The 288358-nt window shown below is 39.2% G+C and overlaps 17 protein-coding genes and 3 non-coding genes across 31 annotated transcripts; 10 read left to right on the plus strand and 10 right to left on the minus strand.

Moving 5' to 3' along the window:
- Positions 1-20062: 20062 nt before the first annotated feature.
- Positions 20063-22732, minus strand: sox7 (SRY-box transcription factor 7). The gene is made up of 2 exons (XM_033991067.2): positions 22197-22732; positions 20063-21588 (listed from the first exon to the last, which is right to left on the minus strand). Exons 1-2 carry the CDS (start codon positions 22687-22689, stop codon positions 20651-20653), a joined length of 1431 nt encoding a protein of 476 aa, XP_033846958.1. The 5' UTR covers positions 22690-22732; the 3' UTR covers positions 20063-20650.
- Positions 22733-23834: 1102 nt separating this feature from the next.
- Positions 23835-36186, minus strand: pinx1 (PIN2 (TERF1) interacting telomerase inhibitor 1). The gene is made up of 7 exons (XM_033991070.2): positions 36126-36186; positions 35544-35653; positions 35266-35358; positions 34858-34939; positions 34588-34677; positions 31612-31691; positions 23835-24763 (listed from the first exon to the last, which is right to left on the minus strand). The coding sequence occupies exons 1-7, from the start codon at positions 36142-36144 to the stop codon at positions 24149-24151; spliced, it is 1089 nt and encodes a 362-aa protein (XP_033846961.1). The 5' UTR covers positions 36145-36186; the 3' UTR covers positions 23835-24148.
- Positions 36187-40340: 4154 nt separating this feature from the next.
- tdh (L-threonine dehydrogenase) lies at positions 40341-45913 on the minus strand. Of its 2 annotated transcripts, none has more exons than XM_033991069.2 (9): positions 45252-45913; positions 43845-44039; positions 43635-43677; positions 43482-43552; positions 43124-43273; positions 42752-42924; positions 42596-42686; positions 42148-42417; positions 40341-41801 (listed from the first exon to the last, which is right to left on the minus strand). In XM_033991069.2, the coding sequence occupies exons 2-9, from the start codon at positions 44029-44031 to the stop codon at positions 41662-41664; spliced, it is 1125 nt and encodes a 374-aa protein (XP_033846960.1). In that variant the 5' UTR covers positions 44032-44039; positions 45252-45913; the 3' UTR covers positions 40341-41661. The 2 variants fall into 2 exon arrangements, with proteins under 2 accessions (XP_033846960.1, XP_033846959.1); XM_033991068.2 differs by lacking the exon at positions 45252-45913 and adding an exon at positions 44423-44491.
- Positions 45914-46757: 844 nt separating this feature from the next.
- Positions 46758-55314, minus strand: mtmr9 (myotubularin related protein 9). Its single transcript, XM_055232293.1, has 11 exons — positions 55262-55314; positions 54753-54942; positions 54571-54679; positions 54376-54501; positions 54109-54282; positions 53826-54043; positions 53451-53612; positions 52352-52493; positions 49976-50196; positions 49752-49903; positions 46758-48180 (listed from the first exon to the last, which is right to left on the minus strand). Exons 2-11 carry the CDS (start codon positions 54932-54934, stop codon positions 48017-48019), a joined length of 1650 nt encoding a protein of 549 aa, XP_055088268.1. The 5' UTR covers positions 54935-54942; positions 55262-55314; the 3' UTR covers positions 46758-48016.
- Positions 55315-58727: 3413 nt separating this feature from the next.
- Positions 58728-103316, plus strand: xkr6b (XK, Kell blood group complex subunit-related family, member 6b). The gene is made up of 3 exons (XM_033991064.2): positions 58728-59266; positions 101301-101497; positions 102346-103316. The coding sequence occupies exons 1-3, from the start codon at positions 58728-58730 to the stop codon at positions 103314-103316; spliced, it is 1707 nt and encodes a 568-aa protein (XP_033846955.1).
- A 5529-nt stretch (positions 103317-108845) lies between these two features.
- On the plus strand, positions 108846-113471 carry ccm2 (CCM2 scaffold protein). 2 transcript variants are annotated; one of them, XM_033990919.2, is made up of 10 exons: positions 108846-109219; positions 110452-110628; positions 110708-110791; positions 110988-111171; positions 111245-111381; positions 111473-111608; positions 111690-111747; positions 111870-112005; positions 112073-112211; positions 112286-113471. In XM_033990919.2, exons 1-10 carry the CDS (start codon positions 109190-109192, stop codon positions 112588-112590), a joined length of 1386 nt encoding a protein of 461 aa, XP_033846810.1. In that variant the 5' UTR covers positions 108846-109189; the 3' UTR covers positions 112591-113471. The 2 variants fall into 2 exon arrangements, with proteins under 2 accessions (XP_033846810.1, XP_055088311.1); XM_055232336.1 differs by lacking the exon at positions 108846-109219 and adding an exon at positions 109978-110097.
- A 71-nt stretch (positions 113472-113542) lies between these two features.
- fam167ab (family with sequence similarity 167 member Ab) lies at positions 113543-118441 on the minus strand. The gene is made up of 3 exons (XM_033991091.2): positions 118375-118441; positions 115869-116245; positions 113543-114907 (listed from the first exon to the last, which is right to left on the minus strand). The coding sequence occupies exons 2-3, from the start codon at positions 116190-116192 to the stop codon at positions 114644-114646; spliced, it is 588 nt and encodes a 195-aa protein (XP_033846982.1). The 5' UTR covers positions 116193-116245; positions 118375-118441; the 3' UTR covers positions 113543-114643.
- A 163-nt stretch (positions 118442-118604) lies between these two features.
- lca5 (lebercilin LCA5) lies at positions 118605-123105 on the minus strand. Its single transcript, XM_055232330.1, has 9 exons — positions 122918-123105; positions 121704-122071; positions 121270-121511; positions 120872-121177; positions 120655-120792; positions 120464-120560; positions 120254-120381; positions 120016-120175; positions 118605-119941 (listed from the first exon to the last, which is right to left on the minus strand). The coding sequence occupies exons 2-9, from the start codon at positions 122068-122070 to the stop codon at positions 119085-119087; spliced, it is 2295 nt and encodes a 764-aa protein (XP_055088305.1). The 5' UTR covers position 122071; positions 122918-123105; the 3' UTR covers positions 118605-119084.
- A 659-nt stretch (positions 123106-123764) lies between these two features.
- sh3bgrl2 (SH3 domain binding glutamate-rich protein like 2) lies at positions 123765-127179 on the plus strand. The gene is made up of 4 exons (XM_033991246.2): positions 123765-123853; positions 125799-125984; positions 126552-126632; positions 126743-127179. Exons 1-4 carry the CDS (start codon positions 123809-123811, stop codon positions 126755-126757), a joined length of 327 nt encoding a protein of 108 aa, XP_033847137.1. The 5' UTR covers positions 123765-123808; the 3' UTR covers positions 126758-127179.
- A 421-nt stretch (positions 127180-127600) lies between these two features.
- Positions 127601-137191, plus strand: LOC117393062 (deleted in malignant brain tumors 1 protein-like). 2 transcript variants are annotated; one of them, XM_055232329.1, is made up of 16 exons: positions 127601-127949; positions 128156-128182; positions 128253-128564; positions 128884-129174; positions 129272-129586; positions 129869-130162; positions 130921-131235; positions 131722-132021; positions 132892-133200; positions 133486-133800; positions 134147-134455; positions 134935-135228; positions 135309-135644; positions 135717-135824; positions 136413-136497; positions 136573-136983. In XM_055232329.1, the coding sequence occupies exons 1-16, from the start codon at positions 127904-127906 to the stop codon at positions 136718-136720; spliced, it is 3804 nt and encodes a 1267-aa protein (XP_055088304.1). In that variant the 5' UTR covers positions 127601-127903; the 3' UTR covers positions 136721-136983. The 2 variants fall into 2 exon arrangements, with proteins under 2 accessions (XP_055088304.1, XP_033847132.2); XM_033991241.2 differs by having other exon boundaries at positions 127602-127949; positions 136570-137191.
- Positions 137192-137305: 114 nt separating this feature from the next.
- On the plus strand, positions 137306-138943 carry zgc:153284 (uncharacterized protein LOC751696 homolog). Its single transcript, XM_033991247.2, has 3 exons — positions 137306-137464; positions 137580-137747; positions 138648-138943. The coding sequence occupies exons 1-3, from the start codon at positions 137420-137422 to the stop codon at positions 138708-138710; spliced, it is 276 nt and encodes a 91-aa protein (XP_033847138.1). The 5' UTR covers positions 137306-137419; the 3' UTR covers positions 138711-138943.
- Positions 138944-139501: 558 nt separating this feature from the next.
- rps12 (ribosomal protein S12) lies at positions 139502-141807 on the plus strand. The gene is made up of 6 exons (XM_033991244.2): positions 139502-139611; positions 139736-139782; positions 140270-140386; positions 140570-140672; positions 140996-141097; positions 141723-141807. Exons 2-6 carry the CDS (start codon positions 139769-139771, stop codon positions 141783-141785), a joined length of 399 nt encoding a protein of 132 aa, XP_033847135.1. The 5' UTR covers positions 139502-139611; positions 139736-139768; the 3' UTR covers positions 141786-141807.
- LOC117393300 (small nucleolar RNA SNORD101) lies at positions 140112-140187 on the plus strand. The gene has a single exon (XR_004543139.1). It is a non-coding gene; the product is annotated as a small nucleolar RNA SNORD101 (small nucleolar RNA).
- LOC117393304 (small nucleolar RNA SNORD100) lies at positions 140422-140504 on the plus strand. The gene has a single exon (XR_004543143.1). It is a non-coding gene; the product is annotated as a small nucleolar RNA SNORD100 (small nucleolar RNA).
- LOC117393303 (small nucleolar RNA SNORD100) lies at positions 140829-140911 on the plus strand. Its single transcript, XR_004543142.1, has one exon. It is a non-coding gene; the product is annotated as a small nucleolar RNA SNORD100 (small nucleolar RNA).
- Positions 141808-142924: 1117 nt separating the features above from the next.
- eya4 (EYA transcriptional coactivator and phosphatase 4) lies at positions 142925-178717 on the minus strand. 6 transcript variants are annotated; one of them, XM_055232333.1, is made up of 20 exons: positions 178357-178717; positions 174353-174413; positions 158318-158367; positions 156337-156458; positions 155124-155207; positions 154502-154579; positions 153999-154065; positions 153603-153745; positions 153389-153532; positions 152795-152871; positions 152130-152304; positions 151089-151225; positions 150899-150982; positions 148600-148689; positions 148383-148441; positions 148027-148187; positions 147576-147690; positions 147377-147498; positions 145163-145263; positions 142925-144353 (listed from the first exon to the last, which is right to left on the minus strand). In XM_055232333.1, the coding sequence occupies exons 2-20, from the start codon at positions 174383-174385 to the stop codon at positions 144273-144275; spliced, it is 1923 nt and encodes a 640-aa protein (XP_055088308.1). In that variant the 5' UTR covers positions 174386-174413; positions 178357-178717; the 3' UTR covers positions 142925-144272. The 6 variants fall into 6 exon arrangements, with proteins under 6 accessions (XP_055088308.1, XP_033847134.1, XP_055088306.1 ...); XM_033991243.2 differs by lacking the exon at positions 145163-145263 and adding an exon at positions 145322-145422 and having other exon boundaries at positions 178357-178706; XM_055232331.1 differs by having other exon boundaries at positions 155115-155207; positions 178357-178706.
- An 18048-nt stretch (positions 178718-196765) lies between these two features.
- tcf21 (transcription factor 21) lies at positions 196766-198559 on the minus strand. Its single transcript, XM_033990983.2, has 2 exons — positions 197993-198559; positions 196766-197263 (listed from the first exon to the last, which is right to left on the minus strand). Exons 1-2 carry the CDS (start codon positions 198422-198424, stop codon positions 197174-197176), a joined length of 522 nt encoding a protein of 173 aa, XP_033846874.1. The 5' UTR covers positions 198425-198559; the 3' UTR covers positions 196766-197173.
- A 15888-nt stretch (positions 198560-214447) lies between these two features.
- Positions 214448-218257, plus strand: tbpl1 (TBP-like 1). Its single transcript, XM_033991171.2, has 7 exons — positions 214448-214498; positions 215290-215517; positions 215590-215672; positions 215752-215815; positions 215898-216001; positions 216778-216872; positions 217565-218257. The coding sequence occupies exons 2-7, from the start codon at positions 215383-215385 to the stop codon at positions 217645-217647; spliced, it is 564 nt and encodes a 187-aa protein (XP_033847062.1). The 5' UTR covers positions 214448-214498; positions 215290-215382; the 3' UTR covers positions 217648-218257.
- A 274-nt stretch (positions 218258-218531) lies between these two features.
- slc2a12 (solute carrier family 2 member 12) lies at positions 218532-223067 on the minus strand. The gene is made up of 6 exons (XM_033991170.2): positions 222954-223067; positions 222072-222180; positions 219908-221194; positions 219534-219656; positions 219318-219450; positions 218532-219244 (listed from the first exon to the last, which is right to left on the minus strand). The coding sequence occupies exons 2-6, from the start codon at positions 222166-222168 to the stop codon at positions 219199-219201; spliced, it is 1686 nt and encodes a 561-aa protein (XP_033847061.1). The 5' UTR covers positions 222169-222180; positions 222954-223067; the 3' UTR covers positions 218532-219198.
- A 5814-nt stretch (positions 223068-228881) lies between these two features.
- sgk1 (serum/glucocorticoid regulated kinase 1) lies at positions 228882-263176 on the minus strand. Of its 4 annotated transcripts, XM_033990440.2 has the most exons (14): positions 262843-263176; positions 261792-261957; positions 256197-256433; positions 243172-243378; positions 239889-239952; positions 232963-233038; positions 232731-232800; positions 232454-232642; positions 232243-232374; positions 231324-231560; positions 230918-231013; positions 230677-230832; positions 230490-230579; positions 228882-230068 (listed from the first exon to the last, which is right to left on the minus strand). In XM_033990440.2, exons 2-14 carry the CDS (start codon positions 261900-261902, stop codon positions 229901-229903), a joined length of 1833 nt encoding a protein of 610 aa, XP_033846331.1. In that variant the 5' UTR covers positions 261903-261957; positions 262843-263176; the 3' UTR covers positions 228882-229900. The 4 variants fall into 4 exon arrangements, with proteins under 4 accessions (XP_033846331.1, XP_033846330.1, XP_055088312.1 ...); XM_033990439.2 differs by lacking the exons at positions 239889-239952; positions 243172-243378; positions 256197-256433; positions 261792-261957; positions 262843-263176 and adding an exon at positions 234635-234780; XM_055232337.1 differs by lacking the exons at positions 239889-239952; positions 243172-243378; positions 256197-256433; positions 261792-261957; positions 262843-263176 and adding an exon at positions 234262-234301.
- Between the last annotated feature and the right edge of the window lie 25182 nt (positions 263177-288358).

The following is a 288358-nucleotide window of genomic DNA, read 5'->3' on the forward strand; positions in this document are numbered from 1 at the left end:
AACAGGAGTCTCGTCGTCATAATTTTTTCGTTGACTTTCTTCTTTCTCACTTGTTTTCTTGTCTGTCTCATCATCTTTTCCTTCCTCCTTGACTATTTCTGTAGCTTCTTCTTCATTCAACTTTTGTTCAGTTTCTGCATCTTCTGTCAATTGGGTTTCATTGTCAGCATCATCCTCACTTGCAGACTCATCCCCGCTGGTGACAGGGGTTTTGTCATTTTCATCATTTGAATTGGCATCTACATTTTCACACTCTTTGCTTACGTTCTCATCAGATTTTTGCTCAATCGTTTCAACATTTTCGTCTTCAGGTGGCTCAGGTTCTTCATCAGTGATATCTTCTTCTTTTGCATCATTGCTTGCTGTGTCATTTTCATCTCCACTAGTGACAGGTGTTTTCTCCTCCTCTTCCTCATCCTGGTTTGTTTTAGTGTCACTTACAGTTTTTACCTCTTCTTCATCCTCATCAATGCTGTTATCCTCTTTTTCTTGGCTAACCTCATTGTCACATGTATCTTCAATGGAGGATGCTTTTGTGGGCTCAGCAGGAGGTTCTTCTGTATTCTCTTCTACTGAAGGATTGTCTTCGTCTTTGGTGCTAGACTCGGCCACTTCTGCTGTGTAATTTTCAGACTGCTCTTGAGTTATGGAGGTCTTGTCTTCATCTTCTGATATATCTTCATTTTGGACTTCATGAGGCTCTGTATTGTTTTTTGCAGGTTCATTGACTTCTTCAGTAGGGTCTTCTTCATCAGACTTTTGTTCAATTTTATTTTCATTATTTACATTTTCTTCATCAGAATCCTGCACAGTTTCTTCCTTTGCATCACCAGCTGTGGCAATATCATTTGTAAACTCATCTCCACTGGTGACAGGAGTGTCCTCTTCTTGATCTGATTCATTGGCATTTTCTTCAGCTATATCGCCATTCTCCTTTTCACTTTTTTCCCCATCAGTCTCCACATCATTTGCATTGTCGTTGTCAATGCTTTCACAAGGAGGCTCATTATTATTGTCTTCTGTTGCATCTTTCTCATTTGCCTCCTCCTCTTCCTCATCATCTTGCTCATCTGAAGCCCTTTCCTCCTCGGCCTCATTGATGACTTCCTCAGCTACTGACTCAGCTTCGTCATCTTCTCCTTTTGTTTCCTCTTCAGCTTCAGATGGATTTTCTGTTGTGTTATCGTCAGCCTCATTAGCATCCTCTTTTGTTTCATTTTCGTCATTTTGTGAGTCCTCAGTTACCTCATTACCTGTTCCCACATCTTCATTTGGTGCATTTTCTGCAGAGATCTCCTCTTCTTCCTCATCTGCTGACTCTTTTTCTTTTGTTTCATCTGCTGCTTCACATTCACTTTCTGTTTTGTCAGCTTCAATAACATCTTCTTTCATCTTATCATCAACCTCAAATACTTCCTCTTTCACGTCATCATCTTCACCATTTTGTGAGTTCTCAGTTACTTCACCTGATCCCTCACCTTCATTTGCTGCATTTTCTAGAGCAGTCTCCTCTTCTTCCTCCTGTTCCTCATCAGCTGACTCTTCATCTCCTTTTGTTTCATCCGCTGCTTCAGATTCATTTTTGTCTTCTTCAGTAACATCATTTGTGTTATCATCCACATCAATGGCTTCCTCATCTTCATCATTTTGTGAGTTCTCAGTTACGACATCACCTTTTCCCTCAGCTTCATTTGGTGCCTGTTCTACAGAAATCTCCTCCTCTTCTTCTTCAGTATTTAACTCTTCATCTCCTTTTGTTTCATCTGCTGCTTCACATTCATTTTCTGTTTTATCAGTTTCAGCATCATCTTCATTCATGTTATCATCAACCTCATTTGCTTCCTCCTTTGTTACATCTTCATCATTTTGTGAATTCTCACTTACGTCATCATCTCTTCCCTCATCTTCATTTGGTGTATTTTCTGCAGAAATCTCTTCCTCCTCTTCCCCATCAGCTGACTCTTCTCCTTTTGTTTCACCTGCTGCTTCTGATTCATTATCTGTTTTGTCAGCTTCAGCAACACCTTCTGTTGTGTTATCAACAACCTCAATGGATTCTTGCTTTGTTACTTCTTCATCATTTAGTGAATTCTCAGTTCCTTCATTCCTTGTTCCCTCATCTTCATTTGGTGCATTTTCTACAAAAAATTCTTCTACTTCTTCTTCAGCATTTGACTCTTCTTCTCCTTTGGTTTCATCTGCTGCTTCGGATCCATTTTCTGTTTTGTCAGCTTCAGCATCATCCTCATTCGTGTTATCATCAACCTCATTTGCTTCCTCCTTTGTTATATCTTCATCATTTGGTGAATTCTCACTTCCTTCATCACCTGTTCCCGCTTCCTCATTTGTTGCATTTTCTGCAGAAATCTCTTCCTCCTCAGCTGACTCTTCTTTTGTTTCATCTGCTGCTTCTGAGTCATTATCCATTCTCTCAGCTTCAGCGACCTCAGTGGGTTCTTCCTGTGTTACTTCTTCACCATTTAGTGAATTCTCAGTTCCTTCATCACCCTCGTCCTCATCACCTGTTTCCTCATCTTCATTTGCACCATTTTCTGCAGAAATTTCTTCTACCTCTTCCACATTTGATGGTTCTCCTTTTGTTTCATCCACTGCTTCGGAATCATTCTCTGTTTTATCATCAACCTCAAGGGCGGCCTCCTCCTTTGTTTCATCTTCATCATTTTGTGAGTTTTCAGTTACTTCATCACCTGTTCCCTCATCTGCATTAGATGCACTTTTCGCAGAAATCTCTTCTTCCTCACCAGCTGATTCTCCTTCTCCTTTTGTTTCATGTCCGACTTCAGATTCATCTTCTGCGCTGTCAGCTTCAGCAACATCTTCATTTGCGTTATCATCATCCTCAGTAGCTATCTCCCTTGTTTCATTTTCAACAGAAATCTCCTCCTCCTCTTCTTCTTCTTCTTCTTCATCATTACTGTCAGTTTTATCCTCATTAATGTCTTCAGTTTCTTCTCTTTTGTCAGAGCTTTCAATTTCAACTTCAGCCTCATCTTCTGTAGCTACATCCCCGCCCACATCCTCTTGTGCATTTTTTGATTCATTAGAAGCCATGTCTTTCTCACTTTCAATATTTTTGTCTGCAACTTCCTCTGCATCTGCATTTGTTTCTTCTTTTGCTTCAGATTGCTCCTCACTTCTGACTTCAAGATCACTGGCTTCATTTTCCTCATCTTGAGACTTAGTGGCATCAGTGACTTCATCTGGTTCATTATCTGCCTCCTCCTCTTCCTGATCTGATTGAGTGTTGCTTTTAGTTTTTAATTCTTCTCCATCTCCCTCATCATTCCTGTTATCCTCTTTTCCTTGTCCAGCCTCATTGTCACTGGTTTCTTTAATGGATTCTGCTTCTATGGGCTCTGCAGGAGATTCTTTTACATTTTCTATGGTATTGTCTTCTTCTTTGGTGTTAGACTCTTCTTCACATATAATGTTGTCAGAGTTTTCAACCAACTCATTTTCAATTGTTGCTTCACTAGCTGATAATTCATTTGTTTCTGTTTCATCATCTTCTCCTGATTCATGTTCATCGTTGTGTTCATTTCCACTGATGTCTTTCTTTTCCTCCTCTGTCTGGAAGTCCTTGTTGTCATCTCCAAACTCACCTGTAGTTTTGTCCTCCTCAACTGTTTCTGCCTCTGTGTGTGAACCTGCATCAGATTCATCAACTTTGGTGGCATCAAACTCCTCCTTTTCCAGTACTGCATCATGTTTAGTAAGTTCCTCATCAGCAGGATGATCCACTGAAACTTCATCATTAGTTATTTCATTGTTTTCATCTGCTCTAGAGGAACAAGTCTCATCACCCTTAATTTCATTCTGGCTTGTAGTTTCTTCCTCATCATTATCGTGCTCCATTTCCCCCACATTATCCTTTGTATTTTCAGTATCATCTTTATTAATCTCATCCTCAGCATCATTAGTGCATTTTGCCTCAGTTTCTACTTTTGCAACATTTTCTTCTTCCATTGGTTCATTCACTGTTGTACTTATATCAGTGTTATCTTGACCAATAGTAGTAGTTTCCCTCTCCTCTGTTCCATCAGTGATAGACATTTTTGTTTCATTTGTCTCTTGTGTAGCACCAACATCTTCAGATTTTTCAGATTTACCTTCCAGAGTCTGAACGTCTGGTGCATCGGCTCTTTGTGTTTGAATACATGTTTGACAAGAACATTCGTCATTGTTTTCACTGCGCTGGTCGCTGTAGGATGTGCCCGTGGCGGAATCCTCACTTATTTCTTTCTGTTCAGAGGATTGTTTGTGTCTATTTCTCACCAAATGCTGTCCCTCTTTCGGTTCTTTTGGAGGTCTTGGAAGACCAGATTGGATTTTTATCTTATTAAGTTCTCTGTCAATACTTTTTTGAATTTTGCCGTGAATTTCGCCTCTAAGCTCATTAATAATAAAATCAACCTGTTCATTGTCCTCCAAATTCCATCTAAATTTAAACTCTTTCATTGCATTGATGTAATGTTTCATAAACTGTTTCTCAATCTTGGTCAATAATGTGAGGGCCCACAGAGGATCCGGGTCATTGAAAATAATTTTGGCTAATTCTTCTCTTTTAAGTGAACATGGACTTCCAGAGCGGGAAGCTTCACTTTCCTCTTTCAGAGTTTGGCAATTGTCCTGTCCAGCAGAGGATGGTGTTTCTGGTAGGTCTTTGTGACTTTCATAGTCTCTGACTGTATCATTGGTTACTAGGTCATCTTCCTTGTGTTTATCATCTTCTTTTTCATCCTCATGAGTTGTAACATCTGGATGAAATTGTTCGATATTTTTGCCATCACTACTTTTTCCAGACCCACTGTTGACGTCAACACCCGATGATGATGTATCTACAAAATGGTGCTCGTCAGCTTTGCCTGTTCTAGCATAGTTACAATCTGCTGGATCAGAAAGCCACAAAGACTGAAGAATATTCATTAACTCTTGATATTTTGCATCCTTTTCATTGGCGTTTTGAGGATGGTGGTCTAGTAACTGTAACTTTACAAGACAGTCCAAAAGTCCTTGGGCTGATGTGCTCAGCTTACGTCCATACACTGGTGAAATTTCTGGCATGCTGTTACATCTGTCAAGCTTTGGATTGAGAAGAACTTTCATCACTTGAACAGATGACTGGAAAATCTTAGAATCATCATTATTTTGAGAAAAATCAGCAGGTGATGTCTCATTGTTATTGTCACTATCTTCATTGTTTGAATGGCCAGTCTTTTCCCCATTACAGTTTTCATTATAATCTTCCACTTCACACATATCACCCTCTGTTGATATTGTTTTTAGCCACTGATGTACAACCTCATTTGGTGACGCATTTGGTAGACTTGAAGGAACCAGGTCAACTTTTTCTTCCAGTGGACCATTTGTTAGTTCCTGGTTGGATGTTTCCAAAGCTGCAGTTTCATAGTCTTTGGGAATCTCTGAACTTGACAATACTTGTGAAAGGTCACTTTCAATTGACTCTTTTTGAGAACTTTTAATGAGAGATACATTTTCTTTCGGCGCATGTGTGTTCTCATTTAATAACTTAGCAGATTTTTGTGATTTATTTGATTTATTTGTCAAATTTGACTTAACAGATAAAGCACTTTTGGATTGTACTTCACTGTTCTTTTCTTTAGTTTTAGATGCTGTTGACTTTTGTGAACGAGATTTAGAGTTTGAAGATAGAGCAGTTTGTGACCTGCCATCAGTTTCCTCAGCAGTTTCTGGATTTTTAGAGACTTTTGACTGGATTGTTCTTGTTGACTCATTGGATTTATTTGACTTGGCATTAACAGACTTAACAGACATTGAAGAAACCGAGACTGTTTCAATGTCATCTGTTTTCATCTTATTTACATCAATTATTTCTGTGGTCTGACTGACTTTCTCTGACTTTGAAGACTTTTTGGAGGCAGAACTTGCTGCTCTGCCATGCTTTTCTTCTTGTTGAATATTTGAGAGTTGCGTCTTATTGGATTCAACTGATTTAGATGATTTCCTAGACTTGGCTGAGGTTGCTGACAATGCACTGGAAGATCTTTGATTTTCTGGTTCAAGAGTCAATTTTGATTTATTAGATTTGACTGAAGAATGGGATTTTATTGACACTATACTGCCATTTTCTGCCTCATTGTATTGGTCCACCATCACTGAGTCTTGTGTGGGTCCTGTCCTCACAGTTGAGCATGAACCATTGTCTTCACTGTCGTTACCTTCTTCTGACATCGCTGAAGTCCTAGACATTTTTGATTTTGCTGAAATACTTGACTTAACTGTAAGGACTGAGCTTGTCCGTTCGTGGATTCCTTCATCCTTTTGATCTAACACTTCTGATTTCTTACTTTTGTTAGACCGATTTGACTTTGTTGATTTCACTGATATAACACTAGGGGTCCTTTCAGTTTCTTTATTAGTCGATTTGTTAGACCTTGCTGATATGGTGGATGCTGAGCTTATTGCTCTGTCTTGAACTTCTGATGTATCAGTTTCACACGCACTAATCGTAATAAAGGTAGATGCAAGTGATTTCATTTCAGCAGAAATGTTTGACTGGATCGAGGAAACTGACATTGAACTTACTGACCTCTCGCTATCTATATTTTCACTTTTTGATTTGCATGAACATGTGCTTGCTGGCCTCTCTTTATCATCTAAGGCATCTGCTGTATTTGTCTCTGGATTATCTGAAATTGCAGTTTTGACAGATTTAGCTGACATAGCACTTTCTGTCCTCTTTTGAACATCTCTGGCATCCGTGGGTAAATTGTCATGAGATACCTCAGTAATGTTTGATCTCACTGATTTTATTGAAGTGCTGGACTTTTTGGATTTTTTGGATGTGGCACTTGTTGGTCTTTCTTCAGATTTTCCATCCACCGTATAATTGGACTTAACCGACTGAACTGACAGTGTACTTTCCCATTCTTCACTCTCTCCTACAGTTTGTTCCTCATCATTGTCCACAGGTTTTTGACAGTCGTCACATACATTGGACTTTGTTGTAGATTTATTTGAAATGACACTGGTGGCAGTCTTGGTAGATGCAGATGATTTGTGGGAAACGTTTGATTTGGCTGATTTAACTGACAGACTACTCGAAGCTCTCTTTTCAGTCTGTTCTTGTACGTTTAATCTGTCACTGACCTGAGATTTTTCTGAGCTTCGTGAACGACTTGACTTGGCTGATTTGGATGACATTGAGCTTTTAACTCTTTCTTCACTTTCCATCTCAATATTACCAGTACTTTCAGAAACTGTTACCATTGCATTAGAGTTTGTTGATTTGTTTGACACAACACCTCTCTGTGTGTCGTCTAATGCACCAGAGTCTTCAATTGCATTTATTGAAGAAATATTTGTTGTGTTTGACTTGACTGACGTAACTGATTGTTCTGATTTGATTGACAGGGTTTCAGTACAATCAACAGCCTCCTTGTTGGATTTCACAGATCGATTTGACTTTGCTGACTTTGCAGACTTTACTGACAGCTTGCTTTGTGCTCGTCCTTCTGAGACTTCATCAGCAATTGCAGTTTGAACTTCGCTAGTGGGCTCAGACTTTGTAGATGTTCTTGACTTTGCAGATACAGTAGACTTAAGTGACATTGAGCTATTTGCTCTGCCTAGTTCCTCATTAGCATCTTCAGCATTTGTATCATTATTTCCTGTGGATGATTTCACAGAACTCGGAGGTCTTTCTGTGGTGGTTGCGGTCTCGTTTACATCAACTGTGCTTGACTCTCTTGTATCTGTCACTTGAGTTTCTTCTGCTGGTTGGTCATCGTCCATTTTCAAAACATTTGATTTTGATGATTTAACAGACATGACACTATTAACCCTCTCTTGATTTTCTTTTTCTGAACTAAGAGAGATTTTAGATTTTTTAGATCTTGTGGATGTATTTGATTTGGCTGACATCACACTTGGCCCTCTATCATGATCATTCATCATCTGCTCCTTACCAGTCTCATTTGACATGTTGTGTGGACTTTCCTGTGATGTTGAGTTATTTGATTCTGTTTCATCTTCAGCCTCTAATGGGATATCTCCAGCTGACTCATTTGCTTTATTATTCTCTGAATTCTCCTCTTGATCATCTTGTTCATCAACCTTTTCAACCTTTTCAGAATCACAGGAACCACATGAGGGTGTTTCTTGAGTTTGGTTGTTGGAGTTTTGTATAGCTTTCAAAACCTCTGTTTCTGATAAAGTTGATGTGTTCACTGAATTGGCACTTTGTTTCTCTTCTTTTGTACACTGTGGTCCCTCAGACACATCGGTTGTGACTGACATGGCACTTTCTACATCGTCTTCTACTTCAAATGTGCCTGGACTTTGTGCTTTGCTATTTTTAGATATGTCACATTGACATGGATACGACTTTTGGGAATTTTTGGAGGTAGTAGATTTATTTGAACCAGTAGAATCTCTGTCTCCATGGTTTGGTGGTGTGTCTCCATTTGTTGAACCTGGCCTTGATGCAGAGAGATTAGTGACTTCCTCTTCATTTTGATCCTTTGCCATCTCTTGAGCCACACTGGCAGGTCTGTCTTGTACTGTTTCATCTGTGGAGGGAGGGTGCTCCATGGATTTGGGTGAGTAGGTCCCATTTGTAATAGTGCAGTACTCCACAGCTTCAGTTGCCTTAAAAATTTGCTCAGTCTCCACCATATGTTCTGAATTGTCTTCACTTGATCTTGATATTGTTTTTCTGCTTTCAATTGTTGTTGTTCTGGAGACCTTCGTCTGGGCAGATGCACCTGAGCTGCAGGATTGTGCTCTGTGAGTCTCCCTGCTGTCGTTGCAGCCTGGGTGTGTTTTATAGTGTTTCACGTAAGCTTCATTGTGTTCATTTGCATAGATGTCCTCAGATTCTCCATCAAGTATATGATTGTGTGATTTCCGAAGATTACAAGATCTCTCATTGGTTTTTCTTACTTGTGTCGACCAATGTAAGGTTTGATCGTTCTGAAGACGGAAGCGCACTTTCATTTCCATTGATAAGCTGCCATCTTTATTCACACAGATGGTTTTCTCTACGTCGTCTTCTTTTAGTCTGTCTTGTGTGATGGGACTCGAGTCATTCTTAGGTGACTCTGTTCCATCTTCTGACTCGGCTGAAGACACAGAGTGCTTGACTGGGTTGGGTGCAGAATCTACCTTCGATTTGGCTGTTTTACCAACACAGAAAAAAACAAATATATTCTAGTTAGTTTTCTTTTTTTCTTTTTTAAGAAACACCATATTTAGGGACAAAACAAATTTACATACTGTCATAGCAATCTTCCAGGTGCGATTTTACAAGATTTGGAAGTCTGTCATCAGATGTTTGGGTAAAAATATCTGCAAATCTAGGATGAGACGGCTCTCGTCCTACACACACGAGCACACTGGGGCACTGCATCAGACCCTGGACAGTTTCAATCTGAAAAAAAGAAGGGTGATTATATTTTTAAATAGGTTGTTAAAAGTTATGTCTAGTCACGACTTTTACACCAAGCATTTTTAACTATTAGACTTCAATTAGAAAATCACCCAATCAACTGCATTGCCAAAATAATATTTACAAAATTATTGCCTTTGTGAATTGAGGTCAAGGTAGTCCCTTCATTAGATCAATGGAGCATTACATTAAGCTGAATAAAGGCCGAGGCTCCAGCAATGACTCAGGAACAGTTAATGACCCTAATCCAGGATGAGCTCTGCATGTCTTCACCAGATGACATGCAGAGCTCATTCCTGCAACGGTCAGCTGCAACTGTCACTGTGTTTGGAACAAGCATAAAAAGGATTGGATCTTTTTAAGGAAATGACATAATGTATTTTGAAACATTTTGAAACAGTGTGTGTATTCATAGCACTCCATATTATTATAGTGCCTATTATATTTTCTATACTAAAAAGTCATATGCATGTTGCTGACATATCGTAATCCTAAAACACTCCATAAAGACTTCTGTTGACAGAGCTTGCCTGAGTAACACATTTTGATGACAGTGCAGTTGTGTAAAAGGCAGATGAATGGCTGTATCCATGGTCACAGAGCAGTGGTGAAGATAATTAATTGCCGGTAGAAGACAGTTTTCTGAGATGCTTGTTGGATCAAATGAAGAGAGTAGAGTTTCTTTGCTGACCCGCTTCCTCTTTTTCAAAAATAGCTCTTATCTGAGCAAGATAAATGTGGTTTAGAGACATCACCGCAATCTAAACGTATGTGAGATATTTTTTTTTTTTCATTTTCACAGAGACGATCTGCCTTTATTGATTTATGCAAATTAAAGAGGATGCAAATGCAACATTATAACATTTTTGCTCCATTTAAGTATTATTTTATAGTTTTATAAAATTGTATTTTATAATCATATTCTAGAACAAGGCTTATCATATTAAAATACATGTAATAATTCCTGATTGAAACCTTTGCTGATTTACAGAACTAGTGGTAGTGAATCTAGTATCTAGTAACATCAAATTGAGCAGATGAATGAATGAAAGATATAAGATGCAGAGCTTTACCTTGCGTCCCTCCAGAGTGTAAATTTTCTTGATGTGGTACTCCATGAGTTCTGAGGCCTCCTCCAGAAAAAGGCCCAAACTGTGCAGACCCCTCTGGTGCAGAACAATAGTTTTCCTGCATGATGGGTCGCTGTTTTTCACCAGCACCACCCTCTTATGGTGTCTGTGGTGATGGATGTGATGGTCCTGCCCTGGTTCGGCCTCGTGGGGCTGCTCTGGTCTCCGGGGGATGTGCAGGGGATGGTGGAAGTAGTATGGTGCATGGTACAGAGGCTCCGGCATCTCCGGGGCTGGGACATATCTGCACTTGGAGCACACACAGCAGTCCTCGTCTGGGTTATAGTAACACGCCACGCCAGGCGCGGGGATCCGGGGAAACCTGCTGGCGTGATGTCGGCAGTAAAATAAAGATCTATGAACACTGTCTCTATTCACACACTGGAAGCACTGGAAGTGGTGTCTGTGAGACATGTTATAATCCTTTGACAGTGGTCCCTCAGCTACTGAAGAAGAGCGACCTCAGGGGAGAGGGTAAAATGCTCTGTGAATTCTACAGAAGACTTCCCATCAAACATCTCTCCACAGCGAATGTACCTAAAAGTTAACAAATAACAGTCAATACCATTACAGTATAAAATCACAGCATTAACACGATTTAATATAGTGTATGGAACCATATGTACCCTTTACTATTACAGTTATTTGCAAAGCAATAAATAGAAATAGAAGAAAAAAATAAAACATTTTTCTACACATGCATAAACTGCTTCTGTGTTTTGGCTTTCATTCGTCCTAATAAAAATGGCCCATAAAGCAGTATACCCTGCAGACCATGGTTGTTACATGTTGTGAGGATAAAGCAGTACAGAAATAAACCCTGACTTAAAATAACAGGCTTATGGTGTGCAGCAGTGAAAGTGGACATTACCTCAGTGATTGTCCCTGTCACAGGAGGACACTGAGCCATCTTTTCAGCGTGTGAGCACAGATTACCTTTAAGAAACAGAAATATCTCCAATAAATACAATGCAATGGAATTCCAGTGCATTCAGACCAGTGTGAAAATTCAAATTGTATACTGTACTAAAATGGGCTAAGCTTGACTGACATGACCAAAGAGCATGTTTGGCAGACATCTGTGTTCTGCATTAGCATTGTTCTAAAAATTACTGGTAAGAAACATCTCTTATATGATTCGATGTAGTGCCTGCTGTAATGTGTATTTTTGTATAATCATTCTTTTATGGCGTTTGCGCACCAAACATGCTTTAATCAGGACACAATGTCTGCAGAGCACTTAAACAACATCACAATTGAAGCTCAAGTTTTGAGAGAGCATTCATACAAAATTATATTGCCATGACAGTGGCAGGCATCCATGGGACTGAAAGTATAGTTAAAAAATAGCATAAAAATCACCAAAGCAGCAGATGAGTCTATAAATCACGAGGCACAAAGTCTGGCTAAACTGAGTATTTTCTCATTTAAAATATGGTTAACACAAGAAAAAAAAAAGCTTCCATATACAAACCCTCCAATGTTAGATGAAGTTAATTCTTTGGGGCCTCTGCTCTGTGCAGTACCAGTTGTCAGTGAAGATTAGGATTGCGTTGTCACACATCATACAATATTCAGTTTGCCTAATGCCCAATGGAGAATAAAAGATGCTAAAAACTAAACTTAGCATTCATGTGAAAGTATTCTGACACTATAGTGTGATAAATTATATATTATTTACTACTAGTGACCTTGCAGCTTACTGGCATATTTGACAGCTCTTTTGTGTAGAAGTATTTTTGTGAACCATTATTTTTGTGAACCATTATATGGATATTTTTTTCAAAAACAGTCAATCACCCATAGTGCTATATAGGCCCCTGCCTATTTACCTTTAAAAATATGACATCGTCAAACTCTTGAAAATGAAAGCCAAACTAAAATGTACTCACCTGATACAAAGCTGCACATCCCACATTACAAAACACCATCCACAAACTTCCAACCACAGTGTGATGTGGAGGCTGAGAAAAACCGTCCAGTTGAAGCACCTGTGCAGCAGTGGTCTGTTTGGTAATCACATACATGCGCCGCTAAGGATAGAAGGAAAAGCCTTGCTAATCACTCTGAGATTGGCTGAAGCTGCTGAGGCTTTGGACACATGACTTGAGTGGCACTATTGCATAAATGGAGTTTACCAAACTTTTAGAAGACAAATGTGACAAGGCACGATCCCACAATAGATTTAAAATTACCTAAATTTACTTGTCTATATCAGTCTAAAACAAGATATTACAAACTGAAAGGTACACTATGTATGTCTGCCATCTACTTGTTTCCATGGAGACAAATAGGTGGCAGACAAGTAGCAAGAATGTTCCACAGTATGACATTAAGTTTACATGTATCTTCCTAGGGACAAGTAAGGGACACCAGCAGGCCAAGTTACAGGCCAGATCTGTGGAGAGGCAATACCACTTATAGTAACAAAAATATATTTTTGAGCAATAAAAGCACATGCAAATTAATGGATTTTTAACGCCTGTGGTACGGGACAAGTAGAAAAGTTTCATGAAGCACTCTTAACACAAGATGCAAACCATATTCACTCAAACATGAAACATGGATGTTATTGTTGGTAAGATGATCAAGTACTTATTTTAGTTTGTGCTTGCATCTAATTATTACCCAGGGTCAGCTCACTCTTTTCAAGGACAAAGGAGCAGCCCTGAAATGCACAGTGAATAGCCCTTATCTTGTTCTTACAGACGGTATGCTGGACCCTCCCTGTGATGCTGGAAGTTACACTCTCTCCTTGGTAGCGCTTGATGGGTCGTCCTAAGATGGGGCGGACAGGAGGTGGGTGAGTGATTGTGTTGTGATTCATGACTGAAGTGAGCAGAAAGACCCCCGCCTGAGTCACAGCAATGAGTGACTCAACAGAGTGCCCCTGACTGTTGCTTTTTGTTCAGTGACTGGGGTTTCCTGTGTAACAATAGCCACTTCGAGCACACACACTAAGTAGTAAACATTCTGAGTCAGCTCACTTACCCAACAGTGAAATTATTTTATTTATTTTAATCAATTAAAAAAAAAGTTGACCTCAATGAATACATGTATTAGATTTTTTTAAATTAAAATGTAAATGTATAATAAATGTCATAAAAAAACAAAAATAATTTCTAAACATTTTACTGTGATTATAATTTTTAAAACTGATTAAGTTCAATTTAACCTACAATCCTAATTTTATTCATACTGTACAACTTATTAGCAAATGATCAGACACAATGATAAAATATTTCAACTAATTACTGGTTAGCAATTTTGGGACAATGATCTGTACCTCTGCATTGGCCTGGCCCAAGTGACCTGTTTAGCGGAGACTTACGCCCTTTGGATAATCATCGCAGCAGGGTGCCTAGGAGCTTGCCATCCATCAACTCGTCTTCACAGCACACTACTAAATAAAGACTATCTATGTTTATCATCACCTGTTTATTATGTACCTAAAAATCTGATCATTATCTAATTTCTGGAGTTATCAGATATAAACAGATCTGATGTGAGTAATCTGATTTCTTTCTGACTGTTCACATATGTGCAGGTTTTGACAAGAGCAAAATAGGGTGAACTAATGTGGCAAGGACACAAAAGAAAACATGTTAAAATGTTATTATCTGATTTATACTGGCCATGCAAATATACCCACAGTTGTTAGGCCTAACCACAGTGAAACCTGATGTACAAGAGGAGTCCTGACCTGCTTGTCATAGTGCTAAAGCCTCAACTTGGAAGTCCTGGACCCTCTAAGCCAATGACACCCCTTAAAAGGATTCAATACAGAGTTCAACCGAAGTTCAGGTTAATCAACTCAATTACAGTGGTCAAGTCAGAACAATATAGCTGATGCCTCCAAGATTATTATTATTATTATTATTATTATTATTATTATTATTATTATTATTATTATTATTATTATTATTATTATTATTATTATTATTGTTGTTGTTGTTGTTGTTGTTGTTGTTGTTATTGTTATTGTTATTATTATCATTATTATTATTAATTCATATGATATTATACTATTATTTTGTGTTTACCAACACAGAATCAATATTTAAAATGAACAAAATCAAAATAGTCAGCAAAGTGTATGAGATTAAACTGTACAAGTGTTCAGCCAGACAGCATTACAAGATGTTACCTGTTTAACCCTGGAGTCATGGCCGGGGCAGGAGGAGGATCAAACGCAGGCAGGAGTAAATATAACTGTGAAAACCCTGAGTGCACAATTATACATCAGTGCACAAATCCTCTTGTACTTACATCACAAGTTTAGCCAACCTCTGCACGGAGCTAAAGCTGACTTACTTTAGACACGTATATTTAGCTTATTGACCTAATGATCAATACATATTTAATACCCACAAATAAACTATGAATTATGATAATACACCGTGTATTATAATTTTTTGTTAATATTTTTGTACTTAAGCAACCACAAAAGGAACAGTTAATGATGAAGTAAATTAGTTAATTAAGTTAATGAATAATGTATCAAAGTAGTTCAGTTTGCAGAGTGGTTTTAGCTGTGGTGTAAAAAAAAATTTACTTTTGTTTTGTCTTGCAAGTTTGTCTGAAAGGTCAAGAGGGCTGTAATTCATGAGCTTTTGCAGTCTCTTAGCACCCGCCATGATACGAGTTTGCAAAGCAAACATAATATGCAAAAGTGCTTTTAACAAATTAGTAATCTCATGTTTGCTGGGTCTATGAAGAGGGGTGGTGAGGGTGTAGTAATAGAGTTGCTATGAGTCAAGTTGTGTGCTAAGTTTTGGTCAGTGGATACGTGACTAGAGCAGCAGTATTTTCTTATCAGTGCAACCTATGGTCTCAAGTATTCCACCATCTGCAATAAACACAGACGTATAACGCTCATATCCTGTTTTGAGGCTGTCAACAGCGTACTTTGGCGAAGTGTCTGCGCTCTGGGGACAACTGTGTGACTCATTTCCATCAGCCTCATTTTTGATGTGGAGTCTTTAAGGAAATGGGGCCTGGCCTCCAACAGGAAGGGATTTCTTCAAGTTCAGACATCAACAACATCCACAATATTGTACCCTTAGTGAAGGGTCAGAGCAGTGAGCATGGGAGGGACAAAGTGATGCGCTGCCAAGGACACTGGCATTTTTACCACAGTGCTGCGAGTAAACAGCACATCAAGGCAGCGGAAATACAGTGTGTCACTGCTGACGTGATCAGTTCCTTTACAAGCATCGGCTTTGTTTGCATCATAGACAAATTAGACTTGTGCAAAACTATTTTGACTTGGATACTTCTTTTTGTACTTTATTGATAATAACAACAACATTCAGTAAATATTCTAAATAAAGACTGATATAAAATAAGCAAATTGAAATAGAAGTGTACAGACAGTAAATCAAATTTTTCCTCTTCAGCAGAAGGAAAACATACTCTTACAGTTCACAATAGAACTAAACACAAAATTAGAGTTACACTTTTTCCTCTATATCCTTAAATATTGTGGGAGTAAATGAAGTATATGATGATCATTATTTGATAAATGAGTAAATAAAACAAAATAAACTATAAATGATAAACTAAATGAGTAGTAGGAAGTCTGTAAAGCTGTCATCTGACATGGGCATTGCTTTGTCTCTCTTCTCCAGTAGCTGTTAAAAGGGGTTTCTCTCACACCACTAAACTTATAACATCACTCATCTGAATCATTAGAGCGTCTGCTGGTCAGGATGTGCTGTGAGTAAACTGTGCCTGCAGGCCGAAGCAGAAGCACTAAAGAGGTCGTGATCAGAGACATGCTGTGGACACAAATTGCAAGTCACTGTAACCCTCTGTAATATTATAATGATCAGATTATTGATGGTTCACTAAAGAATCTAATTTAATATTAGTTGATCATTATGTCAACTGTAAAACATGGGTGTTCTGAGGAAATGTCTTTATCGCATCTTTCTACCATAATCTGGTTAAAACTATATTTTAAACAACTTGGAAGATGCAATAGAAATCCTGTCTAGTGGATTAATCGAAAATATACTTGCTTAATTTGCAAGATGCAGCCTTAATTTGATTTGGTAACCCACTTTTTATGTATTGTTATGTGTACAGATTTATTTTCTTTCATTGAGATTTTTCATTTCAGATTTTTCCTTGTTTGCTCACATTCTTGAAGGACAGTTTTGGTTTGCCCCTGTCATTTTTATACTTCATGTTTTGATATTTGGAGGATTCACTTGAACGGAGTAACAGATACGGATGTGCTGTCTCCTAAATGGAACAACCTCATTGCAATTAGGAAGCACAATGGAACATCCACCTCCACATTGAGGTGAAGAGTTACATCACCCTGGGGACAATGTGTTACAGTCAAAAACAAAGCAGATAACGCCACGGCATGCGGACACTAACAGACAAGAGACCCTAGTAAAGTATGAAAGAGCAAAAAGAATAAATGTTGGGATACATTAAAAAAATGGTGACCAAAACTATAAATGTGTAAATTCACCTTATTTATACATTTCAATATTTATTCTTATATGTATTTATGTCCAATTGCCATTTTGGTCCTCTATAGTAAAGAGCATGTCTACTCAAAATACATAAAATAAGTATAATTAATTACACACCAAATAACCATTAGGCCTATTACATATTAACTACTATATGTATTGCCTTTCATAGAATAATCTGACAGCCCACAATTCTGAGGGTGCACCATTCCCAACATTCTGCAGTGCCGGAGCCGATTTGAAACCTGGCCGTGCTTATGTTATGAGCGCGTGGAAATATAGCCTTCTCCTTGTGCAGTTTGGCAGTCCCGCGCTGGCCTCCCTGTGTGCTCCTGCTTCCCCCTGTATCTGCACAGAACAGGTGGTGCTGGTGGTTTGCTGCAGCATTCACAGTGCAGGTACGGCTGGGACGCCCTTGGCCGCTGCGACGGTCCCGTAAGTTTTCCAGGGGTCCCCATCTGCGTCCGCGCGCATCCTCTGCCACATGGCACCTGTCCCTCGGCGAGTCTGGTCCATTCTTTGTGCGGTCCATACACGCCTGCTGCCACCCCGTGCGCCGCCTGTTGTTGAGCCACAATGAGATGAAGAATAACTGCACCCATAATCCCTTGCTGTGAGATGCTTGTGTGTGTTTTCCTCCTTTGGCCAGATTTTAGGCCAAGTACAAATTGTAAACAGGTTATTATGCTGCTGCAGCACACTCCAAGTAGAAATGCTCGCTGTTTTTTTTTTTTTTTTTTTTTGTTATCTTAGCGCATTTTTTCTGAGCTTGAAGTAGTTTGAATTGTTGAAAGTTCACTGCGTGTTGCAATAATGGTAAAACCCAATTTGATCTTTTTCAATAAGCAAATAAGGCATTAATATGTCTATGCCATTTACTCTTAATTCTTCCTGTTTATCCTGACCATGAACATTCCCTTTCAAATTACAGACCATGTAAACACTATAGCTATTTTGTTGGAAAATTCTGATTCATTTACTTATGTGAAGATAAAATCACCACATGTCAACTTTTCCAAGTAGTAAGATAAGCTCTGCCTCCTGTTGAGACTTAAAGGGCATTCTTGTCCCGGGCACTTTTTAGTCACGTAGTAAACATCAGCCACTTCCTCTTGACCTATAGCTAAAACTCAAAGAACGTCATGGCCGCAGTGTCACCATCACCATAGGTAGCTGGATGTGGGCTTGTTAAGTACACAATGGGCACCGGACTAACCAGACAGTCAGCCTGCTTCAAACCCATGTCCCTCCCTCATGGATAATGCTTTATGCAGCTGTGTGGGAGTGGGCTCAATCACGCATGAAGAGCTTTACACTGTTACCTTGACAGTGAGTGTTGAGTTAGATGGGTCCAGTTGTTTGTTTGCACAGGGAAGTGACATGACTGCACAGGAGGAAATAGGAAACATAACAGACTACCTGACAGACTCATTCCACGGGCCTGACCTGAGACTGGAGCACAGCCAGGCAGCAATCAGAAAGACACGCGGCGCTTGTTTGTTCAGCCTATATCCTTAATTAAGAAATTAAGTAAATCTTGTAATCTGGCAGTCAGGAGCGTTTATGAAAATGAAAGACTTCCACCTAATACCCTTTAGGAAAAAGCTTGCTTCAGATGTCTTGGACACAGAATTCTTCAGGTGAAAAATGGCACAAGCCATGGCCACAATCCTTGTTGTGCCAAATAAACAGTGTCTATGTCTATGTGATGTTGATGATTCAGCTGTGACAGAAAGGAAAGAGTGTTTTGTCCTTACTTCCCAAATATGCTCAAGTAACATTTCAGACATCTCAAACCCTGCGAATGTAGATTTAAGTTGGGTCAGATTTTAAATGCTAAAGATTATAAAATTAACTGTATATTATTGATTTAATATTATTGTAAAGATATTATAATATATCTTTGCATTACATTTGGTAGTCCAGAGCATAGCCTATGTCAGTCTTATACCATCAGCTGATTGCTCACACATTGTTGATGATTGTCCTTGCCTGTATGTTATAATGTCCTACCCTGAGGTGTTTGTTGAGCCATTGTATCAAGTCTTTATCTGGGGAGTCTGCAGTAAAACGTGAGGCTGACCCCACCAACTCGGGGCCAGAGCAGCGACTCTTTCAATGCTAAATGCCCAAGGCCCCGCCAATCCTGACATCCAAAATATGGCTGCCCTTAAAATGGACCCTCCATTGAGTTTTGAACCCCCTCAGACATAGAGGGTAATAGGGTAACCCTGACAAAATGAGCACAGCATTTCCTGGCCACATGATGAATGCTCATTCTATGTGGTCTACCACTAGCACCAAATGGATGTTATATATTTTGGCCTATAATGAGGAATAATATGTACGGCAGACCAGGTTGATGAAGCCCCTTTTAAAAAGTGCCGGTTAAGTCAGATGTTAATCAGGCGCGCAGAGCTTCCTGCTGTGAGCTGAGCGGCTGGTTCCCTTCCCTCACTGCTGCTCTTTAAAGCAGAGCCCAGCCAGGCCCAAACATCCTGACGGAGAGCTGTGGCTGCTTATCAGGCAGGAAACACCGCTCCTCCGCTGCATCCTCTTTACAAGAAGCACGACTCAACCATTCCCGAAAAATGCAGGAAGATCAGCCTGACTCCTAGATTTGTCCAAAGCTCACTCATGTTGAGGAGAGAGGTGTTGTATCAGAGCTAAATTTGAAAGGACAGAGAAAGCACCATAACTTTTTACCAGGAGTAAGTCTTCATCAGATAGAGAAGTTAGGTGAAAGTGATGAGGAGGTTGGGGGTGAAAGAGGCGGGGGCACCGATAACAACACAAAAACAAAGAAGTGAGAAGTTTGAGAGGTTTTTCTCCAACCCTTAATTTGGATTAAATTCAAGTGTTGACGCAGTTTGGGGAAATCTGAGATTGGAAAATGACAACAGAAAATCTTACACATATTTATATCTGGTCAGAACAGTGCACACTTTATACTGACCAGATGTGTGAGGGCATTGGTCAAGTAACAACTGTTTTATGTAAAAATGAACTTTATTTTAAATTAGTGTCTTTCACAAACCTAAATCAGCATACTCTATATTTGCCATTATTATTTTCCATTTTAGAGGCTATGATTAAATATTAGGTACTTGAGAAGTAGTTTAAACTCCGTGTCTTTTTCTCATTATACACACAATTTTAGATTGCATATAAAATATCCAAACAAGACCTCATCCATTTTACAGCAACTGAGGTAATGGACTCTTCTAAGCCCAAGAGGCAGGGAGCAAATGTCATTAACAGTAGAATGAATTCATCAATCAGTATTACAGTCAAAAACATCTAAGCACTTAAATTAGCTTTTGAAGGAGCAGTTCTATGTACATGCCATGGAGGCAACAGTAAGTGTGACATTTACAGGGGGACAAGTCTTTAGATAGTTCCTCAGACAGCTGGAGGTGACACACAAGTGTTTGCATCCCTGAGGCAGCCGGGTCCTTTTCATTCACATCCCCCAGTGTTTCTACACAATCATTCATGCTCTGTTCAGTTTCTTATGCTACAAAATCAACCCAGCATCTTTATTCTTGAACCATGTATCTTTGATGGACCAGTGGCGCTTATGAGATGCCATAGTTGTTGTAGTATGCCGCTGTGGCATCTGCTAACACAGAGATCAGACTGGTTTCTGAGGAGCTGCTAGGGCCAGCGGTGGCAGATGATGCCACCTGAATATGTCCCGTCACTGTCATGGTGCTGCTCTGCTCTGGGTGGAAGCCAGTCCCCGTGGAGTTCAGATACTGGTCAAACTCATTTCGGTCCACCTCACTCAGGAGCTCTGCTTGGCTCAATTGGTCCAGAGTCTCCAGGTGTCCCTGTGTCTCCGGTGGTGGGGACAGCTGACCCAGGTGTCCTTGTTGGACACTGTGGTGGACCTGAGGGAAAGAAGAAGCGCTGAAGTAGGAAAGTGGTGGGGCAGTCATGAGTCCAGTGTTAGTTTGGGACATGTGAGGGACGTGGCCGCAGTGTATCTGAGACTGAGAATAGTCAGTGTGGTACGGGGGTGGGTTGCCCATGTGATTCTGATGTTCCTCTGGACACGAGGCTGAGGAAGAGGAGCAGGAGCTAGTTGAAGAGTAGTAAGCTGAGGGTACGTGCTCATGGTCCATAGCGTCTAATGGGGACATCTCCGGCGGAGTGGGCAGGCCATAGGGATAAGTGTCAAAGCCACTGTTGGTGCCACTGGTACTGGTAGAAGTGGCTGGATCTCTGAATGTCCGGACCCCGGGCAGAATCGGGCCCGGTCCAGAGAAGCCCCCGTCCTCCTTGTCCAGGGGGTGGCACAGCACTCGCTGCTCCACCAGAGAGCTCTGCTCTGGAGCCAGGCTGCTCAGCAGGAACCCGGGTTCCACCCGCTTGCAGATGCGTTTGAGCTGCTTCTTCCTGCGAGGACGGTACTTGTAGTTGGGATAGTCCTGCATGTGCTGCACGCGGAGCCGCTCAGCTTCCTCCACATAGGGCCTCTTCTGAGGGGGAGTCAGGGCCTTCCATGACTTACCTGCATTTATAGGAAAAAGAGTTTTTTAACACAAATATATATTTTAGTAACATTCCATTAATTGTCAAATTATGTGGGAAAAAAAGCTATGGCCATGTTTTACATATATTTTAAAATAATTAAAATTAAAATATGAAACATATTTATTAACAACGTTAGAAAAAGGCTTTCCCCCCCAAATATTTAACCAATAGGATCATTAATCTAAAAAAAAAAAGAAAAAAAAAAAAAAGAAAATCCTATTTACATTGCATTTTTATTAACACTTAAGGCAGTTATGTGTAGTTTATCCCTTCAACAAAAGTTTTTCTAATTGTTAGAGAAATATACACACACATATACATACATATATATATATATATATATATTCATACTATATATACTATTCACTTTTGTTTGAGTCACTTCTAAGGCCCATATTATTTTTATATATTAACCCTACATCTCAAGCATTTTCAGATTAAATGTATGGTCTTGGATAGAGCTATTTCAATCTACAATGGAAATAATAGCCTATTATTTTGTAGTATAATAATTATCCATAATTAATTATAATTCATACTAAGTAATAGTAATACCTTTGTATAATAATACTATTATTTTCTTACCGAGCATTTTGCTAAGTTCGGCGTTGTGCAAATCCGGGTTCTGTACAGCCAGTCGTTTGCGCTCGTCTTTGGCCCAGACCATGAACGCGTTCATGGGTCGTCGAATCCGTGGCTCCGGAGCCTTGTCCACTGCGCTCCTGTGAGGCCCCTCGGACCCATCTCCATCTGCCGAAGGGCACTCGAAGGACTCCGGCCACGACGAGTACGCGCTGATGAGAGCAGCCATCTGCGCGCGCTCTGCTCCAAACTTTACGCGCAGCAAGTGAAAATATTCTTGGTATAACTCTTTGTGATAGTGACCCACGCGGAAAGTCGGGCCAGTGGCTGTGGTGCTCAGGTGACCCACGTACAAACAGGCGTGTGCTGGTGTAGCGCCACTCGTCTGCTCTGATTCAGTGTTTGCTCTGTGAGGGGGAGCTTTATATTTGAGGAGCAGGTTCCAGGAGAAACCCCGCAGGACGCTCGCTCCTCCTTGATGCAAATAGAGCCCCATGAAGAGAGAGACAGATTTCAACACTGGTCGCAGCTTTAACCTGTAGAACAACAACAACAAACCCGCCAAAAACTTACTCATCCTGAGGAACAGTTTATTAAGGTTCACTACAGAGTCTTTTTCAATTCTACTCATGCCATATTTAATTTTAACCCAATAACACTAACATTTTGCAACTTAGGTATTTTTCCTATAAAATTCCCCAAGACAGACCTATCTAACCTGTTCTGTAGATTCCCTTTAACGCAACTCCCTACCCTTTCATGTTTTTACGTAGAATAAGGCACAATGAATTGATGTTCTGCCGTTTACTTTGTCTGTATTAACTGTTCAGGCCCCTCAGTGCGTGGAACTTGTGAGCACATGTGTGGGTGACAGCAGAGATAAAGCCACTGCACAAATCAGTTTCCTTCACTGGCTCAAGGGTGTACACAGCAAGTCCAGGAATTCCTGTTGACAGCAACCACGGCCCGTAGCAAAGCCCCCACACTCACATAGATACATAGATGACGGGTTATATCAGACTTGAGGCTCAAACTTAAATGATCAACATTTAATACAAATACATACATACAGACAAGTGTGCAGTTTGTAACAAATATGTTATAACAAGTATAACATGTATTGTAAACATAAAATTGAGCATTAAAGATATGAGACCTGGCCTGCACAGGAACAGGATACTGCACCTGAAGCCACAGATTGTGCATGGTACAGGCACTTTAGTGATCTATAGGGTTGAACTTCCCGTAGATGTTTGGACACTGCCTCGTCGCTGCATGGCAAGTGAAAGTTTACATATGCGGGACATTGAGCCCCCCAACTTTGTGTGGGCAAGCCATTGTCACTGTGTTGTGTTTAGGAGCTATGAATATAATGCATGTGTTCAAATGCACCAAAAAATAAAAAATTAAACTTACCTTATGCTTATGACGTAAACAAATATGTGGATCTCCTGAGAAGTAGTGTTAGGTGTGCAATACCCGACAGTCTGCTTCCTCTTTTGAGTCATACCTCCTGTGACTTGAAGATTTCATCTGTCAAGTCAAAAACTATTTTGCAATGTATTCTATTGTATACTGGCATAAACATTGAAACATTTACCAACCACCTGACCTGCTAAATAGGAAAAAATGAAAACACAGTCTATGAAGACCATTTTGGTTTATTTCATCTTGAATGTGAGTGGGCAAAGTCGACGATATTTGCATTTCATTACATTTAATCTACCATTCAAAATATGATGTAACTATATGAATACAAAGTTGTCAAGTGACATTTTAAACAATTTCATCAAAAGAATTTAAAAATTCATAATGTATTCATAATGTATAATTTCATCTTTGACTATGGCAACATTTTTTTAATATTGGTATATATTTTTAGGAAAAAATCTTTCCTGCATGCTAAAAAATTGTTTAGGATGAAAAAGATTATATTACTGTTGAATTTTATTTCATTATGTCAGATTGTGTTTCCCCTTTTTGCCTTTCTTGGATTTTTTCTTTTCAAAAACACTTTCCACCTGGTTATCATGTTTCTGTTTCTCATTAACCTGAGACTGCACGTTGTCCTCTTCAGCCAATAAATGTCCATTTATTTGTTCCGTCTCGTCTTTATGTTTCTTATTCTTTTTCTTTTTGGATGGCAGTAGCTCTTCTTCTGGGGTCAGAGGTTGCTCATTTTCAAGCATTTTTCGTTTTTTCTTCTTTTTCTTCTCTGGATTTCTCTGCTCCAGTAATTTCTGTTCCTCTGATACAGGAGCTTCACACTTCTCAGATACTTCAGCTTCATCTGCTGCTTTTTTATTATCTTTTTTCTTTTTCTTTTTCTTGGGCTCCATGCTGCAGTTGTTGGCGTCGTACATAGGGCTGTTTTCACCAGACTTCTCACTTGTGTCTGAGGTGGGGGCTTGTCCATGAGCCTTTTTCAAACGGGCCATTCTCTGGGCGAAGTACTCCTGCATGGTGAGGGTGCTGGTGACCGTGTTTGCGATGGACTCTGTGTCAAGCCCGGTCGGTGCTATAACCGCGGTCTCTTCCTTTTCTTCTTGAGATTCGCTGCTGTTGCTCTCCTGGACAAAACAGAAAACAGTGAGGATTTCATGTTGCATTTAGAAATAAACAGCACACAATGGAGGATGTGGGAGTACAAGTGTTGTCTGTCGTCACAGTGAGATTAACCAGATGAGCAGCCCCAGAGTGAAATTTAACCAAAAGAGGATGTTTTTTTAAAAAACAATAGGTGTTAGAGAATTACACCAAAAATACTTCACGTCCAGTATTACGGACTGATCTCACATTCATCTTTTTCTGGACACATATTGTGTGTAGTCATCAATTTTCGCAATATAAAATGAACACGATGTTTGGTCAAACAAAAAACACACACCTAAATGACTTGCCATTGATCACTGAACTCCCATACATGGTTACGTTTTTCATTTAGGATAAAAAGTAAAAAGAAATTGTTCCTTTTAAGGCCACTAATAACGTCAGTGCTGACCCTTTTTAGCATGCATTTTTTCCCCACAATGTTGTTCCATCTGTAGTATTTATTTTCAAAAAAAAAAAAAAGGCACAAATCTATGCAGAGATATAATTTATAAGTGCATCTCTTTATCCACTAACCTTTAGGCTAAGACTTTACAACTGTACGCACATTAACATCTACATTTTAGCTTTACTGTGAACATTCGTCACCTCATGTCCATGCACCATTTGTCTTCATTTTCCTAATAGTCTACTCAATGCATAATGATTTGTCCAGAAGAATACAGGCCCTCCTCCTGAGATTCGCACTAAACAATACCGCTCTGAGTATTACCTCTGGACAGCATTTTTCAAACCCTACAGATTAAAGATAAATTGAAAATATGGTATGGTGTCAAGTCACTTTGTGGTTTGGCCTTTAAGCTTTTACATTCATATTACAGCACTCAAGGATCATTTAGATGGACACGTTAACTGATGGGCTGCTAAAACAAAGCACTGGTAGGGGTGAACTTGTCACTATTACAAGCTACCCCAGTGGTTTCACAACTGCAGCCTTTTCCAACCAAATTCAGAATTAGCATACTTCCTCCAAAGGCTCTGGGGACTTTACTGAAATACTCCATGTCATTAGTCTTATCTGACTAAAAAGGCCTTTCACAGTCAATACATATCCATAAAGAAATGTTATTGTTTTAGTCTGGTCAAATGTATTGATTAATGAAGCATTTTTCCAAGCTTAAAAGATGCAATATGCAGAACATGTTTTAGACCCCATTTCACTTTTAAATTTAATATTGGTGCATAAATAAAGTATTAAGGACCAACATTTAACAAGCAATACATCGTCCTTTAGGTGCACCGCAATTATAAAAAAGTTCAACTTCCCAGAGAAAATCTATACTTCCCGTTACTGCACAATGGTATCCTCTGCCTGCAAGAGGGGTAAGGGCTCAGAGCTGACAGTGCCAAACAACTTGTACCTGGGATTTGGAAAGATGGCTGGGGGCCACTTTAGCACTGCCTGTGAAATTACTCTCTAGAGAAGGAGGGTGAATGAATGAGAGTTAAAGAGTGACAGAGAAACATCTTCATCAGGAGCCCTGCACAGGTTCACCTGCCTGGGGACCTCCATTAGACTGATCCAGGAGCACAAAGTGCTGCGCTGAGCACAACCCTAAAAGAAGCAGAAGGCTGTGGATCTGCCCTGCAGAACAAGTCCTTTGAGTTTTGGTCTTGAGTGTTGCGTAACAAGGTCTTACCAAAATGGGCAACAAATCAAGCTTAAAATGTCATTTACCTGAGCTCAAGGCTTTAAGTAATGTGAACGCCCTCTTGAGTAGTAGTTTCACAATGTGAAGTGGTTACAGCATAAAAAATATTCACAAATATGTATAAAATACAAGTGTTTATAATATCCCAAGTGTTGTTTGAGGGCAAACAGCTCAAAAATCTGTTTATGACTGTTGACAAAATGCCCAAAATAGATGGTCCCCAGCCATAGCACAGAGGGCTGGGAAATGTCGGGCTGAGCTCACACCTATATCCAGCCATGTCCACTCCTCCTCCTCCTCTGCCGCCTCCTCCTCTCACAGAACCCCAGGAAAAGGATGCGCCGTGTGAGCTGTGTGCAGCTCTGAGATAAGGCTCCTTCAGCAGAGGAGCGGCCTGGCTGGCTATAGGGCCCTTCCTGCACTGCGCTCCCCTGGCGGGGGCTGGGTCTGGCCTGCAGAGGGCCCTAAAGAAAAGGACGGGTGGAAGACATTCAACAGGCCACCTCCTTCAAGACTCTCCAGCTCTGTCTCTGCTAATTTAGACAGGGAAAAGCCAACGCTCACACAGACGCCAACATACCAAGGCCAACACATTTAGCAGAAAGTGTCCAACAGCCAACAGTAGCAGAGATGATGAGAGGTTCACAAGGGTCTCAGGAACTTAGTTTTTACAAGTTGACTCCCTATGAGACCAGATCCAAACAAAAAACGTGTTGGCATAAATGACAATATTTTAGTATGCATTGAAAGAAAATATGAAATACAGTTGCTAATGTAAGAAATAACTTTAAAATCTTGTGAAAAACTTGTATCTTAAGTCATTTTAACCAGAAAGACTGCGTTATAACAATTCCCCCTTTTTTCTCACAATTTAAGACATTCAGAGAAAAGATACTTTTTCCACTTTCCAAAGTGAAGTGACCCACTGCTTAATATTTTACAAGCATTTGATAATGTTGTAGTTGGCCATTTATTTTCTTAAAACTGCCTGTTTGCATTATTTATATTTTTCTCATCTTTCAATAGTTTCTAGCCAATATTGGTTGGGTCTGTAATTGCTCGAGTGTGCCCTCATTGTCCTGCCACAATAATAAATTTGGCGATAGTCGAGGTCTATGGATCAGACCCTGATTAGCCAGCTGTCTCTCCCTGATGAGAGCACAGTCCAGCAGCCCATCCTTCATATGCCTCATGTAGGTGGACAGACAAACAGGTGGATACCTTTCCCCTGCTAAATAAGCAAACAATTGACTTGGCTACTCATTTCCGCCACAATGGAAATATTTGCGTACCCCCCAAACCCCCTCTGCAGCATAAACTCATTTGGAGTAACAAGGGTGCTCAAAGACCATGCCCCACAAGAAGATTCTGCTATAGTCAACCTGCTCTTCTAAACTCAGTTGTGGGTGTTTGAATAGTTGAATCACAAACATGGGTTTGAAAAATTGCATTTTGTTCCCAGTGTGAGAACGTTTATCATAAAGAACAAATGAATAAAGCATTATGTATGCAATAAGACTGCCCAATCCTTGTTCAACATTGCAAATGCTTGCAGACAAAGCCGCCCGCAAGTGTACAGGGGTCTCCCCCGCCAAAACCCAAGAGAGAGGGCTGCACTGATCATTTTCTCTGCAGTGATTTATTAAAGTCCATAATTAAATGCTATGTGGTGGCTATAAACAGCCAAGAGGGCTGAAAGTCTTTGGACGGTTAGCTGCACCTTGCAGTAATTACCACAACCCAGTGTATTCTTGCCTAGGCACGTAGCTTAGAGACTGTCACACTTTATCTAGTGTTAATCTTTGGAGCCGCATAAAAGCTATTGTAGTGAGATGTCACTTAGCTGCTCCATAATATTTTTGGCAGTAACAGAAAACTTACCTGTCAACAAACAGACTTTAGACAGAAAGATTGCACTCGAAGCAATTAGATGTTATCAAAGAATGAACAAGAGCGTTGGCTCACATAACAAAGATATGCCATGATGCACATAAGATTTAATGAGAAAATTATTATATAAGAATTATAATTTTGGGTTCATTGTTTAGATTCTGATTCTAACTTTCATTATGTAATCAAACTGCATACAATAAAATAAACAGTGCAGAAAAGTGTTATGATTGTAGCCATGGTCTAGTTTCCCAAATTTTTGCTTTTAAAATATAAGTTACATCTGCATCATCAGCAAACTTTTCCTGACATTCATTAGCTGAGTGTCGCCAAACGAACACATCTACCAAATGGCCCTAGCCCGGTGCAGGGCGTATATTTGAGGCCGGTGGTGTCGGGGGAGCCCTGCTGACGCGTGATCCTTCATGTGGACGGTGCGTGGGTTGGGAAACCTTCAACAGGTGCCACCCGACGAGGCCTAATCCTCAGGCCTTTGTGTGAAGCCAGAGTGGGAGTGAGAGAGGCCGCAGGGGTCAGACCGACCCAGGACCAGCCGCACCATACCAACCCAGTGACTGGAGCACTGAGAGCCAAAACAAATCCAAATTATTCTTGTAATTTTTTCTTATCTGACATATAAGAGCACAAAAAGAAATTTCAGGGAATGAAACAATTTTTATAATATATCATTACCAAATTTGCCTTTAAAAACAAAAGCTATTTTTTACTTTGTATATGCAACAAAACAAGAAAAAGAAATGTAGGCGAAAAGATGTAACTGTACCTGGTTTCCACCTTTCATGTGAGCCGGCAGCTTTAAAAAATGGCCAACTTTTGTTGATATATGAATCGGCGGGGAGTCTATTTATCAGCCGGCCCTCTGTGGTCGCCCGCTTTGGTCCCTTAAGTCACAAGTCGCGTCGCTCCCCTTTGACTGATTAATTAGCCAATCAGAGGACATTTTTCACTGGGCGGCAGAATGGTTTATTTCAGCTAATGCCGGGCTTTCCAGTGGAGGCCCGTTGGAGCCTCGTCGGCTCTTTCAGCCTGCCTGAGTGGCCGGGCAGAGGGGCAGGGGAGATAAATCAAGCAGGGCTGGCCCTGTGCACGCCTCCCTTAACTAAACCCCCCGAGGAGGGCACAGGAGGAGGACACAAGACGGCCAGGGGCACTGCTCGCCCGCCGATAAGCACTGGGAGCACAGGGCTGCCAAAGAGCCTTCATTTAGAAGTGGCCAAGGCTTTTTGATATCTCGGCAGAGAAGGCCTGTCGTTTGTCATGCTGTGAGTAATTGCGTTGAGGGGCACAAGAGAAGGCAGGAGAACGAGGAGGTTCACAGGCGTGGGACGGGTGATGTATCACACCAAAGCCTGTAGATGGACATGTGCTTCACCACAACCCTATAACCCTCACCGGACACACTGTAAATAATAGCTTTAGCCACTGTGAAAAGATAGCAGACAACACATTTTGTAGCTCAAACAATTAATCCATAGTATCCCTACCTACAATATGCACATGGTTCATAAAGCAAGTAAGGTTTCAAATGCATTATTTCAACTGCATTAGCTGCTTAACTGCTATAGACTGTAATCTTTTGAGTTAATCCACAATAGTGGTCAGTTAATCAGTTAAAATTCAGTCACAATACAGCAAGCCTATGAAATAAAACGGAAATAGAAATTTGGACTGAAAATGTTTTTAGTGTCTTTAGTGAACAACAGTGCAGAGAAGACTGGTGTCATGGATCCACTCACTGCAGCACAATAGCTAACAGTGAGTGGTGCATCACCCACAGCGCCTCTACCTTCAATATCCCTGGCCCTGACACACAGCCTCTAGAGAAGTCATTGTACTGAATATGTGTGCACTGTTTTCGATATTGTCAGTGGTGTCCCTCCTGACTGAAAACTAACCCATAACCCAACAATTAGGAACAAAGAAAGACAGTGTGCATTGCTTTAATTTACAGTGGTAATCGACTGAGGTGCAGTGGTCATTGTGATGTTAGGGCTAGCTGTGTGCATGGAAGAATTAATATTATACAACCTCTAATCCTTCTGGACAATTTGTGTTAAAACCTGACAAAAATAAAATTATCCCTAATTGAAACATTTCAAATCCTAAATAGATTTTTCTGGTGTAAATATAAGCAGAAGTAAAGCTGATCTTGGGGGATATGGATATTGACGTCCACCTCCCATGTCTAACAGAGAGCTGACGCCCGGAGTGTCACTTGGTGTACACAATAAAAAAGGGAATTGGGAGCCAATATAGCTGTCTGGACCCCTTTCTTGCTCTATAGTTGAGCCTTGATTTTGCACATCTTTTTAAACTAAGATAGTAAATTTAACATTTGTTGAGCCTTGATAATTCCTGTTTCAATATGAGAGTTTCAGCTTTCCAATCATGTTTTACATGTTGAGGAGCTTGGTAGTTCCCTTTTATGGTTGACAAAATGAAAAAAAAGGAATTTACCAATATACATTTATTTTTCTTAGAGTATAATGGTGTCATAGAAAATGGAAATTTAATGTTTGAAGTGACCAACTACAAATTCCAGAAGCTAAGATTAAAGTTTTTTTTGCAAGTGTCACAATTTTACTTTTCTACAACATCTACGATTTGAAGTTGCCTTTGATAATGCCTGTTGGCAAACTGAACTTCCTGATGTGAGCACTCCCAGGCAGAAGAGAGAAGATGCGAAGAGTAGAAAGGGCCAAATCCTTTAACTGGATTTAGATGCTCCTGCCACCATCAGTGGCCTGTTGGCAGTGTTTAGCAGTGCACTGTGACAAGGCTAATCTGAAGCCATAGGCCACTGTGCAGCCAGAGCCTGTGAAACTGGAGTGATGGCAGCGCCAGCACCACAAGCCACACTCATTACAGGACAGACACTAGCCAGAACACAGAGTGATCAAGGCCTGCTTTTTCATAAATGGGCTACAGTATCATTTTAGTACTAGTATTAATATTTGTAGGATAGTATAAACACAACAGTTTTAATGGAAATCTCACCTGGATGCAGTTAAACTTTGTTAAACCAGAGATTATACAATCAGGACAGTCCAAAGAGGCCCAGTGTTAACAGAACACATGCATAGTGCTCAATCACAATGCAACTATGTCACCAAACATTTATACATTAATGAATTAATTGCTCATTCATTAATGAATGAATGCTCATTCATTAATGAATGAATGAGCAAGTTCAACTTTTTATATTGTGTCAAAAGCAGAATATACAGTTGTTTTTTCTTTGTTACCTGATCTTGCTCCTTGGATAGACCCCTTTTTCCAAAAATACAGTTGAGATCTTTTTCACTTCTAGAAGAAAGGTCCTTTCCTGAAAACAAATAAAACAAAGATCTTTATATTGATGTTTGATGTATACATGCATCTATCACTCCAATGTCAATACTATTTTAAATTGTTTACAATGGTGCATAGGCATCACTTCAAAGTTTGTGCCAAAAAAATTGAAATATTGGGAATTCGGGTGGTTTCTGGCTCCAGGACAAAAATGATAAAGAAAAAATAAACTTGTTGCTAGTCCTGCCATTCCAGACTACCTCCGGAGTCCCACTTTCAGGACAGGCCTCAAAGACTCCTGAAGAACATGGCCTCCCGTCTATAGCCTGGACCTGTTCGCACAGCTGCATCCTCTTCCTTCAGTACGACCCTGATAACATTTGGTTATTTATTGCTTTAAAATCTCTATCTCCCTGTGTCCTGGCTTTGAAAGTCACTCCCAAGACATGTCTAAGAAGAAAAAACAAAAATATGCTGAAAACCAAAATGTGTTTGGGGGACTGTTATGTTTATCACTGACCTTTTGGCAAAAACAAGTGTGACTTTCCCCTTTCTGACAAGGAAGTACCTTTATATACACCACATTTTAGGTTTAGACTAAGGCAGAAACTACTGAAATGATCTTGAACTGCTGGGTAATCACATAATCATTAACTGGTCTGAAACTCCAGTTTTGGTTGTAAATGTACCTATACCTATAGTATCAGGATGGCCTCAAGCTGCATCACAAATTATAATAATTGTTTTGAAAATGTTTTGTTGTTTGTTGCAGCTCATATATATTAATTATGCAATTTTAAAGAACAATTTAAAGCATCATAGTAAGAGCTGAAAATGCATACTGGATTACAGGAAACTTTACAGAACTCTGAAATAAACAGAAAGAATACCATAACAACAATATATATTAACTAGCCATTTTGTCCCTCAATGGTATTATATACAGGATTAAATAATGCGTGCATTATTTAATACCATTTGATCTTATATACACAAAAAAAAACAAAAAAAAAAACAACAACTGTAAATTGACCACAGCCCCCCCCTCCCCTCCCCCTTGCAGCTGTGACAGGTGATAGATGGAGGCAGCAATTAAATGTGGGTTACTGGTTTATACCACAGGTCCACACCAGTGCAGTGGAGATTTTGGTGCCTTTTCCCACAAACAAAGACAATCAATCCTCAGTTCTGCCTCTATGAAGAAGCCCTGAAGAGGATATCGATAAAAAGTTTCAAAGTACACTGCCAACCTGTGCAGAGAAAATAATCTTACCAGTCCTATAGCCACACTGGTTTACAAGAAAGATTATGCGTAACAGTTGGCCCCATAATTAATATTGTTTTACATGATAATGACTACCTTATTTTCAGGTCAATCAGACTTGAGAAGACCCTTTGGGTATGTATTGGGTGCATTATGTTATATTATGTTTAACATTTATAACATAATATAACTTTTTTTATGTTTAACATATTGCTTTTAAAGTAAAATTCTGTTTACTGGAAGTGAGCCTGATGATACCTTTTACATTGTCAACTTATCAAATAACAAGCTTAACGGTAACGCCATTACTCGTCTTAACTTGGCAACGGCTACAAAGAGGAGCTGATATCTGATCACTCTCTGGAAACATACAAACAGGCGTGACTGAAATTAGTCCAAGGTAATGCTCTAGTTGCCATGCCAATCCATAGCACAAATGGGACAGTGATGCCACGCCAATTGTATTATGATTTCCACAATACAGAGACTTTCACTCAAATGCAACTATTAAAACAGATAAATCAACACTGTTTAGAACAGTGACTAATATTTTTATGTAAATTAAACTAAGATTTCTAAGTAGTTCCTTAATCATAACTGAAATGCGTTGCCATCCTACAATGACATGGCAACCGCTTGTGACAGGAGTGACAGGTTTAAGAGGTATTGGGTTGCTTACCTATTATTCAAGTAGGCAATTAAGTAAAGTAAGTAAAACAAATGCTGTAAATATTGAATTACAATAATAAGATTTGAGCTAAGGATGGTTCTCGTCTTGAAACATCGAGGGATTTACACATTATATAAAAAGGACTGGGCACAGAGTAACTAATCTCCTAAAGGCTAAAGAGGCCTTGAGGTCTTCATTTAAGTTTTAGTTGCTTAAATTAGAAACGCGTTGGTACAGTAAAAAAATAGTCACTTGGGCCAATGATGTAGAAAGAGGATACACTTTATTATACTTTTATTTTGTTTTTTATATATTTTATTGATATAGATATTTTGTGATTTGTGGACTACAGTTGTACAGAAAGTGAAGATTCAATTAAGTAGAGAAATATAATCCCTTACCAAAAGATGGCTCCTTTTCAAGTAGCTATTTGGAACATTTTTGAAGAAGCAGCTATATGGAACATTTTTATGCAGTTGACAGAATTCAACCTTATTTCTCTATGAAAATATGAGTGCATTTGTTCATGCGATTTTTTATTTCTACATAGTGTGGTATGCGTTTTAAGGGGTTGTACTGACAGGAAATTTTTTTAACCAAACATCAAAGCATTCTATGTAATTAAAGTGACTCAGCATTAATAAATGCCCATAATATAATTAAACTTAGATTCTGTGGTGCTTGACACAAAATTCCTCCAATTATCAGTCAGCGCACTGGCCTTGACCACCACGTTTTGACTTCCTGCCTTGTAAAGTAATGAAAATACAAGACGACTCCCTGGCACTGACTGGGATCCCTGACCTGGCACAGCCTGGCAAAGTCTGCAGTCAGCGCCAAGGCTTTGAATATGTGATAAAAGGGGTGTCTGCACTTAAGAATAGATGTGCTAATCTTTAATCAGGGTGGTAGACTCTGTCTGGAGAAGGATTTACAAGTAACTCATGTACTGAACATTTGAGGAAATACAGGCCTGTTGCCCACAGGTCAACTCACCTTTAGTGAACTTCATGTAATGGACCCTCTTTCTGGCAGTTTTGGACTTCTCTTCCAGGCTAAACCCCTTTTGCTCCTCTGGAGGAGATACTAAACCAGTAGACACAAAATATATAATTAAATGTACAGTAGCCACACTCATTTAGAATATTAACCAACTCCTACTCATTATCAACATAAAAGACTGAACAGGGCTTATACTTGTTTGTTTGCGCAACGATGTGGCGCCCTCTACTGAGAAAATAGAAGTAAAACATGAAAGTCCTGTACCATTATTGTCGTTTTGACCATGACAACTGTTCAGCTGAGCCAAAAGCTCATTGAAATCATCCTGATGGGCAATCCAGTTATCCTGTTAACACACAAATTACACACAAATTACACTTAAGCAACACCACAAAATGAAAAAAAAAAAATCAGAAAACAAAAGTTATCTTTATGCTGACCAAACATGTGAATTAATGTTCATTATCTCATAGTAAATACAACAAAAACTTCTAGCTCACTTAAGTCAGTTGGTATGCAACATCAAAACTGCAGAAAGCAGAATGCATTTGAATTCATGTTTGCCTTTTCTACTGCAAAGAAATTGCGCTAAATCTAACGTTACTTATTAAAAATGGTCCAAAAGCAAATTCTGTGTAAACACAAGAAAATAAATCATATCTATAAAATTACCTCATGACTGGCATTGGCTCCAAGACCATAGCTGTCATTTTTTACTTTGACTTTGATGTGTTCTGTGGCGCCTTGCTCGCTTCTCCCCAGGCCCTAAATCACACAAAAATTAATTACTGAGTGACATAAAATAGTGTAATTATTTTTAATAACGCAACATGTTTTTGTGTGCCTAATGCCTACATGCACACTTATTACAAACGTGTTTTTTTCTTTTACACATTAGAATTGAGACGTAATAATAAATGTTTACATAATCGTAGAGCAAAATCACTCACCTTGCCCTTGGACCAGCCCATTCGCTCCAGCATCTTCTGACCAAACTTGCTGTCATCTTTACTCCAGGCGCTGTTCCTTGGGTCAACTGACCACTTCTGTTTCCTCCGGGCTGGAGAAGGGGAAATGGGTATTCAAGACATCAAATAACTTGTCAGTTTTCAGAAAGTAAAGTCGATTAGTGGTAAACACCAACACTCAAACCAATTATTAGCGTGGACTGCTGAACTGCTTAGAAGCTCGTTTTAGCAGCTATCCATAATTTTGGTTCAGGGCAGTCCATTTCTCGTCATCACAGGACACACAATGCAGTTGATCGAACAAAAATATTAAAAGGTAAAAAAACAAACAAACAAACAAACAACTGTCAGGTATTTGCTATTTAAATGCTATGCCTAACACGTGTACGCACCATATGACCAGCTAATGCTATAAATACTACAGAAAACTATTACTGTAAGAGACATTGTGGCAGCAGGCACTCGAAACGAAACTCCACTACGTGCTTTATGAGAACATACACACATATATCGATTTTCGACCATCACAACTAATAAAATACGATTAAAAAAAAGTAAACTTACGTTCAGCGAGCATAGACATCCTGGGGTCCTAGCAACACCAAGCCGGTCCAGAAGGCTGCCCGAAAACTTGCCAAATTAAATATATATATATATACATATATACACACATCTAAAATAAAAATTGCGAAACACCAGAAAAATGTAAACTACTAAATGAAAATTAATCACGGTTATTCTGATCTTAATTCAGTTATTTATATTCTACAAACTGCATGCGTGATCAAAAAATAAAATAAAATAATAGTCTCCACTTTGGCCAGCAGAGGGAGTACTTGTCTTTGTAACGCGCCTTCTGGCTGAGGGGCTAGAGCAGGGGCTACAGGTAACTTAAGTTCATTCACCTTCCTCATACACACACATGTGCAACCATAAATAATTAAAACACGTAGTTTGTTGGGCATGAAATGACTGAGAATGACTGAGAACATGTTTAATATTATCAAGCTTATTGTTTGAATTGAAGTTTAGATTTTCCGCTATTAAAGGAACCGTATGTAAAATTGCGGTTTTAAATACCATAAACATGACCTGAAATGCGTCCCCAAAAACGAGGTAGACATGTTCAAATGAAATAGCCTATTGCTTCTACTAACCATTTTAAGGTCAGTTTATTCTTAATTCGTCTACAAAAACAACGGGCAGGTTGTTTATTTAAGCCTATTATTTGCTGTTTTGGTTCTTAAGATAATTGTCCCATCAGAAATCACGTGAGTCTCACAATTGTGTTACCAGTTTCAATGCTGAAATCCAGTTTGTTTAAACCTAAATGACATAGCATCAAAATGACAGTTAACTTTTTATTCATCCCCAAGGGGAAAATCATTGTCATATGTTGATCTTTTCTGATCTGTTCTCAGAGTGATACTGTGTTGCGCAAATGGATTAGCGCTTTGTTATCTGTATAAACAAATAAAAGATAGTTAAAAAAAAAAAAAAAACAAAAAAAAAAAACAACTATATATATATACCTAAAATTAATAATCCAGTTTTCCTGCTCCTAATGTTTAACTCCACAGAAACTCAGGGACAACTTTGTACTGGAACCCGGCCTTGGCCTAATTGTACATATCCACTTAGAGAAAGAGATCCAGCTACTTCAGCAGTGACTGTTCTTGAATCAGACCCCAGCTTCCTCTTGTTAAGACTCTAGTGCATTGGAACAAGTACTAATCTGAACCCAGATCTGCTTCTCAGGTTTCTGCCCTAATCGTGGGATTAAAGGGTTGTGTAACAGTCGCTGTACAGGGATCAGTGACAGTGAATGTTGTCATGGCCTGAAACTATTAAACAAAGTTACAAGAAAAAGGGACAAGACATGGTGTTGTTCACAGGCAACAGAATGTGCATAGCAAACATTTGAGGTCACACGAGTCAAATACTGTATTGATTTTCTTATTTTACTGTATTAGTCATGTTTACAAACCAGTGGAGCACAAAAGACCATTTTTGTGACAAAATAGATCAAGCACATGGATCTTGATTTAGATGGATTTAAGGTGTTAAACTAAGATTTAATTTTTAGCAAGTGTTGATGACCAGTGTGGTATGGTATGCCACATTAACAACCTTGACTAGAAATATTATTAGGTTTACTTACATTAATTGAGTCTTACTTGTGCCTTAGGTAAATAGAATTATATAAAAAAAAAAACAGGTACATTTTATGTTAATTATTTAAACTCTAAGATTATATAAATACATTTTTAACAGTAAATTATTCCTGTAAACTGCTTTCCCCAGATTTGATTTCACTGGTCTGTATGGCTTTGTACTCCATTTTTTGTTTGTTACATTTTGAGAAAGTTCACTACTTCAAGGAAAGTCACACACTGTTCTGTTTTGACTGGTGTCCAAATCAGCTTTGGAGACCTTTGTAAAGATTAGGAGGGGCTTGTGCTGAGGTCTCATGTAACAGCTGTAGAACTGTGTTATGGCGGGTTGGCGCGCAGCCAAAATACTCCCCTTGCTACCCTCCTCCATTCAGCCTCTATATGTCACACTTGTTCGCTATGTCCAGTCTCAGACGCTCAAAGAGGGGGCCCTGGCGTCTAAACCTGCTGCTGATTGGCTGATGGTGGGTGCCCAAGGAGATGGTTACATAAGAGGAGTGCCCCAGACAGCAAAACACACGAGAAAGTGAGTTACCCGATGGGGCATTGCGTCCATTTCACCAACATTGTAAACTCTGAAACGGGGATCTCTTACAGCCCGAATAGATGTTGTACACAAAAGTACACACCCCTGGCTTTGTGCTTCTTCCTGGAAAAACTATATTTTAAACACACAAAGACAAACACAAAATGTCCACTTCACATCACAATACCCTCTTAGATAAGGCCAATTGATATAGTCAGAAAATTCATGTTAAACTATAACACAAATATTTACACAATTACAGTGAGAGATAACACAAAGTATAAATGAACGTTGTAGAGGTTAGACAAAACATTTCAAAGCTAAAATCCAGCCAGAGAAAATTACATGGTTTATCTGTTGTTTAAAGCACACATGCAGTTTAATTGTTACACATTTGTAACACAGTATCATTAGAGTTGAAGGCATGCAGAGTGCTGGAGAAAAAAAATCCTGTAGGCCGAGAGTTGTAAAAAGAGGCAGGAGAAGTTTATTTACCATCAGTATGGGACCTGGAAACTCAATTCTCATCACATTTTGGTAGTTTTCATGTCCACCCTTGCTTCCATTGGGCCATTGGGGAGTATACTTATGATATAACTCTGTCCAACTGCTCAATTATGTGCTGTAAAAGTCTCACTGTATAATCCTTCAATATTTTCTTCATACTTTGTTGTAAAATTATAAACATGTAAATATGTTATGAGGGTACTATACTTTTATAATTTAAGAATGTAAGCCCATTTGATTTTCTTCGGTAAAGGCTTATTGTACTTATTTTCATTACATTACTGATATATTTTCTTAACTTTATTTTTGATAAATCTATTCTTCAGCGGATCCACTGCATGTCTGTAATGAAAATAATTTGCCCCTGTGGATGAATAAAAGTTATTTTGATTCTGATTCTCATGATGTAGATCATAAAGCTATTTGTAAAAAAAAATGTCAACAAGGACCCAGCTGGAGGTTTCCTTGTTGTGTCCAGTTGTGCAATTTCCCCATCACATATTGGTTAAAAGAGTATTGATTAACAGGCATGTGTACTACTTCTTACTCTCTTTTGGATTCCACATTTATGCTCACATTTGAATGACAAGATTCATTACCACATACCTTAGCTGTAAAAGGCAAATGAGGAGAAGGGTCACTGAACAGACAATATAAATTGAACAAAGGCTTCCAGCCGTGATGTGAAGGACACTGCTGACGTGTGTGAATCTACAGTCCCACTGCTCATTCAAATTGGGCTGTGTCAGTTTGTTTATATTGATTTGCTGAGCTCAGTCATCCCCATTTCATCTCATGACATTTTAGGTTATTTGGACAATATCTGTGTAATCCTTTAGTCGTCCAGGTCTGATCCATAGCAAAAGAAAAATAAATTCTGTAAACTGGATGAAACACTGAACTGAGAAATCGGCTTTCATGTGCAGCGAAACGTCTTCACCTACTTTTGTCCATTTGACAGATCTTATTTTTCTTTTGTTTTTTGGACCAGGTCTTAACCTGAAAATATTCAGAAAACTTAAGAGCGAGAGGTTGCCTGTCCCTGTTGAACCGGTGTGTTTACGTTTGCACTCTCCAACTTTCCAGTTTACTGCAGTGTGTCACTTTTAGTTTGGAAGTGTGAAATGCCAGACTTTCTAACAGGTCTTAACTGCCCAGCATTGTGAGAAGGTATTTCATAGGTTGGAATTGTGAAAAATGTATTGTTTAGTTAGAACAAGTGTCATTTGGATAGGAAAAATATATATAAATTCAATGCAAGACTAACATCATTATATTTTCAAACTATTACCACTATCACAATGAATACTCCAAAACTGTTGATGCTACTCCTAATACTGTGAATACCATTAGCCTCAAATATTACTATATTAATCATGTTATATGTTTGTTTTTTGTGTCCTTGTGTTTTTATCCAGATTATTATTGCATTTAACTGTGTGCAGTGTGCAAAAGTGTTTACTTATATGCAACTACGGTAATCCCCCAGGCACGGACCCGATCAGTTATTCAGTGAGTCAGCTGCAAGAGCAGTTATAGAAGTTGTAAAAGTGTTAAAACTTAAGGCATAAATAGTTCAAAAAGGTTTTATTGTCAAAGCTTGAGATTCCAAACCTGCCAAACCTTAAATACATTATGTTAACACAGAGGAGTTGCTGATTGTAGAGCGAGATGACAGTTAAGATCACAGGTAAGATCACATTCTCATTTTGCTTTCAAATAAGTTCACATGAAAACCTTCAAATAACAAAAACAGACAGGGACATTACAACTAAGAAATTGTCCCCACACATATCAGACAGACAGAATAAATAAAATCATGGAATAAAGAGAAGAATTTTTTGCTCTGCACTTCTCATATACACAGATGCACTATGTCAGAAACTGCCCAAGCAGCAGATTTTTTGCCTGAATCATGATGCTGCAAAATGATTTAAAGTGCATCAAAGGTGACATTTTGCATATCAGTTTTACTACTCCATTCAAGACGTTTAGGAATGAATGACAATACTCATTATGATTGTTTTAGATTTCCCCAGTAACCTTCTTCTTTTAACAGTTCCCATAACAAAATCTCAGCATTGTAGGTCACATTGACACCACATAAGACTGGTAACAGACTTTGGGTGTTTCTCAATTCCCAGGATCCTTTCTGCAAAGACCACCTAACCCTAGCACCAAGTGTCCTACTCACCGCCTGCAGCTCATGTGGAACAGGCTAAGGAGAGAACGACTACACTCTGTCACATGACCAGATAAATTGCGGTGGAAATGAATGTTTCTACAAATGAGAAGTACTCAGATGTGTCTTTATGTGTCAACAGTCAGGTGAACAATGAAGGCCAAGTATCTATTATCAAGTTACTTAGGCTGATAATTAAGTAAATAGATGCACAGATTAAAACATCTTCAGATGATCGTTTTATCTCTAATCCCCTTCTGAAAAATATTTCCCTCAATTTGCTGCATTTGTCCTGGTTTGAATTCATTCAATCTGATAATAGTTCTGTCTGCAATGTTGTGGCTAAAATAGCAAAATATTTAGTTTTTTTTTAATTGTGTGGTGACTTTCAGACTTTCATTTTATTAAAATTCATTTTACTGCTTAAATAAAGTGAAATGAAATCGTCAAAGATCCTGGCAATTGAGAAACGCCGTTTGATTCACCCAACTCTTAAGAAAGACACGGGGTTAAGAGTGCAAAAAACACTGCTAAATTGAGAGGAGTCAAGTTTCTACCCCGTTTTGACCATTACATTCTGATGACACAGCAGGCAAAAGCCATTACTGGTTTGCACAGAGATGTAGGTGAACCACTATGTACAGGCCATTTTATCTATTCTCTTTGGTCAGTCTTTACATATGTACAACTCTCAGAAGGAGCAGTTTGAACTCAGTTGATCTGAGCCATGCGTCTTTCTGTTGCAAAGAAGTTGAGCATGGTCTGCACCAGCTCCGGGAGGTCGTAGTCGTGTTTCCAGCCCCAGTCATTTCGTGCATTGGAGTCATCAAAGTTCATTGGCCAACTGTCAGCTGAGAGGACACAAAAAAACAAGACTTAAGTTTCGGGATGTTATTACAGCCATGCAAAAATATATTTTAAATGTATCATATGATGTTTAAATATTACCTCATTGCTCACTAATGTTTGTAATAAAATAGTAATAACATAAAATTAGGATAATAAGGATAATAAAAGGGCATGACATTAAAAAGTCATGCCTTTTTAGATACAAGTTAGAAACCAGAAAAAAATCTTCTAAATGCATTATGTTACGATATTGAAAGTTACAATTATGAAATAAACCCATTTTTAGTGACCACCATCTATTAGCATCATTGTCATGATCATAATGTGCAACAGACAAAGAGCACTCACCAATAGCTTGCCGGACAGGGTCCACGTCATATGTAACCTCTAGTTCAGGCATCTGTTTCTGCAGCTCCTGGGCCAGTTCCTCAGGAGTGAAGCTCATGGCATTGATGTTATATGTCCTCATACTCAGAGTGTCAGCTGGAGCCTCCATTACCTCCAGTGTGGCACGTAGGCAGTCGTCAATGTACATCATAGGCAGCCGTGTGTCTGGTCTCAGGTTGCATTCAAATTTACCGGATTTGATTGCATCGTGGAAAATCTGCACAGCATAATCTGAACCAAAGCAAGAAATAAAGAGGTGCGTAAGGGTAAGAATTAGAAAGAACTAATAGAATGTGTATTAAGTTACTTAATATAGCAGGAACTTGTGACATAACGATGCAGCAATACAGAAATAGACATCCAATAAAATCTAACCTGCTGCACAAGTGCAAGATTTTATTTTTCACACCTGTTGTGCCTCCGCCTGGCATGGAGTCAGCAGAGATGATCCCTGGGTAACGCAGGCAGCGGAAGTCCAGGCCATAGCGATGGTGGTAGTACTGTATATATATATATATATATTTTACTAAGTTACGTTAAGTAAGACTAGACTAGACTAGCGTACCTCTCCCATGAGCTCAGCATGCACTTTGGAGACTCCATAGATGGTGCGTGGTCTCTGTACACACAGGTCAGGTGTGGGGTTACGGGGAGAGGTGGGTCCAAATGCTCCAATGGTGCTGGGCACGAAGAGGCGCAGGCCATGCTCAGCAGCAATATCCAAAATGTTATGCAGTCCTTAAAAACAAACAAAACAAATGTTATGTGGTGCTAAAAAACAAACACTATTATCTCTATGCACTACTAATATATATATATATATATATATATATATATATATATATATATATATATATATATATATATATATATATATATATATATATATATATATATATATATACGTGTGTGTGTGTGTGTGTGTGTTTTTACTTACCAGTAATGTTGACAGAGCGAGCCAGCGCCACATTGGCCTCACCCACAGCACTGAGCAGAGCGCTGTAGTGAACCAGCCATGTGATGCGGTTGTTCACCACTATTTCGCGCAGGTTTTTGTAGTCCAGAATATCAGAATAGATAAAAGGCCCTGAGGAAAGAAAAACCGAAGTCAATGGCAGCACTGTGTAATAATTTTTATGACATTTAGATTAAAGTATTTATTACGTCTTCACAATCACAAATGGCTCATCCTCATTCTTACCAAATAATGAGGATTATGTTGTGATATGTAAAAATGTATTCATGCTTCTAACCGAATGCAGTATCAATAGTATATATTCAGATTCAGGACTCACCACTGTGAAAGACGTTGCTTGGGGGTTTCCTGATGTCTGACAGAATTACATTATTCTTCCCATATCTTTTTCTGAAAATGAAAATGTCAGTGTCAAAACCAGGAAACAAGAGTTTTTGATTATAGATTATTTATGACCATAGGATTCTTTTACCTTAGGAGTTTGGCCAGTCCAACCCCAAGTTGTCCCAGGCCACCTGCGACACACAAAGAACCAAATAATTATCTCCTACACTGGTTTCTATGGAGACTCAAGAGGGGGAGAGTGGGCATTTGGCTTTGGGTTCCCAGTTGATTAATAAGCTAGATCTGAATAGGGGACATTTTGTACCAGCTCATAACATTTCTTATGCCTTCATCATACCTGTAATGAGCACCTTTGGATGGTCAGTCTCTGAGAATGACACGGAGTGAAAGCTGGCATCAGAAGTCACTTGGCGAGGAGAGAAGCTGATGTTTCGAACTGCAATGGCCAGAGGCTGACAGCCACAGGTCGGGGAGCTGAGCAGGGCCTGCTTGGCCACTCTGCTGAGGCTTCTGATCACAGGCATACTGGTATCTATAAACAGGGTATTTTCAGTAACAGTTCAGTTCACACTCAAGTAACATTTAATATTGATATATATCTATGAAGAGTCTATTAAGATTCAGTATAAAGCAAGTAGAAAGAAAATAAACTTGGGGCGCTCAGGGTCAGAGACGCTGGGGCGACATGGCAACAGCCAGTAGACGCGCACAGACGCACAAAGAGGCTGGACAGTATCCCAAATTAGACTTTACACATCAACATCACATGATCACATGTGACACTTCATAAACTAAAATAGACTAATTGTCGTAAAATAGGATTAAAAGTAAACCAAGTTTTGTTTTTTCCATCTCTCTTCTCACGCCTATCCTTTTGCATTGGATCATATTCAATAGTGCTCGTGAGCTACTTACCGAGACTGCAGAGCTCCCAAAAAAGGAAGAAGGAGAGTAACTTGAGAGTATTTATACTGCCCTGCCTTTACGAAGAGGCCAATCAGGACCCGAGGGCGTATGTCACACAGTGCAAACGACAACACTGCCAAGATCAGGATGACTGACAGCCACAGCGACACGTTTACAACTAATAGTCTACACGGAGCAATATAGAAAGCCAAGGGCCACTTCAAGTATTTTAGTCAAATTTTCCAGTTCAGTTTTTATGTCTTTCCATGTTAACGCGCCCAGTTGTGCCAAGGTGTTTTACGCACGAGGTTTGAGTCAGTTATATAAGAGGGGCTCCCAGTATAGTGTCCTGTGCGTCACCTGTTAGTTGTAAAGATGCTTGCACCTTCCTCAACAAGTGATTTTCACGTAACGCAATCATGTCGGTGTTAAACGTGTAGATTATAGGCCTAATGTCTTCAATATTGAAAGAATAAAATAAATAAATAATACATATTAAATTATATTATACATATTAGTGATAAAAGAGAATAACACTTATTCATGGATTAACAAATATGGTATGGTAGTCAGAATTCTATTAATACTGTAGTACAAAAGCTAACTTATCCACAAATTTTAAACAAAATCAAAATATGGCATTTAGTAGACTACACTTTAAAAATCCAAACCGTAACCATGTGGCCATCCAGATATAGAGGTGCATGTGGGCAAAGAACTAAATAAAACTGTTAATTACTTGATATCCAATTAGGGCTATTGTTCAAGTTATGAATATCTTGACTCTCTACATGGTAATTATTACGAGACCTATAATAAGTAAGGACGCAGTACTTACCGGTTTGTGTAAAACTCTGTTAAATAAATCCCCGCTGAACGCGTGTATAGTGATGCTCACTCCTTGTGTTATCTTCATCCAGTATTGCGTCAGCTGAGTCTGAGGGCTATATATCGGCTGCCATCTGCTTCCGAAGGAAGCCGGCGTCTTCACGCTATTGGTGGCAGCTCGAAGGTGCGGTCCCCCCTTATTGGCCACGCCCGCGAGTGACGTCTCCACATGCGCAGACAGACTGCTCTTTGTAGCTCCCCTGGCTTTCTCCATGCGCTGTCTGCGCTCAAAAAATCTGCTGAGTTTCAGCTATTTTTAATGTTTAGAATAACATCATCATATAAGTGGTGACTGAAAACATTGTCTTCTTATTAGAAATTCAAGAAACTTAATAGTCCTATTAACATCTTTGGCATCTTGTGCAATTAGATATAAACACATTATTAAGTTGAAAATTCATTTAACATTTTGAGAATTGCATTACACTATCACGTCACAGTTGACCTAGTTAAAGTCCTTGGTACACACTGAGGCTGACCTGCTGAAATAGATGGACTCACGTGCCATAGGGGTCATAGTCAATGAGCTTTTTCAGCTGAAGACCCCAGTATGTTGAGCAGAGGTGTGAGCTTTCAGGTATTCAGTTTCCTCACCGTGCCATATGCTACTTGTGTTTACTTAAGCAGAGGTAGGATGTGAGCTGTTTGACTTTGAAATACAGTGTTTGCTGTAGATAGAGTGGGGCCAAAACAGGGGTCAAAACAGGGCCCAAATGTGACAACAGTGATATGAGAGATTGGTCTAAGGCTGGCTGTGGGTTGTGAGTGGTAGAATCGCGCACACACCCCTTCTGATGTCATCACCTTGAAAGGGTTTCAAAACAAGGTAATGAGTAAACTGGCATACGTACAAATGATAAATAAAATCAACATGCTTATATCAAGATCAAACAAGAGTAATAAGACCATATCATACTAACAGAGAGGTAATACAGATACAAAAAGGAAACAGTCTCGAGTTTGTTGCATTTTACGCAACTAAAATTACAGGAAATTTCAATGGAATTTTTTCTATTTGCTAAGCTTCTCACTAACTTCTCCAGCCTCTGTGTATTGTGTCATCTCGTTGATGGGAAGAAGGGGTGATGACTAAACTCTGGCTTTGTAAACACTACTGCAATCACATGCTGCACCAATGCTGCACCTGATACCGGCTATTTATTTCACTCCGACTTCATCAGTTCTTGCGCTATGACACTGAATCATATTCGTCTCACATGCCGAGGTGTTGCTTACCATGGCTATAGCATACCATATGGGGTCAAGGTATGGGGAAAGTCAGCACTGTGTACCGGTGGAAGAAAAGAAGCAGCAGCCCCTTCATAAACTGTGACATATACATACTGATAGATGTCCATGAAAAATGTAAGAAATGCAGACTGCTCAACAAGTTTGACCAGTTTTAGGAGAAAGTGTTGCATGAGAAATCCAGCAGAAGAAAATAAAACTGTTGCGGTTGGTTGCATAAGAATATGTTTAATGTGCATTGTATTTGCAAAACAATTACAACATCAATATTTATTGATGTTAATCATATTCACTTATTTTAAGGCAAAAGCAAAGAGGCAAATTCAAAGAGACACCTACAAGCTCATTGCTCTAAAGTAAAGGAGATGTTCTGAGTCAGACTATGAAAACACAGCAGTATTTCCAGTGATGTTTACAGAGCTCTTACAAAGTAAATGTAAACTTATTTGTAAAGCTGTTAGTGTAATAGTGACAGTTCAATTAGAGATTAGTGTGACTGTTTCCATTGAGAAAACTCAGGAACTTTGGGCGAATGAGGTTAAACTAGCTGACACTTACAAACAAGTGAACCGTGGACCACAATCACTGTTACTTACATGTTTGTGCAATAAAGTGCTCAACAATGAATAGTACCAGTACTCCCATATGCATATACCAAAATGGGTGTGTTAAATGTTTTTTTTAATAATCATCTGTAGGGCGGTGCTGTTGAATTACTTGTACTGTATTACTTCTGGGAAATTTTTTTCAAACATAATTGTTTATCCTTTTTCAGTTTAGAACTTATTGAGACTTGAGGACAAACAACCTTCACCCTTTGATAATATTAGCACCCTCTGCAAATATATGTGCAATGTACCTTTTTTGCTGAATATATCACACAAACCCTCCCCGTATGCGCAATTATACTGATATTTTAGCATTTTTAACAGTAACAGAAATATATAAAGTAAGTGATACACATTGATACATATTTTTTATATAAGCAAATACCAGTAGGTGGTGACTCTGCCTACACATATCATTGCATCGTGACTGGCCTTATAGACCCTATATTATGTTTCCACGGAGACACAGCATTTGGCAGAGGGAGTGGAACGCATGTGTAGCTGCTTAAACAAAATCAAAGTGCAATATGGTGTACAGATAAAGTAGACAAACCCACAAATTCTTAAGGAAGACATATTAGGCAAAGTAGATTTTTAAGAGCATTTGACAATGTTTGAAATACTTTTCATTTTCCCACTCAAAGATTTATTTTAAGTTGTTTTAGATCAATATTGCTAAAATGTCATTAGTTTATATTTTATAAACTAACGATAATCCATGGTGTTATAGATTATAATTATATTGCAGACAAAAGCATAATATGTCTTCTTTAAAGGAAAATGTATGCATCCCATTTTATATTTGGTGGTTCAACCCAACACTTTCCTCTTGGGGCATACATTTTGCCATGTTACCCGTTTATGGTGACTGCAGCAGTGGATCCTCAGTTTCAAGTTGAGCCAGCTGCCTGCGGAGGGTGTTCACTTTGCTCTGCAGCTCCTTGTTGTACTCTATGATATGAACCATTTCTTCATATGCCTCATCCAGGCACTTGGAGGAGCGGTTCCAGCGAAGAAACACTCCTACAAAAACACCACACGTCAGCATTAACACCACAGATTAACAAGAAGAAGAATATGTTACGGAAAGGAATTCTACCACTAATTAGATGGTTGGAGGCAGTTCATATGAAAACACTGATTTCCCAGCAATACATAAATTCCTAAAACTGAAATTTACTTTGTAAACAAGTTGTTCAGAAATGACATGCAAAATATTTTAAAAAGATGGATTTATTTCAAATTTGAAACTATATATTACTGGACAAAAATCTATAAAAATGCCTAAATAAAATAGGAATAAGATATCAAAAGTATTTCTAAAAATATGCACAAGACTGTGAAATCTGTGAGATCCGTGTAAAAGTTATCTGATGTATCCTTTAAGTAGTTTATATATAAATCAATAAAAAAGTTTAATTAGTGACATATTTGGACTTTTTTTTTATTCCATGTGAAAATGTATGTTTTATACCTGACTGTGTTTGTCTTTCATGTACTGTACACACTCACTATACCTATTCAACAGAATGAGGCATTCATAAGGCTAGCATACAGCTATAGGGCATTGTTTAATATGACACAATTCAATTAAATGTAATCCATGACTTGCAGTTTTCAAGAGTGTTAACTTCTTCAAGCTGAATTTGAGCTTATTTATTGAAGGAGTGGCCTGCCCTGATTTTTGTTACATCATAAAGGGCACCACAGTGGGAGAGCTTTCACACTAGGAGATGAAGATTAGGTTGCGCTCCCACAGACACAAAGAGGAGAGAAATAGGACAGTGTACAAACCCCAGACTTCTTTTGTCATCACCGAATGTGCATTGGATACACTCTCAATCCCTAAGCTCAATTATATGAAAAAAGGTTTTCATTCTCAATATTTTCCTCCCTTGAAACACTAGAAACAGTCTCCCCAGCAACAATGAAAGAAATGCAGACATAAAAGTAAGTTCGCAAACACCGATCTACGTAAACTTACTGCAGTAGACGCCAGGGGCCGGGTATGCATCCTATAGAGATATCATTTAAATTTGCTGGTTGTTCAAACTGCACTACTATACTATTTACGTTTTACTGTAATTATGGAATGAAGTTATATTATATTAATTAAAAGTAAACATGATTGGATTGGATTATATAAAATTAAATAACAATAATAATAAATACACTTTCCATATGTAGGAAGGAAATAAAAACAGACTTCACTGGTACAAATTTAGTATGTCATTTGGGTTCAGCAGCACCAAAAGAATGCTATTGTGAACAACAGTGCTCCCTATTGGTTAATTTCTGCAATGTTTTACCAATAATGTTATGAGTTTGTAAGTGTTTATTTATAGAGCCATTTGCATCACTAATGTGCTTTCAAATAAAATATTAACAATGTAAAATCTGCATAGAAAGCACAATAAAACATCTGATCTAATGGATTATTACAAAAATCCCAGAAGAGGAAGAACTAAATCAATATTACACAAAGTAATGGAAATGTCACTAAGTTAACAAATAGAGAACATATAAACCTATAAGCCCATACTACTCTAGCTCTAATGTAATTTCACAGTACAGTGATTTCAGGTTGAACTTACCTTCCCATAGGAGCAGACTCTGGGGAGCAACCGAGGGCCAAATCACTAAACTGTTGGCCTCATACAGTGGGTTAGTCAGTCGCTCGAGCTCTTGCTGTCGGTTCACCCAGGACCAGAGGGACACTGTCTTCTCCAGCAGACCCAGCTTTACCCTTTAAAACAGATTGAACAGGTGTTAACTGTTGTTTTACTGAGAATTTAACATTTTGGTCATGTTCAGGTACCTATCAGCTGCGCAGTTGCCAAGAAAGGTCCCAAACTGAGAGGCATAGGCATGTTCAAACAGCAGCACCAAGAAACTCTCATTAAATTCAAAGGAGCATGGAAACTGTCGAAGGATCTGCCAGACACAGTCCAAGAAGAGCAGGAACACTGGGGCCTCCTGACGCGACTTAGTGTTGGAGTAGGCCGACTGAGAGCACCGCACTTGGAATGGGTGACCGGCCTGTGTAATCAAACAAATACAACATCTAGTACAATTGTGGATAATTTTTCATTTCTTAAGCACAACTTGTACCTGTTCTCTTCTGTAGACCATAAAATGTAACAAGTGATAATTTCTGTCTGTTGAGTTGTCTCTTTCATATATATTCAGCTAGAACCTGCTCCCCATTGCAGATATCAATTGGGTATTTTCTAAAATGGTATTATTAAGAATGGGACAGTGTTGTATAAAGTCTGTCGGCGTTGCCATGTTTGTTTTCGTTCACTTATGTGGTTCGCTTTTGCCTTGGACACAAACCTCAACAGTGCTTTGTTATTTGGCCCTATCGCGACAGTGGCTCAGTGGTTAGAGTGTTGGTCCCCCAACCCGAAGGTCGGAGGATCGAGTTCTGTCGTTGTGTCCTTAGGCAAGACACTTCACCCACATTGCCTAGTAAAGTGGTGTGTGCGCGAATGATAGGTGGTGGTTGGAGGGGCCGATGGTGCAGATTGGCAGCCTCGCTTCCGTCAGTCTGCCCCAGGGCAGCTGTGGCTACAGTCGTAGCTTACCATCACCAAGTGTGGAAATGAATGAATAATGACTATAGTGTAGCGCTTTGAGAGGCTTTGACAAGCCTGTAAAGCACATTACAAGTGTAAGCCATTATTATTATTATTATTATTATATTGCAGGGGCACGCCAAGATGGATTCTCATGAGTTTCTGAACTCACAAATATCATGAGAATCCATCTTGCTGTGCAAGGTTGTATATTTCATGCAATAATAGGAAACAACAATACAGCATAGATTTACACTCACCTGAAGGATTATTAGGAACACCATACTAATACGGTGTTTGACCCCCTTTCGCCTTCAGAACTGCCTTAATTCTATGTGACATTGATTCAACCAGGTGCTGAAAGCATTCTTTAGAAATGTTGGCCCATATTGATAGGAGCATCTTGTAGTTGATGGAGATTTGTGGGATGCACATCCAGGGCACAAAGCTCCTGTTCAACAACATCCCAAAGATGCTCTATCGGGTTGAGATCTGGTGACTGTGGGGGGCCATTGTAGTACAGTGAACTCATTGTCATGTTCAAGAAACCAATTTGAAATGATTCAAGCTTTATGACATGGTGCATTATCCTGCTGGAAGTAGCCATCAGAGGATGGGTACATGGTGGTCATGAAGGGATGGACATGGTCAGAAACAATGTTCAGGTAGCCCATGGCGTTTAAACGATGCCCAATTGGCACTAAGGGACCCAAAGTGTGCCAAGAAAACATCCCCCACACCATTACACCACTACCACCAGCCTGCACAGTGGTAACAAGGCATGATGGATCCATGTTCTCATTCTGTTTACGCCAAATTCTGACTCTACCATTTGAATGTCTCAACAGAAATCGAGACTCATCACACCAGGCAACATTTTTCCAGTCTTCAACTGTCCAATTTTGGTGAGCTCGTGCAAATTGTAGCCTCTTTTTCCTATTTGTATTGGAGATGAGTGGTACCTGGTGGGGTCTTCTGCTGTTGTAGCCCATCCGCCTCAAGGTCGTGCATGTTGTGGCTTCACAAATGCTTTGCTGCATTCCTCGGTTGTAACGAGTGGTTATTTCAGTCAACGTTGCTCTTCTATCAGCTTGAATCACTCGGTCCATTCTCCTCTGACCTCTAGCATCAACAAGGCATTTTCGCCCACAGGACTGCCGCATACTGGATGTTTTTCCCTTTTCACACCATTCTTTGTAAACCCTAGAAATGGTTGTGCGTGAAAATCCCAGTAACTGAGCAGATTGTGAAATACTCAGACCGGCCCGTTTGGCACCAACAACCATGCCACGCTCAAAATTGCTTTAATCACCTTTCTTTCCCATTCTGACATTCAGTTTGGAGTTCAGGAGATTGTCTTGACCAGGACCACACCCCTAAATGCATTGAAGCAACTGCAATGTGATTGGTTGATTAGATAATTGCATTAAGGAAAAATTGAACAGGTGTTCCTAATAATCCTTTAGGTGAGTGTAAGTACCCGTCATTCTTTCTTTATTTCAGCACTAGATAATAATTCAAATTCAAATGTGCAAGCTACATGGCCATTATGAAAATCTGTGCTCTAGTTGCTTAATCAAAAATACATTTAGTTTTGGCAAAGCCTCAGAGCTTACCTGGAGCCACTCTCTCTCCACCAGATTCTGAAATCCTCGGATGGTTCTAGAAGCTGGATCAAGAATGATCTGGGCCAAAGAGGTAACCTGCAGGGTTGAGTCTGTCCCCTCTGTGCCGTGAACAAGAACTGATGCTCCTTCTCTGCGGCATACATGATAGGTTGGGTTCACGTGATATTGCCACATTTTTACATGTAGTTTAAACTAATAAACAAATCATCATTCTATCATTCAATCTAGTAGAATTTGACTTTTTAATAATGCAGGTATTTGGACCTGGGTCATGGCTATAATTGCTGTAATCTTTAGGCCTACATAAATGACCAAAACGTGGCACAATGGTCAGCATGTTCTCAGTCAGTATAAGCAAACTAATAACTTCCTAAAGTGGTGCAATTATTCAACCTAAAAGACATGATAGTTTTAGTTGAATGAAGTCATATGTTTAATATATCTATGGTACATGTAATGTAATGGACACAATAACTAACACATGTAATCTGTGTATTTTTTACGTTACAGTACGGTACCTGCATTATTCCGTCTTGGCTTTCTTTGTAAATATGTGTGTGTGTGTGTGTGTGTGTGTGTGTGAGTGTATGAGTGTGTGTGTGGAGATAAAGTAATACTAATAATAATAATAAAAGTAAAGATAACGATAACAGGTTTTATTATTGCTGTCATACTCAGTGTTCAATGGTTGGTCAATATTGCTCTATGTTAGTTTTGTGGTCCTAATGGTGGTATTGGTTATTTAGATTTAAATGTAAAATGTGTGTGCGTGCGTGTCCTGTACAATGCATTAAAAGAGGCAAGGTTTTGGTGAGCCCGCACTCAAGGGGCAGTACCCCCTAGCAACGCGCCCATTCCTTGCTAACCCTAATCTTTTTATGTATTTGTTGTCAATTATTATTATTATTGATTACTTAATTAATTTATTATTATTAATAATTGTTATTATTGTGTGTATATATATATATATATATATATATATATATATATATATATATATATATATATATATATATATATATATAAGAATTGTGCTATACCTTGCCTTGCCAGGGTTTGGTTTTTGTGTGCTTATTGTAATACCAACCTATCAATGCACTGGGCAGCCAGACAAGCCGTCGTCAGGATCTCTTTGACGTGAGTCTGCCAGTTTGACGCTTCCAGCTTGCTCAGCCATCGATCCATGCTGTGGGTCTGGTCATTACAGGCTTCAACCAGTTTAATCAGGCTCTCTTGCAGCACATTTGACCTGGAAGAGAAACACAATGCTACGTAGGTCAGATTTAACAAAAACAATTTCAGCCCACATTGTTCATAAGTCCTACTTGTAAGTATACTACACTAACTAGTTTCAAAGACAGAGAAGTAAGCAATGAAATTCAGTAATGGTATAAAAAGTAAATTTATTATTAGTTCAACTTATATAACCAAAGAGTACAAAACCATCATAATACTAATTTACCTCTCAATAGCTTTGTGTATCCTCCTCCACTGTGGGTAATTTGCCTCAGATTCAAATCCTCCTCCTTTAGCCTTTGCCTGCTGGGCCACATTGACGGTACGTGTGTCAATGATATATCCACGTTTACCAGGACGCAGAGTGGCATTGATCAGCTTCTCATCCTCTTTACACCGTCGCCCACTGGTGCCTGTTAGAGGCTGTCCAGCTCGCATCATCACCTCCAAACATAACAGTAGAATATTACAAACATATTTCATTTATATTGTGTATCTCATTGTTTTACCATGCCATTCTTTTTGTGGTAGTAGCTAAGCACTGGGAAGCGGCCACCATGACGGAAAGTTGCAACTTTCCTTAATGTTTCATCATCAATATCTTTAGGAACAGCCACTAGTGGTGCGTATGACAGACAGATGCTAAAGTCTTTGTTGACATCACTTAGTCTCCACTCATCGGTCTAATAAAAGACAGGGTCATAGTTAGGGTAAAAGATGAGGGTCGATTGATGTGTGAAAGAAATTTTATGTTTAAATTTAAGATACCAATGTACCATAGACTCCAGGTCTTTGAAAGCATCTGCAGGACGAAAAGTGTTCCAGCCATCCTCAATTACTTCAAACATGGGCCGATAAAAGAAAGGGTACATCAAAGACACAGAATCCAGGGTGGACAAGGCCTGGAAAACAAAGATTACTGACAGGTAATCAAGAGCCTGATCCTATAGTGCAATATTTTTTTCTTTTACCTCAATTGAACTGGCAATGTTTAAACACTCATCCATTCCGGGAATGTCCAGTTTTATAATCCTCAAGTCTTTGCATTTGACAATAATGCTTCCAAGTGAACCCACAAATCTGAAAGATTGACCATTTTATTTGTAATACAGCCGATGTTACAATCTGCCACAGTGTCAATGACTCGCATCACCTTTTCTCTATGGCATCGATGTTTGAATGGAGCAGCCACAGTTCCTCCGTGTTGTCTTGTCTGGAAGACAGAATCAGGTGGTGTCCGGTCAGACACAGGGTTCCCTCCACTGTGGGCAGGAAAGGCCGGTGCAGGACAACCCCGTCCACCCTGGGCGTTTTTATTAGCTCTGCAAACTCCATGTCCTAATCTATAAACACCAGTTTCAATTTCAACCGAATACTTAAAAACATATTTTTATATTTACTTTTTTTGTAAATTCTTCTATGAACTTAAGACGTAATTAGCAGGAAAAGAAAAATTATGAAAATGCATGATAGAGTCGAAATCAGGAAATAAGAAGCTAGTAGCGCTAGCTGGGAAAAGAGGAAAGAAAAAGAGGAACTGGAGCACAAGAATAAACAAATTTCACATTAAACAAAGGCATTAGAAGAAACACGTTATCGTCATTCTACTGAATCAGTGTTTCTGTGGGTGTTTTTTTTAGTTCGGCAAATGTCTCAAATTACCTTTTCGTAAAATCAGCTGTCAATCTTTGTGCGTCAACAAAAACACACCGACTGGAAACAAAGATTATGTACGTTTTCATTAATCTTGTTTTTCTATTAGAAGCAAGAAGCACGTCGTCTCTAAAATAAATAAATATAACATTTAAACATTTGGAAAGTAACAATGTCAGATAAAGCAATATTTTATTTTTAATGTTTACAATATTTAAGTAGCGAGTTAAGCAACTAACTAAGAAAACTATTAAACATACAAACCGACTAATCTACCGTGGATGAAGATACATGATTTAAAAAAAAATATATATATATAAAAAAAAAAAAAAAAAAAAAAAAAAAAATATATATATATATATATATATATATATATATATATATATATATATATATATATATATATATATATATATATATATATATATATATATATATATATATATATATATAATTGCAATTTTATTTTATTTTAAACGCAGCTTTGATATAACCTCACTTCAATTTCTGAACACTAGATGGCGTCACTTGACAATTTGTTTGGGGTCAGTTTACGCGCTTATCGTTTTTTGATTACTTAGTTGGTCTATTAGATAGCGAGTTGGTTAATTAGCTAATTCATTTTTTGAGCAAAACTGATACATTAACCCCGCTTTAAAAGACAGACATTGTACTCTTCATACATGTCTTTCTTTGGGAATAAAGCTTCTTCTTTTTAACAGGTTCCACGCATGTCCATAGATACCAAAAATAGAGATAAAGATAATATTTAACATTTGGTTCATGGTTGGAAAGAGACTGGTGGCAGAATGGAACTGAGTAGCCTCAGACAGTGTGTCTTGGATTCACAATAGATGGTTTGCTCTGGGCCATTCCAGCTCACAACAAACAGAGTGCAGAACAGACACAGCTTAATTCAATGTGAAATCCAGAGTTGCTTTAAAAACCAAATAACATTGTTGCTTTTGAGAGAAAGATGATTCAGTGAAGCCTTCTCTTCAAGAACAATAGGCTAAAAGCACAAGCCTTAGCCAGACACTGAAATGATATGTCTTATTTATATTGTTTTTAGATGACTTTTAGTTGTTAATATCTATCTGTGTAACACAAACACTGGGCCTAATGGAAGCTCATTCATAACTGTTTCCAATGTAAAGAGGATTAAACTACATTTACAGGGTGCTTGATTTCCACTTGTATCTGTGATGACGGATGCCACTGGTCTTTGAAGCTGACACATATTGACATGTTTTCAGATAGGACTGCGGGCCACTTTTTTTTTAACAGACTGACAGTTTGTCCTCACACCTACAGGATTACTCAGTGCTGCCTGTCATTCATGTTGTCCTAAAGACAATGTCTCATTTATGAATCATCTCTTTCCCCCCACCTTTAACTCACAGTGGTGGCTGTTTGTTCCAGGATTTGTTTCTGTTACTTTGATGATAATACTAATAATACTAATACATTTTAGTGCTTTTTTAGACACTCATATACGTGTTTTTCATTCTATTATTAATTTACTCCACACCTGGTGATGTAAGTTACTATTGTAGCCAGTAACCACAGCTTCCCTGGGTTAGTCTGTGAGCAAGGGTGCTAATCTATGCCATAAGCTTTTCCAACCATCACCAATCACACACACAGACACTACATTCATATTAGGCAATGTGGGTAAAGTGTGTTGCCTAAAGAAACAACAACACTATGCAATTTCCAATGCACATTGCACAGTGTGATAATACCTCAGAACAAGATGGTTTTAGGATTCCCAGCACAGCAAATCAAGGCTTTTTACTTTTCCAAAAACAAAAAAATATTTTCCCTTCCTGCACGATAACTAGGTGCAGGAAGGGAAAAAGGTCAAAGCTATGGCCTTGTGCATGCACTTTCACTTGTTCTCTACTTAAATGCTCAGTGCACGTTTAAAGAGCTGCTGTCTGAAAGATCCAAGGTCCTCCACCTCAGAAGGTTTCTCCTCAAGGCTGCAGTTACACTGTGTCTCCCTGCCGGATTCAGCCTCTGCAACCTTCACTGGGAATGTGAATTAAATGTATTTACAGTTGAGGAAATCAATTCAATTTCAACATTTCAGACTCACAAAAACATGAAGATGAGTCACCAGGGGAAAAAATGGGAAGGGAACATGCGTGCTGTGACTAGGGTTGTCTCTCCGCAGATCTGACCTATAATGTGATCTGATAGTGTCCCATCCCTGTTTGTCCAAGCTTTTCCATACTATGGAGCATTCCAGACAAAACAATAACATCTCTATACAGACAATCAGGTGGCAGATCCTCCATCTGAAAAGTTACATAATGCACACTTAAAGTAAATAATCCCCTCTCATTTAATTATATATACAACTATGAACTGTTCACTTACCATACTTTACTTCAATGGCCTTGGCTTAGTCATTTCCACTGCACCAGCAGCCACTCTCTTGCCAAACTCCTTGCATAAAGTTTCCTCACCTTGAACGAGAGAATAGTGTAATTTATTGTGACATGGAGCTCTGTTTTGATATCAGGCAATACAAATAAAAATGACAAAATTGACTGAGTTAGTACAGCAATCAATAAAATGGCTCTAGCATGAAATTGAAGTTGAACATTTATAAATCTAAACAGTTTTATCTTTGAATGGGGCTTTTGAGGTCCCCAGCCGTGTAGTAATCAAATGTGTGCCCCTGGCAAAGTCATGGTCACAGGACTGTCAAGGCTGCTTCAGGTAAAACAGTATTATCCGCTATCTGGGCCCCTGCTTTTGTATAACAGGGAGTTCAGAACCACTTCAGCACTGGACAGCTCCACTGGAGGCTCAGAAGCTTTTGGGATGAGACAAAATCTGTGAGTTGCTCCTCTAATTTGAGTGCTCCTCTATTTTGTCTGAGTTACAGAAAATATGTTCTAAGGTTGTCAGGAAAAGACTGACCTAAAACCTGGCACGTGCATGGAACGCAACCAGTCCTGCCTGCCCTCTGACTGGAAAGAGGTTTTCATTAGCCGGTGGTTTGTGTTTTATCCCACCTTTTTGTGACTTGGGTGACTAAAGTGAAGAGTACACGCGCAGCGCTCAATGACATTACATCATGGACATGCTGCAGGGGGCTTCAAGCGAGACACTAGATGGCACCACGTGGAGGTGGAGCGTGTGTGTGTGTTTGTGTGTGGGGGTGTGTGTGTGTGTGTTGGGGTGGGTGTGTGTGTGTGTGTGTGTGTGTGCGTGCGTGCGTGTGTGCGTGTGTGTGTGGGGGTGTGCGCGCGCGTGCGCGTGCGTGTGTGTGAATAGAGGAGAGGGAGGGACAGTGAGGGGACGCCGTGTTCAGAGCGGAGCCGCAGAGAGGGATGCTGCGCAGGTAGGGGCTGGCTGTGTCGATGGCTCCGACATTTTTTGGGGGGCCAAACAGGTGTCAGGGAAGTGTCGTCACTTGGGCCGGAAGCCGGACGGGGGGGTGGAGGCGTCAGAGGGAAAGATGGCAGCGAAGTCGGACGGCCGCGGGGTCGTCACCGGGTTCGCGCAGCTGCAGGACCTGGACGACCCTCGCGATGGCAGCTCGTTTCACATCTGCCACTGCTGCAACACGTCTTCGTGCTACTGGGGCTGCCGGAGCGCGTGCCTGCACTACCTGCGCGGGAAGGGGCGCGGGAAACGGGGGGACACCACGCACGAGCAGCGCCTCTGGCTTGACTGCCTCTGGATAGTCTTGGCGCTGGTCGTCTTCTTCTGGGACGTCGGTTCGGATCTGTGCCTGGCAGCGCACTACTATCACCGGCGGGACTTTCTGTGGTCCGGACTCACCTTGTTCTTTGTGCTCGTACCCTCGGTCCTGGTCCAGATCCTCAGCTTCAGGTGGTTCGTGCAGGACTACACCGGGGGAGGACTGGGCTCCGTGGAGGGGCTCAGCAGCCGCAGAGCCACGGCCACTCTGCAGCGGCAGGACGCGTGCTGTCGCCTGTCCGTGTGGGTCTGGCAGACTGTGCTTCACGTCTTTCAGCTGGGACAGGTGTGGAGGTGAGTGATATGTCCTCCGACTCTACACCTTTATAACAGTGACATGATCTAGTCAAGGTTGAGTTCACGCCTCATGCTGTCACTGCACTTATTTGCTGATGATCTGGTGACATGTGTCAGACTGGAATGTGGTTTGGTGCTTATTTTGTCTGGTTTAACTTAGTCCTCCTGTTCTTTATGATGCCGGCTTAATTTCACTTTTTGATTCCTCCCTTTGTGACCTCCCCTCACCGCATCACCTGTAGTTATGTATTACCCCAGCTTACCATTAGTTCTAACTTAAATCTGAGGAGTGCTGCTTCAGACAGGGGGGTCTGTTTCTCACATTGGACCGGTCCATAGTCTGGCCCGAGTAGCTCCTCCTACAGTCACCTGGTGTAACCCTGAGTGCAGCAGCCTGACTGGACTCACAATGAGCTCAGCCACTGTCTAATCACAGCCTCACACCAGGGACCCTAGCCTGCACCGCACTGGAAATACTGCTAAATCCTCTCCACTTTACCCCCGCTTCTACTGCATATAATGTATTTCTCCCTATTCGTTTGCCTCTGTCTCCCTCTATCCATCAAACTTATTGACCAAAATTAGCTCATACATATTCCATTTCCAAGTCCAAGATTGTTTCTCCCATTCTAAAGTTTTAATTTGAATGTAATCCCAAGATTTATCAATTTCTCATCTGCATTGTGCCTTAGCCCACAGCCAAAAGCTATGTATTTTAAGGTTAACCCTATGTTTTCATTACATTTTATTACATTCTGCGTTCACGTTACATATAACCCATATCATGTTTCCCCAGTGCACCCTGTCTGTTATGTTCTCTACAGAGACAAGTAGTAGCCTAAAATGTGTGTGTGTGCTGTATAGTGATTGAGTGTCTATGGCTGTTCCCTTCGCTGCAAGTACAAACAGTTGCCTCATTTCACCCCATCTCTCTCTCTTTCTCTCTCTCAGTGGAGCAAACCAGACGAGCATGTGTTTTACTAAACTAAACATTCACACTTGCAGACATGATGTAATCAATTTGCCTGCATTGACATTTTTGATTCCCATTCGTGCTAATTGTAAGAGCACGGCGAGGTTATGGTTTCAAGTAGTAGTAAAAACGAGCATGGCTGAAGCATCTGTGTTTGGGCTAGAGAGAGAGAGAGTTTTTTTTTTTTTTTTGGTGCAGTCAGACGCAGTGGCTGGCATTTAATGGGAAGAAGTAACGCATGACGGCTGCTTGGAGACGGGTGCCAGCGGCTGGGAAAATGTAAAAGAGCAGAGGGAGGGAGAGCAGAGGGGTCAAAGCATTAGCAATACACACACACAACCTCTATCATTTTCAGCATTTATTTAGCAGCCTGTCCACAATGTTCTGACAATATCTTTATTTATCTGTGACCGCTATATAAATATACTTAAATAAGCCTAAACAAAGCATGAAGAAAGACTTAATTCATAATGAACAAATACTTGAATGATTCAGACTTAGTAACTGCTTAATTAATACTCTAACTCTAACATACCTCCTTATCAAGTAGTTACAAGCATTATTCATTCTTAATAAACTATTTGTTCATTATGAGTTAAGTTTTTTTAATGCTTTAGATGTAGTTATAATTGTGGTACCCTGTTTCTTTGTAAGTGTCATATATGTCCATGTTGTTTCCAATCTGCTGGTGCATTAGTGCCTTGGTTTACTAAGATTTTTCTGATATGGTTAAAAATAGCAGATAGGGCTCAGCAGTCAGCTCCAGTGCAAATCAGTGCTCTGTTATTCCGAGCTGGTCTTTCCACAGTAAGTGCATCCACTTTGCATTTCTCATCAGAGGGCTGGAAGGCTGTTGCATTGATCAGGTCAGGTTTATTTACCGTGTGGTTGGGATTTAGATGACCCTTCACCCACATCTGCAGAAGGCGGACATGGGTGGACACACGAACAGCTGTTTGGGTTGGCCTGGAGTAGCTGGTTTCGGTCAATGCTGTCAGTTGTACAGTTAATTGCTATTCAGAATTACTGTTGCTATTTCAGGACTCCAATAGGAATGTGCTAAAATGTGTTTTTAAAAAGTTTTTGAATAAATTAAAGTTTAAAAATGATTGTAAAAGTATCCACAAACATGCAGAAATATTACATTATTTGAAAAAAATGCCTGCTTGTTGTTACATTTTTATTTTTAATAATCTTTTGACAGGATTTTGAGATTGAGTACTTCTATTATTAACAAAGCAATACACCCTATAATTATAAAATATATATAATATTACCTATAATTTGATATATTGCCCACTGTTTGTCAATTTGATCTCTTTTTAAGAACACAGACATATTAAAAGTTTTTATTATTTTTTTTAACCATTTAAGATATAGATTTCTATGTGGATATACAAAATGTCATCTCAGTCAGAACCCATTATTAACACAGTTAAAACTGGTCAGTGTGGTCAAGTTCATTGTGACAGCTCCAATCTTGAGGCAGTGGGGCCGTTGTTATGGTGACGCCTCCCCTCGGACATGATCCGGCTGGCTTCAGTAGGGGTTCAAGGGTCAAATGCTGCTCTTGTCCTCTTAGTGAGTCTGTAACCTCAGGCCCAGGGCAGCGGATGATGGTGCAAATGTTGTTTCTCCATAACATACATCTGTGGCGGTACATACGACTGGAGAAGATATAGAAGCATATGTATGATGCCACATTTTTTTTTACATGTTTTCTGCTAAAACAGTACATTGATAACCAAAATTCTATCAGTCTGTTAACAATGATAATATTACCAACCATTATCTCCATCAAATATTATAGGCCTCATCAGTGATGTCAACTGAAACCCACTAATAGAGTATAGAGCTGACCATTCAAGACTATTCAATACAATACATTTTACTATAATATGCTGTAAAGGATTCTGGACTCTGCTCTAGAGCTCTAAGGTTTTGTAAATTAAAGCACTGAATTATAATTCAGTGTTTCACCTAATGATACAGAGTAGATCCAATGCATCTGTCATTTTGTAAACCCCTGATATGATCATTTTTTCAAATTTTTTTCTACATAAAAAATAACATTTGATTTTATTGTATTTATGTGAAAAAGTGGTGGCATCATGTTGAATTTCTCAAACTCTTTTTTGTGCTATGTTGAACTAGTTGCCTGTACTACTCATACCTTATAAGCTAAAATGTGTGCAAAAGGTTTTACAGTGATCTCCCGTTAATTGTTGACAGAGAGGATTCCTGCGACTATAATTCCCAGTTGCTCCAGCCCTTTCACTGTCGTGTTGATGCTGCCTCTGAATCACCGCTGTCTCCGTAAGATTAAACATTCCCCTCACATATACACACACACGCAGACACACACTCCCACAGAGGAGTCCTGGAGCTGCGATGGACAGCTTCATCAGTGCAAACCCAAATTAGAGCCTTCCTCAAAGAGAAGAGCGCCCGTGTGGTGCTGAGGGGAAATCCCAGCACAGATGGGCGGGTGCTGCCCCCTTTTTCCTTTTAATGGGAATAAGTTGTGTTTTTTTATTTTGGCAGATGTCTGAATATGATACTTCTACTTAACAATGTTTGACACCATTTTAAAATGTGCTGTCAGTCACCATGCAGTGTTGGTAAGATCTTAAAAGGGCTGTGTACAAAAAACCTAGTTACTTCACTTTACTGATTATTTGGTTAATCATTAATTGCCATGTAAATGCAATTTTTGTAACAGTGAGCATTAAGTATCACACACAACTTGACATTATGTATTGATTTGAATATTTTCCTTGTAGACATCACCACTCTCCCACTCACTCCCACTCATAACCTCTTATGAAGAAAGCCAGCATCTGCTACCCTATAGCATGACACTGATGACACACAGTGAATTATTCTGCTATAAACAAAAGTTTCACAATATTTTGTAAAACTTTGGGCTGCATTCACTCCACTTTACCTGAATTTGCTATGGCCAAGAGTGTGTGGGCAGAGGTAGTGGCTGTGAGTAGTTAATTTTGATTCTAGTGAAAATAAAAATGCTTATAGTGCTTGCTTTATATTAACAGTAGCTACACGCAAATGTGTAAGCAAGTTATGTAAAGTGATGTAATGATATAATCTGGTCCTATCTTGCAGTAGTAATGATGTAGTTATCAGACATAGACTCAAACTCAAAAAGTGCAGTTTATATTAATTTTGCAAAACCAAGATTAGAGCTGGGAATCGCAAGGTCCCTCACGATTTGATACATGATACATGGTTCGGTTCATGATATGGCAAATATGTAATAAATTTCACATGATATTTTGCGTTTAAAAGTTACTAAACTTTGTTAAACTACTGCGTGCACCCTCTGTTTATGAAATACACTTAATTCAATAATCAAAACAGTGAATATGCCACCTGCACTTAATTTTGTGAAATCTAGCAGAAATGCTAATGAATGAATAAATGTAAGAAAAATGTAAAAAAAAAATAAAAAATAAAAAATGAATTAATCAATTAATCAGTATAGTCATATATCACACATTAATAAGCCAGAACACCGGTCCATATGTCTATAAATCCTTGCTACCTATATTCAGCATTGCATTTATTTCCACAACCCAGCACATTTTCTATATCATTCCACGCTTTATGAAATTACACATGTGTTTGGCCACTTTCCCCATTGGAGCCAAACAAATTGTCACAACGCTGGTATTCCATGTTGGGATTACATTTTAATCCTGAAGAGCTGGCTCACAACAGTGCAGCACATGACTTCCTCACGTTTGGCTGGTAAATATTAATACAGTCTGGGAAGGAATCGCCAAGAGCCTTTTCTTGGCTGACTGGACTGCCTGTAGTTGCCAAAGAAAGAAAAAAAAAACATTAGTAAATGCTGAGATGTGAGACATAGCAATGATACTATGCAAGCATCTGCCCTGGATGGTTTGAGGGTTAAAGTGTTGAAAAGACTGCCCATATAATTAGCTTTTGTTAGACAAGATTGGTGGGTACATCTTGTTCTTTTATACAATGATTGACAGCCGAGTCTATCTGAGTTGCATTTAGAGGCAAGATTAAAGTTGGAAATCCTAACGCTCAAAGAAAGCACAGCACACTGTCAGCAAACATGTATTCTGTTAAGCCTTTTGACGATGCATTATTTACAGACAGCGCATTAAACTTGCATTGTAAATCAGGGAAACAATAATTTTCTCATTAGCGTCGATAACAGAGGACCAAGCTTCTGAGCCTTGCGAGTCCACAAAGAAAACCCCAATTATCAGAGAGTGGAGCAGTGAAAAATACAGGGAGTGGAGAGGGGGGACATATCGCAGCAGGAGGGGTAGAGGCAGACATGCTCAAATGATGGGGAAGTACAGGACTGAGACGAGGGGCTGCAAAGAGGACTCAATTGCTGTTTTGTTTTTACTGGCATCCGAATTGGATTTCAAGCTGCGTTATTGAATTAGGGACCACTGCTGGATAATGTTTGATTCGTCGTGCAATATTTTTGCAGTCATATGTATTTATATGGAGACCAATACGAATCAATGTCTTCTGTGCAGTTGGAGACGTGTCCCTTATTGATTTGTTGTTACAAAGTGCTGATGCTATAAGGCCAATGGTTTCAGTGCTGGCAGAGCACAGTGGTTTGTGATTAAAGCAAAACATTATTTATTTGCTCTGTCTGTACTCTGGTGGAAAGTTGTTTACACTACCAGTCAAAAGTTTGGACACACCATCTCATTCAATGTTTTCTTTCTTTATTTTTACTACTTTCTTCATTTTATATACATACAAAGGATATCACATATATGAAGTATATATACTGTTGAAACCAGAAGTTTGCATACACTATATAAAAAGACACACAACAGGAAAAGTTGACCTAAAACTTTTCCTGCTTTAGGACAATTAGGATTACCAAAAACCTAGGGTTTTTTAGACAATTTAAGTTTTTTTTAGACAATTTGTCTTTGCTTTCTTCAAAGTCATATGTTTACATACTATAATATGACTATGCATTTAAACAATTTAGGAAAACCCAGATGATGATGTCATGTGAGTTAATTAGAGACACACCTGTGAATGTATTTGAAGACTCACCTGAATGCCCTCTTTGTCAAAGTACAAAACATAGATCGACATGCTTTGATTTGAAAATTAGGTAATTTTTTAACAAGCTGGCTTTTATTTTTACTTTTATTTTCTACAAATTATGTCTATAGATATATTGCACTCAGACAGTTTGCTGATCAAATAAAGCAAAAAAATTCCACTCTTAATTTCAAACAAAGGACAAAGTTGTATAACCTTGAAAATGCTTGTTGTTCCCCCTGTAGCAGAGCCCGAGGTAACTGTTCATCCTTTTTGCTGTTGCTAATTTGTATCTTGGAGCTAAACTTAACTTTAACCCCATTTCTTCTTAAACAACAATAAGTAGAATTTGGCTGATTAAACTGGCAATGGCAGCTGCAAAGATCCACCCTCGGTTCTTCTGAAATAGCACCAAAAACGCCCAGACGATGATGTAGATAAAACACCTAAAAATACACAAAGTTGCTGTTCCCGCTCTGAGATGGATGAATGAGTTTAGATAAAGAGCCTTGATTATGCCTGATTTAACTGCCATGGGCCTGCCTTTTGAGCGCATAAATGTTCTGTAATAGAAGTCCACACACCTCAAGCCAGACACACAGAGGAATATTTAACACATTGGTAGAGGTTAGCAGACAGGTGCTTGTTCCTTATCGCACATAGACAGAAAGGATAATGCTTCACTGTATATACGTACTGCTCTTATGGCCACACAATCTTGGTGATAATAGCACACTCACCTGCCCTGTTTCTCCAAGCCCTCACATCGGAAACACGTGCTGCAGTTAGTGGACAGTGTACCTCTGTCTCCCACGTTGTACAACACTGACTACTGCATGCTCCAAAGTCCTCCAAGAGATGGAGAGAGGGGGAGAAAGACAGAGAGTAAGGCAGAGAAAGAGAGAGTGAGGGTGTCAAGACTAAAACAGTTTCAGAGGTATACTTGGGTCAATGTTTCAAGGATATTGCTGTATGATATAATACACACAGCAAATGCATTATCCTGTGCATGTACATATACTGGTATATGAGTGGTTTAACTATGCATTTAGTCATTTTGATTAAAACCTCAAACGTGCACTATGTAACATACCTTTAATGTCATACTGTGGAACACTGTAGGCAAAACAATAACAAGTCCATGGAATCAAGCACGTGTCCAAAAATATATAATGCATAATGCTTACATTATATTGATTCGTGCCATTGCATCTATAGATGGCCTTATATTTTGTTCACTGCATCTATTGTGGTCTGGAGTACCTAGCTGGAGCATTAGCCTATACTGTGCATGTTTTATGTTCATGGGAGAACCAGGAGTACTTTACAGAAAACAAACACACCTCTTATTGTGTGGCAATAGTGTCATTGTGCTGGATACTGGCCAGTTTAAAGTCTGGACAATCATATATTGTATAGTTTTACTATTGCCAAACTCATATTTATGTCTTGTAAAGCTATTACAAGAACCCAGTAGCTGATCTATTGTTCATATCCCCATTCACTTCATGTAAAAATGACTCCAGCTCTTATCTTCATTTATATTTCCACTCTTTAGATGCTCTTTCACACCATTCTTGACATTTTATCCCATCACAACTGCTTTGTTTCAGGGATCGGTCGCATGTCTGCCTCCCTCTGGGACTGTTCTTTGGAAATCCAATTGGAATCACCGAAAGACCATACTTTTCTCTTACTGACTGACCTACTTGTTTTTCTATTGCACTACACACAGCACAGTGCAGGCCAATTAGAAATCATCTTTGACAAAACATAGGTTGCTGTCAAAAAAGTGAAACAATGTAGTCAGAATTTTCATTGATGCAATGATGCACTTTGAAACCATAAACTTTTCTGTCAGTTGAATTCCACACTGACATTAATATGTGGAGTGATGAAATGGCCTAAAATAATTGACTTTGTGGTTTGCATGTACTGCTGTTAAACTGTTGACTCTGGTGCACATTTGTTGAATTTGTCTTATGTGGGTATTTTATTGGCTATGTAGTGGATCCACAAGGTTGGGTCTTACACATGGCTGGATGGTGCGGCGCAGCTCTCTGTCCTGGAGGCAGTCTGCAGGCGACTCCTCTGGTCACAGTGCAGGGTTGCAGTGCAGGGTTGCAGTGCAGGGTTGCAGTGCAGGGTTGCAGTGCAGGGTTGCAGTGCAGGGTTGCAGTGCAGGGTTGCAGTGCAGGGTTGCAGTGCAGGGTTGCAGTGCAGGGTTGTAGTGCGTTGAGCAGAATTACAGCAGGAGGGGCATGGTTCTGAGGTGATATGTGGATTTTGTGTGTGTCAGCTGAACATTCTAAGTCTAAGTCTTGGTGCAGTGTTTAGCTACTCTCCCTAGGCTCCCTCTGTTTTGGAGGTGAGGACTGGACCAAGGGGAGGATACCTGGGTGCATCTTGACATCCGGTGAGAAGTGATAGAGCACAGCCAGCCAGTAAGTGAGTTGGGATGTCGCTAACATTATATCTCAGTGGTCTTGGGAGGTGTATAACTTTACCTTTCTTTTGAACCCAAGTTTAAAATAAAATCGTGACTTGAATGCTAACTTCAAATTTAGCGTAAATTTGTGTAATAATATCACAGTGACATAATATGATATATGAAGTTTGTTGATAAGTTTATTTGAGAAGAGACAGTGGATTGTAAAACAACAAAAAGTTAGTTTTCCTGGCTTTGATCTCTGGAGGTTCTGCCTTTTGTTTGGTGGTGTGGGCAGGATGTCTCTCTCCAGCCTTTGGTTTTGAGGGATTAATATTTTGATAAAACAGCATCATTTTGGAGGAAAGTAGTCTCACTACAGCTACATTATTTTAACTTCCAATCTGCCCTTCACAGTATCATCAATAGTGTATTTAAAAACATAGCAGCATGTTAAGTTCTACATCTTTCTACATAGCATCACATTTTACTTGCTTTGAGGCAATTAATATCCAGGCCCAGAGGAGCCCAGGTCTTATGATTTTTAATCCAGAGCCCCTGGTTTTTAATGACTCAATTTTTTATTTACACTTTACATTGTAATAGGAGAGACCCACGCTCCCCAATGCCCTATTTGAGATCATTGTGTGCACACACCATCTGTCCTCAACTTAACACATGTTTTGATTGTATCTAGTGGTCCAACCGTAGTCCCATAACTGTTATTAATGTTTTTAGCATACTGTAATTTATTATAACAAGTATAGGCATTTTTCATATTTAGCTCAGGTGAATTTTATTACCAAGATGTCACAGTAAAAGTATGGCACTTGTCATCATGTATTCAAGTTGTAAAACAAAACTGCTATGCTCACCACCACCACAGATCAACCGGACTAGTAGAACCTCTGTGCCACCTTCACTATGAATGAAGATACACTCTCAAGAGGTGCAGCAAAGCAAAGAGTTTAAATTCTGCTTTTGAGGTGGTTCTGGTGAAAGAGATGGACTGATGTAGCAGTGAAAACTACATCTACTGCTTATGTGGTAATAGCAGAAACTCATATGTTTGTGTCTTTGATTCAGAAAATCCATTTATACTTGCCATACTTTGTAACAGACCAGACAGACATCTCCTTGGTCACAAGCAGTGGGGGACCATCCACCATAAAGTTAAGTATAGTACACCTTTAAAAAGCACACTTAGCCAATTGTCTTGTTTTCCTGTTGGCTATACAGTAAACCAAGTGTGAAGACTGCAGAAAAGAAGGATGAGCGTAAGTATGTAGCGCTCCCTGTTGACTAGTTAAAGTCATGATGATACCTCACTACTCTGCGATGCCACTTTAAATACCTGCGTTTCTCCCTTCGCTGTTTCACATAAAGCAGCACTTGACCTCCATTTCTGTCAAAAAAACTAGAGCATCTGGCTGCAGCCCCATTACAACTGTGCTCTCACCCTCCTTTCTTCCTTCTCTCCCTTCTCTCCTCCTGTCTACTGCCTTTACTCCCCACTGAGCTCATTTTCACATCTTCCTTTTTACCTGCTTTTCACTTCTTCACTTTAGCTACAACACTCCTGACAAAACGTCTCATCTGCTCCACACCTTGCCCAGTTCACGAGTCAACCTGTGGCTTAATAGCTGCACTCCACTGCTATTGCTGCCGATCTATGGCTTTTCACACCCTCTTATTTATGGACTGTTGAAGAGCGTACACACAATGGGCAGGATCAATACCACTGTGGAAGGGAGAGGTTATAACCACAATCTGAAGAGTCTATACAAGTGTAGGAGCCACGTTTAACCCATCTGCAAGTGTGGGAGAAATTGTACATACTTACATGGTGTAACATAGATAACTCACTATGGACAAAGTGAGCCTTTCTATACCAATAGTGAACTGATAACAAATAGAATGAGCATTGTAGCTGTTATGTGGGGGTCAAGTAAAAGATGAATGCTTACTGAAACACAACCGAATCAGTGGAAGTACTACATAGTATTATACCCAAATAAATTAATGCAAAGCTAAAATACAAAGGTAGTTTGTGAGTCTGAGCATCACAAGCCAAGTATAATTCAGTGTGATCATCCTCTGCATTTCAACATACTGCATGATGCATCTTCAAAAGGCAGAGCAGTGACTGGTGCCCACAACCACAGAGAGTGTAATTAACTGTTATGAAATGGAATAAGAGAAGGGCTCGTGAACAATCAGGACTGGGACAGACTGAAGAGGCGTACTTTAAGTGCATACACCAGTGGAACACAGTGTTGTGTTTTATTCATGTGTGAGAGTGAGAGAAGCTGCCTCAGCACAGCTCACAGAGGACCACATGGTTTGAGTCTAATCATGGCCGACGCTCCCAGCGTCAGTTTGATAAACAGACAATCTGTGCTTATAAATAATTAAAGAGGCCGTTAGTTTCACAGTGTCACAGTGCTCTGGTTCTCATATGTGCACGCTTATGCACTGTTAGTGAGCTGCTTCTCCCTGAACAATGAAGAAACTGTCAGGGCTTTAGTGTGCGCTCACTACCTGTCACTACAGTTCAGCACAGGCACAACACTGAACACATAAATAAGACTGCTTCAGATCTGACAGGTAAGAAAAGCAGGAAATAATCATAATATACCTCACATAGATAGATATTTTTAATTTATCCACCCTTAACTAATCCTAAAGAAACTTTGATACTGGATGTTCTCTGCCAACAAAGATATTTAAGACATATAACGTATGATGTTGGTTGGCCTTAGCCAACAAGGGCCATTTAACCTTCACTTTTCAGGATAGACTTGTTTGTCTGTCCCTGTCCTTACCTACCCCCAATAACCATGCATTCATTTACAAACATTTTACAAAAAAAAAAATAAAAAATTACTTTTTTGTCCAATGATCAATTAAGACGCCATGATTTTATCTTCTACCACTCGTCTTTCATTGTAAATTATTGTATACATGTTAAGTATGTGCAAACATGACGTATAGGAGGTGTGAATGTGAACAGTTGGGCAACACTTCTGCTACCATGATACAAACCAGCTGTCCTGGTCCAGTGTTGAAGTTATAGGCTCTGTCTGTAGCAAATCAATATTGAAATTGTGAATACTAAAATGTATGATTGCTTTTTTTGTTTGTAATCAGTGGATGTCAAAATTAAAAGAAGTGTAGGAAATTAAAAAGTCAGTCAGTCAGTGTAATGTTGACTATTTGTGTTCAAATCAGAATCACTGTATATTTTGGTTAGATATTTTGTTTGTCCTCTGCTTGTTGTTATCACATTTATTTTGTCATTGTTAGAGGATAAACCTTACATCAAAAGGACCAAAACAACTTATTTTATGAAATTTACAAATTTATAGCTCCTGGTTTTATTGCTTGATATTTTTTCTTAATTCCTATCTTGACTTCCCCCTCTCAGATGTGCCTGGCATTGTTCTGCTTTCTTCTCCCTCGGCAGAGCTGTCTGGGAATATGCAGTCAGTGAGATATTCTGAGCCAGCATGTCTGAGTGGATTAGTCCAGTCTTTTTTAAGGGACGAAACAGTGGAAAATGGCTTCTACTGCTATTCTCTCTCAATGGTACAACTATATGGAATGAAGATGCCACTATAAGAATCTCTAGAATGCTTGAGCTGTTTATATTGGGTAAATGGTAATCATTCTTCACCTTATTATTTCACCAAATTCATCTTAAATTATTAGTTTTACTAATAATACAGTTGGCCTTATCTGTACAGCTTTTACAAACATGTCTATTATATTTGTATCTCTACATGTTACATAAACATTGAAAGTTACATGGAGAATTTGATGGGTCGGAAATCCACACATAAATCAACACAAACTCATGCATTAGCAAAATGGTTTCATATCTTGTTAAATGATTGTTCTCAGTTTTTACTTTTTCTTGTAGCTGTTTTGGGCAATTTGATTTAGTGTTTTATTTGACCAATATGCTACCATCTCTGTATTGACATGTTTGAGACTTTTAAAGAATTGTGTCTTGGTTTGGAGTGAGTGAAGTTGTTTATTTTTTTCTTTCTTCCTACGCACTGCCATGGGAGATTTTCTGCTGCTATTTGTCTTTTCTGGCTCGACAAATCTCTCCTCTGTCTCACCTTCCCACTGGGCACAAATATATCCACTCTTTGAGGACGGAAAGTGAATGGAACAAAATATGGATGGATGGCGTCATGCACTGTGGGCCCACTACAGACATGGGACAAGCTAGAGCCAGGCCTGTGCTCGTGTAAGCGTATTCTCAGGCCTAATAATAAATCCTGTTTGGCAGCTTTCCTTTAACGCTGCTGCTCAGAGGATCATCAATTAATCACTTACTGGAACTGGCCTCATGTCCTGATAGGAAGGTCTTATTCTGGAACCTGATCACATCTCAATCTGCATCAAAGAATGTTTTATGCTGTACAATTTTATCAATATGCTTGATAAGTGCTGAAGTATCCACATGTATATAAATATAATATGACTGAGAAGTGTGAGACTGTGATTTTTTTATATACTTGAAGACTTAAAATGGATAGCAAACTAAAATATATTGGTTTAAACTATATCAATATTTGCTATGGGCACAGTGACCAAATGACAGACTTACAGACTTGTTGACTACATACTTTGTTGTCTTTCATTTTACATGTGTTTCAGACTGTACCAAATTGCCAAATGACCACTGCTGTTGACATAACCAAATCTGGCTGCTGCTTAAACCCAGTCAGCCAATACACTCCATGAACTACTCCCCCATGCAGTGCTGTGTATGTATGTGTATACTGGTGCATACATGGCAGCCCAAGCATTGCTTTGGACCACTGACGATGATTCAATGTGCCACATTTCATTTACACCTGTCCCTGCCAAGACGCCGTGAAAGTGATTGAGCCAAAACACTAATTTGTTCAAGGTTTCTCAAGGGAAACTAATCAACATGCCTCGAATCACACTCCATTTTTAAACCAGGAGACTGCAGCTCATCACGATGTAGGGTGTATTTTGGGAGAGACTGACATCAAAGAGCACTTAGTAATTAAAAAAAATCCTTTTCCTGCATAAATATTGATTGCATCCTTTGCTCATTGATATTACAGAGAAAGATTGACACTTAATTTACCAAGTACAATGGTGTCTAAGAAACCATTCCTCTACCCACCTATGATATACAGTATATTGAGAGCCAAAACACTGATTTTTCAAGTTGTACTGTGCCAATGCCCTATAGAGAAATCAACTAATGCAAAAAGGTATTCCATTGGAAAATACTGCTGCCCCTCAATAGCATTATAGTTTCCCAATATAGTTATAATGTTATTTTAAAATGTGCTATGCATGGTTAATAAGTGTCCTCCTGAGCACAAAATGTATCTGTAGAGGTAGACTTCTGTTTAAAATACATTTTGTGTTAAGTGTGAGTTTGAATGTTTTTTAATGGTTATGGTGGGTTCTGCCGGGAGTCTGGGGATAGCAGATGTATTAGCAGTACATTCTAGAGGTCAATGTGAGTCTGCCCCACTGGGACTGTACTGCACAGAGGGACAAAAGATGAGAATATAATGAGTGTAAGTGATTTTGTAAGCAAAATGATCATGATGGAAAGGCAAATATGCAAACATGCAAAATAACTTGAGTGAGATTAATAAAGACAAATTTTGATAGCGAGACAACTGGGTCAAAATCCAGATTTATAGAATGGTACACTTGTCTGGGTTGGCAGTCGTCATACATGTTTTTGTCCATTGTAATTTTAATAATTTTAGTGTTTCTTAAGTTTTTCTCACCAGAAAAGCCATGTAAAACTGGTTCTCACAATAGCCACATGCTCAAAAGCACAAAATGTATTTCTATGTTAAAAACCTGCATTTTTCTACACTTAACACTGCAATGATTGGTGAACCCTGCCTCCATATATTTATGTTTATTTACTCACGTCTAAGCCTCAATAAGCTGAGAGCTGAGCAGGCGCCAAGTACATGTGGGTGTAAAAGTCTAAAGTGGAGAGCGCCGCCATGCTTATGATTGACATTTAATCACCATGGCAACGAGTGGGCCGCCAGAGACTGCTCCACTGAGTGCTTTTAGTCGCCAGGCTGCAGAGAACACCAATCTAAAAAAGGTGATGTAATGTGCGGCGCTCGGCTGTCCCAGAGTTAACCCTTCAGTATATAACAAAGAGGCTGGTTCCCAAAGGAGTGTGGACCTGTCGGCAGTCCTGAAGCAGCTGTTCAAAACCAAAAAATATTGATGTTGAAGAGTGTGAAATGGTGGAGAAGGAGAGACATTCAGCAAGTTGCCGGAGCCAGGAATTGATCTCATGATGTTGAGACTGGCATAGAGGCTGGCGTTAGTGCTGCAGTGAGGCTTGGACTGATGTTGAAATTTTGGGTGACAATTATCATGACCAAAATATTTACGATTGGCAATAATAACACAATAATTATTACAACTTCTGACAGTATTACACAAAGGAATATTGTCAACCCTTTGTATCACGGTAAAAGATATCATTGTTTTGTGTCTTATGCCTAGCTGCCACCTAGGTTACTGTCACTCACAAAAAACAGATACAGTTTTACAACTTACTTTACTTGTCATCAGAACAATTAGGTAGAAGTACTGGAAAAACAACACGTAATCATTGTCTCAGTAGTAACATTAATAATTGATTGTTATTAGCCCCAAAAGCTGATTGATGCAACTATAAACAAACCCTCCATGTGTGAGTTTTAATGAAGGAATGACATCCTTTTGAAATTATACACAATGAGGCCATGCTTAATCAATCAAAAAGTGTATCAAGAATGTCCCTCATATCTTGCCAGCTGTTGATTCCCACAGTCTAGCATCACTTCTTAATTAAATGTTCTGTGACAATCAGCTTTCAACTGTCGGACGCCACTGTGTTTTGGGTGCTAACCTCTACCTCCCGCTGTGCTGTGTTCATTACTTTTGACAATTTCTGGCAAAATGGCTCGATTCTGACACCACAGATTCCAGATGGTGTTTTTGTCAGCCCTGCGTACGGCGTTGAGTCATCTGCGTCTGCCTTTGCCTGTACCTCTGCCCCCCTCTGCTCCGCTCTCACACACCTGTCTCACTACAGCATGTGCACACTGAATTTTTAAAAAGTTCCCGCAAAAAGCAAAGACAGGGAATCCCAGCTAAATCCCAAGAGCATTGAGTGTTTGTCTTGGATATCATCCCAGCACAGGGCCCTTTGCCTACATTTGTTCTGGATAACTCATGCAAAACTGTCCATTTTGTATTCCCAGCTGTCTTTATCACACAGTATCTGAGCAAAGAGGTGATACAAGATTTCTAGTTTCCATAGCATCCCCTTGTAAGCATATGCCCCCCGCTGTGCGCCAAATGTAGGGGTGGTCAAAGTCGTATTTTTGCAGATGGAGAATTTTCAGCATGAGGTCCACTCTCATAAGAAAGTCTGGCCAAACTGATGCTTATGACTCCAGTATAAGATGCTCCGTCCTTGACTTTAACAAACTGCATGATTTATCCTCTGCTTTTTTGTTTTGACTAGTATTTTGTCACTTTATGTTTGTTTGTTCTTTTCTCAGTAAACCTTTGAGTTGTGCTATTCTGAATCTGAAGTAGTTGTGTAACTACCTTTTTGTTAATTTAGGTATTACTTTGTTAAAGAGCTTCTAAACTAAAAAGTCAAATGCAACATACTATATCTGCCTACATATAATTATAAAGTACATGCTACAGTTTTTTTATGTAAAGCATGTACATGATGCTATGCTAAACTTATTAAATGGTGCTATTGAGAATGTGTGGGTGTACTTTTTTTAGTAATTTAAAGTGGAGAAGAAGCCTTTTTAATGATGCCCCCTCTCTGGATGAATGCACAGGGGATGGCAGGCTATTTTAATGACCAATATAGGCCTTTTTACTCTGATATTTCAAGTTTTAGGTGTTGGGGTTGTAGGATGACTGTGACTAGACCGTTGCATTTCCGTTCTCTTACACATCCTACTGTCTGTCAGGTGTGGTTGTGGTTACAGCCAGTTCCCCAGAGACTTGTCCAAACGGAGCTAACGCGCTACGCCTTGGGCTGCAGCGTGACTGAGCTGTGCCTTCCCTGAAAATCACTCCATCGCTCTCCCTCTCTTTCTCCCTCTCTTTCTCTCTCCCTCTTTCTCTCTCTCTCTGTCTCGCTTTCTCATATACACACACAGGAAATTGACATGGGACAAAAGGAAATGGGGTTGGACAGATGATGGTGGACAGAACACACGCATTGGCCACATGAAAGATTTAAAAGTAAACCCAGATAACATTTGATCAAGAGAACAAAATAAATAGTCGTTTGTCTTTCAGTTCTACAACTGACAGACTTCTGTGATCATCAAAGAAGGCTTTTGAGGGCTCTGGGCTGCTGCTAACCTGATTGGAAAGGAGAGATATATTGAATGTGTTAAAGGCAGGTTTGTTCAATTAATATTAGTAATTAGGGATGATATCGACTTACCAATATAGCATATTGAAATAGGATAATTTTGGATGTCTTATGTAGTATATAGAAAATGTACCAGTTTATTACATTGCTGATCTAATAATTTATTCTCATATACTATATATAGTCCATATATATGAGCTATTTAGATTATTCATGCATTCTATGTTTTCTTAGAGCCATTGTGATGGAGCTCTGTCATGTTTTGAGGTAATCATTTTACAATTTAAAGGGCCTATATTATACTATTTTTTAAAATCTATGTTATAAAATTGTTTCCTCATCAAAAACATATCTGGAGTTTTATTTTGTTTCATTCACACATGTTTAACCTACACATCCTCTATATTTAGGAGAGTTCTTCGCTCAAACAGAAAACACTGTTCCACCCTATAATGTCATGTGGTAATACAGTAAGTGCTCTACTGTGTTTTTAAACTCCATACACCTTCACTAGAATCATTTGGATAATTTCAGACCTGCCAATCTCTACTGCGCTAAAGGTAAAAGGTAGCTGTTAACTTGAGAATAACCACTACATGACATCCCAAGGTGGAACAGAGAATTTTGAACTTTGGAGATGTAGACAGACTAATAATAAAGAATTACTCAAATGTATACGCTTTTGAGGTGTGTAATATAGGACCTTTAAATAGTACATTTTGTTTTGTATTTCATTGTATTGTATTTATGACATGCACAATTAGCCATGTTTTTTATTTATTAAAGCTACATTTTATCTATTCTATTCCTATTGTAGATTTTACATTGACAAGTGATGCAGCAAAAGATCACATTGATAGTATATAGGAGGGGGTTCAAATGTTGTAATATAGTGAGTTCTTGGGTCTTGTCACTACTAGAAATGATCAGGTTCAGCATTTGTGAATTTACCTTTTGGATATTTCATGGCAAAGTATAATGTAACTAATAGGAAAAACTGGCTGTGGCTCCATCTGGGAGTATGACATCGCTGGTTTCAAGAATCTGAAACCAACTGATAATTATTTTGAGGATATAATTCTTTTGATCATATAATTCTTTTGAGCATATATGGACAAACTGTGTGCAAAAAGTGACAGTCAATTCAATGTGACTTTGTGTTTTTATGGAGCAAACTCACACCTTTTCACAGCAAGCAAATTTACAGTATTTCATATTGATCCAAAATCTCATTACTCTCCAATTAGCCCACCTCTAAGAATAAAGACCAAAAGTGCGTAGAAAGACGCATGCTCAACTGAAGGACTGTGAGGATTTGGGTTGCTGAGTATATGAGTATTATGTATAGTATATGAGTATTTAGTGGAGCCAGGACACATGAGAGAAACCCTTCACGGCCATTACAGCAGCTCAAAGCTTTACTGCTGCACTCTGATCTGCACAATGCTATTACCGGCCAGCGTCGAGATCGTGCAGTCATTTGCACTGAAACAAATTAAGTCTAATGGAAAATGAATAGGCATTAATTGGATGGCAGATTCCTGGCTTGGCACATAAGCATATCTGAACTGACTGCCAAGAGAAGCAAAGCCAAAGGGTCTATATAGTCATTTGTCTAGACTGTTTGTAAATAATATCAGTAATAACATAAAAAGATGAAAAAAGAGATTGCATTTTTGATATACTTTACAAGAAATAGTCAAATTAATGACTTAAGAAAACACTAGCATTTTAGCAGCAGCCCTTTATATGTGCTATATATGGAATTAAATGAATGGAAAACTATGCTACTCTACTATTTTTCTGACCAACACTGTGTTTGTTCAAACATGCCAGAAGCAATAAAATTTAAGAGAATACTTAAATATGGACTGATAAACTAATGCCCAAAAATACTTGATTGTGTTGTTTGGACCTTACACTACCTCAATAACTGCAGCCTTTGCAGTTTGATAAATGTGCCTACTTAAATTGTGATTTTGATTCACTTGCTATATATTGTGCAGACCTGACTCGATCATACAAGGAAAAATCACATCACTCTATAAATATGATTTTTTCCAATCATCCTGCTGTTATCTCACAAATAATGAAGCAGCATTTTGTTTCTGTAAATGGTGTTTAAAACAAAACAAAGCTGAAAAAACAAAGATTTGAAAAGAGACGTGGGTTAAAATCCACTCCGCAGGGGCCATGATGAGATGATGTCTGAAGTCTTTCTCCACAGGACCCAGTTTGATCTCCCTGTCACACACACATGCCAACTGATCTCTGGTGATAAATATTCAATCTTTTCATCACATCTTTTTACAGTGTCTACAGAGATCTACTTGACCCTGTTCCTGTGTCAGTTGTAGACCAAGTCTGTTACTTATTTATCTGTTCTGCTTCTGGCCGTGAACTGTTTGATAGTAGGTTCACAGGAGAGGGAAAGAGAGACAGAGAGAGGAGACAGTGCCTTTTTACTCCAAAATCTCTACTGCTGCTGCTGTGTAGTGACACCGCAGTGGTCTGGCCTGGGATTTGCAACAAATTCATGGCAAAAATGTTATATTGTAGGGCTGATATGCTAAAGATAAAATAACACAATTTTCTTTCATCATATTAAATCTCTATTTTATTTTATACACAGATTATATCAATATTAATTTCCTGAACATAAATAATGTATTCTCCAAAGTCTCGACTCGGCTCCAAACCACATGCTTTCACTGACTTTACTGACTATAAACCTCTCAATTAAAAAGACCTGAGCATATCATTAACAACTAAAAGTGCCCTTATTGTATACATTTTATTATATGTAGTTTGCTATGTGTATAATGCATCAAAGTTGTAATCAAGCTGGAATTAAGGTTATGTTTTTTGGCGTGTTCATGTGGTATAGTCTATCTGATGAGAATTCCCAACAAACATGACTATACACCTGTTTAAGGCTTCAAAATAACCGCAATAAGAAGAGTGTCCACACCCAGTAAATAGCTGTTGTTTTCCTCCTGCTCCAGTGGAGGCTGGAGTGTGGGTCACTGCACGGTCTTTACAAGGTGAGCAACAGCCACTGAAGCCTCTGTTAATGCCTTATTGACCGGGTGCCACTGAGCATGCTCTGTATACCCAGGTGCTGGACTGGGAATACCTTTGTTGTGCTCTCGGAAGTCATCAACACCTCTCTCAGTTTTTCTCTTAATCTTATTCTTCTTTTAAAGGCATTCATTGTGCTAAACAGATATTCGCTGTTGTTAATCATCATAAACGCAGGGCATTTGTCCAGAATGACAGCACATTTCTAGCAATGACTATGATGACAATGTTTACAAACAAACCAAACAGTTACTCTATATATATTACAAATGCAAACACGTCTAAAGGCTGAAAAATACATTTGACCTAGGTATGTTACTGTGTGTATACTTGTTCTCTTGCTGTACAGTCTGGCCTGTTTAGAAAGTGAACCGGACTATAACACTGGTGCCTTTCTCAAGCCCTCTCTTGGGTGTTGCTTTTGATGAAATAGTGTCAGGGAGTTGGAGGCAGTGTTTGAAGAATTTTAGAGTTGACCTGGGTCTAAATACGAATATAATCACACGCACATCGGCTAATTATCCTGTCCCAGATGTTTAGTTTTGGGATACAACCAGGGACTGTGTGTCAGGGGACAGGTCAGCAAAAACAAGGGAAAACAGTGTAACTAATTAAAAAGCAAAGTCTAAAAGAGGAGTAATGCGATAGTTGTCTGCACCTAACCTAAATCCTGATGAACTAGCCAACTATAGACCTATCTCTAATCTTCCCTTCCTCTCAAAAATTCTAGAACGAGTGTTTGTGAAACAGTTCTGCCGCCACCTGCAGGACAATAATATATTTGAAAAATTTCAATCTGGATTCAGAGCTCACCACAGCACAGAGACTGCACTGCTTAAAGTAACAAATGACTTACTACTAGCTGCTGATAACGGGCTGGCTTCAGTCCTGGTCCTACTGGACCTCAGTGCAGCGTTTGACACCATTGATCACAACATTCTACTGCAGAGGTTAGAATGTGACATTGGAATCAGAGGGACCGCCCTCAAATGGTTTAAGTCTATCTGGTACCTATCTATCAGATAGGTACCAGTTTGTTAGTATAAACCAGAGCACCTCTCCCTGTTCTAAAGTAGCCTGTGGTGTTCCACAAGGATCTGTGCTTGGTCCAATCCTATTTACTCTGTATATGTTGCCATTGGGTAACATTATCAGAAAACATGGCATTAATTTTCACTGCTATGCTGATGACACTCAGCTGTACTTATCAATGAAACCAAATCAGACTGATCAAATAGATAAACTCAGTGCCTGTGTGGAGGACATCAAAACCTGGATGACCTTGAATTACCTGCTCTTAAATCCTGAAAAAACAGAGGTCATTGTCGTTGGTCCCAAAGGTCAAAGAGATTCTTTGTCGGACCAGATAATCTCACTCGACAATGTGAATATAGCTTCTAGCCCTACTGTAAAAAATCTTGGAGTCCTATTTCATCAAAATCTCTCATTCACAGCCCATATAAACCTAGCTTGTAAAACCGCATACTTTCACCTGCGAAATATAACTAAATTTAGAAATATTTTACCTAAAAACGATGCTGAAAAACTCATCCATGCATTTGTTATTTCCAGACTTGATTACTGTAATTCTCTGCTCGCCGCCTGCCCCAAAAGTACTATAAGGAGCCTCCAGTTGGTCCAAAATGCAGCGGCCAGAGTCCTAACAGGAACTAAAAGAAGAGACCACATCAGTCCTGTACTAAAATATCTGCACTGGCTTCCTGCAAGATGCTATTGTCCCGTACCAGCCAAACAGAGCACTCCGCTCTCAGAATGCAGGATTATTAGTGGTTCCTAGAGTGTCCAAAAGTACAGTGGGAGGGAGAGCATTCAGTTACCAAGCTCCTGTGCTATGGAATCAACTCCCTGCTGATGTTAAAGAGGCCCCCACAGTATCTGTATTTAAGACCAGGCTTAAAACCTTCCTCTTCGGTATAGCTTATGACCAGGTTACTTAGTGAGGGAGTTAGGGAGTGACATTAAAACCCGCGAAAAGATAGGCTGCAGTAGGAGATAACTAGCTGGGGGAAGTATGGCAACCTGAGCACTATCCTCTGCTTTGTCCTATTTTCTCATCAGCAATGCTATTCACATGTTGTCCCTTGTCCCACTCCCCCTGTGGAGTGTAACTCTTTCAGATGCCCCGATGACAGCTGGACCCTCTCCTTCTCCCCGCCTGGCCCTCCTCCACCCACCTCCCTCTCCTCCTCGCCTGGCTCTCCTCCTCCTTCTCCATGCCTGGTCTTCCTCCTCCTCGCCTGGCCTTCCTCCTCCTCGCCTGGTCTTCCTCCTCCTCGCCTGGCCCTCCTCCGCCCCCCTCCCTCCTCCTCGCCTGACCAATTTTTCTTGTTTTGTCTGATTTTTCCTGTTGTTTGATTTTCCTGTTTGTTTTTGTGTGTAGGCAGCACGGTGGCTGAGTGACAACACTCATGCCTCACAGCAAGAAGGTTTGGTTTGATCCCCGGGTCGCCCAGGCCTTTCTGTGTGGAGTTTTGCATGTTTCTCCCCGTGTCTGGATGGGTTTCCTCCGGTTACTCCGGTTTCCCCATCAACCAAAACATGAACGCCCTTCGAGACAACTGTTGTTGTGATTTTGGGCGTTACAAAAATAAAATGAATTGAATTGAATTGAACTTTGGTGTGACCTAGTCTAGTAATACTGAACTGACCTTGGAAAAAACAACAACATAAAACAGCTTAAGGTCACTGTCTACTGACACCCTGTGGTTTGAATTTCTTTACATTAGTTATGTTATGGATGGCATGGTGGCTGAGTGGCTAGCACTCACGTTTCACATCAAGAAAGCTCCTGGTTTGATTCCTGGGGTGCCCAGGCCTTTCTGTGTGGAATTTGCATGTTTCTTGCCATACAATAAAGTGTATCTTAACCTACCCTTAAACTTACTAGTTGCTTGGTTTCATTCAAGATGTTATTGCTTTGCCTTATATGATCCACTGTACTGCACAATTAAATGTATCTTTCTTGGATTTATTCAATTATTGCTATTTTCTTGCAATAAAAAAGACAAACCCTGGACTTTCTTGTGCTTCCCCCAAAGAAATCGATAGTTATTCCGTGCTTAATTATAATCTCAGATTGAAAACAAGTTTTGATGACCCAAAGACTTCTCTGAAATAGCCCTCTAAATAAAACCAATTTCATCAGTGTTCTGGAGTGTCTGACACACAACACTTGTGTGAGGCTGAGCAGATGGCTGTGTGTCACACCATTGTCTGTGGACCACACTATAACAAGTCACTGTAACAACAGTGAGTATGTTCCAAAGCTGTCTCTGCCTTGTCAGTGTAAATTTAGCCATTCACCCCATCACCTTCCTTCACCTCTTTTCCATCACCACTTTACCCTGTGTTTCCTACAGATTTTTGTTCAGAATATGGTGGCACAGGCAATTCTGAATAGTATCATTTTAATTTGGAGTAAAAATGTCATCTCCTTCTATTTTGTCCAGATTGTTTTACACCATAAGGAATTTGGATGTCTCTGTATTAAGGAAACACTTCTTCACTTTCCTCCACCAGTCTTATCCATAAGTTCAGAGTGATGAAAACTTATCGCTGTCACCATAGCAAACAATACAAAATAACATATTCAGCTTTTTGCTCAAACTCAGACACACCCGTTCCAATTTTTTGACCAGCCAGAGTGACAGGTGGATTAAACCAGTCAGAGTGAAGTCAGAAGCAGCAGATAGCTTTAGTTACCCCCCAAATCTACTGTAAACAATTCAATGTAATCGTGATTCAAAATTGTAAATTAAACTTTTTGCCATATCACCCACCCCTATTTCACACAAACACACCCATAATCTTTTTTTGGTTGTGTTTTGCTTAAGTGCTACCTTTGTCTTTTGTCCCATCCTCCCTGTTCTGATGCCTGTCTATCTTTGCATCTTAAACTTTTGCTCTTCTAAGCTGCTTGTATTGACAGCCTGTTTTTCTTCACAAAGTGCTGAGTTTTACCCTGACTGTCGCTTCCCATTTGGGGTTTAATATTTCAGCAGGATGTGGTGTTGGATGCCTTTCAACAAGATTTCAGATGCTGACCATGTGCTAGAGTGACAATTTACCTTTTGTACAATTGAAAGATAGGAAAATATGAAAGAAAAGTACATTTAAGTTATTCTGTGGGGCCATTAATTATCACTGCTTCTACAAAGAATTAGTACAGCATGAGCGGAGTCTGTAAATGTCTTTAAATTCTGCTTCAGTGTTGTGGGTACAGAACATTTGGGGCCTCAGATGTGCCTTGATGTTAAAGCGTGGCTATGGGTTTGTGTGCGCTCCCAGAGAGAGTGCTGGAGTAATAGCAGCTGCTGAATCCTGATTAGAGGCAACGTCCTTCCAGCGCCAGGCCCACCCATCTCTGTCCTACTTTACCTCCTCTTCCTCATCCCGCTCTTCCTCTCCTCTCTCTCACTGCCAAAGTCAAGCTCCAAACTACAGCACACAATGTTCCCATGTTTTCTGATTTGGATGACTCTTTGTGTATCCATCCGTCTAGCTCCATTATCTAAGAATCTAAGTAAAATTTTGTGTAATGCAAAAAAAAAAACAAAAAAAAAACAAAAAAACAACAACAACATACAATTCAATACTCAAATAATACACAATATACTAAAACTAGTAACAAATATTGCTACTGACACATTGTAAAGACAAAATTAGACCTTTCCAGAATAGTTTTAGAATGGTCTGGATTTACTGTATATTAGAACTAATATACATTTTCTGTGTTAATTGTTATGATTATGATATTGAGTATCAAGCCTTTTGCTTAATACTGAAATAGACTTTTTTAAACATTTGATATAGTAGTACCTTGACAACAATATCTAAAAAGTAGATATGATTATTTTTAAGCAGCAGAGCTTTGTGTGATTTCTTATTCTGTAAAGCACTTTGAATTACTTTGTGTACAAATTGTGCTATACAAATAAACTTACCTTGCCTTGCCTTGCCAAAGCCGGTGTCCACAGCCCAGAAGCAGTTCACACTCTTATTGTATCCTTGGGCAAGACACTTCAACCACTTTACATCAGGAGATCAGAATATGTTGAAATCTGGAAGAGCCATACCATTGCAACATAGAACAAGACAGCTGTATTACAAATACATAACGATCAATATGTCTTCCGCGATGTGGGGCTTTAAATTACTTTTGAAAGAAGACTGATTGTTTGTGTGTCTGCTATATAGTTATAATCTATGACACATGTGGATCATTATGTTATAATTTGCACGTTTTAATTCACCATATTCATCTAAAATAACTTAATAAAAGAAGAAAACTGCAGTGCCCAATGGGAGTTGTAAACATCATCACAACAAAGAGCTGTGTAGCTGTTGTCCCCTCCTATGGATAGCTGCAGATCACATTATCTAGTAGCAGATTTTTTTATTTTCATCTCTACCAAAATTACTACATGACTCCGCTGAATCATATGTGTATCACCATTTAACCATTTAGAGCAGTGGATGTATGCCGGAAAACAGGGATTGATTGGCAACATGCTGTCTTGAAAATAAGCTATTAAAGATTGCTTTGAGAGGGTAAATAAGAAACAAGGAAACAACTATAACAAGGTTAAAAGCTCTGAAAAGTCAATTTTGCATAACAGGTCTGCTTTAACTCTAGAGTCAACATAGCTTTTTCCACCAATATTTTTCAGTTAGCTAGAAGAGCATTATGAAAACATTACAAGTCAATTTTACCTAATTGTTGCAACCAAAGCATCTAGAATTTTATTATTTTAAGCACCATCTTTTGCTGCAACTCCCCAAATCCCCTCCCAACCCCCCTTCCTCTTCCCCTTACCAGTTGTCGTATCACCATATTTCTGTCTGTCATGCTTGCCTCACACAGACAGCCTCTCTCCGCACGCTGCTCTGTAATAAATGCTCAAGTGTGCCTGAAGTGACACTGTGGGCTGCTAAGTGAGCTACGGCTGCTTGTGCTCGACTTATTGATTTGCTAATGGCACTATTTTTATACAGGGTTGCTTTGAGGCAATTCACCAGGCCCGTCAATGGATTTATTGACCCAAAATCTCAACATAAAAAATGACTATGCCTCACTGTACATGTAATTAAACAGACAGAAATGTGTTAAATAAATGTTTCAGGTTTACAGTCTAAAAGCGATTTGTAGAGTGCTGTTTGTCCTGACCTTCATGTCTGTAACTGGGGCAGCTGCCGGACATTTTGTGTGCGTGGTGGTTCAGAATGTAATGGCAATTTGGAAAGCTTTCTTCATATTACTGAAACAGAATGACAAATACTTCAAGGTTTGCGTCACTTGGTTATAAATGCTTGTTTCAGAGTGGGCAATTTGCCAAATGTGTATAAAAATCTTCTCAAACCAAGATCACAATTTTGATTTTGAAGTACAACTCAGTTTCTTTGGGGTGGGATAGGACATGTATGTCTGGAGAAGTGTCTGTGCTTCAGCTACATTAAAAAGATTCACCAAAATAAAAATGATAAACAAATAAAATTCCACCATTGATAACAACTTGTTCATTGATTTCTGAACCATAATGCTGCCTATTTGGCTCGTTACAGTTGAAGCTCTCTTCTTTCTCTCAGATGGCTGTATTGTGTATGCTGCTCAGGCTGATGAGCTGACAGGCTGAAGTACACTCCGGTCTCAGATTTCCCTCGAGTCAGGACCACACCAGCGCTGCATGTGGAACTGATGCTTATTGCGAAAAACATAAAACCAGCTTTTTGTATTGTGAGAGAATACAGTAACCTAAGAAAGATGAACAAATTAGCTTACAAGTTCAGTTAATGTATTTGTTTCAGTGGAGTGCAATAGAAATGGATGAGGCAAAAAAGTACTCAAAACTGATCATAATCTGAAAAAGTTTATGAAATATGATTAACATGGAGTGTTTTGCATATTAAGATCAATAAAATATCACTACTGTTTCACACTATTTATTGCAGTATTATTTCTACTTCTAATATACACTGCCACATAGGCCTGTCACGATAATTATTACATCGACTTATATAGTTTGAGGCTCAATATTTATTGTGTGTACATTTTTGTTGCTGTAGTGGTTTCTGCTGTTTTTTATGTAATATGGTAAGATTTGAGCTGTATAGGGACTTCCAGGAATAGTTATTGGTTTAATGTGGCTATTTATTTGTTGTAGACCATGCCACTACTGACACTACAACTTGAACTACAGCAAATTGAATGAATACCAGTAACCGTAAAACCGTTTAAAAATAACCACCCTTTGTTTTGATCACTGCTTTGCACTTTTGACATTTCTTGACCCTGATGCAGCACACCTGGAAACCATTTCATGTAAATTCATTATGAAGCTCATTAAGAAAAGGCCACTTTGAGGATTTGAAAAAAAAAATGTGTTGAGTTATTAACTTTACTATGTTTCTTTACTACATTATTCTATATATCTTGCATCATATATTTGATGTCTTCTGTATGTAGAAATGAGTAAACTCAAAAGGATTTTTTTTTCCTTTTGTGTCCAAACTTTTTACTGGTAATGTAATTTCCCTCACATTTAAAATTAATATTTCATATTTTTGCTGATATTGTGGTGCTGGATCTACAGCCTCAAAATGGTATTTTCACTTTTTCCCATAAGATCATTTTCCACATGTGCCAATTTTATCATGGAAAACCTTATGGCATCAGATCTTGTCCCAGCCTTAAAAGTGACTTCTGTGTCCACAGCCTTAACCATAAGTACTCAAAACGCTGTAGTATTCATTTATCGTGATAACTGGGTTGTCATGCAGGGCTGACTGGCAGCAGGTTGTTTCCTCTCACGTCAGACATGCTCGTGGGTTTTGTGAATGAAATGGACTCCTTGGCTCAGTGCCTGTGCTGTACATTACTGAGACAGCTCGATTTGCTCCTCCTCCCCCACTGCTCTGCCCTCTCTGCTTCCTATTCATCAGAGACTTCCAGACTGCAACATGTTGGAGTCTGGTTACCATCACTTAGCAGCTCCCTAGAGTGAAGGGCCTCCCTCCCATACACCAGATCTATCACTATCACTGCTCTCACTAGGCATTTTACATATAGAGGGAACAGGGTCGTGTGTAACTGGAAAGGAATAATGTTGTTTTTATATTTTATAATGGAATGGTAAAAGGATCTACCTGGATCCAAGTTATCTGAAGGATTGACCATGACCAACCAACTCCGGCCCCAATGACTTAGTAAATATAGGGTATAGTTCTTGTTCATTATTAATAATTTAAAAGACATGAACTGAAAATCAAACTATGAACTCAAAGTGAGGGCCAGTCTTAATCACTGTTAATTACTATTACTTATAAGCTCAGGTACTGTATTCTCTATTTTATTGTAAATTTCTATATAGATTTTATATGGTAAATATTTTTTTGCAAACAGGGAAAATTTGTTGACTTGGAAATTATCAACAGAGCGGAAGTACAAGACAAGCCACTATATATTACAAGACTACGCAGATAAATAACGGCATATTTTCTGCATATTTGAAATACAGTAGCTGATGGAAATGGCTTCTCTTGTCTCAGCTGAATCATTTGAAAGCTATAGCAGGGGGCTGCCTGTGTTCTGGCATGTGTAAGATTAGCTCCGTGTGTGACAGAATGCATATCCTCTGTGCACCGCTGCCTGTACATCAAACATGTCTGAGGTGTGCTTTATCAGTGAGTCTTCACCCCGAGGCCTCCGCTCTTATCTCGCTCCACACTGTTATTGATATGACACGTATTAGCGAAAAAAGCTGTGTTCTTCCTCTTATTCCTCTGTTTATCGATGGAGTCCCGGAGGCCAGCCTGCTAAGACCTGTACATCTGCAGGGAGCGTGGTTGTGTCAGCGCTGGTATTTTTCAATGGATTTGTGGCAGAAAGAAAGGCTTCCCAGGATCCTTGTATTGATTTGACTCTGTCTCGCAATCTCCCAGGTGTCCTCTGTGTGACCATCCCCCAGCCTATAGCAGCACAGTATACACATCTAAAAGCAAAGACAAGTGTTTTATTTTCCTGCTATAATGTGGAGATACCTACAGTATAAATGTAACAGTCCCAACTGTTGGATTTACAAAATGCATACCTGCAGTCAAGGAGGTTATTTCGATCCCAAAAGAGAAGCAGATAGGAAAGTATACATTCATTTTCTAACTTTAGGGCTTAAATTCTGTCATGTTCCAGTGGCTAATTACTGCATGCATGAGTAGTATTGGTGGCATGCACTTAGAATACTTGTAATTGCATTTTAACAACAGCCATCTGCAGTCACATCAGCCTTAGTCTCTTTGATATTGCACTATAACACATACTATGGAGACACATATGGAGATGTTATTATGGCATATATTATACAGCATCTTCCAGTGGGACAAGCAAGTGATGCCGTCAGATTACAGGTCGAGGATGTGGAGAGGTTAGCACATACACACACAAAATAATGCAAGTGTATTCCACAATAAAACACCTTGAATAAATGATTGGTACATTTAATGTCATACTGTGGGTAAAGTATTCTAGGCAAAGCAATAATACCAGAATAATTTTTTTTTTAAATGTACATTGTTTGTGATTGACAAAATACCTTGGGACCTGCACTCTTTTAAATATATACTCTTCATAGAGCAGTCAATATTTGTGTAAGAGATTTGTTCCCGCTGGAGAGGATCCAAGTAATTTTTTCCACAGTATCGCTAACTCCCTTTTGCTGCACCAGGCCTGTCTGCGACCTCACACCACCCCACAGAGCTGTCCCATAATAGTTCTATTATATCAGTGTCTATCTGTCTGTCTATCTATCTGTCTGTCTAGCTGTAGCTGTCACATATGCTAGCTGTCATAGAAGCCCCCCAGGTTATAGCGGCTCTGCTCCAGGGGGCTCTGCTGTAGTGACACAGTTTGGAGGTGTGAAGTCTGCTGTGGGATTGTGCACATGACAGCCACGTTTTGCACTCAAGAGGAGAGATAGGACCTGCGGTGTGTAAGAGCTGGTAGAGTTAAACTGAATAAACAAAGAAATAAAGAAAAAAAAAGAACAATTATTTGCTTTAAAGGGCCTATTCTACTCTATCCATGTTACAATGTTGATTCTTTATTAAAAACATACCTGGAGTTGTGTTCATTCAAGCATGTTTAACGCACAAATCCTGCATATTTAGGCTGTTTCTCAAACAGAAAATACTCTGTTCCACCTTGTGATGTCATGCAGGAAGAGCTCCACCGTGTTTTTAAACTTCATATACCTTTATGGGAATAAAGCCCAGTTGTTAACTAGCACTTCATGACATCATAAGGTGGAATAGAGTATTTTGACCTTTGGAGATGTGGACAGATGAATAATGCAAGATTCCACAAACATTTGTAAATGAAACAAGTCACAATTCCAGGTATATTTTGTGGAGGTAGCAGCATTATGACTAAAAGCTCACAAGAGTCAATTTTAATAATAATAATAATAATAATAATAATAATAATAATAATAATAATAATAATAATAATAATAATAATAATAATAATAATAATAATATAGGACCTTTAAATTTGGATAGCTGGATAGCAGTTAATAACTCTAATAAGTCTCCATCTCAGCTCCCCCCTTATAAAATCGTTTGTTGACACAACATTTTATCTTATTATTACTACCTATAAAAACGCAAATGACATCTATAAAGAAAAAAAAGAATCAGTTATGTTGATCCATCAGAAGTGTGCTAAAAGGTGTCTGTAAATATCATGGTTGAGGTTCAAGATTTGCACAGGACATGAATGCACTGTAAAATTTAATGGTAAATAATAAATGGTCACATTTTTATATAGCACTTTCCACCTTCAAGGTGCTCAAAGCACTTTACATTACAAATTAACAATTCAAATGCAGAAAAATCTGCAGTGATCTATGAGACAGTGAATATATTATTTCATCTTTTCCCACATTCTCTTGGTCATTTTTTCACACAGTAATCGCAACATTAAAATTAGATTTTGTGATACACCTATTTCAAATAAAATTAACAAAATGATTTAAAAATAATTTAACTAAACAAAGGTCATTTCAGATAATTACGGTTTAGGTAACCCTGCTACTCTTAGCCATATCCACCGTAGCTATTGAATTTCCGAGGTCACTAATCTCTCAGCATATTATTTAATTGCCGCTGTTCCCACTCTGTTAAATTAGTTCCTCTTTCCTGTGCTGTTTCTGTACTGTCTGTTCTCAGCATGTATTCCCAATAGATGGAGATTAATACATCAATGGCTGACTGGATCATAGTCAAACATACACTTGAGCTAAAGCATGTGTGCAAGAAAGAGAGAGAGGGTGTCTGTGTTGTCTAAGTGGTACCGCCTCCTTTATTTGCATGTCTGCCGCGTACATCTATCATCATCATCAAGGCAGTGCAAAACAGTAACGGAAGAAAACACGCAAGCAAGCAGACATGGTACTCCGGAGAGAGCACTTCAATCTTCAATCCACTATAATATCAAACACAAACCTAAAATGGGATCACCTTGGGGGACGAGCCACGCACTATTCCGCTAGTAAAATATGAGTAATGACAACTTAAAACCATTTTGTGTGCTGAAGCCTTTGATGGCCACAGCGGTTAGATCCATTTTTGGTGAGCCAGTGGGCAATACTAAAAAGAGACAAAGAAGGAGGGTGAGGGGGTGGTAGAATGGTATGGTCTGATAGATAGAGGGGCGAGAGACAGTGCGTGTGAGCGGAATAGTAAGGAGAGGTGGGAGAGGAGAGAGAGAGGGGAAGAGTTGGGGAGTGGAGGCAGAGATGCAGAAAATTGCATTGGTGATTAGTTTACCTCCCGGGTCTCACTCTCCCCTAGCCTCCTCCAGTGAACATCTATAGTAGTAGTTGAAGTAGTATCCCTTGTTCCTTGTGTGTGGATTTCTAACACTTCCTACATCACTACATCCGCCTGTCACTTGTCTCTATTGTCTTATTCCTCTCTGTCCTCCCCTCTGTTCTGCCTGCTGACTTAGCTCTATATGTTGTCAAGAATGCTGGAAAACATAATGCCACCGAACCACACTGGGTTATTGATAGCCCCAGTGTATCATGGGAGCGTGATGATTACCCCCAACTGTTTGAATCCAGCTTCTTTGCTTCAGGAAGTGTTGTATCTCTGCAGTTTCATCATTTTTTTTGACATTTCTGTAGAATATTTGGAGGAGTTTGAATGATGCACCACCTGACCATCTATCATTGACTAACTGTTATTCACTCCCCTGCTGTATTTTTTTTTTTACATTTTCCTTCTTCTAGTAGCGGTCACTGGCACTATTACTTCAAGGTTCTAGGTACGATTATCAGACCGAAACCGTGGCTGACTTGGCGGCCTTGTATGATCTCTCTGTCTCTCAATATTATGATTTCTGTGGACAAATTTCCCTATATGTGGAAAGTAAAGTTTTCAAAAAAGGTTTCAAATAACATATATCTCATTCCACTACTGCATTGCAAAATCCTTGTGACTTTATATCATCTTTTAATCAGCAGTAATTCAACATTAGCTCCTCACCCAGCCGAGCTAATTACCGTCTTAAGTGCTCTAAGCCACTCTCCAGCACCAGAGCCAGCCTCAACATGGCTCTTTTTGGTCTTGTGCTCTCGTCAAATACAACTGGGTCAAGTCTTTTCTTCTTAATCCGCACATAATCTGGCCCTTTCTCTTGCGGCATGAAACACTGGAAAGGTTTCTCTGCGGGTGCTTGGGGTGTTTGTCTATAAAAAGCAATTGGGAAGCACTAAAAGGTTACAGCATGACAAAATTGTGTGTTATTTGAGCATGGTAACTGACAAAAGCAAGCAGCAGGCGTCTTGTGTGTTTAAAAATTCAACAGAAGGCTGTACTGGGGATGAAGTGGAGTTAATGTTCTTACTGTTGAGGAATGTAATTAAACATAAAAAATCACAGTTCTAAATGTTTTATTGCCTCTTGAACTTGAAGATTGGAACAATGGAACTAAAGTAATATCACATGTTATCATACCACTTCTTATAACAATGTAAAACTATTATAATTCCAACAAATGCTGTTACTGTCTGTAAACAGTTAAGTTCATAATTCCATTTCCACCCATTTTCTTTCTCTTTATCTGGGCTGCGTAGGCACCAGTAGGAATAGGGAGGTCCAGACTTTCCTTTCCGCGCACACTTGCTCCAACTCTTCAGGGGTATCCCAAGGCATTCCTAGGCCAGCCAATAGACATAGATCCTCCAGTGTGTTCCCGTGTGACTGAGCTCCTTACCCTATCTTTAAGGGAGAGCGCGGCCCCCCTGTGGGGGGAATTTCAACAGTTTGTCCTTTCGGCCATTACCCAAAGCTCACGAAGATAGGTAAGGGTAGGAAATCAGCTCCTTCTTTACCAAAACAGTCTGACACAGTGACTACATCACTGCAGATGCTGCAGTGATGTGTGATGTGTCTCGTGAACAAGACCCCGAGATACTTGAACTCCTCCAACTGAGGCAAGCCATCTTTTTCTGGTCGAGAACTATGGCTTTGGATTGGGAGGAGCTGATTCTCATCCCAGCCGCTTTACACTTGGCTTTACACTTGGCAGCACATGCTGCAGGTCCTGGTTCAATAAAGCCATCAGGACAACATCATATACAAATAGCAGAGATAAGATCCTGTGGTTCCCAAACTGGACACCCTCCAGCCCCTGACTACACCTAGAAATTCAAGTTCATAATTGCATAAGTATAATGAAAGTATAGTAAAAATAGTTCAAGTGTCATTGGCACAAGACACTTTACCCATGCCTTGCCCCTGGTGTCTACACACACTGGTGTATGAATGTGTGTGTGAATGGATGAGTGGTTTCTTGATGTAAAGCACCTTGAAGGTAGAAAAGCACTTTATACATGTGATATTTCCATTTACTTGAATGGCTCAAGGTTTCAAGTCTTGCCTGTGCAGACATTGCTATTGCTGTTGATAGTTCTTCTTACTGATCAATATAAGCCTGAAAGCTCTGGACCATCCCTTCTCTTTAGTGCTGACACCATATCTACATCTTTTCTTCACCACCATCCATTATAACCAAAGGCATCTTATAATCTTGAATCAAGAAGACACTTATCTTTTACAAATCAACACTTTCATTTCCTCGCTCTCTCTCTATCTATGTATCTCTCTCTCTTTTGCTCTTGGGATGTTAATGATTTGTGTCACATGACCACAGTTCAATGAGCTGGCTGGCTTACCTGAAGACGGTTGCTAATGGCGACAGATAAGATGACTGCGGTGGAAATGCCAGAAGATGATGTACATGTCAGAGTTCACTGTGTGTAAGGATGTGAAAGATCCAACCAGAGCTGGAGATGCCAGTCAGTATGAGTAACTGTGGAGAAGCTGAAGGGGTGGGACTAGCTTATGGGCATTTATTAGTTAGATAACTTTGAATGAAAGGTACATGCTATTCTTTCTATTTTAATTTTCGCTAGCTGCACTGCAAAAGTTTTCTCTCATGCATTTCTGGTCACTATCCATTTCCCTTCTTTCTCTTGCCCAGGGCCAAGTCACAGGAGCAGCTATAGGCAAAGAATAACAATATCAAGTCCATTTATTAGCTATTGTTGACTTAAGTCCAGACTGTTGTTTGATTTGTTTATTTGAGGATTCAATACATACATTTTATGTTGTCGCTGCTTGAAATTTAAAGTTCAAAATCTTTAGTCTATTTTAATCTCGCTAAACAGATTTGAGCCATGGTGAAATATCATAGTGTATCAGAGGCTACAAATGTGCATGTCTGTTAACCGATTGCAGCGCAACACCTGTCTGCAGTTGGTCCATTAAGTGGCCTAGACTTGTCTCAGCCATATTCACAAATTCATTAATTAATTACTAATCTATTTAGGAATTTCTTGTTATTATCTGCTGAAGCTCCATGAGGCAGCTGCGTGTTGTTTGAAGAGTGAATCTGAAGCTAATATTTAGTCAACCCGTCAGAGGTGGTTAACCAGCACACTGCGGAGAATGACAGTGGAGACAACACTGTGTTTCTCATCAGTGCCTTCAGCTCACACAGCATATTGCACAGGGAACTGACAGGTCCAACGATGGCTACACGATATAACTCACATACAGCAGACCCTGAGGTAGACAGATCAATCCCCTGATATTGTAAGACTCACTCACATTGCCTAGTAATGATTTGTAATGAAAATATACATATTCTTCTATGTATTGTTTTTTATTGTTATATTTATTAAAGACATATTTTTGTATTTTGATTTGATTTATCTTTATTCATACAGGGAGAGCCCAGTGAGAACACTCATTTTCATGGGTGCCCTGTTAAAATACAGAAAAGAAAAAAAAATGCACATAAAACAAATAAGTACATAAGTGCATGGAAATCATTAAAAACAGGTGCAAGTGTGATTATAAATGTTTGTTACCAGATTATTCCATTTTTGCTTCTTTTTTTTTTACCATTTGATTTCAGTTCTGGTGCAGACAGTTTTTAGACTTATACAGTCATGAGCTCTTGTATTAAAAGTTCCCACATCTATGCTCAATAATTGAGGTATTCAGGCAGTCTATCAGATAGTCCCTTATAAATAAACATTGAAATGTCTTAAGACTCAAAGAAGCATTGTTGAATGTGAATCATACTTGAACTACTCATCCATGTAGACCATGAATAAAGTTTTTTACCATGACTGCTACTTTCAACAGTGTATAGTGATGAACTACGACATCGATATCACTGGGGAAGAGCTGTGACTATATTTTGAATTATGTTCCTTTGAGCAAGATGCTAAACATGTGCTGCCGATAGCCATTCCACTAATAACCTCTGAACAGTCTAAAGTTATACTAGAACAAAACAGTAAATATTTGGAAGAAAATGCTTCTGGTTGTTCATTGCATCTATTAAAGATGGCTATGTAAATAATAGTTGGATTCTATTATAAAACCCAAAGTTAAATCTTTCAACTGGACAAAAAGTTGTTGGATTCTATCATTAAAGGGCCCATATTACGCTATTTTCTGATCTATGTTATTATGTTGTTTCCTCATCAAAAACATATCTGGAGTTATGTTTTGTTTCATTCACATATTTAACACACAAACTCTGCATATTTAGGCTGAGTTATTCTCTCAAACTAATAACACTCTGTTCCACCTTGTGATGTCATATGGTAATAAATTAAGTGCTCCACTGTGTTATAAACTCCATACACCTTCACTAGAATCTTTTGGATCATTTCAGCCCTGAAATTGCCATCTTTACTGAACAAAAAGTAAAAGATAGATGTTAACTTGAAAACTACATCACATCACATGATGCAGACCGACTAATAAACCAGGATTACTCAAATATGTGTGAACAAGACAAAACACAACTCCAGGTATGTTTTTGAGGAGGGAACATCATAACAAGGCTAAAAGCTCATAGGATTCAATTTTGAGAAATGTCTTTAATTTGGCCTTTTTCCTAAAAAAATTAAATCTACACATTTGATTTACCTTATTATCACTTCTAGTTTTACAGTCACCCTCAAATGATGAATAATAATGTATTTCACAGATCAACTTCACAATGATAAACCTCTGCTAGCCACTATGTGTGCTTCTGCTAGCCCTTTCCCACACTACACCTATAAACAATTATGGAGATTACTTAAGAAGCAGGAGAGTCAGAAACAAGAAGATAAATACACTATGTAATATGCTGCTGAGAGAAGGCAGAAATAGAATATTAAAGTGATAAAGGAGACAGGGCCACATTGGTAGTCACAACGTTGTTTCTTGTAGTGATCCAGGTTAGGAGTTAGTGTGGCTGGATGCACCCCATTCTAACCCCCGGGCTGTACCAGAGTTCACTGTCCCACTCTCCTGCCGCTGGGCTCTGCTCCACTTGTTGTTACCATCTCTACAAACATGTGTTTTATGAATCAGTTTATGAACTGATCTAAATGTAAGACTGGCCCCTAGAGTGTGCCAAAAGCATGATGTAGAGAACACAGGCTATACTCCTGAATAGTTACCTTTGTTTGTTATCAACATTTGTTTTTGTGTAGATTTTCATTTAATCTGTCATCCAGTTTAACCAGTGTTGTTTAACCTCATGCCAAGGGGGCTAATAAGGTTATGGAAATGGAAATATGTAAGATGGCTTTTTGACAGCGCTAAGAGATTCATTATTTGTGGTTCATTTTCAGTATCGCTTGCTCGGTATTACTCAAAATGTGTCAATTTCACATACAAATTATATAGAGGGATTGTAATACTTTATGATCAAGGCATCAGTGACTAATATACGTCTATATTCAACATAATCAGGCAAACTCCCACTCATGGATTAGAATTATGGTGCTTAACATGAATCATTGGTCAAAGAATAGTATGACCACACAGACACATGTTGTATGGCTTCTTGAATCTCCTTGTTAGCCAAAAGGAAATGCAACAATTATACGTTTTGCTTCCCTGTTGACTTCTTTGCTTTCAAAGTACTTTTGTTTTACAAAAGTATTGCCAAACATTTGTCATATCCTCAGTTGGTCTCAAATGTGGCAGTACAGTAGCTGTGCGTCTGTCCTGGGCAGAAGGCTGGCCTGGGAACACGACCCTGCTCAGGCTGTTAGACCATGTGTACACCGCTGCTTAATGAGCCATGAGTCAAAGCTATGATCCAAGCACAAATAATTCATGAGAAGCTTAGCGTTTGGAGCTACAGAGCTAAAAGGGAAGCAAGCTTAAGTGTTGTGAGGGAGGGCAGTGCTAGGAATTCCCTGGTACCTACACACAGGCGTAGTATAGTTTCTACAGTAGTGTGTATGTGGTTATTTAGAGATAGTGTTACTACGGCAATGTAGGCACAGTGGGAGTGTTAAGCTTAGCGCATCACAGCTCTGTGATGAGCCTGAGCCCGAAGTATGTAGAAGAAGAGATGGAGTGAGAGGAGATTGTTCTGACAGCTGAGAAAACCCAAATTTGTGCTGACCAACACAAATGTTAATAAAAAACTGAGAATACTGAATGGCCCAAGTTTGTCTGTGACTTGGAAAAAGAACATTAACTATGTCATCTGCCAATTCACTACACCGAGTAAATTGCATTATAACCCAGTTGTATGCTTTCTAAAGGTAACATTTAATAATAATAATTTTGTTCAGAGGTTAAAATTATCTTATTGTTTAAATTATAACCCCAGAAATTAATCTTGTCCTAATCACTGACATGCACAGATAATATCCTCCCATTACAAGTTGAGTTAGCTTCTTAGTGTATTATGGAGATTTTACATTAGAGTCTATTTTTACTTTATTTTTAAGTCTATTTTTTAATTATTTTAAGCTATTTATCTATTATCTTGTTTTATTGCATGTACCATTTTCCTTCTCTTCTTTAACTGTGCGGTGCAATACTGGAATTTCCCCACTGTGGGACTAATAAAGGCATATCTTATCTTATCTTAAAGTCAACAAGAATCTATGATCCTTTTGGTGACTTGTTGATGTACAATGTAGTGTCAGGACATAAGATTATTCTCTAATCACCAGATAGTGATAACATCATAATTATGTTGTTAATTTACATGTACATTGATGCATAGTAGTAGAAGTATCAATACTGTAGAAAAAAAAAGAAAAGACTGAAATTTCTGAAAAGTTTTAAATGGTCTTGATATAAACTAGAATAAGACAAAATGGTAAAATGGTTCAGATCCTGCTCTAGCCATTAACATCACATGTGTGTGAATGGGTGAGTGGTTCCTTAATGTAAAGCACTTGAAGGTTTAAAAGCGCTATATAAATATTACCATTGTAATATCAAAATTGAAATAGAAATGTAACTATGTGACAGCAATATTTTTTTTTTGTCTTGATTTTTTTCTAATTGAGAAAAGAGGAACCCATTGCATCTGCAACTTCCCTTATATAAACTATTAAACATTTCCCTTCTCCCTATCATCTTTTAGCCTGTCGCAGTGAGGAAGCCATGAAGGCCTCAGGATTACTGTTGGTGATTGAGTACTGCGGATCACTGGGATGTATCGGTGGGACACACACACTAACGGGACGTAGCCGACGCTGACAAAGGACCCTCGCGGCTCTCTGTGGCATGTCATTAGTACAGAAGGGGTCCACTTGTTCCACGTGACATTTACCAGTTCAGTTGAAAATGTCACCGAATGCCAGCTTTTACCTCTATATACAATGAACATCCTTACAGACCAAAAGTATGTTCATCCCATTTTCCCTGTCCCAAGACAGAAGATAATACAGAAAGAACAAAATGGGAAAAAACAAAACATCTGCCTTCGATCTGAACTTTTCTAAGTAGTACAGTTTTGGTATTATGTAGCTTTTGCAAACTCCAAATTGTAACCACTACCAACATTCAACTTGACATATTCAATATCCAACTTTAAAACAGTGAACCCTGACACTCTTTTCACTTACTACCAATTCTACTGTCAAAATAACGTCTAGACTCATTCCAGTGACACACCATGACAAAATCATTGCCCATCTTTGCTTTGGTACTTATTTCCATCAGGAATCATAAAAACAAAGAATATACTTCCTTCTCTGTGTCATGCCAACCATCTCTCTATCCATACTTGCCAATGTATAGATTCAAGAATAAAATTTTGCCATGCACTTGTAGGCACCAGTAAAGTATTGATGGTAACTGTTAACCCACAAGTTTTATATCAGATGCCCCTCCAAGAAAAAAAACAAAAAAACAAAAAAAGTTCTGCATTTGCACTACATGAAAAATTGATGCGCATGAAAGTTTAATGATGTGTTTGAATTGGCAAAAACGCAGATCTCAAACTAATCACGCATAACTTTAAACTTTAAACTAGGGCTTCAACGTAATCGAATCAAAATTGCAATTTGAATGGATGCAATTAGCAACTCGCAAAGGCTGCAGTATTTGAAGTATCATAATTTCCTCCACAAACACAAAAATACTGTTTGTCAGTTCATGTGTATTTGAGTCATTATTTAAAGCCAAGTCACAATCGCAATTGGATATTTTTTTTAACCAAATTGTTCACCCTTTTTAAACATTTCCAACATTTCTATATATTTTTATCAACTGCATTTTAAAGTTTATAGAGACACCAAAAATGTTGAAAAGAGCCCTAATCTGACGTGCTGTGTTGTGATCCATGGCCTTTATAGTGTTTTTTGGCCAGGAGAGCTACAGTGTGTCTAGTCTATTTCTGTCTACGCTACACTATTGTCCTCGCTTGACTGCTTTCCCATCAAGCCCAGGATTTATTTGACCACTCAGCCAGCCCAATCCAGCACACAGAGACCCTGCTACCACTGTCCAATACTCCATAGGCAGAGTTAGCAGCTCACACGTCACTACTGCTCCAGAGGGTGAGGCTGTGTAAAGCAAACAAGATCAACTGTAACATGTTTCCTGGTGCTTCATTAAAGGTGAAGCTTTTTGGTACATGCAGATGGGTCATTAGTGCTGACTCAATCAATTGGTTTAGAGAAGTGATTTCTTATGATGGTAGTAGATGTTGCTTTAGTTCTGGTAATGATAATTGTTGTAGTTTCTGTAGTAGTTGTAGTTAGTAAAAGCCAAAAGCAAAATCTGTGAAAGCCACTAACCACTCCTTTGAAGATAGTGAGGTACAGATCTTTGCCAGAGAAAAGAAATGGTTTGAGAAGGGAGTTAAAGAAGCAGTTTTTGATAGGAAAGACAAGCCTTCCTTGAACAGGAATGAGGGCCTATGGTGCATTCACACCGGGCGTCAGGGGCGTCGAGTTTACATGCAAAGTGGCATTGACGCGCCGTGTCTTGAGCGTTCAGGCATCAAACGCTCTGTTCGCACATCCAAAAGTTGAAAAAGCTGAACTTTTTGGCGTTCAACACACAGCGTCAGAGACTACACTCCAGTGACAAAGCGTACCGGCTAGTTTAAAGGCTAGTCATGGACCCAGACACACCGCAGAGCCGATTGCCTCCACTGATGGGTTTTATGTAATAAATACACTAAAGCCACTCGCTCAACCTGGGCTGCATCGTTCACAAAGACACAGGGAAAACAAAACATCCAAAGGCACTCGAGGACCACAACGGACGCTCTGGCATCCAGAGCATCCAAGAGGCGCGTCGGAGGCGTCTGCCATCAAATGCAAAGGCGTCCAACTAGAGGTGTCCAACACGTTCTTGACGCCCCGGTGTGAACGCACCATAACATCACCTGTCCCCCATATATAACTCCATCCTCAGACACACAGAAAACAAAGGAAACAAAGAGAATAATACAACTAGCCAGGATGCCAATAGTAATTCATACACCCCTTAATGGGTGTAAAAAAACACCCCTTAAGGGGTGTATGAATAAGTATGTCCCAAGCACAGTGCACATTTAGTGTAGCTCAATAGACCTAGCCTACATTCAGAAACTGTAAACAACAGCTGTTTCCAGTTCCGGTATAGTTAGCTCCTCCCTTTAGAATGATATAAGGCAGTGTCCACCAGCAATCTGACCAGAACTAAAGAAGCAGCTTTGATGAGCAGCATCTTCACTCTTTAAACTTTTTGTCCAGTTGAGAGAGTTTACTTTTGCCTTTTACTATGGCTCAGACCTGGACGACTGAGGGATTACAAAGACAGCAGTTGTAGTTGTCAAAAGTAGTAGATGTATGCAGTATTGTTCCTATTTTAGAGCTTCTGTTGCTCAGCATGGCATGTGGTTCACTTTGGACAATCTATACATTATGTGTCCTTTAGTTCTGATGAGGAAGAGTAAAAATGTTTCATAAAGGTTTATATTACAGTCATTTGTTCAGTTATCTTTCTAAAACATCTTGAATCTAAGATGTATGTGAAAATGGAAATAAACAGGTTACCATACCATATAGCTGTGTAAGTAACTGAAGTTTTGTACAAAGTTGCTTTTTCTTTTAACTATATTGAGTCTCCTGATATATTTTATAATTGTGTAACAGATATACATATACATCATGACAATCCTTATTTCATGCCTTCACAGATACATCCGGACCATGTACCTGGGCATACAGACGCATAGACAGAAGGAGAACCAGCGGCGCTTCTACCTGGCCATGATGTACGAGTATGCGGACGTGAACATGCTACGGCTGCTTGAGACCTTCCTAGAGAGTGCCCCCCAACTGGTGCTGCAGCTCTGCATCATGATCCAGAGCAACCAGGCTGAGGGGCTGCAATGTAAGCAGATCCGTACCCTATACTATACCTGTGCTTCAGGAATGTTAAGAAAATATTTAGAAAAACATATATATATAAATAAATAACCACAACTAAAGCAGACAGCAGATAGAAAAAGTTTATAAAATCAGAGCCCACATGTAAAGGTGCATTGTGGATCAAAGAAATGTACAATATCTGCGCATCATCTGCTTCTTTCTATAGAAATGTTATTACTTTGTTTAGAATCTTCCACAACATGGCATGTAACTTAAGTATCGTCATGGAGACGCCACCAGGCCAAGTCATAGATCAGCTCTATGAAGATGCGACCAGGCAGTAATAATGCAGGGTTTTTGATCAATAAAAATAGCCATAAAAAATAATGCAAAATAGGTTAGTTTAATGCCATACTGTGGAACATTGTAAACAAAACTATAACATTTCTATGAAGACAAGCAGGTGGTGGAAACCCCACCAGAAAAGTTATATAGTGCACCAAAAGAAAGTTTAAGTAGGACCGCCTTCAAAATAAAAAAAAAGACCTGCGGCTCATTTAACACTATTGCATCAAATCAAGTGTACTATCCTGTTCCTCGCACTGAAAATATTTAGAACTGAAAACAAACTCAGTTTTAAAAATAGACCTCTGTGTATCTGTAGAATTTCCATCAATACATTTTTGAGAGGAGGCACACTGCAGTTCTGCAGATAATCCACATCACCCACCATCATTTTTCATAGAGCAGGTTCAGCCACTGACACATTTGCTGTCTCTACTATTATAAGTGTCACTGGTGCATTGGTGTACAGTAAGTAGAATAGTAAAGGGGATTATTCTTTGTTAACTGTTTCAAATCTTTTTGCAGGTATGTCTATCCTGTCCTCCCTTCTGTCTTTAGCCTGGGTGCTAGCCTCATACCACAAACTCCTGCGTGATTCCCGTGATGACAAGAAGAGCATGAGTTACCGCGGTGCCCTGGTCCACCTTTTATGGCGCCTCTTCACCATCTTCTCACGGGTGCTCTCCTTTGCCCTTTTCGCCTCAGTTTTCCACATCTACTTTGGCATTTTTGTGGTGCTCCACTGGTGTGCCATGGCTTTCTGGGTCATCCATGGTGGCACTGACTTCTGCATGTCCAAGTGGGAGGAGGTGTTGTTCAACATGGTGGTCGGTGTGGTCTATGTGTTCTGCTGGTTTAATGTGAGAGAGGGCCGGACCCGCTACCGGATGGTGGCCTACTACACCGTGGTACTGTTGGAGAACACTCTCCTCAGCTGTCTGTGGTATGCCTATCGGGACCCAGTCACTACAGACGCGTATGCCTCCCTCGCCCTCTGCGGCGTTTTCCTGTGCTTTGCCTCAGGTGTGGTCTGCATGGTGCTCTATTACAGTGTCCTGCACCCTATGGGCCCGCGCCTGAGGGTGCTGGCCAGCTCCTGCTGTGCTGAGCTCTTATGGGGTCTCCCACTGCCTCCAGAGGCAGAACCAATGGCGCCTACTCCAGGTCCTCGAGGGTCCCAGGCCACTCCCACTCGGGGCCTGACTGCAGACCAGGAGGAGCTGGATGAAACTGCCACGGACACTTGCCTTCCTGTGTTCCAGGTGCGCTCCACAGAACCAGTAGACGCTGCGGGGCGGCCCATCAGGCCTGAAGGCCCCCTCATCAAAATAGACATGCCCAGAAAGCGTTATCCCGCCTGGGATGCACACTTTGTGGATCGGCGCCTGCGCAGGACCATAAATGTTCTCCAGTTCATAAGCCCTAATGCAGTGGGCATCAGGTACAGAGATGGCCCGCTTCTGTATGAACTCCTGCAGTACGAGTCATCCCTCTGAGAGCTTCAAAAAGTACAACGTTACTTTACTTCCGCTATTCTTTGACATACAGTATTTCAGTCAGTTTGCCAATGGGAACCTTCCCTTTTTCAGTCAATTTAATGCAGAAAGAATTCTTTAAAAAAAAGTCTGTCTGGACAGACTAAACACACCATCCCAGTTTATTTTTAGAGAAAGTATCTACATTATTGAGAGAGAATCTATACAGTTGTGCTGATATCCCTCTAGGTGCATAGAAGGGTCCTGTATGAGTGTGTAGATAATATATGAATGTTTCATTATGAAATGTCTAATGCATTACACTGTATTGGTGAATACTTGTATAGTGTGTCCCAGTGACTTGGGACCAGCACAAAGTCTGATGGGAATGATGGAGGAAAAGGCCTTTGCACATGCCAACATTTACTGCCATTATTTATGTGGATCAAAGAAATGTACAATAACGTCTATTGTTTACCTAAACCACAGCTCTGACAGTTTTTGTAGATCACAATACTGTAGGAGAAAATGTACACAATATTAATGTGTATGAAAGAAAATTCAAACAAGATTCTCAACAAAATCTCAAATCAGTAAGGCATTAAAAGCATGCTAACCTTCAATCAGTTCAGTCTGTGCATTGTGCAGGGTATACTGCACTCTACTGACCATGAGCTGTCATTGCAAACCACTCAGTGACTAAAAGCACAAAAGCAAAATTGCAGTCCTTTTACAGAAGTATACCGAGGAATGTAAAATGTACTTTAATGAGCACAACTTTGTTTTAATTGGTTGTTCCTTGTTAGTGATGTTTAAACATTCCAAAGACTTTTTAAAGATTGTAAAAAGATGTAGGATTAGTAAATCAATATGGAAACTTTGATGTGTTGTCGTAGTGCAAGGACAGTCTTCAAGGTGTCCTCCACCATTCCCCTCTAAATCCTAGAAAGTATCCCTCCTTTCCCTTTTCCCTATGCATTTTTTTTCATGTAGGCTATTTTAGGAAGATAAATACTCAGTTGGTACAACACCTTGTAAAGTTCCTTAAATCTGAGGATATTTATATACCAATATTCTTCAACATGTGTTTATGTCCTCTTCCTGACACATCTTTGACACAGTGGTGTACTCTCCCATAGTGTAGCACTTAAGAGTGCAGGGAGACTGTAGAAACAAAGCCAAATACAGTGTAGGGTCTTTTTAATTGATCTGCCCCTTTGAAACAGTAGACTGCAAAATATGTGCCATCTATAGACCTGCTGTGCCACTATTACACCCTGAAAGAGCTTTCCAGCCCTGCCAGCAGGGGGCCCACCACGACAAACACCCTTGGGATGAGCACTAGCCTATATCTATTCATAAAACCAAGGAAAAAAATGCCTTCTAAGTCAAAGGAGCTTGACAAAAAATTGTGAGGGCTATTGAACAATTTCTTACATTCATGAATGCATTTCATATGTATTTACTCAATGATCCAACTGAATATAAAGTGGTCTGTGTGTTTTTACATCGTAGTGTTTGCTATAACTAAGTATTGACATGTAAATGCGTCCATTAATAATACCCAAAGGCTTACATACATGACAGAGATTCCTTTTTTGGCTTTCACCAGCACTTACTGCTTATTTGTGGCCATGAGTGCCTCCTAACATCGTACTGTAAAAGTAGGAGCGGTGGAGGTCCAAAAAAGGCCAAGAGGGGGTTTGCCAGGGCTGAAAGAGAACAGGGGAAGGTGGTAGACTGCACAGATTGTGAATACTAAGAAAAAATATTAACTACTGATTAAGCCTTTGTGCTTTTATTAGGTATAGGTCTTACATCTGGCATAACCAAATATTACATACATTGTGTCTACAATTTTGTAACTTCACTGTTCAATTCAAATCTTGGTTGCTGCTCCACCCTCTTAGTTGTCTCTGTGGTGCTAAGCCTTGTGGGTAATTTTCTTCATAAATACTTCTCTGATAAATGAACGAATGGGGTTGAGGCTTGAGAACATGCGATGAGGTACACTGCCATTACCCCAGACCATCAGGATCCAGGAGGCTTTCCTGTGGTCAACATGATGTTAAGCCCTGAGTAATTGAGAACTGTTGGGTCAGCTATGGGTGGGTAAAGCCAACATCCAACGAACCATAGTCAAGATTTTTATGCAACTGATCCACTGTAGTTCCACATGATCCATATTCGTATCCGTTCTTGTGAATAAACAGCCATGTACTAACTATATGATTTAACAAATCTAACTATACAGCCAATACAGGAGTTCCTCAGGAGCATGTACTAGGACCACTGAACAAGCTGACTCAGGGGTGTCTCAATGCAGTTCTCATCCCTTAGCATGTCCTCAAGGGCCACCATTTTTTCAGTATACTAAATACAAAACTCCCACTCATTTGGGGTTTTAATAGCGCTAAATTTTCTTTGCTTTCTCAGTTTTGTACATCAAGAGTGAGTCTAAGGCAGTTTTTGTGGTAGTTGGCTGCCTGGCACATGGTGCATCCTTTTCCAGTGACATCTCCAAATCAGGTGCAATTACACTGTGATTTATTTATTTTTATTTTTAGGGTGTGTATGAAATAGACAAATATAGCATTAAAACTATATGAGCTGAATTCATAGTGGTGTCTAACTATTTCTTTGTGATTATATGTGATTAGTGTAGAAAAGATGTTTATTTAACTAGACATTTTAATCAAGGGCAGAATAATGCTAGTTTGATTAATAAAAAAAAAACACGGGTGCAATGAAAGCTGTACCTATACAGTAACAGTATACTAGTATTCAGGTTGCCTCACAGTCATAACAAATCCTGCAGTCTTTCCTGTCAAACATGTTCCACATCTCTTGACAGCCACAGCACACAGCAAGAGCGTTTGAACAGCAAGCTTGTTCTCCTCAGTCCTTGTTGTGCCTTGTATTTTTTTGGGTGCTTCAATCCAGCCACGGCAGCCAGGTCCGCAAAACAATAATGCCAGTGTATTTTCTTTCACTCTTTTAATGTAACCAGCACAATCACCAAAACAATTGCGCCAAATAGTCTGACTTATTCCACCAACCCAGAATGATTAGGCACACCATTATGGCCAGTTCTCAAATATTGGTAGCTTAATGATGAATGCTAGCCAATGATTATGCAGCCTCAATGTTGCTTAACGCTATTTCTTTCTTTAAACTTTTGATAGATATTGACCTCTGCAAAGTGAACACTCCATAACCATTTAAGATTTGGAAATGCATTCACAAACAAATAAACGAGACATCACAATTTGGCCAAACTATTTCAAGTATTTGTGCCAATTTCAAACACGTCTGATCCTTCAACTAAAGATAAAAAATGTATTATACTGGTCATAATCATTGGCCTGATGGGTATACAGTTTATTTTACAACTTACACCTCAACCTGACAGCAGTGTACAGCAAAATTAAAGATTTTATGTGTATAAAATTGTATTTGTTTTATGCAGTCTCACCACACAACCAAAATAGTTATAGAAAAGGAAACACGAGTCACAGAAGCCAGCAAGGATAAGATGGATGATGATTATATTGTTTGTCTTATGCGTCTCATCTTTTGTCATGCAATGATGAATGATTTGTGCCAAGATGTAACTCTATATTGTCTTGTGGGAAATATACAGTACATTCTCTAGCCAAAACAATAATGCCTGTAGTAGAAGGCAAAAGAATGACAAAATGCATAAAAGATGGTGTACTGCATTTTGTGACTTACCCAAAATATGTACAATCAATTATTTCCCGTTCAACCACCATATTGTTTCACCTCCCAGCATGCCCACAGAGCTCATTGTGAGATGACTATTCAGCATGGAAGGGCTCCCTCTGGTTACTACATCAAAGTGTAGCAGCAGGTTTCTGTTGGACTTGGGTTAAGTCTGTACCTTTGTCTTATGGCCACCTGAAACAGAAACTTAAGTTACTGTATTCTCTCTATGTTCTTTTTAGACTTGTACTAAAATCCTGGTGCTAAACCAACATTACACAAGGTGCTACTACTTCTTGTCCTGATTTGCTTAAGAAGTAGCACCTCAGAACTACAGTTTACAGCGATATACAAGTCTCACTGGTGCCATTTTCATTTTTATAGTCTGCGCACAAAAACTGCTTTCACACAAAATGTGATATTTGTCACTTTGTTATTTTTATTTATTTATTTATGTATTATTATTATTATTATTATTATTATTATTATTATTATTATTATTATTATTATTATTATTATTATTATTATTATTATTATTATTATTATTATTATTATTATTCAATCTGCACTGGGGTTTTCTTTTAAGAGATGAACCTGCCAGACGACAAGCCTCTAAGCACAGGAGCACAAGTTGTGCTAATGAACTCAAGAGGGACAATAAGTAGAATGTGATTGCTGTGTTGTAAATTCAGTCATGTCATTAAAATGTGTATTATTTGGTTGTTATTGTTGAACAATTGGCTGTAATATTTTCTTTCTACGGTATATAGATTTGATACTGTACTGAAAAAAACTATATAAATTGCTGCTGATTTTCAAAACTGTTATCAAAGATGTTGGGAACGCTTTGTTTTATAAACAATGAGTTTATAGATTATGTATGCTTGTTGGTATGTATCACAGATCTATCAGGCTTTTTGAGTAAGCGGTGTAGCCCAAGAGTTGGCTCAATGTCAGTGAAATCTGGTCTGTAGCACAGAGGGGAGAATCTTTTTGTTGTAATTTAATATGAAATGTGAGTAAATTGTTTAATGGGTTCCCATTCTTTAAAAAAAAAAAAAAAGAAAAAAAAAAAAAAAAAAAAAAAAAAAAAAAAAGCAACACTGATGTCCAGTATTGTACTACGCCCTTTTGGGAACAATATATGACTATTATTAATAACATATGGTGCTAAAGTTATTTTGTATGTTTTGTTTAGAGATAAAAAGACAAATATTATGTTGAAAGTGTAATGTTAAGCCTTACTGTAGATTCATATATCAGACTGTTCATCCCAGAAGAGAAAAATAAATATAGTATTTCAAAGTGCAATATACTAACATGTTCGTATGTCTTATTTTTTTATTCTATAAAGGCCTCATATCATAACAATAAAATTATAGGCCCTAATTGGCATAGAAGTGGGCCTAGTAACCTTTGTGCACCACTAGTGCTACGAGTGCCATCTGGCGGTGGGTGAGGTCTTCTGCAGCTCTTAATTAGTCTTTCTTAGATCTGGTTGTACTATAGGTTTAACCCACACACAGTGGTTTGACTTTAGTTTAAGCGATAGTCCTGTTATAGACCTTTAGATCTGGTAGTGGCGTGGTTTTTAAAGTGGTAGCCAACTTGGTTTGGTGTACTTAGCTAATATAAGATTCTTTCTTATTCTTATTATATTCTTGTTATCGTATTAAGTATAATTTAAACATACATATTTCTGACCTCTGAGTATCAATTACCCACAAATTGAATGAACGCATTATATTCTTCTAAGTGTACGTGTATAGACTATATGGTTTTGTGTCACGGTGTGCGCTTTTGTTGTTGTGTCAAGCGCAATGCATTCTGGGCACGGCTCTACGCCCAAAATGGCGGCACGATTGAAAAGTTTAGAGTCTCACTTTTTAATCACGGATTTATGTACGTGTAATTTTAAGTGGTTTTGACCGGGGTAACTTCTAATCGGCGTCGCGTTGGCGTTTCCTCGAAATAAGATATAATGCAAAGAGGAAATGTTAATCTTCTCCAGCGCTACAAGTTTTTTTCGGATCTACAGTAGGGTATGCTAAGCTAACTCTCTGGCTAGCATTTTTAGATGAGTTCAAGATTGATTTGACCACAAAAGTCGGGTCAAAGCGGGGTGTCCGAGCTGAAACAAATATGAAGAAGTGGACCGTGGCGTAGAGATGGATGATGATGTGAAGAAAGTGAAAAAGGTAAGTGCAGTTTAACATTTTCATGCTAACTTTCTCTAGGCTACTGCTAAATCCTATGTAAAGTTTGACAGTCAGTGTGATAATAGTGGTAATGTCAATTTCCCAACCTAGTCACACAGTATTAGCTAAAAAAAAAATCTTTATGTAAACAAACCGCTCTGGCGTAATTTTTTTATTATATATATATATTTATATTATTTATATATATATATATTTTGGCTAATTAATGCTTTTTTTGTGCAGCCACTTTGCTGACAAGCAAATCGGACGTTTGTGAACTTTGTATTTCAGTTTTTGCTTTTGTAAGTAATTTGCTATAGTGTAATTATTGTAATAATGAGGATATGGTTTGAACCACTTGGTGGCGATGTGGAACAACTTTCATGCTTAAAGAAACAGCAGGCAAAGGGCGTTACTAAAAATTTTAGCATAAACTAAACAAGTCATGAAAGTGGTTACTATAGGCCACGGTCTTCGATATAAAAAGCCGCACTATTCTGAAACAAATCCCAGTGCATCCCATTACATAGGCCTATGAAAAATGACTTTGAAATGACTTGATAGGGCAGCGTGAATGCGCCTCTTGCCTCCTGTCCATGATTGCGACCAGTTTTGCGTTGAAAGTGAAATTACACTTCACTCAGAAACTTGTGGCTGTCTCTTTCCTGTTGTATGCTCAAGTGTAAAGACAGAACCTCTCCTCTTCCTCTCCGGGCTCGCCTCACACCCACACACACTGTTCAAGGCACTGCCTCTCATTTAGCAACTGTCAGTCATTGTCCCAGTTCAGCAGGTGGATAGTAACTGCAGTGGGCAGAGGAGACGCACAGTGGCTTTTCTGTACAACTATCTGGTTGTGTGAGTTCATGGATTACGAGGTAGGAGATTACTGTTTTAATGGTCTAGATGCACTTCTTTTATTTATTCTCCTTTCATTGTTTACATGTCCTTGTTGATGTAAGTACCCATGACTTCATGAGAGACTGTGGCTTATCAATAGGAATTAGGACATTTCATCAGGCTAAGTGTTTAGGCTGTTTTTGCAGTGCAGCTTCCTTTTCCACTTGTTGTTGACACATGATCGAGACATATTGGGTAACAGTGTGCTTGGTAAGACTAATTGACAACAACAACCAACAAAATCAACATATTTATACCTAAATGCAGTACATGTATGCATTATAATAGGCATAGGAAATGTATTTATTTCTTTTCCACCTGTTTTGCTCTAGCCAGGTCTAGTGTCTCCATTCAAGCGTGTCTTCCTGAAAGGAGAGAAGGGGCGGGATAAAAAGGCTCAGGAGAAGGCCACCGAGCGCAGGGCCCTCCACACCTTCTCATTGTCACAACCAGACCACCGCATTGACCCTGACATCCTGCTCAATGACTACATAGAAAAGGAAGTGAAAGTATGTTGACTTAATACCAGAATTATCAGAATTTTATTACATGAAGCTCAATAATTCAGTATTTGTGCATTCTTCACAGTACCTGGGCCAGCTCACATCAGTACCAGGATACTTGAACCCTTCAAGTCGAACAGAGGTTCTGCAGCTCATTGATAATGCAAGAGTCAGTGTGCTAACTATTCATTGAACGATTTATCTATTTGAATTTAAAGCTTATTCACACCACTCTTAAATTAAGTAATCTCTTGTCATCTTATGTTTGTTTGTGTGTGTGTCCTGCAGTAAATTGTTCTCCCTTAAGGCACACACTTTATATTAAACTGTGATAATGAGAATAAGAGGGAAAAACTGTGTTGCAGAGGTCCCATCAGTTGGCAGGCCAGCTGACATCAGAACAGGACGCAGTGGTGAGTTTGTCGGCATATAACATAAAGCTGGTGTGGCGTGATGGAGAAGACATCATTCTCCGAGTGCCTATTCATGACATTGCTGCTGTGTCCTACATTAGAGATGACTCACTGCACCTTGTTGTGCTTAAAACAGGTACAATCACTACTCTTGGTTTGAATAGTTGTTGTTTTTCTTTGAGAGATTAAAGGTGTCTCTGTGTTTTTAGCACAAGAGTCAGGCGGTTCTCCATGTCCCAGCTCATGTCCCGATCTGAATAAGTCCCAGACACTCAGTTCTTTATCAGAGAGTGGAGGGGTGCTGGTGGAAGTGTGCTGCCTACTGGTGCTTGCAGTTGATAACAAGGTAGATTCAGGTTTTAGCTATATTCTACCTTTTAAAAATATTAATGTTTGCGTAATATGTCTGTTATAACGTACTTACTTTTACCTAATAGGCAGCAGCAGAAGAGTTGTGCCTTTTGCTAAGCCAAGTCTTTCAGATTGTGTACACTGAATCAACCATTGATTTCTTGGACAGAGCAATTTTTGATGGGGCAACTACTCCAATCCGACATCTTTCTTTGTGTAGTGGTAAGGAAACCTTTTGAGATGATAAAAAATAATTGAATATGCATTTCTGCCATTATTTCATATCTTTGCTTGTTTTTAAAGATGATTCTTCAAGTAAAGTGGACATTAAGGAGGCCTTTGAAGCTGATATTAATACATTGTAAGTAAACACACAGTCAATGCTATAGATTGTAGATACAGTGGCAGCTGTGGCTACAGAAGTGCACCTGATTTGTTTTTAATCTGTTTTCAGTATGGTTGACATTAGTGTTTGTGTCTCAGTCCCTTTCAGGACTCTGTGGAGGCAGAAGGAAACTCGCCCTTAGCTTCGACTCCCACATCGCCCCAGACAAAACCGGCCAGTGAAGGAGAGCTCAGTACAACTGCTGCTGAGCTGCTGCAGGACTACATGACCACTGTATGCCCACTTAAATGTGTAGTTAAACATTTTTACTGTAGTTTATAACTTTTTCTTTTTCTTATAGTTGCGGACAAAATTGTCATCTCAGGAAATTCAGCAGTTTGCCACTCTGCTCCGTGAATATCGTAATGGAGCTTCTATTCATGAATTTTGTATTAACTTGCGTCAACTTTATGGGGACAGCAGGAAGTTTCTTCTACTTGGTAAGGCCCTTTTCTTCTACCAAATGTACTTGCCTATAATTTACTTGTATTTAATAAACATTGTACATTGTCAGGTTTGCGGGCCTTCATTCCTGAGAAGGACAGCCAGCACTTTGAGAACTTTCTGGAAACCATTGGAGTAAAGGACGGTCGAGGCATCATCACAGACAGCTTTGGTCGCTACCGGCGTACGGCTAGCTCTGCCTCAGACTCAACAACCAATGGGAATGGTGCAGCAGGAGGCAGCGAGGACAGTGCAGCTTCCGATGAGGGCCAGGAGACCTCTGAGGGGGACGAGTGGGACCGTATGATTACTGACATCAGCAATGACATCGAGGCTCTGGGCTGCAGCATGGACCAGGAGGCAGTTACCCCATAGACATATGAAGGTCCATCACACTGATATGTCCTCTCTGAGACTTATTAAAGCCAAATTATGAAGCCACCAATGCACTTATCCATACCATCAGTATGTATAGTTTGCATCATATTTTAAATTTCTTGATGATTTTGTTCTTGCGTATTGGCAGTATCTGCCACTGTTGTTAGAAATGTAGCAGCTTTCTAGAGCATGTATTTAAACTGTGGCTCTGGAGGAGGACTGTGTGTGTGAAAGTGGAGGCTTTTGTGTGACTTTGGGTCAGTCAGAGCTCTGTGATTGTTGAAGTATTGTGTGTGTGTGTTGCTTACTGAGAGTATAACAGTTATATGGCATTTTTACACATTTTATGCATTATGTTTTGTTTATCAGTGTTTATTCATTTTTATATATGAGCTAATTTCAAACTGACCAAAATACTGTGCTGTACAACAAAAGTATGGTATGTTGTAGCATTTTTATTTCAGATTTCACAAACATGATCTACCTATGTCCCCAGATACAAGGTAGACGAGCTAAAATCAAATATTGCTCTTACAGACAACAGCTGTAATGCTGCATGGCCTGTCCATATACAGAGAATGAGAAAAACTTGTGTGTGTCCTCTTTATGCAGGTTAAGGCACTTGCACCAGATTCAGTTGTGATTGTACTTCCTTTTTTAAACCAGCGAACATGCTACATACTGTACCGGCAATTTAGAGAAGCAGACAAAGCCACAAGCCACAAGCCACTGGCTGATGTAACTGAACAGTTGATATTCTTATTGTCAATCATCCACATTATAACTGTGTATCCTTGTGCCTTTACCCCCAGCAGCTGTATGTGCTGTTTACAGAGTTATGCTGAGAAAATGCTGGTTATTAAATAACAGTTATTTTACTCTGGCTGCCTGTTCATTTTACATTTCAACTTGGAAACTGTCCAAAAGGTCAGAGGGTTTAATTTCTGATCATCTGCTTGAATGCCCCTAAGCTCCTGTGGAACTTCAGCCTGAATATGTCAAAGCATTTGCGCCTCAGGACACAGAAGGGCCCAGACCAGGGATTACTCCAGCCTGCAACAGGCAGCAGACTAAGGCAGAGGAGACCAGCACATTTTATTTTACTGCATTCACAATATGATGCTCTGTTCATTTGATTGAGTATGAAATGAAGGCTAGCTTTCGTAAGGACAATGAGAAGCCTGAGAGGGTAAATGATCTGAGCACTGGAACAACACACCTGTGCTCAGGTTACAGCTTGGATCTCTACAGTAACAGAACACTGAATTGACAGAGGGTCATAACTGCTTATTGCAAAATGTATAAGATGACTGTAAGACATTATGCATGAAAACTACAGTCTCAGTCATTCACAACATGCTATTCAAGCTCCAGCCCCAGAAGGACAGGGATTCAGCCATTCTCACCCCCCTAACCACCCCCCACAGAATTCAAACTATGAGAGTCAGAGCTGTCCCCAAGTCCTTAGGTAACACTGAAAAACCCTGATGGAAAAACAAGGAATATAGACAGACTGGCCATGTCATCTGGCAAACAGATGACTCATATTTATCCAGCATGGGCTTAATCATATAGTCACACCTTACTTAAATACTTAACACTTGACTTTTAGAAGATGATTGATAGTTCCCTCCTTTGGATTATACAGGTGGCTGTAAACAATCTCAGATCCTTGTTTGAAATACTATATAGCATGTATGAAAAACACTTTAAGATAGCAACACAAAGAAACTGACTGAATCTTGTTATCAGATATGTCAATATATCAGTTGTGAATGAACATTGTGAACATTGAAATGAATGTGTTATGGCTGTTAACCTATAAAAAAGTAAGATTTTGCTTATAAAAAGTATCTGCTAACTTTGGATTTCTTAAAAAAGGTAGGCTAAAAAAATCTAATTGCAGGAAATTTGGTTCTTTACAGAGTTTATTTATCAACTAAATACTAATGGTGGCAACTCAAATTGCAATATAATTGATATTTGATTATGATATATTCAGTCTTGTAAGAATGCATCAATACTTGAAGAGTCTGTGCCATCAGTGCCACTAGCAAAGTGAGAAGCGACGTGAGTTAATGTTCATCTTCGTGACCCCAATGAGGCGCAGGGGGGCAGACAGTCCCAGGCCCGGAGTGACAGGGCACTCACACAGAAGGTCCGACAGCTCGTCTCTCTCCTCCAGGCTGTAGGTGGCATCATTGAGCATCCGTCGGTGGAGGTGGCAGGCTTGCTCAATCTTCAGCTTGTTGATGTCTCCTCGGAGTTTCATGAGCTGCCTGGCCAACTGCTGATCCTGCACACGCATGTCCATCTGCAAAAGAGAAAAACACAGACATTAGAATGGTGATGATATATAATATGCATGCTTTTCAATGTACACACATATAGCTCAGCAATAAAATGACCAAAAATAAGACTTTTTAATTTTTTTTTTACTTCAAGGGCTAAAGGCTCTTTTTATTCATCTGAAAATATTTTGTTCCTTTTGCCGGTCCTTACAACTGGAATAAACTGCAATAATCTTGCAATAGAGAATCCTTCCAAAAATGTGTTAATCCAAATTCTGTCACATTGATCAAAAGTAAAAATGCCACCAACCACTGAACCAAAAAAGTCAGTTTAGTCTTGCCTTGCTGCTGACAAAAAGAAATTGTATGCCAAAATATAACATTTTTATTTGTGCAAACTCAGAATCCTGTTGGGTTCATGGTTACATAGTCCTGTTAAATCTGCCTAGGCCTATTTGCACTCAGTCTAAGCCGATGAGGCATGATTAAATGTGTGCTGTCACTGAGCAGCATTAAAACAAACAACAGATGCAATTTCTTAAATCTTAATCAATTTCACTCAATAGGATTATCATATCTGCTAATTGGACATTGCAGCCATTCAATCCTAATTAACAGGACATTACACACAGTGACAGAGGCCAGTGTTGTCACAATACTAAAAACAAAAACTTGATTTTAATTAACATGAAAAAAAAATGTGTAATTTGTTTATGTGTAATTTCTTAAATAGTAAGTTATGGTCATGTACTAGCTCAGATATAGGTCAAGACAATTTTAAAACTATTTAGCAAATTCAAAATCTTTCCTATTTATATAAGTTTCTTTGTTTTTATCCAGTATCGATACTTCAAATAAGTATCTAGTTTCGATATATTTTAGTACTGACTAGTCTCTCGTTAACAATTTTTTGACAACCCTTATAGGTAAATGCAGTCTAAAGATCCATAAAAACTCCACTTCAATACTCATACATAGCCTTACCAGTTCTCTCCTGACGTAATCTAGGGCCTCATCGATGTTGAATCCCTGCAGTACATCCGAGGACAGTGAACTCTCCTTCTCCACCAAACCATTATCCACTGGGAATTGCCCATATCCTGTCCTTAATTCCCCCTTAGGATCTTTTGCATCCAGTCTTTCTTTCCACTCCAGGTAAGAAGGCCTCCTAGTTTGCAGATTCAGTTTCTGTGTCAGGGCCTTCAAGCTGTCAAGATGGTCGTAGGAGTCACAATCCTCCATGCTTTCTACTTCTTCCAGGACATCAGCTGTGTCCACCGTGATCTGGGGAACTGAAGGGGCATCCATGACAACTTAGGAAAGGCTCTTCAAATTGAATTCATGGATTTATTGGCTTCTTTCTGTTAAGAGATAAAGCCATTGTGATTTAAGTGCATAAGGTGTAGCTAACTATAAGGGTAACAAGCCAGAGTTTTATCAAGTGAGGAAAATTTGAGACGATTAACACATAATTAATGTATGTCTTCTAGTGTCTATAGAAAGAAATGGGTAACAAAAAGAAACTCAATTCAACAATTCAACAGACTATGTGAAACAGATCAGAATGTACTGGTAAGCCCCTCATAAAAGTGAAGCTAAAAACTAGAAAATAAATCTATTGCAAGCAACTTTTTTCCACTTCTCATTTAGTTTTTTTAATGCAGTTCTTTATAAATATTTCTTACTTTACCTCAGCTTGGAGCAAATACTGTACAATGCTGACTTGTCATCTGAACTAAAATAACAGACAAATGCAGACTATGTAAATATGAAAGAAAACCTTGGTCATTAACATCCATCCACTTTTGAGGTGAAATAACCACAACAGTTACTCAGGCAGAGCAGCAGTGAAGCCATTGTCCTTGTACAGTATGTAATGAGAGAGACCTGACTGTGCACAACAGAGAATGGATCTCCATATTCTCTGAAGGAATCCAGTTTGCCTCCAGGGACCACATTGTTACAGACGAGCAGTGACTGAGCAAGAAAATCCATTTCCCATGCATTTTTAAACACACCATTATGTTGACTCAGGATGTGGTAAGATATTCAATAATGAAAAAAAAATAATAATAATAATAAAAAAAAAAAAATATATATATATATATATATATATATATATATATATATATATATATATATATATATATATATATATATATATATATATATATATATATACATATATACATAATATGCAAAATGTGGCATTCACAAAGGTAAAATGATAATACATAACAACCTCAGCAATTATATTTGGCAACCAATAGGTCTTTCACAATAATTATATCGACTTATCGTTCAATAAATGAAAGTTGGAACAATATTTCTGAGTGTCAATATTTATCGTGTGTACATTTTATGTGTTATTTTTTGGCTATATGACAAGATTTAAGCTCTACATTAATCACGTCTGACTCACTGCAGATGCAAACTAAGTACTAAAGTGTTTAATTCTGTTATTTATTTATTGCAGATTATTTTTTTATTTTTTTATTTTTTTTATAATATTCAAAATTTTGAATCGTTTTTGTGGTTTAAATCTGCTCTCATGTTATTGTGTCAGTGGAATAAAATAGTTTCAGTATTATTGTTTATCATCTATATTTATTTCAGCAATATATCGAACTTCAAAATATGTTATCGTGACAGGCCTAGCAAGTAAGTAAGAAGTAAGTTCTATAGTGGAAGGGTAGTGTTTCTAAAGTGCCTAGAGTAACACTGGAAACAGAAGTAGGAGCCTAGAAAGGTGGAAAAATGGTCATTCAAGACAGAGGTGTAGTGTTGTTGGATAAGCCTGTGCTACTCATCATTGACAAATTATATGACCCAATGTCATGTAAAATCATCTACGAACACTCCAAGTTTAAAATAAAAATCAACCCATATACTACCAGTCAAAAGTTTGGACACACCTTGTTTTTCAACGTTGTTTTTTTTTTCCTTTATTTTTACGACTGTCTACATTTGAGATACATACAGAAGACATCAAATATATGAAGCGAGATATATGGAATTATATAGCAAAGAGTTAAATAACTTTTTTGGAGTAATTTAAATTTTATTCAAATATTGAATGAGATGGTGTGTCCAAATTTTTGACTAGTAGTGTAAATCATTGAGTAAAGTAAACCTTTACAATATAACTTGTTTACATTGCGCTTACACGTGTACTACATAAGAGTGTCCAATGTATTTGGTTCATTGCATAGATTATTATATTATATAATTTATATATGCAACTCCTATCAAACAGTAAGTCTATAAACAAGAAGCGTTAACTGATTGGCTTTGCAGCACTGATGTAAAGACAGCCCATCTTTAATCTGAGGTGAAGTAAGTAGCATTTCGTCTGCCTTTTATGGATTAAGTTAACTCTGACATGTAAAACATACAGATATCAGTTTAACTGACCAACTTTATCCCATTGCATAAATAGGAAAAACTCGTCAAACGAGTATATTGCAGACCTATATAGCGGTTTACGCACCTTTCTGACCAGTTTGAAGACGTCCAAGTGTTTCCGTCCTGGTGCGCGCTCGACTCGTGGTCCCTCTGGTCTCACCTCCTCGTGCGCATTAATGGGTCCGGCTGGAGGAGTGGCGTGAGAGCGTGCGTCAGGTTTGTTGCTTGGAAACGTCCCAGAGATGTGTGGCACTTCCTCATTCAAAATAAACACAAATCAACTCAAGAAAAAAAAAATTTGTTTTGTTTTTTATTGTCACGTAGAAACACGATCACGATAGCTAAATATCATTTATGCAAAAATTCTATAGAATATTATGACAAATTTGTTACCGCCAACAACACAATAAAATAATAGCATTTTATTATAGTGTTATAGTGCTTTTAGTATACATTTGTAAGTATTTAATACACACAAACCTGATGTCTTTGGTGATTGTCTAAAACAAGATTTATGAAAGCTCCAAACTAACTGAAACTATTTGGTGAATTTTGGCAGATCATCAGCAACTTTATCCAGTCCACAAAATAAACAGAATTCACTGAACATATAGAGACAGAACACAAACACAAAATATAGTTATAAAGAGATAACTTAATTTATCATATTTTAATTTAAGAGCTTTGCAGTGAGACCACAACTACTTGTTTGGCAATTAACTAAAATAACACATACATAACTGCTGATACATAATAAGTAGGTCCCTGAATGTGCAGATCTGCTAGTGCGGAGTCTTATAGTGTGAGTTCTTCTATATCATCATCAAATGAGGTAATGGCGCAGATAGCTGGTTTTGTCTCTGCAATTTGGATTGTGCTTTTGGCTGTTGTTAGGGGAGTGTGCGACCCTGAGTGTAAACCATGCAGCACTTCCCTTCTAGACCTGACTCCATTTGTGCTGGGAGGACTACTGAGAAGGTCTTTATTGTTGTTCTTCACATTGTCAGTTGTGGCTATGTTACCAAAAAGCTGCTGCATAAGGCTGGACTTTCTATCTTTCTCCATTTTGTTCACAATATCCTTTTCTTTGTCCGTGGCTGTTTTCTTGAAGCTAAAAACCCCTATAGCAGCAAGTGCAGACCCCTTATCCTCTTTGGGTGGAGTTGGAGGTAAGTTAGAAATTCCCCGAGAGGTTGTATGTCCAAATGAGGGTGCATAGCTGCCGAAAGCCAAGTCATCAGTTGATGTTTGCGTTCGGAATGCTCTTCTGCCCAAACCAGTTGTAACACCTCCACTCTCTCGCTCTGCTCTTTTCCTCACCACCTCTCTACTTTCATGACCTGTATTTGGCAGATTATCTGTCTGTGTAAGGTTAAAAACTGAAGTGCTTGGACTCTGCTCAGATATATTTATCAATTTTGGTTCATTAAAAATATTGTCATTTGTGGGTTGATTTTGTTGGTCTATTTCACGCATCTTGGCCAGGAGATGCTCTTTCTTGCGATGTGCTTCTTCTGCCGCTTGTTGGTTGATAAGAGTCTCCTGGTTTAGCCTCTGAACTTCCCCTTGTACATGACCAGGCCTTGGACTTTTTTCATCTATCTTTTGGTCAATGGGACTTGCTACATCCCCATTCATTTCCTTTTTCCACTCTGTAAATACATTGATACATACATTGTTATGTACATAATAGTTAATGTGTTAGATTATTTAAATAATAGTTTACCTTCTTTTAATGTCTTTTGAGGCTCGTCATGTACATTAGACTCATGACTCAAGTGTTGTTTGTAATTTGCCTGTTGAGTTTGGGTCTTTTCCTGTAGTTGTACTTCTGTTTGTCCCTGGTTTGATTGTTTGTGCTGGCTTTGTACATCTTTCTTAAGCTCCTATGAAATAATATCAAAACAAGATAAATCAGAAGACATACAAAATAAATCATTGATCAGACTTCAGAACCAGTTTACCTTGAGTGACAAATATTCATCATATTCATGGGCATCAGTAATAGCAGGGGGAGGCGTGGGGAAACCCTGACTAGATGACTCTTGTCTATCTTCAGTCTGCACCGCCACTGTGCTCATTCTACTTAGGGCTACATTTAGGAAAACACAAACAACTTTAAAAACGAATCTAAACCGTGGAGAATCTAAAAACCAGGTAGCTGACAGACTCACATTTTTGTTTGGTGCCACTATCTGTATCCTTCCTTTGTGACAGCTTTAACATACGATTAGCATAAATGTTCTTAGCATCAAGTTCTCGATCTTTCTCCTTAAAATAAAGAACAATTATTGATTATTAGAAAAGTCAATTGTTAAAAGAAGCGAAAATGCAAACACATATAACAATGGCAACCATGTGTCACCTTGAGTTTGTTGGTCAGTCGTTCCACCTCTTCTTGGACAGTCCTGACCTCTTCCTGAGCAATGATGGCCTTCTTTTTCTCTGACATGAGCTGCCTCTGGAAGCTGCCAGCGCTCAGCTCAGCACTTCGCTCCAACTCCTTCAATTGCATAGACAATGAAACATTTACCAAAAGGTAAAACTTAATAGAAGAATCAATACTTTTATAAGAAAATCACTTTTATTTTGCGTTCTGCTTCCTGTCTTAGTCCTTTCTCCTCATCAAGTTTCCGAGTGAGCTCGTCTCTCTGTCCCAAATCTCGCTGGTTGACTAATTTCTTTAGCCGTGCCACAGTGGCCTGACTCCTCAGCAGCTGCCCTTCACTCTCCTTCAAACGACGCTCCACTGTACGCTCCCGCTCCTGAGTGCGTCTGAGCCGCTCACGCAGCACATGCACCTCGTTGGAGTGTCGGGAAATCAGCTGTGAAATCTCACTCTCTGTGTCATCATAACGGTGTAAAGCCTTCTCTTGACGTAGTTGGAGCTATAATGTAAGAAATCAAGGAAACTCCAATTAAAACATAAAACAAATGACAGTACAATAAAAATGTGAAGATAAATTTGGTTTATATGCACCTGTCTGAGTACTCTGTTTTCTTTTTGCAGTTCATTGGTGTGTTGTTGAAGCTCAGCAAGTGCATTACGCAGTTCATTAATCTTTAAAAGACGAGCTGAAAGCATTCGTTTTGTGACAAGGTCCAGGTCTTTGGATGGAGAGGACTCTTTGCTTTGTGAATGTGCTCCTTTACGAAGCTGCTGAGATCCATACTGTCTACCAGCTCGCTGAGGTCGTGGGGCTCCTTTGCGCCCTACACCACCTGAGAAATATAGACCTTTATTTATACATATATAATGATTATTTCACTATGAATTATACCAGTGTATTAAACTATACCTAACCAAAAAATACCCAGTAATATATACTATATTTTTTATCCATAGAACTAATACTAAGAAGATGCCAAATAATAAGTTAGCACATAAAGAGCAATTAAGGACAATGCAAATACCTGTCTTATAGGGAGGGCTACTCAACACCCTTTTGGCTGGTTTTCTTTGTGGGGTTGGGGATGGAGAGCGGGATCGTGAGTATGGTGAGAGAGATCGCTCTGATGGGGAATCATAATCATCCGAGTAATATGACTTCTTACTTCTTCTACTGTCTTCATCTGATATTTGGTCACGGTCTGGGTCTGAATGGTAAATCCGTGTTTTTGAACGGCTATCAATTTCCTGTTTTTCTTCTTCATTGCTAAGCTTGTAGTTCTTGATAGAATGTGAATCTTTCTTTGTACTATGTACAGACTGGCGACTCACAGCTCTGTTGTCTTCATATGGATCAAGCAAGATTTCAGACTCCATGTTATTACTGGACATTCTATGTATAAAAAAGAGAAGAGTCAAGAATTTATAATTGTTAAAACAAATAATTGAATCATACAAAATGAGCTTGTTTACATTTATTTTGAACACATTTTCAAATCATTAATAAACACTAGACAGAATTTGTTCTTACTTATTATTTTATGGTCACTAAGCAACACAATCCATTAGATGGAACGTTCCATGAGACTCAGAGACTCTATTATGTCATTCATTATAACATACCTCCTCAACTCTCAACAAACCTCTGTCTCCAGGTGTTCCAGTTATTATACAAAAACACATATACACACCACTACTAGACAATGTTTACATAATATCAAAAAATACTTTTTCATGTATTTTTCTACTACTGCACTTTCGTCTCTACCTAGTCATATAATAATATCTAATTATAGTACAACTTTAAGTAAGGCAAGAGGGTTCTTGTCTTTTACATCTAACAAGCACCCTTCAGCTCGTCTTTAGCTGCGACGTGACAGATAGGATTAAGGAGGCCATTTGTATTTGACAGGTGTCATTTCCTCTTCGCTTTGGAGTAAGAGCAACCTAAACACGAAGCACTTCCAAAAAACAACGAAGCGACGAGCGAATTGATTGAATAAACTGCCATGACGATGGCAAGCAGATTATGTAATCAAATAATAGATGCAACGTTAGCCCAATATGCTGACTATCTTTACAATCAACAAGTGTTAAGAGTAACGTTTTTCAGAGTCAAAAAGCTAACAATTTACCACAAAGGTTGTTAATGAAGGTCTAACTTTAAATAGTTTGTCGGCTAAAAGCTAAGCTATGCAGCTAGCGGTTAGCATTATAGAATGAATAGCTTCGTAGCTACCTTGTGAAAGGGTGTCATCGTCATTGCAAACAGGAGCAATATCTTTAATAATAAGCTATTTAGCAGTAAAAGCAGTCCTTGGCAGCCTGAAACGACCAGCTTTCTGATGTTGTGGTGATTTTAGTTGCACGCCTTCAGTCCAGCCACTGACGCTCTGGCTGTACCATGGCAACCGCAGCGAGATGGACGATACCATCTTTCAACTTCAGCGCGCACATTAAAGACTGCACACCGCAATCAAATAAGGCTTTTAAAATATATTCCACTGCATTTTTAGACGCTGAAAATCTTCAATGTTTCTGACTTTTAAGTAAAAATATTCATGAATCCAAACTTAACAGAAAACACAAAGAATGACCTCACCCACATCGACTTGTCTCTGCTTTACTCTCCTTTGCCACAGAGAGGCGCTATTACAGGCACTTTGAGGAGATGGGAGTTTTTTCATGTTCATGTTCTTTTTATATTTATAATATTTACAGATATGCGTCCTAAAGCTTATTCTCTAAATACAGGTGAAGTAAAAGCTATTTACTTAACAAAAATAATTGCAACTCTCTCCCAAACACAAAATATGTGTTGCGGTAAATATTTTACAAATTAACTTATACAATTAGAAATTATTTGTTATTGTTTAATGTTGTTCTGGGAATTTTGGGGCTGCCTGGCATAATTAAGCGAACAATTTGCTCTTGATTGAAGCGTTTTATTAAGAAATGACTCAACCGGAAGTTGGGTGTTTTACATCTGTGCTAAGTTCATCAAGATTTAATTTAAATATTCGAGATGCGTCTACTGAATGCAGACCGAGGACAACGCGTAAAATTGTTCGCACACACACACAAAAAAAAAAGACCAGAATACTGAGGTACTCCGACACTTTGGGATAAAATGGTAGTAAAGGTTTACATCGCATCTTCATCTGGCTCTGTCGCGGTAAGTGGCAAACTCCGACACGCATTTGTTTGAGTTTGACAGTTGTGCCCAAGTGGCTGCGAGGGACACCTTAGAAAAGTGCCTAAAAGAAATCTGAACTGCATTTTTCACTCTGGTTAGCTCTGTTTATTTTAGTTTTTATGCCTAGTTTACAGAGCACAATCTCTGTGTGTTTAGGCTGCAATAGATGCACTCAGAGAAGGTAAACTATGTGCAAAAATAGTTATTAGAACTGCTTTGCAAATACCTTAAGTCATAGGTAATGGTTGGAGTGAGTAATATATAAAGCTATTTGTTATTTTTGGAGTCTGCACAATTCTTATTATTCACAAGTTATTTTTAGTCTTACGACAAGCCGACCATTTTGGTGAGATTTGAAACCTGTGTCTTATCTGGCTGATGTGAATATAATTGAATTGTCGAAGCCTACAATTTGGTTACAAGTGATTAAATAAAGAGGTGACAGAATAGGGTTTCATAGAAGACATAGATGTTCATGGGAAGTAAAGTGAACAATTGACTGTGTAGTCCTGAAATGGAATGCTCAAAACAAAAGCTTAGTGGAGCAGAATAACAGGACCAAATGAGATGCAAAAAGGTTTATCGTCCTCATTATCTGTGACCACACAACTAGGTGTCATTCATGGGGCATAGATGCATTTAGCTGTCCACATCACTGTTTCTTTTAGGAAATAGGATATCAGTTTATGTTTTTTGGTCTTTCCCTATAGGTCAATCAATGTTTAACCTTAAATTGTCATGCATATTCATTTTGGTTTTAATTTTTTTTTCTCCATAAACCCTCTTTATTTTAGGTTTTAGAAATGAGAAATTGTCTGTAACTAAATCCTTATATTTAGAACAATTGGGTTTGTGTTGGTGAATTGAATCTATATGATCCACTGTATCCATGCTTTGAGGCACAATAGTGTCACTCACTCTCAGTGGGGGTCACCTCTTTCATTATTTAGACCCTCTTGTCTTTCATATGATTGGACTCAAGTAATACTGTATGAGCAAATGGATTTATGATATTGACATAGCTCATAGTTTATTATTTTATTTCCTGTATCCATGTACAATTTAAAAACCTATCTAAACAACCCTGTATTGTTTGTGATACAATAGTGCTATTGTGCTACCCAATCCCCATCATGATTATACTGAGTGACACTTTAATTATGTTTATGGGTTTTAAACAAGTAACACTTTGGAAACAGGGAGAAGGACTGACTCAATGCAATCAATATTTCAGACAGAATTATTAAGATAAGGACTCACTTTTACAAATGTAATATATTGACTGTGTTACAAACATACTGAATTTTTCCATTATAACTTGTCCATGGGAGTTTTGGCTTCTATAAATAGCATTCATAATCACACAGTCTGAGAGGATCCTACAGGGAGCTGCAGTAACCGAGTATTAATCTGGAAATACTGTTGTTTCAAGGATGGGATTTCCTCTTTTCACCATGATTAATGCCCCAGTGAAAGATGATAAAATGTTAATTAATGTTGTTGGTGGCCAAGTTGACACGAATAACCAAATTAGTTTTCTGGTCTTTTTTAATAAATTAGAAAAAAAAATATATGTTGCAAAACTAAAACTACATTCTGATTCATGTTTTAGTTTTTCAGTTCGTATTTCAGTCTTCTCAAATGTTAATGCTACTAGCTATGTTTAAAATAAGAAACTTATTAGAGATACAACAATTACATATAATTCAGAATGATCAGCTTCTTTGGGCATTTTGTACAAGAGGTACTCTGACTTGACTGAAAAACAAAATATGGATGCTGATCTAGTATTATCCTTTTGAACATTTATAGTAGCATGCAAATAAAAAAAAACAAGATCTAGTGGACAGCAATGTCATGCAAAGTAGCCATATGCCCCTAATAGTAGTGATATATGTCTAAATCTATGCTTTTGTGTCTACAGATAAAAAAGAATCAGCAGGACGTGGTAGGCTTTCTCGAGGCCAATCGGATCAACTTTCAGGAGATAGACATCACGATGTTGGAAAAAGAGCGACTGTGGATGTACAACAACATTCCCAAACACAGGCAGCCGGAGAAGGGGAGACCTGTGCCTCCACAGATCTTCAATGAGGATCGATACTGTGGGGTAAGGGTTTTTCTGTTCTAGGATTGATCTAAAAAAAAGATTATTTTATATGCACTATCCTCAAATGACCTAGTACTCTGCAATACAATACACTGCCAGCAGGTGGCTACCATATAAACAGGCGAAATGCAGACACGTTTTGTGTTTTATTAAACATACTTGTATGAAAATATAGGGCATATGTCCACAGTTTATGTTGTCTGGTCATGCACAAATTTACACTTCTCCTTCCGGAACCCAAGTAACCGTTTATATGCCATGGCTAAACAAAATATACCATCATTGCAATTCACAGAGGAATCTGATAATAGCTGAATAAAATACTGTGGTAAAAGGGTGGTACAGGCCTTAGTTATGCCTCAGTCAGATTGCATGCTTCACTGTAATCCCGATGTAATCCAGTTTCATGAACGTACAGATAATCTGCTCTGCCAGTTGTCACTGTCATTGGCCAAGGTAAGCCAATGTCACTACCAGTGCATAAAATACGGCAGCACAATCACTAGGGCCATGCATTAAATGTGAACATACTTTATTATGCAAAACTACCTACTCTTCCTTTTGCAGGACTATGAAGACTTCTTCCATTCCAAGGAAAACAACACAGTGTTTGCATTTTTGGGCCTCAAGTCAAAACCCTCCATAAAAGTAAGGATTATTTGATGGCATCACGTTATAACAACTCTTCATCCATTTATTTTTGTATCATATAGCTATAAGCCTGTTTTATGTTATATAATGTTTATGTATTTTTGCAGGATTCTGAGTCCTGAAACATATGCATGATTTATACAAAAACCTGAAGAAGCCATGGACCCTTCCTGTGTTGGTTTAGTGTATTATATTTTTCCTGTATGCTCTTTTTGCACACAAATTGCCAAACACCAAAACTCTGTGTGATCCTGCTCTTCGTCTTCTGCCCAGTGAGGATTTGTGCTTTTGTGTTTTTAATTGCACCAACTGCTCCACAGCTGTTCCAGTCAGTAGATGTTAATGAGAGCTGTGTTCAGTGTCTAAGAGCCGATTTCTGCATACTGTATCTTTATATAAAAAAGTAATTCTGTTCTTGTAAGTAGAACTACATCCATGTATTACCAGTTTGTCAGAATACTGCCAAATTGCTATGAAATTCATGCTTGGTTTTTGCACTTTCCTATCTACTAATTGTACACATTGTTGGAGAATAAAGCTGTAGATTCCAACATTGTTTACGTTATTTCCAGCAATTAACGGAAAATAACAGTTGAGTCAATTGATTTTAGTTTTCAAGTAATAAAAATCACTATATTTTGTTAGTTTAACCTTAATTTAGTTCAGTTCTGTTTTTATCCGTCCCAACACCTGACTGGTTTTCTGCTCCTGTATCTGCCTTAATGCCATTCAGTTTGAAAAGTAAAACGTTATCCTTTAGTTTAGGCTACAATTCAGAGTCTCCTGATGTGCTGTCGACATATCCATCTGTCCTGATTTGGACTGAAGTGGGAGGCACAAAATCAATACAGTTGTTGACCAGGCCAGTATATTGTTTTAATGATAAATATTTTAGTTTTAAGATCTGCCATTTAAATTCAAATTAAATTAGTCAAGTGTTGTACAGACAGGGGGCAGTTAAGTTTGTTCTTGTGAAATTTGGACTTTTCCATCTCAAACCATTGGATCTGATTTTGACTGCGTAAGATTATCCTTTCTTCTGTTGTTTTAATGATTGATCACAGAGTAAACAAGTGTTCCGTTTGCAGTCCATTTCCCGGCACTCAATTTTTCTTTAACATGTCCGCTCTGTTCATATGAATTCTATAATGTTTAAATGAATTCGCTTTGAGTATTATCATTTTAAGCTATGAGATGGTTGTTGTATTGCTGCTTTACTGAAACCAACAATCTTTAAAAAGCTGTTATTGGTGGTTGGAAGATTCAACATGATCTTTACTTCGTCTGAAAAGAACTTATTTTATTGGTTTATTGGTGAGTTTTTATTTTTATGTTCTTTAATGAAATTCTAGAAGCCATTTTAGACAGAAAGTAGTACTTCTCGTGTTTAGTTCAAATTACTAATTGTTATGTTTGCGGAAAATGTGTTGCTTTCATCTGGGAGTGTTCTCACTTTTGTATTGATGTAAAGTGTATGAATTGACTTTAAGGTGTGAAATAAATGTTTTGTATTCTTTTAGGTTTTCTAAGTCTGCCACTAGTTACAGGTTAGTAGTGCTAAAGATGTTTAAGCTTTTTGTATGGACTTTATCCAGCTAACTGGGTTTCTTTATTTAGAGTGTGACAAAATCCGGCTGGTGGGACCTTCAAGGTGCTCTGGTAGAGTGGAGATCTTACATGAGAATACCTGGGGTACCGTGTGTGACGACCAGTGGAGCATCTCCAATGCAGAGGTGACGTGTCGAGAGCTGAGCTGTGGAACGGTGCTGGAAACCAAAGCTGGGGCCTTCTTTGGGCAGGGGAAAGACCAGATCTGGTTGGACGATGTGCAGTGTTCTGGACATGAGTCTTCTATCCTCAAGTGTCTCCACAGACCCTTTGGGGAACACAACTGTGGCCATGGAGAAGATGCAGGAGTCATCTGTTCAGGTAATATCAAGAAATTAAGAAAAATAATTCACTTTACAGTCACTTTACCTTTTAGTCCTCAACCACACCAAGTGGTGCAAGCCACTTTTAGCACCAGCTGCTCTGGAGGTTACGAATAGATACATGGATTAAAATCTGCATCAATGGCTTCTCTGGCTACAACCAATCATTGTCTTGCCCAAGGACCAATATGAAACAGTTGCTTACCACAAAGTGCCACTAAATACATAATAACTTGTAAAGTTAATCTGAGAGACAATAAAGGATACACAACTAATGTCCAGTGTCAATCAACTAATCTACTGCTAAATGTTTGCAGAATATTTGCGACTGGTGAATGGCAGTAACCACTGCAGTGGTCGAGTGGAAATCTTCCGTAACGGCCATTGGAAGAGGGTGTGCTCATTGGACTGGGGGGAGAAGGAGGCAAGTATCATCTGTAAGGAGCTGCACTGTGGTCCTCCTGATCTTTCTCAAACACTCCTCTTTGGAGCTGCAGCCGTAGAAGGCGGAGTCAAAACCAGCTGTGCAGGAAACGAGACCTCTTTCTCCAAGTGCAGTCATCAAGAACTGCAGGAACGCTGTGTGGATGCTACTGTTGTTTGCTCAAGTAAATCATTTATGTTATACCCGGTGATACACATTTAAGTACTTCCTGAGTGCATCTTGTGAAATCCCTTTAATTTTCTTTTCCTTAAATGTCATAGACCGTAAACCAATCCGAGTGGTCAATGGAACCACCAGGTGCTCGGGTCGAGTTGAGATCTACCATGCTGGACAGTGGGGCACCATCTGTGATGATCACTGGGGCATGCAGGAGGCCAATGTAGCCTGCCGGGAGTTAGACTGTGGAAATGCAGTGGCGGTCAAATACAAAGCATTCTATGGCAAGGGCACTGACCAGGTTTGGATGGATGATATTGACTGCACTGGGAGGGAAAATGCTCTGTCTGAGTGTCCACACAGAGGTTTTGGGGAGAATGACTGTGACCACAATGAAGATGCAGGTCTAGTATGCTCGGGTATGTGCCATTAGGCTTTGTACTAAATATGAACCATTTTAACTATGAAAATGTTATATCTTTACTGTCTACTACCGTATGCCACCATACATTTAGTACTAATCAGTAACACTATATTTTATACCCAAATTAATAAACAATTAGGAAACATTATTGCGGATTTGTTTGTGCTTTAATTATGTAAACCAAAACCAAAGTAGAGATATTGTCTCAGATGGACCCAAACTACAACATAGTGATAGCTTGTTCTAATGTTGTCTCATATATGCTTTTCTCTTCTAGAATCAGTCAGACTGATCAACGGCACTGACCGCTGTTCTGGCAGATTGGAAGTTTTTCATAATGGTCAATGGAGCAAGATCTGCAACAGTAACTGGGGCAGCACCCAAGCTAAGATAGTGTGCAGGGAACTGGAATGTGGAGCCCCTCAACAGCTTCATGAAACTCTGAATTTTGGAGACAGTGGGGCACAAAGAGGTTACACAGCCAGCTGCTCTGGAAGTGTGGACTCAATCTCTCAATGCAGAATACAGGAGAGCAGAGGGTCCTGTGATGGAGTTTTTCTGTCATGTGCAGGTAAGAATTTATTTCTTGTTAGGCGTATGCGTGACTGTAATTTGCCCATATTATTATTATTATTATTATTATTTATTTATTTTTTGTAAGCATAATGGGTAACACTTACACATAATTAGATTTAATAAAGACCAAATTCATAATGAACATAAATTCATAAAAAAATATTCATTCATAAACTTATTATGGATTAAGTCTTTGTTCATTACTCATCTCAAACATACCTGGAGTTGTGTTTTGTTTCATTTACACATTTTTAATACACAAACCCTGCATATTTAAGATGCTTTCTTCTCTCAAACAGAAAATACTCTTTTCCACCTTGTGATGTCATGCGATAATACAGGAAGTGCTCTACTGTGTTTCTATACACCCCATACACCTTCACCAGTTTGATTTGGATCATTTCAGCCCTACGTACCCTACCTTTTATCTTTAGTTTCAGTCTCTGCTGAACTAAAGATAAAAAGGTAGCTGTTAAATTGAAAACTACAGCTTCATGACATCACAAGGTGGAACAGAGCATTTTGAGCTTTGACTTATGTATAAACCAGGATTACCCAAGCATGTGTGAATGAAACAAAACACAACTCCAGGTATGTTTTTGGTGAGGCAGCAATTTTATAACGTGGCTTGAAGCTCACAAGAGTCAATTTTGTGTAATATAGTAGCTTTAAGTTTCATTAAGGTGTAATTACTATGAAGTGTAACTGCATAATGTATACTAGGTTTTAATCATCACCATTGTCTTTGTGAAGGTGTGCAGCCCTTGAGGCTGGCCAATGGTACTGGCCGCTGCTCTGGCCGAGTGGAGGTGTTTCATGATGGTCAGTGGGGAACTGTGTGCGATGACATGTGGGACATACATGAGGCTGAGGTTGTGTGCCGCGCCATGGACTGCGGCTCTGCTCAGATGGTCACATTCAGCGCCTTCTTTGGCCAGGGTGATGGGAACATCTGGCTCGATGACTTGAACTGTTTGGGAAATGAGTCCTCTCTTGTGCACTGTCAGCACCCTTCTTTTGGAGAAAATAACTGTGGTCACGGGGAAGATGCTGGTGTTATCTGCTCAGGTAGGCTTACTGTTTGGGCATTAAAAAATCAGCATGCCTACGTAATTAATGTAACTTTGCTGACAAGTTTGACAAAGTAATTAAGAATGTCATTTAAGCCTATGTTCTTTTAAATCTGTTTGATTTTAATGAAAACACTACTGTGGCCTCTAATGGGGCTTTCACCTCACTCACCATATGAAAACATTTCTAAGGATCAATATAAGTCAATAAGTTTTATAAACTGTAAGCTAAGGCTACCTCTTACCTTTTTTGCTTCCAAACAACTTGAAATTTGAAGTTTGGCACAACTGAAGAAGAAGACTAATATCTTAATATAGTGAACTTTACTTTATATTTTATCTTTAGAAATACTGCTAGTCTACTCCATCTAGTGGTTGATAAAAATCTGTTAAAAAGAATATGATTAACCCTGGAGAATAAAGATTTTCTTAAATGATTAGTCTCAAAAAGGTGCTGTTATCATAATTGTTTTTGTCTTTCTAGAAAATATCCGACTGACCAATGGGACAGACCAGTGCTCTGGCCAAGTGGAGATCTACCATAATGAGATGTGGTCCGCTGCTGTGAATGTAAACTGGGGAATGAATGAGGGTACGGTGATTTGTAGAGAAATGAACTGTGGGGACGCTTTGTCTGTGTCGGCGTCTGGGTCTCGCAATGAGCTGCTGGGAGGTGTCAAAGTCAGCTGCAGTGGCAGAGAGAGTGCTGTCACTGAGTGCACACTCCGACAGTACACCAGGACTGGCAGTGGCCATCTTGGACAGGCCTCTGTAGTTTGTTCAGGTAAGTTTATTCTCCATAGAACATAGCAGTAATAAAGTATTATATCAACCTAAATTCAAACATAATTTCAAATCAATGTGCATCTCAGTCCGTGGAATTAGTTTGTGGAACAGCTTAACAGAAAAATGAAAAGTTTGTAGGAACCTGGTTCAATTTAAATATGCATTTAAAAGAGAAATAATGAGGAAATAACTGGAGGAGGGAGACTGATGCCCTCAGCACAGAGCGTAATATCAGGGGAGGGAGGTGTAGGGTCACAGTGTTGGGCCAGTGTCTGGTCTGGGGGGAGAGTGTGAATGTTTTGCTATGTCTGTATATATAATATAGTATTTTGATTTGTTAAAGTGTTGTTCTATGATGATGATGATGGGAGGGGATTGGAAATGTATAAGCTTTACTTCATCCATCACCTTTTCAAACCATGTGTATGTGTATTTGTGTCTATATGGTTGTGATATTATGAGAATTCTATGTGCTGGTTTGAAATAAATATTCAAATTAACTAGTATCATGTATATGTATATGTATATGTATATGTATATGTATATGTATATGTATATGTATATGTATATGTATATGTATATGTATAGTAGGTCCACTCCACATATATGACACATAGCAATGATTCACAGTGATAACTTATTTTAAACATGCATTTTGTTCCACATATACCAAGTTGTATGATATTGTAACTTTGCTTTTAGAGAATGGTCTGACCAATCTGTATAGGTCAAATAACTGTCAAAGCTTCTCTAAAGTAGAACTTAAACCCACAAATTTTTCTCAATGATGTATGATGTCAGATATATGTACAACGTATTCAGTGAGTATATGCACTATAGTGATACTTATATTCTCTATAACTTTCAGGTAATGTAAAATTAATGGATGGGCCCAATCGCTGCGCTGGCAGAGTGGAGGTGTACAAAAATGGCCAGTGGGGTAACGTGTGTGGGGAGTCATGGGACCTGAATGACGCCTCAGTGGTCTGCCAGCAGCTCAAGTGTGGGAAAGAACACAGGATCAGCACCGCTCCGGACTACGGCCATGGGTCAGGGCAGGTCTGGGTGGAGCAGATCGAGTGTAGTGGGCGAGAGACAGCCATATCTCAGTGTCCACAAAATCCATTTGTAGACAGGACCTGCAACATAACCTCACTGGCTGGATTGGTTTGTTCTGGTATGTCTGATCTGTATCTGACATTATTATTTTTTTTTTTTAAAGATAGATCGATCTCTGTATATCTCTATCTATCTATCTTAGTTTTTACACACACTCACTTTTCTGATGTAAAGTCTGCCACATGCCTCTTTGTCATGGTTTTTTTTTTTTTTTTGAATAGCTAGAAAATGAAGATATTTGATTTTAACTGCATAAGCACTGCATCACACACAGGGATTTATCTGGCAGAAAAATGTCTCTTGTAATTCCATGTCAAAAAATGTCCTTTTCTTAATTCCACAGACAGCTTGAACGTTCGTTTGGCTGAAGGAAGCGACGCTTGCTCTGGGAGGGTGGAGGTGCTGTCTGGTGCAGTTTGGGCGACCGTTTGTGATGTGGATTGGACACTTGAGAAAGCAGAGGTGGTGTGTGAGACCATTGAGTGTGGATACGCCGTGAATGCACCCGGGGAAGCCCACTTTAACCCAGGAACAGGGCTCGTTATAGACTCCATCAACCCATGTTTTACAAACAAGACCAATCTGCAGAATTGTGTTAAAAATGGGTTCAAAACATCTACGTGTGGACATGAGAGAGATGCCGGAGTTGTTTGTGCAGGTATAGAAAGTTAATTTATTTTTACATTTTTGTTACAATCGCGCAACGTAAGTCATATCAAATCATATGTACAGAAGTATAGACAAGGATATTAACAGCTTGAGAACAAATGTAACTAAAATAAAATGTACAATACAACATAAAATAAGAAGTAGGGATAAGTCATTTTAATCACTTTATCCATACATAATATGTATGTATTACATTTATTTTCTATATTTTATATTCTGAAATGTAATTTGAAGTTGCCATATTTTTTAATTAATTTATTTTACATATTTTCCACCCTACACTGCATTAACAGTTGAGATGAAAACATTTCAGACTGCCTTTATTTCTTTTGCAGCTTCAATTCGAGTTGTGGGTGGCTCAAACTCCTGCTCTGGGCGAGTAGAGATCTTCCACAAAGGCCAGTGGGGAACAGTGTGTGACGATGACTGGACATTGCAAAATGCTAAAGTTGTGTGCCGACAGTTGGGCTGTGGCCAGGAACTGTCTGCTCTCACCAATGCCCACTTTGGGGCAGGTGAGGGTCCAATATGGCTGGACAATGTGGAATGCACTGGAGATGAGTTAGCTCTGTCGCAGTGTACACATCCAAATTATGGAATAAACAATTGTGGCCACAATGAAGATGCAAGTGTCATCTGTTTAGGTAAGATGCCGATAACCCAATCTTTATTCACTGACAGGCTCAAAAACTGTTTGCATTTGTAGATTCAGGTTCAAATAGATTTTCTTTTTTGTTGTTGTATAGTTGGACATTGACTTTTTGTAGGGTATAATAAAAAGAGCTGGACTAATTAACTGCTTATTATTAATCTACTTTTTTACACATTGTACATCAATAGTAACAGAGCCATACTGGCCTGAAGTAACTTTAATAAATTTAGTTTGAATCCTATATTTTATTTTATTTTTCACGATTTGTTGTTTTGAGATTTTTGTTTTTACACAAATAAATGTACCGGTATATACAATCATTCTCTTAGTTGTGATAAAACTCAGTATCATATTTTGTGTGTTTTTCGAATATCACACGGATCTACAGGGATTTCTGTTTAATTTGATGACTTTGCAGTGGATTGTCAAATTTGTCTTCTGTTTAAACTATTGAACATATATTTCCTCTAGGTGCTCTCCACAAACCACAGTTAACCCTGAGCCCTGGTCCCGAGGTGAACTGGGGTGACCGAGTGGAGATGACCTGCACTGTGGTCACAGAACAGCTGGGCGGGACATTTGTGTTGAGTAACAGTCAAGGATCTTGGAAAACTGAAAAGTTTTCTGAAAGTGAAGCTGCAGTCTTTGTCCTTCCTAAAGTCAACTTCACTCAAAAAGGCTCCTACTTCTGTGAATTTAAGAAGAAACTGCAAAATCAAGTCATCAGTTTCCCTCAATCAAATGTTGTTGATTTGACCGTTAAAAGTAAATAAATTGGTATTGATACATTAATTATGTTATATGTAACACTACATGTAAAATAACAACTACTTTTGTCATACCAGTCAAATTGGAAAAACCCAGCATCACCTTGACCTCCCCGCACGCCATGTTGATCTACAGCCCTGAGAAGTTATCGATTAAAAAAGGGGACTACTTTTTTATCACTTGCTCTGTTCATTCTACCTATCCTGGAGGCTACTTTTACCTCACCAAATCTAACACCAGCAGAAGTGAACCCAAAGCAGCATTTGGTCATTCTATATTTTACATGGCCAATTTTGAATTTCCATCAATACAGTATGAACACCAAGGACTGTATAGCTGCGTGTATGCCATGAACATCTCGTCACAATCTTTCTTTTCAGATGAATCCAAAACTATTCAAGTCACTGTAGTTGGTGAGTGCCTAATATAAAATTTCATATAGTTTCTGCATATCTAATGGTTATTATATTTATCTTTTTTAACAGATGGTTCCTCTTCCTCCACTGTCTCTGGTATTATTGCTGGTGTAGTGGTATTGGTGATAGTACTGGTCATCGGTTACATGCTCTGGAGGAGGAGGAGATGGGGTGCTGGTAGGTGACAATAATATAGCTAAAATTGCCTCTTTTGACATGATATGTGTAGGCTGTTGTAAAAATAACCAGTTTGTCTCCATGGAGATGATTTGGCATTGTCTGGGATGTTCCACAATATGGCATTTAACTTATCTATCTTGCATTTGTTTAATTTCAGGTGATTTTCTTGCTTGCTTTCTTGTCTTCATAGAGAGAAGTTTAATGCCATACTGTGTAACATTCCAGGCAAAGTTATAACATCTCTATGAAAACAAACAGGTGGCGAACCTTCCACTAGAAAAGTTACATAGTGCACCTATTAAATGTCTTTTGCATTGCCATTTTCTCCGACAAAAGCACATCAACATACTCGTGTAAGGTCTCATTTTAAAACATTATTTCTGTGTAGCCCTGTTGTTGTTTGGAGGTTTCTTTCTGTTAAGGCCAGATCTCAAGAACTTAAATGAATATAAATGATTATATAATTGTATTAAAGCTTCCCTCCTGTTTCAAGTGCAAGCATGCATACTTCTTGTGCTTGCCTCTAGGCTAGATAATTGGCAACTTCATTTGTTTTTTAATTTTTTTTAAACAATCTGTGTTCAGGTACCATGGTGACCTTTAATAACAAGTTGGATGGAGCAATACAACAAAATATGGAAGAGAGAAGGAACAGACCTTTAGACAACAGGTACATTTTCACTACTGTTGAAAAATGATAAATATTATGTTATTAAACTAACCACATATATAATGGTTACAGCAGACACCCTGGTGCCCAGACTCACCGGGAATTCAATCGTGTTTTGGAGGATAAAAATGCAGAGGTGGACTTGGATAACACTGTGGAGAGGGTCCCTGAAGATTTAGCTGGTAGAGTTTGTTATGAGCTCGAACCACTTGTTACTCCATAAATCTTCATTAGAATAAAGCCAGTAAATTAAGTTTTAGTAGAAAAAATCTCTAGAGCTAATTTTGGGCATGTAGTAATTAGGGAGTGTGACGTTAAATTGTTCCAGAAGCAATAATTATAAAACCTATTGAGTTGACATCGACTGTATGATAGGCTAATAATAATTTGAACAGCAATTTTTATGTATCGTTTCAATTGTTCTGACAGTGGTATATGAGGAAAACTTGTCAAGACAGCATAGTGTCCACTATGCTATTATGCAAGCTTTGTTTTGTATTCCTCTTTTATTAAAAAAAAATAGTACTTTCTTTTCATTTACATTTCTCATCTCACTATATATGTTAAAATGTGGTTTAGTGCAGTTTGTCAAAAATAAATATGGATGGAGCTGCTTTATTACATTTTGACTATATCAGAATAATTTCATAATGATTATGTTTCAGGAATAAAATTTTATCAACACCAGTGATCTAGCACCCTATGATTTTGCATTTGTGTGTGTATGTGAATATTTGGTGAGACAAGCCCCAACTGCAACCCGTGTCATTGGAGGGGTGTGGCAACCAGCAAACCATGTCCAAACCTGCTCACCTGGTCTGTCACTGCCACATTCCTCCTTAACTATTACAGCTAAAACTTCAATCATTCTCATCTTCCCGGGTGTGGAGTTGTGTTTAGTTTTGTTTAATCAAAAGATAATATGGCCCTTCTTGTGTTTTACTCCAGTGTCAGTGGAAATATGGAGGTAAGATGTAATGTGTTTTTATGGTTTGGGTCTTTTTACTTTTTTAACCTCCACTCTGGCACAATGTGTATACTTGTAGTAATCCAGCTACTGAATAATATTGCACTTTTTTCAGATGAAGAAAAGACAAGAATGGATCTTTAGTGTCTTTACAGCTAAAAACATAGCTTTTAAAGCTGTGGATATTTCTCAGAATTCTGATGACAAAGAGTTAATGAGAAAGATCGTAGGCGATCCCACTGCTCTTCCACCGCAAATCTGCAGAGGTGACACCTACTGTGGGGTAAGGATCAGCCTATGACTTGTATATTGCAAATGAATGTACGGTACTTGGTTTGGAGACAAAGAAACAAAACACAATCCACTGGTTTTATTTGTCTCAATTCACTGTCTATTTATTTACCTGTTTACCTGTGGTAAGTTCTCAAGACATATTTGGACCTCTCTAGCTGGTGAAATTGAGAAAACAATTCAAATCATTACTGCACACATTGCATCATTATGTTTTGTGGGTTTCAATTGGATAATAATGGGCATAATATCCTAGTGTTTTCTCAGAGTACAGAGTGTTGGTCTAATAATATTAGGCTATGATAATTCTATTAAGGCACTACTTAATACGTGGGGTATTAAATAGTGCCTGTACTGTATTTTTTTTTTTTTTTTTTAACTAATGTCAAACCAAATACATCTTTATAATCAGTGAGCAGCCTAATGTACGGCAGCGTACAACTGCCAAATCTGTACTTGAATAAAACTCAGCAGTATCACATTTTAACATACTATCATGAAATTACATCATAGTTTAGTGAAATTCATGATACTATCTTAAAATTACTAGATAGTTTCACGTAATTAGGTGATAGATTTACAAAATTATGTTATACTTACAGGCTGATTTCACATCATGCAGCACCGCTTTTTCCTGTTGTGTTCTGAATTGAGGAGATTGGTCTGGCCAGACACCGGAGAAAAATAGACTTGGTCTATATATTACACTAGACTAATTTGTTGTACAGATTTGGTAGTTCTACACTGCCGTACTATTGTGCACATTGGATATTTAATACTGGTAGTACTCAAATCAAAATAACTTGTCTTATCCTCTACATACGCTACACAAGACTCTGTATCTTTTTTAATTTTGAGTAATCTGATGTCCCATTTCTTTTTCCTCTTCTAGGACTACACAAGTTTTCAGAATGCAATTGAAGAAGAACGTCTAGAAGCCTTTCTAAAAATGTAAAAAGGGCCAAATAATGTCAAAAGCAAAAAAGTTGAACCGGTTGAAAGAGTTATTTTTAAATTCATTGTACTTCCAAAGGCAACAGTTACTGACACATGGTGTTTTGGGGCATATTGGGCATGTAAACACACCAAAAATAAAATGTAATATGTATGTCTGTTATATTTTTATCTTGGCTGTCTAATTTTTACTGGCCATGTTCTGTGATTGGAATAAAGCGTAGAGTAATTTTTTTTTTTCACAAAAAGTCCATATAATTCCTTGAGTACACTTATTTGTGATCGTCTTAGTAGGTACATTTAAAGACATGGTTCAAACTATGAATTGACATGAGCTAGTATTTTGTTATTTGGACTTATTTCACATAAAGGCTATGCATGTATTAATATCTTGTATATAAATAGTTATTTATTGTAGAGTAAAAAAAAATATTCTGTCGACTGGACACAAAGTTTTTGATTGAAGATGTTTCGCTGCTCATCTAAGCCGCTTCTTCAGCTCTGGTCAGATTTCTGGTGGACACTGCCTTATCTATCTGAATGCAAAATATAAATAAAAATATAATAAAAAACAGGCTTGAGTTTCAGTGTACTTAGCTCCTTCCTTTAGATAGATAAAAGGCAGTGTTCAGTAACATTTACTGCGGACCTAGTGCAATATCATATTTTTTCCAGTTGACTAAAATGTAAATCAATGATTAAAAATTGCGCCAAATGTGTTCTACTCATGGATGTTGTTATTATAGATTCACATGGATCTATTAAAGTAGTTTCATGGTTCTACTGGGATTACAGGCAGATAAAAGGGCACCTATAACGAGCGCCTGGGTCCTTTCACACAAGTAAAGCAACGTCGCGCCCCTCTGACGTCCTCTTTACCCGCTGATCGAGTGGAGGAACGGGTGTGTTTTCAGTTTTACTTGCACAATCTGTGAATTTAAACAACCATCACGCCTTCAAAATGTCTATAAGATTGAAATATATGGTCAATATTAACCCCTCACCTTTATTTATTGTGTATTGCAGAACTTTAAGTCCCACATCCATCGTTAATCTACAATGGCCGAGGAAGGGTAAGTGTCTTGCACCCTTACTCCTCAAGCGTCAATTTCGCACATAGATAAGTAGATTTTGCTGGAAATCTTATCGGAATTCAAATGTTTTCATCAGAAAACATTTTATAGTGCGTGATTCTATGGAGTCTGTACAATACAGTTGGTACAGCTTAGTTTAGCCATGTTTGTGTGTCGCCCGAACCACAAGCTTTTAATGCAATATTCTGTGCAGAAAAGTCTTTATCTTCAGTGAGCGATTCAGGCAGATCTATATGCTACACAATTCACTGTAGTTCACTACAATATGTTGCTAATGTCCACATGCAGGAGTTAACTTGGGCTATCTGGCGTCAATGATGATTTGAGTTCTTTTGTCGGATACCCCTTCACTCTTTCATGAGTGAGACACACCTTCTGACACGCTGGAAACTAAACCATTGTAGAACTAAACACGGTTTTATATTAAGTTTAACTAACGCACTGCACTATGTTATTGTGTCTGTAGCATTGCTGCTGGAGGTGTGATGGATGTTAACACGGCTCTGCCCGAAGTGCTCAAGACCGCGCTCATCCACGATGGCCTGGCTCGTGGGATCCGTGAGGCTGCCAAAGCCCTAGATAAGTATGTGATAATTTTTGTTTTTAAATGTTTATACACTTGTCACTGATGATAATTTGGCTCCCTCTACTGAATACTGTGAGGAGATTGCCTTTGTTACCCAATTTCTGTCTGAGATTTGGACTTGGATTTATGTTAAGTGTAAGACAGTACAGTTGATTTTTCTAAAGTATGTTTCTCTTGTAGACGCCAGGCTCATCTGTGTGTCCTTGCCGCAAACTGCGATGAGCCCATGTATGTGAAGCTGGTGGAGGCACTCTGCGCCGAGCATCAGATCAACCTGATCAAGGTAGAGACGCATAAAGCAACAGGGTCCTCACTCTTAAGTAGGCTGTTAAAGGCAATATAGACTGTGGTGAAATTGGTTTCACTCTACAGTTGGCTTTAGTGAAGATTTTCTATTGCCTAAAATGGCCAGTCTCATTACTTGTCCTTGTCTTGCTGTTGTATCTGTGATGATAATTTGGCTCCCTCTACTGAGTACTGTGAGGAGATTGCCTTTGTTACCCAATTTCTGTCTGAGATGCAGCCTATGCTTATAATTATTGTCAGTGGTTTTGCCATAATCTGTAACTTGCTATACACATGTTCTAAATTCCTGTTTTATTTCAGGTTGATGATAACAAGAAGCTTGGTGAGTGGGTTGGTCTTTGCAAGATTGACCGTGAGGGCAAACCCCGCAAAGTGGTGGGCTGCAGCTGTGTGGTTGTGAAGGTAATATTGCACCTGTACATAGGCCTGTCACGATATTACTATATTGACTTATTCAATATGATAGCTGGATCAATATATTTTGAGGCTCACTATGGTGTTTACATTTTCTTTGTGATAATGGGGAGATTTTTGTTTTGTTGTAATAAGATTTGAGCTGCAAGTGGTTGAAAAACTAACTTCTATGACCAAGTATTGCTTCATTCTGCGATGTACTACTTTCTGCTCATGTCTTTTAATGTCTATTTAAACATTTGTTTACTGGGATTATCCTGGTTTAAGGTTGAGTTAAAAGAGTAAATTAGTTTTAGTATCATTTATCGCACTACATGTCTGTATATCATGTTTCAACATTTATCCTGATAGGCCTGCTTGTACGTTTGTGGTTTAGGGGCCAGGTGCCAGTCAAGTGCAGCTGCTTTGCTCTGTGTGAAGCAACTGTTGTAATATCTGGCTACATCATTGCCAGGGTACGAGCCCTATTGTCTGCTTGTGGTGTCAGGGTCCCTAAGAATGGCTACATTGTATTTCTATGCCACTCTTGTATTTGGAGAAAGTGTATTCTTCTTGTATAGCACTTGAAATTCAAAATAAATCTACAGAATCTGACCTGGTGTTTCCCCCACAGGACTATGGCAAAGAGTCTCAAGCCAAGGATGTCATCGAAGAATACTTCAAATCCAAGAAGTAAATTGGCAATAAAATCTTGAAAAGATAAAGTGATTGTGTGTCATAATAAAATTTCCACATAGTAAGTTTTAAAGGTGACTGGTATAAAGTTACTTTTACTAATATACATTTCTCCATTGTAGTGTAAATGGAAGAAATTCTTATAATGCAATAAGGCAGTACTGTAACCTTATGAGGTGGGTATTTGTAAACTGGTAATGTTTGCAGCTCATGTTTTCTGTCTCAAAACAACATGGGCAGCTTAGATGATGAGTTTGAAAAATAAGGTGGGGCCTCACCAGCTAATATGCTTAGTTGCATCTTAGCCATGCTTCATTTCTATTAGAATACAATATAGAAGATTTATCCAGTGTAGTGTGGTCCCAGAGGGTCTCAGAGAATTTTTAACAAGCCATTGTGGAGAAGGTTTTAACGTTGGTCATCTGGACAATTTTTGCAGTCAAGACGTTTCGGCTAAACCAGAAGCCATTTTCAACTTTATGGTACTGGCTTAAGGCACTCCAAGGTTCGTTCAGATCATGTGGCCTAGCCCCTAACTCGTTTCCCTCTGGAGGTACATCACGGGGTTAATCATAGGAGTCCTAGGCAAAGAGGAACTTAACCCTTGTGTGTTCCTCCCAGTAGAGTTGTGTTGAAGTTCCTCTGGGCTCAATTTTATCCAAATTTATTTTTCTTATAGCTCAGCCATAAAATAACATACTTTTTTTTTGTTATATAATTTGGAGCTTATTTTCAGTCTGACTTCAGACTAATGTATTGATACCAAATGTTTTTTATTTCATTTTATTTTGGTTAGTAGGCCGTATTTTAGTAAAGATCAAAATCTCCTGCAGCTCTTAATTTCCATCACTGTACTGTGTTTGTCAAGTACAGTGGTGGAAATTAAGTTGATCTGCGTTATAAGAGAAACAAATTGGGGTCAAATTGAACTTTAACGTAACTTGTTTTTCAGACAGTTCTTATACAATGAACATTTTTTCAAATTTTAATTTTTGATAGAAATCATCCAAATGAACAAGTGGCCCAATTTTCAACCTATTTGATGAAGAAATGTCCAAGTTCTGCTGTGAGTGAGTTATTTTTTGGGGTCATAAATTACCGCAGGACAACACAAGGGTTAAACTGCCTTTGGAGAACCAACCCAACCAGCGGCAGGAACAGAACCGTCACGTGACACTACAGTTAAGAAAACTACAACATCCACAAAACGGACTACAATAAGCGCTCATTCTCTACTGCACTGATTTCAATGAGAACATGACGGTGTACTTAAATGACCCGAGTGTTTGCACATGAAATGTTGCTGTTGAAGGAAACAGCTCTGCAATTAACTCTACAAAATAGATTTGTGACTGAACAGTTTAAACATGAACCACAGCAAACATCTCTATGTAAACCCAAAACAGAATATTCTCTAGACTCACCATCAGCTGTCGCCTTTGGTCTGTCCTCTGGCCCAACACATATTCCATCCAAATCTGCGGCTGCCCAGAGTGACGCACAGGGCTCCGTCTATTCAAATTAACCATGAGGCTTTAATTAAGTTTCGTTTGTATAAACATTCTTATATAACGTTGGGTTTGTACAGATAGTTGATTTATATCATGTCTGAGACAATGGAACTTTTACTGCATTACAAATTCTTCGTGCAGAGATCGGCCGCACTGTATGTGGGATGCCTCATAGCTCCTTATCGCTGCTTTGGAAGTTTCCGAGGTTCCTATGCTAAAAAGCTATGAAAGAAAGCATACAAGCTCCTTTTCCTAACTCTTTCTAACTCAGCAGACGGTGACACACATCCAGTTTTGGCTTAGGAAACTTAGAGGCCAATTTGACTCATTCCCGAACAAGCCCAAGTCTCAAGCCATGGTCAAAGAAAAAAAATAGACATTTTTAACAGTTAATCCTTTATACCCTACATACATACATTTCTGAAAGAAGACATCCAAATAATTAAGGCACAACACATCATGACTCACATTCTCAACTTTCAAAAAAAAAAAAAAAAAAAAAAAAAAAACTTACAAAAATCATAAAATTAAAGACCCCAAAGTTAGACTCTTAAATGAAAAACACCAAAATGCTGCCCTTAAGTTTATTGTAAATAATTTACACAAGTTTCCCCATATTGCATTCATGTGATTATCATATGACCAGAGAAACACTTCAAAGTAAACGCAGCTGCAGTTTCTGTGCACGTCCATACACTATACCGATTGTCCACATCTTGGAAAAGGCTCACAAAGCAACATTTTGTGTTTTGTCCATCCTGGCTTGCTGTAGTTGCCTCACTACTGCAAGCTGCTCCTGTTTCTTCTTTTCCCATATACATCTTAAGACCATTCAGTTTGTAAATCCAGACGTTCAAAAAAAAAAAAAAAAATCACAAAAACATTTGCAGTGTATTTGTTCTTAAATAGTTATACAAAAGAAGGGGCTGCCTGGCTGACCATGTCCATAGTATTTTAAGTCCATATTGCAGTATTAGTTACAGGTACTCAAACTCCAGTGCTTGGTGTAATGCCAGCAGGTCAGAGTGACTGGATATCCTCCAGAAAGGCATGTTGTGCTGTAGAGAGAGGAGACACACAGATGACACACACATTAGTAAACCTTACATACAACGTGAATTTATCCTGGGAAATCCTATTTACACCATCTCAGGTCATGCAAGCTGCTCTAACGTAGCTTGTAGCTTGCTTTTCTAAAACACTGCAAACATAATCCATGCATTGTATTTTTTTTTTAAATTCCCAGCACCGTGAATGAATGAACAAACCCAAAGAGAAGAGAAGGACACATATTCAAATATGAAATATGTCACATTGCTGAATGCTATATGGAAAAATGTAAACGAAAACAGAATGCACTGGTTTACAATTTTGCGAGATCTTTAAACCATAATAAAGCATCAGGTCTTCCAAGTCTGAGAGAACACATATTAGAGTAAATGGCAATACATAAAAGACCTATAAACTATCATTTATTAGTTTTATTTATTTTTTCAGTTGCAAGCCATTGCATTCCATTTTTATTGTAAAAATTGCCCCAACTTTTATTTGTCACCTTTGTAAATATAGAGGGCCAACGAAACCCAAACAACAAGCAACCTGCTTTGAACAACAAAGCAGAATTCTGCATTGATATTATTGTCAATCATGACAATAATTACGGCTGTGATGAAAAAACAGGCATTTCAAGAATAAGCTGAAAAGTCCCAACTCTGAATAACTTTGCAAGTAAAAGTCTGAAAATCCACAATAGCAGAACAGAAAGAATCAAACAACCAGGGCAAACATCTACTAGAGCACACCAAGGCAGGCCTCGTCCAATCAGAGCTCACGCTGCTCGGGGTAGGCGGGGTCACGATGAGGTTACCTTTTTGGCCGCCTGCTCCTCTTCCACACCGTCCCCAATTACAACATACACTACTTTCCTGCCAAACCTTTGCATTATGCGCTCAAAGCAACTCTCTTTTCCTGCAACAAAAATAAACAGGAGGGGGACAGGTCAGAGGGGTTAAGAGTGTTTGTTTACCTGGCTGGCAGCATGCTCTTCATCCTTCCCATCGCCAATCACAACATATGTAATGTTAGTGCCAAAGCGGGAGACTATACGCTCAAAACAGCTCTCTTTGCCTAGAGACAAACACATGGCTTTCACAGCTTTTTTATTTGAGTAGATGCAAATTATCCTTGTATAGTACTTTATTGCACAACCAAGATTTATTTATTTTTTTAAATTAATGATGACAAATCTATACATTTCTTCATAGTCATAGTCTATGTTTTACATAGTTTTGGAAATATCAGTGACGAATCTCAGATCTGTTTTTATTTTATTATGCATTTTTTTTACAGGAATTTTTATTAAAGTTTTCATGAAAACAATGTGATGTTTAATCTAGACAAGGCAACAAACTACAGTTGCACATTTTCCCATTTTTATACTTTTTTGTACACGGCAAGTTATGTGCAGCAGGTCAGTGTGCACTGCTATGGATGTCATAGTTACAACTTTGTTACATGATGTAAATGATGTGAGACAAAGTGTGGTTAAACAAGATACAGTGACATTTGGCTTGAGTTTGACGGCTTTCTGTTGTGTAATGGTGAGTTAATTTGAAATTGGACGCAGTAACAGTATTTTGTAACTGCTGATAATAATAATAGGTCCGGGCCTGCAGAATCCCACAAGTCTCAGTTTTAATTAAGGCTTACTCATAATTGCATAGAAGTGAGTAGATTTAAACTAAATACTAGTAAAATACATGCCAATTTTACCAGCTATACAATTCTGTAAAAATGTAATTAGATACAAGATACCAGCTCATTTTACTCCGGTGACTTGAAGTATTGCAAATGCAGGTCTGTTCTTTCAAAACTGTATTGCTTTTCATTTTTTGTTTGTTTTTCCAAGTCTTGACTACAAATATGATAACAGTGGTAGTGATGGTAGTAGCAGTAGTAATGTTAGCAAAAGTAGCAATAATTCTAGTGGTGGTTCTCGGTGGCAAGAGTCAACAATTTTAACTTACTGTTAGAAATTCTTTTGTTGAGCTCTATTGGGGTAACGATATTTAGATTAGCCTCTAATAAAATGCCCAGATATTTCATGCAATTTTTATCTGTTTTTTGATAGCATTATTTAGTCCTTGTTTTGCAATCCTTAAGTAAGTCTTAAGTCCAACTCGAGCCTTGAGTCCTCTGCTTTGAGCTTCAAGTGATATCAGGTCTTTAAACCAAATTACTAAATACAGCTAATATTTTTGCAATGTATATACTGTTTAAACTAAACTGTACTACTACTAAATTCATGGTAATACAGAAAGGATGTAACAATATCTGAATCATTTCTGTCATAATACAAAGAATTACCGTAAGATTTAAAAGTGCTCAGTAAGAGTTATTTTGTCATCTAGTCTGCGCTGAAATGGCACAAAAGATCATAGTCTATATATTTCTCAAATTTTTAATCTGTTGCTGCAACAAAACAGGTAACAACTAAAAACTTGGGGAGGGACATGTTTCAGTTTGTTCCTGTAAAATAAAGCACTGAAAGTATCAGCTGTATAGTGAAGAGTAAAAGACATTTTTTTATTTTTGTTTTTGAGAAGAACTGAGTCACCTCCAGCCAGAGGGCTCAAGTCCAAGTCCAGTCTCAAGTCAACAAAACAGTGACTTATAGGTACAGTATGTAACTTGCTGATGGTGGCAGAACCTGCATGATTCCATGGAAAAAGAAATTTAAACAATACTTCAGAAAAATTTTCACGAAGATATATATACGTTTTATGTCATACTGTGGAAGATTATAGCAAGAGAAATAACATTTCCATGGAAACAAGCATGAAGACACGCTTCTGCAGTCCAAATAAGGGTCAGGTTTCTGGGGATACAAGCCCGTTCCCGGTAAGGATGCATGTTTTTCTAGGTTTCTCAATGCAACAAACTCCAAAATTTAAAAAGGAAAGTTAGTTTGGCTAAAAGTTACATACTGCGGCTTTAAGTTTGGCTTGAGTCCAAATCAGAACCTGCAAGTCTCCAACTCTGGTATTTAGTGATGTAGCTGTTGTGTCTGTGTTTTTCTTACCTATTTTTGTTGCACTGTAAATATTTTCAATAGGAAACACAGAGCCAAGACTATATAACAGAACTTTAGCCAAAGCTGGGATGAGCTGAGTCGTCGTCACCAACACATTTACACAATTACTCCTACAGGATCAAATATAAGAGTGGTTATTTAACCAGAGAAGATGAAATAATGGAACTAATCATAATGCGTGTGTTACCTGGAGCTGATGATGGATAGAGACTTGAGTGCGTGTGTGAGCCAAGAGTCGGTCAGAGCCTCCACCTCTGCTCTGAGCTGCAGCCAGGCATCTCTCTTAGCTGGACCCAAAAGGCCTACAACATGCAATAGCACTGATTAAACCTAACAATGTGAAACACAGGACATGTACTACATTTCAGATAAGTAAATGTCATATTATGGTAAAGTGAAAATATGTAGAAAAAAGGAATAACATTCATCAATTTCAACCATTTTACACCTAAAGCTGTATACTGTAAAGAGGTAAATCATGAAAAGGGTTATTTATGATTTAATAATAATAATACTACCTCACTTTATTCTAAAGAAGTACTCCATGAGATTCAGTTTATTTAAGAAGTTGTTTTTCCACCAGTGAACGTACATTGTCTCAGACACAAGTAGAAGCAGACCCATGAGGAGTGCCTTACCCCCCACATTGTTTTTGTATGTGCTATACAGCTCTTTGACGCGGCGGTAACGGAAGGCCAGTTTCCTCATCCAGTCGACACCGCCGCGCACGCCCGTAGCCAGGCACAGGTTGGCGCTGGTTGCAGCTGCATGGAAGCCATCAGTTGCAAAACTGTAAGTACTGTCAATAATAATGATATGTTTTATTTGAAAAATCTGCTCTGGTCAAACATTACAACATTTGTGGATTCATATTTATATCCACTTTAGTACAAATGTACAGTATATGTTAATTGAAATTATTAAATGCAATGGAGATACTATAACTAATAATAAGTGTGGCCAATTATACATTTTCATTAAAAAATATTCTCACCTCAAGTCTTGACCATTGTCATCAGATGATACATCATCAATATGAACCTGATCACACTCCTGAACAAGACATACAACAGAAATATCAGGACTATTTTATTACCACTAGAGGGCAATGGTAGCATGTCAGATGTTGACAGCTCTATGAAACTAAGGGTACAAACTTGAAAAATACGCTGGCTGTATAAAGTGTTTATTTTCCGATGAATAAGGCCTACCTCTAAGTCGTTGAAGAATAGGTGAGTGTCTGCCAGGTTGAAGATCATCTCCTCCATCCTGAGGCCCAGAGTCACAGCCATGGGAGGGTCCTAAAGAGAGAGATCATTCAGGTCAGTGAATTGACAAACCTATATCTACAAGTGTTCATATAGCTATCTTATTTACTTAACTTATTTTAACCTATTGGATGCTTTACTACTATTCCCCTGCCCCCACAGCCCAGGGGTGTCTCACTTCTCTACACAGATGCTGACAGGCAGGTTGCACTTGCTCTGTCTCATCATCATTCCTCTGGCCTGTAGGGTACGTGTCGTGGGACACTGTCTTTACATAAACAAGGTAAAGCCTATGTGGCATGTGAATGGTTTAAGGGGAGCACATTGCGCTGCCAGTCCCAGCTCAGCTGCAAAAAACATCATCTGTGATAGGTCAGCGAGGGTCGACAGCTCACTGCGTGATTCGCTGACGCCGTCAGACTACCAGAATAGACCACAGCTACAGGAAGGACTGAGGAGAGAGGGAGAGTGTTGGAGAGGTGGGAAAGGGGAAGGGTGGGAGAGTGTGGGAGGGAGGAGGGAGTGACGAGAGAGGGGGAGTGTTGGAGAGGTGGGAAAGAGGAAAGAGTGGGAGAGTGTGGGAGGGAGGTGGGAGTGACGAGAGAGAGGGGGAGAGTATGGGAGTGGGGCTGGGAGAGGAGGGGGGAGAGAGTGATGGGAGAGAAAAGAAGTGAGGGCAGAGAGGGGGAATGAAGGGAGAGAGAGGGGAGAGGGAGGGAGAGTGTGAGGGGGAGAATGCGAAAGTGAAAAGAGAGTGCGTCTGACACTGTCAGCAGCGGTAAACTCATTCACTTTTATTGTTTTGAGACAAGAGGCATTTGAGTTTGTCTTTCAAGTAATGATTGAGTTGGCCCAAAGCCAAGACAGAGCTAGAGTTGTCAAAACAGTCAAAACTGAAAATGATCATTTCCCTTGAGGGGCAGAATCTGGCTGCACTCCAGGTCACAGAAAGCCTTTTATTTATCTGGTAAATTAAGTCAACCACAACACCTCAGTCACATAGACAGAGAATCGGTTTTCAATCTCCACATGTCTACTGCTTCTGGAAGATAATGCAATTGACTAAAAATGAATAACTAGTCCTGACTTATACATACAGCACATTAAGAGTCCAGATCCAAAACACAAGCATACCTAAATGTTTTATGTAGGAGGATATCGGCCTGGTGGTTGCTATGCCAACAGTGAAAACACTATTTTGGGCGAGGTGTGAACAGACACAGCTGCCACTATATGTCTTGAGGTCAGTAGCAAACGAGAGAAAAAACACTTTTACGATTAATGCATATTCTTCAAAGATGTGACAGTCACTCTTCAATGGTAATCATGTCATGTCATTATTCATGTATTGGTCAAATCTGCACTTTTTCAATCAGTGACCTCATCTTAGGGCTTTGGTACATTAACTACAGCGTAAACTCAGCCAGCCTCAGAGGTGCGGGTTGTCTCACACTCAGACACACATTTACAGCTCTCCCGGGCCTAACCCATTAAAATCTACTTCCGAAACTTAAATGGAGCAACATGCCCTATTTTCATTCTCAGTCATACAGCTTATGCCAGTATAACTGTGAGCTAAATCTATTTCTTGCCTTTGTCAAATAATATATCTGTGAACTTTTGTGGACACCAAAAAACACCAAGTTCAAACCGAACCGTGGCTTCAGGAAACAATGTCACCCAATAAATTATGACCACATAGGGTGAGCCACATCAGAGCCAAGTGTTGTAAAAATTAAAGCAACTATAAACAGTGGAGCTGCTATGCTAGAGAATACGAGAGACCACCAAATACGCTTAGTGCATGGCTGAAATTTAATTATGACAGAAATAATGATTACATGATACTCTACTGACACCAAAAGACCTACATAACATTTATATTAGCTTAGTAATGTTTTTTTTATTATCATGAATTACGTCACAATAATTGACCAAAGAGCACTGACAGATGGTGTAATAGAACAGACTGACAGAACCAAGTTGGTGTGAGCTGGTAACTGCATCCAATAGATAGTGTTACATTTGTGTAGTATGCAACATAATTTTAAAAAGCTTTTTGGATGCTCTGCCATATATTCTGCTCCAAAACAAATTTTATGTTGCAATTTCCTCAATTTACCTGAACAAAAAGATACATTGTTTTAAACTTGAGGAATTACTCATATCCCAATGTAAATTATAATATAAAACTATCATAAACAAATGAGCAATCAGAAGGCATACACATTTTACAGCTTACCTTGCCATATTTTTGTGCATAAGATCCTGTGAGTAACGAATGGAAGACAATTATCGTCTCATCCAAGTCCCATACAAAAACTCTCTGTTGAAAAAAAAAACAGTTTTTAAATATAAGCTACACATTAAACGGGATGGTTTATGTGTATCTTTATGATAGTTGGAAGTGTCCCATGTTTTTGTACTGTTACCTCCAGGTCGCTATCAGGGGGAGGGGAGGGGTTATTTTTGCGACCCCGTCCCCGCGACTTGGACCCCCCACTCCGGCATGCTCGATCGTCCAACTCTTTGATGGGTGTGGAGGGGCTCTGCACTGTGTCAAAATCCGCTGAGATCATACACAAACAGAAAACTAAACATTTTCAAAATTTACAAATGATCAAATATCAGCCTTGAACAGTATAGCCATTCACAATCTATAGCATATTTACAACATTGGGGCAACAGTAACAGTAATGATGTGGCCTGCGCATATCCCACAGGTGCTGCGGCCTTGTATCCACTTAGAGAAAAGTCATAAGTCAAAGTTGAGCAGCTATAGCCATGTTGTCAGGTTTAATAACTCAAAGTAATTGGCAAGACAGATCATGTTCAAATCCCCACCTCACCTATAACATGGAGATTTAAGGCCATGGTTGGAAGTGCTATAAATAAGACTAGTAGAAAATGTAATCCAAAACTGTGCATAACGTTATTCACAATATTCACATTTGTGCCCATTTTTTAGTATCCCAGTCAATGCCATAAGCTTCTACTGCTACTTCATAACCAGAACCAGACCCAAAGCTTCGCCTCCCATTTTGTTATGTCTCAATCAGAGAGAAAGGGACGGGGCAAGCGAGGGGGTGGATGAAGAGGAAAAGAGGAGGACAAGTCAACATGGGGTGAAAGAAAAAGTGAGAAAGTGGCAATGAAATTATAATATCCAATTATCAAGCTATAGGTTGAAAAAAATAGTTGTATGTTATTTGATGTATTTATATTTTTACAGTAAAACAAATAAATGGATATGAAATTAATGTGTGCCCAATGATATGTTAATGCAGCCATTATGGATAATTACATTTGCCGTCACTTTAATACCAATACCACCAATATGTGTGTCCATGACGATTTCTATACAAGCCAGGTTCATTTTATTTTTATGTAAATATAGTTTTGAACAATTATTTTTCCTCAAAGTGGTTGGAAATTAATGGATTAGTATATGACATGTAAATGCCTTTACAGACCTGGATGGAGTTCAGCTGCTTGTCCCGTCATGGCAGGGGAGGGGTCCTGTAGTTGGTAGGCTGTGGTTGAGCCTGTCCCATCCACGCTGTTGGAGGGTATATATCCCCCATAAGTGGAAGTGGAATAATACTGGGCATACTGGTTTTGGCCAAACGTTGTATATGACGGATAGTCCTGGAGAGACCAAGCAACATAACATAAAATATTAAGCATGAAAAAAAAAACAGGAAAAAGAGTGAGACAGATTTGCTTTGGTGTTCCCTTTTGACCTTTTTATCTTTTATTCCCTCTTTTCTCAAGGACAATTAAATCCTTGTGTTGCTAGTTTTATTGGCCCACTGGAGATAGACGCTTTTATTAGTTGGATCTTTAAACCTGTCACTATGTTCTACTATAAGCCCTTATAAAATAGGAATACCATGAATGCTGACTTTGTAATATATAACATACATTGACAAAGGATTTACTAAAATGTCACTTTTAATTCTTTCATTTCAAATTATATTCCACAATGGCCCAGTCTTACAGTCAATGTTGCAAACACAGATCAAAACACTGAAATCCAGCTTCCACCATTTCAACACCAGCACTGAACAAAAGGCCTTCAGCATAAAGTTATTTGTTCCTGTCCTAAATTATTCTTTTGCAGCTTGTGTAACTGTACCTGCTGTGTGGCAGTGTAGTTGGCGGGGTTGGAGTTGTTAGTTGTGTAGAGGCCTGAGGATGGAGTAAAACTGGAACCTAAGGGAACAAAAATACAAAATATACATTATAGTTGCACCCCTGGACAAATTGACAACATTTCCTCTAACAAAGGAAGAAAGATAAAACTGAAAACAGAAGACTGATGCCAACAGTATATGCTTGCAGTATACACATATCATACCATATAAGGTGCCATTTTAGTTGATTAATTTGGGTAAAACTATGTCAGACACTAAGATAAAGTGTGTTTAGAGCTTCGAATATGGCCATATGCTATAACTAAAAAGAGTGAATCTTGAGGATAAATTAAGAATGCTTTTACTTATTATAGGAGGTTTATAAAGTAAATACATAAACCAATTAGACTAGCATTAAAAAAACAAATAAGTAGAGTCTATAATAGGTGCATGCATTTTCCATAGTGGATAATAAGTATTATCTACTAGTATTCTTAGCAAACACAAGTTGTTTACAGGTTAAGGAAGCAAAAGTAGGTTGTTTGGAGTTGCACATTCTCCTCTGGATGTCGCCAAAAACACAAATGATTACAGACCTGGCATCTGATAGGGGGAGTAGGCAGTCTGTCCTGGCTGTGGTGTGGTGAACCCAGGGCTGTAGCTGAGGCCTGTCTGGAGGGGCGACTGGCTCTGGGACAGGCCGCTCTCTGTCTTTATACCCGGCAACATCACTCCCAAATCTGAACAGATTTTGTAGGACATTTAGACAAAAGGAACGAACAGTATATTTACACTGGTCTGAGGCCTTACCGTATGTGGACAGTCCATATGGCTGCCCTGTCTGAGGGTAGGTTGTGTAGACAGTGGATTGCTGCATGTTGCTGAACTGGGGTTGGCCCGGGTAGGACGGCATGGGAGGAGCCGTGGGAGTTGAGAGGATGTGAGGGTATGGCCTACAATGTAGAGAACAAGATGAGCTTCCATGTTAGTGTGACATCTAACAGATACCATAGCAAGATGTTTATATATCAATCTTCCAGAAACTGACAAATGAAGTGTACTGATGGATGCTCTTTTTAGTCCAAATAAATGTTTATTATTTGCACAAGTTTCATCACAAAATATCTGTATGATTCAATATTTGCTATAACATAATTAACTAATCGTTTTCTACACTGTGTAACAAATAGCAAAAAAGTTACTTACTTAGACGGATACAGAGGTGGAGAGTACTGATGGCTTGATCGAGGGCTGTAGCCGCTGCTGGTGATGACTGCAAACACAAATGCTGGTCAGAGAAAAATACTTCAGGTTTTAAAAAAATGTGATACTAAATAGTGAAATTTGTGGCTGTATACGGCAGAACCAAATATTTTTTCAATGTAATAAACAGAATTTGAATATTGCGACTGAACAATAGCCATATTTGTGTAGTAAGTGGGTCCCTGCAGAGGCATTGTGATGGTGTGTGGTCATTGAGACGTCAAATGTAGAAATGACATGCTCCCTACTGCATTTAAACCCTGTGTGACATCAGCCATAGGTCAGGGTAATGCTTTATAAAGACACCCATAAACAAGGCTGTGCTTTGTGATGGGGCCACCTGAGGACAAGTCATTCTTCATAGGCGGCTGCTGAGAGCTATCAGCAGCCGCCCTCACATCAGAAAGGTGCAATGTGTTCAGTACAGTGTGTTTAGTGTGAAGCACCTGAGCCCGCGTACGTGTCCAGGACTGTATCTCCCGATGTGGTCACTGTGTCACTGTTGTTCATCGGCTCTGTTTTGACTGAAACAAAAATTAAACAACACGTTTAGACACAACATACTGACAATACAAAACATCTTATGAATAAAAAAGTATATAATCCCAAGAATAAAACATGCAGATCCAACAGGACTCATAAATAGTGTTTCTATTTTCAGAGCAAGTTGTGTAAGGATTATATAAGATTCAACCTATTTACAATATCAGAAATATTCTTTCTAAATATTAATATATTTGCACTCATGGAGTTTATTAAAAAATATATATATATATTTTACAATTAATATATCATTAATGTCTACATTACCACAACTTTTATAATGTGATAGTGAAATTTTATGCATCTCATATAACCCCCCAAAAATAAAGAAAAAAAGTTCAAACTGCAAGTAAAACTTGTATCTATGTATATTGCATTATAAATGAAATTATTTCACAAGCAAACGTCACTGCATAACAAACAAAAAGCACAGCATTTCCAAAACGAACAACAGCAGGTCTATGGTGGGCCTTGGGGACAGAAACCACTCTTTTGAATTCATTCACACACATGCACCTTCTGTACCATAGTCCTTGGAGCCTGAGGCGGGGGGCGGGCTGCTGCAGCCCAACAGCCAATCAGCCGTGTTTAACACTGTCATGTTTTCACCTAGAGGGCGGAAGACGATTAGGACATCACTCACTGAGATCCACAAGCCAAACCCACTGCTGAATGGTTAGGATGTTATAATGCTTTGGCTTCACTTTACATGCTGTGCTTATTGATTTTGCACAATTATTCCTATCTTTAAACCAATAGATTGAATGTTATCACCAAACCATCTGAGAATTACATTTACAACTTAATTTTTCTTCACAGAGGGCTACACAGACCCTCAAATTGTGATGAGGACAGATGAGTTGCCATGGCACTGGCTGATGTCAGGTGAAGAGAATGCTGGGTATGCAGTTTGTTTTGGCTGCAGAATGTCTTCCCTGCTGCACTCTGCATAAGCCATTAACCATGAGCTCATCAGAGATGATTACATGTGGTCTGATACGGTCTGAACACAGCGGCCGCAGCATGTCACATCAAACTTTCCAAAAGAACTAATAAAAGTGTTTTTTATGGCAAGTTAAAGGGCCGATAGATCAAAGCATCGCCCTGAACTTACACACTTAAAGTGAATGGTATTACATCAATCTGTCTTGTCAAAAACAATTGGAGTGAAAAGGACTAAAAGAGAATGAGACAGGGTCAGAGGTGAATGAAAAGAGGAAAGAATTGGAGAGAGAGAAAGAAAGAGAGAGAAAGAGGCTCAGTGGTGCTGACATGTAAAAGAGCGTTGATGCTTTAATGCTCTTGTCGAGGAAATAGTTTCCAGTGGGACTTTGGGCTTGTGCTCAAATAAATACTCTACTACACAGCACATGCTGCCAGAGAGGCCTTCAGTCTGTTTACACACAGTCTGATGTGGTGGAGTTAATGTCTGTGCATGCACTGGTCTATGCCCTTCTACATTTGTCTCATAAGTTTCTTATTTAGATGTGTGTGTGTGTGTGTGTGTGTGTGTGTGTGTGTATATATATATATATATATATATATATATATATATATATATATATATATATATATATATATATATATATATATATATATATATATATATATATATATATATATATATATATATATATATATATTTATAAGAAATACATTTTGTAAAGTTTTTTGGAAATGTTTCAGTGTAGCAGCTTAGATTTGTGTTATTGTATTTCACTGTGGTATCTCCACTTACCCCCTGTGCCATTGGTGGTGATGGAGGGGCTGCCCAGACTGTCCTTGTCCAGCTTGGAGCCTGTCGAATCCCCAACTCCTAAACAGTTGTGAGGACGCGCTAGCTCCTGCATTTCCATAGACCTGAAAAAACACACTGCATTTACAAACGTAAGACTAGATGAACTTGGAGGTGAGCACATTTTTGACACTATCACCTCACAGTCATCACAAACCCACATCTCCCAGCAGCCTTAGCCCACTCTAGCATGTGTGCAGGACATAGTCAGCAGGCCACAGGCTCTTTATAGAGTGAGGGGGTGTGTATGGGCTCCAACACAAACCCACAGCCTTCCAGCGTGCTTTACTTTTACAATGTGTTCCACATGCAAGTGGACCAGGCCGCACATGAGGTGGGAATGTAGTCTGTGTGAGAGGAAGTTCATAAAGACTCAGCTACATTTGGAGCAGGTTTAGAACAGGAGATTTAGTCTTCAATACAGAGTATTTTCTCCATTTGGCTGAATATATACCAAACATATAGATCACTTTGGTATGTACTTGCAACTGAAGTGATAGTATTGAAATTGTCTAAATGGCATATTTAATTTGCACGTATCCTGTTCTAACCTGCCTAATTCTCTAGTCTGCATAAACATTATCTTTCGTTATCCTGCCATATCTACCCTACCCATTGAATGTCTAAGCCTGTTCTGCTGCTCGCTCTGGCCGGTCACACTTGTGCTCTCATATGTTACTTCAAAGCTTACAATGATACACAGTGGGAGCTAACCAAATGAGGGCTGCTGTTCTCCCTGTGTTTACTCTGTACTTGTGCATCTGTGTCGCGGTCTGGACCTAGGCCACACCAGAGCTATGGGCCGCAAGCATCACACATGACTGGAAGCCACAAGCAGACTGACAGGTATAAACATATAGCTTTCAACTGGATAAAGAGGCAGCCAAAAGATAAATACTCCACATCAACGGCCTCTGTCAAAACCATGCTTTATTTACAGCTAAACAGTCAATGCTGATGGCTCTTTTAACATAAATGGCAACTATCAATTTGTGCAAAAGATTAGCAAGGCGTGACAAATCATTTTAAGTAAAAGTTTTTACGTTTGGGTCACGCTGGTCATTATCTTTAAAGGTGACCGTAACAAGACATATATTTGAGTGGTCTTTAGACATTACATTCTTTAGTACTATAACTTTCTGCAGAGTACTGTATTATAACTTAGTTACTTTACCCAGTCAAACAATCTTAAAATAAATTGCAAATAAATGTAAAGAGTTTAAGCAGACTGTACAATATTTTCCTCTGTTGATTGTTCCAGCTCTCCTCATTTGTCTTTCCCTTTTGTCTTTCAGCACCAGGAAATGATTCTGTCTTCTCTTGTCCATTTCTTGCTTGGTGTTTCATAAACTCCTTTCCCTGTTTTTTACATTATCGCTGGCTGCTCATAAATACGCTGCATCCTATTAAAACACACAGCTGAGGAAGACTAACATTGCTGCTTTCTATTTTCCTATATTTCCTATATATTTTTACTCTGAGGCGTAAGTGCCTAAAGGATTATTGGGAAAAAATAAATAGATTATTTTCTATGTTGTTAATTTTTACGTTTTCATTCAAATGTTCACCCTCATTGAAAAAAATAACAACAAAATGGTCAATGAGTGACAGTGTCAGTGGTGCAGATCCACAAGATTTGTAAACCCAAATCTCACACAGAAGAAAAAAAAAAGTTCTAAATGATCACAATTCCAGGGGAGGCCTTATATGCTGTGTTTTGCTTTTGATACAATAATGGTTTCAATGTGACTTTGGTTTGCTGTGTATAATATTAGTTGGGGTGATTTTGGGAATGAATGGGCATTTAGTTATTTCAATGTTAAAAGCTTGTAACTAAACTAAACAGTTTTTTTGTGAATTACATGCCTCAATTCTCAAACCAAAAGCCTACAGAGAGCAAAGTACAATTTACAGTGTTGCTCACCTGGAGCTGGAGGGGTCTGGAACATGAGAGTCACTGTGGGATTTCTTTACCTGCAGCACATGAAACAAAAAAATAAAAAAATTAAACCGTCTGTATCAAATAATAACACAAGCATTAAATCATTAGCTGAGAAGGCAAGATCTGCTTATACAACAGAAAAGTGTATGCATGTGTGTGTTTAAAGGTCCCATATAAACATAAGGCCATGCCGAGTGTAGCTGTAGCCACCACTGTGACAGAAGCGTTAACTACAGCTAAGTGACACATATTAACTTTCTCTCGTTCACCCTTGACCCTGCTCCATCGTGAGCTCCGCCCCCCTCCCCACCAGCCGCAAAGAGTTGAAAGGTCACCACGGGGTCATGTAAGGTCATGGTCCTCACTCTTCACCTTTTAATGGGTCACTGTTGGCACTAAACCCAGCCCTAACTATTGGTGGGCGAGTGGGGCATTTGGTTGTGTCAATCACTTGCGACTGGAACTTTTCCTTCATGCTGTTCGCTAAAACAGAAGAACCATAATGCAAACACAATCCATTCATGGCAGAACGTCCTGGGTGCGCTGAGGTTTGGGGGCTCTGTGTGTGAGCAGCAGACAGCACACCAGTGGTTCTCTATTAAAATTCCTGCCTCTTATTTGGGAGAGGAACTAATTAGAACGGTAACTGTGGAGTGGGGTACAAGCCAATGTGGACCAGCTGCCCTGTAATCACTGTGTCAACACTGAGGAGGTGTAGGGCACGCGCAAGGTGCCAAACACACACCCACATGGAAAAGACTGAGATGGGATGCCAAATCTGCACAACCAAATCCAGCTATTTTCAAGTCGTGGGTTTTGAGGGCTGAGTGCAATAATTCTGTTGAGTATTGCAATGTGGTTGACATTGTTTCATCTCAAATATTAGGATAGTAGATATATGTTCCAATACATTTTATCAGGAGCTATAGTCATAGTATGCAACTGGGATTAAAATATTATCTTTAGCTAGCCTGAGCATGTGTTCACACTTCACATTCACTGAATCAAAACTGGTTCTAAGAAGGCATTGAAACTAGACTAGACTAGGGCTGAATCTGGATTAGAACAGTACTCAACCCCATCAGAACAAAAATGCGCTCAATTTAGGACTAAAAAAGAGGAAACAAATGCCATAAAGACTATACAGAAAGAACTGATATGAAACTCAGGTGGATGTTCTGATGAACGGTCTTACCCAGATCTTAATTGGATTCAACCTGGACTGGTCTAAACCAGATATAAGCCAGGAGTAATTCACAATAAAAACAAAACACAGCATATAAAGCCTCCCTTAACGTAAGTAAACCAGTGATTTTAACCAGAACTGAAAATAACACATTAGCAATATAATGTGCAGTTTCTCCCAATTTGAAAGTAGGACAGCAGTTAAGTATGTGCATAAACCATGGACATAGGTCTGTGTATGGCTCTGATTAGGGGATCCAGCTGAGAGCCAATAAGGAGCAGCACTTAGATGTTTCAGGCTTTTGAGGTTAGTCAGTCCCCTCGCCTGGATCACTTTACACACATGCACGCACACACACTCACACACTTTCATGTCACGTTTCATGCTTTGCTGAAATTTAACAAGACTGTCAGTCACGAAATCAACAGCACGGCCACGGGAAACGCCATTCCACATGTAACACACACACATACGATATAAGGAGGAAAACTCATAATGGAGATTGGCTCTTCTTGACACAGTTGGTGAAAATACAAGCACTTTGATCCAAGCTTTTATCGCAGTTTACAGCCAAGGACATCCTGACTGTTAGCCACTGATTCAACAGACATACCGGTACTCAGTCCTCCATTGCAATTTTTTTTTTTTTTTTTTTTTTGCTGATTTTTCCAAATCATTTTCATATGATGGTTTTCTATTAAAAATAAATAAAATAAATACATGCTTTTTTTCTTCTCCTGTGTCACCAGAGCTCTCTAAAGCATATACTGTAGTTATTCAAAACCAATATATTAAGTATCGATACTTAAATAAAAAAAGAAAAAACATAAAGAGGACAACTACACCACATGGTACTATAGTATAACACACCCTGCCATTATGTAGTGTTAAAAATGACATTTAATATATTGTCTAGAGATGTGTTTTGTGATAGTGAAATTAGTACACTTAAATTTTTATAAAGAAAATACACACTGATTATGTCCCAAAAATAAAAAAGTTCTCTGTCATGTTTCCAGTCCCATTTGACATTTCATAAGTTGGTATATTTTGCCAAGCATTGCAATACATTTAGGTGACAAACTTTATGAAATCCCAATATCATGGAAAACTGACTTTGAACCCTGACTGTAGTTTGCAAACACTCATGCATTACCAATTTCTAGCCTACACAGTAAAACAGCTGGTTTAATTAAATAACAAAACCCCATTGCCCAGTCTCCCTCATGGCAACAATCACCAAAAAGAAACCATTTGTGTCACCTGACCCATTCACATCGGTGACCTTTGACCTCGTTGGCCTAGCTGACCGCTCTCAAACACAAGCTGGCGTCCCCGGCTGCTCCAGAGGGACACTCGCGGATACCCAGGCTAATTAGCACTAATAACAATGGTTTATTTAAGGCAATGACACAGTGCTATGTTTGTGCTGTTAGCTGCTAATAATATTAATCAGTTAATGGCAGCGATGACAGAGCAAGAGCCTAGTTTGACCCTTAAAGTAAAACAGTTATAAGAAACAGCATATATGAATCACTGGAAAACATGCAAGTGTGGTCTAGGCTGAAGATATTTTCCTACAGATTCAAAGTTAAATGTATTTATTTTATTTATTTTTTAACTGCTAGAATAAGCCACCTAATTAATACTGAAAACACAGAGACTGAGCTTCTTATTTGAAATTTAAAATGTGTTTATTATTTAAAGCATTAGCACTTTGTCTTTTATACAAATGTAACAGAGTAAATAAAGTTGGGATATTAAACGATATGATATTTCAATTTCTGCTGCATAGTATTTGTTGTTTTTAGGCATTACTTGCTTTTTTTCTACTTTACAATTTGTGGTTACTACTTTATTACTGTTGTGAGTTCACAATATATTTTTAAAAGTACAACATGAAATACTGATTTAAAATTAATCTAAAATAGAAGATTTTTTTTTTTAAGTATTGAACATGGCCTTTTAAGAATGTCCTTACCTTAGCTTATATTCAGGTTACTCGGCTATCCTATTAGTCCCAAAAATCATTCCGAATGTGTACAATCCACCAGTGTCCACTGAGTTGAATGGCAGTGCCAAAGTCCTCCACTTTGACAATTCACTTCCAGTTGCTTTTGATACTTCTCCCAAAATAAAGAAAACACTAAAACATGTTACATGTTTTGATTCAAGACCATAGCTACAAAACTGTCCTGCACTGCATTTTAGGCACACTTCTCTCACTCTTCTATGCCTAGGGCAGTCCACACTCCACTACGTATCGCACTGCTGCTCTCCACTACAGGCGAACACTTCTTTCCTCTCGTCCCCTCCTTTGCCTCCTCCCTCCTTCCCTCTCTCCTCCTACCTCAGCTGTCACTCTTTATCAGCACACCCGCATTTACCACCACGCAACTTTAACGGGCAGATATGGGCTTGGGATGAAGTTGGGAATGATATAAGAGAAAGCAATATTAAGGTAGTTATATAAATCTTGTGTAAATCACAGTTTTATAATCATCTCACATTGATCTTGTATAATAAACATTACACAACAAGCAGGAATGCACATGTGTCTTTATGGTGTGGTACAGGAGTTCTGAAAACACTATAGAATTTCATGAAAAATGCATAACTAAAGGAGGATATAGTTTCTACAGCCGTTTGTTGGTTAATATCGTCTTTACAGTTACGAGATAGGGCCAGTTCCCTCATGTGTAATTAGGGCTGCGTGATATATATCAAAAACGTTATCACATTTTTTCTCAAATTGATTGATCAAGATTTTTGATCCTATTTTGTTTAGTCTTTTTAAAAAACAGATTATGAATACTTTACTGAACACAAACAGACTTTTAATTAATGCCATTCAGCACAAAATAGTCACAACTCTGCTCAAAAACACATACTTTTACTTAGCTTGATTAAAAAATACAAGCATATCATTGGTGGTTATTGAATTGACTGATTCACAGCCCTACTGTTTGTATACATGTAACTCATGTGTATATTAACACACAAAACTAATATTGTAGTACTGTAATGTAATGTCTTTTTTTATTGCTTCACTCTATTGAATGAAATACATTGCTAAAACAATGTGGACTAAATACTGATTCCAAGTATCCTATTGTTCATTTAAAACACTTTTGTATTAGCCTGATAAATACACAATGTAACTGTCTACATTTCCAGTGGAGGTATACTGTCTTGCTGTGCAGTAACGCACAGGCCAGACCATAAAGTTCACACCATGCATTTGACCCCACATCGACACACACTCCACACACACTCCACACACACTCCACTCACGCACACATATTCAGGATAATAGAAACCAGACAGGCCCTACGTGCTCTACAGAGACCTGGACCTGAGCTAGGAATGACTGGAGGAGGGAGAATACACGCCTGCCTCATGTCTGAAGATGGCACTATTTCACTGTCATTATTTATTACCATGTACATAGATAGTAAGGTCATTTGAGTTAAGTTTTTTCATTTTTCTCAAAAGTGGAAGTGGGTCGAGCACTCAAAATAGTAGCTTTGCAGTAAATATACCATAACTAAATTGTCATCAAATAGCTGAAAATTAACCTGTATTTAAAGTAGTATATAGTGTATTACTTTTTATGTATACTAGTTATATAGTCTTATAATGAAGACTAATGAATCACAACAGTTCAAACTCAAAGATGTTGAAAAGAGGAAATCTTTTGATTGTGGTTCTGTTGAAGTAGGACTCATGATGTGCATTGACCCACGGATCGCTTTGGACCACGGCCACTGTCTCCCCACATGCAGCCCCCATCTTTAGACTAGTCTCCATGGTGACAACACCTATCGTCCAATAAAGACTCTGATTGATAGACTGTCTGTGCGGCCCCGTGCAGCTCAGTGTGTGAGCATGTGCACGAGGTAGGAGCGTGCACATGGGGGTAGCTGTCAGAACAGATTACGGTGTTGCAGGAACGCTTGACAACTCAAGCACTTTATTATTAGCCACGCTGGACCCCAACAGGAGGGGTCGTCCAAAAACATCGCCAATGAAATATTTTCACAGCAAGAGGAGAAGGGAGTGCAGCTAGGCGTCCCCAAACACACCTGATGAGAAGTGATCTACAAAAGAACAAACACACATGTGTCCACCACATCAGAGGCCCAGTCCTAGAGAGGACAGTGTCAGAGACACGGGACACGCTCAGAGCTCTTGTTTACATTAGCAGTGTGAGGAGACAGGGCAGCCTGTCTCTTTAAGAGGCCCTCGAGAAAGACTTTGGTCTTCAAGTGGAACAACAGTAGTTTGTCTCAGTCCTGTCAGATAAGTGAGTCGCAAAGCACTAGCCCCTCAAGTCAGCTTTGCTTTAGACACGCAACAGTGTTTTGACTGCTCATTTATAATCACTTTATAACTACACTACAAATATTTCATATTCACGTTTCAAATGAAATGTCATTGATCTGTCAAAGAGTCCCCATAGACAGACATTTTAGATAATACAACAACTGCCCACTTGTGAATGATGCTGTTGTACAGTTTGGTGCATTATTACTCTTAATTCACAATGGATGAGCACAACTGACTTGAAAGCTGGGTGACATGTCTTGCCCAAGGACATACGAGTATGCAAAGCGAGGATCCAATTATTATTGTTTTACTTAACAGTAGCACACTCTTAAGGCCTTCCTTTGACATGGTGCTAAGCTTGAATAAATACAGAATGAAAAAAGAGCAAATCAAAGATTGTGATGCTGCATCCATGTTAAGGTTTATTAAAAAAAAAAAAAAAAAAGATTCCAGTTCTGCACATACTTTTATTGCAACACTTTGTGACAGGCTACAGGCCTCACCTACAAACCCATGATAGTCCTCTGACTGCTACTGCATACTAGTAATACTCCCACCACTGCCTCAGAGCCCATGCTCAGCCGGTGCTCCTGCCTTTAGGACTGGGTACATTTCTTCCCTTTTTGGTATCAGTACCTAAACAATATATGGTTTACAGTAGGTACTGAATGGTAGTTTTTAAAAATGTATTTATTTATGTATGTATGTATTTTTTATCTAGAACCAAAAAACAATAATTCCATAAAATATTATTTCACACTGCCGAGTAAGTTTCTATAGCTCTGTGCTCTCTCAGGACCCACCAGGCAGCAAATCTTGTTATCAAAAGAAAAAATACATAAATTAAATATTTTTTTCAGCACCAACATATTTTGTTATTTCATTTAGTAGAACATTAACTTTTTTATGCCTGTCTATGCACCTGTCTTTGCTCCTGCCTCTGCTCCTGTCTCCTACCTTTCCACCACTGACCATTTGTGTGAGTGCTTATCGCCGCAGTAACCCTATCCTCTTCCTTTCATGTAAAATACATTGTACTGGGGCTCCTGGGCCACTCCTGCCCCCACCTCTCCTAAGCCTGGGGAGGTGTAAAACTATCCGTCTCTTTATGCCTCCAAAAATGCCCCTTTTTCTGGCGGACGAGGAAGCCATGAAAGAGAAAAGGAGGTGAGTTAGTGAAAGGGGCGAGTTAGTGGAACAGGTAGAGACGCAGGGGAGGGGCCGCTCTCTGCTTCTTTTAAACCCAAATAAAAGGTACAAGCACACACCAGTTTCTAGCTTCCAGCTATGAAGTCTGACATTTGTCTTCAAAACAGGACAAGGAAAGAAAAAGACTGAAACCACAGAGCTAAAATTAGACACAAATTTTGTACAGGTCAATAAAGATTTGGGATAGTAAGATTTTTTTTTTTAAACGTGGAAAAATAATCTCATCTACGCCATCCAGTTTTGTATACTGACAATGACGGCATGTGTCTGCAGGGTTACTGTAGGTGAGGTAAGCAGTTGAATGAGAAATACGATAAAAACAAGGTGAAATAAAACAAATGACTCACAACTGAATTGCTACCAAAATGATATGATTTATGATTATATAACAGTCCCTTTGGTAAACGAATGCATAGCAGTCGTTTCACACAAAAAAATATTATGTGACGTAATAGACCCTATGCTTTACCAAAGAAAAAATATTGCTCAGTATAGTATAAAAATCATGGTGTAGCAATAATATAAGGCTTGGTTTTCAATATTACTCTTCAGTGATACTCAGTGGTTGAACCCAACCAAACACCAATCCCTCAGGCAAGTATGATGAAGTGTATTGCCAAAGGACACAACAGCAGTGTGCCTTACCCGTGCGGAAATCAAACCACTAATCAACCTTCAGAATAGGTAGCAATAATGTCTCCAACTGAAACAATGTCGCTGGTATTAGTTGATTTAGGTCTTGAGAGAGAGAGCGAGTAGGCAGGCACGTTCAAAATATACAATGCTTATTTAGAAAGTGGAGCAGTGAGGGGGAACGGTGCCCTCTGCTCCCTGGCCTGGTGGTCCCCTGTCTGTCTGTCCAAGTGGCTCCTGGCTGTCTCTGCACAGATCGCACAAAAGATTTACTTATAGGACACAAATGAAAAGTCACTGATGGATACATGCATGTGAGCCTGTGTGTGTGGCAATGGTTCTGCACTGTTAATTGTAAAGCGCTTGGCCTCGACTGCCCCTGCTCTGCTAATCTGACGAGAGTGATTAAAAAAACAACTGGAGGAAACCTACACCGATACGCAGCCGACCAGACACATAGACATTACTCAAGTCAATGTCAAAGAAACACTTCAGAAGACATCAACAAAATGGATAAAATAGGAAAGGCAGGCGGTCAGTGGGATGGACTGGAGAATCTGTTTCATCAATCAAATTCTCAATAAATTCAATGACTTTTGAGTTATAAGTCTACATGACAGTTGAGCCCGCAGCCTTCATGTTGAGAAATGCCAATCGGTCCACTTTGTAACTTTTATTGCTTTAACTAGAAGAAACTATGGCATTACACTTCTATCTATTGAGTATTTGTTCAATTCCTGATGTTTGTATTGGTCAAAAACTTCTTGAAAAACACAGATCTGACCAGTTATGATCTCGGTGGTGTTTCTGTGATGACAGATACCTTAATACCACACCGTGAAACATTCCAGGCAAAATAACATCTCCATGGGGCAGAAAAGCTATATATTGCAGCTTTAGCTATTTATACAAAACGTACTTGACATAGAGTGCCTTAATCTGTTCCCTCACACAATATTTTAACAAGCTACATGAAAAGTACTTGTTATCTGTCTCGCACATCTTTACCTTGTCATTCAATTAGTGATCAATTAGTTAATTGAAAAATGCTGCAGTTCTGAATAATTCACTGGTGACTCTCAGCCTGATGATAAATGGTGTGAGTGAGTCACTGGCCAAGTCACCGACCAGAAACTATGACACTACGGCATATACTATTACACATATACAGTATTAAATGCCTGCAGACTCACATCTTCAAGCATTATACGATTTAGTTCCCACATACGCAGAAAAATAAACAGCAATCCCCTTTCAGATGTTTTTGGTAAATATTAATTTGTACTTTTTCACTAACTTTTTAATCTACCAAGAAGCAAAGTAAAATGGTACATGGCCCTTTAACAATTGCAAAGCAGTAAAACCACAGCCGTCTTGATGTATCCTGAGTACAAATCTCACCTCCATCACTATTACAGTGGTATTCACCCATGTGCCAACCACAACTAACCATACCAAGGCTTCTATTTAATAATATGAATAAAACATCAATTAAAATGTTTATTACGGTTAAGGTAGACATAATGGTCCCCAAAATTCTTTCTTCTCCCTTTGACCAATCCTTCAGTTGTTGAGCACAGACCCATCTCCAGATATTGAGCTAGGCTTGGTCAGAACTACCATAGCAGGAGCATGTTGCTTATGGTGCTTTTTGGGGTTGTTGGAGGAAACCAAAGTGCCCAAAAGGAGAAAACTCAGTGCACAGTACATAAAAAGTGGGCAGAATTAATAAAAAGTGTGATGGACATAGTGTTGCAAAGATCATCAAGATGCATTTTCTGACACAAATAGCATCCTGTCCATAACTGCAGTGTGCATGCTGTGTGTGTGTTGTGTGTACATATGTGTCTATATGTGTGTGTGGAAGCAACAGCATCAATAATTAAAGCTAATCTCATTAGGCGTGCGCTCTTTTTCAGACCCTTTTAATTAAATGATGAATGGCCTCCAGCTGCCTGTTAAATAATGCTGCTCTGACATCACTCAGGCATAAGGTAGATAATATCCTGAAAAAGTCCATAGACGCACACAGCATCTGTTCTCCCATTCAGCGTTATGAGGAGCTAGATCTGGTCAGTGACACGAGTCTGTACAGTGAGGTATGCGCACTCGCATCTTGCTCTGAAATACTTGATATTATCTTCCAAATAAAGTCCCACTCAAACCAGATGTGGGCAGGCCAGAGGAACAAGTGCAATGTCCAAGCTGTGTGTTACTAAGATGGGAAGATAAGCTCATTTACAGAGACATTTTCAGAAATAGTGATATAGCTCCAAAAATACACACTCTTGCACTGATATCAAACCATTCCTGTATTTGTTATCAATTAAAACTGACAAACTGTTCAGAGGGGTCTTTGAGGGTTCCATAAGTTCTCTTCACCAACCAATAAATGTGACACGGTATTTGCAAGGTCTGCACCGCCAAGTAAATGTACAGCATATAAATAAGGTTTACAAAATATCAATAAGCAGATACCCTAATTGATACTTAAAACCATAACATAAATAGGACAAAATTAATCTTTCCAAAGGATTTTTGAATGGTCTGGATCTGGATTTAAATCAGAGCAAGTTTAAGACCATATGGTGAGATTAAAGACATTACTATTATCTTTTTGGTTGAAAATTACATTCTATTGTCTGCCAAAATGTGCTTTATTATCATTGTGGTATTGATATTGGTATCAGTATCGGGCCTGCCCCTTAGTATTGAAATGATTGTATCATGACAACACTACATCTAAGTTCGAAGTTTGCCAAATCAAGCTTCAAAAGTCCATGTTCAGACACTGGCACATTACAAATCTGCAATTAGATATAGATAAAGATTACAAAGAGGGAAAACACCAGAGCAATGAAACCAAAGGAGCACCAGGTAAAGCTGAGGACATAGGCAGGAGACATGCTTTGGGGCAGAAGACAGTGGAACGCCTCAGCGTCCTCCCTCCTCCACCAGCCCCATCGCCCCGCTCCGTCGCCCTGCTCCGGGACGCTCAGGATCAGGTTGCTGCCTGACAATAGGCCCTGAATCATCACTCTGTCCCAAAGAGAGACATAGGCGAGGAGGTGGGACGGCACACACTCACGCACACACAAAGGATCATAGAGACACGACTTCCAGACAGTGAGCACAAGTATCATAGCTTCTGATGGGATTTACACAGCTTAGAAGAATGTCAAGAGGCAAATTTTCAGACTAGATAAATTGTAGACATTATGGTTAAAAGTATATTCTTATATTCTAAGCATATATTTACATCTTAATGTAAATAATCACACTAATATTTCAATAGGTTGTGCTCAAAATCAAGAAGAGGAGAAAATAGCAAAAATTCCAGCTTAGAATTCTGACCTGTCATCCAGCTCAATTTTAAAGTATAGTAGTTATGTAAATGACATCGCAACCTTTGAAACTTTATTAGTGAGTGGGAAAGGTTTATGAGTGTCAATGGTGAGTAATGACATTTTCTTCTGTAAAATCTCAAAATACACTGAAAATGTAAAAAAGCTGAGTTTAATAACCAATATATAAGAGCCTACAATCTGTACAGTAATAGAAAATCATTTAACAGTTAGCACTGCAGGCTAGCTCACACAATCATCACTGACACAGATCAGTGATCATACACAGCTGAACTGAACCTTTCTCTCCTTAAATGAGACATTTCTCAGTCTGTGTGTTGAGGAAATAGCTCCATGGACAAAAATTATGCCAAAAAAAACAAAGAAACACATTTGTCAGTTAAGCTGCACATAGTTCTGCCTCAGTGCCAGTGTCGGAATGTTGAGAAGTATTTTCAAATACAATTATGTCGGTGAAAAACCTTTATAGGGATTCAATAATGTAGTGATGTCACGTGAACACAGCGTATTTTCTCATGATGTTTGTAAATTTTCAACCAGCCAGCCACAAGACTCCTTTTTTACATGGATAAATTGACTTTCACAATATTGTAGGTCAAATGTTGATAATTATACAGTAGTATGTTGTAGGTACAGAAGGTGTGTAGCTCTGACAGAAACCTGAGCAGAGCAGCAGAGGAAGTCACTACAGGCCGTTCCTCTGAAACCAAAGCGCCACTGTCGCAATTCCATTTCCTCAAATACAACATGCTTCTGGTCCTATACAACAGAGGCACACTTATATTTACAATGTACAGAAACAGACAAAGCCGATATTCTGGACATTTTAACTATACCAAGAGTATTAGTTAAAAGTTCCACCAGGCATTTTACATGGCATTTACATAGCATCAATTAAATACGTTTTCATTTTTGTTGGTTACTTTGACTGAAGTGGGTAATGTAGACACAATGCTTAAATCATGATTTACTTTCTGTGTTTACAAGGGTCCCATTTGAAATAGTGACCCTTTGGTTAGTTGAGGAGACCCTCTCCTTTTTGCACCGCTGTTGGACCAATAATATGTGAGGATTTGAATCAATGAAATACTGCATATAACACTTAAATATGGACCCAGTCCTGACCTGAGGTGTCCTGGTGCAGTGGGGTGTATGTGTAAAACAGAGGAGCCCCTCTCCTCCACAGACAGAGCAGACAGAGGCATACGTATGCTGTGGTTTCCTGTCTGTGCGTCTGCCCAGCCCACGCTGCTCTGAGCAGATGGATTCTGCATCTCTTTCTCTGTGTTTTGGGGGAAATAGACTGAGTTTCACTGCCACTGGCTCGGAGTCTGTCTGTAACCTGCTGACCCCACACCTCTGTAACACCAGCACTTTGAAGCTTTGTGCTGTAGATGGAGGTGGGCTAAAGAATGGGGAAGTGTTCAGGGAAGTATGCACTACAAAAATCATGAAAATCAGTCTGTTGCCCTAAAGTATTATAAAGTACTATTAGTACCTTATTATAAATTATTGTATTTTTGTTTGTCATGCACTTGATATAGATTTAATTTCTTGCCTTATCCTCATTTATGTATTTTTAGTTCATTGATATAGCAAATATAAAATGACTTATTGGTATCATGGAGAGACCGGAGCAGCGGCAGCGGTCTGACTGAGCGTCTCCGAGCTGTCAGCTGGACATAAATCCTGGACGGTCCAGAGTACACTTATCTGAAACTCAAGTGGTGCACGGTGCTACCACAGGGTGCCAGCCTGCCTCAGGGATGCCAAAGGCTGCAGTTACAGCCTCTCCTCAGCTTGGACCACACGGCCTGTCACCGGGCAGATTTGGGACCACTCTATGACGCCAATGCCATCCTGGCACTCGGGGCAGGGCCGTGCTCGCATTTAGCTCCTGCTGCTGCATGTAAGTTTGTGTGAATGTGTCTGGATGGGGTTGTAGGGGTGAAAGAGGTGCAACCCGACCCCTTTCCTTTTCTGACTTTGCTCGCTCACTTTATCTCTCTCTCCCACCTCTCTCCCTCTCTTTCTCTCTATCTCTCCCTCTCCTTCTCTCTCTCTCACTCTCTCCCTATCTCCCTCTCTCAGCCTCTCGAAGCGGGACAGCTGCCGCACTTGGGATTGTCCCAGTGCACCAGCGGAAAGCCTTGCAAAGCAGTCCTTTTCCTCTGTTTTCATCTCACTATTTTTCTCCTGGTGCTCATACATTAAAATCATGCCTGGTTCCCAGGGGCCTCCCAACACCACTCCCCTTCTCTTATACTTCCTAAAGTGCTCTGGACTTCACTCACATCAAGAGTAAGTTTGTTTATATGGAGAACATGGTCCAGGCACTGTATGATAAATATGAGCAAAAACACTTACCATTATGAGTATGGAGCTTAACCAGGACTGGAGCTTGTCTTTTGTAAACACAGGTAAATTTTCCCTTTGAAAGAGCATCAGTAATTTGGGCCAGGTCACAGTTTAAAATCACAGTCAAAATAGAATCATTTTGAGCCCTGCACATTAATGCTTACAAGATTATTTTCTTTCAGGCCCAATCAGAACAAAATAACAAACATTACAATACAAAGTAATGTTTCAAAGACTTATAGGCTTAACACAATATGATTAAATTAAGCTTTTCATGGGATAATATGTAATATCCCCATTATTGCATCATGGGTATATAACTATTGCCTGCTCTGGTCACAGGTGTGTGTCTGATTACGTCCAATGTGGAGATCTGCTCATTGCTCATAAGATCATCTCTAACATAAGAAGCCACAGCCAAACAGGAACAAATCTGAGAAAGTAAACTTCTCAAAATAAGTTTTACTGAAATGGCAAAATGAATTGTTGAACAAAAACTGCAACTGAGACTGGCCTAATTAATCCAGTCCAAAAACAGGCAGTTCTCATCTCCTCATTCACAACAGGTGGAGAGAGACAGTTAAACAAGCTAAAAGTAGCATTTGTGGCCGGTCCTCTGCCTTGGGCTCTTTGGAGGTCCCAGAGGAGTCCAGACGGCAGGCTTGTCCCAGGGCAGGCGGGCGACCGGAGACTGAACGCACCCCAGATGACGCGCCCTGCTGCCGAGGGACAGAGGTGGAGGACAAGGAAGTACAGCACGGGGGCTTTTAAAGGGTGTGGGGTCTATGGGACAATATCAGGTAACAGCAGACAACTCCCCGAAACTTTGTGTGTATGGGCTGGCCTGTTGTTAGTCACCTGAGACACACTTTTCACAATGGAGTGGAGTGAAGACAGAAATACACATTTTCAGTTTCAATATTCAATCAGCAAAAGAGTGAAACAGAGAAAACCCATTTCAGTCAGGTACAAGGCTAAGATCAGTATCCAACCAGATCAGGCAGTTCGATGAGAGGACAAAAATTCATAATAAAATATGAGTTGAGTTTGATACAAAATAATAATAATAATTATTGTTTACAAATATTTTGGTATTTTTAAGATCTAGCTTAGCAAAACTGTTCATGGAACGTCAAAGGACATGTTCCATTATTGTCAATTACTGCGAATTGTTAAAAGAATAATAACTTTAATTTGAGAGCACACTGTTGTAAATGGATATGTCACTTGCAATAAGTTAAAGAGAAAATCAAAAGACAGTTAACAGTTCAGAGAAAAATGAAACAGTAGTGGGGCTAGTAACATGGGACACAAATTTCAGAGCATTGCCAGCCATGTCGGAAATATTTAAATTCCACTTATATTATAGAAGAAAGAAAAAAGTTGTAACTTGTAAGTCTTAAGTCTCTCTACGCATTGAGCACTTTGTCCCAAGATAAAATCTGTGTTCCTCCTCTGAGCTCTCATTTCCAACCTGAACAATTAATCAATGCCCTCCGGCTGCAGCTCACATTCACATTATAAATGATACAGGCCTCTATTTAAGGAGCTGTAATTGTGGAATATCAATATCAGATACTTGGACGACACGTGATGGATGCTCTTTTCCTTTTGTTTCTTCTGTGTTCTTGTTGTCTGTTTGCTCCAGTGACAGTACTCCGCTGGGGTCAGGAGGTAACCCAAAACCCGAGCCTTGACATAAAAGTGGGTGAAAAACAACATAGTTCAGGACTGTCCCACTTCACACTATGCCTGTAACATGGAAGGCGCAGGTCAGAGCGAGAGGAGCAGAGAGAGGGGCCAGATGAAATTACACCTGTCCTGGAGGCTGACTAACCACTTTGAAATCTAAGAGAGCACCTCAGTCGCCGCCAAAATCATTTTCCCAACAATACGCAGGCCTGATCTTTAAACAAGCCCAAGTGGGATGGTGCCGAGGCGAGGTGACGCACAAGCGGACACTCATCGGCCTGCAAGCTATATGGGCACTACTCTGTCAAATGTCAGCAAGGAGAGGGAAGAAAAGAGGAGGGCATTACTGCACCATGTAGTCTTTTACAATTACATTAAATTTAAAAACGTAAAGTAGCAGTATTCAATATGGCATCCATTTTGTTTCATCATACAAATTGTGATTTTTCCAACTGCAACACAAGGCTTCAATCAATTTTGCCACTGACAATTTGCTTTTAAGGATTATTTTAGTAACCGACAGTCAGTCAAGTGATTATCTGTATCATTCATTCAGAAGGGTGTTTAAGAATCTCTAGAGTCCAGATTAATGATGATTATTTTAATAGTGAACTACTCACAATTATTCAGATTATGCCAATAAGGTCTTACTGATGCATTTCTAAAATAAATGTTACACTTTTCAAATAATGGATCAACACGCAAAACATACCCTACAATATCTGACCTACCTGACCACAAGATCAAATCTAAATTTCCTATTTTTTTCAACAGACTCAGAATTCCCAAGGTTGTTTGACAATCTATGATCTGATTGGGTATAGGATGTTTAGGGTGGAGCCTAATAGTAGGTCAACGGCACAGCACCATCTAGAAAGGTTAGGTGCCCCCAGGAGAAAATGGATTGTTTTTCCCATCATATTTTATTTCTTTGACTGTTGGCACATCATTATACAACCCTAGTGTATAAGTTTACTATTATCTCAAATAAAATTTCTATCAATTCCGTACAGTTTTATATTTGTTTAAATTCTACAGCCACCCTTATTCAAATGTTTCATAAATGGGTGTGTAATGATGTCTTAAGATCTTGCTTGTTGCCATATGGTTAATGTAAACTGGCTGGATCACATCTGCTGTATGTTACTTAGCACAGCTCTGCAGTGCATCTATACCCTGCACATGAGGCCTGCCTGAGGTACACTCCACTCACTCATTCACATACAAACAGTAGCAGCGACTCACCATCTGCTCGCTCAGGTCCTGTGAGGCCTCCATGGCTCGCTCTGGAAGGCTCTTCCACACACTGAAGGAGAACAACACAATGTCAGTTGCTAACAATTATAGATATTTACATTTTTTAAAATGAAAAAAGGTAAATGTTCACATTTATATAGCCCTTTTCTACCTTCAACGGGAGTTTACAGAACCACTCCATTCGCACACTCCATTCGCACACAAATTCACACGGAAGTACACATGTATTGTTGGAAGTAACCAACTTATGACGTGGTTGTTCACTGCCTCTACTGTCATTTACACATTGAAATGTATCAGTACTCTTAATATAACACTGATTGACTTTTTGCTGAGATCATGCATGCCTGCTACATACATTAATGTCTCTATCTAAATGAGCCGGTGAGATGTCCTGTCAGTATGTTTATGTGTGAGCAACAGGAGCCCAGCACAGGGAAGCAGCAGCAGCGCTAACTTCACCATATCATCTTCAGCCAGGGGCGAAGTGGACAGAGAATTGCAGAAGTAAATATCAACAATGAAAACAGAGACATGTAACTGATCAGGGAGCTTGGCTGGTACAAGAGCGCAGACACACAAGCTGGCCTCACACACAAAGCCAGAGAGTGACCCTGTTAGGACCAGACTGGAGACAGGTTGTCGCGTACCGATTCAAAAATCCAACAGCGATAAGAGGCCAGGATTTTTGTATATTAAAAAAAACTGTAATTTGTCCCTGTCTTTTAGTGTCACGCAAAGGCTGATACTACAACAAAAGACAACAATGCTACTCCCAGTTATATTGTCCAAGAGCCTGAAGGAAAGTTTGACACCTGAACAATAAGAGAGCAAAATCACCCACACACACGCAAACAAAAAGACCTGGAGTTCCCACGAAAGGTGAAAAGGTGTGGCCACTTAAATTCTTTGGCAATTATAGCTTCTGTTGAAATTGGTGGAAAACACAGTTCACTAGATCGACTGATAAAACTAAGTGATTTGGGTTATATGGAATTATTGTTTTTGGTCACTTTTAGAATATATTTGTGTGATTTATTAATACATTATTTCATAAATTATTCAGCGCTGTGTTGACTGAGAACTCCAAATCTACAATTATAGTTGTATCTTCATTTTTATAGTCTTCAAAATAAAACTTGCCCCACTTGCTGTTTTAGCTATATAAAAAGATTAATGTGACAACTGTTTAAGGCTGCTCATTTAAGGCAAGAATTATAATCCATTACTGTGAAAATGAACATGTATGGAAAGTATAAACCTAATGTGTTTGAATGTTTTTGACACTTTAGTTTAAAAGCTTATGTAAAAACATGGCTTTGCTCTTGGTTTTGAGTGGCAGAACATAGTGCAAATATCATTATGAACAGAAAGTAATTCATTGTATTTTTGAATTACATTTTTGTAAGTCAATATCGAAATAACTGAAATCACAATTTACACAGCCCTGCTACAACTACTTTTCAACTTTTCCTTATAGCCCAGCGTGCTCTGCGTGCATATGTGTGTGTGTGCTTTTTTGGCTCAATCCTTTAAACTAACTGGCATCCTTTTAATTTTTCATAGCGTTGAGCTGCTCCTCGCCTGAAACCCAAGACAATAATGCGTCTCTTAGGTGAATTGATTTGTGCTGGGTCTCACCCCCCTCCCTGTCTCTCCTCTCCCTCTCTCTCACCTTTGTGGAGGGCAGACCTCACTGTGCCACTTCACTATCTGACTTAAAGAAAAAAAAACAAGAAAATAAATGAACTTCACCTGTATACCTGGACAAAAGTGTTCTGTATAACAAAATAATCCACATCAGAATAGGTGTTATTAATACACAGTGCATTAAAGTGTGCATCCATTCAAATGTTTACACAAGGATAACACATAGATTAGCTTACAATAGCACTTCAAGAATATTAAGTACTAATTTAATTTATGAAAAAGTGGCCAAACAAAGTGCAAATTGACTATATGGTTATGATAGTAATACAGAGATGATTTATAGGTGTTTGCATATAAACAGTGTGAACGGTGTACTCAAGTCTATCTAAATATAAATCTAACCAATGAACCAACCAACCTGTCTCCTATCGAGCTGCATTCAAGTGGGCTTGTAGTATCTTTAGCACAGACCAAAATTATTAGTGAGCAGACATGCTGATGTTACTGATAAGACAAAGGAGAAGAGAGCTGACTGCCACCGCCACATTTTAACAATGTTGTGTGATCATGTAGAGGTCATAATCTTTTTTTTTTTTTTAGTTTTTTTATTCTTCAAACCAAAGATACCTTCATTTACAAGATTCTAGATATAAAAAAAAATTGAATAATCTTACTAAAAAATAAATAAAAATTAAAACCCTTTTGTGGCATACCCAAATCCACCTCCAAAAAGTTGACAGCTTGCTTTCTGTACAGTCTAACTTCATCCTCCAGTTCTAAACTTGGCACTTGGACTATTCGCATCCCTGCACTGCACAGCCTCCCAGTCCTAGCGCAAGACCCTCCCAGAAGTTACCTGACACTGCACTGGGAATCAATAATGCCCGCCATTTCCTTTGGCGTCCCAGCAGAGAGAATTATATTTCTCACCATGGCTATTGACAGCACCGAAGAAACACGTAGGTTGGGCACAGCGGAGGATCAAGCTGCGCGCTGCACACGGCTGCACTGCGGTAATTTCACGCTATAAAAGCCAAAGAGAGCACAATGTCCAACAAACCGCAGACTACTGCTTGAGGAGTTCAAGTGAAAAGTCGCATATTAAATTCAACCGGGCAATCGTTTACGCATCAATCGATTTTAACATGACACGTAGTTAAAAAGCAGCAGCCATTTAAGGAGTTGTGTTTCTATAAGACTTCTGAGGTCCCATTAGAGGTGCGTAACCAGGAGGAGCGGTCTGAAATTCAATTTGAGCGCGCGCTACACGGTTATTAACGCTCCATAAAAATGAAAGTGATCAAAATAATATTTAATATAAGATCAAATCAGAAGATAGAGCATAAACTATTTAAACATTAGGGCTCTGATATTTTTTTTAACATAAGCATAATTATACTGTGGGGGCTGTTTGCATTAAGGGAGGCAATTTCACCCGCTCCATTGCGCTCAAGGCCTATATGAAAAAAGACTGGGCAAATTTAAATTAAACTTGAAAAGGTAAAAACAAACATTTTCTATCACTTGGAATACGAACAAGACAATTCTATCATAGCCAAATCCCGGGCATCATGTGTGCATTAATGCCTTCCCGCTAACTACAGGCGAGCGCTTAAATGTGAAATTCTATCTGCGTGGATGACTGTGCAGAAGGCCTATCAGATTTGGACTGAGCGCGGATCTCGCCGTGGTGTTGTTAGGGGCAGGCCAATAGCCAGGGCCATTCAAGCCCTTCGGAGCGCAGTCCCGGGGTAAGATTCCCATTTCCTACATATCAAATATAAACACAAACTCCACGTGGAAGAAGAAGAGGGGAGAGGTGCCACGGGGCGAGCGGACACAGGTGCGCACGTTCTTCCAAGAGAGGGACAGTGCTCCGTGCGTCGACTTAAATACCTGAAATAAAACGTTGATGTTGTTGATGTAAAATTGTTTAAGATAATTTTAAGCTGACACATTCGCCAGTATAGACTCTAGGCCTCATCAAAAGGGCCTTGTTCTATTATGACGCATTATGCACAATCCAACAGTCTAAAGTTTAATTGATTGGCTAAAACCGAAAGCGTAAAATAGTCCAACGAAGAAAACGTGTAAAATAAGTTTACATTAAATTAGAAATTTAGGCTACAGCCAAGGTAACGACAACAAGCCACAAAAATATGTTACAAAAGTGATAAGACTGCCTTACGCATTAAAATGTCCCTAGTTTATTTAGAATACCCTTAATTATCACAAGAAACAGATATGCATAAGAACTTATTTTACTTATAAATAATTGTGTCACATTAAATTACACTAAAGAAGAGAAATAAAAGAACTTAACAGGAATAGACTAAATGTACCTGTTTTTATGATTCTGTCCGTGTCGCAGGCAGCAGTTCCAAGTTCCTTCAGTGCTGGACACGGTTCATACTCAAGTGCACCGGTCTCTGCAGCTCTCCCTACTGTTAACACGCGGTCACTGTCTGCTCCAAAACACATACGCCGCTACTGCCCATTCCTCCCCATGACGTCCCACAAAAAAACAACACACAACTTCTTTACTCAAACGAACGCATTCAAAAACTCCAAGTTCACTCTCGCGTAATCTTATGGAAGACTGTCTTGTCCGCTTCTTCGTGAAACTGTATTATTGTCAGCCCGCGTCCAAGTTTGAGCACCAGGCAGCACCGCAATACAAGACCCAACTTCATCATTGAACTCTCCGAGTCAGTGCGCATGCGTCCAGCTGCCATGCGGACATTATTGGGCAAGTGTCCAGAGGAGTAATGGGGTACAGACCAAAGGAGGAGGGGGTGCACCGAATGACATTCTTATTAATAGTTTGGTGTAAGTGACGCGCTCGAAGTTTTATTTATCTCCTCAATGCAAAAACAACTCTCTGCAGTGACTATATGAGCCATATTAGAGCATGTGTGAAGTTTGACAGTGGTTCTTAAAAGTAATATGCCAATTAAAGGGAACATATGTCAAATTTACTTTTTACTTTTTTACATTACATAACTAAAAAAAAGCTGCTGCTGGCTACTGTTTAATGTCACCATAAAAAAAATACTGTGGTTTACAATGAACAAAATACAAAATAATGATCTATGTATGTTATAGTTTAATTCTAGCAAATAGCAAAAGCCAGCATGTGCCTTCATTAAAGCCAGTAAGTTGGATGCTCAAAGCAAACGTTAATGTATAAAGGCCTGAATTAAGCTGGTGAATGCAATGTCAAACAAATTTGGCTTTAAGAAAAATGTAGAATCTTGGACTAGTTAATTTGAAAATCTGGATGTTTGCTATTGCTTGTCAGTGGCTAGAATCAAACCAGGAGTCTTGTTCTGTGCTGTTATTTATTTTAGCTGCTGAGGTCATACTGCTGACATGGAACCACACAAAACGCAGTTGTATCTTCCATTATTTATGATTTTCAAAACAGTCCAAAATGCCTTTGTGGTAGAAACAGAGGAGTCAAATGCTATTGGCATCGCACACTCAAACATTCAGACAAAATGTTCTTTTTTGTGGCATGGCCTGCTGCCGACTGCATCAACCAGCAAGCCAATGATAAAGAGAGGGATTATGCAATTGGCTCGAGAATAGCCTCCTATCAGTATTGAATTTGTATGTAGACTACAATTGCATAAATTATACTCAAATTTTTTATAACTTTTTGGACCTAAGCAATGATGAGGCCAATTGTCCAATTGTATAAATCTTATTAAATTTGTAATATATTGTTTGTACATGTTGTGTTTGGACAGAGTATAGCAAGAAATGGAGGGAAGAGGGGAAACATCTGTTTGCTGTTGGAGACCAACGTCACTTGATTTGGTCCAAGGTAATGCCCAAAATTCTCAATGCAAATCTCACTATGATAATGATAATAATAATAATAATCAAAGTTGCTTTATATGTGTGCATTAATCATTGATCATACATTCCTTGGTGGTAGTAAGCTATCATTGTAATCACAGCTGCCTTGAGGTAGATAGTTTACTCTAGAGCAGTGGTGCACAATTCCCCAGAGATACATAGAATTACCCAAGTGGTACACAAAGAAAGTTATGGAAAAAAAAAAAAAAGATTGCATCCTTTATTTTATTATTTTATTACTTAGCTCTCCTTGGCCAGCCTGAACATTTCAAATGTAAAGCACATATAATAAAATATACATACTAACTATTAGAGGTTGTATCAAATGTCTCAGGGGTACGAGACTTAAAAAAAAAGTGCTGAAAAAATTGAGGAATTTGGTAACCACTGCTCCAGAGCCACTGTTGTCCTACTGTTTCACCTGATATTCCTCTCATCCAAGTCCTAACTAGGCCCAACCCTGCTTAGCTTCTAGGATCAGGTGAGATTGGACACTGACAAGCAGGTAGTGCATGGGTTCACCCCAAGTCATCATTTCAAAACATACACTCAAGACAACACCAGTGAGATATCCATCATGACTGATACTACATGACTGAGACATGTCAAGTGCACTTCAGCATGTGGCGAACCAACTGTGTAACATAGAGTTTGTGGTTAAAGCGATAAGATACGCAGCTCATATGGACTTGGTATAATTTTAAAAACAACAGTTGGCTATGACATGTAAATGCATAGGGCCTTTGCTGATGCCAGGCGTGGATGTGGTAGAATAACATGTGGACTGAGTCGGGCATGTGTGTTTTGGCTCTGCAATAACAGTGTCATATTCCACACTTGGCATTGGCCCATTCTCCCTGCAGCTCTATCTCTGAAACAGACTTGTGTATGTCACCTAACCATAGATTGTGATTTAGATTCACTAATCTCAACTAAAGCTCTTCAAGCCCTGGCACAGAGGGGAGAGTCCATTGGCAAATGAGTGGTATTACTAGCACTAGCCTGTCACTATTACATGTTACACAATAGCACCTGCCACATTAACAGCACCGACAGGAATCAGATCTCACATTCACGACAGAATACTTTGGATCTAGATTTTAGCCTTTTGTGATGGTCCAAAGTTGGATCAAACCACATAATTGATAACAGGCATGTTTGCATTTTCCCACAAATTTATCTATGATTGGTTTGTGACATAATCATTGTAATCTGACCACAAAAGACTGGTCCACAGTGTACAGTGTGAATGCAGCTGAAGACTGAAGAGGTCCCTCCCTGGTCTCCGCCGGTTTCTCAGGCCTTAACCCTGCTGCTATTTGATTGACACATTCTGGTCGAATAAATTAAAAGCTCAAGCTCTGACAGAGCCCAGAATAGCTCCGAGCTGTCGTTGACCTGCAGTCTCTAGTGCCACATGTCAGAGAGCTTAAAACACTTGGCAGAACATTGTGCACAAAGGAAGCATATGTGCAGGTGTTTGTGTGTGCACAGAGTTGGAAAACATCAACAGATGAGGGCTTTAAAATATAAAATTCAGATTTAAAAGGCCATGCACACGTTAAGCATGTTTAATTAAAGCATAACGACTGTGGAATCTGAAGGCACTGGCAGATGGATCTATTTTTTTGGCCAGCTGTTCCCTGGAGGGTGGCGTGGGGCGGGGGCTAAGCCTGAAGATGTTTCTTGGTCCAACTCTACAGGTTGCTCTGCCAAGTCCCAGTGCTCCAGTCCTGCCAGGGGGAGCAGGGGGCTATATTTTTAGATATGTAAGGAACTTCTGCTCCTGCCGGCGAGGTGCTGACGACGTAAAACGAGAGGACGCTTCCAGACGCCTGTGTCAGGGCACACAGATAAAAATAGGCAGTGAAAGATGGGACTGGTCATTAGTGCGCAGTCTGGCATGTGACATGGCAGTGCTTCACCACTGATTTATGATTATTACTAGAGCAACCTATACCTCTGCTCTTCCTGCCACGCCCCGGCCCAGATTGGTTGGCCAAATGGAGTTGGGCATGGGGTTTATTTCAGGGAGCAGGGGCCTGAGAAAAAGCCACTGGCATTTTAACTTTTGGCTAAGTGCCATCAGGGTTTCAGATTTAACCACAATGTTAACTGGGAAACAAAGGGGGTATTACATGGATCCATGCTGGTAATTAATTAGACACAATACTTTCACGAAAGTTACTTGTTCATGGTAGCCTTGTGAAGTATACAAGTATACAATCTCTTAAACTGTTTCACTTTCCCAAAATAATCTGTAAATCCCCCATAAAACATCTTTATGAATCAGACAGATATGGCAGCAAAGGTGGTCTGAGGTGGTGCAGTGCCATAATGAGCTCATGCAACCTGGTGCCTCTCCTAATTACTGGATCAAGTGGACTGAGGGAGGAACAAAGGAAACATTTAACACATCGTAAATTCCTATAATGTCCTGCAGTGAAGCCGCGCTCCAGTTACTTTGGACTGTTTCAATGACTCTGTTAGTGTCCGGTGACAAACACACGCACACAATCACATGCGCTGTGGATGCTACACTGCCTTCTGCATTCCAACAGTAAGATTTATTGGTGTAAAAAAACAAACAAACAAAAAAAATGTGTTTTGTGTACAATCAAAATCATGAAAACTATGGTGTATTCTCACATTCAACTATGGTGCATTTGCATATTCAGCAGATCAAAATTGGGACTAAACCCAAAACTAGACCAGGACTAAACCGTAACCAAGTCTACATAGAGAAACCAGCACCAAATCAAGAGTGAACGACTCAAATACTCAAACTGCTGGATCTGTTTATTTTACTAATCATCGCTGCATCATAATAGCAGGTCAGTGATAAAAAGTGCATTTATATATGACAAATTTACAAATGTATTCATAATGTCAATATAAGAGCTGAACAGTTGAAGGCAACAAATTAATTACAGGCTGAAATAAAATACATTTTATTCATTTATAATATCCTCACATAATCCCACACACCTCCAAAAACACAAACGATTTAACACAAACAGTTGAGCATATTCTTAATCCATTACGATTTTGGTCAAGTATGTGGGGAAAAAAAAGATGACGATATACTTGCACAACACTTAGACATTTAAAATTGTGGCTTTGTCAGTCCAGGACAATTAGTTTGCCATGGCTGTAGTAGGCTACTCCTAGTATTTCTTCCAGATCCCCATAATGCAGTGCAGGCCGAATTCACTGCAGCACCCATGGGAGACTTCTGTGGCCAGACCCGAACACTTGGCTTTATGTGGAGTGAATGTTTTATGGTTATGGGTGTAATATTAAGTATAGGAACAGCCCCTCTACTGCTGACTCGAGCACCAAAAGTTTCAGCACGTCTTCTAGATATATTATCAAGTTATTAAAATGGCTACTATTATTACTGTATTATATAATGACTATATCTTAATTGTTCTTATCCTCACTACTATATTCAGATCTAATATTTTTGGTATGCGAGTTTGACTGAAATAGCAGATGCATTTAACTATGCTGTCATGTTAAAACATTTGGGCTTTGATAATTATAACGGTAGCGGTCAGAGGTCAAATCACTTGTGTGTTTCACTGTTGTGACACTGATATATGTACCATACCAGAAGTGTCGGGATGGGTCTACAGGGAAGCATATGTACAAAAATGTATAAATGTATAAACGTCCACCGGCTTTCTGAGTTTTGGTTAGCGGTTTGATAATAATACAAATGTACAGATATTTTTACCATTGATTTTGTAAACAAAATTTACACTCAAATAAAGTTAGACCTTGTCTTTTTTTTAATCAAACAGATATGACAAAACAGTATTGCAGTCTGTCTCACATGTAACATAAAATAATTTCGTTTACATACTCAATTGAGAAAAAAAAATACTGTATATTGTGCCATCCTTTTTACATATTCATTTTTGAAATTATTTTGTTAATATTATTTGTGTATTTGTTTTTACTATTTCATCACAGATAAAATAGTGATTATTTCCCCAAGATTGCATTGGGCAGTTCACATAAAATGCATCGTCATTAGTGTGCATTCCGCTAACTCACAAATCGTCCAATATTTCACAGACGTGAATCTCAGGGGTTTTACAGCAGGAATGTGGGCTTTGTTTTCACTGCTAATGAAAGAATGAAGATAAACAAATCAGTTGGCTAAATTAAAAGAAGAGAAAACTTGGACAGCTTATTCTGTACATGTGTGTCCTGAATATCCTGAAGTCAGTTTTCTATTATATTTATTTTGTTAAAGGGACACTTTAAGGGTAACTTTTCTGGTGGGGGGTTCTGCACCTGCTTCTTATTGCAATTGGAACATTAGAAATGGCATTAAACTTATCTATCTTCCATTTACAAATGTGTTTTAACTTCTGAAAATCGTGCAGTCTTACTGTGACAGATTTGGTGTGTAACCTGACCTGGTGGTGTCACCTGCTTGTCACCTTTAAAGGTTCTATATTACACCAAATGAACTTTTGTAAGTGTTAAGCTATGCTAAAATGTTCTTACCTCCTCAAAAACATACCTAGAGTTGTGTTTTGTTTCATTCACATGTTTGAGTAACCCTTTATTATTAGTCTGTCTACATCTCTAAAGCTCAACATGCTCTGTTCCACCTTGTGATGGTGTGAAGTTTTCAAGTTAACAGCTCCTTTTACCGTTTGTTCAGTAGAGATTTGGAATTCCAGGGTTGAAATGATCCAATTGCTCCATACACCTCGTAGTGAAGGTGTATGGAGTTTAAAAACACAGTGGAGCACTTCTTGTCTTACCACATGATGTCACAAGGTGAAACCGAGTGTTTTCCATTTAAGAGACATCAGCCTAAATATGCAGAGTTTATGTGTTAAACTTGTGTAAATGAAACAAGCCACAACTCCAGGTCTGCTTGTGATGAGAAAACAACATTATAACATAGATCAGAAAATAGTGGAACATGAGCTCCTTAAGATGCGTTTAAAGCCATATTGTAGAACATTCCAGGTACACCAACAACATCTAACAGTCCACTTGTAAAATACAGTGGTTTAATTTTTCAGTTTACCCTGACATACTGGCTGTGCTTCATTGTTGATACTGATATTGCATACGTTCTCATTTATGTTCCACTTCAAATCCTTTAAAAGCTTCTATAGTCCCAGAGGAATATAGCACAGGCAAATAAAATAAAATAAGCAAAATGTGCTTTGTAAAATCTACACTAAATTTCTTATGAGGCCACTATAGCTATCGTTAATAAACCAGAGAAAAATGCCCACTTCACCAGATGACTAAACATTTACAAAAGCAATCTAGATTCCAGATGAGGCGCGACAGTTTATTCAGTATTCATTTCATTAAAATGTGAAGACTACAAATCATATCTGCTTATTGTTTGGCAAGTGAGGGGTCACAGGTCTTACTTTATGAACCATATGACTCACTATATTTGGCAGCAAACAATTAAATGCAGTCTGTATGTATGCATTGTTCGCTTTCTTGATGTTGCGGTCTGCTCAGCTTCAGGAAACAGCACTAGTCTGAATTAATATTATTGCCATTCCCCTCTCCTCCTCTCTTTTCTCTCCATCTTCTCTCTCTGCGGCTTTATTGTTATGTTTGGCATTTTCTGTTTCTTTTGGCAGGAGCGCAATCATTGAAGAATTTGAGCAGCACGTGTCCTCCTCTGCAATCACAATCACGAGGTCCCCGCTGCGCTGATTGCTGCTTGGCCTGGCCTGTATAATGTTGTAAATGTGGATTGAGTGTGTCAGTGCGGACCTCACAGCAAGAAGATTATCAGCAAGAGTCAAGGAAACTGCAGGTCAGTTTCTTGCAATATGTGTCATAAAACAATTGATTTTTGTATGAGACATTAGGCCGTGTATGGGGGAAAGTAATGATCATCAGCCTACACTGACAAAATGCTAATTACGCAAGATTTTATAATGTGAAGTAATTTATTTTTCTGAAGTGTTTTCTAAAACTTTGGATCACTGAGGGTTTTCACAGGCCAAAATAAAATTATATTCAATGCATTTTCGTATAGCCTGAAATTACAACAGCAGTCGCCTCACAGGACTTAACAAATCTGTGATTTTGTTAAATAAATTAAACGCTCAGAAAACAGAAAAAAAACAAACAAAAAAACAAAAAACACACACACACTGGCTCTAACCTTAACCATACGTGCCTTGCCTTAATCTAAACCTTATCCTTAAACTATTTTAACCCATATTTGAAAGCATGTGATTAATCTAATCAGATTTTTCTGCACAAGGGTGCCAAGTCCCCATGATGTGAGTGTGTATACAGGTTTTAGTCTCCACAATGTTATAAATATACCCTCTGAGTCCAGTTAAAGATGTCAGCGTATGATATCTGTACCTTAATTACTATTACTTTCACCTCTGAAAATACACTATACTTTCCTGTATTTGCCGCCATTGCGATGGTCAAGTACAATGCAATAAATTGTAGTCTGTAGTTTTCTCACTCGTGAAGCCTCCAGAGGGTAGATCAATACTCGCGAAGCATCAGGTTACTGCTAATGTCTTCATGTTTTTAACCAGCGACTGTGTGTGCTGTAAGTGAGGGGTATGTGTGTTACTGTCCCTAGTGTGACCTCAGCCATAATTACCATTAAAAGTCAATAAAGCCAATGGGACAAGAGGGCTTATTGATAATCATAAATAATACCCATGACGTACAATACCCCCCATAGGAGAAACAACTGAATCTGTTGGCTGTTTAAATTCAAGATGTGTTTTCTAAAAGAGAACTCATTAAATATGGCACAAAATTCACATTAAATTAGATAAACATATGACTCAAGTTTCAGTTGGAAAAGTGATTGTGTTTAGATCATGCTAAAATAATTGGAAATTATTTGACAATGACACGCCAGATGCACTGTTACAATGAAAAGTGACCCAACTAGTTTAGTACATGTGTTACAAGGGTTTATTACTTAGTTTGATGAGAAGACAAAGAGTATCATTAAAAAAAAAAAAAAAAAAAAACCAAACAGTATAGCTTTATTGGACGATGCCAACATAACCGCTGTGTTATCACTTTTTTACTGTTAACACTGGAGCCGAGACCAGTAAAGCCTTGGTCTGTTCTTGTATGTAAACAGTGTTACTAGAGCTGTACAATATATCATAACCAAACGAAATAGCAATTTGGGTTGGCGCAATTATCAAATTACAAGAGATGCAATTATTTAGATAATAGTATGTTCTCTGCAAAGAATAAAATATCATGCCTTTAATAGACAAATCTGCTTGTGCCTGTAGTTTAGATCTATACAAACATGTTCTAATTCATGGGATTTTTGTATTGGTTTATCAGCTCATAAGTTAATCTTCATAGCTTACTTTTCAGTTAAATCCATCTCTAGTCTCTATCAACAGATGTAGAAATATCCCTAAACAAAGTTTGCTTCCTCTGAGCCTCCTTCCTCTCACCTCCACCTCATTCTCCCTCCGCATCTCTCCATCCCAATCAATCTCTCCCCCAAACCCCTTCACTAATGCACTCTTTCATGTGTTCTCCTATTTCCTCCCCTCTCTCCCCCTCTCCCTGCCCCTCTCTTTCTGCCTCACCCTTATGTCCCAGGCCCTTTTGTGAGACCCACTACATTTTTGGGGGTAACGTGACTCCGCTCCTCCCTTGTTTTGTCCCGAGGGTGGTCCGCCGCTTTCATTCAGATTGTGAGGGGCTTCTGAATCGCAGTGACCCGGGACAGAGACAGACGTGGACAGTGTAGACAAAGTTGGTTAATATCATGTAAATTGTTGCTAGGTTTTAGGCTTTTTTTAGGTGCTATGCTAATGATATGGGTTTGCCTGTGTGGATGTGTGTGTATGGGCTGAATACCTGTGCCATCTGGTAGGACACATCCAGCAGCTGTCGTGTGCACCCATTCAGAACCAGAACAGCAGCCAATTGAAAAAGAGGGTAACATGTGTCAAGCAAAACACAACAGAGCAATAATACTGAAACACAGAGGTTAGGTTAGGTTTAAGGTGTTGTAGATTCTGTACTGATAAACTGTTTACAGATGTTATAATTACTTTGACTCCTCGTTTAGTTTCATGTGTTGCATTGCAATTTTTATAGACATTGGATCTTTCAGTCTGGTGACCGCTCCCTCCCACACATCTCAAACTCAGACAGAGCCGTGTAAACTGGTTTGTTTATTTCAGTAACGCAAGAGAAAGCTCTTTGGTTATCTATCATGTAGATATTAGAAAAAACCTCAGATCAGCAGCATTTAGTACTTTGCTCATTTGAAATCCACAGTATTTTTCAGTCATGTGCTATTGTATTTTTCTTAAGCCGCCATGTTTGTTTTCATATAGGCAGACCGTGCATTTCTCTAATTCACTGTTCAGCCTTTTAATCGTGCTCATCTCAACACAGGGACATCAGACTGCACATCTGTGTATAGTATAGGTTAGGAAAATGTGTAACCAGACAAGGTAACAAAATTATGGAAAACCTTACCTTTTTAAACTAATTTCTGTTGCAAAAATGCTAAAATTAAAAGTTACAGCTCTTTGACAGACACTGGCTTGGATTAAAGTCTTGACACATTTTGGGACGTCCTGTTTCCTCTGCCTGTCTTCATTTTCCTGCTTTTACTAATGCGGTCTTATTTGAATGTTTTACTCCACTCTTCATTTTTCTCACCGCTGTTCTTCTCATCATATACCTCATTCTCTCATGTTCCCAGTTTCACTTCAGCCTCGGGCCACACCATTTTGTCTGTCCTCTTCTGTGAACCTCTTGACCATAAGAACCCATTTACACACACACACATACACCCCCCCCCCCCCCCCCCCCCACACACACACACACACACACACACACACACCTATAGATACCAATGCGATGCCCCAGACAGCCCCTTCCACAATGCAGATACCCCTAGGGAGCTTGGGTAACTCAGTCCTCCCTATCTGCCAACTGCTATGTCACAAAGGGGCTCACGTTACGCACACAAACACTAACATAATTAAAAGACACACAGTTACACACTGGCTAGTATTTAGCCATGCAAATATCCACAACTTCGAGGAGGTAGGAAGCCAAGTGTCTTTCACTGTAGCCTCCAAAGTACAGCTTATAAAGGGGCTGAGTGGATTAGGAGAAAGGAAAAAACTGAAAGCTAGCCAATGCTTGAGTTTGTTAGCGCTTACACAGCAAAAACAGTTCATCCAATGAGCTTACAGTAATTATGTCAAGTAGTATTAAGAGACTTTTTCATCAAACGTTGTAGATGAAAATAATTTCTCCCTCACTTGTCACCTCCGAAGAGCGTAAATGTTTTTCGGCTGAGTGCATGTGTGAGTTGGATGTTGTTGTTATTGGCGACGGCTCTGAGGTTCAGCTCCAGTTTGGCCCGAGCGCTCAGACCTCAGCTACACACACACTTCTGGACACACAGCGGTTTGTTGAAGTGTGCACAGGGAATGCTGTGGTCACACCTGGGAATGCTCTCGATGCTAACCTGGCTAATACTCACACTGGCCGCAGTCTCCCCTCGGCAGAGCATAGAAGGAACAAATTGCTTTCACTTAAAATAGTGTGTACTTTAACATGTATTACATAGTTCTCTAACTTGTGGCCCTGGAACCATTTGGGGGCCCGCTTCACATTGTTGCCCAGCTCTTGGTATTATTCTAATAGGCCTTTTTTTTATTCCCAAAAGATATTTTTTCTATGATTTAATTACATTTTTTTTCTTATTCAAAAGTATCACTGATAATATTGGTATTTCCCCCTTTTTCTGACCAAAAAGTGACGACAGCTTCTGGCACTGTTTTGTGTGCTTTATTGTTTCAATTCTGTTCCAATGTTGAAATTGTTACTAGCTTCATGTAGCTGTTCAGGGGACTGATGATGCATGGTCCCTGGTGAAATTGCTTTTAGACCCCTGATCTGAAAATTTAGTGAATTTGACTCTAAGGTAAAGTTTTGCATTTGGCCCATCCTTGAGTGCCACTGGGGCAACCTGTGAAGATCAGTGGCTGCCTTGGGACCCGTCTCCAAGGCACAATGGCCAGGATTACCTTAGTTTTAGTAGAATTTTACCTTTTGTGCATGTTTTGGCTTGGTGGGGGAAACCAGAGTGCCCGGAGGAAACCCACCCAGACACAACAAGAAAAACTCTGCACAAAAAGATCTATTAGATCTATTAGTTATACATGGTGCACATAAGGTCTCTTTTCTTGGGGACATTTTCATTCTTTTACAGGAAACAATTCTCATATGATCCATTTTACAAGAAAACAAATCATGTTGTGAAATTTCTTACACCACTTGCCAATAAAGCTTTACTGGATTTTAGTCTGGCAGTTGTAGAGGCTATTGGATTTATAGTGAATCCGTCCAGTGATGATCATTTGAAATGCGTGTAATGAAAAAGACATATCTTTTGTATATAGTTGATCAGTTGTCAACAGACAGTATCACTCTCACATCTCCTCACATGTTCAACAGACCCGTGCATAGGCATCCAAAAAAAGACTACACACAAGGAGTTTCTTATTTGAAGACTGGAGTGATAACCACTCTGCCACTCATAGCAGTTTTTTCAATAGAGCAAGACCATCCCCATTCTACCTCGAAGCCAGTACTCTTCCCTCTAACAGCAGTAATCATTTATTGGTAATTCAATATGTTCTATTAAAGCTACTCAAAAGTATGCCTGATCCCTGTCTGCAGGATTACAGCGTCCACAGCCAGGGCTTGCGCAGATTATAATATAGAGTTATCACGAGCCACTTTAACACACAGAGAACTGTATGGGACCCTTATAGTCTAACGGTGTGAAGGCTGAGTCTGATTTGATTGGAATTAAAGTGGTTTTAAGTCAGAGTTAATGGGTTTAGTCTCGCTCTAATCCTGGTTTAATGAAGACCTTGGTGGGCTGTGCTCTTCTGTCATCAAACTGGAGTTTGGACCATCATAATCCATGCTGGGGATCAAGTAGACACTTTTTACTAACCACACTGTTTAGCACAGGTGCTGAATCGTGATGTTCTTTATAATTCACTGGACAATATTATATCAAAGTGAACACTGTGGCATGATTAGTGCAACATGATTTTGGGTTGTTAAGATTAGGTTTCAGTAGGGATTTGTCCTTTACATATGACCGGCCCTTCACTGCTGCTGGAGCAACCTGTCAGGAGCAGCGGGGACCCATCTCCAGATCTTGAGCTAAGCTAGGTTTGGAGGATTTCACCTATTGTGCTAGATTTGTATTGATGGGGGAAACTAGAATGGCTCAGTCATACAAATGCATACATCCTGAATCTGTTGTGAAGGACTGTGAGAGAGACCACAGGCACCTGTACTGTCGCATTATGTGAAACTGAGTTTTTAACCATCTCTTTTTAGTAATGAAAGTTTGTTAGCAGCAAGCAGTAGTCTTGTCCTACACACTGCTTTGAAAAATTATAACTAAATGAAGTTAGCCTAAATAATCCCGTAACTTCTTCCACAATAATGTTGTTGTTTTTTTACTTATGTCTTTGGGCTGTGTGCCTTGTGCATTTTTCACCCCTCTCAGTCGTTCCTCATCCCTATGTAACAGGAGCCAGCCCTCCCCTGTCAAAAATAAAAATCATTTGTCCGCTGCACGAGTGTGTCCATTAAAAATGCATGGCAGAGCGAGCGAGGAGGGGGGCCACTGGGGAGGGAAACTGATACTTGGCTCCTCCGGAAGGGCATTCAAGTACCAAGGTGGACAAATGGCATCTGGATGGAGAAAAGAAAGCAGACTATCGGCTGTTTGGAGAATTCTTTACGTTCTTTATATTCAGTTGGTTCCCATACTTTTGAACAGAGTTGTTTTATTCAACCTAATTATTACTTTTTAGAAGTTATGATTTCTGATTTTCCAAACACTTTTTACATGCAGGTTGAGGTGACGCTACATAATCCAAGCATTAAGAAAACATGCTAGCAGTCTGTCTGGTATTAGATAACCCTATTTGCATTTTGAAGCAAGTATGAACGGGAGGTGCACCCTGAAAACAAGTGACCAGACTAAGTGGTTTTAATAGTTTAGTAAGATTGAAATACATAGTAATGTTCTGGGTCGTGTTGAACTCAAACTGAGCCACACACTCAATATTAAATGAGCAGAATATCATTTAATGATTACAATTTAGATTGCCTTTTTACATAGGCGTATAGATTGGTTGGTTGTAGAATTTGTGTAAAAAATTCAGATGGGGATTTTTAAGAAGTTTCAAAACGGGAAATAGACTGTGTAATTGATATCGTTCATAAACTTAAACTCATATTAATTGGTATATTAATCTAATAAGTGTATATAAATTCAAGGTTATACATTTGTGAATTAATAATGCTACCACATATTGAAGATTCATTGATTTATTTTTATGAGTTAAGATAATATGTTCTGACAGGGAAGATGTGGAACTTTGTGGCAGTTTTTGTTTCATTAATCATAAATCAGATCTGCAAAGTGTTTCAAAGAATTATAGCTACACCTCAATTTTAAACAATAGACTTCTGTATGACATCACCCATTTGTCATTATGCAATATTCCCAATAGCTGAATAAGTTTTTCTCTCTAAAATGAAGAGGTCCTTTGGAAATATTCAGTCAAACAGGCAAAACAACACAACTTTATTTATCATCTTTATTTATTTTGCACTCTGGGGCCATGCAGAGAATCCAAATCCACAGTGGACATTGAGGCCTATAGTGAATCTGACATATTCTTGAGGGTCTGTTCAATATCAGATATTAAAGCCATAGTTTAAATCACGCTTTCCAAATGTTCTCTCCCTAAAGTTGTAACTCTCCTCCTCAGAGCTGTCAGTGCAGATGTGTCACTGCAGCCACCTGATAAATCTGTTTAAAACACATCTGAAACTTCTGTTTTAATATCACCATCTGCAAAACTTCCAATTCCTCCTTCAATAATTTTACTAAAAGGAAGCTAAAAGATTATTGTATTTTGCTAAATACATCTGTAACTTCTTATGTTGCTACATCTATTGCCTGTCTGTCTTCCTCTCAATGTTTTCTTTCCCTCAGCTATACCCATCTGCTTCCTATAATCCAAAACCCCCTTACAAAAACGTGCACATTTATTCAACCAAAATAACACCTTTTTCCAACATGGTAACTCACCCCAAAGCTCGCTCCAAAGGGTGGTCAAATCTGGAGCTAATTAAACTGGGGACCCCCTAAATTTCCTTCGCACCCAGCTTGAGGAAGACCCCTAGATTAGACGAATATTTTCCTTATTGCCAATTTAGCTTTTGCAGAATTCCATGCGATGATAATTGAGCCCATGTGCGCGTGGTATTTGGGCAAAAATGGCACGTTGTTACAGCCACCAAGGTTTCCGCAATTTTGATAAATCCAGTTCTGTTTTTAGAATTATTAGAAGATGGGGTTTTCCTTTTTGTGGTGCGTGTGGAGAGAGGTGGAGGCCTAATTGAGATCAAATAAACAAAGTCACCTGTGAGTGATTTGGGTGTAGAAAGAGACACGTGTTGGCTTGTTCAGACTGAAGGCCACAGTGCGTTTGATAACAGTAGAGCAGGTGGGGGTATGTGATTGACTGTGGGGCCGTGCACATGAACTCTTGGCTCAGGATTAGCCACTGCTGCCCATAAACGCACTAAATAATGTTATGTTCACCTGTACTGAACCAGGTCATGAATTGGAACAATAAACAATAAATTCGCTAATTGTGATTAAAAGGAAGAGAATAATTGTTTGCATTACATTTTGTATCACAGATATTTGTGCCATTGTATCACCAGATTGCACAGAAGAAGAAAAAAAAACTACTTAAACATGATCCTCTCTTCTAGTTCTCTTCTCTTTAAGAAATAAATATCTTTTTAACTTAAGTATATTTGAGTATATATTCCCATAACATTGAGCAGTTTCAGCAATTTTAATAATTATTCCAATATTATCATCTGCAATAATTTTGACCATGACAATTGTGACACAAAATTTCAAAATTGATATCTGATCGTATTCACACATAGCTGGTATCGTTTGGTAAAGGCAATTTAAAAGCATAATTTACAGAGATAAACACGGATGAGACGAAGGTAAAGTATAGATCACTGATACAGTTGATAGGTCAAGAAAACATGTTATATATCATTATTCTTGTGTTTGAGTAGGCTGTTCTGTGGCTGCATATGGCACTTCATTTTCCTAAAGTTCTAATAACCACAGGAAAAAGTTAAGGAATGCTTCCCCGCTATTTAAGTACTGGAATCCAATTTTGAGTCATGTCTTCCTAATTGTAATGGACCAGAATCTGCTAAAAAAAACAACACGTGGCTAATTCCTGCACACCCCCCCCACCCACACACACACACACGCACCCCCCCCCCCCCCCACACACACACACGCGCGCGCACACACACACACACATACACAGACATACTCACAAATGCACCGATGAGTTTATGTGCATTAGAAGTACACTCACACTCAGAGCGCAGGTAATTGTGTCCACCTGGGAAAACATCATTTAGCAGCGCGCCTCTTCCTTAAGTTAACACGGCTCTTATGTGGCATGTATAGCTGGATGTGTGTCAACGTGACCTCTCATGACCTTTACCCAAGCTTTGATCCCAAAATTGCATTCAACTGTCAACACTTGCTAAGCCTTAAAACTGTCCAATTATAATACAGTGTTTACAAGTCACAATACCTGGAAATTGCAAAGAAAAGTCTAGACATCCAAAAAGAGAAGAGGTCAACTGTCTTTTGTGCTCCTGCATGCTTCCTTGTAAAATTCTCAACATATGACACTGTAACATTATCAGAGGGACACTGAGAACAGGCACATTTCTGTCACATTCCTACAGTTTGCCGACAAATCTCTGTCAAGTATTGTTGTTATTATTATAATGCTATTTGGTAATTTGTGTCATTGCTGTACAAATAACTATATATCGAAATTTGGTAAATCATCTTTGTTGTTCAAAGACTATACTTTCAGGCAAAGTAAAATAAATGAATAACCATCTGTCAAAGAGTACATCTACTTTTTAAAGAGGTGGACAGATTAAACCAAAATTGTAACTAGCCACAAGAGTGGCTAGTTACTAGCCATTACTAGAGTAATTTTGTTACCTTCCAAGAAACTAGCCACTTGTGAGGCATCAGGGACGTATTTCAACACAACAAAAAATAAACCTGACTGTGAACAAGATGGAATTATACAAAACAAAGTGTGGTACAATAAACTGTACAAAGTGAATTAGCTATAACACAAATAACATTAATCAGACATTATTTATATTGCACTTGGATTGAAAACGATCTTCCTTTTTTGTTTTGTGCTGCATAACTCTTTTTTCATTAACTATGCACTACTGCCACCTGCAGACTCAAATCTACTTTACTGAAAAAGTAAAATACAGGTAGTACATATGTTGGACAGAAGAGGGCAGGATTGACTACAGAACAGTGTACTTTACAACATTAGTTATTTTATAATGGGTTGAGTATATTGTTTTAATCAAATACTTAAATGACATCTGTAAAGTATTAAGAAACAATGTTAAAAATAGAACCAAGCTTCTTTCACATGTGACCTCCCTCTCTCTCTCTTCTCTCTCCTCTCTCTCTCTCCTCTTATCTTTCTCTCATCCTTCTCTTCTCTCCTTCTTCTCCTTTTCTATCTCACACAGAGCAGAGCTGACCCACCGATGGTCTGTGTAGCTGAGGAGGCCCTGACACTGCTGTTGATGTATGAGGTGAGAGCAGTGTCGCTCTGATCCACTTTTAATACTACAACACTCAGGGATGGCAAATTGTGACGTAGTGACAGTATATTGAAAGCAGTGCTCCCATAATTGTTGGTAATGTATTAATAGAAATGGTAGTAATGTACATGCGTTTTTGTGCATTGGAAACATCATCCCTTTTCCAAAATTTAACATTTATTTTCCTGAATAAATCTTTTATTTCTACCGTTACAATAATAACAACTACGCAATTCAAGAAAATGTTTACGAAATAAATGATTCCGTTTTATTTTAGGCCTATGCATCTAAGGTGAAACTGCCATCTATATGTGGAGCTTTAGCTTTGGAACATTGTTATTACACATTTATTATCATGTGTTAGTATAATTGACAGTTTTGTTATAAGAGTCGAATTCTCACTAAACAGTCTAGTCTAAACTGACCTTCAGGTTACAGGTGACGTGTTTTCAAAAGCAGAAAAACATCTCTTCCATTGATCCTTATGTTTTGGTTATAGAGGGAGATAGAGATGGTGGTGCAGAGGCCCACGTGTCTGCAGCTTCACATAAATAACTGTCTGCTGGCTGTAAACACAGCGGTCATAACCCGAGCCGTTTAAAACAACTGCGCTGGGCGGGACCCGCACCACTACTACTGCTAATACTGTGCCTTTGATGTTACTTTTATTCCCAAGACCTTAAAGGCCCGTGATTGGCTGAGAGAAAGGATGACCACAAAAAAACACTAAAATTAATTATGTGACCCAAATGTGCACATTTCCCCTTATAAGTTTACATTCTGAATTGTTGTTTCTTCGTAAGCTTTCTGTTCAGCTTCTCACCACTCACCTATCCACAAAGTAATGAGAAACTTGTTTTCTCTTTTATATTATACAACTTATAAATAAATTGTACTTATATTGAAAATTGCAGGCTATATTAACTTCTATTTGAATATTATTATTGTTAAGCAACACTACTTTTGGTTGAGTACATTTACCCATTTAAAAAGTCGCAACAATAAATGCACCACAAATGTTACATAGGACACAGCCTTTGAAACAATCTCTGAAGCCCTAAGTTTGTTTGTGTAATGACAAAAGATGTCCTGCGGTATCTCTCAGAAACAACAGAGTGAGTCTTATCTGCCCAGTGCTTTGTTGGTGCCCGGCTTGTGTTATTGTGAAGAGGTGAGCAGATAGGAAAGGTTAGCTCCATGGCCCACACACAAATATTCCAATGTACAAGATGTAAACGAGATACAAATATAGTTTTATATATATATGTACATTTTAGTCAATAGGCACTTGACATTCAGACAGAGGTAAAAATGCACCGCGTACTTACAAAAGAAAGCATTATCTTTGAACCAGCAAAGATCAACAAATGCATTTAAATAAAATTTTGTCATACAGGAACGAAGGAGTTGAAACATTCCCTCCATTATTCCCACTCAGAAAAATGTCTATTGTAATGTCCCCTAAACAGGCAGCTTCAGTGTCTTTGGTCCATGTAAAAAATAGTTTCAGGAGGCAGTGGTTCCACACAGTCTGCCCGTGTTGAGGATCTCCTTCAGTTCGCTCTCTGGCTTTCCAGCAACCATGAAAGGCCACGTCTGAAGAGAGAGGGGGGAAAATGTGATTTATTCAATAATATGTTCCCAGCAGTACAAATGTTCTAAACAGTAAATAATGGTGTACAAATACGTAGACTGTCATACTTTTAAAAATACAACACATTTGAACACTTGCCCCACTGCTTGCGTAACAGGCAAAAACATGTTCTAAAAGGCCAATGTGACTGTCCCATGTTTTCAGGCAGAGTACTATTAAAAATCCTTAAAACATCTAATAATTCAAATAAAATAAATACATCAGTAAATTAACACAATAATCAGCATTATTTATACTAAATTCACATGAATAATTTTAATGATAAGTTTTTGTGCTCAAGTCAACATACAATGACTATAAAGACTGGGATTTTTTATTTATTTATTTATTTATTTATTTATTTTTTAAGTTTTAATTTTAAGTAAAGTAAAACAAATACAAAATGCTATTACTGCCAAATTCCATTCTCAAATTTCAAAAACAAGTCCTGAAAAATAAATGTCTTCATTTTAGCATACATTACTATATAGTCTACTCAACTGTGCCATATTGTGTCATTTGTTCATTCGTGCGCAATGTGCGTAAAAACAGTTGCGTGTTATAATTTTATGTACTGTGCAATATTTTTGTGCTTTTGTTCCTGCTGTATAGTGGCAAACCTGCAGGTGAATCGGGTTGTGAAAGTGAAACACATTGTGTGATTTTAAAAATATATATGTCGGGTGTATTACCAGGTTGACAGGGTGGATATATCCGTTTTCATATTTGTCGTTGGCCAGTATCTGCCGGAGGTGAGCGATGTAGCTGGAGGCCAGTCGCAGCGTGTCCAGTTTGGATAGTTTAGTGTCAGGGGGGACCCAGGGCAGGGAGGTCTTGAGGCGGGAGAAAGCTTTGGACAGTACGCGCATCCTCGCTCGTTCACGTGCGTTAGCTGCGTTCCTCTGCACCTGCTTCCCCTCCTGTAGGGCACCTTTGGTCGCAGATTTCCTTGACGCGGTTTTCCTCCTCTTCCCCTGCGTTCCTCTCTGCTCCTCGGCAGAGCATGCGCCTTCACAGTTCGAGCTCTCCTCTGTGCTCTCGTTAGAGTCTTTACCGGATGAACCAAACTTTAGGATGCCGTCTAGGAGCTCGTCGTCGACATCGCTGAGAGAGCCAGTGGACATGATGGACAGTCTCCCGGAGCGGGTTAACACATGAGAGCAGCGGCGCTGGTGGGACAGGAGGAGATAAAGATGACCACTGCGCTGTGAACTTTCATGTACCGTGAACACACGGTTGACTAGTTTTATGTTTAAGCGAGAGGGCGTTTCTGCTGGGAGGAGACTTGTGGTCCAGGCTCCATCTCAGCTGGCAAAGGGTGAACTGATTTTCAATTAGGCCGACTATTACTAATTTACCACCTTACATTTTAAGATTTATAGATATTAAAACCTTAATCAAAACACAGTTTTTCAAAGTTTCATTTCAAATCATCCAACCCTATATATTACAACATAGGAAATGTCAATATTTTTTCTATTGTTTCTTTGTTTCTTTGTTTAAGTGTGCAATGACCACAAAGTAGTCTTAAGGTGTCACTTTTCTGGCTAAAGCTATGTTTTTATGTTTTTGAGAGACTTGTGATGCCATTGATGGCTCTTACTCCTTGTTAATCTAGATCATTAAAGCTCCACTCTGAGTGCCCATGTAACTTTCAGCACGTCCGTCCTGTTAGTTGGGCTGAGTGCAGTGCAGGGGGGTCAGGTCTCACAAACTGGCGCCTCGGTCCCCTCTGATGAAATAGATACGCAGCACCCAAAATCCCCTGTTTGGCCTTCCTCTTCATTCCACGCTGATGCTCAGCTCCGGCCTGGTCCCCAAGTCCAAACAACACCAGCAAAGATGGGGGCCTTACAGGGCTTTGCACTGAAACAGAACATTCGGGTCTGCAATATTTAGTGAAAAAACTCTTCTTCAAATAGTGGCATTAGATTCCAGGCAGACATTTGGATCATTTCATATTTATTTAAAAAAAGGCCTTTTTCATTCCAGGCTGGTTTTGCAATATAGCAGAAGCATTAGAATCATTGCACAATTCAGATTTATTCAGATTTTTCATTTCCATTTTAGGAGTTCTGAGACTGTAACTCACATCAATGGTTACACCAGACTGAGCAAATGTGACTATAGCACTCCTGTAGAATGGTCTGTGGAATGGCAATAATTTAGCATTTATAGTGAGTTGATTATTTTGTTTTGTGCAGAATACAGTTATTGCTGTACTTCCTTCAACTCATTTTTAATAAATAATTTAATGCACACTTTTATGCCTTCTCAGTGTATAGGTCCAATCTTGTGCATGTGGGTCTGTGGGATGTATATGCGCTCATGCAACTCAAGTGTGTGTAATGATAAGAGGTGTTTCTCTGGAGGGTTGACCTCTGACCTTGCAGTTCCGGTGTCTTCTAAACATGCTACGGTCCTGCTTTTTCTTCCATGCCACGATGCCGTAAAATGGATAAACACATTGTCATTGGTGCACTGTATTTGTAAACCACGGTACTTTGAAGTTAAAAAAAAAATCAACAAAACTAAAATCCCTTGTTTGAAAAGGGATGGTTTGGGAGATGCTCAGGGGGATGGAGACATGGGGGATTCTTCTTGTTTCGTGGGTGGGCTCTGAAATGGACATAGCGGAAAGTAATAATAGACTCTGCTAGATTAATGATCACTATTGAGATACACGACTTTACGATTAGGCAAAAGTCAGCGAGGGAGTGTATCGAAAATAATTTACTGTTACTACAATTTGAATGGAAAATATGCTTTCAATAGTTAGTTCAATAGTTTCAATGTGGGGCTACAAAAGTCAATGGCAAAACTCTGCTGTGCCACCATGACAAAAAGCAACAGGTGGAGAGGGGGGAGTGAGAATGCTGGAGAAAGACAAAAGCAAGGGTCCCCAGCAGTTATGGAGGGACATTTGGCTAATTAGGCGGTTAAGGGTCATAGGTCAGGCTGGTTTGTGTGATGTCACCACTAAGGGACAGGGTCCAGATGTTGTTCGCACGGCCACCGAGGAGGACACCTGATGCCATGGATCATTAGTGTTTCACATGGCAACTGTTTGGAGAAATATAGTTAAAATCATATGCAACCATGTCACATCTATAGCTTTTTTTTTATTTGGAAGGGTATCTGGCGTAACCATTTCAAATCGTATACACGTATATTTTGCTACGCTTCTCACAACTTAAACAAACTTTTTCATTTTTATGGAATGCACTCCAAGCTGCTTTACATTGGATTTATTATTCACTCCCTCACACACCACATTCATGGGTGAAGTGTCTTGCTCAACAATAGAATGGCAGCAACAGAGCTGGGACCAAACTGCCAACTTCCCAGTTATAGAACAATCACTCACCTGATCTCTGTTATTCCTACATTATACTGACAAGATGTTTTTATGTTGTTGTTTTTTTTTATTTTATTTTTTTTATTTCATGTACAGGTGGCTACCAAACACTGCAAAATACATGACACAACATTTTTTGGTAGTGCCATTTTTGTTAAACTAAAAGCAAGAAGTCTGAAATGAAAGGGGCTTAAGGGTGAGAAAAACATCATTCATCTCTGTCCTAGCTCCAGTTGTCTGTCCCTTATCACATCCTCACTCCCCCTCAACACAGCAGACACACTCATGCACTTTTAACACACTAAAGTCTCAGTTCAGTTCAAGTACCTCTGAACGCAGCCTAGAGGAACACAAGTGAACGAGAGGTTGCCGAAAGTGCAAAGATACAGGAAGTGGCAGACAGGCTAGACAATAAGAGAGAATTATGAACATCTTTATGGGAGTAGTTAATATGATATTATTTTTCAAAAACAGCTCAATGCTTTGATATTCGGTGACAGGGACATCCGGGGCCAGACTGCATCAAAATAAGACAGATTTTGTGTCACTTTGCAGGTTAATGATCTGGAAGTCTTGTCCCTAAGTCAGTGTGAGGGAGTTACTCTGGAAAATTCATAGACTAGACTGAAAACACACCTCTTCTCCCTGGCCTCCTTTGCTTATGTGTCATATTTTCTGTATATCTGTTTTGTTGATTTTAGTGTGAAGCACTTTGAGCAGCTTAAGTTGTATTTTAAATGTGCCATATAAATAAAAATGTTTTGAAATTGAATTGAAAATCCAAAGTTCAAATGTTCGATCATACTACATTGCAAATTATATCATCTTAAATTATATGAACCTGAAACTCCCTGTGTAAAAAATGTCATTGCAGTGTTATTATTATTAATTCAATATTCCTGTGATGATAATGATAACACCAAGCTTAAAGATGTGCTTAAAATGATAGATAAACAAATTCAGGCATGAGATGTATTGTGTATTGTGTATTACGTGACAAACTGATATCAGAAAAGTGCAAACTGTGCTGTGGCATAATATCACAATTTATGCTAAGATAGAAACTATAGTTCCTCGACTCAACTTTCCATTACCATAGGTTTGAACTGACAATAAGCTTCATGTGTGGCCGGTTGCAGCTACTACTGAAGTAATATTCTTTTTGTAGATATTAGCAGAGATATGGGCTGTCTGTGTTTGGAACAATAGGACAGTCATGGTTTCTTAGTTTTTGTCTGGTCTCTGTCACCCTGACATAGGCCCTTGCAGAGTGAATAAACAGAGATGGGAGAGGAGGGCTGCATCTGTCCCACGTGGTTCCGCCCACATGTTTGTCTGGGCCCTAAATCCTTCTGTCAGTTCACTCCTGTCTGTGCGGCACCATGGATCTGGTTCTGGTTTGGTCCTGGTCTGGGCCATCTCTGTTCTTGGTCTGGTCAGTGTAGTCAGGTCTAGACAAAACAATCTATAAAACATCCACTAAAGGTTTCTGCTCTGCCCGTTTAAGCTACATATTCAAGAACCAAGTAGAGACTTTGCCCCACTCGCTGATTAATGGAGAAAGATGTGTCAAAATGACGTCTTACCAAAAATGTGCAAAGCAATATGTAGATTTATATATGTGATTTTATGTATTCATTTATTTAATGAGCTTCTCAAAAGCTCCCAAACATACTACAGCATTTTTATAAATCCTTTAACATTTCTTTAACAGGACAATCTGCCAACCAACTCACATTTACCACACCTAGTTATCTCCCAGAGTCTCTTTGCACCTGATCAGTTAGATTGTTGTTGTTAGGAGAAGAGCCGGTGATGGACTGTGCCATGCCCTGATTGGCTGCATCAGCCTGGGCTCTTTGATCTTCTTCCTCCTCATTAATCTGAGAGGAAGACTAGTGTTTGAGTCTGTGGTGTCCTGGAGACAACTGTGGAAAGGTTCAGTTTTATGAAATCACAATTATAAACTATATATACACAGTTTTTACATACACTACTATTTTTGTATTAATTATTTATTTATTATTGATTTATTATATTTAATTATTCTTCTGGTTTTGGAGTTTTTATGTTAGCTAATGTGTCACTAATGACCTACTATTTCCTGGACCATATAGCACAATATCTCTCTATGCCTCACTATGTGGACAACAAAAGAACTACAAAATTATAAATTAACTTGACTTGCAAATTTGCGACCGGACATTCATTTAGCTTAACACAATGAGGAAAATGTACAAGCTATGTTTTGATATTTTTTCACAACTTTATCTGAATTTAATACGATTTTTGGCAGCCGACATGCTCTCTTGCATCATATCAGTCCTATCTCTTCTCTATGTTAGCTCATTCTGTTCACTCAAAGAAGCACACATTTATTATCTGTAAAGTTGGATTCCATTCACTGGTAACTACCACAGCTCCTGGTGCAGGGAGAGTCAGACTTTATCAAACTGCAGCCCAGATAGGAGCAGTCTCCATGTCGGCTTGCATATACAACTACGTTCCATATTTCTCTGCATGAGGGGGATCACTGTTCTGTGTCTAAATGAACAAACTCCAGGCTCATATGAGATACACCATAACCTGATAGGCAGAAATGTGTTGACTGGTTCCACTGTAGGGAGACCTCTGCATTACGCATATCCAGCACTCCCCAGTCCCACAGGGAACCCTCGCCCCCACTATCCCCCAGAATGGAGCCTCCATCCGGGCTGGCCTCCTCACACTCCCCCCTGGAAGAGTGGGTTATGATGCACAGGGAGGGAGCTAGTACAAACAGAAAGATTGACTTGTACATGAGGTCTGCTTTAGTAAACCCTCACATACTAACATAGAGTGACAGATATAATTCGTACTGTAAACATCTCCCACACATGTAATATTAACACTGAAAACATGCGCTGGGATTTTTCAAGTCATACTGACAGTAGGCTATTTTAAAGTAATGCAAATAATGCTGCTGCCTAATGTATCTTCAGGGTAATAAATAGGCCTATAGTTTACATATTCTATTACTAATGAAAGAAAATGTAACTAGCACAAGTAGTTGTAGTAGATGTAGGCTTACCCCGGGTTACGCCCACTGCTCTGTATTTACTTCGTTCTCCAATTTTATTTTCTTAATCAGTGATACGTGTAGGATTTGGCAGGGTTGTGCAGTCATTTTGACGCAACACAAATCAGTGACTCACTAGCATGATCTACAGCTATCCATATAAACTGTCGACAGCTACACGACTCTTGGTTGTGATGACGTTTACGCTGACTTCTGCTCCCATTGGGTACTGCAGTTTTCTAACTCGGATGTCAGCAGACTTGTTTCTTTTATTCAGTTGTTTTTGATATAATATTGCAATTTAAAATGTGCAAATTATAACATAACAATCCACGGGTGTCATAGATTATTATAACTATACAGCTGACACAAGCACAACAGGTCATCTTTAACTTTTGCAGTCAATCAAAAACATGTATTCTTTATGTTATAGTAACAGTCACTATGAATAATACACAAGGATTGTTACTGATATTTCAACAAAAAGTACCATTAATAACAAATTATGTAGATTGTTCACGTCCAAATATTTTCTTTCATGATTACCAAAGTGTGAGGAATAGCTGACATAAACTTATATAGTTGTAGATTTAGCTGACCCAAGTGGCACCATCCTATCATTTCATCCTAATCTGTGTTTGTGTGTATCAGTTCTCCCTGGGGATTGCAGCTACCGGACACAGACAGGAGGTAAGGAAGAGGTGAGGAAGAGGTGAGATGAAGGTCCTGATAAAAGTGCCTCTAATGCCCACACTAACCCTCCAGAGACACCCCAAACCCTCCTAAAGCGCAGTGCTCGGGCCAGGAAGTGGACACGTATGCATGTGTTGTCCTCGCTCATTAGTAAGTGCCTATGTTTGTTTGTGCGACTTTAGTGTGGATACAGGTTTGTTTGTACGACTCAGCTCCGGGGCCAAGAGTGTCCTCTCAAAGGCAGTAGGCAGACACAACGTAGACCTAACATCACTACATACCAGCTTTTCATCTTATATAAATAGCTTGTGTTCATCTTCTAGATTTTGATCATTTCAGATGGAGGGCTTACAAGTCTATGGAAGAGTCACTGTTTTTGAAATAAATATCCAAACACAAAATATACATAGATAGGCTCACTAATAACAGAGATTTTGAACATAAACATCTTTAAAAAAAGCTGACATGCAACTTATATAAAATAAGATACATGACATACACAATATAAATTAGATTTGGGCTGCATATGTAAAATGCAATAAAGCCGTGCCCAGTTTAAGTTTATTCTGTAGTTTGATTGGCTCTTGAGCCTATAGTCGATGGGGTTCCTCAAAGGGAACATCCGAATCTTGTACAAGTTTGCACGAGATTCAGATGTTCCCTTTGATTGACAAATGTTTATTTTGCTCAAAAAGTAATAAAACTGTTGCTTGTCTTTGGTCAGCCTAAAAATCTGAAGTTGACCATAAAAGGTTGATGATTAAGATCCGGCTCTTCCCATTGTTTCTTTGCCTCGTCTGAAAATGTTAGTATGATCAGTCCAGTTAAGGTTATCTAAAGTTAAGGTGTACTACCCCATCACAACTATGCATGGATTTCTGAGTGATGAAAAATTAACACCATTGCCATGGTAATTGACAATTTATTATTATTTTTTTAAGTGCTCAGAAGGGCATCTATAAACATGAAGGTGAAACTCTGTAGTGAAGTAGTGACTACTTCACTACATTTGTGTTGTAATTCACAGTATCATAAAGAACAATATAACTTCAACATGAAGAAGTTATTGACTTCCCATGAGTGGGATAACTTTACTATTTTCACATTTTTGGTGAGAAATGGTGTACACATCCATCAGGTAACGGTGGTCCTTATCTGTGCAGTGTCCCCCTGGTTTCTAATTAAAGATAATAAACCTCAGGATCATTTCTCTAAAGGTCCAAACTCAGCGTCAGCTCTGTCCTCTCTCACTCACACACACATGCTCCGCTGAGGCCACACACGGCTCTTCAAAGCTCCAGGTGTGTGGAGAGATGTTTTACACCGCACTGAACGGTACAAATATCAAGAATCAATGAACGGTGTGAAAGGGCACGCTGCAGAGAGTTATTGAGACAGGGAAGCAGTAGAGAGGGAGGGGGCAGAGGGGAAGACAACAAAAACATATGGACATTCTCTGGTAAAGACATTTTAACTGAAATTAATTGTTAAAAAGTCTGAATGTATTAGCACTGAGATAGTAAGGTGTATCCTGCCTCGGGCTTGAAGATGGGGGGGGGGGTATGACTCTGGTCAGGTATTTGACTCTGCATGACACCTAATGGTTTGGGATAACTTAAGACCCTAATTTAGGGGTGTGAGTTTATGATGCATGATCATGGTGTAATATTATATTGGTTTTGCAATGTCAGTCAAGCAGGTCTATTTTAAATGAATCTGGGGTTGTTATTTCATTGTCAGTACCATCAGAGGTCTCTTAAAAATGGAAGTGGATGAGAGGAAATATTTGTGTTATTCTTTTTGGATTTTGTTCTTTGTTAGTAAGTTATATTGAGTTTACGATCCAGTTGTTGAGTTTCAAGTGCCTTAACCTAAATATACAGGACACATATTTGGACATGGATAGGTAATGTCTAATGTGAAAGCCCAGACCCTCCAGAATTCACTCACTGAGCTGCAGAGGCTGCAATAGCAATGATTAATGATTGACTGCAGGTACTGGGGTTTAGTTTGTGAGGAGAGAGATCAGAGTGAGGCATCTTAGGTTTAAACCAACTGGATTTAGTCATTGGAACTGGCAAGCCAAAGTGAGTTGGCCATCCTTCTTTCTGATGATGAAATGTCTTGAGAACCAAATGATGATATAAACAACTTGGCCATCATGTCCAATGTTTTGTAATTAATAATAAATCAACATTTCAATTATTAAAATAAATCTTTGATTTGAACATGTTTACCTCACATCAGGGCATATAAAATAGGGAATGCTTATGAAATTTGAATTGGGAATTATACATATTCTGTCTTTAATACACAATTTTATCTCATTCCACCGCCACACACTGTTTTCCACCCACAAACAAAGATATTTATTTAGCTTTGAGACAGAAAGTCTATGAGTAAGTTTTTTATTGAGCAAGAAGATAAAAAGGCGGTTCTGCTTTGTGTCCATTAGGGCTAAAATGTCCAGAAGAGCGTCTGATGAAATGGAATAAACTGTTGTGGTTATCTCCTGTGGGCGGCTGCAGGGATAGAGCCAGGGAGAGTACAGCACAGATTCACAAATACTACCTCACACACATACTCACACGCACACACGCGCATGCACAGACACACACACACACACACACACACACACCCACACACACACACACACACACACACTGTAGTACTACTCATGGTACTGCACAGGTCTGTATTTACTCCTAATCATAACACAGTCGGCAGATAATGGCTGATGGGACCGTTGTAAAAAGAACCTGGCACAAGTCTATTTTAACAACCCCCTTCTATGCTCCATTCTGTTTTATAGCTCCTGTTCATTCAGATACCAGTTACAGAGAAAACCAAGCAATGAATACTGTATTTTTCTATTCCTAATATGTATTGTGTTTATTTTGGCATACATGAACTGTCTTATCTGCAATAAAGCAAAGGCAGCAACTTGTTTTCCCTCCAAACAAGTATCCATGTTTGCCTTAGATACAAAATGCTTGTCCAAACATGTTAAAAACCAAACTGAGAAGAGGAAGATAAACAGAGAACAAAGTAACTGCATTAATCATATTGATTACCTCCCATAATAGGTGAGGTTACATAAGGTCTGAGTCATTAGACAATTAGTGTTAAGGACATTGCTATATTATTGCAACAAAACTGGTTGAAAATAAAAGGCAGAAAAAAATAAAGGTAATAGTGCACCTTTGTTTTTTTTCTGCCTTTTATCACTTTTCTGATGGCAAGTCTACCACCTGCTTATGGCTTTGCCAGAAATGTTCCATAGTATGCATTATCTTCATGGAGACAAGCAGGTAATGCCACCAGTCCAAGTAGAGAGGTGAGCCTGTTCCCAGTAACAATACATGTGTTTCCATGAGTTTCCTGTGATATTGTGGAGCACAGTAGGCAATACTATAACATCCTCATAGAGACAAGCAGGGGGTGATTTCCCCTCCAGAAAAGCTACATATTGCACCTTTAAGATGAGATTGTAATTTACAGATAAATCATATTTATCTCAACCAGTACCCTGTAGTTTGTCAATCTTCTATTGGTTCAGTTGGTTCTGCACCTGTAGCAGAGAAAGTGTAGCTTTTTACAGAAACAGTGAAACTTCTCCTAATGTTTTGGTATTCTACTAATGCTATACTATTACTTTGTTTGTCATAAAGCTTAGGTAGCCTGACATGGCAGATGCTGCTCTACTCAGTCATCTCCAAATTTACACCAAAAGCCTAAATTGTCCGTTGCTCATTAACTGAATGTTTTAATAATAAATAATTAGACTATTCGTCTACTAATACAAAACTAAACTAAATGTGGAAGCTATGTTGGAACTCAATCACATCAACCAAGTCTAATTCTGAAAGTAAAAATATTCTGCAGCATGCTAACTTGGCTTCTAGCCCATGGGTATAGGTAACACGAAGTGGGTGGCACAGGGCCGTAGGTTTGTGTAGTACATTGTAGCTGATGGGCTGGCATGAAGCCTACCTGAAACACACTAAAGATGTACAAGCTGAGGCTATATCCAACGACTTCACAAATCAAACTGCACTTGTAAAAGAGCTCATATACAAATTGTACCCAGACACTGGTTTAAGTTATTTTACAGAGGATCTCCTAAACTTTAAAAGTCCGGAAACAATACAACAGATAACTTGAGCAAACTCCCTGAACTCTGAAAGAGGACATGGCCAGCCTGTATTTTATATCTCCGCACAATATATCTGACATGGCTTTATGGGCTTTTTCTTTAATGACTTCCTGTATCCAAAGAGCCTCCAACCTTGAGAATTAAGATCTTCCTAAAATCTCTGTGTTTTGTGTCTTTGAACTGCTCCTGAACTATTCCTGTTCTTTTTTCCCATGCGCTCACACTTGGGCGGCCTCTTCGTGGATGTCCAGTGCTTATATTGTCATTTGGAGCGACTGTAAAGTAAAAGCCTCTTGAACATGATAAGTATATGACCTTGTTCGCGTATTCCTTTCTGAACCTTACTGTGTTTTTTGCATGGCTAAGATGGGGTTACTAATGAGCCAATGTTCAGATGATGAAGCCTTTTTCCAAGAATCTTTTCTCCCAAACGCCCGTGGCCTTTGGATGACTCCCCAAGGAGACCATTAATTCAGATATCAGTGTGAGTGTGTGTGTGGGCATGTGTTTGTGTGTACAACTGGGGAGATTCCAGTTAGTTTTGCAGTGTTGCCGATTACAGACATAATAATTAGCAATTATCAAATTATGTCCATTAATGGGGACATTTTTATGCAGTGGACAAATTGGAGGGGACTGAAAGAGGCACCGTCCCTCTTCCTATCATCTGTCTGCACCCCGGCCCCTGTCTGCTCCCCAAAACATCCTTCTGTGTCATCGCCTCCACCTCCACTCCACCCCCGCTCCACCTCTCCTCAGATCCTACAGGCAAAGGCCCTGGGGTTTTACACTCACATAAAAGTCACTGATCTGATCGTTTATTTAGTTGTATTAATGTGATGATTCATGCTCAAGTCTTTGCAAAGCTCTCCATTACGTAAACATATATTTATTATCTCATTGTGTGTTTTATAATGACAGATATTTGTCTCTATGCATAATATGTCAGTTACATTTATAACTGCTGGTGCAACTAGCCCATTTATTTTTAAGGTTGGTAGTTTGAATCCTTGGGCAAGACACTTTTGCCTCATCACATTAAATGGCAGCCATATCTCCATTGGTTTGCCTCAGGGCACCTATGATTATACAAGTTGCACCAGCCAGAATAGTATTCATCCACTCAGCTGATACCGAGCCCGTGATTATGTGGAACAGAGTTTTATCAGTTTTAAAATCTCCACTCATTAAGATGCACACTTCAGCCACACTGATGTATTATGTGGGCTCTGATATGAGCTGTGTATTCACATGTGTAATTTCACTGCTCTGCGATAATTCCCCCCTCATAATGCCTTCACCGACCAAAAGTGTGTAGTTTTTGTCTCTAGCCATAGGTGACATTTAGGCGCGCTCTTGAGCTGCAGCCGTTTGTTTTGGGAGCGCTCTGTTTCAGTGACAGAGGAAGAGTCCACTCCACAAAGATTACTCCAGCTCATTCTCTGTCCAAACACTGTGGTGTGCCTGGGCCCCAGGGACACGCAGAATCATTTTGTTTGTTCAAGCCTGTCAATGACTGTTTTCAGAATGTACTTTGTATAATTGGAAAAGCCTTGAAGTGATCTCATCTGAAGATGAAAAGTAAACTAACTGACTCTTTTCTTTTTGTTCTGGTCAGTTAATTAAATAAAATTAATTATTTTCTGAACGGTAAAAAAAATCTTGTGTTGTATCATTTCTATGCTTGTAGCTCAAAACATATCTAAAAGTGTAGATGTAGAAATCAAGGAGATCCTAATTGCAAAAATGACTGTATGCTTATCTGGCTTTAATTTGACCAATGACAGATTAGTGAAAACAGCAGGTGCTCTGGGTGCTAAATGTGTAAAGATAATTCTGAAGGCGACGTCATCATTTTAGGACTAGTCTAAACATAGCTTTGGGCTGAGTAGCATAACATTTGTGCAGGTGTGTTAATATTAGGCCAGTAAATCTTGTGTGATGAGTACAGCCGTGATAATCCCTCTGTCTTCTCCTTGCCTCACCAGTCCTAATGAAGTGATGCAGACTGGACATCCAAATCTTTGCTGTGATTTCTTTTCATTACGTTTGAGTGTTTAGACTTGGTAGTCTTTTACAGGCAATACATGTATGCATTTTTTTTTTTCATAATACACTTTGTACTGTGGAACAAATTGCAGACTATACTCACCAACTCCGCATTCGGCAAATTTTTCTGAGCTTGTGATCCTGTGTTTGCGAACACAATAATGGCGAGTTGAATTCATTTCAATGATTTTATTTTTTTAGACTTTGTATTTCATACTTTGAGTCAAAGAAGTTCAAAAACAATAACTCTTTATGTATCTCCAAGGGTCAATTGAAAGGCACAAGGAACCTGCAGCTCATTTTAATTTATACAAATTTTGCTCAAAGCCAAGTTTTTTTTAGGTTTAACTTAAAAATTCAATTTTATATAATTCAATACATGCAATATATTGTTCATCCTGCACCATGATTTAAACTTCACTTTTTTATCCTAGTTTCATATTGCTCAAAAAGATGCCTCAGCATTTATAGTTTCATGCTTTTTGCTGCCTTATCCCAAAGTTTTACCTGCTCTAGCCAAGTCTGTAAGCCTGTATGCCCCTGCAGTGTGTCTGACTGGTCTCTGTGTTATAAACATGCGGGTTGTTCCCACGTCTCTGTTTACACTGAGAGACCCCAGAGAAGAGCTACGACACTGGATTCCCTCCGCACCGCATACTCACACAACCTCTGTCTCATATGCACTGACACTTATCATTTTATTTACTGTCAGTGTGATGCAGTTACATGACATTGGAAAAGTTATATTAAAGAAGACATCTTTCTTCAGGTATTTAACTTACGTAAATCATTATTTTACATTTTGTTCACAATTGATATTGAAGCTCCGCCTCTTTATAGTGGCATTTCACTCTTGAAAGCAGCAGAGTTTACATGTAATATGTTTACATTTTATTGTTGAAGGCATACCTGACATTTTTTAAGTCTACACATATGACCTCAGTTGAGTACAGGGCAGTGGTGGAGATAGGGAGGGTTGAGTGCTCATTTTCTACTCATTTTCTGAGCACTCAACCCTCGAATGTAGGACAATGCAGGATTATACACATATTTGTGAATCAGTAAAAATACAATATAATACAAATCAAATGTTGATTTAACAAGATTCTGAAACATAGCCCAAAATGATTACCAGTACTTCACTCGCAGATTCAAATATACAATTTTAAATTATTGATATACAGTGTTGTGCTTAAGTGGAATGGTAATATATAACACACTTAAAAACCTTCAGTCAAGGTCACTGTTTCACTATTATTACAATTTTTGAACAGTGTTGCACTGAAACCACTATATCCCTCAAAACAGTCTATAGTGATGCTCACTTTCTTTATATTATAAAGAGATTTTTTTTAACCTAAAGTATGTATCTATTTTTAAAATATACTCTATATAGTATATATTTTTAGTATATCCTTCTTATCGAGACCGCTCATCTTTTTGTTCCCACCCTTGTAACAATAAAAAGTATTCAGTGCTTGAGCAGCCCTCCCTTGTTCCCACTAAGACATCAAACCCTGAAACATTTACAATGCTCCAAGTCTGTGAGAAGCTTTAGTGTGGATCCTAAGTCCACTTGATTTAGATGTGTGATGTGCGCCCAACATAAACACGGACAGCACTCCTCATAAACACGTGGAGTTTACAAGCAGAGGCGAGGTCAGGCACCACCTCTGCTCTGTGAGTTTTTAACTACTATTTTTATGTATTTTATATAATGCATCATTCATGCTTAGAGATACAAGATGGTCATGTGACTTTGGCTTACCAGCTGATTGGTTGATTCAGGATTAATGGTTTGTGTAATGGCTCATTATTTTTCACTTTTATCATGCTAACATGTTACCCATGCACACAACTGCCATACAATTCATGTCTGTTATCAAGAAAATGTTTTAGATTCCAGATCACGTCTATTTGTAATACAGTGTTGCAAAATATGATAATAAGTTGAGTAAACAAAAATATTTCATGAGTTACTTCCCCAGTTTTTTTTAATAAACTGTAATTACACCATCCCTCTTAGAGATATACACAAAATCTGTGTTCAGTTGTTACTCTGTACTGCCTTCAGGGACACCACTTTCCTTTCAGGTCTTCAGTATACACTAACAGTAAATCAATTATTGTATGTGGAGATTCACTAACAAGTCAGATTTTTTTTTTTTTTTTAGACCTTTAGGCTTTTTAGGCTATATTCATGCAGATTTGGTTCTGGTTTGAGCTCAGATTAGACCTGATGTAGACTTGATTTGGTCCTTTTCTAGTGCTGTTTTAGTCCTCATGTAATTCAAGTTTAGTTATGAGTTTATTCTGAGTTTAGTCCAAGTTTTGAAGCGGTTTGTGTGCAAGTGTGATCTCGTGCTATTTTCAGCCTTGAGACTTTTGTAGAAACTTAATGGTCTTTTGATCCCTTAGCTGCATTGCGTATAGACTATCTGTGCACCCTGGCAATCTGTATTAAATACACTATTCCCTGTTGGCTCATGAATAAAAATATCTGGCCTTTTCCCTGATCCAATATTATTCCTCTGCACTTAGACTCAGATAGGGCAGCTCCCTGTGATGGACGTGTATTTATCCAAAGACATATCTGACTGTACTAAGGCCTAAGTGCTCACATCTGTGTGTTTACATGTTGCGTCGTATGATCTAATGAGGAGAAGAGCATTGTTCCCCTGGGAAGTCCCTGCTCCAACCCAGTCGGACTGTAAACATACTCCACACGCCGAGTCGACCACATCACCAAACACACACACACTATAACTTACACTAAAACAAACCTGTGTAGTAAACATCCTAGGACATCCCAACAAGGTTTGAGCACAGAACAGATGGGAATAGCACCACCAGGATATATTTCACTATGGGAAGCCTGGGAGGATCCAACAGCAATATGGTAACCAGGGAGGAAGAACAATAACAAAGACTGAATCATAAAGAAGTTATTTTGTGTTTTATTAGGTGATGTAGCCCAGAGAAGTGGCTCAATTAGAAGAGTGCATCAGATCCCACAGCACCCAAATGGACAACAATTACAAATAACTTGAAAAAATGTCAACATCTTGTGAAGGTGCACTATAAATCTACATGTAGACAAGCAGGGTCCATCATCCAGTCTTTAGATGAAATGTTATATTTAGCCTATATTGTGCTCTTAAAGCAAAATTAGTATATTTCCTCTAGCCTAAATCCCATAAACATATGTCAATTTTATAATCTAAATGGCGCATTGTGTAAACCCTGGCTGACACTTTGGAACAGCATCCATTGACTAACTTCATTCATGAGTCACCCAGCGGCTGTGTATTATCTCATTGATAGCGCAAACATTCACTGCCTCCTGAACTGCAGGCTCGGCCGTTTGTCTATTGTATTTTTTTTTTCCACAGAAGTGTCAACTAACCAGATGTGCTCCCTTTTATTACTGACAATAAGAATCCACATGGGATCTGCCAATGTAGAACAAGCACATGAAAAATTGAAGTGCAGCACAACACACATTGTGTGCATTATTGAATAAGTTCTTGTCTTACTGATTGTTCTGTTCATGATGTGCTTTTTAAAAACTATAAACTTGAATGCACTCCTAAAACTGTACAATTGTATTCCTCCACAAGATGGCAGTGTTGTGTAAAAAATTGTAATCTGGTCGAAAATACCCGTGGATCATGAAAATACCATACAAATATAATTGAATGCGTCTAGTAAATGCGTTATACATAGGCTATGTGTTATGCATGCAGCATTTTCGCTAAATGTTTTTGATTTGTTGAGAGAATTTTACTAAATCAAAGGGAGGGAAAGAAACTTACGTAAACGGAAGTCCGTGTTTTTTATTTTGGAGGATTACCGGAAACACTGCTTCCTCCACAGAAAAAGGGGTTTGTACTCAATTCTTTTTAGATGCATCATAAGTGCTACACAGAGAGATTAAGGGGACAGCAAAAAAATCTAATATGGCAAATCTATCTTTAGCTATGGTCTGTTCAAATGTGAAGCCGGAAGAAGCGTTTAGCTTGCTATGCTAATCACTTTTCATTCATTATTGTGTAGCTACTTCTTTGTTGATGGCTAACGGGTATAAAACAATATTTCCCAGTACTATGACGATAGCCATACGCAACATGAATTTTATGTCTTATTTTTCATTCACCTATAGCATTGCGGTCGGTATTATAAAGTTTGAACAGATGCAAAAGACGGAGAGCGTTTGTTAGGCTAGCGCAGCTCTTGGCTAACAGATCTTCTCTTGAAAAGCTTCTCCGTAGCCCAGCTTCTGAAACTGCAAAGCAAGCACCACACAGATTATACACCTGACTTCAGGATATTAATGCTTTGTTTTTACTGTTTCTGTAGTTTGCCCCACTGCATTTACTGACTGCAGTCCGTCAACTTAAATAAATGATCTCCATAGCATCATGAAGTGTTTGCATTTGTAGTGCCAGGTGGTGAGCTATCAAGAGACATACCTTTAGGTGTACTGCGCTGTGTTTTAATGGCACACTATGCTGTTATAAACTGTAAATGCCTTGAAACTATAGGGACAAAAGAATATAGTGTGGTTATATTTACTGTCATCATTATATGATTTAATTTAAACAATAAAAACAATAATAATTGTGATATCTGTGTGAGAAATTGTCTGTAAATGAACCCATTGTTTGGCTTGCAGCTCTTGGCATCCCTGAGTTCAATGATGGTGGTTGGAGCCATGATGAGGCTGTGAGACGTCACCTTCTGTCTGTTCTGTGCTGCACACTTCCTGATGGATTCCAACAATGATGAGGCGCTGGATATTATTGTCACCAATGTGGTGGCTACTTTTAGAACCAGGTGCCATCTGAATTTACGCACCATTGCATTAGAGGGAAATAATGTAATCTATAAGCCTGAGGTTGGGGTAGGTTATTCCATAATTGGCAAATAAGTAATTTTTGATGGTATATAAGTTTAAACTGGAAATTTGTTTCAGAAAGTACTTATGAAGCTGCGTAAGCCCAAGATAACAGCCTCAATATGGTCTTCTGGGAAAATCATCTGTACTGGTGCAACAAGGTAAGGGACAAGTTTCCTATTTCTCCAGATCAAGTAGTAAATTAAAACTTGTGTTTACTGTGATTTGTCATTTCCCTAGTGAGGTAGAAGCCAAGTTGGGTGCTCGAAGGTTAGCCCGTTGTTTACAGAAACTTGGCTTTAAGGTACTGTTTTTTGTGATATTGTAATGTAGGAAGACGATTTGTATTCATTTTAACTGTACCTCTGTGTCTGTGGTCTGTGTAGGTGAGGTTTTCAGCTTTCAAGGTCGTCAATGTTTTGGCAGTTTGCTCAATGCCCTTTGCTGTGCATCTCATAGACTTTACCAAGAACAACAGACCCATTGCAAGGTATTGGCTCTATGTTGCAACTCCTATTGTGCACAAATTTATCCTCGTCAGCAGGAAGTTAGTTTGTACTTTTCCATTAGTGTTAATCATCAATGGGTTGTCAAAATCATCATGCATTAGGTTATACAGATGTCTTGCTTGGATTGAGTGCCCTCTTGTGGGCACACTTGTACAATATTTAACCAACTTCTTAGCTACCTCTTTCTGTATTTATTATATGTCTGCAGATTTACCATATCAAAATGGAGCCCTCAATAAAGAGATGATGTGTCTCAAGGGGTGATCCAGAGTAAAAACTAAGAAACAATCAGAACCAGTGTAAATACTATGCTCTATGAAAAGGGAATTCATTGATTAAGAGGACAGGGCTATGAAACCCACCTTAGCCTATGTGCAAAATAAGCACAGCATTCTCATTCGGCTTATTGAAACTGTGTGCAGAGGGCCCAGGGGTGTTTAGAGTCTCCAAAGCTTGGAACGAATAAATTCTCCCATGAAAGGTGGAAAACAAACTACTTAAACAACTAGTCCTTTTTTTCAACTAGACAAATTTATAGCATGTTTTTAATTTAATGTATAAATCTGACTTCATGGAAATTGATCAATGCAATGTTGCAAACTAGATTATTTTCATAATTTATTGAGATAAATACCAAAATATATATTGTAATGTAGTGATGTTGTAAGTCTACATCACCCATTCCTACCCTCTGGTTAGTTAATTGTTTGCCTTAGTAAGTTTTTACCAAGTTAACAAGTCATCCTTTTCTCTGTAGTTATGAACCAGAGCTGCATCCTGCCGCCACTTATAGGATCAAACATTTAAAGGCCACAATACAAGTGTTCTCCACGGGCAGCATCACAGTCACAGGTACCCAGCACTTCTTTTACAGTACTATTTATAATTTTAGGGGTATTGCTCACTGTGCAATATTGATTACACTGCAACTTGAGTGTTTGCCCAATGACCAGACAGTTCAAATTTATTCTGGCTCTGTCCATTTTCCACAAAAAATCCAAACGTCAGCTAGTAAAAATGAATGGAAATTCAACTTGCATATATACAATTGTCAGAGCAGTTGAAGTCGTAGTCCACAATATGTTCTCTCAAGATAAATTGTATATTGTGTGTCTACCTACATTACATAACAAATGTCCTTTTGTCAGAAATTGAATCCCCTACACACTGCACAATAGACGAGGGGATCGAGGCCACATCATTCACTTTGTTGTGATCTAATTGCAATCAGGAAATCCCGTTGCACTAACCTAATTCTCTGAAGAATGTCTTAAAAATGAAAGTTCAAAGCCTCGTTATATGACATTGTAGAGATCTCGAAAAATCTAGATTGAGGTTATAAGTCTATAGTATAATTCCATAATTTTTTCCCTCCTTAATCTGTTTAAATTTCTGGCTTGTGTCTTGAAAAGTTACTATGGCTTAATTACGATTTAGGTATTCCACTGTATACATAAGTCATTGTGTTGCTTTCATTGGTCTTGTTGTATAACTTGTAATCACATACATTGCCTTCTTACCCAATCTCTTCCATCCATACACAGGACCAAATGTGCAGAATGTGGCTACAGCTGTGGAGCAAGTCTACCCTCTCCTCTTTGAGTGTCAGAAACCTCTTTGTAAATAGTTTAACTGGGAGAGACACTGAAACACATGCGGCCTAAGGAACAGAGACAATGCACCTTATGCCAGGAGACCCCCCTCCACTACATGCCGCAACACTTCACACGATTTTAACTTTTTAACTCCCCCCAAAAGCAAAGTGTGCAAATGTCTTCCAAATCTCACCAAGAAATCACATACTTTTAACCAAAGTTGTAGGTTCTGCACGGTTTTCATGAAATATCAAGATTTTATTCTCATATTTTTAAAAATGTAATCTACCTGTTTTGAAAAGTGACATAGACCAAATTAAGACATCTAAGTGCATGCATTTTTATGTGGAGTGCAGAAAATCTCTGGTTGGCCTGATTGGATATTAACTCTTCTTGGAAGCAGTCCGTCCATTACTCTGTAAGAAATGACTACCATAGCCTTTTAATCATGAGTCCTGTTCGTGTCATACCACAGGTTTCTAAGGACACGGCTTATTTTTAACTTTAGTTTATGTATACTATGTACTAGATATTTTTCAGGTAACATTTAAGTGTGAAGATAAAAAACATCCACTTTTGCTTAATTACACAAGAAATGCATTTATTTAAATAACATTGACAAATTATTTTTGCAGTGTCTAACTGCATAACAATAGACGTGTTAGATTTGATAATGCACACAGCAACAGCCATGTCTTAACTTTTTGACAAACTTATACATTGGATGCCATTACCTGTGTAAATACAGTATAAAATGTGAGTGTAAATGGTAAAGGAGTTTGACTAAATGTTGTACATTGTTTTAATAATGTTTAATTTGATTTGTTTGAACCAGTGTCAACTGCAGATTTCAGTATTTTGTATTTTCTATAAAATTAAATTAAAATCTGTTACCATGTATATGAAATATTTGTCTTTTCATATGTGTCATTCCACAGGTAAAGCATGGGTATTTATACAAGCTGGCATTGTTTTAAAAAATTAAATAAAACTAAAACTAAAAACAGTGCTATTGACATTTCCTTGGTTGCAAATTCAGATTGGCATTTGTCTGAAAATGCAGAAAATAGCACTGCTATGGAGATGGAATGCTACAAAGAAATAGTAACATAAATGTGAACCAAATTCCTACTTATTAGTTATGCAATACAATGTATGTAGAAAACTGGCCATGGGTTCATCTTCATTCTGCAGCAGAGAGTTTTTTAATAACTGAGCAGTGGCTACGTTTACGTGCACAAAAAATATGATTGAGTTTTCTGGTGTCATATTATTAAAATGTAATGTAAACAGCAAAATCTGATGCGAGTAATCTGAGGGGCCATGATCAGAAAGAAATTAGATTACTCACATCAGATTTTGCTGTTTACATGTCATTTTAATGAACGGACAACTCTGGAAATGTGCGTGCATGTAAACATAGCCAGTCTCCCAGAAACACTTAATAACTGTATAACCCAAAGCACAGGGCAACAGCTTCAGCACGTCAGAGAGTGGACCCTGAATATTTGTTTCACATTATTGTTGAGCTCTTCACTGTGGGCTCAGCTCAAACATCCCTGAGCAGTGCCGCTCATCAGACACTACAAAGTCTGTTTCTTTGTGCACCATGTCACCTGAAAGTGGTTTCTGAAATGCAAAGATTAAGAATGAGTATTAACGTTGCAGAGCTTTACCAAGTTGTGCATGTTAGTTTATTTACTTTTTAGCCAGATCCTTCGAGATCTCCTCCAGAGTGCGCCCTTTGGTCTCTGGGATGCAGAGAATGACGAACACCAACAAAACGAAGCACATCCCCGCATACAGGAATAACATACTGGGAAGCCCCACCCTTTCTGTAGAACATACCATTTTACATTACATTTTTTCACTGAGATAAATGAGACGAGACATGATTTACTTGCAAGTTCTTGTTTACCTGTTATGGTCAGAAAGGTCATGGAGATGAGCAGATTGGTGGCCCAGTTCACTGCCCCCACCACAGATGCAGCCCTGCCCCGGACTCCCATTGGAAAGATTTCACTGGTCACCACATACACCACTGGTATGAAAACATATCGTTACACATTTAGAGACCATTATCATATTAATCAGCACTATTGACTGTCATTTCTATATTTGGTATTGCAATTTATTTTCTAGGTCACCTGTTAAATGTAGAATAAAAAAAATAAACGGTACTGCCCACAGGTCAATCAGGTAAATCCGGTTATGCATGCAAATGAGGTTAGTGTGATGCAGAGTCAAAGTAAAAAGAGTTAGTTCTGTGACTGTGACTGGAACAGTTCTTACTTGGGCCAAGGCTGAAGGAGAAACTTGCCACATAGACCAGTAATGTGATAAGTGAGGCCCATTTGAGAGAGGATGACACACTGTGAGTTCCTTCATCCAGTGCACTTTGATTGTCGTGTTTGAGAGTCCTCTGAATCTCCTCTGTGTTCCACGGGCTTGGAGAAGTTTTGAAATAAAAGGTTTGATTGTCTATTTGTGTGTTGTTCCAGCTAAGGTCCCATGCTTGGAGTGTATTGTTGTCCAGTGTCTGGCTCTTACACAGGCTGGTGAGGTGGGTTTGGCTCTGCAGTGTTAATGTCCCCAGAGTGGCCAGAGACAGCCCCATGACCACAGCACCCACACACAGGAAGCTCTTGGGCCCCAAGCGGTCTACCAGCAACACGGCTGGGATGGTCCCTACCACTTTAACCACTCCAAAGCCTGTGGAGGCTAGAGTGGCTGCATTGTCACTGGTGAAGCCCATGCTGCGTAGTAGTGGAGAGGCATAGGAAAGGATGTTAGGCTGCCCTGTGGCCTGCTGCAGGAACACTAAAGCTACACCTGTTAGTAGTCGCGCTCTCAGGTTAGCTTTGGAGCTAAATAACTCTCTGAAACTGTGTTCGGACTCCTCCTTCAGTCCTGCCTGAATGTCCCGCAGTTCCATTTTTGTGTCCTCGTACATTCCTCCTCTCATCTTCTGCAGCACAAGCCTAGCCTGCTCCACATTGCCCTGGGCAACCAGGAATCGAGGGCTGGGTGGGAGAAACAGGAATGCCCCAAACTGCAGCAATGCCGGTGGAATGACGAGTCCAAAAGTAAAAGTCCAGCCGTGAGGCACAGCAGCAAAGGCATAACTGCAGGTGAAGCCCAGCATCATTCCCAGCACCAACATGAACTCATACATTGTGATCAGCAAGCCACGCCTCTCTCTGGGAGAGATCTCCGCTATGTACAGACACGCTGCAGTCCCAGACAGACACGTGCCCATGCCCACTATTACACGACCCAGGGCCAGAGATACCAGAGAGGTGATGGAGATGAGAACAAAAGTGCCCACCACCACCAGGGTGGCACTCAGGAGTAGAGAGCAGCGACGGCCATATCGATCCAAGATGGGACCTCCAGCCAGACAGATGAAGAGGGCCCCAAACACATGCGCACTGACCAGCACCTCCTGCTCCTGACAGGACAGAGAGAGGATGCCTCGCAGCTGTAGCAGCACCCCTGAGGTCAGGCCCATTTCATAGCCCAACATCAGCCCGCTCAGGTTCGCCATCATGGCCACCACAGCCACACGCCAGCTGCAGCCTGCGGGAATACAAGGAACAGACAAGCAAAATCCACTTTGCTCTATGTATCCACTTAGTATTATAGCACACGATTCTTAATGCTTGTGGAATGAAAGGTCAGAGGTTCACTGGGAGAATGTTGAAACAGTGCTGTAGGCAGCTACTATACACATTCTCACAAATTGCTGTGGTGCAAGTTAACAAGAATTATGCTGCAACAACAGATAATAATAGCAAACATTTAGTATTTTTTAAGGGATACTGGGAGTATTAGCTGTCTTGTTTTGTAAATGGGCATGGTAATAAACACCTTGTGCAATTTCAAAAGAATCTTGGTTTTGAACCAAATGACATCTGCCTTAACCAAAAATAACACAGTTTGTTTCTTTAATCAGTGTTTGAAGAAGCAATTGCACAGAGACGACATCTATACATTCAGCTAATTGTTCATGCTCACACTTGTGCATGCTTTGTGGATAGGTGCAGAGTTCAACACTCTTTCCTTCAATATCATTATTAAGGTCAAGTCCGGCAGGACTACAGAACACCAAAACACAGAAACAGGTAAACTATAACCTGCTTCTTCTATGAGGTGAATTCTGGAGTTTGACCTAAGGAGAGCACTGTCCACAGGCACACGTTTACAGTAATTAAGCATGCATTCCCATAGCTGTATGTGCATAAATTATCAATGCAGGGTGTAGCACCAAATTCTGGGCCTTGGACACAAATCATCTTGGTGGGCCCGCACTACATGTTGTCTCATGATAAATGCACATTACAGGCTTTGTGAGGGGCTCCTCTCTGCACTGGGCCTTGGGTAAGAATTGATCCCTTGGATCAATTCTTTAGACCTCAGAAACAAACAGATGTCAGTAACGTGTGCTCGTCAGTACCTCTGAGTTTGGATGGGCAGTGCATCTGGCCACTGTCTTTAAGTTTTTCTTTGCAGGAGTTATCATCTGTCACCTTCTTTTTGCTGTTCATTTCCATAGTCAGCAACTCCTGATAAAAGCAATAAATATGTCAAATTGAATGAGATTATCAACAGAACTCCAATGTTAAGGACATGGGTGAAAAAAGTTACATGATTATGTAAGTGTCGGAATAAAGTAGACAAAAAACCAAGAAGAAATTGAAGAACCACTGACATTTATTTATTAGAATGCAATAACAAGCCAGTGTCCAGATAAAGTTTTGATCTTTTTCTCATGCTCTCCCAACAGCTGCAGAACAAGTCATGCTTGTCTATATTTAAGTTTGTTTGCTTGTTTGTCTTTTAAACTAACTTAGATATCTCAATGCAAATCAGCTCAAACAAAACTGAGAGAAGAAGCATTTCATAACATTTGAATGGAGCATGGCTGATCCAGACAGTTCACAGTAAATATCCCTACTGTAAATTAACTTTGTTTTACTAACATAACTTTAACTATATCATACAACCCATAATAAGGCTCTGTTCTGCTTACTATACATGAACAACTGAGGAGCATCACACTAATATTAACCCCACTGCTCAGACAACTTCCTTCATCAACAACAACATTCTCTTGTGCTGAATACTATGGAAAGCACAGCTCACTGACCATCTGTAAACAACATGAATGTGTCATGTGCACGTCTCTAAGACAAACACCGGCATTTACAAGTGACCTTAGGCCTATAGGTAAAAGTATAGGGCTGGTCCTCTATTGACTCGAATCATGTTTTTCTGTGTGCAGTAACCTCAGAGTAAAGCGCGTAAAGACGCGCAGCAGTCCCGTGTAGAGTCGTACCTGCGCACTCCGTGGCCGCTGCTTTCTCTGTCGGTGTCAGGCGCTGTTTTTTAACGCTCCACTGACCTGATCTTAACTGTGGATTGTAACTTCTTTCCAAAGTCTTGATTCGCTCGTGTCAGTGCACGCGCGCTCCTTGTTTTGGTAAAGCATTTGTGTGGCCACGCCCATTTCTACTCTGCCCACCAATAGAAACGGAGCTTTTCTGGCCAAATCCAGAGTCTAATCACTATTGGTCCACATAAAATATGAGTAGGCCTTGTGAGTTTAGTGAGCCCTGTGCATGGCGTGTGTACTTTTGAATAACCTAGGAGTTCATAACAAACTGTTAAGTGGTTTAAATAGACGGTCATGTTCCGTGGTTGCCATGGCCCCAGTTGGCTACTTATGTCGCTTGAGTGGAGCAGTTTTTACAATAAAGTTATATTGATTGATTGATTGATTGACTGTTGGGGACAGAAAAAAGCAGAACAAAAGGTTCCATTCTCCAGTGGGTCCAGTTTAGGTCCCACATTGGGAGTGCATTGTGACTTTAATGTCTGGTGTGTTCACAGCTCATCAGGTGTGCAGGCCTATGGCGCTGCAGTTTTCAGGTCCCAGGAGTGGTATTCAGACAGTCCCATGGCTACAGGGCCCACAGACATATAGAAGAAACAATATTATTTTTTTATTGATTACACATAATTCATGATGAATATGGAAAAACTGGTACATTTTCACATTCATATAGGCTGTCACATTTCTACCTCCATGGGCTTTCTAAGATAAGAGTTTTTCATGCAGAAACATGCATAATACAGCAGATTTTTTCTAAGGACAGGGGCCCCAAAAACAAATAATAACACAATAATCAAAAATAAAAATGAAAGGTGATTTAGTAAAGTGAAATTAATCTTTTCACAATTACATGTGTCACTTTTTATTGTTGGGGGTCTCAGCCTGAAATGCTAGGGAACCCCTGACCTACACACTCCAGGTTACACACAAACTGCAGACCATGAAGTGAATTAACCTACCCAAGGACACAGTAGTGAGGTTAGTGGGCAAAAGCTTGGACATATCTCACTAAAAGTACAAATCAGATCAGATTTAGATTTAACCATTCTGAGAAATTTTGCCTCAGTTCTTCCTTAATTACCAATGTCTATTTGGTTCTTTCTGTCTCTTCTTTAGGCGATACAAGTGTTTTATAATACTGTGCATTGTCAATAATTTGGCATACATTTACACCGCAAAGCCAATCTCCCTTAATCTGTCCCCAATGTCTTCACATACAGCTGTATCAATAATGCCTCCTCCTGGCCCATGTAAAAACAAATCAAGGGGCCACCTGTTGTTTAGCTCAGTTGCCGTGTCCCAAACTCTGCCCCAGGCTCTGCCCCAGGCTCTGCCCCAGGCTCTGTCCCAGACTCTGTCTCAGGCACTGTCCCAAACTCTGCCCCAGGCTCTGCCCCAGGCTCTATCCCAGACTCTGTCTCAGGCACTGTCCCAGACTCTGTCTCAGGCACTGTCCCAAACTCTGCCCCAGGCTCTGCCCCAGGCTCTATCCCAGACTCTGTCTCAGGCACTGTCCCAGACTCTGTCCCAGGCTCTGTCCCAGACTCTGTCCCAGGCTCTGTCCCAGGCTCTGTCCCAGACTCTGTCTCAGGCACTGTCCCAGACTCTGTCTCAGGCACTGTCCCAGGCTCTGTCTCAGGCACTGTCCCAGGCTCTGTCCCAGGCTCTGTCCCAGGCTCTGTCTCAGGCTCTGTCCCAGGCTCTATCCCAGACTCTGTCTCAGGCTCTGTCCCAGGCTCTGTCCCAGGCTCTGTCCCAGATTGTCCCACCTTTGTGTTTCTCTAGTTGTGCATACCCTACTTTTGCAGATATGTCTGAAGGGGGCGCAGTCTTTGACCTCCAGTGAACTAAAGTCATCTGAGTCACAACAGAGTTTACTGAAGGCGTGTAAGAGGCATTGTTGCGTAATGTGGCTTAATAATTTGTTTTTGTTTTTTGGCCTGTCAGCACGTGTTTTTTTTTTTTTTTTTTTTTTTTTTTTTTTTTTTTTATATATTTCCACTTTGTTATTATTACTTTATCTAATCAGGTTTTAATAGATTACACTACCAGTCAAAAGTTTGGACACACTTTTTCATTTATTTGCATTGTAGATTCTCTCTGAAGACATCAACACTATATGAATGAATAAATATGGAATGTAGCAAACAAAGAACAAACTCAAAATAACTCACCTTGTTTTACATTTTTCTCTTTGCTTTGCACTTTTCACATTTCTTTACCCTAACAAGTCATACCTGTGAAGTTAAAACAATTTAATGTGAATTAATTATAAATATGATGGAGAAAAGGTTTGCCGCATAAATATTGACAGTGTATATAGATATTATTCTAGCCAGGCATAAAACTCAACTTTTGACCCATTAAAAAAAACCCAAAAAACCCAAAACTGTTTAATATTCCATTTGAGGCTTAAAGAAATTTTTTTTTTTTTTTTTTTTTTTTTATAACTGGAACTAAAGGGGTTCATACAATGTGTGTAACCCTGTTTGAAAGCTTTTGTGGTATTGTTGCATGTCATTAACATAGGAATAGTTGACTGATTGGTGCTCCAGCAAGGTAATAATAATACAAACAACAACAAAATGTTCTTGTTCACCTTGCTGGTTCAAGAAAGATTGTTTCACAACCACAATAAAATAAAAAATTTAAAAAAAACCCCAAAAAACAGTGAAACAGACAGTGAAATACTTTGACAGTGAAAACCTTCCTCTGACACACCTTTTTATTTGTAGTGTGGAACAATGGCAGATTGTCAATACACCCTAAATGTAAGGGTATTTTGAGGATTTTCAGTTGAACATGTGATTAGGTAAACTTAGTGGGTTAATACTACAAAATATGTTGTACTTGAGTCATTGGAAATTACATAATTATAACAGTGGAAATGATAATTGGGTAACCTGTCATACTAACCTTTTAAATTGCATTCAATAAACTAGCTTGTCTCTGGCACTATGGCAATAAATGTGAAACTTTGAACAGTCTACCAAGAAATACTAGCTGAAGGCAGGCGTTACAACATGAAAGACAGTCACTGTTGTGCTATTGATAAACAAGCCATAAATGATAATGCAAGTTTTACAGTAGGCTAAATTAACTTATTTGATACTGTAGTTAGGACGTAGTTGGCTGGAACCCTCAAAAGACAACCAACTTCTTCTCAGTGAGCACTTTGAAGTCATTTTGCTACTATCCGTATAAAACTAATGTAATTGTTTTAGAGGGATAGTTAGGCTACTGTAAACATACAGCCTGTGTCCAATAAAACTTGATATGTTATATTATTTTCAATATAAATGTATGGGTTCTTGGGAGCCCTTTGGTGGCCTCAGGGCACTAAGCAGCTGCTTAGTCTGCTTATAGGTTGGGCCGGCCCAGGTCCTGACAAGTATCTTATCATGACTATTGCAATTACCATGTATTCGGGCTTCAACTTCCTGTTATATGCAACATTTTAAGGTTTCATTCATTCAAAAGATATGTAAGAATTAAACAACGAGGAGCACTGTGGAGTCTAGTTAACAGAGTGGGTTAGCACAAAATCACACAGCTTCATCACCCAAACAGATAACATTTAAATAAATGGGGTCCTTTTTCATTTTGAAAGTTTTAATTTAAAGGTTTGAAATAAAATACTAAAATACTAGCTTTTGTCGAAGCTAGTCCCTCCTGACAGTAGTTCATTTGTTTACTTGTTGCCATGGTGATAGTAATATAAAATAATGATTAGCTGTGACTACCTGTGCAGTAGAAAGAAAACTGAAAAACTAAAAAAAAAAAAAAATTAAAATAAAATAAATTGATTTAAATAATCTGTTTTCTGGAGCCTGCGATTATTGCTAGTGTTCATAGTCCTGTTTAGGGGTTTGAATTTCACATACATCAGCTCACCTGTTGTAGTTCCAGCTAAGTCAGTTCTTTATGATCAGATTGTGCTAAAAATGCACAGATTAAAGTCTAATAAAGCCTCAGACAGAGCAGAGCCTACAGTTAGCATCACACCCCAGGAAATGTTGATAACATCAGCTGCAGACTATCAATATAAAAATAGTGCACAACAGTTTTTAATCTTTAAAATTCTCACTGACCATGGTATAAGTTGTTTTAAATTTCTTTATTGCTATGGCATTGGCAATGGTACAAATTTTTCATCATTCTGAAACCCACGGATAAGATCAGTAAAATAATGTAATAATACATTTTGTGAATTCTGATTTCGTAGTGTTTAGACAATTATTTCAAATTACAAAGCACCCTTTTAATAGTTTGTTAAGAGCTTGATTTCTTTTACATTTTGTTCTTCCAAGCAGTTGCCATAGTTTTGCTGCTCACTCCAGAGGGTCCCTCTTCCTCCTCTTCCTCCTCCTCCTCCTCCTCAGATCTCTATAAGAACTGAAGCGTCTCATACTACAGTTATCTAAACTCACTCATGCCAACTGTTAGATACACATAATTGCAGTAAAGTCTCAATAGTTGTTTTCCTGAAGATTTTGGGTTGTATTTATAGGGTTAATTGAAGAAAATAAGAAAAACGAAACATTTTTGGAAGATTTGGGGTTAGCTAACTTAATTAACAACAGTAGCTAAATGTGTTTACTTCATTTACCTCCTCTTAGCTTACAGTGACCTCTGGTGAAGAGGCATTTTAAATGTTGTTATGACAACAGAATTCTCATTTTGAGTGGATGTTGTAGTAGGATTTTACCACTAGATGGCAGCACACTGTCGCACACAGGTTCATCATCGCTCAAATCACTCAAAAAGAGCACAGAACCATAGCCCCTTTTCAATTAGAAGTTGTTTATTATTATTATTATTATTATTATTATTATTATTATTATTATTATTATTATTATTATTATTATTATTATTATTATTATTATTATTATTATTATTATTATTATTAAATGTTACATTTGGATCAACATAAAAACTGTGAAGATACAATATTTATACAACACTAATTTATTGGACAACTCACTTCACCTCATCTTCTTGTTACAGTAGGTGTACTCTTAGGTTATTAGCACTTAGACGGTTATATGGTAAAGTTTAGGTTTAAGGATGGAAATAAGAAGAAAGAAGAAAACCAAAGCTAACTTCTCTGTCGGTACTCAGCCAACAAGATTTTTTTATTTTTTTTTCTAGAAGTTAATGTAATTGTCATTTTGCCTATTTTCCTTCAAGCTAATTATTGTTTTATGTGTCTTTATTTCTTTAGTTTTCATGGTTTGTTTGTGTGGATCTATGAACAAGATGGATACAAGTAAATTAATCAGTTGAGGAGACCACTCATGTCTGTGGTACCTGGAGGAAATATACTTCAAGGTTCAAGGTAGATCACGTTGAATGGCCTGTGCGTCACAGTCATGGTTACATTACAATGGACAACATCTTACATTATGTTCCTCTGACAAATTTGAGTGTCTACTTTTGAAGATGTTATTTCTTAAGTTATTTATTGAGATTTTTTTACCTTAAGTGGCCTGTCATTACAGCCATTAGACCAATACTTTCCTTTAGACAAATTTACTTAACCGTCACAGTTGTGTAAGCCTCTTGACGCATGAAAAAGTGTAAAGTCCACTTGAAATGGCTGTAGACTGTGAGGTCGAGGTCACCGCTGGTCAATGTTTGCCATTAGTCTTCATTCTTTGCATTCTTCTGACCACATAGCACATACATAAGTGAAAATAATTAACAAAATAATTAGGCCTAACATATGAATTATTATCATTTGTGCTATTCAGTCTTGAAATTTTGAACACTGCAATTTGAGTCTAAATGTTTTGACCTTTATTATAATGAATTACTTATCAATATTTATTTTCTAATCCCAATAATCCCATATGAAATGAATCCAAAACGTTCTATGGTATAATAAAGTTAAACTTTTATTGCAAACCAAACATGGTCACATAAATCTTTAACAATTTTACAATTTACAGTACATTTAACATGTTACATATACACATTTAAGCATACCTTCTTTTGTTCAAGACACTGTACATTAAAACTAGTACACGTAAGTTCAAAATATACAAATAAACTTAAATAGCATCACAGCCATATTTAAAATGGAATGTTCAGTTGGGATGTGGTCAGCGTGGTTTGTCTCTGTGAGGCAGGTGGAAGACTATATGAGGGGGACACAGTTGGCAAGCAGAAAGATACAAGCTCTTCTTTCTCATCAGGGCTATATCCCTCTTCCTCTCTCTCCCAGCAATAGAGTTTTGTGCAAACCAATAAACAACATTTGATTCTCTATGTTAAAAACAACCAGTCTACTAAGTGCTACATGTGTAAAATTTGCCACAGAAAACTGCACATTATGCAATGGAGAGAAGAAATGAAGGCACCTTTTTAAGACATCCCCCTCAGTAACATTCAGTTTCATACATGAATCCCTTTTCTTACCACACAGAAAACATATAAGAATAAACAAAAGCACCAAAATAACTGACATTATACTCAGATAGCCCCCTTGACAATATGGAAAGTCTCACAAGACGCAGGGCTACATACAGTAGGTTGAAATCCATTTGCAGGAATAATTATATATAGTAGTGTGCTTGTCCTAGCAGAATCTGTAGCCTTGGTATTGATATAAGGGGGCTGTTGAGCTGCCTGAGCAATAAATGTGCAAAGGACCTCCACTATTGAATGGAAACAACTCAACACTGACAACTGACCTATATTTCTGTATGTTAAGTTGTGCGCTGCTAAATCAGAGTAAACCTGGCACCTCTTCTTGCAGAAGAATTTCCAGAGACTGTTGTTATGGCACATTCAAGACTGGTTGCAGTGGTCGGAAAAATCCATTATCCAGTGGTGAGTGTGGGGTCAAGATACAAGTGTATTCCAAGTCCCATTAGTTTTCTTATGTCCTATAGGTAGGAGTCCATAGAAGGAGCATAGGAAAAGCCCACAAATGCTTCTGAGGCCTCCTTGATGCTGGCTGTTACCAAAGTGCTGTCTGGGGAGCAGCCTATGGAGCTGGGCACAGGCTCGTCTGTGAACTCGGGGTCAAAGTGCCGAAGGTCATTAGGTCCCGTCTGAAGGTCAGAGAGACAAATCGATATTAGTCTGGCTGCATAAAATACTATACAACCTAGCAGACACCAACTAAACATTCATTGCTTAACAGTCAATGCTCAAGTTAAAGCTTACTATTATTAAGAGTGTATCAGTGAAACTAGTCTGGAACATTTTGCAACAGTTTCATCAACTGTCCATCTAAGTGTCAAACTATATTTATAAAATGCTTTACACAAAAGAGATGTAACACAAGGTATTTCAATTAAAACATTCAAACTGTAGGTATCCCCTTGACCACTAGTTGGCAGACCAAACCAATTTATATGTCTACGTTTGCCACTCACTGTTAAAGTAAAGTTGCAATCACGATTTACCAATATCAGAAAAAATGATACAATGTCTAAATTAGATGTTATGTTTGAAAAAGAAGGAACGTACCACATTAGGATTGAAAGGAGGGGTTATCTTCTTGGCATTGAGATCATCCCAGTTGATAGGGGAGAAGAAGATGTGGTTCTTAATTTCAAGCTGTGGAGAAAACACAAATAGTGTGAGTCCAGTGACATTATTAAAAGAACAACAACAAAAGACAAAAAAAAAAATTCGTAATGTAAATGAAACTTACAAAGTCGTCCTTGCAGCCCAGCCTCTTGGTGCGGTCTTTTTGTAGCAGACCCTCCAGCAGGTGTCTGGCAGCATTGGAAATGTTTGGTTTGAGCTGAAGCGGCTTATTCAGGATGTTATCGTACATCTCTGCTGTGTTACGACTGTAGAATGGTGGCTGATAATAAAATATAAACATGAATAACAATATTAGAAAAAAAAAACTCATTCCAAATATATTTTAATATGAGTATGATATTTACCAGTCCATAGAGCATCTCATATAAAACAGCTCCTAAGCACCACCAGTCGACTGTTCGGTCGTATGGTTGCTTGTGTAGGACTTCAGGCGCTAAATACTGAAAAAAAAGAAAATATTAATAAGACTAACAGGTCTCTGGAAGAGTTCCTTTCATACATTTATGTTTAGTTTTTACTATTTGACAAAAATAACAGTATTTTAATTGACAATAACATCTACTTTTAGTCATTGTGTTAGTCCACAAAAATATATATATTTTTAGTCGTAGTTTTAGTCATCATGATTACTTTTAAGTTAATTTTAGTCTGAAAAATTGACACTGACAGAAAACTATGTTGAAATATTTTAGTCAACAAAATGACCACAGTATGTGACATTTTCTTTTCCTTTTTAAAATCAGCCTTTACCTCTGGTGTACCGCAGAAAGTGGAGGTGGTCCCATTGGGCTCAATGTTCTCCTTGCACAGCCCGAAGTCTGTGAGGATAATGTGTCCTTGGGAGTCCAGCAGGATATTCTCAGGCTTTAGGTCTCTGTAGACGATGTTGAGTGAGTGGAGGTACCCCAAAGCACTGGCGATCTCTGCAGCATAGAACCTGGCCCGGGGCTCCAGAAAGCAGCGTTCCCTCTGGAGGTGGTAGAACAACTGGAATAAAAAGATGAAGAGAAGATGAGCTTTGAAATATGGACAGAAACATAACAGAGGAAGGAAAAATACAAATAAATGGGTACAACAAAAGAGAAAGGCTTTTATTTTATCAACTATCTTTGCTTGTCCAACAATTGCAGGAAATTAATTCGATTAGACACAGAGTAAGTCGGGGCAGCGATGCTAATTTTGGCCCTGAGTCTTCGCTCTGTAGCTCACCCCATGATTTCCTGAGAGCGGTTTCCTTTAGTGAAAGAGCAAAAAGGCAGAGAGCGTTGGCCTTGATTAAGCTTCTCATGACAGGATATCCTCTGTCCGTGTGTCCCTACTTCAGCTAAATCTGAAAATTTATTGTTCCTAACCCACTTAAATGAAAACCCAAATTCAGTTAAAATAATATGTTTTGGTTTATAGCCTAATGCACAAGTTAAAAGTTTGTACATTTTTAATGCAGTGGCTCAAATACAGATTTGGCATATGTTTTCTAATACAACTTTTTAAATGTATTATACAACAAAAGACTATTACTATTACTATTACTAGTTACTTTTCAGTATTTCTTATGCTTCAACTGTGCCAACAATGCCCATCTCTCTTTAGCTCTCTGTCTTCAAATAACATAACCTTATCAAACCCACTCTTGTGTATCTTTTTATGATTTTCTGACAGCAACCCTCACCTCTCCTCCATTGATGTAGTCTAAGATGAAGTAGAGCTTGTCGGCCGTCTGGAATGAGTAGTGCAGGCCAACCAGAAATGGATGTTTCACATTCTTCAGCAGCACATTCCTTTCTGACATGATGTGTTTCTCCTGATGAGAGCAAAAGGTCGAAGGTTAAGAATAACGCACAAACAAGGAATGCACCCAGGTGATTTGCATTTGCGCTCACCTCCTTTTTCTTAAGAATAGCTTTTTTCTGTAAGACTTTGACTGCGTAGAACTGGTCATCAGTGCGGTGGCGTGCGAGTAGGACTTTACCAAAACTGCCTTTGCCAATAACTTTGAGAAAATGGAAGTCGCTGGGTTTTGCAGAAGGATTGGAGGATGGACCAAGGTTAATCTGCTGGGATGGACTGGGCTGTAGGGTAGAAAAAAACTAAAATCATAATTTGTTCTTACTTGAAAGCAAAATAATTGTATCAAAAATCTCGCATAGGTATACTCACAGGCGGGGAAGGGTTGGCATTCATGAGCTCTGCATCTTGGGGCAGATTCAAAATAGATGTAACCTCTGGACTGCAAATTAATAAGGAAAACACAAATGTTTAGAGTCAAAACAATGCAATCATGAGTCATATTCCTCCACCCAGACGACACAATAATGGTATTTTTGGGTGACTTTCCAGTGTTTTGTCCCCTTTAGAATGCACAACAATAATATGAGTCAGAAGTACTCACTGCTTGCAGGCGTAGGAGTTTGTGGCAAGTCTTTGAATGAAGTCGTTCAGTCCCATCCTCCTCTGTTTCATGAAAGCTGCAAGATAAAAAGTTTAAAAAATTTAGAAGCAGCAAAAGAAAAAAAGTTTATCCGTGTTTGCATATCCACAAGTTATCCATACCGGTGACTAATCCAACAAGCCCCTTAGACTTGGAATAAGTAAGTTCAGGATCTGCTGTTTCTGTCTTGATAGTCATTTTGGATTAGCTCTGAATTTGCCTCTCGCCTGAGTTAAATATAACTGAACTTGTATTTGGCAGACCTATTAAAGTCCAAAAGTGGGGAGGAGCTGTCTACATGCCTCCTCCTCCCTCCCAGGGGGCGTAATCCCAAATCAACATCACTGCTGTAATATAATCAACTAAAACTGGGCCAATGAGAGGCCACCTCCCAATACGTCAAGGCCACGCCTCAAAATGTGCAGTCTTGTCCAAAACATTGGGGAAAAAAGAAAGAAAAAGTTGGTCACTGAGATTTAGTTAGAGGATGTGTTTACTGACATCCATAGCAACTTACCACCACTTCCCATGCATCATAACATGCAGTGATGAAGTTAAATAGTTAGATCTTAGTTCATGGAAAAAAACAACTTTTGGTAAGGCAATCCTATCCAGATGTCGCCAGGCTTTATTATATAAGAGGGGGGCTATAACCATCTTAACGTTTTACTTGATATTGCTCTAAATATAACTACTGTGCACAAAAACAGTATTGCCCTTAGAAGTGGCCAAATCCCAGTTAGTTAAAACCTTTTTATGTTTTTGTTTTTAAATTAAAAATTCAAACGCGTCAGGGTGACGTTGTCTTCCCACGGGTGAGCACGAAAGTGAGCGAGGGGGAGAGACTGGAACGCAAGCAGCAGGACAGATGCCAAGAAAAAAGCTCTCTGCTAGTGGAAAAGTACAGTGAGTGAGGAGAGTGACTCGCTTCAACACAATCAAAGACTCAACCAATGGCAAGCCCTTGAAATACATTAGGCCTACTGCTTAAAACAAGTCCCATGGCTTAAGTGCAAATATACGGAAAACGCACAGTGGCACACTGGACCCATTAGGTACAGTTATGTAACACACCTGGTTTGAATTTTTTTCCACCTCAAGCAAAGGTAGCGAGACCAAGGCAATGTTAAGAGGCGTACAATGATCCTTTTAATACACTCTCTTCAAGTGTAAAACTTTGCTGCAATGTACAATCCCAAATCCCATTTAGCACTTCCGAAAAAAAATCAAATAGTGGTTAAAGGGTTGCGTTTGTCACACCTTTTAGATCTGGATGGCTTCTCATGCTGTTGTTTTCCAAGCTGTGTAAAGTGCGAAAGAACAAAGCCACCTGGCTCAATTTATAAGACCGTGTTATCAACAAGGTAATTCTGCTAAAAGATAAAGACACCGTAAACCCGGGTCAGTGCGGATCGTGAGATGTGGAGTAAAGAGAAGATGCATCCACAGGTAACAAGTGGACAGAGGCGCACACGAGCTCAATTTGGGTCACTATGGAAAAATACGCTCAAAGCCAATCTCCAAAAAGATGAGAGCGAGTAACAGCTGTTTGTAGTGTCCAAAAAGTTATAAACGCCACAAAAGATTGTAGCTACAAAGAAGACTAATATCATTATGATGTGCATCTACTCACACGTCAAGGCGGTGGTTTTGTCTTTCATGGAAAAGCCGTATTACTCCAATTCACGACCACGAAATGGGACTATCAGCTCCTGTACGGAGGGGTACTAGACTTACACCGCATTCCTCACTGGGATAATTTCATCCACTGCTCTTTTACTTTTTTTCATTTTTGGGGCGGGGATAGGCACTTTCCTACCACCCCACACAGTTAATGGGCAGGAGGGGCGGCGCCTCCAAGAGCTCCTCGGAAGTCTTTCTTTTGGAGAGAAGAAAAAACAGTCTTTTGAATGGATTTAAAAACAAGAATGAACTTTAACCCTTTGTTCAGTTCGAGGTAATAGGAATATTACAACAGGGCAAAAGCTTCGTCTGAAGTTATTAACTGATAATTACGGATTATTTAAATCAGTAATAAGTACATAGTGTAACTTTTCCTTTGGAAGATACACCACCTGCTTGATCGTTAATATGTTCTTGCTTTATCTCGAACAGGTTTTATTAAACACCAGTTGATCAGGGGGGTCTCAAAAGAGACAAACCATCATGTCGTTACTAACTGGATCTGACAAGCACACTCATGTAACAATACATATCTATAAATAAAACACTTGAATAAATGCAAAATAGATAAGTTTAATGCCACATCATGGAACATTCCAGGCAAAGCAGGTGGAGGAATCTAGTAGTTATAGTGTACCTAAAAGCATATTCTTTATGTAGGCCTACTTGAGTTAAAAATGTATCTTGCAGATTGAAATAGTCCATGCGGGTATTGCCATTTCAAAGTGCTGATACAAACCGCCGCTGGGGCAAATCACTGTGCAAGTCAAAGTGCTTAAAACGCACAACCTTAAAATTACAGTTTGGATGTTTGTGTGTGTGACTGCACTTTTGAAAACATTGCCCCTCACTTTGCTGTCTGTTTTTGACTTAGCTCAGGTCAAATCTATTATTAATGCCTCCTGCACTGTTAACTTGAACTCACTGACACTTTGAGAGTCCGTGTCATACTCTTGTTAAGGGCTCTATTTTCAACTTTTAAATAAATCTTTTTGTGTAAAGATAGTCCCTACTTTTCAGTCAGCATTACACCACCATTGCAGCCTGTTAAAATATATATACCCTTTCTCTCCTTGAGTTGTCAACCTGCCATTTTACAATTGCTGTTTCATCTTCTGACGAAATGACAAAAGAACACTGGTCTGTGTTGAACATGGATCGACATCTGGCTTTTCAAACTAAAAACTTTATCAAAAGCAGTAAAAAAGTGCTGACCTTAAAAGACAAAACAGTACTGTGCAGAAAAGATATGAGAATGTATTATCACAATGCAGACCCCAAAACCTCCACTCTTATTTTGCCTACAGTTAAAACGTCATATTCAGTCAGCCAGTTGTTAAAGGGTGACAACAAGTTGCTTAGGAATTGGTGCTGGTACAAATTTTTATGCATCTTTATGGGAGTGAGAAGACAGTGGTTGCCTAGGGAGATAGGCAAAATCTAAAATTAAACTGCCACACTTCTTGCACGCAGAGAATGAAGACCTCTGTCAAGGCGTTAGCTCATTCAATGGTAAAGTACCCAAAGAACTTCTTTGGAAAATGGGGTGAACTCCAGCTAATCCAAGGTGGATGGAGTTAGCATCTTTTGCCCTCTACCTCAAATTGGTAGGAGTAAAAGTAGAGCTCACAAACTCAAATCAAATCTTTTATTCAACTCTACTCAAATGGGCACAAATGGAGCCCTGACAATCGAAAGCCAGCAAATAAATCTTTGATAAAACCACAGAAATCCCTTTGCCAGATAGTTGTTAGTGGATGGATGAAGTTAAATACTATGAACTGTGTGAGTAGTTTAGTATATGTTTTTACCTCCGAGATGGAGCCGGTGGTCCACTAGCGCATGCATCTGTGTTTAAATGAGTGTGAGGTGCTGAGAGAGGAACAGCACAGCGGAAGACAGGCAAACCAATGCGACCAGGGCTAACAATGAGTGCACTCAGTGATTTTCCTCTCTGGCCCGCTCTCCTCATTGGCATTTACACAGGCTGGTAACTGGAAGGGGCTCCACTGAACTCAAGAAGTGTGCTTGTTTGTATTGTGTGTGTCACCCACTAATGCATTATGTAACGCTGTAGTGGCACAGTCAATGATGCCAACAACGGGAAGCCTATAGTTATATGCAGTTGGGGACACTCATCTTCAAAGGGAGGGGGAGGCAGGGGTCTTTGTTCCAATATTGTATCAGATCTTTATATAATTCAGTTCCATTATTGTATAAGGCAGAAAGAGAAAATGTATGTTAACACTGGCAAACTGGGACATTTGAATATGTTCTACAAAATAATGTTGTCAAGTAAGCTAAGATATAGGCCTAGAGAATATAATTTGTAGTAAACCAGTGAAAAAAATTAAAAAACTGTAAAAGAAAAATAAGTAATCAAAGCTAAGTTTAACTAAATTGCTGTCTGTCCATTATATGAGTGGAAAGCTCCCACACCTATTCACACTATGTAAACATTTTCTTGCAGCTGCCTTGAAGGTCATTATTTACAGCCTTGTTGCTAAAATTCCAGGTCTAAAAAATTCCGTGTGTGGGAGTTAGAAGTCTCTTGGGATAATCATTAGTACATTTTAAAACAGGTAGAAAATGATGTTATCACGCAGTAGTAGTTCTGATAAGAAGCTGACAAAATGGGCAAATTACATCCACGTTTTGTTGCTTCTGGGGCTCGTAAAATGCTGTCAGATGGTTTACGAGTGAAGCTTAGAGACTTTAATTTGTATTTTGTGCCATGACTGGTCTCTGAACCACGGTTTGGACATGTCCGCTCTTTAATATTTTATTTTGCCTATTCTTTACGACCGGAATGAAGGGTTTATTTTATCTGTAGCCATAGTTGATCGAATTTGTTTGGTAGTGAATATGAATGAGCAGTGGTGAAGAACCAAGTGACACAGTTATATAAAGCTCCAAACCCTCACGGAGGACAGCCAGGCTTTTATAGTGGGCCTATACACTGGGCAATGTGCTTGTATGTGTGTTTGCATACATCGTGTTCCCTGTTTTAAGGGTCCCGACCAACCGCAGGGGCTCCAACTCATTATGTGGGCTCATGTTAATTATAGGGCAGGATGCTGGTTGACCTCATTTGGAGGCATGGTTAAAAACACCCTTGTTTTGAGATAGTTTTCCCTAGTTTCTAAATTTTGTTTACTAAATTCATTAGGGTGCTCTTGAAGGCTGGCTTAAGTTATTGTGCAATACAGAATCTGCCTTTTATTACAAGAACGTTTTGTACTTTTTGTAATAACCACTCATTTATGGCATACTAAGTCACCTGCTGTGATAAAATTGAATTCCAATCCAAAGGTAAGGCTCTGGACCTGCCTTTACTTGCCCTGGTCAGACACAACAACAGCAAAGTACACTATGTGACTGAAAAGTTCCATGCTCAGTGACATCAACAAGCCATAAAGCAATTGAAATATGTACTTTTAACAGATGCTTTCCATTCAATAAAACTGAAAAATCGAAAACCCTATCAAAGAAATCTATTAACCAAAGCTTAAAAATTAACTAACTAAAATTAACTGTGCCAGTCACTTAAATATTATTGTTTGTCTTTTGTGTGACTCTCAGTCAAATCATATTATGTCAACATTTCAACAAAAATGTCCATAAAACCAACTGTCTCGTTAGTATAATTCCAGCCCTGTTTGTTTTTGTCCACATGTTGAATTAGTGTGGGAGGGCCCGGCGGAGGGCAGGTTGGCACAGGTGAGCAGTGCGTCACTAACCCCACAAGAATAAAGGGATATGGCCACTCTGAAGAAAGAGCTTATCCCGAGTTACGTCACAGAGGACAAAAGAGTAAAGTTTGAGGACACTCGGAAAAACATGGAGCAATTGAGTATGATCTGAAGCTGTTGACATGGAGGGAGTACAGGATTGTGCAGTTGTGTGGTTTACTGGTTCATTGTTGATATTTTAGTCAACACTGAAACAGATTGCATTGTGTTATACATGTACATTTGGAATAAAAGGAATAAAATTGTAAATGTGTAAAATTCTCTACTGGTTGTATTTGTGTTGTTTAAGTGGTTCATCTCTCCCAACTAAGCAATCTGGGCCCATTTACCATAAAATAGAAAGTGTTTTAACATATACTTAGATATAATAATATATGTCACAAAACAAAACACCCAATTCCACATCTGCTGTTTACACACATACATTGTTATAGTAGTAGTTATAATAGCAGTGCAGCAATAGTAGTAGTGGTAATAGAAGTAATAATAGTAGTACCAGTTGTCAAAGGTAAGTACAGAGTGGCAGTATTCTCCTTTTAAGTACAATGGAAATAATGAGGAGTGATTCTTGAGAGTAAATATTTTTGAATACTTGTATAAACTCTGCACTCAGTTAGCTTTTGGCTCTTGAAACAGTTAAAATTAGAATTTCAGCCAAATAGTGCCTCACATATTGCACCTGAAAAAGCCAACAATTATCAGAGTGCACCTGTAGACTTGGCAGTGTGAGAAACACTTGGAGCGTAGTACTTTCTAAACCAAAATACTATACAATGTCTTCGGTTTATACAAGGAATGTGAAGACTGCAGGTATAGTTGCAACATAGACATTGCAGCTTCTTTGGCTGTGTTCCCAAACATGATTGCCGACTTTGAACTCTGCTTTGAACTCTGCAGTGGCACAAATAAAAATGCAAGACGGTAATATAAGTGCTCCATTCCAGTCAGCAGCTATAAAACAACAGTGAACTCTCCCCCACCGGCTCCCTCTCTGTACATGCATGAAGCCTGAAGTCATGACAATATACGGCAAACACAAGGCCAGTGCCGTGTTTTGTGCCTGTAAAATGCTGTTTTGCTGCCTCACATAAAGTGCAAATAGTAATTTTGGTTTATGAGCAACAACAGTTATTATCCAAGCTTAGGGCAGGATTACAGCCTTGTGATGTAAGGTGAAAAGGGCAGAAAAAGAAGAGATAAAAGTATTAAATGTAAGATTAAATGTGGGGAAAAATACAAGAATGTTTATAAAAATATATATATATAAAATAATAATAATAAATAATTCAAAATGAGCACTCACAACCTAATCTGTAGAGCCAAAATTGATTTAAAATGACAGTATTCAGTCGTCAAGTTGTAGAGGTGACCTTATAATGTATTCCTTGTAAAAATCTGTGGAAAGAAGGAAGTTAAGTAATAGAAAAACAAGATTATTGGGCGTCAACTTACTATTGTCACTGGAGCAACAGTAGTTTTCGGGCTCTGAGTCATTGTGATAATACAGGTCCATTGCCTGGAGGAGAAATATAGAGTGTGTTAATAAGTGAAAATATAAAATCACCAATTGCTTTACACATTCAAAACCAAACTTTTGACAGTTTCTTTTGAGAATATGCTCCACTACAGCCCATGACTCCTTTGAACCCCTCCCCCCCTTGTTCTGGAAGTGCACTAGTGAATGCCCTACTTCCTTACTTTACTCCCTATGATGTGTTTTAGTGAGGCCTCGGTTTCCAGGGTGACGTGACATTCAATCAGTGCGGGCCCATAGATAAAGTGGGGGAGAAAAGCCCAGTTTCTAATAAAGACCAGAGGATTTCAGTGTAGCTGTGAGCCTCTATTGCAGATTGAAAGTGATCTTAATCAGCATTGGACTCAGCTAAACCTTTGCTCCATTGACATATGTAATTATCCACAAAGAGCAAGTATTAGATAAGCCATGCAACATCAGTGAGTGTCCTTTTCCTTTAGAAACTGTCTGACTATGCAATGGAATTTGAAATGAATAACACATTGTAAGCTAATGCTGTTTGCTTAAAGGTCCTATTTACATGAAATAGATTCTTGTGCAGCGAGCTTTAAACCATGTTATAATGGTGTTACTTCCTCAAAAACATGCCCAGAGTTGTGTTTTGTTTCATTGTCCATGTTTGAGAAATCCTGCAGCATTAGCCTGTCTACATCTCCAATGCTCAAAATGCTCTATTCCAACTTGTGATGTAGTGGTAGTTTTCAACTTAACAATTACCGGTACTTTTTATCTTTAGTTCAGTAGAGATGAGCAATTCCACATCTGGTGTATTGAAGATGTATTGAAGGAGAAGAACTCTGCCTATTTATGCAGGATTTGTGTATCCGTGTGTGAAACAAAACACAACTCCAGGTATGTTTGTGATGAGGAAACAACACTATAACATAAATAAAAAAAATAGTCAAATATGGGCCCTTTAATAACTCGAACACTGCACCTAACAGCTTGGGTGACCTGCCAACAAGAAAACAATCCAAACCAAAGTGTCCCTGTAGCTGCAAGAAAATGGCATAGTGCTAAAAAAAACCCAACATAAAATGATTTCATGCAAACTAGTTCAGCTACTTTTATTTTTAGTAGATAATGTATAGTGTAGGGTTCTGGTTTCCTTTTACTGGGTGGGGTCAACTCTTTGTCTATTGTTTGTAACTCAACCTACTAATCATGTCAACAAAACAAAAGGCCCAGGTCTAGGTTAGCTTATTAACAATATCTTTGCAAACTTTTACTTGTATTATCCTAAATTCATCTTTCATTCAAAAATAAACAAATTCTGACAGATTTCAAATGTCTTCCTGCCATATAGATTTCACCAAATTCCCATGACACCCCGGCTCCGTGTCAGATTTGACTAGCTGGTGAAGCCGAGTGTCAGTCTCGCTGTCAGAGATGTGTGTATCTGTGTTACTCAGCCTTAGCCTAGTTTGCGTCTCCGCTCTGAAAACTTCTTGCACATTTCACGACATCCTCTGGGGTGTTTTTTGTTGTGCTGATGCAAGAGTGAATGTTTAAACGATACTGCATAATCACTGAACAGTCTCTCTAAACTGACTTAATGATGTACATAAGCTATAAGAAATATCATTACCACTTACCACTACGCCTTAATAAAGCACAAACAAATTCATAATAATGAACAAATCATTTATTAATAACTCCGTAATTAAGGGGTTAAGCAGAGAAGTTAGTGTTAAAGTATTAAATGCAAAATCAACTTTTTAGACCTTATATAACCATGTGATAGTTGTTTCTCCCCACGTCAGAAGTTGTATTTGGAGTGATTGGTGCATGTTTGAGCAATATTTAATCACTTATTCTCAATCAATCCCCATTTTCACTGCCACCAGCATTCGCTCACTGCTCTGTACTTACTTCATTCTCCAATTTTATTTTCTTAAACAGTAATACTGCAGGATCCAGCAGCGTTGAGTGGACTTGTTTTTTTTTTAATTAAGTTGTTTTAGATTTACATTGTGATTTTAAATGCTGATCACATAAATAATGATCATGGGTGTCATCGGTTATAGCTATACAGCAGACACAAACACACTAGGTCTTCTGAAATGAGTAGTCACTAAGCCTAAATCATTCTTCTTATACCATTTATTCATTATGATTTAGGTTTTATTGCTTTATTTAGGGTATTAAAAGTATAGTTATTTAAAAATGTCATTGAAATAGAAATAATAAAATTCAAGTGGAACTGCATTTGAAGCCAGGTATAAACTCACAAAAGTGATTATTAGGAAAGGCTAAACCAGTTTTCACACAAATCTTAATGTGCTCTACTAGGACACAATTAAAGTGAACTATGACTAAAACAGGAAGTTGCTAAATCTGTCAGCATGGATGTTGGTTCACCCATGGCTGCACCCTATCCATTGTCCATTCCCTCTGAATCAACCCGCTGTCTGTCTCTTCATGTCTTTCTCTTCATGTCTTTCTCTGACTTTCCTTTTCAACCTTGTTTACAGATTCACTAGAGAGATGGGGCGTTGCCATGGTAATGGGGATTCAGGCTTTTATTTTCATTAAAATTTCATCAAAGATTTTTTACTTATACCAAAAAAGACACAAAGTTGGAGCTTTGCAACTGGGAGATAAGCTTTGCCAGAGTCAGAGTCTATAAGTAATGGAAACTTTTAAGGTGCTGTCAGTGACTTAAATTAAAAGGGAACTATCTGAAAGTTACAAACTTTTGGCTTCAATGTAATTGCACAACTTTCCACAGAGCACATGGGAAATACTCTGTCCCAATGAATACATCACTTGTTAACTCAACAATTCAGTGTAATAATTAATAAAAAATCATCTACTTTATGCATCTTCATAATGTTTAACAACTAATCTATTATAGAAACATGTCCTATAGTCCAATTTGGCTACAATTTAGAGGTGCCTATGTGACTTTTCTATAGGTCTATAGAGATGTTATTGCATTAAACCTGTCCATCTTGCATTTTGTTTCATTACAGCTGTTTTTATTATTCAAAAAAGCTGTATTCTTACATGCAATTGAACATTTCCAGGGAAAACAATAACATCTCCATTGAGAAAAGGACATAGAAACCTTTCAATAGAAATGTTACATAGTGCACCTTTAATTATTTTTCCACAAACGACACTAGTGTGCGGTCAGAGTTGGTATGGACTGTACTGTGTATATTAAAAAAATAGTGACTAAGTGTCCTATCACTTCACCTGTGTGCGTTGTCGTGGCTGCCAGGTGTCTTCCAGGGCATAGGTGATGTAGGGACCACTGCAGATGGAGCACTCCAGCATCACAGGGCTGGCCAGGAGGGGCGCTGTATGGACCCCCCATGCCTGACAGCTCCCCAGGTGAAGGTCCGGCTCCATCTCCCTCTGCTTATCACTGTGGTGTCGCGACAGCATCTTCCACTTTCTCACCTGGAAATAAAGTAAATAATAATGCAGATATATTTTCATGCCAATTAAATAAATGGAAGTAGTTTGACGTCAGCTTGTAAGGAGTTAAATTTTCAAGTGTTGTGAGAACATTTGAGGATTTAGCAGTAATCCCTTGTTATGTAAAAGCTGGATGAAGCCTCAAAGGATTTTCAACAAATCTTCATTTAATATGAAAGAATGAGGCCTGAACAATTATGATTAAGATAATGCATGGTTTGTCTGACCACTAATAAGATTGCAGTAGTTAGATAGGAGTTAATTTGAGCCAATTTTAAGCACACACAGGAGTATTAACATTTGCTTGAATGCTACACTTATAGACAATGATAACATACATTTCATAATAGGTCTAAACTACAGGGTAAGCAGGTTTTAAAACAGTTATGTGCCTTGTCATTATTGGCATGAACAAAAGGAAGAGGAAGAAGATAAATCTCATCCAAACCCTGCTCATTGCATAGATCACTAAAATAAACCTTTCTTTCGTAACCGTTCCCCACCCCAACCAAATCACCAATTAGCCACATGCATGTTTACAATAGCCTCTTGTAGTGTACATGTCAGAAAATCCATCATTATTTTATCCTTGTACATACAAAAATGTATAAACACTAGTGCAGCATTTGAAATCATGATTTAACAAATACCATACCTTGACTCCATAAAAAAAAGATAAAGAGAGTATATGAAGTTATCTAGGAGTTACCTAAATAATTGCATCATCTGATAATTATAATCCTTAATTGCAATTTCAATTAAATAACAACACATCTTGCGGCTCATGAGACAACCCTGCCATTGAAAACCTTAAGAGTGATGTTGTCTTAAGAATAGGAAGGTGCTTTAACAGTGAACATTGGAAGAAAAGGTCAAGGGGCTGCATACTTGTTGAGGAAGCTGATTTGGCTGGATGGCCGCGTCGCTGACCCAGAATGGCAGTTATGTAAGTTTAAATGGTGTCCTTGGCCAACACACTCACTGCACCCATTCAAGTCTTATCGGCCCATATCAGAGCTAGATACCCCCATTCCCACTGTATTACTTGCTATTTGGCTTAAGGAACATTGTAAGTGATAGATATAGTTTTAATTCTGCAACTCTGCAAAAGGAAAACTTCCCCCAGGCTATAATTAAACCAAGTGCTGGATAGACAGAATGGGTATAAACAAGTGCTGTAGGTCTTAAATAAAATGGGGTAACAGTCGGTCATTACACTGTCTATTGCTTACAATTATGTGGACGTAAATCTATTGGTACATCGCAAGTGAAGGAAAATGAATGTTCCTATTATTGCCACAATGGCCTATCTGAATGCATAATGTAATGTGAGGGTGTCAAGAAAAAAGTTATTTATGTTATTATTTTACTTGCTAAAATTACAATTGTATTTCATTTATAGTTTGTTGAATTCAACAAGTGGCAATATAGGCCTACATCTAACCATAGTCATTGGTTGGCAGTTTTGTTGGACTTTAAACAATAAGGATGGGTGTCAAAAGCATAGAGCATGTTAAACTAAGGTAAAAATGCCCCCTGACCGTTGTTAAACTTATATATTATGCACAACAGTGAAGTAAGAGTATCACATGTGATAACAGTGTTTATCTACATGTAAATATCATAGTAGTTTGCGTAACTTCTCAAACATCCATGTACGAAGTGAACTCTTTTACCGTCTGTAATGTTTTTCTTGCACTTAATCACAGTTTACTGTTCTGTCCATCTACGCATTGGACTTTATTCCTGAGTGATCGAGCCAATGGTGAAACAAACATAATTCTGCTAATCCTAGTGTTTTTCCACTATAATATTATACAGTATAACGTGAAAGTACTCGGGGTATAGTAGTCTAAATGAACCATGTATAGGAATATGTTACAAAATACTTTTTATATTGCAGGTATCTAATATTCTGTAACTAAATGCATTTTGTATTCTTCCCAACACTGCACATACACATACTGCAGTTTTAACCTTCTTCCTCAAACTCTGCACTAACCTCTAAGGAGAACATGGTTTGAGTATTATTTAGGTTACATAACTCTCACTCAGCTAGTGTCAGCCTCAGAAGTCAGGATGTAATATTGTCCAGGGACATTCTCGTGCTCATGGGCTTATGCAGGATGTACGCAACTCTCTCCCACAGGGCCATAACTCAGGAACTACATGGTATATGGGGGTTTAATTTATCGACTTCCCCTTATGCTGGTCACAGCTAAGCACTTTTGTATTCTTAAGATAATAATTACCTAACCTAAAAATATGACATTGATATGTAGGCTATAAATCTAAATATGTGTCATCTAAAGTCCACCATGAGAATAGAGAGGGAAGTAGCACATTTGTAGTTAATATTACTAGAGCTGAGAGACTTGCACGTGTAGAACCTTTATATGTTCCATAATGGGTAAATTATAATGTTGCAAGGCAAATTTCAAGAACAGTAGGAGAATAAAGATCATGCATTCAAGATAATAACTTCACGCTTGTCTTTTTGGTCAGAAGAGTAACGTCATACAAAACAAACAACAGAAAGTGTCTGAAGCCTCTGTGGTCACAAACACTTTGAGCCCTGACAGAAAAAGACTGGGAACGTAACTGTGCTGAAAACAAACAGCATTATGCTAATCTTTTACAACTCACCGGCTATTGCTCACAGTGTTACCAATAATACCTTAAGAAGTCAATTATACTGTGTTTTGGGTAGAGATATTATTCCCCAAACTGTGGAAAAAATGAGTATGAACTTGTTCTGTTGATGAATGCAGGCTTAGTCATTGTAACAAGACATAACAAGAAAACAGAGCCAAAACTATAGGGGCACAGTACAGTGTTACACAAGCTAATGTATTCTCAGTTGGAAAGAGGACTTGCTTATTAAAATGGAGCCCCGTGTTCTTCTCTTTTTCTTTACTCCTAATTTAAAGTCGCTGGTTTGAAATAAATGAGCTTGGGGTGAATTGGGATTCAAATGGCCATAGCGCTAAAGGTTTAGCTGCACCAGTGTCCCATGGGAGATTAGATCTCTGAAATAGAGTTCACTGAGAGGAGCAGGCTTTTCATATTGACTTTTGTTCTATAGTGGTTTCAGGAAAACACAATCCACCAGCATATTATAAGATGAAAGGTGTATGTAACTTTTCTGTTGGATGGTCCGAAACTTTCTAGTCGTCATGGAGATCACACTTGGCCATACTAGCTTGTTAAAGCTTGATCTTGTCAGATCTCAGATGCTAAGCGAGGCTGACCTGGTTAGTACTTGGATGGGAGAAGACTGGGAATACCAGGTGTCACAGTGGGGCGCCAGTGGCAAACATGGTTGTTGTCATTAAGCAAGACACTTTACCTACATTGCCTGATATGAATGTGTGTGAGTGTTTGTCAGAGGGGCCATACAGACATCTTCTCACGAATTATAGTATTTAATCTATATATCTCCATGGAGAAAAGCAAGTACGTAACCAGGTCAAATTACAGGTCAGATTTTTGGAGATTACGTGTTTTTCAAGACATTTTTGAGTAATAAAAACACCCATAGTTAAATCAATGGATAATAAATGCCACTAATGCATACTATAGAACATTACAGGCAAAGCAATAACATCTATGGCTACAAGCAATAACAGACCCTCCATCACAAAGGTTACACAGTGCACCTTTAAATTTAAACAGCAAGGGGAATGCAAGATGAGTTTAGTTTGAGAATAATAATTCTCAAGAGAATAATTTTAGTAATCCTAATTGAACTGTAGCTTTCTGGTAGTTCAGTCTAGTAACAAAACACATAAAAAGAATTACATTTGTAGAGTTACTGAATCCAGCTCAGTAACAACAATATAACCAACCATATCATTCTTGCATTGTTGTTAAGCTAAAACTTTTCAGATTCTTTTCATTCTCATTTCTTCCATGATTACACTAAGACTTTCTGGGTGCCCATCTTAACAATGTGTAGGATGACTGAATGCACTAATGCTATGAGTCAGGACATTGTGTGAGGCAAGATGGGCCGGCTAAAACCCAGTCGTAAGGGATTTTCTCAAGCTTGCTGCACAGCTGAACTGAAAGGCTGAATGTGAATGGGACATCCAGGTACTGCAATGTCATGGTAACGGTCTGCAGTAGCACTAGAATAATGATCGGTATATGGATTCACAGGGTAGAAGTAACCCCAAATACAACTGGACAGGTTTTCTCTTTCTGAGCCAACTTCAATAGACACTGTTGTTTATATGGTCTTGTGTTTCTCGTGAACACCTCTCCCCCGGTTTTTGAAAGAATAACAATAGTTTTTATAACCAAATAGACACATATTGTATTACCTGACTTCCCTATTATTTATCCTCAGCTTGTTATGGTGTGAGAGAGGCAATTTATACATCACACCTCGTACTTTGCCAACGTAGAAGGTGCTTATTTCCTTTTCGTTTCTCTGGCAGAAAAAGCTGTTATAGTCCTCCTGAGTGGGAACAGACGCATTGAAAAACATGTACACAAATCTAATGAGAAAACGTGTGAGGAGTTTATTAGCCCATGTTGCATTCTTGCACTGTCAGAGCTGTTGGCGTTGTAACAAAAGATTAAAAATAGAGTCGGATTAGCGGTTTTCCACTGCTTTGTGCTAAACAGCTGTAGATTAGCCCTATTTTACAAAAAGTTTTAGTCATTGGTATTGCAACAAAGAGTTGAAAATTATAATGATCATATCTCAAAACGGTAAAGTTAAAGATGCACTATGTAACATTTCTGAGGGGGCTGCTCATGTACTGAGAGTGGGGTCTCCTTTCCACAGATCTGACCTGCAACTTGGCCAGGCAGTGTAATTCGGTACCATTTATCACTATGTTTGTCTGTCTAGCATTAAATAAAAAATAAATAAATAAAAAACGTGAAGTGAACCTTTGACAGAGCTTAAACGACAGATTTGAACTATAGGGATCAAGAAATGCCCCGTTTAGTGAACAGATGAGTCTATGGCTGACTAAGACAAAACCTGCTTCTTAACAAATGGCTATAATCCAGAATCTTTGTCTTATCTCTGTCTTTTGATGTTAAGACCTTTTCTAAAAATAAAAAAATCTACCAAAATCAACCAAGACAAGTGAACTTTGGTCTATACTGACAACTAGCACATTTACACAAAACCACAACAAATCAATATAAATGAAGGTTTTCCACATAAATGAACTGTTTAGATGTTTAAAGGATCAGAAAAATTGAATAGACTAATTTAGTTTTCCAACCATCTGCTCTCTCACCAAGATCTGGAGATGGGCCAGACACATCTAAAAGACTATGTGGATACATTAGTCAGCACAGCCTGTAGAATACCAAGACTTTCTGCATTGTATTGTTATTTAATAATGCACCATTCAAAGAGCCCGGATAGCACACTGCAGGATACAGTATGACAGGCCATTAAACTGAAGAGAGGATTTGGACTCTGCTTCCTCTGTCTCCCTTTGTCCAAAATATAATTGGGCTGTATGGTTTGCCTTTCTTAATCTATTTTATTCCCAATCTGAATCAAAAGCCCTTTTGGACAGTAATGCAGCTCATACCGACCGGATTTAAAGTGATGTCTTAGAAGAGCTGTGTAATCTGTGAGCCAAGTGAGGACAGGCTCTATTAGAAACATTGGGTAGATAACAATCCAGCTTCTCCTCACCCAAAATGACATTCAATTCAATTATGGTCAGTGTTCTTATTTGACTTCATGATTAAGCGAGGTGTCCACTGCAGTATTTTGGCCATTGGCGATGACAGATTTCTGATCGTGGGGAAAATACAGAGTCATAGCTCAAAACATGGGTCATAGTCTCATGGTGAGAACAGGGACAATGATTAAACTTTGACCAAAAATAAGATGAAAATAATATTAAGCAGCATCTTATGTTTTTGGAATCTCAGTCACAGAGTGAGTCTCCTGTCATTGCATCTGGTTCTGGTTAATTAATGGGCAATCTCCAAATGGACATCACACCGATGAAGGGAGAGAGAGTGTGTGATGTTAAGTTTTTGCCAGCTGGCTTTTATCTCTTGTATGGATCAGGTACAGTGGTCAGCTGGACTGAGCTGGGTGAGTGGCACTGCTATGACTTTTATACATCAGAACATGTTGTTGTTTTTGACCTTCCTCAAGAGTTTTCCATCCGATGATTCTATGATCAATTTCTATCAACAGTAAACAAAACAACTGATTTCCCACCTTTCTTTTCATTAGTTAACTTTTCCAACTGCAAAAAACACTGCTAGCATGTAACACTATGCTTGTCTTTGCTACAAATGTGATGTTACCACATAGTCCGAGGAGCTGTGAGCTGATATTCACTCAGACAAATTCACTCAATGTGAATGTATGTCTTACAGTTTTAAATTCCTTACATTGTAATACAAGCAAGACCAACTAGTGGCCCATCAGTAGTGTATGAAGAGATTACATGATTAAAGTGTTTAGTGAAATAGCCCCCAGGAACAAAAGCACTGATGCTGAAGAAAAGCAGGTAGCAGAGGCGGCTGATGTGTATAAATGTGCTTTTAAATATACTTTGACATTGAAATTTTATATTTGTGCACTTAAATTATTTTTAACAACACATGACTTGTGCTCTGACGTCAGTATTGACAGGTTGCACTGAATTTATTACATTAGATAAATGCCCTCCACTTCTGCACCAGATTAGATGATTCACCTTCTGACTTGAATAACTTTACAGCTCTAAATCGTCCGGTCTGTTCCAGTTTCAGGTCAAATGGAGCCATTACTTTATGAGTCTCAGAACCGTAAACCGTCAGCCCTGTCGTCCAGTGACCTCGTGCTTCTGAGAGACTGTAACTCCAGCGTCTCACGAATCAGCTGACGTCAAAGGGCGAAGATCAGAACAACACTATTTTCTTACTGTTGAGAGCTTAGCCAGAGTAAAGAAGAGTAGGTAAAAATAGTGTTCAGTGGCAATACTGGTAACACTGTACTAATCAAGCTTCAAATATCGAATCATACAAATAATAATAATTATAACTTATCGGAGACATATAATGAAGTATTTAACCATGGCATAATGGTGATCTGTCATCATTAGCTCACTCAAAGTTGTATTTTGATTGATTTATACATGTTTGAGTAAACCTTTATTGTGATGCATTGAGTATTCAGAAAATGCCTGTTTTCACCTACCCCCATTACCGTCCACTTATGGACAACAAAGAGCTGTATAGCTTGGGGCTTTCTTGCCAAAACACTCTGTATGAGAAAATTATAGACTCACATTTTCCAAACTCCGAATACGAAGTGTATTCGTCATGGGTCTGACCACCTCTGCTGACAGTAGCCTATCACCTGTTTAAGATGACACCGCAATATAATTAAGCTTTTGATTTACCTGACACTGCTAACCATTAACTGAATGAAAGTCCAGCACTGACACCATGACGTAAGCCTTTTTGCATCCAAGTGAAATCCTGTGGATTAAGGCGGACTGTTTCAGAGATCTAATCAGTGGTGGAGCCCAAGCATTTGCTCTTCCTCTTTCTTGATCACAATCACTCATCTTCATGCCTCCCTTCCCTCCTCCTCTCCCTCTACTCAGCCATCTCTCCCTCATTACTTCAGTTCCTGTTCCTCTTTCTATCCTCCACTTGGTCTCTCGCTTCAGCAGTTTGCTAAAAGTCAACAGCGGAACAAAGGGAGTCAGGTGATTTTTTAGGGTAAAAGTCTGAAACATCATCTGATCTCAAATCTGACACAAAGGAAAGAAGTGAATAGTGACTAAGCAGAATGGCAATAGCATGAACTTGAACTTCATGTAAATGACCTTGAACATTTTGACATGGTAACATTGATTACCTTTAAATATACCCTATATATACTTAAAAATCTGATTTTTAGTATGAGTTATTGAAAAGCTGTTTTCCAGATGATAATTCTAAAAAATAAGAGGGTGCGATTAATCATTTACAAATGGAAAAAATATTATTTTATTAAACAGCTGAGCACTGCAAATCTGTAACTATTGTGATGGAGCTAAGTCCTTGGCAGAGGTCTGTCTTTTGGATGAGGCACTGCAACTTGCTTAGCTTATAGTGTAGCTTAATATTCCACAGTATGTGGTTTAATGCCACAAGAAGGTGATACTACCAGAGCAGATTACATATCAGATCTGTGTTGAAACGGGTCCTCTCATAATAGAAATGCATATTTTTCAAGGTACAATTAGCAATAAAATCACCTGTAATTGAATACAGGCAAATAGACAAGTTCAATGGAACATTCCAGGTAATGTGCTAACATTGCCATGGAGACAAGAATGAGACACACCCCTGCTGGTTGCATAGTGCACCTTTAAGCTAAATGCAGCCTTTTAAACTTAAAAAACCTCTGTATCGAATGTCCAGTTTGAACATTACATATTGCTCAAATACATGCACTTTCCACTTATATAATGACCATGTGTCCAAAATACTCCCCAAACTTGATGTGCACATGACGTAATTTAAGTGAAAGTAGGTGTGATGTTTTTTCGGAGTGTTTCAGAGTTCTTCAGAGGGTACAAGTCTGATGTGAGAGATTAGAAAAACAGCACTGTGAGTTTGGATGAGCGAGAGAGTGTGTGGGGTAGTACAGGACGTCCTTACTCAGGGGATTTACGAGTTTATGATTTCTGGTCAGGCACTAGGGCAGCAGCTCCCACCTCCTCCTCCTCCTCTCCCTCATCCTCTGTCCAATAAAAGTGTCCTTTAAGCTCTCCTCACCTCTCTGCCTCCCTCTCCATGTCCTGCTGCTGCTCTGATTCCCCCCTCCATTCTCCCATCCATAATTGTTTATCCCATCCTCCATCACCTGCATTTCACCCTCATTAGCACAAACCCCTGCACCTCCACTCATTATTTTATGAAGTGTAATCAGCTTTGGAGGAATTCGGCAGTTGTAAAACGGCAGTGCGATGGGGTATAGCGATATAACATCGGCTCCATAAAGCGTGCACTATATTTAGAGTTGGAGTCATTGGAAGGGTGAAGGCTATGTAAATCACAGGGTCAATGCTAAACTAAGCAACCTGCATATTTAACTGTGGCGCTGCTTTTTAATTAGGAAAAAGTGGCAGTGAGAGTGTTAATAAGAAGGTAACAGAGATGTCAGAGAGTAGATGAGGGAGAATAGTAATTAATATTATGCACATTACTATGCATGTATTATTGTCCTTAACACATGATAGAGAATATAACATTTGAAATATACACTTTGTCCACTAGGAATACAGGGAATATGCAAGACATAGAGAAAGAATGTATCCCTTTTTGGGAAGCGAGGCTGGAGAGGAAAGTGTTTATCAACAAACTGAAGTGAATTCTGAATTAACAGCAAGTTGCTTTAGCTCCTGAGACACTTACATTATACTAGCATTATGCAATAAAAAAATCTCCTGCATGTTGTCATGAGATCAAAACGTTAAAACCATACTTTGGAACCATTTTATGCCATATATTATAGCCAAAGAAACAAAATTTCCATGGCGACAAACAGAAAAAAAACTCAACCTGGACAACTAAGAGTCATTTTTGTGGAGATGCAAGACCACTCAGAGAAAACACATGGTGTTTTTTTTTGCTGTAAAGTTACATACTGGGGCTTTAATCAAATTTGAATTGTGATTAAAAACTATTGCTCTAATTAATTGTAATTTTGTAAATGAAAATTCCTCCTATATATCTTCACTTTTGACACAACACAAAATGTCTTTCAATTATGATCCAAATGACTGTGATTATTTTTCAACAGCTCTACTTGAAATATTGAGTCTAGTCTAGTTTATTTCAATGTGGATATTTTTGAGACTACATTTACTGACACTGACAGTAAACCTTATATAACCCCACTTTAAACATCACAAACAAACCTTCAGAGACCCAGATTGTCGCTTTTTTAATAATGCATAAAATACAAACAGTAAAGGGCTCAACATTTCGGGACACTCATGGCAATACAAAACACCTCATTCCCTCTGAGAGCAGAAGGATCAAACGCAGCATGTTGGACCGTGACGTCTGTTCCTGGAGCTGTCCCTGTGTTTGGGCTCTCTGTATTACCCTGTCTGTCACATATGTCTCCTCCTCTACGCCTCCAAAATGTGACTTCTGCCTCACAGCTTCTGCCTACTCAACATTAAGTCATAGACACTTGTTAGACAGCACCAAACACAGTTCACTTTGACGGGCAAAGTTTTGTTTTGAGTGTTTTAAAGTAACACAGTGGAACTTTTGAGTTAGGTTCTGCCTTTCCCCCTGGCTGACAAGAGAAAAGCAAAAATAATTTATGTAATATGAGTGCAAACAGACTGTACCTATCTGTAATAATAATAATAATAATAATAATAATAATAATAATAATAATAATAATAATAATAATAATAATAATAATAATAATAATAATAATAATAATAATAATAATAATAATACTAATAATAATAATAATAATAATAATAATAATAATAATAATAATAATAATAATAATAATAATAATAATAATAATAATGCATTTCATTTATAAGCACCTTTCAAAACACCCAAGGACACTGAACAAGATAAAAATGAGATAAAAACATACAAATACAATAACACTCTTTTGGATTTGGATGTTTGGAATTTATGGCAATCAACAAGATAGTCAGTACGAGGAGGGCTGGACTTGGAAGTATTTGCAATCAAACTTTTTTTCTAACTAGCATGGAGATCCTTGCAATCAAAACAAGAAGCAAGCAAAATAAGTATGTATTTAGAGAGGTATCTGATTGGCTCCCTGGAGTAGGTGGGAAAACAGAACAGATGGTAGAAGTAAGACTAACAACATGCTCTATGTAACTTTCATCTTCTTGTCTTGTTGCTTGGCCAGGAATGTTCCACATTATAGCATTTAATTACTGCTACTTATAATTAATCACAAATACCTTATACCCTACATGCATGTCTGTAGTCAGTCACCTCTCCACAGGACATACTGTGGAACATTTGAAGCAAAGCAATATGATCTAAGACACAGTAAATGTTAACCTGAAGGGCTGCACTTGTAAAATGTTTGGACAAACTGTACAAGAGCATGGTACAGAGTGGATAGAACATGACGTCTATGTGTTTGAGGTATTTGGCAACATAGTGCAAACAGGAGTGACCTTATTTAGGCTGATTGCATGGAGCCTGTGCGTAGCACACTCAATCATTGACTTGCATTGGTTTTGTGGTCTCTGTATGCACACACATGCACATGCAATTATTACACTGGTCCAGAGGGACAAGTAGCTATGAGTCACAGCCAAGCCCCCTTCTCTGTGCTCCCACCTCTTCCCAATAGCCATTAATTCTACTCCCCCCCCCCCCCCCCCCCCCCACACACACACACACACACACATCGGTTATCTCCACTGAGATGTTAGTGACAGATCTATTGGCTGTGAGGGCATGAGGTGGAATTGATAGAGAGATGGAGCAAGAAAGGAATGGCCCAGAACGCAGGAATGAAATGAAACCTTATGGAAAAGTTGCTGTAAAGAAGGTTTGGAAAACACATTATAATGGGGTTCTATGAGAAGATAACAAAGGAAAGTTGGTCAGCATTTTGGAGAAGCAGAGAAGAGCTATGACACAGAATTGTGAATGGGACAGTTGAAAGCATTTAAGAAAAGAAGAAAAACAAATGGTCTAAAACAAAAACAACATAAATTGCTTGTCAGTGTGTCCTACAAAGTTGCAATCTAAGTCCAGGAAGTATCCAGCTTAATGACCATAGTTGCTTGGGACAAACCCCTGCCAACTGTTCCTGCTAATGAGCATTGGAATGCATCGATTTGTGAGTACTTCAAATCTACACTATTGGATAATAGTTACATAGTAGTAGTAGTAGTAGTAGTAGTAGTAGTAGTAGTAGTAGTAGTAGTAGTAGTAGTAGTAGAAATGTAAGTAGGGGTCGTAGAATGACTCACAGCCAGTGCTGTGCTTGCCACACAAGCAGATGACTGGAACAGTGATTGATATGCAGCACAGAGGTACTTATTACAGCAGTTGCATAACCAAGAGAGACAAAACAGCAATAATATTAGGGTGTCACACAAGACTTGACAATCTGGTTTTACAAGTATGCACTTTGGATATTTAAAATGTGTATATAAGGCTGTAAACTGCATGTACTAGATTGTACCTTATGTAACTATGTTTGAGTTTGGACATACCACACATTGCTTTTTTTGTTGGATGCAAAGAGGTAAGACCACATTATGGGCTCATGAGAGGGTTTTTTCCTCTACCAGTGATGATGATGGTTCCCGGTCTTAATGAGACCATATGCCATAAGGATTGGCTGGTTACTTAATAACCTATATCCAATTTAAAGATGCAAAACTCTTCCACCAGTTATGAACGTATTGCTTCAGGAATGCTTTAGCTTGTATGTTTTGAAACTGCAAGATGACACTGGTTGTCATTGGTCATTACATTTTCTAGATGTAGTTTTTCCTTCCACCTTTTCTACCCTTTGGGAGTTTATCTCATGTATTTAATCGACACTTAAAAAAACTTTTTATATATTCATTTTTCAAATCAGCTTGACTTTTTTTGGATAAGGTCATCTAATGTAATATATAACGTAATCCCAAAATAGCACTGATATGCAGACTACAATTATTTTCTTAAAAAAAAACTCATACATGTAATTACTCTGTGAAACCCGTCTGAGTCTAACAAAAACATCTTATGCAAATTTGGTTCATGTGAGGAAAACTATTTGTTTTCATTAAAAAGAACCCCACCCTTACCTTGCAGCCCTTGCTCTTGTCTGTGCTGGTCTGGGTGCCAGCAGCACAGTGACAGGTGGGCTCGGGGTGGTAATAGAGACCACCCTGCAGACCAGAGCTGTGGCAGCACCCATAGGGAGAGGGGAAGTGGGTGTACCAGAGCTCATCAGACAGGGGGCACTTTGAGCAGGGGTACAGCAGGCCTTTGCCCTGGGCCTTCTCCACGCTCACTTTGGGGTTCCGCATCCATCTCCGCACCTGTGATACAAAGACAGAACATTGCCTGTGTAATTTTTCTTTAGACATGGATTTTTAAAATTATTTATTTATTTGTTTTCAGTTTCATTTTCAGTAATTTGTAGAAATTAAAAGCATGTATTTTTCTGGGATATAAAATAAATTGTTACATGATTGTGTAAAGATACATTCCTTTTACCCTAATTGTTGTTCTATGCATCTGTTCAAAAAGACAAATCCAATACAGTCAGGTGGGAATAACACATTGACACACAGACTGGGGCAGTGCAAGAAAATAATGGTTCTAGCTATCAGCTACATTTTCAATATCTGACTGATACCAATAACTGGGGACCCTCTTCACTATCACTAATAACTGATAACCCATCCCTACTTTTCTTTGTCATAATGTGTATGTTGTTAAAGTGCATGAGTAGTATAGAGCTTTACATTCTCATGCATAGACAGTCATTGCTGCCGCTGCAGTCTTTGATCAAGGTTTGGCTCATGAACCTAATTACATGTCAATTCAAGTGGAACACAACCTGTGATACACAAGAAAACTTCAAAGAGTTTGATCACAATGTGTTTTACTTATATGAAATAGGAAAAGAACTCAAATTCACCATGCACCTGTCACATGGTGAGGAATAATACAGTTATTTCAGATATGGCAAACTCATTTAGGTGAAGCATTCTGATTAATTAATTTGAATGACAGTGTCATTGTGTTAAAAAATGTCTATTGCACACAGACTACATTTATTACATTGCAATGTGAGCCTGACAAAATAGTCAACACGCATTACAATGTTACAAATCATTGAGTGTTTTTAAGTTCAGAAGTTCAGTCTAATGGTTCATGCCACAACTATTGAATTTATGAGACGGTGGCACAATGAGACATTCAAATTTATTCTTGAAAAATTTTTCCACAGCAATTTATACTGCAGTGATTTGGCAGGTTTTATGTCAGATGCCCTTTCCTACAGTCATACAAGGGCACGAGAATCAAGACCAAATGTGAATTGGTTTATGTCATCTGCATTCAATTGAATATTTCTCAAGCCATTTATTAACAGCCAATAGTGTAATATATAAATAATAAAAATTTAATGATATATATTTAAACTATAGGGTTGTCAAAAAATACCCAAATACTGACACTAACATTTGTACTGAAGCCAGACACTTGAACAGGTATATAGTAATGATTCACATAATTTGGAACTTTTCTAAATAGTTTTAGAATGTCTTGATCTTTATCAAAACTATATAATGTTTATAAAACTATTATTTTGTTATGAAAATCCCATTGTATTGCTTTAAAAAAAATCTGTTATGATCACTGTTATATGATATAAAATTTTTCCTTATTATCAAAATCAAATTCAATATTTCTATATTTTTTGTATTGTGACAAACATGGACAAACTCCTCCCAAACGAGGCTGGCTAAGTCTTCCCAGAGCCGCCCCTGATCCCCTGTATAATAACTACAGGCAGTGGCCCATGGAAAATGTGAGCCATAAGGAGCAGACTCATGTCGTCCCTGTCCCGCTGTGAGGGGTGAACGCTTTGTAAACACATTCTACGGGGCAGCAGTGGCCTGTCTGACCACGGCCTGGACAGACAGCTGCTCCCACCACCAGAGAGGGAAGAAGGAGCCAAACGGCAAGTCAAAACATGTCTGAAAAACAGTCCATAAAAACAACAACTCGGGGGTGGAAATGCTCCTACTTCCGAGTCATTCGCTACGTTTACATGCACGGAGAACTCAAATTCTAATAGTCTTTGCCCCAAAACCAATCTCAGACCACTCTCGGTCTACAGTACATGAAGGTCAAAGAACCAAATGTGCAAACAGGGGACTAAGAAACATGTTAGTGCCTCTGGTAAATTAGCATTAGCCTCAAAAACTTTGCAGCTGTAATTGCTAATACAATAGCTATCGTATGTATAACCACACCTTTGACAGACAAAATAAACAACATCCCAATTACACTGAGCATTTGAAAGATCATGCAAGACTGGCTGTTTGAGAGAGGATTGCCCATAAATCCATGGATTAAAGGGACATAAGTGATGATGTAACCAGTGATCAGGGCTGAGATATAAAAGAGTGAAGTTTAGATGGACATTATCTATTCTGACAGCCTTCACTAAGCAAATCAATACACATTTTAGCACTGGACAAGCTGCGACATGCTTGTTTACAGTGAGAGCCAATGGTGGGCTTGATGGTAGAGCAAGTTAAGATGTTGTTAGAAGGAGTTATTTGACATAGATGTTTTTTCTAATGCAATTTATCAGAGCTTGGGACAGAAAACTACAATAAATACACAATAGACAAGCTTCATGAAACATTTACAGTTAATATATTACCAGAAATAAAATAACTAAAATGGTTGCCACTACAGATACTACCACTGCACTGGTACTGGATCAGTAATTAGATCAGGTTTGGGCTAAGTCATGAATGTGATAAAAGACTATTTACTCTACTTCACTTCACAGCCTAAAAAAGCTGCATTGTTGCATCTTGGTTGAAATTCCCTGGTAACAGTTTTACATAAGCCAAACTGATGCGCAGAAGAGCTTTATACATAATTATATTTCACAGGTTGGCCTATCCCAAGTAATAAAAAACAACATACAAATATAAGTTTTCTATGGCTCACTCAATCTCATTCACATTCATTGATTTTGTATTCACTTCTTCTTGTGTCTGGCTCAGAGCTCTGTACACTCTCATTATGTGATTAGACTCAGTGAAAAACAAATAAGGAGGCAAACAAACTGACCATCAGCAGCAGCAGTGGGTATTCTGTTCCATTTGGGGCAGTGTGCTGATGCAGAAACTCCCCATTAGATCATCTCTGCCATGTGAATGTGCAGTTTAAGCATAGTGTATGCTAATGTCACCATCTTTGCTGAGGAGGCAAGCGTGTCAAAACAAAATGGGAATGACTAGTGCTTTATTGCGTTATTTGAAAACCTGTATAAAAGTCCAGTTAGATATCTGTATATGTTTACTGTTTGGACCCCCTTTGGTGAACTCAAGCTGCCACAATTCTACATGGGTGTATACATAATACGTACAGAGATGAAAACAGATTTACTTAAATAAATTGAAGTTGTAATGTTGTTTTGCCACTCAGCAACCTATAAATTGTTATTCAAAAGGAAAAGTTGTTTGTTTATGTTAGAATAAATTATTTTTTTCAAGGAGAAAATGAATAATAACTGACACTACTGCAAACGCTCACTTTTTTACCAAGTGCAAAATACCTACAGTTTATGGGCTACTTTCATACTTACAGAATTATTGAATATGCATATTTAAGTTGATAAAATCATAAGCAGGAAAATGACTTGAGTAAAGTACGTAGCTATGTTCCACCCAGCGTGCACATGTAGTGTGGGTGTGAGAAGAAGCCGTGGGAGAGTGAGAGCAGCAGCCTGGGCCTGTGGGAGTGCATGTGTGTTTGGGAGGGGTGTCAACACAACACAATCTGCCCCTATCACCACAGTAACCCACAGATCGCTAACATACTGTGCACCTCTCCAAGCACTAAATGTCCACACATAAAGTATCATGATTGATAAAGTATCTATAGATACATATATCTATACATCAATCTATATAGCACTTTTCCACCCCCATTAGACCCCAGCACACTTTACATTAAGAAACCATTCATCCTGTGTTTGCAGATACTAGGGGCACTGGGATAAGTGTCTTGCCCAAGGACATAACAACAGCATAGTCTTTGCAGTGCTGACCATTGTAGCAGTAGGAAGACATTCACCTGTATATACTATCCCAAATCAAAATTACAAGCAGACCATTGTTTATTTGTCATCAAAATGTAACAAAGCTAGCACATTTGTTTTCCTTTTTAAAGAATAATGCTTCTCTACATACTGCTGTCCATCTGACGCATCACTCACATAATCTTATTACCTTGGACTAAATATGACTCAACCTTCCACACACAAAACACCCCTGATTACACTGATTACACTGACTAATGGAAAAACTAATGCATAACCACATTCTATCATTATTAAATAAATCCAAATGCAATGTTTGTAATTGGACAAGTTTACTAGTGCCCACAGTCACAATCAACTGTTTTGACATGGAGTCATGGTACTATACTGGGAGCATTTTTAAGGTATTTATGTAGAGCCTAAATAGAGAAATTAAGGCTAGAACAGTGCTAATATGTATGTAAAAATGTCATACTCCCAACTGGGGGCAAGAGTCAGATTTCCCAATTGAAAACATTGAACTTTTATTTAAAAAAAAAAAAAAAAAATAATAATAATAATAAATAAAAAAAGACAAATTCACAGATCTGTATTAAACATTACTGGTCAATAGAATAATATTGTGATGTCATCTGAAACTCAGCAACAGAAGTCAACACAACCCTAACCTCTGGTCCCCTGATGTCTCATCAACTGACTTTATGTTGTCTTTAAGCACATCCATAAATCTGATGGTGGCAGCTCTAGCCTCAGTGTCCACCCATATACCCCTGCTGTACCATTATAGGTCAAGCCTCACTAGCTTTGGGTGAGAGAGTATTGAAAAAAATAATAATAATAAATAAATAAATGCCCAAGTGGACCAATTTTTGTTTGTTTACAGACTGTGGGTGCATTCACACTTGCAAAATCCCCACATCAAAAGTGGGACTAAACTGGAACTAAACCAGGGACTCAATCTAGACTAGACCAGAACTTAATGAGGACTAGAGTAGGACCAAACCAAATCTACATCAAGACAAAATTGGACTCATACTAGGACCAAACCAGGACAAGTGTGAAAGCACTCTTTGTCATTTACCAGAATATAGTAGTTTAGAGTTGTGTGCCAAACAGACACATTGTTTTGACTGTCCCTCCTCTGTATCCCCATCAATAGTTGGCACTTAAAATGTTTTATTTAATCTTTGGGGGCATTAAAATACCCCTTAAACATATTAGTAGAGTCTTCATCTCACATATAAATGATTAATGACCAAGACTCAAGGGCTAATCTTAAAAGGAATGTGGAATAAGTTAAGTATTAAGTCTGGTTAATTCTCCATGTTGTTTTATGCAATTAAACAGTGCAAAGCAAATTAGCCTTGAGACTGCACTGCCACAGATACAATAACTCTTGTTGATATTGATTATAACTTGTAAGCCTTATTTCTTATGGGACATTCAATTTAACAGCACAGAGAAACCAATAACACAAGCTTATATAGAGGCTTAGCACAGTCCAATGACATCATCTTTGGCACTCTGTTGTGTTTACGAGCAAGCACTATCACAGCCCTAACAGTAAAAAAGTCTGTATTCGTGCATCGTTTTTTGGACTCACCTTCCTCTTGACAAACTGAAAAGCGGAGCACTTTTTGAAGGAGAAAGCCGTCTTGTCCCCCCCTCCAGATCCCCCCGCGCTGCCGCCTCCCACCCCATTCATCAGCTTCATGGCCGCCACCGGCACTCCGCTAGTCTCCGTAGATCCCAGGGTGACGGACAGTGGGCTGGTGAGAAGCAGAGAGCAGAAACAAAGAGCAAGGTCATCAGGAGCGGAGCGTGTTGTAGTCAGGGGAGTAGAGAAGAACGGGACAGGGGAGAGAGGAGAGATGCTGCTTATGTACGGGGCATGTGCGGTGGTGCTGAGGAGAGAAAGAGAGGAGGGAGAGGTGGAGGAGGCAGATGGACCAAATGTGAGGGGGTGAAGCTGTGATCATGACGGTAAAACTGTAAAACGAGATTGTGAAAGGTGCATATGCTGTCTTGTGTGAATTTTTATCAGACTGACCTAAAACTATAGATAGATGTTTTGATACACAACATTAACAATAACATGTTGTCTCACTATTTATGAATCTTATTCTGGTCTTTCCAACCCACATGTTCTACTTCTTTCCTTTGTCTAAACCATCTCAATCTGGCTAGTCTGACCTGAAACAAGTAACTTAAAAATCAAAAATAAAAGTTTGATAAAAGAAATTACTTCAGTATGGTTATATCCCTGATTACAATAATTAGCTTTAGCCTGGCTTGGTAATTACCCACATAGTTTTTTCTTATAAGAGATTTTGTTACAGTCAAAGAAAGACACTCAAAATTACTAAGAAAGATCTATGAAATGATAGACCAATATTGTTTCATAGTCAGACTGTAGTTTTCCTATACCTTAACTCCACTGTTGTAAAGTTAGAAAGCAGAATGTACATATTAGGACTGTAGCCTGGAGAGAAACTGTGCCAGCTCCTGTTGCTGTTATCGCAAATTTACCCCACAGTTTACAGCTCAACACGCCACATTGCATCATGGGACGCTGCTGAGCTGTGACAAGTCTATTTTAACCTGTATGCATTCGCACTCTTTTGTATAAATCATGTTTCACGCATTCCTCCTACCTTTGTACCTTTGTGCTGGTGATGTTGGCTGGCTTCTAAGCAGACGATGCGATGCTAAGTCCCGTTAGTTACAGGTGTCCCAGATTTGAGTCAGAGCGAATGCTGTTGTGATGCTGTGCCATAAGAGCAGTGCTGAAGTATTGCTGATCTCTAGCTTGAAACTGGATTACTTTGGTTAGTTTCAGCGAGTAAACAAACACAGAAAGTGCGTGATTTAGCATGACGGAAAGGTGATGGTCCCAGGATCACAGCAACAGCAGCAACAGCATCTCTATTTTATCAATGAAAAAGCCTCTGCAGTGAACAGATGCAGCGCCCCTCCCCGTGCCTCTCTCTCTCATCTGAGCTGTCTGTCAGAAGCTCCAATCCCCGCCCTCTTTCCTTCTCTCACTCTGCTGCAGTCGGACAGTGGCTCTTCCCACTTCTTAGCTTGTTCACCTTTGTCCTGAAGAGATTTGCAGATTTGTAGACATAGATGCCCAAAATGAGTATACATACATGAAAAAAAGTAACAGTTTAATAAAAAATGAAATGTACAATGCCATTCACATAGGCTCATTTTGTAAGACATAAGACATAAACATTATAAACATTATTCTCATGTAGGCTAAACTGTAGGCCTAATCATGCTGTAATGTAAGTGCCTTTATTAGTGACTGACCTTCAATAGTCTATTTAAAATTTCTCTGAGTGACACTCCAGTTGATTTGATTTGTTATCACTGACCTTTTTCCCACTGCAGTTGAAGTCCAGTGGCTGTAATTTTGTTGCTAAAAATAAATACGGCTACAAAACTAACCAATTGCAAAACACAACTTCAAATATTTTTTGATGAGAAAACATGACCATGATTAAACTATTTAACATCATATACGTTGCACAAGGGATGAATAAAGAGTTCATTCATTCATTAATTCTATTCTTCAGGTTGACACTGGTTCTCACACAGACTGCAAACTAAAATGCTTACTAACATGGCTAATATAATTTTATATGGTATTAAAACCATGCTGGGTTACAGCTATTGAGAAATTTTACTGCTGTACCATTCACACTGCTCAGTCCTCACACCAGCTTAGTCCTTGTTATCTGGCTTACGTCATCAGAGGTTAGAATAAAGAAATATAGCTAAGCTTGAATGGACAATACCTTAATACTTTGAGCACTTAAGTCCCCGGGACCCGTACTGATGGTAAATAAATGTTCTGCATTAGATATCCAGTGTCCTGCCTCTCTTTACACTTCAATTATTCTACAACAAATGCCCGTCTCATCACACTGTGGTTTAAATTGCTGGTGCTTCACACCAAGGAAGATGCAGTTCTGCTTTTGGGAAAAACAATGACGATGCAAAAGTGGCTGTAATCAGAGCCAGTGAGAGGCACAATTAACACTCACTCTGTGGCAAAGTACAATGATTGGTGTAAACAGCTCTTCGCCACAGGCAGAAGCTTAGCATATTGTTCTATTTGAAGCAGCACTTATGATCATGGAGCAATTATCAATCTTTTTATGTGGCTTTGTTTGGTATACTTTTGTTAAAGAAGGCATTAAACAAATTCATTGAGGTTAATTGATTCTGTAGTGTTAATAATGGCTTTACCAAATGTCTTATGTAATATAAAAAGAAGTAATTTTGAGTCAGGCAAATGGATTGGTGCAGCACAGGCTTTGGTTTAACCCAGTGGGGAATAGTTTCAAAACATGGAAAGTATCTTCTCTTAGAAATGCCTCCAGGTACCATAGGCCAACAGGAAGTACCAACTTACATAATAGCAACAATTTTACTTGGAGCCTTTAAATTATTCTGTAATCCCCCAAAAGGCTTTGTAAGGATTGCTCGCTCCTCTTGTGAATATCAATGCACGGCATAGACCTAAATAATTAATACGTCTGACTCTTAAATAGTTCTGGGAATTGCCAAAATGATAGCATAGTCTATAATTTATGTATTTTTCTCAAAGCAACTCCAACATTAACAAGCCTTTAAGAAGTTAATGCTATGAACATGTGAGGTTTATGTAAAGTACACTGTTTTAAAACACATTGGAGAGTGCTAACAGGGGCAAGTGTTGATGATCAGATAGTAAACTTGCTTTCTTGCCAGTGATAATGAGGTCCACTGGGCTTATTTGGATGGTATACAGAGCTGACCTGGTGTACAGCACAAAAAGACCTTCTAATCCCTTCTAGCCCTCCACTCAAATAGCTCAATTTTATTATTTTAGTGAATTTCACTGCAGACTGCAAAGCCTAAAGAGTGGAATACATTTCAGTGTGTGGGTAGCTCAATTTAAAAGTGAAATGCAGTCTAAAACAGAGCTGTCATGGGCATATGTCATGTAATGGGTGTATCACAGGTCAGTGTGCCATGGGTTCATAAGAATAAGCTGATTCATGGCACAAAGGGCAAACAACAATTGCTCAGTATCTACATATACAGTGCTTTACTTGATGCTTGCATGCTTATGTCTATGACTAAAGCATTTTTGATATTTAAATAGAAAAATGTATAACCTAGTATTAGCTTTGAAAAAAAAAAATCCTGTCATTGAAACTACCAGTGGTTTGAAGAAGCTGCATTGTGGGTCTGCACTTAAGGCAGTCCTTGAAAGTCCATACCATGCACTACAGTAGCTACCAATAAAAATGATTGATCATATTTTAGATTCTAAAACACTAAGACTGCATTAACCTCTTTGCAAGATATATGGCTGCACCTCATTTCACCCCTTCACACTGTGGGGTAAAAAGAGGTAAAGCAGTTTAGTGTTGATGTTATAGCATTGGCTACTACAGTATGCATAATGATACCGTATGCAATAATTAGGCCTATGCGATGTGAGTGCAACATTAGCAGGAGACAGCAAATGTAGAGCTGAGAGAGGGGGAAATAATTACAGAAAGAAAAAAAGCCTGAGAATTAACTAAGCAGCTCATTGACAAACAGCGTGACTCATACCATTATGTTATTAACATTGTTAGGGCCATAGAGCACCTAATGTATGTTCAAGTCTCTTTTTTTTTTTTTTTTTACTGTATTCTGAATTACTTCCACATTAAGTTGCATTATAATCTGCATAACTGCCTAAAACTGCAGGGTTTTTGTTTCTTCTATCCATGGCACTACATAGAAGAACCACTGTTTGAGAACCATCTGAAGGTTGGTTGGTAGCCTTCAGCGGGGGTGTAGCTCCGAATTCTGGATCCTGGGAACAAATCATCTTAGCTAATGTTGTCTAATAAAAAATGCACATTGTGAGGGGCCCCTCTCTGCACTGGGCCCTGGGTAAACAGTGCCCTTTACCCTCCGAGTCCAATGCCCCTGCTCTGCAGCATGATCACTATACAGATAGAGAACCCTATAAATATTGTATGTGTATCTTTGCTCAGATATTTTGTGAGTCTTACAAATCCCCAGATGCGAGTCCCTGTCTTATGGTGTGTGCTGCCTGTCCCTCCTCTCCCTGAACCAGGCTGTTCCGCAGTGGCACTCGAAGGTGAGCTCATTAGCGCAGCAGTGCCTCCAATCCTTACCCCTGGTCATCTGACAGTACCATGCATTTAAACCCATGCTACTCAGAGGTTTAAGGCAGCAGCAGAGGGAACATTTGCTCTGTGTTTACTTCTTATGGGCGCCTTTGTCAAAAACAGAAGCTTCTATTAACTCCAGTCACATTCATTAATTAACCATGCGCCCTTAATCCCAGATACAGCAAAAAGCACACATGGGGAAAAGTACTGCTCTTTTTTGGAAGTTGTCTCCGAGGCTCAAAATAGTACTGCGACTTTGCACTTGTAACTGCAAAGAGCTGCAGTTCGAGTTAAATAGTGTGGGTTTATGAGTAGGCAGAATTTTAAATATAAAGAAAATGAATTCAAGCAGCAATAGAGCCTTGAAACATAAACGTATATAGGATTTTGTGTGTAGACACTGATCAGACATAATATGACTGATGGACAGGTGAAGTGAATTACAGTCACCATCATGTTAGATAAATAATTTAAAGGTACTGGTGCTACTAGGGCAGATCTGTGGAGAGGCAAGTCCCATCACATGTAAAATAGATAAGAAAATAGATAAGTCAAATGCCAGGCAACCAGGTACCAGAAAAGTTACACAGTGCTCTTTTACAGTAAGAAAAAACAATCTAGTCTGAAAGATTTATACAGTAAACCATCACATTCCATTTTGCTACATTCAGAAAACTGTTTTGAGATTGCACTTGGACTTTTCCTTATTCCTTCAGTAAGAGTCCTTATATAAATTCACTGACAGGTTGGTAAACACATTAAGTACCATTTGAAGTGTTTTCGAGGACGTCTGTCATTCTTTCTTAACTCAAAGTGTTCCCAGGACTAGAGCCTGCAGAATCCATCATCTGCTAATGAGCAGCACACATTTAGCCACGTGCATTTGAAGCCAGTGCCAGAGACTGAAGGATGAAGCTTACAAAAATAAAAGTCAGTCCTTTGGGAACTCCTCACATGCGAATGGAGGGATTTGCTTGTTTGCCTGGGCATTATGTACATGTGCAGCCTGTTGAAGTGAGCTGTTTGGTGGGTGTGTGCGTGGGTGAGAGTGGGTGAGGGTGGAGGGAGGACAACCGTTGCCTCCCGGGGGACCCGGCAGGCAGCATTGCAGAAGAGAGAGAGCAGAGAGTGAAAACCAATTATACAAGAGCTCAGTGGTAGTTTCATCACTGGGCGCACTCAGCTAAAACAAGAGAAGATGCAGCCAGCACAGACCTGCCCTCCAAGTTGCAACATAATAGGCCTCACACTTATAATTAAAGTTTTTTCTGGAGTTCTGTTATTGTGGAGACACATGGCCACAAGCCTTTTGCACTGGAGTGGAGTATTGTTTTTAATATATAAACATTTTGATCATTAATCAGTCTATGCCACTCTCCACCATTTTGATTGGACCTACTAATGTAAACAAAGGTTAAAATATTAACTGCTCATTGTCCGCAACTCTCTTTCCCAATCTTGACAGTGGGCTTTGACATTCTGGATTTATAACACAATATATTAAGTTTAACAAAACATGCAACTTGCTTTCTACAGTGTATTGACACCTAAGTAACATAATGCTTTTATGAACATTATACACTGCCTGGCCTAAAATAAAAGTTGTCACCAAAAAAAAAGATTACACACTCTCACTAATGTTTTGTTTCAGCGCCTTTAGCTTTTATTATGGCGCACATTCGCTGTGGCATTGTTTTGATAAGCTTTTGCAATGTCACAGGATTTATTTCCATCCAATGGTTTTCTCCAAGATCTTGCATTGATGATGGTAGAGTCTGACCACTGCACAAAGCTTCTCCAGCACATCACCAAATAATCTCAATGGGGTTATGGTCTGGACTCTGTGGTGGACAATCCATGTGTGAAAATGATGTCTCATGCTCCCTGAACCACTCTTTCACAATTTGAGCCTGATGAATCCTGTCATTGTCATCTTGGAATATGCCCGTGCCATCAGGGAAGAAAAAAATCCATTGATGGAATAACCTGCTCATTCAGTATATTTAGGTGTCAGCTGATTATGACATGACCTCATTCTTTGAGCACAGACTGTTGCTGAACCTAGACCTGATCAACTGCAGCAACCTCAACATATTTGCTTAGTTAAATCCAGGTGGCAACTTTTTTTTTTTGGCCAGGCAATGTATTTATAATGGCTGACTGCCTTGTGTGACATAAGTTGGTTTGAACTGATAAATTTGGCCCAGTAGTAGTTTAGGTTACCCTGACTGAAGCATTGATTGGACCAAATATGTTCTCATTAAAATAAGCAGAAATAAAAGTGGAAAAAGTTCAACAGAAGCAAACATGTGTAGTCTCCCATTGTTGTTTCCATTTCAGTAAGAAGAGTCTGTGTTCATACAATAACAACTGTAGGAATACCAATGACACTTTTGAAGATGGAGCCTCAGAACCTCAAAGAAAAGCTGTGACAGAATGCAGAGAGTGACTGGGTGACATTGCACAGGCTGCATGGTGTTAGTATTTTGAATCGGCGACCTCAAAGCCTCCAGCAGCAGTAGCAGCAGTACACTGACAGCACCTCTCATTTCCCGGGGGATCCCATGGCACCAGCCCACAGAGCACAGCTGGGGACACTTCCACTCTTCTCTCTCCCTCCACAGTCAAAGCAGGCCACGAGGCTTGAAGGGTGGAATTTTGCTAGGTGCCTGCACTGAAAAAATGGCCGTGAGTGGGGTTGCTCAAATTACAAACACAAATTTTACAACATTAACCTGACTTATTTACGATTCTCTGTCCAGTTTCAGTCTTACAAAGGCAGCTTGATTATGGCCAATGTTAGATCTGCATGTTTTAATCACGCTGAGAAAACATGACTTTTGGAGGGAAAATTCAAACATGCACAGGTACAGAGCCTCTGCACTGTGGATGCAGGTGGATCATGAGAGTTGCTTTGGAGGTAAGATTTATTCAAGATATTACAGTCTTTCTGGCTCCAAATGTAGTCATTGTAAATGCATGTTTGTGTTTGCTGTCATTGACATTAAGGTTAATGTAAGACTTGTTTTCGTGAAACAAATTGTTAGCAAAGAACTTTGCTGTAGCTGCTCGTAAGCTAACCAATATTACAACTGATGTTTGGTGATTTTGTGCAGCACCATTCTGCAAACAGTATCAGTTAAAATAAAAAGTGTGAGTCAATAAAATCTTTCAGAAAAAGGCAGGACTTCGAGGAACTACCATAACACATATAATAATAAGTGAACCAACTCACAATTTTATTTTAACAGTTCCCAGAGGAACACTTCCTTGTGGAACACTTCCTAGTAAAAAATATATTATCACTTGTATCCACAGGGTGGTGTGGGAGTAGGAGGACTTTGTACCTGATGCCCTACCTTTAATTGAATGCCCACTGAGAAAGTTGAAGACAATTACATGGTGAGTATTCTTTCTGCATTTTCTGTATAGCTCACTGCGACTCTGTACTGGACTGGTCTGTTGTTGTATTAGAGATAATATAATATATAATATTAGAGATAATAATAAGTGCTGTCAGTAAATTTAAATGTGCACAACACAAGGGAGACAATATCATGATCATGAATTATCCCTGTGTCCACAAGCAGAGACCAGAGCTTCTTCACTGTAATAAGTCTTCACACTGTCCAGCTCCAAACAGGCTGACACTGAGTTCTGTCTCTGTGTTTGATTCATTTAGAAAATACAGGACTCTAAACATGTTAAGGACATCTAATGTTGTGTGTAGGCCTAGATGTAGTAAAGATGTGTAAAAACACAATAATAATAAGTATAAAAATGTTACTTTCATGATTAGGTAATTTAACATAAATATGTGCATTCAGCAAGATTTGAACACATTTTCCATCAACATGAAAAAGGTTTGTTTGTGTTATGGAAATAATATTGATATGAGGGTATCAAATAGGTTTGAAAGTCTAAACATGATTTTATTGCATGTATACATATTATTTTACTTTTTTCTTTCAGTGTAAAACTGGTAGAAATACTAACACACAATTGATATTTGAGTTACTCATAGATGTTGGTTATGATAGTATTCAATTAAAGGCACTATAATTAATCTCCACGATTTAAAAAAAATGGCTGAAAATGGCTTGGATATTCCTCACTTTGCTAACCCAGAACTATCATTCTATGTATTCACCCCAATTAATTTATTGGAAAGAGTAATTTATGTTTCACAACTTTCAGAGACCAGAGAAGAGTTTAGCTGTCACTGAAAAGCTAAACATCTGGCATGCTAACAGTGTACTTCCTGGTTCACGGAGGATGAACTGTTTTATAATTAGATGCAAAGAGCAGACATTTTGATCCTTAGAGCTACTTTTACAGTATATTTGTACTGGGTCAAAACAATAGCTTAACAAGGACAAACAATACATACAGCCACTTTAACATACACAACATATAAAATAACACTTTTAAACCTAAGGGTATAAACTTGTACTTGCATCTGTACTTCACAAATATTTTTGACAGCATTTTTAATTTAATAATGAACAGAATATGAACTTCACCCTACAATTTGCAATCTATACTTCATACAGAAAGTTTGGCATGCACTGCAGTAACTGTCTCATGAGTTGTACAGATGTGGGAGATACTGTTGCATGTGATGACTGTGGCATGCATATTATCTAAAGGTATAGCAGACGACGAAGTTAAATCTGTCAACTGGACAAATCTCATAGGAGTGAAGACGTTTCGCTGCTCATCCAAGCCGCTTCTTCAGTTCTGGTCAGAATGCTGGTGGCCACTACCTTTAAATCTATCTGAGGGGAGAGGCTAACTACACTGAAACTGTAAACAGCTATTGTCTCCACTTTCAGCTGAAACTACCCTATTCAGCCCTTAATGACCCTGCTATTGTTCTCATTGTTCTGGGTCTGAGGATGGAGTTGTAAATGGGGGAGAGATTATGTCTCAGGCCCCCATTTCTGTTTAAGGAAGGATTGTCTTTCCTAATGAAAATAGCTTCTTTAACTCCTCTCTCAAACCATTTCTTTTCTCTGGCTAAGATCTGAACTTCACTATCTTCAAAGGAGTGGTTAGTGGCTTTGAGATGGAGATGCATGGTGGGCTGGGGTCCAGAGGAACTCTCCCGCCGGTGTTGGTACATCCTCTTATGGAGTAGCTGTTTAGTTTCTCCAATGTACCGCTCACTGCACTCTTCACTACACTGAATGGAGTAAACTACATTACTTTGTTTATGGCTCGACGTTTTGTCCTTAGGGTGAACCAGTTTTTGCCTTAAAGTGTTTATGGGTTTGAAAAACACAGGAATCTCATACTGTCTGAAGATTCTCTGAAGTTTTTTCAGACACACCCGCAGTGTAAGAAATGGTAACACCTCTCCTTCTAGGTTCAGATTCCCTGTTGTCCTGTTTTTAGCTCTCTTTGATCTATTGAAGGCCCATTTTGGATATCCACAAGCAGAGAGGGCTTTCTCCACATGTTGTTCCTCCTTCACTTTTCCCTCTGTGTTTGTAGGCACCATTTGAGCTCTGTGGTGTAGTGTTCGGATCACTCCGAGTTTGTGCTGCAGTGGATGGTGTGAATCAAATAGCAGGTGTTGGTCCGTATGTGTAGGCTTCCTGTAAACTTCTACCTGGAGTTGCCGAAGCGGCTTGGATGAGCAGCAAAACGTCTTCACTCCTACAAGATTTGTCCAGTTGACAGATTTAACTTCGTTGTTTGCTCTGGATCAGACCTGGACGACTGAGGGTCTACAGACATTATCTAAAGGTGTGTATCTTACGTGTGGCAAGGAGAATAAGCAAATATCATTATAATTATTAACTTTACGCAAATGAATTGGCACATACAAGTATTGTCTAGTCTTTTTAAATTATAACAATTAGCTATTGACCACATTTCTAATAGTTTCTGTTGCAGCTGCAGGAATGTAAGGTATGTGACCTAGGGTCAAAAGATAGCAGGTCTCCAGCCAATCACAAGACAGGATGGTGAAGTAATTTGTGACACTTGGAATACACATGTTTTATCTGTTACTGTGTGAGGCATTCTGAGTCTATGCAAAGATTGTATTTGTCATCAGTCAAACAGAACAAAATATGAATAAAACAAAGCCAAGATATGGTTAGTCATTTTATTTAAGAACTTGATGTCTTCACTTTGTGACGCATCCTCCCAATTATGCAATCTCTTGAACTCAATTTCTATAATAGTCTTGAAAATTGTGGTGATTTATTTTCATTATTTAAAAGTATATGGTATGGCCTGAACTTCTTAGACTGGGACACAGATATGCCACTTTCATACTAAACCACTTATTCAAGGTTGAGTGTTTGTATGATTCCACAAATGTGAATTCTGGCCACAATCCATTCACTGTATTCTAAAGTTCTTTATCTGCATCCGCTTAAATGCATTTTTTTGTGGATATAACTTAATGCTTAAAGCTTAATGAGAGCATATTTTAATATTCTAGTTAAACAGTTATATTTAAGTCTATTTTTAGATTTTAGATTTAGATATGTATTGACTGCATGTTTATATTCTACTGTTCTTGTACTTTATGCTGCAACACTGAAATTTCTCCTTTGTGGAACAAATAAGGTTCTCTCATCTTATCTTAATTAGAAGGGATTTATATAACGCAAAGTTATGGTCAATGACAAAGACTGCATTTATGTTTTATCAAATTTGAAAATGCATTGATTTGACTTTAATGTACTAAGGCAGAATTGTGAAGTGAAACTCAAACTAGGACTGTGTGTCTCCTTTCTGCAGGTGTGGAGGATGTTCTTGGCTGTGTTACTTACCTGCTTCTCTGCTGCAGCTGACAAGAAAGTGCTACATCATCAAAAGTGAAACCCCTCTCAGAGTGTGTATAACACATACCTGAGCATACACCTCACCGTTAGGAGTGTCTACGTGGGGCTTGGCCGAAGACACACAGAAACACTGTTCAGACCAGGGAAGAATGTGGTAAGACTAATCTTGTGTTTACAAAGGGAAATATGTTGGATTAGGTGGAGATACAATCTAAATGAGATATTACAGTGAATTGTTTTATGCCAGACATCACAGGCTACATTACATTATTGAGTAGATTGTTTACATTATTTTTTTGTTAGAGGGTCTGCCACTTGCTTGTCTCCGTGGAGATGTTCCTGTTTTGTAGATGTTCCATGCTACTGACTTTAAATTATACAATAGTCTTGCATTCATTTAAAAGATTTGGTGGTGTCATACTGTGGAACATTTCAGGCAAAGCAATAGCATTTCCATGGAGACAAGTAGGGGACAGACTCTCCAGCAGAGAAGATACATAGTGTACCTTTAAGATAGTAAGATAGTAACTAGCATTGTAAAAGGTCTATTATTTTTTTATTAACCAAATTCAGGACATAAATTTGAAGGAAACCTGTGTGTTATTTTTAAGTATGATGGCAATGTCCAATTAACAATGAAGAGATAAACAGTACACATAAATCCAAGGGAATAAATCATGAAAATGTATGTCTGCTCTCCCATTTGTTCTAAACAATTACTCCAAACCTCATGATTTCCCTGTCAGTGCTGACCTTTTCAGCTCTACAGTCTGTGGGACATGATTGACAGTGAGCCAAAGGGGCTCTCAGCTGTGTGCCCCCACCTGCACCCATCTCCAGGGACGCACGTTGAAGGGCAGCTTATCATACCTTTTCAACTCGGACTATTTATTGATCTTATCCTGGAAATACAATGGCACATCTGAAATAATAATACATAAATAATCTCAAGTGGATTTAATTGAGCTTCACAGTTCACTTGGGTAAAAAAAACGATTGCTATTTTTGTTGACTCTCTTTGGCAGAATTAACAAAAGAGTTGGAGAGAGGGAGAGTTAGATTAATGGCAGCAACACCTCATTCCACAAAAAGATTAAGATGCTATTTCCCTCTTCCTGACTCCTGGGAATAATGTACATCGTTTTAATCACCCAAATGAAGTAGATTCTATCAAAGGCACTCAAGCACAATGCAATGGTCTGTTGCCAGGCAGGACACCTCAAATCAGCCACAGACAGTTTGAGAAAGGGGGTAAAAGTAGTTGGTTTGGGATAGGGATGGGCAATGCTTATACATGAACTGGAGTTCTCTCTCTTTTCCTTTACTTTTGAGATCAGAAAGACTTTTGTGGTGTATTCCTTAGACCTTATTTTCATCCTTTTTGCTACTTCTTGGTGTCAGAAATATGAGAACCACTAGCCTTGCAACTAACGTTGCAATCTCTTGGCGAAAAAATAGCCAGGCTATCGGCTACTTCTCAAAGGTAAATAACATTAGCAAAAGCAAAGGATCCACTCATTTGATTCACTGATTGCAGTTGCTGAAGTTGTTTTCATACCCAGCATTACAATGATACAAAATATTACATAAATGGATTCAGTGCTGATCATCACCAGTACTTCAAAGTATAAATTCATAGACTACATGTTTTAGTTGTTTTCTTAAAAAATAAGGAATATATTGTGGTTCTTGAACATGCAATGTATGCTTTAAACTACATGGTTTTGATTGAGAAAAACATCACTCTTGTGGTGATTTTTCCTTTTGTAATTAGTGATAAACAAATGCATAACTGGCAGTCCAGCATACAAGCTATTTTAATCCTGTGTTATGTTTTACACTATTTATTGTATAATGCAGCTTAAAGTCAACATATTGTAAGTAATCAAAGTACAGTACTCTAATTGGCCCATATACTCTGTAACTAAATCATATCATACAAGGTCTAAGTCTTAAAAGGGGATGCACCAAAAAGCCTTTCTGATCTCAAAAGTAAACGAAAAGATAATCGCAAGTTACTCCATGATCTACTGATTTTTATGTCATCATAGTTTTCCCAGTTGTACACAAAATGTTACATTTTCTAACTCAGTTGCAGATAATGAACATTTAGCACTAACTACATTTGAATAATCTTTCTATTGTCAAAGAATGCAACATCTTTTAGCAGGTCACACACACTATAATCAAAGTAAAGCTGTTCATTATAATACAGGCAGCTGCTAATGATGCCACCCACATCCTGTCAAAAGCAATGTCATTTTCTACACTACTCAATCCGCCTCCACCTCAGCTCCGCCTCTTTGCTCTCAGGTTCATTTTTATAGTAATATAAGTAAGATATTTTCATCTGACATTCCACTTGATGGATACAGGGAACTTGCAACACAGCTTCATTTTTTAACTGTCAATTGGTTAGTATCTCTCAGTTCAAACTATACCAAAAATTACGATTGCTTAATGTTTCTACAGTTAGATGTCTTCAGAAAATACCCAGGAATTCACAAGTAAGGAATAATAATAAGTTTTGGTGTAGTATCAGTATTTATTTTTTTCAAGTCAGACAATATCATGATGCAAAAAAAAGAGCTAGTGATGTTTATGTTGAGAGTGGGACAGAATAACTGCTACTTGATACTTTAAACATACCAAAAAGAGAGCATTTTGTAGGAAAAGTCAGTAACTAAAAAAAGTTGTCAATGTTTGGGATCGTGATCGTTGTGAGCCATACCTTTTAAAATAGCCAGTTGTATCACAAAAAAAACATTCACTCCTCTATTTCTGTCTTAAACATTTATAAAGTTTGGCAGAACAGACCAAACAGTACAAAATAAGACATTTGGAGTTCATTGTCTCTCCATGACTGGCATCCCTCCCTCCCTGCAATGTCCCAGTCCTGTCAGTCCCATTGTATGTGTGGCAGAATTCCAGTTTTTTCCAAGAACAATGGGAATCTGGGACTTCAGAGGATGATGGTTCTGTGATAAGGAAGTGCGCGGGAGCCAGAGGAGCACAGCGCAGACGTATGGGGACTCTATTTACAGAAGAGCTTTGTTTCGAGCGTTTGTCTGTGTGGCAGCTCATGGCATGCCAATTATTTCCCTCACCTCCATCTGTGATGCATGCATGATTCACAGAAGACATTCAGAAAGTGGCCCACAGAAGTGTGATGTCAGAGTCACCGCAGCATCAAACAGCAGCAGTACATAACAGATTTAACATGTGTGAGGGATTTGTCATTGTAATAGCCACAAAAGAAATGACAACCTTGAAGTGACAATGGATTGATGTAAGTGTAACTACATCAATAGCTGTATGGTATTCAAAACTCTTTAATTAAACTTATTATACTCAGATACTCATAACAGATTTCTAAGGGCGCTTTGAACGCTGCTAACATCTACACTACATGAAAATATATGTTAGGTGAAAGTTTCTAACAATGCAAAACAAAAAAATGAGTCTACTTTAATTAAATGTATTGTCATCTCTTACTATTTAAATTTAAATATTTTTCCACTTTGTCTCCATAGGTTGGCCCCTCCCAATCTCTCCTGAGCTTCTGTCTGTCCATGTTCCCAGTAGAACGTTGAGATCAGCAGACCAAATGATTTTGAATGCCCCAAAGCCCCAACTAAAAACTAGAGGGAACTGATTTTTTGCTGTAGCTGCTCCCAGACTCTGGAACATCCTTTTTCTCTGTGTTAGAACAGCCCAACGTTTTTTTATTTTATTTTTTTTAATCTTCGTTGAAAACTCTTTTGTTTGCACTGGCTTTTAACTCAAGTTGAGCAGGACTCTTGTATTGTATTGTATCATTCTATTGCGTTGCCTTTGTACAGCACTTTGGGCAGATGTGGTTGTTTTTAAATGCACTTTATAAAAACATTTGACTTGACTTGACTCTAAATCCAATTATTTGCTTTGGATCAACAATACAAATAGACACAGATGACATGATAATTTACTAGTACACTCAACATTTATGTCAGGTTAATGGACAACCTGTTGCCCATGCTCTGTTGTCTGTTGCTCAAAATTCAATAAAAAACAGCTACTTAAAGCTGACAAATTGTTGTAACAAAAGGTGATGCAACATACTGTATACAGCTCTTTTTCTATTACCATACAAGCACAGTCTATCAAGTGTCATACCAGATGAACTATTGTCACTTCTCCATCCAAATAAGGCAATCTTAAAACAATAGATGTCCTCCAGAACTTTCCACACATGCGGCCCTATTGAATGCTGCAGCGCCTGCCCTGTCGCCTCAGGTCCAGATTGTCCTTTATCGGCCACTTCCTGCCCCGCGGTCAGCTGCTTCCTGTCTGGCGCCACACCAAGCGGCCACAGCTCACCCCCCGTGGCCAGGAGAGGCCAGGAGCGCGGGGACAAGTGTTAATGAGAACAAAGGGGACATTCCCTCGTTCAACATGCGAGGGGATTCGGAAACTGAGCAGCACATTGTAAAATCAGTTTAACATCACATCTGCAGGGAAAGTCCAGAGGTGTATAGGGTCATTGTATGAGGGCTCCCTTAATGAAGCTCATTTATGTGGATGAATTATTATTATTATGGCTAGCTGTTTGTATTATATATGTATGTGTTATTTTTAGATTCACAGTTTTTTTCTCCTCAGTGTTTGACAGATTTTTAAAACCTGCCTCCTGTATTATCTATTTGTTCTTTTATTGGTCCTTTAATGTATTTATTTATTCCAAAATTTAACAAAACAAAAAGCATTACAGATTTATTTAAACTCATCCTTTGGGGTGTATACATGTATAATGGCCAGTTCCTAGTACGCACAAAACATTTGATATAAATCCATAGTTGTAAATCATATAGATCATCTTTGTAATGTCACATGAATTCAATTACAGCATGTAATGAGATCTAAAACATAAGCTTAAAAATATACACAGATATCAGACTTAAAGATGCCATACATTTTCATCAAATACAGACACATACATACAAAAAAGTGAGTTCAAAGTTGAGCTGTCATGGAAGAGCGCACTGTGCTGTCTGTGGATACAACAGTGCAGAGGCAAAAGAGTCTACTGCACAGGGCCCGGAGATAAAGGACAGCTCGCCTCAAAGAGACTTGGATATGAGCCCTGATCTATTCTTCAGAGGGTGTGGCCTTATTATTTTGTTCACACATGTGCAGTATATGGTCCTATAGAGCGACTGTTGACACTGGGCTAAACCATCAGTCTGTAGGTTCTTAATGACAAAGGTCATCTGAAATTCAGGAGCAGGAGGAAAATAGATGAGTGTTTCATGCACTCTGGAAAGGAAAAACAAAGTTGCAGTAACATTTGAGTATAGTTGTAAGCCACGTCTTCTGTTATGATGTAAATGTCCACCTTCACTTAACCGTATCAGGATTCTCCCTTCTGCTTTTTTCCCTGTTGTCTCCCCCTCTCTTCAGTGTTGTCTTTCTCTCCTTCCACCTGGGCATCGGCTTACCTGATCTGACAGCTGGTACACCTGGATCCCATTTCCCTCATTACCGCAGTCCGTTGTTGATACTTCACCAGTTAGTAGATGTATTTAGATGTGGGTTTTTTTGAGTTTTTGTACTACAATTGTCCTGTCCTGTGTCCTGTTCAGTATTTTTGGAAGCTGCCTGCCTGTCTCCTTGCCTGTGTACCTGCCCGCCTGTCCCCTTCCTGTCTGTTTGTCTGCCGTCTTCACCCTGTCTACATGCCAGTCTGATGTCTACCTGCACCTCTGGACCCCCCAGCCTGAAACTAAACCACATTCACCTGATTACTATTTTGGACAATAAACGGTTGAACTACTTATCAGTTGTGTGCTACTTTTGAGTCCTAAGTAAAACCGTGACGAACCGGAGTAGTTGGTATTACAAGTGTGGTTTCATTGTTTCAGCTATTCTTCAGGAATGTCCTTAACACATGGCAGTGGGGCTGTGTTTGCGGATGCTGCACTGATATGTTATCAGCTCTAGTTGATGACCCATCACAGCCATGTCACTGTATCTCACAGTATTTCCTGTCTTGAATTTTACTTGGAGCTTGGTCTAAATAAACCTGCTGGGACAGAGTTCATTTATTATATAAAGATCAATAATGTCACCAATATACTGCAAAACCTAACCAGCAACTCAACTAGACAGTAGCTCAGTTGGTAGAGTGTTGTCATGATGTCAGTTTTCCCTGTCCTCCCGTGCTCTCTCCCCCTCCCCTACCTGTGTGTCTGGAGCTGGGTGGAGTGCCTGACTCCTCCCGTGCACACCTGGGGTGCATCAGCCTAATCACCACCACCTGCTGCTGAGTACAAGAAGGCTTGGCAGTCTACACTCGGTGCCAGACCGTCCGCGTGTAAAACATTCCTGCCTCTACTCGCCCAGCTCCTGCCGCCACGTTCCAGTCCCGGTATCGCTTCCAGCTCGTCTTGTCTCCTGCTCGTCTCGTCTCCTGCTCGTCTCGTCTCCAGCTCGTCTCGTCTCCTGCTCGTCTCGTCTCCTGCTCGTCTCGTCTCCTGCTCGTCTCGTCTCCTGTCCGGTCCTGGTCTCTGGTTTGTCACCCGCTCCCCGCTCTGGTCTTCGTCTGATCCGCCTGCCCTGGTACCGCACCTGCTTCTATCCCCGTCCTGGTCCTGTCCTGCCCGCCTCTACCTGCACCGCACCCGCCTGACCCGTCTCCCGCTCCCCGGTTCCTGTACCTGCTCTTGTGACCTGTTTAAAGACTGCATTTTCACCGCTGTAAATAAACACTGTTAAAACTGCTCTGGTCTGCATCTTTTGGTCCTATCCGCACCGTTACGACAGAACGGTCTGGCCACTATGGACCAAGCAGGCTCAGATCCGGACCAGACGCGCCGCCTCACGCACTCTCACCCCGAGGCGGTGCTGGGTCAGCACGAACAATCCATTCGAACTCTATTGGAGCTAAATCAGACATTGTCCCAGCAGGTGGCACAGCTTAACCACCAGGTGGCCGCGCTCCTCGTCACCCCGCCTGCTGCAGCTGGAGCGCCACCATGCCTCCCGGAGCCGAGAGGCACGGATCCGGAGCCGTATGCTGGACAACCTCACCTCTGTCGCGGATTCCTGTTCCAGTGCGAGTTCATGTTCCAGCAATGCCCTTCTCGTTTCAGCTCGGGGGCCACCAAGATCCGATATATATGTGGATTACTCCGGGGCAGAGCTCTCCAGTGGGCAGAGGCGCGCCTAATGAAGACGTCTGTGGATAGCCTGGATTTTAATGAATTTGTGTCCACGTTTAAGCTGGTGTTTGACCACCCGCACTACCAGGACAATGCTGCCTCCCGGTTATTGACTCTCAGCCAGGGCTCCAGGACGGTAGCGGATTATTCCATTGAATTCTGGACACATGCGGCGGAGCTGGACTGGACGGACAGCGCGCTGCGGGCTGTGTTTGTGCGGGGCCTGAACGAGACTTTGAAAGATGAATTGGTTTCCCGGGACGAACCCCCCGACCTGCGGACCCTCATCTCCCTCACTCACCGTATAGACAACCGCCTACGGGCTCGTCGCCGAGAGAGACGCCGGTCACCGGCCCCGCCGGAGCCACGCGCTGCCCCGCCCCCGCCGGATGAGCCCATGCAACTCAACAGGACCCTTGTGTCGGCCGAGGAGCGTCAACGGAGGCGTCGTCTGGCCGGGGCTTGCCTCTACTGCGGTGAGCGCGGACATTATGTGGTCACTTGCCCAGTTCGGCCAAAAGGGGGGGCCCACCAGTAGCGCTGGGAGTACTGGTGGGCGAGCAACACATCCTGGACTCTTCTAATAGACTGCGGCTCAGCGCCACCCTGTGCGTTCGCACAGAGACCTTATGCGTTTCCGCCCTTATCGACTCCGGGGCTGAGAGGGACTTTATTGATGCCCAAGTCGCGGAGCAGCTCGGGGTCTACCTGGAGCCCCTCGAACGCCCCTTAAATGCCCAGGGGCTCAATGGACGTTTTCTGGGGCACATCACTCACATCACAGAACCTGTCACCGTGATTCTGTCCGGCAACCACCAAGAGAACCGTCAGTTTCATGTCCTGTCCTCCTCCGCTTCTCCTCTGGTCCTTGGTTACCCCTGGCTACGCGCCCACAACCCTGTTTTCGATTGGGCCAGGGGCGGAGTTTCGGGCTGGAGTCCCGATTGCCACGCCAAGTGCCTTCGGTCCGCCCTCCCTCCGGCCGGGAGGTCCGTTCCTGTCGCTGATCCGTCCCCAGACACCCCCAATCTGTCCTCGGTGCCTGCTGAATATCACGACCTGGGGGAGGTTTTTAGCAAGAGCAAGGCCCTCTCTTTACCGCCCCACCGCCCATATGACTGCGCCATTGACCTCCTGCCGGGTGCCCCACTACCATCTAGCAGGCTATATAACCTGTCTAAACCTGAACGCGAGTCAATGGAGGACTATATCCGTGGGTCCCTGGCTGCCGGAATCATCCGCCCGTCCACTTCACCCGTGGGAGCGGGGTTCTTCTTTGTGGCTAAGAAGGACAAATCCCTGCGGCCTTGCATTGATTACCGGGGTCTGAACAATATAACTGTAAAGAATAAATACCCGCTTCCCTTACTGGACTCGGCATTTACGCCCCTCCACGGTGCGACCATCTTCTCCAAGTTGGATTTGCGGAATGCGTACCACCTGGTGCGCATCAGGGAGGGAGACGAATGGAAGACGGCCTTCAAGACACCCCTGGGACATTTCGAATACTTGGTTATGCCCTTCGGTCTCACCAACGCCCCTGCCGTATTCCAAGCCCTCATCAACGATGTGCTCCGTGATTTCCTTAACCGATTCGTCTTTGTTTACTTGGATGACATCTTGATTTTCTCGCGGTCCCCCCAGGAGCATCACCAGCACGTTCGCCAGGTTCTCCAGCGCCTCCTCGAGAATAAACTGTTCGTGAAAGCTGAGAAATGCGAGTTTCACGCAGAGGAGGTCAGCTTTTTGGGCTTCATTGTGGGGCGGGGCCAAGTAAGAGCTGATCCTGAAAAGATCCAGGCTGTCACTGAGTGGCCCGTTCCTACCAGCCGGAGACAGCTCCAGAGATTTATCGGCTTTGCCAATTTTTATAGACGTTTCATCCGGGATTTTAGTAGGGTTATCTCGCCCTTAACTAAACTCACCTCTCCTGCTTTGCAGTTTGCCTGGTCTCCTGAGGCGCAGACAGCCTTCGAGAAGCTTAAGAGACTATTTACCTCCGCTCCCATCCTGCACCAGCCCGACCCTTCACGGCAATTCATCGTGGAGGTCGACGCCTCCGACTCGGGAGTGGGGGCCGTGCTTTCGCAGAGGTTCGACCCCCACAACCGCCTCTGTCCCTGCGCCTTCTTTTCCCGGCGATTGTCCTCGGCCGAGGTCAATTATGACGTGGGGGATCGGGAGCTCCTTGCCGTAAAGCTGGCCTTGGAGGAGTGGCGCCACTGGCTCGAAGGGGCGGAGCAACCATTCATCGTCTGGACCGACCATAAAAACTTGGAGTACATCCAGTCCGCCAGGCGCCTCAATCCCCGTCAAGCTCGTTGGTCCCTCTTCTTCAGCCGCTTCAACTTTCTCCTCACCTACCGCCCCGGATCTCGGAACGTCAAACCAGATGCCCTCTCCCGCCAGTTCGCCCTGGAGGATAGCCCGGTCACCGCAGAAACAATTATCCCCTCCTCGTGTGTGGTGGCCGCGGTCCATTGGGATATCGAGGACACCGTCCGAGAGGCCCAGACCAACGACCCCGACCCAGGTAACGGCCCTCCAGATAAACTGTTTGTTCCCGATTCTGTCCGGTCTCAGGTGCTCCAGTGGGTCCATGCCTCCCGTTTCGCCTGCCATCCTGGTGCCGGTCGCTCTCTCTCCCTCCTCAGGAGACGCTTCTGGTGGCCCACGATGGACACAGACACCCGGGCTTATGTCGCCGCCTGCCAGGTATGTGCTCGGGCCAAGGCCTCCCACTCACCCCCTTCTGGTCTCTTGCATCCTCTCCCAGTTCCTCGTCGCCCTTGGTCCCACATCGCCTTGGACTTCGTGACGGGCCTTCCCCCTTCCCAGGGGAACACGGTGGTTCTCACCATTGTGGACCGCTTCTCCAAGGCCGCCCATTTCGTTGCCCTGCCTAAGCTCCCCACAGCCAAAGAAACTGCCGACCAGCTGACCAGTCATGTCTTCCGACTCCACGGCATCCCGGTGGACATCGTGTCCGACAGAGGGACCCAATTCACCTCTCAGGTATGGCGGTCTTTCTGCAACAGTTTGGGGGCCACGGTTAGCCTCACGTCCGGGTTCCATCCACAATCTAATGGGCAGACGGAGCGGGCCAACCAAGACCTGGAGTCGGCCCTACGGTGCACAGCCTCCGCCAACCCCGCGACCTGGAGTACTCACCTGCCCTGGATAGAGTACGCTCACAACTCCCTCGTGAGTTCCGCCACTGGTATGTCTCCCTTCGAGGCATCGCTGGGATATCAACCCCCTCTCTTTCCCACGGAGGAGAGGGACCTCGCCGTCCCGTCTGTTCAGCGCCATCTCCAGCGCTGTCGCCGGATCTGGAAGAAGGCCAGGGCGGCCCTTCTTCGGGCTGGAGCGCGCACTAAGGCGACGGCCGATCGCCACCGTGTCCCGGCGCCCGTATACCAACCTGGCCAGATGGTTTGGCTCTCCGCCAAGACGGTCCCGCTGAAGACGGACTCCCGTAAGCTGTCCCCCCGATTCCTGGGACCGTTTAAGATCATGAGGATCATAAATCCATCGGCGGTGCGCCTCCAGTTACCCCCGTCTCTCCGGATTCATCCGACCTTTCACGTCTCCCAGGTTAAACCAGTCCGGACCAGCGACCTGTGCCCTCCGGCCGATCCCCCACCGCCCGCCCGAGTCATTGACGGCCACCCGGCGTTCACCGTCCGCCGCCTGATTGACGTTCGTCGCCGTGGTAGGGGCCTCCAGTACCTCGTCGATTGGGAGGGTTACGGTCCGGAGGAGCGATCCTGGGTGCCCAGGGCACGCATTCTGGACCCCGACATGGTGAGAGACTTCCACCGCGCTCATCCTGACAAGCCTGGGGGTCCACCAGGAGGTGGACCTTAGGGGGGGGGTACTGTCATGATGTCAGTTTTCCCTGTCCTCCCGTGCTCTCTCCCCCTCCCCTACCTGTGTGTCTGGAGCTGGGTGGAGTGCCTGACTCCTCCCGTGCACACCTGGGGTGCATCAGCCTAATCACCACCACCTGCTGCTGAGTACAAGAAGGCTTGGCAGTCTACACTCGGTGCCAGACCGTCCGCGTGTAAAACATTCCTGCCTCTACTCGCCCAGCTCCTGCCGCCACGTTCCAGTCCCGGTATCGCTTCCAGCTCGTCTTGTCTCCTGCTCGTCTCGTCTCCTGCTCGTCTCGTCTCCAGCTCGTCTCGTCTCCTGCTCGTCTCGTCTCCTGCTCGTCTCGTCTCCTGCTCGTCTCGTCTCCTGTCCGGTCCTGGTCTCTGGTTTGTCACCCGCTCCCCGCTCTGGTCTTCGTCTGATCCGCCTGCCCTGGTACCGCACCTGCTTCTATCCCCGTCCTGGTCCTGTCCTGCCCGCCTCTACCTGCACCGCACCCGCCTGACCCGTCTCCCGCTCCCCGGTTCCTGTACCTGCTCTTGTGACCTGTTTAAAGACTGCATTTTCACCGCTGTAAATAAACACTGTTAAAACTGCTCTGGTCTGCATCTTTTGGTCCTATCCGCACCGTTACGACAAGTGTCCACTGATGTGAAGGTTGGTGGCTATGTCCTTGGGCAAGGCACTTAACCCTCCAGCGTCTGTGTACACTGGTGTATGAATGTGCCTGTCTCCAATCCAATTCTCTTGTTAAATTCAGCTCCAATCAACCAATGTAAGAATTTATTCAATTAAGTTGTTAATTAAAATAGAGCTCTGTTTTACTTTAATTGTTTTAACAGTGGAAACTAATCAAGTTACCCACAAAGCTAAAATATACAACACCCCTCCTTGTTAACCCCCAGTGGTCTGCCCCGGAACCTTCTTAAGGTGCTTTGGCTCCCCAGGGACTCATTTGGCCAAAACACCTAAGGCAGACAACATGGGTAAGTTAAAATTTGCACAATTACAATTACAATCAGTTCAGTGATACACATTTATCAATAAAACATTTTAAACGTTTGTGTATGTCCTTTCTTTCTGCTAGCCTCCATGATGGTAATGGACTAGCTACATTACAGAGTGGTTCCCTGATGTGAAGTGCGTTGACTACTTAAAGATAGAAAAAAAAAAGTGTCAAATAAATTGTGCTCAATTAGTAGTGCTCATTTTTGTTCAGTTAATAAATACAGTGTAGTAATGACAAGCCAATATAATGAAAATAACATACTGAGATAATGAGAAATAAATGGATTTTAAAACTTCTTTAGAAATAAATAAATACATAAATACATAAATAAATAAATACTGAACAAATTCATTGAAACCTTTAGATGAAATCCCACTTTTTGACACTATATAGACCTTTCCCACAGTCTAAATTGGTTGTGAAGATAAACTGTTGTTTTACAGTGAGATTTCAGAGATAGACTGAGTGCACTGAGCTGCAGCCCCTGGTGAAATACACCACTCTTCAATTCTCTTTCATCTTCTCTGCTCAGTCTTAACCATGCACCACGAGAGGCTCCATTTTGACTACATACACGCACTGCTACACTCACACACACACACACCCCTACACACACACCCCTACACACACACACTCACCCCCCCCACACACCCCTACACACCCCCACACACCCCCACACCCCTACACACACACACACACACCCACACACCCACACAGCTACATACACTGCTACATACACATACACTGCTACATACACACACACACGCACACACACTATACACCGTATCTTCAGTGAGAATAAGCACAGCAGGCGTTCATATTTTTTAAAGTCTGATCGTGAAAGCCACAGAAGATGGAAAATTGACCATGAAATATATGATGATAGTGAGATCCAGCGTGTCCAAAACAGCCAAAAGCAAAGATAGCCCAGGCATTATGTAACTTATTAAAACATCACCAATTCTTTGGGAAAGTAAATGAAAAGTTGCACTGAAGTAAAAAGTATGAAATATAGATCATAGGGTGTTAGATATATTTGAGCAAAAAGGCACTAAAAGAGTTGCTGAAAAGATGGAAGATGAATATTTAACATTGGGCTGTCAGCCTCTGCTCAGATAAAAGAGAATTCAAGTCAATATAGCACTCAATATCACTTTTCAGAGTGATGCAATATTCAGATCAACGTGCTAGCAGTAATTACAACTTTAATCTTGAAAATGTTTTTTTTTTTTCCCCCCATCGAATAATGTAGAAACATGCAGCACATACTGGCGGTCCATCCCTGATTCACTGCTGTCTCCATAACAGTAGTTAAAAGGATATGCACACTCTATGAATGAGTGGTATGAAATACCTAATTCATAGAATGTAACTTTTTTGCCCAAAAATAGGCTAAAATAAAAGTTTAATTTATGAAAAAGACAGGAAAACAAGCACCTTTGCTCTGAGAGGGCATCTCCACAACTTTATTTATTTATCCTTTATTCATCTTTATTTATACGGGGGGAAAAACAATTGGAGCACTCAGACTCTCATTTCCATGGGTGCCCTGCTCGAACACAGAAAAAAAAAATACAAACAAAAAACAAACAAAATAAGTATGTAAGTCCATTTAAAACATTAACTTGACTCTTACTTGGCCTGGAGGAGGGCCTGCTCCTACTTGTTTCCTGGGAACTGTTGTTCATTTGGCTGTAATATTCCACAGTAAATCTAACTCCATCAAGTATGTTCTGAAGTATGGCTTTAGTGTTCTATTTCCAGGGAATCATGCAGATGACCTTCTACTTCCAGAAAGTTACATACTTTCACATTTGTAATTTTCCTAAAATGTTAAATGCAGTAAAAAATAAAAAGAAATTACTACAAATAATAATATAAACCGTCCCCCCCCCCCCCCCCCCCCCCCCCCCCACACACACACACACACAGTAGACAGTTGTAGTGTAAGATGAGAGCTCCGTTGACCTGGTACATTCAGTTTGTACCCCTATGTCAGCACGACTCAGGCTGAGTACTCATAATTGGACAGACAGTTCCTCAGATGTGTATGAGTCAGCTATTTAGCACATACAACTCAGACTGCTCAGCTGTTTGTGAGATAAATGTATCTAGTAGCTCAACCAGAGAACGTGGAGAATGAGGAATGACTGACGTAAACACATTGGTCAGGATAACAATATTTATCAGGGAAGAATGAGAGCAGTTTTTTCTCTTATCTTAATCATCTGAATAAGCAAGGTTTAGGAGTCCTTATTTGTATATTTGACTAATCTTTCAGTGGCACCGAAATTATACTGGTTTAAACATCATATCATTACTCATTTATTGTATTGCAACTTCCCTTGTTTATCTAAACAGTTTAATTTAAATTATGATGTTTTCTGAAACAATGAATGATAAAAATCCTCCATAAAGGAGGCACTGCTAAGCGCTGCATTTCATATTTTTACTTTTCGATCACAATGAAACACAGATGTCACGGTAAATCTTAGCAGAAAACATCAGATGTCTGTCCTCGTTTTGGGGTTCACAAATGCACAGAGCCTCGTGCGCAGAGCTTCAGACACGATCACTTCACTGCAGATGCTTTGAAATGGAAATCTGTCTGTTTCAGGGGAATACTGAGCTGAGAGAGAAAATAACACTCCTGGTTAAAAAAAATAAATAAATAGAAATACAGTGTGTTAGAAGGACAAGTCAAGCACAACACTCCATTCCTACTATATCCAAAGATCAGCAGTACATTTGAATGAACATGTGAAGTCAACATCATGGCATTTTCACATAAGAGGGTTATATAAATATGAACACGATGATAATCTACAAGTTAGTCACAGAAACATCATTTCAGAAAGTTGAATGATCCAAAAAACAGTGAATTTCCTAAGCCTTGTTTGTAAACAGACCACAGCTGTTATTTTAATAACTACACTGAATTAGTCTTAATAAAGCAGAAAAAACATCTCCATGGGGACAAGCAGAATAATGTACATTTATGTCATCTTATACATATTGTACAACATTTACTCCACCTCTGAGTTCAGTCTGTTGCCATGTTTTCCTCAAAATGCATCTTCATCTCTCAGGAGTCT

Source organism: Periophthalmus magnuspinnatus, chromosome 24 (assembly GCF_009829125.3).
Source record: "Periophthalmus magnuspinnatus isolate fPerMag1 chromosome 24, fPerMag1.2.pri, whole genome shotgun sequence".
NCBI lineage: Eukaryota > Metazoa > Chordata > Actinopteri > Gobiiformes > Gobiidae > Periophthalmus > Periophthalmus magnuspinnatus.

Excerpts from the sequence above, each read along its gene's own strand:
- sox7 (XM_033991067.2), bottom strand. The coding sequence starts at position 22,689 with ATGGGGCTCTATTTGCATCAAGGAGGAGCGAGCGTCCTGCGGGGTTTC. Across the intron at positions 21,589-22,196 it reads CGAACTTAGCAAAATGCTCG|GTAAGTCATGGAAGGCCCTG; the intron begins GTAAGAAAATAA and ends CTATAAATGCAG.
- pinx1 (XM_033991070.2), bottom strand. Across the intron at positions 35,359-35,543 it reads TGGGCTGGTCCAAGGGCAAG|GGCCTGGGGAGAAGCGAGCA; the intron begins GTGAGTGATTTT and ends TGTGTGATTTAG. Across the intron at positions 34,940-35,265 it reads GAGCCAATGCCAGTCATGAG|GATAACTGGATTGCCCATCA; the intron begins GTAATTTTATAG and ends GTGTGTTAACAG.
- tdh (XM_033991069.2), bottom strand. The coding sequence starts at position 44,031 with ATGCCTGTGATCAGAAGCCTCAGCAGAGTGGCCAAGCAGGCCCTGCTC. Across the intron at positions 43,678-43,844 it reads TCCAAAGGTGCTCATTACAG|GTGGCCTGGGACAACTTGGG; the intron begins GTATGATGAAGG and ends TGTGTGTCGCAG. Across the intron at positions 43,274-43,481 it reads AAGCAACGTCTTTCACAGTG|GGCCTTTTATCTATTCTGAT; the intron begins GTGAGTCCTGAA and ends TTCTTTCCTCAG.
- mtmr9 (XM_055232293.1), bottom strand. The coding sequence starts at position 54,934 with ATGGAGTTTGCAGAGCTAATAAAAACGCCCAGGGTGGACGGGGTTGTC. Across the intron at positions 50,197-52,351 it reads TGGAGAGAGAGTGGCTCCAG|GCCGGTCACCCATTCCAAGT; the intron begins GTAAGCTCTGAG and ends TTGATTACACAG. Across the intron at positions 48,181-49,751 it reads GAGTCTGCTCCTATGGGAAG|GAGTGTTTCTTCGCTGGAAC; the intron begins GTAAGTTCAACC and ends GTGTTTTTGTAG.
- xkr6b (XM_033991064.2), top strand. The coding sequence starts at position 58,728 with ATGGCAGCGAAGTCGGACGGCCGCGGGGTCGTCACCGGGTTCGCGCAG. Across the intron at positions 59,267-101,300 it reads CAGCTGGGACAGGTGTGGAG|ATACATCCGGACCATGTACC; the intron begins GTGAGTGATATG and ends ATGCCTTCACAG. Across the intron at positions 101,498-102,345 it reads CCAGGCTGAGGGGCTGCAAT|GTATGTCTATCCTGTCCTCC; the intron begins GTAAGCAGATCC and ends ATCTTTTTGCAG.
- ccm2 (XM_033990919.2), top strand. The coding sequence starts at position 109,190 with ATGGATGATGATGTGAAGAAAGTGAAAAAG. Across the intron at positions 111,172-111,244 it reads CCTTGTTGTGCTTAAAACAG|CACAAGAGTCAGGCGGTTCT; the intron begins GTACAATCACTA and ends CTGTGTTTTTAG. Across the intron at positions 112,212-112,285 it reads CAGGAAGTTTCTTCTACTTG|GTTTGCGGGCCTTCATTCCT; the intron begins GTAAGGCCCTTT and ends GTACATTGTCAG.
- fam167ab (XM_033991091.2), bottom strand. The coding sequence starts at position 116,192 with ATGGATGCCCCTTCAGTTCCCCAGATCACGGTGGACACAGCTGATGTC. Across the intron at positions 114,908-115,868 it reads ATTACGTCAGGAGAGAACTG|ATGGACATGCGTGTGCAGGA; the intron begins GTAAGGCTATGT and ends TCTCTTTTGCAG.
- lca5 (XM_055232330.1), bottom strand. The coding sequence starts at position 122,070 with ATGTCCAGTAATAACATGGAGTCTGAAATCTTGCTTGATCCATATGAA. Across the intron at positions 120,561-120,654 it reads GACTGACCAACAAACTCAAG|GAGAAAGATCGAGAACTTGA; the intron begins GTGACACATGGT and ends CTTTATTTTAAG. Across the intron at positions 119,942-120,015 it reads TCAAAAGACATTAAAAGAAG|AGTGGAAAAAGGAAATGAAT; the intron begins GTAAACTATTAT and ends ATGTATTTACAG.
- sh3bgrl2 (XM_033991246.2), top strand. The coding sequence starts at position 123,809 with ATGGTAGTAAAGGTTTACATCGCATCTTCATCTGGCTCTGTCGCG. Across the intron at positions 123,854-125,798 it reads CTTCATCTGGCTCTGTCGCG|ATAAAAAAGAATCAGCAGGA; the intron begins GTAAGTGGCAAA and ends TTGTGTCTACAG. Across the intron at positions 125,985-126,551 it reads ATGAGGATCGATACTGTGGG|GACTATGAAGACTTCTTCCA; the intron begins GTAAGGGTTTTT and ends TTCCTTTTGCAG.
- LOC117393062 (XM_033991241.2), top strand. The coding sequence starts at position 127,904 with ATGATCTTTACTTCGTCTGAAAAGAACTTATTTTATTGGTTTATTG. Across the intron at positions 128,565-128,883 it reads TGCAGGAGTCATCTGTTCAG|AATATTTGCGACTGGTGAAT; the intron begins GTAATATCAAGA and ends AAATGTTTGCAG. Across the intron at positions 132,022-132,891 it reads GGCCTCTGTAGTTTGTTCAG|GTAATGTAAAATTAATGGAT; the intron begins GTAAGTTTATTC and ends TATAACTTTCAG.
- zgc:153284 (XM_033991247.2), top strand. The coding sequence starts at position 137,420 with ATGGCCCTTCTTGTGTTTTACTCCAGTGTCAGTGGAAATATGGAG. Across the intron at positions 137,465-137,579 it reads GTGTCAGTGGAAATATGGAG|ATGAAGAAAAGACAAGAATG; the intron begins GTAAGATGTAAT and ends CACTTTTTTCAG. Across the intron at positions 137,748-138,647 it reads GAGGTGACACCTACTGTGGG|GACTACACAAGTTTTCAGAA; the intron begins GTAAGGATCAGC and ends TTCCTCTTCTAG.
- rps12 (XM_033991244.2), top strand. Across the intron at positions 140,673-140,995 it reads ATCAGATCAACCTGATCAAG|GTTGATGATAACAAGAAGCT; the intron begins GTAGAGACGCAT and ends GTTTTATTTCAG. Across the intron at positions 141,098-141,722 it reads GCAGCTGTGTGGTTGTGAAG|GACTATGGCAAAGAGTCTCA; the intron begins GTAATATTGCAC and ends TTTCCCCCACAG.
- eya4 (XM_055232331.1), bottom strand. The coding sequence starts at position 174,385 with ATGGAGGCCTCACAGGACCTGAGCGAGCAGATG. Across the intron at positions 150,983-151,088 it reads CCCCTGATAGCGACCTGGAG|AGAGTTTTTGTATGGGACTT; the intron begins GTAACAGTACAA and ends TTTTTTCAACAG. Across the intron at positions 147,691-148,026 it reads ATACAAAAACAATGTGGGGG|GCCTTTTGGGTCCAGCTAAG; the intron begins GTAAGGCACTCC and ends TGCATGTTGTAG.
- tcf21 (XM_033990983.2), bottom strand. The coding sequence starts at position 198,424 with ATGTCCACTGGCTCTCTCAGCGATGTCGACGACGAGCTCCTAGACGGC. Across the intron at positions 197,264-197,992 it reads ATATCCACCCTGTCAACCTG|ACGTGGCCTTTCATGGTTGC; the intron begins GTAATACACCCG and ends CTCTCTCTTCAG.
- tbpl1 (XM_033991171.2), top strand. The coding sequence starts at position 215,383 with ATGGATTCCAACAATGATGAGGCGCTGGATATTATTGTCACCAATGTG. Across the intron at positions 215,816-215,897 it reads TACAGAAACTTGGCTTTAAG|GTGAGGTTTTCAGCTTTCAA; the intron begins GTACTGTTTTTT and ends TGGTCTGTGTAG. Across the intron at positions 216,002-216,777 it reads AACAACAGACCCATTGCAAG|TTATGAACCAGAGCTGCATC; the intron begins GTATTGGCTCTA and ends TTTTCTCTGTAG.
- slc2a12 (XM_033991170.2), bottom strand. The coding sequence starts at position 222,168 with ATGGAAATGAACAGCAAAAAGAAGGTGACAGATGATAACTCCTGCAAA. Across the intron at positions 219,451-219,533 it reads GACCTTTCTGACCATAACAG|AAAGGGTGGGGCTTCCCAGT; the intron begins GTAAACAAGAAC and ends TATGTTCTACAG. Across the intron at positions 219,245-219,317 it reads TCGAAGGATCTGGCTAAAAA|AAACCACTTTCAGGTGACAT; the intron begins GTAAATAAACTA and ends TTTGCATTTCAG.
- sgk1 (XM_033990440.2), bottom strand. The coding sequence starts at position 261,902 with ATGAAGCTGATGAATGGGGTGGGAGGCGGCAGCGCGGGGGGATCTGGA. Across the intron at positions 231,561-232,242 it reads ACTACATCAATGGAGGAGAG|TTGTTCTACCACCTCCAGAG; the intron begins GTGAGGGTTGCT and ends TTTTTATTCCAG. Across the intron at positions 231,014-231,323 it reads CTTTCTGCGGTACACCAGAG|TATTTAGCGCCTGAAGTCCT; the intron begins GTAAAGGCTGAT and ends CTTTTTTTTCAG.